General features: G+C 42.2%; 1 protein-coding gene across 1 annotated transcript; it reads right to left on the bottom strand.

Annotated features, from left to right (window-relative positions):
• Positions 1-26,730: 26,730 nt before the first annotated feature.
• Positions 26,731-152,640, bottom strand: LOC126470622 (spermatogenesis-defective protein 39 homolog). Its single transcript, XM_050098581.1, has 12 exons — positions 152,120-152,640; positions 144,048-144,159; positions 121,633-121,722; positions 108,540-108,628; positions 108,311-108,460; positions 102,778-102,914; positions 101,090-101,117; positions 78,981-79,119; positions 66,488-66,720; positions 56,574-56,750; positions 32,558-32,662; positions 26,731-27,835 (listed from the first exon to the last, which is right to left on the bottom strand). The coding sequence occupies exons 1-12, from the start codon at positions 152,204-152,206 to the stop codon at positions 27,815-27,817; spliced, it is 1,368 nt and encodes a 455-aa protein (XP_049954538.1). The 5' UTR covers positions 152,207-152,640; the 3' UTR covers positions 26,731-27,814.
• Positions 152,641-261,944: the final 109,304 nt, after the last annotated feature.

Raw genomic sequence — 261,944 nt, 5'->3', positions numbered from 1 at the left:
GAGGAAGGATTTTCGACTTTCCCATCCTTTGGAACATAGCACAAGTGTTCTGGCAGCCATGCAAGCTGCGCACATATCCTTGATCCACAATCTCGAATTTTGACGTCATAAGGATGCATAAATCTGACAGTCATGTGGGCTGCACTCATGCTCCACAGGTCGCCATTTGGATTATATCATAGCTCTGCATTCGTATTCCCAGGTCGTTGTCTTGGAATCTGGTGGCACAGGGATTCACGCGTATTCCCAGGTCTGCCATCTAGCATCGATATCTTGAATTTTACGCATTTCTCAATGGTGCATGTTCGATTTTTTGAAGATCCCGCCTTTTTACAATTAAGCCAATTGAATATCCCGCCTTTTTACAATTAGGACTTGTTATACATCCAAAGTCATAGTGATGTTAGAGGGGTGGGGAAAACCTTTAGGACAATCAGGCTATTTTGAATTTACGTCAGAGGGTAGGAAAAGGGGATGGAGGGAAATCTGGCAACATCACATGGTATTATAGGGTGAAGGAGGAGGGGGAGAGGGAGATGTGGCAGCAATGCAGACTGCGTTCGAACAACCACGGCTATTCTACTCACAACGAGTAAGAACTTCCGTAATATTATTAATAACCAACAGAAGGCGTATTCTTGTATTCTTTTTTATTTACCCAGTTTATCGTACCAACCTAAAGTTGGGAGCAGGAAGAGTACTGTCTGGAGTGGCAAGTAAATTACGTATCCCCTTCGTCTTTTGACGTGAAAACGTATATTCACTCATCCCTCCAACTTTCTTGTCTGAGGAAATACCGTCATAGTTGAATTGTTAGTAACTACGAGATACCGGCCGCGGTGCCCGAGCAATTCCAGGCGCTTCAGTCCGGAACCGCGCGACTGCTACACTCGCAGGTTCGAATCCTGCCTCGGGCATGGATGTGTGTGATGTACTTAGGTTATTTAGGTTTAAGTAGTTCTAAGTTCTAGGGAACTGATGACCTCACATGTGAAGTCCCATAGTGCTCGGAGCCATTTGAACCATTTGAACTATGAGATTCACAATACGTAAACGGTAGCTGAGGCCCGCAAGGGATAGATAATGTCTGTACGTATTTCTCACGTAGTATTTGTTTTGCCTATGACGTCATCTAGCAATATAGGTGCGTGCGCGTAACTGTTACGAATTAGCTTTGTGTCCAGTTATAAACTGGTGTAGCGTGTGAAACGCGTTTATCAGGAACATTGATTCAAGTGTCGTTGTGAGAGCTTCCGGAACATTAGTAGGATCCACAGTGAGACGATAAAAATGTTCGACGGAATGTAAGTGAAAATCGGTATAAAATTAAAAAACTGCAAAATAATGACAAATGTCCTCTCCTGTGACTCGCAAATATGCTGAAGTCAAGCAACGAGCGAATGCGAGAGCTACGGCAGCGTCGAAAAGTAAATGAAAAATGACACAAAGTGATTAAGTAGCTGGCCCATCGGGCATACAGCGGCCAGCGACAGTCCAAACTTATCATTTGCTTCCAGAATGAGATTTTCACTCTGCAGCGGAGTGTGCGCTTATATGAACTTTATGCAACGAAGTTGAGTGCAAGTAGTTATCTAGGGTCGGTTCTAGGTGGTATAACGATCATATCTCAAGATCACTGACTAGGACTTTCGGTGTCAGGTTACACATTTGGACGACTTATAATCAAGATCGCCCCATTCTCCTCCCCCTGGGGACGCACCAGCATCTGACCAAGGTCATCCAGACGAGCACCGTAACCCTCGTTTCTCCCTTCCCTCGCTCACCACCCTCCTCCCCCCCCCCCCCTCCCCTCCTCCCTGGATCTGTGAGATGCAAGCACCCAAAGCCCATTTTCATCGTTTATAATTGGGTCCCTGAGTCGGTGGCTTCACGTTAGACCTGTGCAGTATAGGGAAAGGATCAGACTGTGTCTATTTGTTAATGACAAAATACTGTAATTATGTTAAGTCACATCACTAGAGGTCCATTTGTTCATAACAATTTAACATTACGGGATTTCCGTCATTTGAGCGACCAGCAGAGACCACACAAGTGCAGATATATAAGTGGACTCAGTTTTCCACATTTGTTCATATTTTTCCACCTTATTCGTATTTTTCAACATTCTTTCATATTTTCCATAATTTTACGTATTTCTCCACAATTTTTTTTGTATTTTTCCGAAATTGTAAGAATTTTATTCAATTATGCGAGTTCTGTACCACTGTTCTCGACATCATATAAACATCCGGTTGCGTTGCGATGTCCCATCAATGTCGTGTCATGTCACATCGAAATCATCATGCTAGCAGCAAGTCACAATGCAGTATGTGTAAGAAAGTACCTAATTATTTATCATTGCTAAGCTACTGCTACATTACTATCTTATATATATATATATATATATATATATATATATATATATATATATATATATATATATATATACAAAAATATATATATATATATATATATATATATGTGTGTGTGTGTGTGTGTGTGTGTGTGTGTGTGTGTGTGTGTGTGTGTGTGTGGGGCACATACAGTATGAATTAGAAACAAACATGTTAGAAATAATGGCATCACAACATGTTAATGATGTCATACAAATTCTATAAGCACTACAGTTTTACTGATTTGCGGCCAAAGAAAGAAATACCACATGCGGCAGATGAACCCCTACTGAGTCACCACTTCATTACTAGATTGTGTGATGTCATAATCTATGTTTCAAAATGAAAGCATTGTTGGGAATAGTGGCGTCAAAACGAAATTCTGGTGCTTCCAACCAAAGATACTATGCGTATAACAAATAGCACAACGTCACGGAATAGAAGAGAGGTGACCAGTATCTCCAATGAAACGCGTGACACCTTTATAGTAAGCATGTGGAATATAGCTTTGACCATGAACACTGTGATGGCAATGGCCGAGAAATTTGCAATATTTTTTGGTGTAATACTCTCTGAGAGGGTTTCTGGTGGAAAAAACACTGATACAAAAGCATCCACTCAGTAAGGAGCATCCTCCCGATGGCAAAACAGGTCCCAACATATCGCTGGAAGTATGAAGACTGCATTGTGGATAAGCGCCATCCCCTCCCGTTTCTCTCTCTGGACCAATCAGAACGAAGCTTTCAGAACTAACTCTTCTGCGTGGGAAACACCAGTCTTGGTCAGTCAGAGCTCCCACGCAGAATACAAAGCCATGTTACACGATATAAGCAGCTGCATTATCATTAGAAGATGTGTAACATTGCTTGAAAATATGCATAAAAATTGACTACGAAAGCTACGAATCCTTCTGCGTCCATCACATTGGTCAGGTTAGTCTGTAGTGGGAAGGAGTGGCCCCTCGTACACAAGGATCATACTGGGGATATCGGGGCGACAAATACGATCCTGCAAGTATGCTGTTGGTGGATGAGATCTGCCAGTGCTCCCAGGCGGAATTAAAAGACGTGTAACACAGTGCGGCTGGTCCTGGCGAAGGTTCGAGTCCTCCCTCGGGCATGGGTGTGTGTGTTTGTCCTTAGGATAAATAAGTAGTGTGTAAGCTTAGGGACTGATGACCTTAGCAGTTAAGTCCAATAAGGTTTCACACACACACACACACACACACACACACACACACACACACACACACATGTAACACTGTAACACAAAACAAATCCTTGAAATATCAGTGTGCGACATCACTAGAGGACTTGTAAATAGATACGGAATATGTATACACGTCCCCGCCGTCCAAATGAGACTGAGCAATGACCCCAGTGCAGAAAAGAACTGTTTCTGCTTACCAAGTTTTCGACTCACACAGGTCACAACACCTCTATCACTGTGCAGTAAAATGCGGCCGTTGAGAATTATTGTATTCATGTGCCAGCTATTGATAACTGTCCGAAAAAATTTCGAACGGTGCGCACCTCTGTTGACACTGCAGCCGTAGCCACCGCAGCAGCCGATACCCGGGGGCTGACTCCGCTACTGAGAGCCTAGGACCAGCCCTGGAAATAATGCGCAGGCCGACGTGCTCCTCGCATAAACGAGACGTCTAGCTCTGGGGAAGAAACGCCACAGCCTCAGTGTGTGGACACTGGTTGCCAGTAACCTCCAGAAAACATCCTACGCAAAACCGATAAAAAGCGAGGAATCACTGGCCTGTGTTTGTCGCTAGTGGCAATGGGCAAGAAATTCCCTATCCGCCCATGATCGCGCCGAGAATAGAGATGCTGCTCAGCGATCGGTAAGGAGACAGGAGTTCTGCAGCCCCTCGCACACTGGCGGGAACGCAGGAACCCCGTGCTTGATAAGGCCGGAAGTGCGTCACCTGCTGAAGACATGTGACAGCCATAAAAGTTATAAAGAAATTTCCGATTATACATCTCTCTAAATACCGAGAATAATACCAGTAACGACATGCTGCTAAAGGTAGCAGAGCTTTCCTGTGTAGCATTGTACTAAGTAAATACGTTCTTAGGCAATTAAGCAGTAACTTCCGTCATGTTGACCAGTGTGATATGGTCATTACGTATACAGTTTGGTTACGTATGCAGTGGTAAATAACGATGACTGTTTCACAGGGCAGGTCCATACACTGCTTCTTACGAAGAAGAAGAAAAACGGTGATCGAAATTAAAAAATAGTCATGATCAACTCGTATGATTTATAAGGTTGCTAATCACACTTGGTAGCAGTGCGTTTTTTGTTCCTTGCGAAAGTGCTATAACACCTCCTTATTAATTTAGTGGAAAACTTAGCCCACAAACCAACAATGTATATGCTGGATTTGTCACGGGTGGATTCGATCAACACGCCAGTATTATGTGAACCCTAATTGCACAATGTTCTTTTCGCGAAAAGGCCATTGACAACTGACATTCATAGAGAGCCTAAATTTCGAGTAAGCTAAAAGAAAGAAATTAGGACTCGTACAGTTAGACGTTTTCCAATCCGTCTCCGTTTTTGTGAGTGGCACAAGGTACCACACGAAGTATGTGTGTATTCAAAATAAAAATAAATAAAAAAAATAAAATAAAAATTAGGAAGAAAAGTCATGATCATGCGTACCTGTTATAAGCAATAAACAACCTAGAGTTCAGCCAAGATAAACAACCTAGAGTTCAGCCTTGCATTTAAAAAAATGGTTCAAATGGCTCTGAGCACTATGCGACTTAACTTCTGAGGTCATCAGTCGCCTAGAACTTAGAACTAATTAAACCTAACTAACCTAAAGACATCACACACATCCATGCCCGAGGCAGAATTCGAACCTGCGACCTTAGCGGTCGCTCGGCTCCGGACTGTAGCGCCTAGAACCGCACGGCCACTCCGGCCGACCATGCATTAAAAACACGATGCATCTGTGAGCAAGAGTTTATCTGATATTTGTTTGGAAATATACATATGTGAACAGTTGTCTGGCAATAAAATAGGCTTCTATGCAAGAGCTGCAATACACTTTTCGCGATAATTATATCCTACCTGTATTAATCTTAACTGGTATGTGTCTCAGACTGCCTAAATCTCGTATGTTGCCATAACACACCACGAATATCCGAAACATGTTACGTATATGATGAATAATTATAGATTCTATGGTTAATCGTAGGCATTTAGTTACAGCACCATACTGACATTATGACTGTATAATGGGATCGTAACACATTTTCACATATGCAGCTATCTATTGTAGCGTTAGGGCATAAGGTTTCCAACCTATCTGAGAAGGTGATGATTCAGCCAGCCATAGCTGTGAGTGAATAATAAAGCACGTTTGCCGGCTGCTGTGGACGAGCGGTTCTAGGCGCTGCAGTCTGGAACCGCGCGACCGCTACGATCGCAGGTTCGAATCCTGCTTCGGGTAGGGATGTGTGTGAAGTACTTCGGTTAGTTAGGTTTGAGTAGTTTTAAGTTCGAGGGGACTGATGACCTCAGATGTTAAGTTCAATAGTGCTCAGAGCCATTTGAACCGTTTTTGAAAGCACGTTTCCCACTCTTGGTTCTATAGGATGTAAACAGATACCAGTAACATGCCTGACAAAATGATTTCACTCATCCAGCAACGTAACGTAGATTTCACCAACAGTAACCCACAAAAGAAATTTCACTATCGCTGCTTGCGTTATTTATTTGCACACAGTGCATTGTTTTATAACCACTTACACTAGTTAACAAATTTACTCTTTTTCTGCATCTGGTTTTTAAATGGGTGGATTTACCTAATTTTGGGGTGCTGAATACACTGGTAAAATCAGTTTTTCTCTATGACGTCACATTTTCTAGATACACAGCAGAATAAAAAATAGTAATAGCGAAAATTCACACAATTATGTCAAACAAAAATACACATGCAGAACGTTTGAAATCAATACTATTTTGTATGTACATATGGGCATGATAACAAAAAAAGGTCCAAATTAGTTCAGAAGATATTTTCACCTTTAATCGTTTTTTGTTTTTGAAAAATGAGACGACGGAGCCCATGTTTTGTTTGCCGTTTCATCACTGTCCCCAACAAGACCAGAGCAGTAGTCACCCATCATCGAAGGGTTCCAATGGCCTTGGTAACGTTGTTACATGGTAAAAATGTCTTGGTGAAAGCGTTCACCATGCTCATCGCTTACGACTCCCAAATTTTCCGGGAATAATTCCAAGTGAGAGTGTAAAAAGTGAATTTTAAGCGACATTCTACACCCAATGTTCTTAGAGTTGTCCAACAGATCATTCACAATCGTAACACAGTTTTTGTCTTTTCTGTTACCCAAAAAGCCCATCACAATTTCTTTAAAAGAAGACCAAGCAGCTAATTCGATATATGTGAGTTTGGTATCAAAGGTTGGATCTTTCAGCAATTTTCTTATTTGTGGTCCAACAAATAAACCCTCTTTGAACTTTGCCTCACTTAATTTGGGAAATTTTCCTTTTAAGTGATTGAAGGCCTCACCTTCTTTATTGAGAGCTTTTACAGAGTTCTTGATAAGGCCCAACTTGACATGAAGGGGAGGCAAAATGAGTTTATCAGGATCAACCAATGGGGTATTGTTCACATTTACGCTTCCAGGAACATATGACTTTCTTATAGGCCATTCCTTGACTATATGTGGTTAGTGGATTCATAGCTGTCCCTAAGGCACAAAAAGCAGCGGTATTTCGTGAATCCAGCCTGAAACCTGTAAGGAGTGCATAACTTTTAAATCACAGCAAAGCTGCCATTCATGATCCTTATACTTGATTGCCTCTAGCAGCAAAGTCATGGTTTCATAAGTTTCTTTCATGTCTACTGCGTAAGCCAAAGGTACCGATGGAAATGCATTGCTATTATGCAGTAGTACTGGTTTCACTGGAGTCAATAAATAGTCGCCACTCCTGTGGATTATGTTGTACACCTAGCTGCATCATCAGACCATTGACATCTCTACACATTGAATTCTGCATATCCAAATATTGAGCGAGGGAAGTACCTCTTGATCTGAAACAGGTAATTTTTGTCCCTGGAGCTAGAAGGTTTCTTTGTTGCAGTCTCGAACCCAAGAGTTCAGTTTCTGAAAGTCTTAGATCGCGAACCAAATGGTTCAATTCCTTTTGATTAAAGAGCTGAGGCGAAGTGTCATGATACTGAGGGCACTACTCTTCTATATGTTCATTACTTTCTGATTCACTTGACGTGGTGTCTGTTCCGTGGTTTTCAAGTTACAGACAGGAACAGGCAACCCCTCACCATGGGGCACAGGCAAATGCACTGAAGATACATTCGATACTTTATTTTATGTCTAATTTTACTTGAATGTCCCGAAATATTTGTAAGACAGAAGTAACAGTCTGAATAATGCTCATTACGCACACACCACACGATCGCAACAGCGAATGGCATGGCTCGGCGTTTTCTTTTAACCACTCCGTTAAGGTTGTAGTACAGGTTATGCAGGCAATATGAGGTGCAAAATTTTTATGTTGATCACCAACAGGACAATCAAAATACAATTTATATATCTTCTTAACCAAATCAGTGATAGGTTTTCTTTGAGCTTTCGGAGTGAATTTCCCACACACATCACGAAAGTTGTCGGGGTGGTTTAGACAACAACGAGATTTAGTAGTTGCCATTTTTCTTAATGTAAGTTTTAAGCACAAAAAGTTTGCACTATCTTTCACAGGAAACACCCACTGAGGATATCTTTCACACCACTGGATTACCACACCAACCATTTACTGACTATTTGTAAATTTTCTACCTCTCCTCTGCAAATCAAAAGCAAACTATTTAACATCAAAACAGAAGAACAGCAAAAAGCGAAATACTGAATACGAAAAATAAAAAACCCTTAAAAACTCAAAAATTATACGTGCTAGAACATTTTGAAAGGTATATTCGGATTCTATACACCAAAATAAATACCAGTTGATGTATCACATCCCAGATGCAAAATGGCTGTTGACTAGTGTTATCATTCCTGGTTTCCTTTGTCTAAGTAAAGTGTTGAGGTATGCTACTGCATCCTGCCGTTCCTGAATACTCCATTAAAACTACAGTCTTCCACAGCATGTGCGAATCCAGCTAAAACATAACACTTATGTATTCTAATTTTAGAGTCATAACCAGAAAAGACGTTATGAGCATGAAATCAACAATAAGCTCGTTTTACTTCCCGGTAGAGAATTTTCAGAACACCATTATAACTACATATACAAAAACTTTAATAGATAATAGTCTAAGTCTTCTTGATACACTGCCTCCTCCACGTATCAGGGAGGTATAATTTGTTGTATATGTTTGCCAGCAAGAAAGTCAGGTTCTAGAGATGTATAGGTGTTCTTTACATTCACTGTTTACTGTAACTAGTATTTACCATATCCTTAGTACAAGCAAAAGAATACCTCTGGGAAGGTATTGTATCCCATACTGATCTTGAAATGTGATTTACTTACAACGAACGGAGAGTCATCCGTATGTGCAACATAGACTATGACGAAGACATAGTCTACAGTAGATCTGTCGACATAACTGTAATCGATTTTCTGGTTAAATAATTAAAACTATAGACATACAGAGCATAGTTTTGTAACCAAGTATTGGCCCTGACTACCTGGAATGTATGTACTTGCACACACGTCTACGGTACCTACTTTAACCGAAGATGCTGATTTGGATCCCACATCAGTCTGTCTTAATGTTCGTAAACGTGTAGGACAAATACTGGAATGCATGTATGTACTTGCACACACGTCTACGGTACCTACTTTAACCGAAGATGCTGATTTGGATCCTACATCAGTCTGTCTTAATGTTCGTAAACGTGTAGGACAAATACTGGAATGCGTCTTAGCATGCCAATCACTTATGGCTAGCTGCCGTTCATCACACCGACTGGACGAGCGGTTCTGGGCGCTTCAGTCTGGAACCGCGAGACCGCTATGATCGCAGGTTCGAATCCTGCCTCGGGCATGGATGTGTGTGATGTCCTTAGGTTAGCTAGGTTTAAGTAGTTATAAGTTCTAGGGGACTGATGACCTCAGATGTTAAGTCCCATAGTGCTGAGAGCCATTTGAACCATTTGAACACCGACTGGAAATTTTGTCTAAGTTGTCTTGTATCTTACTACAGTCACTCAACTTCGACACCTTATCGTACACCACACCATCATGAGCAAACAGCTGCAGATTGTCCAACAGTATAGTTGCTGTGAGGTCGTTAGTGTACACATTGATGCAACAGCATGAACGAGAATCATGGGGACCAGTACTACTTAGAGTTTTTGTTACTCTCAGGTACTTATTTAGTTGAACAACTTGTTCGTTGTTAAGTTTTTTATTCGGCATATTACCTACCTACACTGTGTAATATGCTAAAACTTAAGGAGTATTCCTGTTGTCTCACTATGTCATGTATGGAAGACACGGTACGCTGCAGTTGTCTTAAATTATTTTTCTAATACATTTTCACTATGCTTGCTGCAAGCTACCTCTTAATCTGTATATCTGCAGTTAACTTGAATACCTCGTTGCCTAAACAGTGCGTACGCAATGTCTCTCCGCAGCGGCGAGCTCTGCGTGTCTCGCCTTGCGGGGGGCGTAAGGTTGGCATCACATTCACGTCGCTGCACAAGCTACGAGCCTGGATTCACTGCTAGTGTCTGCAGCTATGTTGGAAGATCGAGTTCAACATTATTACAATTAAAACAATGAAATTGATTAATCATATACACTGTACTCACCACTATCACAGCAGCTGCTGGAAATGTTTTCCTTTTTCTTGAAGGCATAGTTCAACACGTTTACTTTTATTTGCGAACACCTTTACCAATGTTTCATGCGTAATCGAATGCAGATAATCAATTATCAATGTCTTCAGTTCATCTATTGTCTCTGGGTTAGTTTGATGCACAAATGCCGGCCGAAGTGGCCGTGCGGTTAAAGGCGCTGCAGTCTGGAACCGCAAGACCGCTACGGTCGCAGGTTCGAATCCTGCCTCGGGCATGGATGTGTGTGATGTCCTTAGGTTAGTTAGGTTTAACTAGTTCTAAGTTCTAGGGGACTAATGACCTCAGCAGTTGAGTCCCATAGTGCTCAGAGCCATTTGAACAATTTTTTTTTTTTTTTTGCACAAATGTTTTAGCTGCACCCCGAAGTAAATGGTCGGGAGGAGGCAGATCCGGTGAGCGCAGGAGCCAGAGACCTTTCGTAATTACTCTTGTCTCCAACGATTTCATCTACAAGTCGTAGGGGATGGTGTGCCACATGAGCAGTAGTATCGTCTTCTTGGAAAAATTAATGGTTTCATTTTCATTCAGCAGGGCAATAAATGGATTAAGTATCGGGAAACAGATTGGAAGTGACATTAGTAACTGATCCGCCCTATAATTCGGGATCGCGTTATGGCATCCACATTCCAATTTTCTATGCATGAAGAGATGACCAGATTCGTGAATTTTGGGAATTAATGTAGCCAGACAGGCGAAACCAAGCTTCATCAGTTAAAGAGTTTCGATCTAAAACACCAGCTCCATGTCGGTTAACAAATCACTGAAACCATTCACAATTCGTTTTTCGTTTCGCATGGTCAATACAATGTAACTGTTGCACAACACTAATTTTATAAGGATACATCCCCAGTTCTTTGGTTACGGCAGTATGTGCTGTCGCACGAAACACTTTAGCCTCTTGCAATAATCTCCTCACTGATTTTATTGGACTCCGCAACATGATGGCCGAAATGTCGTCAAGTTTCCGTTCGGTAAAGATGTAAATGTCGCGTGACTAGGGCCTACCGTCGGGTAGACCGTTCGCCTGGTGCAAGTATTTCGATTTGACGCCACTTCTGCGACTTGCGCGTCGATGGGGATGAAATGATGATGATGCGGACAACGCAACACCTAGTCCCCGAGCGGAGAAAATCTCCGACCCAGACGGGAATCGAACCCGGACCCTTAAAATTGACAGTCTTTCGCGCTGACCACTCAGCTACCGGGGGTGGACTCCGTTCGGATAAAATTGTAGATCTACCAATTCGTGGTGCATCATGAATTGAACCTGTTGTCTGGAATTTGCGAATAAAATTACGTACGATGTCACGATGTGGACACTTCGAAGCAGGAAAACACAATATAAATTGCTACCTCACATGCACCGTGAAGTTTCCTCCTGTACGGAAAAACTCTTCCACTAAAAACACTCTTCCTGCAATAGCAAGCATTCTTACTACACTCAGCTTACACAAAAAAAAAGGTTCAAATGGCTCTGAGCACTATGGGACTTAACTTCTGAGATCATCAGTCACTTAGAACTACTTAAATATAACTAACCTAAGGACATCACACACATCCATGCCCGACGCAGGATTCGAACCTGCGACGTAGCGGTCGCGCGGTTCCAGACTGTAGCGCCTAGAACCGCTCGGCCAGTCAGGCCGGTTCAGCTTACACAAGAACTAGACAATACCACACCTAAAAGCTACAACGGACACGCAACACTACTATCCTCACCATACCACTGCAGAACCACGGGCACAGTATTTGTATTCAGTAGTGAAGCACATACACAATCTGATCAAAAGATCTCGACACCTATTAGTGGACATTAATAAAGGGTATGTCCTGCGTCCGCCCTTCACAGTCACGACGGCTTGAACTCTGCTGGGAACCCTTCCAATGACGTATCTTAATGTCTGTGGAGGAATGGCAGCCCATTATTAGTCAAAAGCCGAAGCCAGAGAATGTAGTGATGTTTGATGGTGGGGACTGGAGCGAATTCGACGTTATAATTCATCCCAATGGTGACCCATTGGTTTAGTTCACCACTCTCGGCAGGTTAGTCCATTTCAGGAAAGTCAGTGTCCACAGATTATTGCCTCACAGATGCTGCTTTGCGAGAGACTGCATAGTCGTGTTGATACAAATAATCATCGTCTCTGAACTGTTTCTCCACTGTACACAGTACACATTGCTCTAGAATGTGTTGATATCCTTTCGAATTTAGTGTTTCCTTTAGCGCAATAAGGGGACAATACCTTAACCGTGAAAACAACCGTAATATCAGCTCCTCCATACTTCACTATTGGCGCTATACCTGATCAAACGTAACGTTCTCCAGACATTCGCCAAACCCAAAACCTTCCATCGGACTGCCACAGGATATAGCCTGATTCGTCACTCTAAATCAGTCGTTTCCAGACATCCACTGTCGAGTAATGTCACACTTTACACTACCTCAAGTGTGGTCTATGAGGAGTTTCTTGAACATGTACCACATTTTTTAACTCTATTCGCTTAGTCATTGAGCTGGCCCGACTACTCATAACAATTTGGAACGCATGAACGCATCCTTACGCTGCTTTCATGAGATTTTTTTACAGCTACTCTCCACAATGCTCGACGGTCCCTGTTCGCCAGTACATGAGATCTTCTTGGTCTTGAATAGCTATGGTTGTTCCTTCGTGTTTCCGCTTTACACTCATGTCATCAACAGTCGACTGGGGGAGCTTAGAAGGATCGAAATGTCCCTGTATTCAGGTGCTATTCAATGACTAGTCCACATTCGAAATCAGTGAGCTCTCCTGATCGACCGGTTCTGGTATTAATACTTTCCCACTTACGACAGAATATTGCCTGCCTCCTTTTATTCTGGCGTGTCCACCTCTCGTGGCTTCTAGCTTTAAATTCCGCATCAGATAGGGTGTCCGGGTACTTTTGACCAGAGATGAATTCTTGACGGTTCGAAATGCAATTGGGCGATTGCTACTAGTGAGGGCAATTGTTATCGTCAATATTGAAACTGTCCTCATTTTGGAGTTACCATAGCATAGGGCGATTACAAATTACTGAAAGAATTAATGAGGATATGTTTTCACTGACAATGGATATAAATAAATGAGCTTACAATCACATCACAGGAGAAAGTTTCAAATTTCATCGTTGACATTTGATTTCGTAGCCAGTTAATGGAAAGCTTGTACTGTTTTTTGAGAATTTCTCGGCATTTTCGTAAGATTTCATAGATCCTTGGTGCATAAATGTGCATGGAAAGATGGTGGAGCTGTTATTCAGAGATTGTTTAAACTGCAATTTAGATGACGTCCTCCTCCTGGGACGTCATTCGGATGGCAGGCACGAACAATTCCGCGACAGAGGATGCACCTGACTTTGTCGGTCAAATGTAACTGAAGAAAATGTGTATGAAAGTTTCCAGAGGGGCCTGTAGAAATCAGAGCTATCTTTTCTTACCAACATCAATAGCGAAGAAGAGTCTACAGAAGAGGATCTTGTACAAAAAAAAAAAAAAAAAAAAAAAAGCTCTGACCACTATGGGACTTAACTTCTGAGGTCATCAGTCCCCTAGAACTTAGAACTACTTAAACCTAACTAACCTAAGGACATCACACACATCCATGCCTGAGGCAGGATTCGAACCTGCGACCGTAGCGGTAGCGCGATTCCAGACTGAAACGCCTAGAACCGCTCGGCCACTCCGGCCGGCTACAATTTACAACTAGTACACCAGCTGCAGGCTAGTTCCCATAAGGGACAAATGTTTAATGAGAACTGTATGGCTAACTGAATTTAAATTAGCTAAAATGAAATGACTGGAATGAACGGGGTGAAATCAGTCTGATGAAATGATATGAATAGTGACAAAATGATTGGAGCACTTGCCTTGTGACGCTGATCCGGAATGGTGCACCTATTTTTCCTTACAGCACAGGCTTAACGTCACTGAGGACATAATTTTGTTAGCTATGGACAATTCTGAATGCCTGGTGGTAGTTCCTCCCATGTTCCATCCCTACACACAGAAGTTCCTCCGCACTGCATATTGGGGAATGTGCAGAATGAAAGCAACAGTGCGGCGTCATGTATATTGGCCCGATGTTGACGCCGCCGCAAAACACACCAACCAGAACTACTAGACCTGTGTCTATAACAGTCACCCTCAGGACATTTTTCAACCCTTGACCATGTCCGGACCACCCTTGGTGAAGAGTGCATATTGATATCGCCAGACCATTCTATGGAGCAACGTGGTTGCTACTTGTCAATGCTCTCTGTAACTTTCCTTACGTGGTACGCATGACTACCACTACAACAGCGCTACTATTCATGCCCTGTCAATCATATTTCCAATACAGGAAGTGCCTTCCACCCTGTTTTTCGACAATGACTCTCAATTCACAGCATCTGCATTTCAGGATATTTGTAAACGCAATGACACTAAGCACCTGGCCACTACCCCTTTCCATGCAGTTTGGAAGCAAAACAGATGGTCAAGATCTTCAACACACAGACGTGAAGGATGACGATGACAGTCAACTCCAAGAAAACACTCATCAGCTTCCTCACCATCCCTGTAAAATGACATAGGTCAGCCAAAATTGTACACATGCCCACATCCCACACACTCTTCGACCTGCTGTACCCATCTCAGTGAGTAGACTGCTTGTGCACACAACCTTACTACCATAAAGTCTCTCATGTATCGGTTCATAATTTTGGCTAGAACCCCAAGTGTCATCCTCAGTAATAGGGGGCGGCAGATGTCTGATTTTGCAGCGAGCCAGGAGTATCCAGTCAGGTATTGAAACCACTTCTGTCTGCAATGAGTAACGTCACTCCCTCCCCCCTTCCCCTCAGCTGCCGACTGGACGAGATTTATGCCACAGCACTTGGTGCGTGCCTGCCCAAAAGCTGGCCTGCTAGCACTACCACCTCTGCCCTTGTGTTTGGCGTTGACACAGGGTTGACAGTTGCCAATGATGGGGCCAATGGAGGTGGACCCAGTCTCCTCCTCCCACACCTCTTGACCACTTTCAGTGTTTTCAGACTCAGGGCCCCATAAAAGCCGAATCTTTGTACCCATTTCCCACATGGCTGGCACCAACTCCTTTGCTGGCAGGACCAAGTTGCGCCCCAGAACCCGTTGATTAGTTATTGGTCCAATTGCCTATACCAGTATCCGACTCATCTGATCACATTGATGACCTTCTGTGGAAGCATTTGGGGGGTATTCTGGCATCTATCTCTCCCCTTCCTCGATAAAGTCAGCACAGACCAGGTCATGCCAGGCCCTATGTGCCAGTTGAAGGGGGAAGGATTTAGTAGCAGTGATTATCGATTCCCTGCCCGGCCTACGTATCGACGGTGAGAACAGGTCAGATATAAGTGGGTTACATATGTCAGCTGCAATTTGCTCCCATGTGAGGTAGAACCGCGACAAGTATGTCACATGGAGCCATCCACTATGGCGAGACTGCCTGTCAATACCGTGGCCTGACACTTGTCAGTCAATCTCTTGCTAGTTTTTCAAGCATTTCGTTATGCGCCATTGAAAAGCAGAGTTTTGACATTGCCTTACAACCTTTGTGATTAGGATTACTTCCAGGACTGTTATATATGCTTACGAAGACTTTGCTACATTCTACACGTTTTTTGGTTACCCATTGGTTCGTGAACTCTGCCATAATCAACCTCAAGAACCAACTGTGGTTACAGCCAGTGTGACTGATCAGAAACAGTGTTTTACCTTCACAGAAGAGGATAAAAAATTCAGAAGCTTTCAAATGCAGAGAGGAGCAAAGAAAGACATAGTAACCAATGACAAGACATTACATGAACTTTGGGGGCGGTGAGGTCCTCTGCCAATTAGCCAGCAGTCATATAGTGTCACTGGTTGAACAATGGATAATCTAGGAGAAAGTGGAGATGCCGCACTGAGGCGAAATTGCCTATAAATACCATGACCTGACAGTCTCGAGCTGCGCGACCGCTACAGTCGCAGGTTCACATCCTGCCTCAGGCATGGATGTGTGCGATGTCCTTAGGTTAGTTGGGTTTAAGTAGTTCTAAGTTCTAGGACACTGATGATCTCAGATGTTAAGTCCCGTAGTGCTCAGAGCCATTTGAACCATTTGAACACTTGTCAATCGACCTCTTGGGAAGATACCCAAAGTCAACAAATGGGATTCGATGAATAATAATCTACAATGATCACATCACCTGCTAAGCTGTTACAAAAGATGTGTCGACTAATGAAGCTCTGGAAATTGCAAATTTCCTTCTACGAGACATGATTTTGAAACATGAAGCACCCCTCTGATGACCTCTGAACGTGGATACGTTTTCCAGTCGAAACTAGTATCAGACATAACTTCAAGTTGTATCATCACCCACAGAATCATAACTGCCTACCATCCATGGACAAATGGCTTCAAAGGACGCTTGAATAGGACGTTGGCAGAACAGATATGCTTTCTATGTACGTTGATGCCAAACAGATAGTTTGGGAAACAGCAATGCCCCACGTGACATTCGCATACAACACCGAGAAGCAAGATACCAAAGGCTGCACATAATTATTTCTGGTGCATAGTCATGAGATTGAAACGACAACGGATGCACTGTTCTTATTTCAACTGTAAGATACTCACACGATGACTACATCATCACAAAGACCAAAGACAAGGCAGCTGGCTCGCCTGCAAAACCTGGACACCCAGGAGAAAGACCGCGAGCAGTATAATGTCAAACGCTGGCCAGTGAAATACAGCTGGGAGACTTGGTATGTATTTTTACACCTACACGGTAAGATGTACTATCAGAAAAGTTACTAGAGCACTAGTTTGAGTTTTATCATATCCTTTGTCACTTGTCGGATGTCATCTATGATGCCAAGTATCATGATCCTTCATCAAGAAAAAAAAGGTGCAACGACGTCGTCAACGTCCTCTGCATGAAGCCCTACTAGAGCCCACAGGAGCAGATTAGCGGTGGGAGGTTCAAGGAAACTGAAGACCCACTTGATGATCGCAAAGTATCTTTGATGCTCATCACATTGAAGAGGATGTAACAACATGACAAGAACGGGAGATTCTGCCAGTGTCACCATACAGACGACTACTGAAAAGATCTGGATCCAGGGTGCTGTAGTTGTCTAAAATGAGAAATAGTGGAATAGCAGGTTGCTGTTTCTACAAGGAAGGGAGCAATGCCGCGAGCTATGATGTATACAGACTGTTGTAACAGTTAGCATTGCTGGCTGGTGTGCTGTGGGTCGCCATTTCCAAACCAGCCATCAGCAGTTATTAGTTGTTTAGTGTGTATCATTTCTGGAAGATTCTTGAAATAGTGTTTGCACACTGAAGAGCCAAAGAAACTGTATACCTGCCTAGTATCGTGTACGGCCTCCGTGAGCACACATAAGTGCCACAACACATTGTAGCACGGCCTCGATTAATGTCTGAAGTAGTGCTGGAGGGAATTGGTACCATGAATCCTGCAGTGCTGGCCATAAATTCGTAAGAGTACGATGGAGTGGAGATCTCTTCTGAACAGCACATTGCAAGGCATCCAAGATACGCTTAATAATGTTCATGTCTGGGAAGTTTGGTGGCCAGCGGAAATGTTTAAACTCAGACAAGTGTTCCTGGAGCCATTCTGTAGCAATTCTGGACGTGTGGGGTGTTGCATTGTCCTGCTGGAATTGCCCAATGCACAATGGTCATGAATGGATGCAGGTGATCAGAAAGGATGCTTACATACATGTCACCTGTCAGAGTGGTATCTAGATGTTTTAGCAGTCCCATATCACTCCAACTGCACACGCCCCACATCATTACAAAGCTTCTACCAGCTTGAACTGTTCCCTTCTGATATGCAGAGTCCATGGATTCATGAGGTTGTCTCCATACCAGTACACGTCCATCCACTCGATACAATTTGAAACAAGACTCGTCTGACCAGGCAACATGTTTCCAGTCATCAACAGTCCAACGTGGTGTTGACTGGCCCAGGCAAGGCATAAAGCTTTGTGCCATGCGGTCATCAAGTGTACATGAGTGGGGCTTCGGCTCCGAAAGCCCACATAAATGAAGTTTTGGTGAATGGTTCACACACTGACACTTGTTGATGGACCAGCACTGAAATATGCAGCAATTTGTGGAAGGCTTGCACTTCTATCGCACTGAATGATTCTCTTCAGTCGTCGTGGGTCCTGTTTTTGCAGGATCTTTTTCCAGTTACAGGGATGCTGGAGATTTGACGTTTCACCAAATTCCTCATATTCACAGTACAATCGTGAAATGGTTGTGCAGGGAAATCCCCACTTCGTCGCTACCTCGGAGATGTTGTGCCCCATTGCTCGTGCGCTGACCACAACACCACGTTCAAACTCCCTTAAATCTTGATAACCTGCCATTGCAGCAGCAGTGACCAATCTAACAACTGTACCTGACAGTTGCTCTCTTATATACGTGTTGGCGACTGCAGTGTCATATTCTACCTGTTTACATATCTCTGTATTTGAATACGCATGTCTATAACAGTTTATTTGGTGCTTCAGTATATGACTTGGTATATTCTATGTGTATAAATTTGTGGATTGGGAATATTCACTGTTTATACACTCTAAGACAAAGAAAAGACACACCACGGAGGAATTATTTGAACAGGATGGAAATTGGTAGATGTGAAGAACATATACAGACAAATAAATGATTACAATTTCAGTAAAAATTGATGATTTATTCACGAAAAAGAGCTTCCCAAACAGACCAAGTTGGTCCAGCTCCGACCCTTATGGAAGCAGTTCTTCGGTTTGGCATTGCTTGATAGAGTTGTTGGATGTCCTCCTGAGGGATATCGTGCCAAATTCTGTACAATTAGCATGTTAGCTCGTCAAAATCCCGAGATGGTTGGAGGGCCCTGCCCTTAACGCTCCAAACATTCTCAGCTGAAGAGAATCCAGCGACCTTGCTGGCCAAGGTAGGGTTTGGCAAGCACAAAGACGAGCAGCAGAAATTCTCGCCATGTGCAACGGGCATTATCTTCCTGAAAATTAAGCCCAGGATAGCTTGCCATGAAGGGCAACAAAAAGGGGCGTAAAATATCGTCAATAAATCATTGTGCTGTAAAGATTCCATGGATAACAACCAAAGGGTTACTGGTATGAAAAGAAATGGCACTCCAGATCATCACTGTTGGTTGTCAGGCTGTACGGTGGGCAACAGTCAGGTTGGTATCCCACCGCTGTCCAGGGCATCTCCAGACATATCTTCACTAGGCATCAGAGCTCAATTCAAAGTGGGATTCATCACTGAAGATAATTCAACACTAGTGAACAAGATTCCAGGCCGATGATGTGTCTGGAGACTCCCCCAATAGTGACAGTCTGTGAGTATGCCTGTTACAATAATTGTTAATCTCACATAGAACATTATTATCAGTGTATTAACTGTGAGGAAAAATTTGGTTATTTCACTGAGATTAACGGAAATGGCTTTTCTTGGTGAAGGTGTTAACTCTGAGATGTGTAGGCTATCCCGTTTCTGCTCAAAACAGTAAAATCAAGACTTCTAAATTTTCTTTCCACCTGTCTTCATGAGGATTGTCAAAGACCCTCCATATTTGATTCACTCCGTCAGGCTCACTCCTACCATTGTATGGCCTGCAAAACGTGACAGTTTTTGAATGCGAGGGGGAATGCAATGGGTTCAGTGTTATTGAGAGTGGAATTCTATGAAAATAATGACAAAAGGGTGATGACGTACAACTGTAGGTTGGATTGTCATATTGATATCAAGTGGCATGCTATTAGGTTTTATGAAGTTCTGTATGGGTAATTGGGTTTTTACCAGTAGTGAAATGGGTCTTTCATTTGCTATTCATTCTCGTTAATGTTGGGTGCAAGGGAATACACTGAGTACTCAGTGTTGACATATGCAAATGTCAGAGGATTAATGTGTTGAAAAATGTTAACCGACAGGATGCAATTCAGGCTTGTGACAGTACACTGTCAAGTGGAATGTTTCCATGGGATGGTCTTGAACCACTGGTGTATCTGCATTATTACTTGTAGGTGCTGTGGGCAGACTTCTTTCACACTTTGCTCATTTATAGCATTTCACTGAAGATTTATGTAGTATATAAGAGGGCAATCAAATGAAAACGAGACAGATGGAAAAAGTTATTAGATTCTTTATTATTTCAAAAGTAACTGATATAACTGTCAATATATTTACTCCACTGTGAGACATGATGGTCAGTGCCTTAATGAAAAAGCCTGTGGTTGCCTTCGAAATGTTGATTGTACCCAGGCATGCACCTCTTTGTCCAAAGCAAATAGAGAGACATGAACATTTTTCTTCTCGGCTCCTAAAATATGGAAACAGCATGGGGAGAGATTGGGACAGTATGAAGGATGTGTCCGAGCTTACCAGCGAAACTTCTGCAGTGTAGTCTAAATGCCAAGGAATGTTGGCAGATGGCATCATTCTGTTGCAAGATAATGGCCACTCACGTGTTGCCACGACTTTTTGGACTACACTGCAGAAGTTTCACTGGGAAGCTCTTGCACAGACTTCTCATAGTCTCGCTCTCTCTCTCCATGTGACTTCCGTATTTTTGGAGCCCTGAAGAAAGACATTGATGGCCGTTGATTTGCTTCAGATGAAGAGATGCATGCCTGGGTACAATCATGATTCTGTAGCAACCACAAACATTGTTCCATGGAGGCATTCATGGTCTTGTCTCACAAAGGGAGAAATATATTAACAGTTATGATGATTACTTTTGAAAATAATTAACATAGCACTTTTTTCATTTGTCTCATTTTCATTTGACTGCCCCTTGTACATAGAAAGAAAATGCACCTGGCCATGGCTCCCAGATTACAGCATAGTGGTTTGAATACAATTCTGCACACATGACGGTATTCATCTGGATCCTGAAATCACCTGATCTGAATCCTCATTACTGAATCTGTGGTTCTGTTAACAGGAATCACATGCTTTAGACCCAGCAATCTCTGTGAGTTGTGTGGAGATAATGACAATTCATGGAGCAGAACAAGATGGCTATCCAGTATGTTTAATCTTTTGTTTAGTCCATATCTTGAATGGTCAGCACTGTCATCACGGCAGACGGAGGCTTATGGGCTAATGATGAGTGCAATTTTATTCATGAGTATTTCCTTTCCAGTGATATCACTAATATAGATATGTATTATTTGTGATTTTTTAAAATCTTCCTCGTATCACTTCTGAATTTTTGAACTGTTTCATCCTCACTTGTTAATAATGCATTATGTATATAGTATTATCTGTCAAGCTATTGAAGTGTACAACACTCATTTACATTACACATTATGATTCTTATTTCCAAACAGTTTGTAAAATGGGCTAACATATTAGTGTTTGTTATTTTCTGTAGTCATTTTGCACCCTCTGTTCATACCTCTGACTTCTTCTAGGTATGTCTTGTTCATCTTGTAATGAAGTGACTTTGTGAAGTGCAAAACGCACATGGCAAGGCCACAGCATCTGTCCAGACTTGTCCTCACCACAAAGTAAGAGAAATAAAATTAATCCTTCAATTCCAATCACAGATTTGAACTTCAAATAAAATTCCCTGTAAACTGATAACAACTCAGACCAGTTGATTAATTAATTATCAGTTCATCAAACTTAATTACTTAATTGAAACTACTAAATTAATTTCCCAAGTCCACAGACACTACCAAAGTGTTGTCCACCTAGAGGACCATCAGTTGGAGGGAGCAGGAAAAATTTAACATTCCCCATTTAATTACTAAAGAAAATGCCCAAGATGGCGAAAAATAGCTTGGTTTTCTAGCCATTATTCCGAATCGTCGTTAAAGACACACAGTGGAAGAGGCACACGCAGTTTATCTGTGTACTGAGGATTCGTGTTAGTTGAGATCACCCAACTTGAGGGCTGGGACTCTGCCACTCCAGACAGCCAGAACAACAGTAACAGCTCCACCTGTCACCCCTGTGAGGATGGGTACAAGGATCTTTTTGTGTACCATGGAGGTGCACCATAGCTCATCGTACGAGTCTTTAAATAAGCTGGGGAGCAGCTCTCTGGCAAGTTCTGCTTGGGCAGACAAAGCGAGTGCATTGCTGCTGCTGAGGACCACTACCACTGTGTGAAGACGAGCTCGTGGGGCACGTGCACCTGGCACACTTTTCGTGTTTGCTGTTATCACAGTGAAAGCAAATTATCATGTCTGTGTGTGTGCACAATGAGCACAGGAAGACACTGCAAAACATAAGAGGGTAATCACGATTAGACACATGTCAGTGCCTCAACCTGAGGAGTTGAATGTGAGTAAAATCTCGGAAGATGAACAAGGCAGACTCGATAGCCATTGGCTCATAGTCGACACCTCCGCCAGCTACGAAGAGGAAGGACAAACAACCTGTGACCACATAATCACAAGGAAGACCATCGGCAACTGAGATGTTCCGAAACCATCATCTTTATCCAGTACCAGAGGGAAGACTTGGAATTCCTCAGTACACTCAGAGAAGACATGAAGGGAGGAATCAGCGTCAAGTGCCAGGACAATGACGCTCACCTAGAGATTTGTACGTAACTCTGGGCTGACTATGAGGCTCTCAAAGCCTCTTCTTGGCCAATACATTGTTTTGGCACTGGAGAAGACGCAACAAAAGACAAAAATGGCAGCACTCGAGGTGCTCCCCAGGGGGGCTGCCATGGCTGTGTAATGAAGACACAGCCGCAGAGGGCTCCAGCGTGCTGGGAACGGAGATGTGGCCATTAGGTTACATAACAAAACCAACACAAAATAGCTGCCACTCTTCATCTTAACTGCAGACATAGCCGAGAATCAGAAAAGAAGAACGGAAGTTGAATGAGTCTATGAGCTCAACAAGCTCATGGCCTTCAACATGCAACTGGAGCCTCTCCCGGTGGGACTCAGCACTAAGCCACAGTGCTGTAAGTGTCAACAAAGGGGACATGTGGCAAAAGATTGCCTCAACCAGACAGTGTGTGTCAAGCGCACGGGCAAGCACACCAGCCAAGCTTACCCACAGAAGAAAGACAACGAACCAATGTGCACTCACTACTAGGGGAAGGGTGCATGTTGCAGGCTGGCACAGCTGTCGAGTCTGCTGGCTGCAAAAGCATCAGCGAGCTGCATCAGAGGAAGATGATGTCCTGGGTGAGCTCTGCCGAGTCCAGTCAAGCCAAAAGGAGATGTTGAAGGAGGCGAAAACGCAGCAAGGAAACAACTTTGCCCTCTCAGCAGAACAGAGGTGTAGCAGAAGCGGCCTCCATTACTGTGTGGAAGGCTGACCCACCAGTGAGAGACATGAACGAGGAAGCTGGTTGTGCTCAGCGGAATGGAGGCAGTCAGAATCGCACTGCTGCTGTGAAGACCAAGGCACAATTGCAGAAGGTGGCACAACAACCAACTGCAAGCAAGATGTATGGAGCACTGGCTTTGACAAAGCCTTGCAGGAAGCTGAAACCTAGTTCTGCATGGTGCTGCATCCCAGAATGGAAGCCACCTGCCTCCTGCTGCAGGAGACCTTTTGTTGCTGGGCAAAAAGGAAGGTGAGAGCTACACCGACCAGCGAGCATTCCAACGCAGCGGCTTCCATGCAAAGGACAGACTACCCAGTGTGCCAATTAAAACCATAGGCAATCTAAACATCCATACCGAAGACCTGACCCAAGATGGTAGCCTATTGTGGCACCTAGATGATGGAAATCACCCGTGAGACCATGCAAAATGAATGAGTGACGCAACCAAGGCGAACGACCCAACCTGAGAAGAACTACAAGGCATGGCGACCACCAAGTAAACCACACAAATGATGCAATATGCACGATATGTGGAGTCTGATTTAATAATAGAACCTGAAAGAGCTGATAAGGTTGTCAGTGCGGTGCCTTTCCAGCAAATTACTGGTCTAGGACAGGACAGTTGTTGTCTCATGAAGTGCAGAGGAGGGGAACATTACAATTAGCTGCTCTGAGTGTGCACATCAAAGAGAATGGCAGACTGTCACAAGGATGAGGCTCAGTTGCCGCCCCTTTGTTAACCACCAAGGGGATAGGCACACTTTGGTCATCACCTGCAGTTGCGCTGGTAGGAATGGCCTCTGGGGCAGTATGTTCAAGTTACACTAGATCTATAGCTTTCACAAAGAGAGCCACTACTGTCAGCTGACATATGAAGTTCACCTTTTAGTATTTAGTTTACTAACAGCCGCTCACACAATTGCAGATGACATGATGTTCGCTGAGTAAAAACAGCAACAGAAAAAAATGCACAGAAAATATGTCGCAAACTGCGACAATAATTCTCAAAAACATGCTGTAACATACAATCAATAAGGTAGTATGAAAGTATCCATAGAAAACTATATTTCAAAAAACAAATAGTAAAAATGTAATAGTGTGCCACTGTGTTTGTATAACCATAAAAAACCCACTGATGATGGTGATGTTTGTCGCCGAAACTAGTTTAGGACAATAAAGAAATAAATGAATAACAAGGTGTTTTGCATCAAGGCAGACTCAATTTCTGCACAGACCAAATGGAAGAGTTCCAAGATAAAAGGAAGAGAGAGTAATAAAATTAATCCTTTAATTCTTATCACAAATTCAAACTATAAATAAAACTCTGAGTAAGTGATATGTAGCTCAGCCCAGTCAATCAGTTAATTAACAATTAATCAAACTTAATTACTGAATTGATGCTACTGAATTAATTTTCCCAAGTCCACAGACACTATTGAGGTATTGTCAACATTGAGGACTATCAGTTGGAGGGGCAGGACAAATTTAACTTTCCTCATTTAATTAATACAGAAAACATCCAAGATAGTGAAATCTAGCTTGGTTTTCTGGCTGTTATTTTGAACTGTCATTGAAGCCATGCAATAGTGGCAGCACACACAGTTTTCCTGCTTTCTGAGAATTTTCGCCAGTTCAGATCACCCAACTTAAGGCCCGGAACTATGCCACTCCAGGCGGCCAGGACGGCAGTAATGGTTCCATCTCTCCCCCTGTTAGGTCGGCTACAAGGACCTTTTTGTGTTTCTTAAGGTGCCAACATGGTGAGTTTCAGTGTACGGCAGTTACCACCATTTCCTATTACCTTTGGAACAGCCCAGGTTATTCATCTGCAAACCACTCATGTGTTTAGAGTTATGGAACATCTACTGTAAGAAACAAAGTCTGAGGATTGGGACAGGAGACCTGCAGGTACGTAATCTGCTAGAGAACGATGTTAGTGGCTTCTCTGCTAATTTGCGACAGTTGCATCCAGCAACATCTTGCTAGTTAATGTACATGATAATTTTACTGACACTATCAATTTTTTTTACAAATGGCTACATTTACACAACTGCAAAACTTTCTGTTCTTCTATCATAAAAGCTTAGCTCTGTATTCTCATATAATGTGGTATCCAACGTAAGGTGCACTTTTATACTGAGAATATCAAATCAGACAAGCTCTGTATATGTGATAAAATTCTATTTAGCAAATTGAAAAATTGTTCACCACTATTGTTTGTCATTGTTGTTTGCTACCATTTCCTTCTGCAGGTGCTATTTTTCATTTAGCATTGTTTTTGTGATTATTTTAATGTAATTTTATACATTTAGAGATGTGTGTGAACTTTCTTTATAATGGGCCTCAAAAATTTTAAATCCTGGCTTCTAAGTTCGCTCTATTTGGTGGCCCTCGAAGCTCTGGCATTCTACTTGATATATTTCAGCTGTTACCTGATGCAGAGGTGTATTTTCAATCCTGCGTTATTGTGTGCTCAGTTTTTATCATCATAGGATTTAGATGATTAGTGCTCTGTGCATTTTATGTCTTTTTTGTAATCGAACTTTAATTTCATTATATGATCTATACACTCTCAGTGTGTCAACCACATTAGTTAAGTTCTTTAATACCTCAATTTCCCCCAAACATGTTTTCATTATGACAAATATTCTGTTTCCTGTGGACAGATGTGTCTAGGACGTACATGCAACGCCGCCCCCCCCCCCCCCCCCCCCCCACACACACACAGATACACACGACACACACAAAGAATAATTGATTACCATGAGTTTCTTTCTGAAAAACTTTAATGTGAAAGTTACTTATAACACATGAGTTGCACCACTTGTAATGATTTATAAAAAAATAACATAAAACTTTTAAAAATGTTTCAATATCTATTCAGGTGGCACATTATGAGATTCAGTATGTAATAGGAATACAAATATTTCTTCACACACATATGCTGTGCATAACAGTACAAAAAATAACATATAAATAACAAAGTCCTTACTCTGACTCTGTTTCAAAAATATGTATTTAACAATGATTGATAATACCAAACAACACTCAGCTCCTAATAATTATTCTCAAGTTATCAGGCTTGTTCTAGGCAAGTTCCTGGCATTCAGACATATCTGTGTGTGTGTGTGTGTGTGTGTGTGTGTGTGTGTGTGTGTGTGTGTGTGTGTGAGAGAGAGAGAGAGAGAGAGAGAGAGAGAGAGAGAGAGAGAGAGAGAGAGAGAGAGTGACTAGTTTCCAAGTTGTGCACCATTAACTGCTTTTATATATTCTATACTGTTGCATTAACTGCTTTGGTTGTAATGTTATTAACCACTACTTAAGTAAAAGAAAATTAAAGTTTCCAGAATGTAGTTTCCTTGCCTGTCTCTGTATAACATTCTTATTTTGTACAGATTTTTTTACAGTCGTATCGTATGTCAATGTTTAACAGCTTCTACAGCATCATAAACACTATCCAAGTATATTTTAATCCCTCTTCCTTAATGCCTGAATTATTTCTCTCAGTATTTTGACTCTTTTGCATGTTACTTCATCAGTGTCTAGTATCTCTTCAATTTTTATTTCAGGTCTTCTGTATAATTTTGTAGCTGGCAGCTTAGAAGCATTAGATATAAAATATGTTGTTTGATAATCCAACAATTTAAGATTTGCAATACACCACAAAAAAATTACTTTCAACTCATTTTCATCATAAAATAAATTGATTACTTACATGGCTAGTAACTGAATGAAATTATTAATTTACAGAACAAAGATTTATGAATACTGCTATTGTAATGTGATTCAACCCTGGATGCATTTACAGATGGCCAGTCCAGCTATGGCCTAAGGAATACTCTGACACTGAGGCAAGCTAGGAGCCAGTTATCAAGCTGTGTAACATGGACACAACTACCTGATCCTGATCTGAGGCAAGCTGAAATCTGCAGAAAGTTTACAACTATGCATGCCTTGCACAAAGGATCTGTTAACTGCACCATACACTGGGTAGTCAGCTCTGCATGTCAGCAGCTAGGAGATGAGGTGGTGAACGTCATTCCACAGCAGAGTTGTATGGGACGTCGATTCAGTACACAAATCACCAGGTAGATGATAAGTGGGCTCTAATTAGAAGTGAGTAATGTGCTTCTTACTCTCAACCAACTGGTGAACATACTGCACAAAATTGTCAAAGGAATAATTTTCATCATTCCTTCAGTTTTTCCATTTTATAGTCTGAAAAATAAGAAACTGACAATGTAAAAATAATACAAGATGGCAGTTAACAGGACTTAAATCACACACACACACACACACACACACACACACACACACAGGTGTACACATGCATGCTCGCTTGCTCGCACACATTACAGTAACATATGCTATATTAAGAGGAGTTTAAATTTTTGCAACCAAAAATTTGCTGTTCATTTGTGTTTCACAGATGTAAGCAAGGGTAATTTCCAATAAGAAACTACATATTTGCTGGTGGATCAATTCTTTTGACATTATAACAAAGGTTTTATCAAATTTTGTAATAGGTTATAGCAAAATATTGAACTAATATACAGGTACACCAAATCTTGAGGACCATTTAATGCGAATTTAAACTAGTTATCCAGCATATCAGACATAATGAAGAGATCTGTTTATAACACCTGATGCAAATCTGGGTTCAATACAAATAATCAACCACGAGGAATCAATAAAATAATTTTACCACTTATAGTTATATTTAAGTATATTGAAAAATGTGATTAATATAGTGGTTTTATGTTCATTATAAGAAACAATAAGACAGATGGAGAGATAAGGGAGGGTTCCAAGATCATTAAGGAAACAGTTACTATGCAATGTTTTGTTATCTATTTGTTGTTTCCCTGTGTAAATCACATTTTCTACGGCAAAGTGGGATATTAATGGTGTAGTTAACCAATGGTTCAATTCGTAGTGGACACACAGAAACAGATGAAATACCTGGAACAGACACATTGTGGAGCTTCAGCTCAGTTCACCCAGTTTCTCACTTCCTGTCAAAGTGAAACAAAGAGGATGCATGCAATGCAAGACTCATTTGTGAAACTTGGTTTTCTTAATAAAAGAGAATGTTAGCCACAAACTCAAGCATGCAATGTGATGAATATCAGTCTATATAACTAAAGTATAAGTCATTAGGGAGGTTAATTTGCCACAAAAATGAAGTGTTGGTCAAAAGACTACAAAAAATGAAACAAGTAGATTTCACAGAATTCAGCACATGGAATGAAGAAAGACTAGGGTTTAACATGTTGGAGTTGGTGCACAAGTTCAGACTGGGCAAGAATCTGAATGAGACTGGCCGTGTTATTTTCAAAGGGAGCGTCGTGGCACTCATCTTAATGATTTGGCGAAGCCACAGAAAACCTAAATTTGGATTGCTAGATGGAAATTTGAACCACATTCTCTCCATATATGGCCACTATGCCACCTCACTCAGTATCATAACATGAAAAGGGCGAGTAATGTTGATACTGAAAGCTTTTATCAGGTACCTAATGATATAAAATGCTTGAGAAATAAATAAAAGGAAACTCAAATAGGTAAATACCCTTTAAGCAAAAGGAAAATATTTATTTAGAAACCTCAAATTTAAGTACTAGCAAAGAACTGCGGACTTATCTCTATCATTAAACTAAATATTATTAGTCCTATATGCACACATCCATATATAGTCAGCCTGTAGGAATAAATTTAAATGTAAACTACATGGTCCAGACACATTATGTGACCACCACCTACATTCAACATCAATGTGCAATAACCACACTCAGACGGCAGGTGGCTGCACTAGCAATGGAGAGTATATAAAGTGTGGGGATGTGTATGCGGAAGACAGTGCAGTTGTTGTAGAGTGTGGAAATGGAGTGATTTATCTGATGTCCAAAAGGGCATGCTCATTGGCTTACAGGCAAAGGGTGGGAGCAATTCTGAAACAGCTTTGTAAGCAAACCGTGCATGACAAAATAGTGCTACCCAAAACCCATGTTAAGACGATTGTGGGGCACCATGGGCCATACATGACAGGGGTAAACAGTGGTTTTGGAGATGTTTACAGGCGAATAGACATGCAACTGTTAAGCAACTGACCGCCCAGATGAAGCAAGGTGCTACCAACAGTGTCTCCTCAATGCCTGTTCAGCAAATGTTGTGTGAGCCTGGTTTACACACCCATGCTGACTGCTGTTCAGTGGCAACAAAGGCTGGAATTAGTACACCAATGCTGCAATTGGATGTCCACTGCGTGTGGACAAGTGGCCCCTTCAGATTAATCACGTTTTATGCTCCATCGGACAGATGGCCATTGATGTGTACAGCGTGAATGTGATCTTTTTATTCTGGAAGGCACAATGGATCAACACAAGTATGTATCTATCCTTGGGGACAATGTCTACCCACACATGCAATTTGTTTCCCCTGTGATGATAGCATCTGCCAGCAGGACAATGCAACAAGTCATGTACATTGCAGTGTACATGCATGGTTTGAAGAGCACCTCGATGAGTTTACCATACTCCCCTCACCATCAAACTGCCTAGATTTGAAAGGAATCAAGAATCTGGGGATCAACTTGATCAGACCGTTCACGCCATGGATCTTCAACTGAGAAACGTAGCGCATCTGGCCACAGCACTAGAGTCGTCATCGCTCCACATCCCTGTCTGTACCTTCCAGAACCTTACTGACTCCCTTCCTGCACATCTTGCAGAAGTCCACGCTGCAAAAGGTGGTTGTAAAGGCTTTTCACATGTGGTCACATTAATGTGACTGGACAGTGTATACAGTTTAAACAACATAGAACGAGATGTTAGTCCTGGTGAGGGGCCTGAGGTTTTAAGGGGGGACAGGAGGTCAGTTTGCATCACAAGAATGGAATCTTGATTGCAGATGCTGTACGTGGAGGTGTCAGACAGTTGGCATTAACCCTTGCTTACATACTCCCAGTCAAGTGATAAATCTATATCACTTCTCACCCCGTCCAAACCATGCTACACCACCTTTTACCTTTTTCTCAAGATCCAGAAACCCAATAACCCTGACCGTCCCATAGTTGCTGGCTTCAAAACACCCACTGAACATACATCTGCCTTAGTTGAACAACACCTGCAACCTATAGCACAAAGACTTCCTTGCTATATTAAAGGCACCAACCATTTCCTTGATCATTTGACATCTATAGCCATCCCACTCTCACCACACATCTTGCTTGTCACCATTGATGCAACCTCTGTCTATACTAACATCCCCTACATACATGATTGAGTTGAGTTGACTTGGTGGAAGGGACTGAACGGCGAGGTAATTGGTCTCATCAGATTAGACAAGGATGGGAAAGGAATGCGGCTGTGCCCTTTCAAAGGAACCATCCCAGAATTTGCCTGAAGTAATTTAGGGAAATCACGGACAGCCTAAATCACAATGGCCGGATGTGGGATTGAACTGTTGTCCACATACATGGTCTGTCTGCTGCTGAACATTTCCTCAATTAGCACCCACCTGATTCCAAACCTATGATGCCCTTCCTGCTCATCTTAATCAACATATACTAAGCAACAACTACTTTAACTTTGAAGATCTGCAAACAAATCAGAGACACAGCCTTGGGAACCAAGATGGTTCCCCCCTATGCCAACCTTTTCAAGAGTTGCTTGGAGGTAGCTTTCCTGCGATCTGAAGCCTTCAGCCCACAGTTTGGTGATGACTGATGACATCTTTACCATGTAGAGTCACGGTGAGGCTGAACTGTTAAAATTCTTGCAATCTTTAAATACATTCTCCCAGTTCAATTTCACATGGTCTTATTCCAAACCCTATGCCACTTTCCTTGATGTTGACCTCATTCTCACTGAGGGTCAGCTATTCTTTACAGACTCAGGAGACCCTTTATGGTAATACACCACCATTCCCTTCTCTGATTTCATTAGACGTAACTACCCCACCAGCCTAGTTCAAAAGCAGATTTCCCGAGCCATCACATCAAATCCTGGTACTGCCAATCCCTCCAAAAAAATAGCTTACAAGTACACCTCTTGTCACTCAGTATTATACTGATCTTGAATGTGTTAATCAACTATTTTGATGAGGCTATGACTTCCTAAAATCATGCCCTGAAATGAGATCCACTGTGTCTAACATTTTGCCCACCACACCAAGAATAGCTTCTTGTCACCCTCCCAATCTCTGCAATATCATTTTCAGACCCTACGCTCCTTCTACACTCATTTCCCTAACCTATGGTTCCTACCCCTGCAATCATCCTCACTATAAGATTTGTCTTATGTACCTCCTACCACCACCTATACCGGTCCTGTAAGTGGCAAAACATATACGACCAAAGGGAGATTCACCTGTGAAATGACATGTCATGTACCAGCTGTTATGTAAACACTTTTTGGCTTTTTGCATTGTCATGACTACCACCAAGTCATTAGATAGGAAGAATGGCCATAGGGAGAGAGTGTATACTGGCTACACACAATATCCTACTGCAGAGCATGCTCTGCAACATGGCAGTAATGACCTTGGTGTCTGTTTCCCTGGATCCTTCATCCAGACACCAGTTTCTCAGAACACAGCACGTGAGTACTGGCATTACAACAGGTCCTTGATTCTTGCCACCTACTTGGTCTTAATTTACATTAATTTATTCGGTACCTGTATTTATTTCTTCACTCCCGCCTCCGAAAGCTTGCAGATTTCTATACCGGTACATTTACATGTGTGTTCTACTGCCACTGCTTGGTGAGTAGATTTTTTATCTATGCAATTACATTACATTTTCTACAGTTGATTATTTTTGTTGATATACTATTCTACATTATTATTTATGGAGGACACATGGAACATGTTACTAACTGAAATAAATTAGCTATGGCTCATATTTTGAAACAGAAACAATACACCACGATGGCTACTTACTGAAGACTGAAGGGCACCCTCAGCGTAAGAGTAGTCATCTGACTGAGGATCTAATATGGCTTTGTAACTAATTAGTGATTGCCTGTCTCGTTGTTCAGTAAAGATCTGGAAAAAGAACAAAAAAATATATAGTTTACTGTATGTTACACAACTGCTTTGTTTTTAAATGCATTACAACAAAATTGTGTTAAGTAACTGCTTTATTTTTAAATGTATAACTAAAAAATATCAACTGGTCTACTTATGTTACTCTGAACTCTGACCTAGTAACTGTTGATCAATTGTGAAATTTTAATTTCTCACTTTACTGTGGATGCTTGGATTTATTTGCACACAAAACAACTTGCCTACTACTATATCCTCCATTCTACACTATATTGGCACTAGAATCATTAGTTTCTTAAATAGAGTAAAATCACATTAAATGATATAGACTTAAGTGCAAGTAAAATACAGGAGATTTTTATTGTGTGGAGTTTGAGTTATTATGGATATTTCACATAGAATGAAGCCATAAAAATAAAATAATATGCCCCAATATGCCTACATCTTTGGATGATTATTGTAGACAGATTGCAAGACTGTGTTGACTATATGACCTGTTCCTGTGTGTGTAAATGTGAAATGGTGAATGAACAATATGATACAATATACCATTGAGCAACATGTATTACCGTGCATACGTATTAGCACAGATAGCGTCTTCTATCAAGGACAGCGTTTTTTCACTTGGTATCATAGCTTCCTTATTCACTAAATCTGTCCCTGCATGGATGTCTTGAGGGTGTGCTGAAAGGACAACTATATTGGATGCAGCCTCAAATGGTACAAATATCATGGGGGATCACTGCAGTTTCTGTGCTATACATTTTTTATGAATGAGGATGCCAGGTCATCATGTAGCTGTCAAATGGGTCAACTACTTTTAACACTTCAAGTCATCCATAATCTATAGAGGCACTGAACTGTAAGGTAACTTTTTCAGTATCTACTGATATACACAAGTAATTCGCAAATGTGTGGTATCTTCCCAAAAACTAAAAGAAAGTATAATGATCAAACAGAAGAATAACTCTCCAACATAATGGGAGATTTGATACCAACAAGTTTTAACAAGAAATGTGATACTTGTGTTAAGCACTAAAAAAGATCATGCCTGAAAATAACCCAAGTGCTGCCCTCTTTTCACAATGACGGAAAGAAGATTAGTGTTTAACATCCTGTTGATGATGTCAGTAGGGACAGCACAGAAACTCAGAGTGGGGAAGGATGTGAATCGAAACTAGCCATGCCTTTCCAAAGGTAATATGCCATGATTCACCTGAAGAGATCTAGGGAAATCATGAAAAACCTAAATCTGCATGGCTAGAAAGGGTGTCAAACTGTAATCATTCCAAATATGACTACAGTGTTCCACCACTGTGCCATGTCAGAAGGTTCACCATAATGGAATGCATCAATTATAAGACTGATGACCTTAGAAGTTAAGTCCCATAGTGCTCAGAGCATCAATTATAACATGTAGAATGGAAGTTATATCCTATAAACTACACAATGATGAAACTTCAATGGAAGGGAAAAGAGAGAAGACAATTGTAACTTGCATGATAGATTCAGTTGATTCAAATGTCTTTTATGGCATGACTGCAATGTACCAAAACCAGGTTGCTGGTACAAGAAAACATGGCTTACTATCTTCTTGCCAACACATATCACCCCAACATTGTTTGAATGTCTCCATGGAATAGACGTTAGTGGTACAATTGGAGAAAAAAAAAAAAAGGGATGGTTTTGGGGTGCCACAATCCCTGTACACTATATGGCTATTTAAATACAAATCATTAACTCATTCAAGGCTGCAATGTAAAAAATATGGAAATTTACAAAAATAAATATGTACTACTTGACAACTAGTAATGAAGTAACAAGTAACATACCCTATAATGTGCAAGTTACAACAAAAACCCAAAATTTGTTCTATTTGACACATTTATTCTGATAACATATCACAAACAAATGATGCTGTAGGCAATAATAAAAACTGTAATTGAAATCTAATATTAAATATAAGACAAACATAAAAATACATCTAGAATTAATTAAACTTTTGCCCATTTTCTTTAGTGAGGCAGAAGCTACAACTGAACTAAAGATTTAAAGATGTAATCAAGTTTTGGAAAACACTGTGATGGGAAATTATAATTATACCAAGATTCCTAGTACTTTTACAAAATCTTCTGAATTCATATCTTTTGTTATTCTTTTTCATATCTAGCCTCTGATCACATATCTTTCCATCCTGTAGGTGCACATGACTTGGGTAATGTTCAATAGTCAGCAACATGAAATAGGGATAATAGACTAGATTAGCAATTGGGAGGGCAACTGATTAAATTAACATCAATTTCTCCTCACCTGGGCCACTCAACGTTGGTGCTGATAAGGATTAGGATTATAATTATACACATTGAAGCTATTACTCCTGTCTAATACAACAGTCATTTCAGGGTGGCTGATGATGAGTGTTAGTTTCATCCCCTTCACTCGAGAGGATCAAAAGGTTGATTTAAAATAGTTTACTAATGAGTTTAAATAGTACACAACTGGATGGACTGGGAAAGTATATCTCAAGAAAAAAATATTTATTTTTGGAGTCTATTTTCTATATTTAAGACTCAGAATTTACAATTATTGCCTAAAGTATAGTATGCCACAGTAAGTCCACCATTGGAACCTCAAAGTAGCAGGCATTGCCACTGTCACCTTTTGATGCAGACAGATATCATAGAATGACAAACTGCAAGTGTTGCACTGCTCACAGTTAGCCTGCAGGAAGCTCGATGAGCATCTTGCCATGAAAAGACTTTTCGTACATTTTACTTGTGTTTCATTTTCAGCACTGTCGCCAGAGCATTGAAGTACCTTTCTTGTTGACTGCATTATTTTGTACTTGTGAAGAAACTCACAGTTATTTTGTGTGTGACTGGTAACCATGAGGTTCTCTATTTCCATTTCAGTGCTACAATTCTATACTTTGACTATCCTATACATTATCTTGTTTATCTGGGGAGGGGGGGGGGAGAGGGGTAAGGGGGGGTAGGAGGGGAGGTAGAGTATCTCAGCTTCATTAAATGAGTTTCTTCTGCATGAAACTTTTGGCTTAGTTGGAAGTTTAGTAAGAGTTATGAAGATAAATATTTTTGGGCATCAGTAATCATATGCATTTTAGGTACTGTGTCTTTATGTTTTTCATGTTGGTAAAGTGCTTCTATTTTGTCAGCTGTGTAATAATAAACTGCATGAGGTCCTACTATAAACCAAAAGAGGGAATGTGGGATTCTGAGGTGGTTGCATTTTATGTATTTTGTACTTGTGGAAGCGATTACACTGAAGTGATCATAAGGCCGTTGCAGCATCCCTGAATATGGAAGTTAATAGGAATATAAAAAAAGGGAGGAAGGTTTATCTGTTTAGCAAGAGTAATAGAAGGCAGATTTCAGACTACCTAACAGATCAAAACGAAAATTTCTGTTCCGACACTGACAATGTTGAGTGTTTATGGAAAAAGTTCAAGGCAATCGTAAAATGCGTTTTAGACAGGTACGTGCCGAGTAAAACTGTGAGGGACGGGAAAAATCCACCGTGGTACAACAACAAAGTTAGGAAACTACTGCGAAAGCAAAGAGAGCTCCACTCCAAGTTTAAACGCAGCCAAAACCTCTCAGACAAACAGAAGCTAAACGATGTCAAAGTTAGCGTAAGGAGGGCTATGCGTGAAGCGTTCATTGAATTCGAAAGTAAAATTCTATGTACCGACTTGACAGAAAATCCTAGGAAGTTCTGGTCTTACATTAAATCAGTAAGTGGCTCGAAACAGCATATCCAGACACTACGGGATGATGATGGCATTGAAACAGAGGATGACACGCGTAAAGCTGAAATACTAAACACCTTTTTCCAAAGGTGTTTCACAGAGGAAGACCGCACTGCAGTTCCTTCTCTAAATCCTCGCACAAACGAAAAAATGGCTGACATCGAAATAAGTGTCCAAGGAATAGAAAAGCAACTGGAATCACTCAATAGAGGAAAGTCCACTGGACCTGACGGGATACCAATTCGATTCTACACAGAGTACGCGAAAGAACTTGCCCCCCTTCTAACAGCCGTGTACCGCAAGTCTCTAGAGGAACGGAGGGTTCCAAATGATTGGAAAAGAGCACAGATAGTCCCAGTTTTCAAGAAGGGTCGTCGAGCAGATGCGCAAAACTATAGACCTATATCTCTTACGTCGATCTCTTGTAGAATTTTAGAACATGTTTTTTGCTCGCGTATCATGTCATTTCTAGAAACCCAGAATCTACTATGTAGGAATCAACATGGATTCCGGAAACAGCGATCGTGTGAGACCCAACTCGCCTTATTTGTTCATGAGACCCAGAAAATATTAGATACAGGCTCCCAGGTAGATGCTATTTTTCTTGACTTCCGGAAGGCGTTCGATACAGTTCCGCACTGTCGCCTGATAAACAAAGTAAGAGCCTACGGAATATCAGACCAGCTGTGTGGCTGGATTGAAGAGTTTTTAGCAAACAGAACACAGCATGTTGTTATCAATGGAGAGACGTCTACAGACGTTAAAGTAACCTCTGGCGTGCCACAGGGGAGTGTTATGGGACCATTGCTTTTCACAATATATATAAATGACCTAGTAGATAGTGTCGGAAGTTCCATGCGGCTTTTCGCGGATGATGCTGTAGTATACAGAGAAGTTGCTGCACTAGAAAATTGTAGCGAAATACAGGAAGATCTGCAGCGGATAGGCACTTGGTGCAGGGAGTGGCAACTGACCCTTAACATTCACAAATGTAATGTATTGCAAATACATAGAAAGAAGGATCCTTTATTGTATGATTATATGATAGCGGGACAAACACTGGTAGCAGTTACTTCTGTAAAATATCTGGGAGTGTGCGTACGGAACGATTTGAATTGGAATGATCATATAAAATTAATTGTTGGTAAGGCGGGTACCAGGTTGAGATTCATTGGGAGAGTGCTTAGAAAATGTAGTCCATCAACAAAGGAGGTGGCTTACAAAACACTCGTTCGACCTATACTTGAGTATTGCTCATCAGTGTGGGATCCGTACCAGGTCGGGTTGACGGAGGAGATAGAGAAGATCCAAAGAAGAGCGGCGCGTTTCGTCACCGGGTTATTTGGTAACCGTGATAGCGTTACGGAGATGTTTAATAAACTCAAGTGGCAGACTCTGCAAGAGAGGCGCTCTGCATCGCGGTGTAGCTTGCTCGCCAGGTTTCGAGAGGGTGCGTTTCTGGATGAGGTATCGAATATATTGCTTCCCCCTACTTATACCTCCCGAGGAGATCACGAATGTAAAATTAGAGAGATTAGAGCGCGCACGGAGGCTTTCAGACAGTCATTCTTCCCGCGAACCATACGCGACTGGAACAGGAAAGGGAGGTAATGACAGTGGCACGTAAAGTGCCCTCCGCCACACACCGTTGGGTGGCTTGCGGAGTATCAATGTAGATGTAGATGTAGATGAAGTGAGCATTTTTATATTTGACATTTTTAAAATGGAAATGAATGAAAATTAGAGTCCACCATCTCATGCAAAATGACTAATTTCACTTCTTGTTTTGCGTATCTTTCTGCTTTCATCATCCGTACAGCAGTGAGATACAACGTCTTTGCGGTAATACTGTGAATATTCAGCTTATTGTTGAGTGAAGAGTCCACAATCAGAAGTACAGGTAATCTGTTAAATGATTGTTTAAAAGATTAAGGAAACAGACAAGTTTTCGCATTTCCAGTTCTGTATTTGTTGCTTCCTTTAATCTCTGTGTTTCGGTATTCAGTTTTCACATGTCCATACACAGTTCATAAATATGTAATATCTATGATTGGTAACTGGTTAAAATCCAGTCTTATTAATTTTCTTTTACTCTTCTTATGTTGAAGTGTCATATGTTATCTTTACATTTTGTAAAGCTGCAGAATAACAAAGTGCAGTAGATGAAAATTCTTCTGATGAGATTTTTGTGAAATATACATTGCACTATTAACTGATAGGAGCTGAATCTTTCTATTTCTAACTCTGTATGTTGGTCAGCCATATTACAAAGTTCCTCCTATGATGTCACAAATTTTGTCTGTCTATTTTTTGGTTATTGGAAACACTCTTCAGATTTCTTATATTTTATGTGTTATGTGTTCTTTGGAAGTGGAAAGGTTATAATGTATCAAGATTCCCTTGCAGTCTAAAAATCTAAAACTTATCTGCTAGCTGCCTGAAAGTGTGACAACCATAATTACATGTGTCAGAGGATTCACAAAGTTTCTCTCTGGAGCCACCTCTCATAATTGTTGAGAATCTTCTTTTGCTGCTAAGCATAGAATGTGAAACCCATATTTCCACAGAATCTATACTGAGAACATTTTCAATGCTTTATGTTGATATACGAGCCTGAAATTACACTAATAACTTAAACAATATTCTTTATCTGGCAAATTGTTACCATAAAAGGATCTGAAAATTGAGAGGATGGAAATAAATAAGGCCTGAAGGGACCGACTGTGATACTGATCATGTCATTGTCGACCACACATGGTGTGCCACATGCCTTTCACAACTCTGTGGAAGAGGATTCATGTAAATGGGACTCAAGTGTGCCACCCACACACACTCTAGAGCACATCGTCTTTCTATGAGTGGTGCTAAAAGGCCACCAGAGCATGCCGTCCTCCCTTCAACTCTGTGCACGCAGATTTAAGTTTCCATGTGTCTTAAGATGCTGAACATGGAGCTCCGCCAGATTTCTGAAGGCTTCGGATGAGACAACTACAACAACTATGAACTATCAAGACACTACTGACATCCAGAAATAGGCAATTCCGTTATTGGATGAGCACTAGTATGGGACAGAGAAGGAAGAGATTCTAAGTTATGTATAATTCAAATTACCTTGTATAAAGTGTAAAAAATACACTCATGTTTTACTCATTTACTGAATGTCTGTAGAGTCTACACCACCTCTTTACAACTATCAACACAACAGACATTTCTGGGACTCAGGCCATGTCCACTGTGGATCCATGGAACAGGATTGTGTGTCACCTATAATCAAATTAATCAACTTTTTCCCAGCAGTTTCAAAATTATTGAAATTTACTGTTAGTTTTCTACTATTTTCATATTCTATTGAACTGTGTGGAATATTTTTTGTATAAAATGGCAACCACAGGAGAGACATCACACACTGCACTTATTTAGTTTCAGAGCCAACAAATACAAACATAATTGTTGAGCATTACCAGACTGCTGGATGCACAACAAGCCCAGCAGCAAAGTACGACTGAAGCACAGAATTCCTGTGTTCAAGTGCTGCCTCCTTCCTTCTGTTCTTTCAGAGCAAAACAAGAGGACTGGGTGGAAAACCAGTTGCAGTTGGAGCAACATTTTGCAGCCCATAAAATCTCATGTGGCCCACAACATCCTTTCTTTTTTCCAGGGCAAAAGTGAACATATTTATATTGTGTAAGAAGCTGTTTCCTCAAGCAGAGCCCAAACCCTACTCTATGAGGAAGTCATTAGCAAAACTGATGAATTTTTTGAGTCACAGACTCATGTAGCTGCTGCTTGTTCCAAATATTATCGTAGGCTTTATCATAGCAATCAATCTCATAAGGAATGGATCACTGAGCTCAAGGACATGATTAGGAATTGTAAATTTAAATGTGCATGTGAAGTTTCATTTCATGATCAAATGCTTTGTGATACAATTATTCAGAACTTTACTGACAGCATAATATGGGCTGAGAGTTTAAAGCATCACAAGCCTGGTCTCACTGATGTACTCAAAATGATTGACTCTCAGGAAGTGCAAGACTTTGTGGAACTAAACCCTAACATGCTTGTTGTTGCAACACTAATTGAGGATAGTACTAAGCAGGCACAAATGTCCTTCTCTTTATAGATTTGCAATCAAAGTACACTGCTTCAGTTAGTCTCTGGTGCTTCAGTCACTTTAATTAAATGGAACAGATATGAGCATCTGTGGCATTCTAAGCTACAGAAATCACGTCTGCACCTCAAAGTCTACAAAGGCGAAAGTACCTCTGTTTTCAGGACATGTACTTTGCAAGCAAAATATAAAAATGTGATTACATTAGTGGCTTTCACAGTAGTTCAGTCATGCTTTAGTATCAATATTTTTGGCCTAGATGCATTTGATTTGTTTGGTCCAGATACTGAAGATGATGTTCATGCTATCGATACTTAAGTGCCTCATGCCAGCATTCACCAATTGCATGAGAAATATGGACATTTGTTAAATGATACATTGGGATATGCAAAGGATTTTCAAGTGCACATGATGCTCCAGGACAATGCATAACCAAAGTTTTACTGCACACATTTGGCATCTGAAACTATTCTTGATGAAATTGTTCTCAGCTCAACAAATTGGAAGACAATGATGTTTTGAAACCCATTTCTGCAAGTGAATGGACATCTCTTTTAGTTATCACAAGAAAATCAAATGGGAAAATCAGACTTCGAGCAAGCTTTAAAGCTACAGCCAACACTCAAACAGTTATTGATTCTTTCCCATTTTGAGGAGCTTATGGATCACCTTGCAGGTGGACGAGCCTTTCCTAAAATTGATTTAGCTGATACATACCTTCTACTTCCCCTGGATGGGGAAATGAAAAAGATACCTGCTGATACCTGCTGGTCAGTATATTATTATTATTTCTATTTTTCTCAGACCTTAGGTCTGGTTAAAAATGGAAAGTGACGCGGACCTTCATCAAGCGTGACTTCCTTTTAACTGTACGGTATATGTTACATTGTATTTAGGAACCTTCGGGCTATTGAACACGTATCAATAATTACGGATTTCTGTAGTTGTATGTATACGTTTGGATGTAGCTGTATTGCGTTGATGTACTGGTGGATATTGTGTGGTATGACTCCTGTAGTTGATAGTATAATCGGTATAATGTCGACTTTATCCTGATGCCACATGTCCTTGACTTCCTCAGCCAGTTGGATGTATTTTTCAATTTTTTCTCCTGTTTTCTTCTGTATGTTTGTTGTATTGGGTATGAATATTTCGATTAGTTGTGTTAATTTCTTCTTTTTATTGGTGAGTATGATGTCAGGTTTGTTATGTGGTGTTGTTTTATCTGTTATAATGGTTCTGTTCCAGTATAATTTGTATTCATCATTCTCCAGTACATTTTGTGGTGCATACTTGTATGTGGGAACGTGTTGTTTTATTAGTTTATGTTTTATGGCAAGTTGTTGATGTATTATTTTTGCTACATTGTCATGTCTTCTGGGGTATTCTGTATTTGCTAGTATTGTACATCCACTTGTGATGTGATCTACTGTTTCTATTTGTTGTTTGCAAAGTCTGAATCTATCTGTTGTGGTATTGGGATCTTTAATAATATGCTTGCTGTAATATCTGGTGTTTATTGTTTGATCCTGTATTGCAATCATGAATCCTTCCGTCTCACTGTATATATTGCCTTTTCTTAGCCATGTGTTGGATGCGTCTTGATCGATGTGTGGCTGTGTTAGATGATACGGGTGCTTGCCATGTAGTGTTTTCTTTTTCCAATTTACTTTCTTCGTATCTGTTGATGTTATGTGATCTAAAGGGTTGTAGAAGTGGTTATGAAATTTCAGTGGTGTAGCCGATGTATTTATATGAGTGATTGCTTTGTGTATTTTGCTAGTTTCTGCTTGTTCTATAAAGAATTTTCTTAAATTGTCTACCTGTCCATAATGTAGGTTTTTTATGTCGATGAATCCCCTTCCTCCTTCCTTTCTGCTTAATGTGAATCTTTCTGTTGCTGAATGTATGTGATGTATTCTATATTTGTGGCATTGTGAACGTGTAAGTGTATTGAGTGCTTCTAGGTCTGTGTTACTCCATTTCACTACTCCAAATGAGTAGCTCAATATTGGTATAGCATAAGTATTTATAGCTTTTGTCTTGTTTCTTGCTGTCAATTCTGTTTTCAGTATTTTTGTTAGTCTTTGTCTATATTTTTCTTTTAGTTCTTCTTTAATATTTGTATTATCTATTCCTATTTTTTGTCTGTATCCTAGATATTTATAGGCATCTGTTTTTTCCATCGCTTCTATGGAGTCACTGTGGTTATTCAATATGTAATCTTCTTGTTTAGTGTGTTTTCCCTTGACTATGCTATTTCTCTTACATTTGTCTGTTCCAAAAGCCATCATCATCATCATCATCATCATCATCATCATCATCATTATTGCTATTACATGCAGCCAAGGTAACTTAGGTCTTCCACATTGGCTCTGGCCTTCAACACTGAGATGATAGGCTGAGCCGATGACCAAGGTAGGTGGTGCCAGTATGATGTGTCCATACCACTGAAGTCTCCATTCTTGCATATTTTCATTGATTGGAGCCACTCCAGCCAGTTGTCGGATCATTGTATTGTTGATGTGCTCAGCCAGAGAAATCCTAATGATCTTCTCAGTAACTGCATTTAAATGACATATAGTGAGTGCTCAGGTAGTATGTAATGCAACTGCCCTCACCATTGTGTGGAGTACCTTTGATTTCAGATGGTTAGATATCTTCCCCTAAAAATTTATGGGAACTACAAGCAGTTCTTGGAAAACTTACTTATTACATTAAATACACTCCAAATGCAGTGCAAACTGCTGCTCATTTGCATTGCCTCTGGCATAAAAACGTTCCTTTCCAATGGACTGGAGAATGTGAACAACCATTTCAAAGGTTGAAAAATGCATTGTTTAGTCATCCATGTCTTATTCATTCTGATCTGCAGAAACCAGTAATATTTACAGCTGATGCATAATAACATGGAATAGAGACAGTTTTATCTCACTAGATTGGTAACACTGAACTGCTTTCACATCTAAGATGCTAAAAAAAGACTGAAGTCAACTACAGTCAGCTGAAAAAGGAAGCTTTAGCTATAGGTGCCATGAAATTTAAATATCTGCATCGCAGAATTTTATGTTTTTTTGTGACTTACCATAACCTCTCGACTGTTCTTTTCCTCTCAACAAAAGATGTGACTGATCATACAGCAAAGACTCTGCAGTGTAGGTCATTAATTATTTCGAATTACCAATATGAAATTTTTTATCGCCCAATGGTACAAAATGCTAGCGCAAACATCGTGTCTTGCTTACATATGGGAAGTAATGTGGAATTTGATGCACCAAGAAGGTTCTTGTCTTCAAATTGATCAATCTAATTTGCAAGCACTGCAAGCTTTTCCCACTGTCAGTGGACTCTGTGGTGTCACCGCCAGACACCACACTTGCTAGGTGGTAACTTAAATCGGCCGCGGTCCATTTAGTACATGTCGGACCCGCATGTCGCCACTGTGTGATCGCAGACCTAGCGCCACCACAAGGCAGGTCTCGAGATACGGACGAGCACTCGCCCCAGTTGTACGGACGACATTGCTAGCGACAATACGGACGAAGCCTTCCTCTCATTTGCCGAGAGACAGTTAGAATAGCCTTCTGCTGAGTCCATGGCTACGACCTAGCAAGGCGCCAGTAGCCTTACCTAGTTTGAGAGTTATCGTATAAATGTCTCACGAAGAACGTTGTAAACAAACCAAGATTAAAAGTTAAGTATAAAGCAGCTACATACTTTTCTTGCTACCATTCAATACTATCCTGTTCCAGAATTCACCCCAGTCGGCGTGTGTGTACGCGTGCCTTTCTTTCGGCTCCCTTCCCAGTGTGACGTAGCAAGCTTGTTACGCCACAACAGATTGGCGACGAGTGAAGTGTTCTTTCTAATTGCTTACATTTACTTGTGTCATGGCTTCGCCAGATGTGCTGTCCGAATTTTATCGCTTGCAGAATCAGCAGACACAGGCGTTATTGGATGCCCTTGGACAGCTCGTCCAGGGTCAACGTGCCATTCAAACCGATGCGGCAGCCGCCGCTTCACCGCTACCGCAGCCACAACTCGCAGTTGCACCGCCTTTTAGGCACTACGATCCAGCGCAAGAATTGTGGCCAGAATGGTCCCGCCAGTTCGCATTTCATCTAGCCGCCTACAGAATTCAAGGTAATGAGCGGCAGCCGTTTTTGCTTTCTTGTGACGGTGTGTCCACCTACCGTGTGATAGTGAAATTGTTTCCCCAACGCGACGTCGCAACTCTGTCCTACGAGGAAATTTTGTCGGCTTTAGATGCCTATTTCAAAGAAACAGTTAATGTAGTTGCAAAAAGGTATACTTTCTTTCGTACAAAACGTACGGCCGGTCAAACTAATAGGGAGTGGGTAGCAACATTGCAAGGACTTACTAGGGACTGTGCCTTTGAATGTGACTGTGGCCTTTATTCAGATACAATGGTGCGTGATGCAATTGCACAGAACGTTTCTGATGTTCGCATACGGGAGCAAATTTTGAAACTAGTTAATCCCTCCCTTCAACAAGTGATAGACATATTGGATAGACAAGACACACTTGACTGTGCTCAGGAATCTTTTGAAACTTCGCCAGCAGAGTGTAACATAAACCGGCCCGCCGGACGCGCTGCGCGGCCCTGTAACCTGCCCTCTCGCACGTCGACGCAGCTGCCGCCGCGCTCTAAACCAAGTGTGCTGCGCCAGCACACAAATGCAGTGAAATCATGCCCGCGGTGTGCTACTCGACATTCGCGTGAACATTGCCCGTCACGCCAAGCTATTTGCTTTTTCTGTAATAAGAAAGGACATGTTCAAAGTGTTTGCCAGAAAAAGCTCAGATCAGACAATCACAATCATTCCAGGCCTTTGCTTCGCGCCGGAATCGAACCAAGGACACTCAGGCTCGTGGACCTTCGCCCATGGACATTCATGTAGTTAATTCCACTCCGCCCAGTGCCACTTTCTCTAACAGTGACTGTGTTCGTCCCACAAACAGTGTGCGTCGACGTCGCCGGAAATCACGTCAATTAGCAAGTGATTCTGTACAAGTGTCTGTTCAAATTGCCCAAAACAGTCGCTCTTGTCGTCAGCAGGACAATAAACTTTTTGTAGATTTGGACTTTACTGGCAAGGTCATACCATTCCAGCTCGATACCGGAGCTGCAGTTTCATTGCTCAATCACGACACGTACAAGCAACTGGGCGCACCTCCGTTGCGTGCCGCAAATGTTCAGTTAAAAACATATTCCGGACAGAAGATTCCTGTGATAGGACAGTGCACTCTTCTTGCAACATACAAGGGACAAACAAAACTTGTGTCATTTTACGTTCTTCGTTCTTCTACTGCAGTGAACTTGTTTGGTTTAGATTTATTTCAATTGTTTAACATGTCTATTGTAAATCAGGTCCTATCAGTGAATCAGACTGTGCCTTCAGACAGTGTTTCTCGCTTATGTGAAGAATTTGCAGACATTTTTGCACCGGGCTTAGGTTGCGCTAAAAACTATGAAGCACATTTGGAACTGAAAGTAAACGCGCAACCGAAATTTTTCAGAGCGCGCAATGTTCCCCACGCATTGTGTGATGAGGTCGCAAGAACATTAAACGATCTAGAATCACAGGGTGTAATTGAACGTGTGCAAGCTTCTCTCTGGGCCTCACCCTTAGTAATTTTGCCAAAACCTTCCGGAAAATTGAGACTTTGCGTGGACTTCAAGGCCACAGTGAATCCACAACTAGTGACTGCTACTTTTCCTTTGCCCCACCCGGAAGATCTTTTTGCTAAACTGTGCCAGGGAAAATATTTTTCAAAGTTGGACCTAGCCGATGCGTACTTGCAAATACCGGTGGACGACGAATCCCAGCGCGTATTGGTGGTTAACACGCATCTTGGATTGTACAGGTTCAAAAGACTGCCATTCGGGTGTGCATCCGCCCCTGCATTGTTTCAGCAATATTTACAAACTATTTGTGCGTCAGTCCCTACTGCAGCAAACTATCTGGACGATATCGTGATCTCCGGACAGACAGCAGAAGATCATCTTGCGAACCTACGAACGTTATTTCAGGTCTTGCGACAAAATGGTCTTCGCTTTCGGAAGGACAAATGTGTGTTTTTTGCTCGTGACTTACCATACCTGGGCCATGTCATCAATGCCCAAGGCATACATCCGAGTCCAGAGCACCTCCGTGCCATACAAGATTTGCCTTCCCCTCAAAATGTGAAGCAGCTGCAGAGTGTGTTGGGTAAAATTACCTACTATCATCGCTTTCTGCGCAATGCCTATTCCATTTCAGCTCCGCTTCATCGCTTACGCCATAAGGGTGTTCCGTTCGTCTGGACGACGGAATGGGAACGCGCCTTTCGCCAGTTGAAATCGGCGTTGCTTTCTCATACTTGTCTTACGCCTTTCGATCCCCAGAAACCCCTTTTGTTGATGGTAGATGCATCGGATTTCGGGATCGGTGCTGTGCTTGCGCACAAAGTTGGCTCGCATGATCGCCCTATTGCCTTTGCGTCCAAATTGCTCTCGTCTGCGCAAAGAAATTATTCTCAGATAGAGAAAGAAGCTTTGGCTCTCGTGTTTGGTGTTACTAAGTTCCATGATTTCTTGTATGGTCGTCACTTTACCATCATCACAGACCACAAACCTTTGACATCGCTTTTTCATCCGAACAAGCCTGTACCTCCGCGTACAGCGCAGAAATTCATTCGCTGGTCTATTTTCCTCTCGCAGTACCGCTACGATATCTTGTATCGGTCCATTGCTAAGCACGGAAACGCCGATGCGTTGTACCATTTGCCTGTTGCTGAGGATAAAGCATTCGATTCTTCCGAACTTGCTTGCATGTTCATTGATTCGGAAACAGATGAAGTGGTCGAATCGTTTCTGATTGATTTTCGTCGTGTCGCTACAGCCACAGCTGCTGACCCTGTCCTTGCTACCGTTTTGCGTTTTGTTGCTACGCAATGGCCTTCGTCAAAGTCTCGGATCGAGGATCCGTTGGTTCGCCGATTTTTTGCTCACAAGGAGAGACTTTTTGTTCGACGTGGTGTTTTGTTGTTGCGTTCTGATAATGATCAGTCCAGAGTCGTGGTCCCACGTTCATTACAGTCCTCTGTTTTACGGCTTCTTCACCAAGGACATTGGGGTATAGTGGGAACGAAACAACTTGCTCGTCAGCACTGTACTTGGTTCGGAATCGATGCTGCGATTACGAATATGTGTTCTTCTTGCATGGCGTGTGCCGCACAACAATCCGCACCGCCGCAGAAAGTCTTTGCATGGCCAAAAGCCACTTTCCCTTGGCAACGCTTGCACATCGATTTTGCTGGTCCATTCTGGGATGCCCGATGGTTGGTTCTGGTAGATGCCTTCAGTAATTTTCCTTTTGTTGTCAGGATGTCTTCCACGACGTCCTCTGCCACCATCCAAGCGTTGTCTGCTATCTTTTGCATTGAAGGTCTTCCGCAGACTCTTGTTTCCGACAATGGCCCACAATTCATGTCCGCAGAATTTCAGTCATTCTGCCAGGCCAATGGTATTCAACATCTGACATCCGCGCCGTTTTCGCCTCAGTCAAACGGTGCCGCTGAACGATTGGTCCGGACTTTCAAGTCACAGATGTTGAAGTTGAAAGAGTCCCATTCTCGGGAGGACGCGTTGTTACTCTTTTTGTCTTCGTATCGCTCTCAGCCCCGAGATGGTCGCTCGCAGGCTGAGTTGCTCCACGGTTGTCCTCATCGCACCTTGATGTCTTTGCTGCACCCGCCGCATCAGGTTCCTGTGCAGCGGCAGACTTCTGCTTTTGCTCCAGGCGACGTTGTATTTTATCGCACCTATCGAGGTTCACGGCGTTGGCTCGCAGGGTGCATTCTTCGCTGCCTCGGCCGCGCGATGTATTTGGTTTTGGGGGCCTCTGGTGAGGTGCGTCGGCATCTCAATCAGCTGCGCCTCTGTCGTCGCACGGGTTCTGCCGCTCCCCGTCTGCTTTCAGTGACGGTGCCGTCCGGTCAGCGCCCTGGGGACCCATCTACTGGCTCACCTCATCCCCAGGTGTTACCGACGATGCCTTCCATTTTGCCCCATGGCGACGCGCCGCCGCCGCCTGTTCTCCCGCCGGCGCCGCCCGCATTCGACGCTTCGCTGCAGCCGCCAAGCGCCTCCCTGGGTCACGCGCCGCCGATCGCTTCTCGTGACCAGCTGTCCTCCGCCATGGAACTCTTGCCCGCTCCGGACCACATGACGTCATCGCGCATCAGGTACCCTGACGCAATGGAGGTCGACCCATCGGCCCCTCCTGTCTCTTTACGGGCGCATACACCGCATGTTGACGTGCACCCTGGACTAGGTTTTCAGGCGTTTCCTAGCTCCCCTCGGACCGAATGGCCGGGTGCGGGTGGCACAGCCTCGCCTGTTGTTAGGCTCCCCACCTCATCGCATACGTCAACATGGGGTCCTCCCCACGGTGGGCGGAAGCCTTATCACACGATCGTTCGCCGATTTGCGGGGGAGGAATGTGGTGTCACCACCAGACACCACACTTGCTAGGTGGTAACTTAAATCGGCCGCGGTCCATTTAGTACATGTCGGACCCGCATGTCGCCACTGTGTGATCACAGACCTAGCGCCACCACAAGGCAGGTCTCGAGATACGGACGAGCACTCGCCCCAGTTGTACGGACGACATTGCTAGCGACAATACGGACGAAGCCTTCCTCTCACTTGCCGAGAGACAGTTAGAATAGCCTTCTGCTGAGTCCATGGCTACGACCTAGCAAGGCGCCAGTAGCCTTACCTAGTTTGAGAGTTATCGTATAAATGTCTCACGAAGAACGTTGTAAACAAACCAAGATTAAAAGTTAAGTATAAAGCAGCTACGTACTTTTCTTGCTACCATTCAATACTATCCTGTTCCAGAATTCACCCCAGTCGGCGTGTGTGTACGCGTGCCTTTCTTTCGGCTCCCTTCCCAGTGTGGCGTAGCAAGCTTGTTACGCCACAACAGACTCCACAAGGTATTCAACACGATCAGTATGTGATTTCTCAGGTACAACATTTGGATGGGTTGACCTGCAGGTCCGAAATCAATCTCAGATACAGTAGAGCAAAAATACCATTCTGTTCAGAATGGCATAACTGCATTTCATATTCCTAATGAACAAACATGAGTCATGTTTTCCACAACATTGCAGGAAAATGTTTTGACTCATTTACATAGGGAACATGGGAGAACCCTTAAAACTAAGCAGCTAGCATGCCAGCATTTTATATGGCTTGATTTTCGTAAGCAGATTGAATCAATGACTGCCCATTTCCAAGCTTGCATGGGCAACCAAGCAGCGCAGTGCCTCAACCTGAGGGTCCTTGGCACTGAATCCACATTGATTTTGCTGGTCCTTTCCAGAACACAAGCTAGCTAATTATGGTTGATGCATACAGTAGATATGCATTTGTCCTTCTAATGAATTTGACAACTAGCACTTGCACTACCAAAGCACTCGGTTCTCTCCTTTGTTTAGAAGGATTGCCACAAACTACCATTTTGGACAATGATTAACAATTCCCCTCATTGCAATTTCAACAGTTTTGCCAACAAAATGGACTCAGCACGTCCAAATTGCTCTGTTCTCTAATCAGACAAATGGTGAAACTGAACACTACATTTACACTTTAGAGGGGCAGATGTCCAAACCTTGTGTTTCGCAGTGGAGGGAAAATGCTTTTTTTTTGTTTCTCATCATCTATCTTACTCTGCCTTTTCACAACATGTTGGCAGAATTATTACATGTTCGTCATCAGCGCACTTTACTGCATTTCTTTCATCCTCAACACCCTGCTTTGGATGCCAACTTCGCTATAAAGTTCCAAAGTTCGACACAAAGGACAATGTTTTCTATCATGAATAAAACAAGCCTCATAACTAGGAACTTGGCATCGTCACTCAGATGACTGGCCAAGCTCATTGTACTAATCAGGTCAAAAAAAGGCACTCATCAATGGCTCAAATGGCTCTAAGCACTATGGGACTTAACATCTGAGGCAATCAGTCCCCATATTTAGAGCTACTTAAACCTAACTAACCTAAGGACATCACACACATCCATGCCCGAGGCAGGATTCGAACCTGTGACCGTAGCAGCCGCGTGGTTCCGGACTGAAGCGCCTAGAACAGCTCGACCACAGTGGCCGCACACCCATCAATGGAACCACAACTAACTTCGTATTTGTGATTCTCGTGATCCTCCTGTAGACTTTCATTTTTCAGAAATACTGCCTGCAACCTTGACTGCAGCCCCTAAGTAGCCTTTGACAGTTCCTAATGTTAGGGCTCATTGTTTGACAGATGACTCCATCATGGAGTTCAGCCCTTGCTCACCTACACAACTGGTGCTGCAGTAGTCACATCCATTTCCATTTTCCATTCACAGTGACGTCAGTCACGGACATCGAACCTGGATGAATCTCATAGTCTTCGGCAACCTCAGCAGCATCACTGCTGCACCCACCTGTGCCTCTGGATGGCTGCCCAACCTCCAGTTTCTCACAGATGTTCCCAGTGGTTTCACAATAGTGCGCAATTTTGGGGAGGGGGGAGGGTAGGAGGGGGGAGGAATGTGGAATGCAGCATTGAAAGTGTCTTTGTTGGCTGCACATGGCACGCCATGCGCCACTCACATCTCTGTGGAAGAAGATTCATTTAAACAAGTTGCCAGTGGGCCACTGTAAGTCACACTCTCTGGGAATCACTGTCCTCCTATGTGTGACACTAAGGACATCACCAAAGGATGCCGTCTTCACTTCAACTCACAGCATGCAAATGCAAATGTAACCCTCCATGCATATTTTTAAGATGCTGCACACTATGGACCGAAAAGGTCCCAGAAGATTTGCAGTGAGACCAATACAAAAACTAATTAGTAGCATGTTGCTATTGATATTCAGTGATGGACTCTCATATCCAGTGATCAACGTTATTCTATAAACAATTCAGTTATTGTAAGAGTACTAAAGTGGAACAGAGAAGCAAGAGACTAAGTTATGTATAGTTTAAATCACCTTGTGTATAGTGTAAATAAATATGCTCACATTTTAGTCATTTACAGACTGATTGTAGAGTTGATGTCACCTCTTGACAATTGGCAAAAGTTGGGTGGTTTGGGGTGGGGAGAGGAATTCTGTAAGAATGAAACTGTAAAGAAGACTGAATATAAAAGTCTCACATAGCTCACTTTTAAGTCATGCAAGTGAGATGAAATAATAAGGTTACAAGAACTCAGAGGCGAGGTATGGTGAACAAACAATTCATCAATTTAGAAAATTGAACACTACATCTCTACTCTGCAAACCACTGTGAAGTATATGGCAGATGGTATTTCCCGTTGTACCACAGAGTAATGATTTTTCTTGTTCCATTCACATAAGGAGTGCAGCAAGAATGATTGCTTAAATGCCTATGTGCACACTGTAACTAGTCTAATCTTGTCTTCACTATCCCTATGGGAGTGATATGTATGGGATTGTAGTATATTCTGAGATTCCTCAGTTAGCCCTTTGGTTGCTGCAGCTGCACGACCGGCTCGTCATGTCGAGCACACCCTTGAGGTTGCCTAATCCGTTTACCTGCGCTAATGGCCATCTCCACAGGTTGCTGTCTGTGCCTGACCTCTTCGCTCAGCAGACTTCACCCTGTGCTGAGTATTTCTGGAGCCATGGCAGTTGTGACTGTCTGGCAGTCTGAGTGCGATCACCAATGTTACAAACAAACACAGTGTATCTGGATATTTATTCCATAGCTTTGAATCGGGAGATGAATTGCTCGAGAGACATAACGTACACTGAAACTGCTTATGCTGCTAACATGTAACTCCTCACCAAAGGCTTTCTTTCATTTGCAATTAGTTCTTGTGCATCATCATAAGGTCTCTGTATACATCTAAGTTTCATTTGGCCCACTGAGACTTAATTATTAGATTTTTGTACACAACACACACACACACACACACACACACACACACACACACACACACACACACACACACAAACAAACAAACAAACACACACATACAAGGTCATTTCTGTACATAAAAATGAACTGCTGTGGGTTTGTGTCACTAAAACTCAAAAATGGCTTAACCGATTTGGATGATTCCTCTCTTTTTTTTTTTTTTTTTTTTTTTTTTTTTTTTTTTGCAATTGTTAAGGTAAGGTTTGAATTAAAGAAAAGTTTGGAAAAGTTGCCTAAAAATTGGAAAATTCTGGAGCTTTTTTCGATGGGATTTTCATGATTTTCATTATTCATGACTAAAAAGATCAATATGAATAATTCTTTTTTTTTGTTTTGTGGATTATGACCTTGGACTTGAAGCAACCAGTCTGTGTTTGTCAGTATGGACTGGATGATTCAAATGTTTGTACATAATATGTTTGTCAGCACAGTAATTCACCTGGAGAGGCTCTTCAAGCTCAGATAATTCTGGGTTTTTATTTATTTATTTTTATGCGCTGTTATATTTCCCATCCTTCTTTCTCACCCGGGATTTGGACCGATATTGGCAAAGTTAAAATTTATTTACTAAGATGGTATCTGTTCTGTCGGACATGTCCGAAAGAACAGATACCATCCTAAGAAATATATAGTTAAGGCTCACCAGCCACTTGACCATCTTCTTCTTCTGTGTGAACGCACAAACAGTGCCCGAACTCTTACAGGAATCGGCAACGTGCCGCGAGTAATGAGTATAATTGGCGGGGGCACTACGAATGTAGTGCGGGACAATACGTTGAGAATGTGGGTTTCGCGGAGGTGTGTCAGCGATAAATCCCTGCAGTCGCGCTATCCTCTGTGTCCTCGGTGGCTCAGATGGATAGAGCATCTGCCATGTAAGCAGGAGATCCCGGGTTTGAGTCCCAGTCGGGGCACACATTTTCATCTGTCCCTGTTGACGTATGTCAACGCCTGTAAGCAGCTAAGGGTGTTCGTTTCATTGAAGTTACATTTTTTTTATTTTTGTGCTTATTTTCCATTTCTTTGTTTTTTTAACTTTTTTATTTTTAAATATTTTTTTTCAGAAGTAAGGGCCTGATTTCATCTTTCAGATGTATCAACGTGGCTGAAAGTTTTTCTTTGTGTGGTATGTTTCGAAATGTGGTATAACACACAAGGGTACATTGCATGTTTTGCATTCATATTTTATTTCTTGGCACAAATTCTGTTTTGCACAGACTGCATATCTACACCATTGTCCTTGTTTCTTGGACTGGTCACTTGGAATGACATCTGAAAAGTGCCCTCCAGCAAAGCACAGAGCATTCCCGTCATCAGAGTGTCTTCATTTCCCATCTCTTCTCCAAGCTGTAGCAAATTTTTACACAAGTTCTCATACCAGACAAATGAAAATCTGCTAATGGTATTTTTCTCCCTGTTACCAATCTGTGAAGAGTGTGATCATTCAAAACACACAGGTCTACAACATGGGGGGGGGAAACCAGGATATGTCCATGTTCACAATATGGTTTCATTACTGTTGTCACTATGTCACCGGATTTCTCTAAATTATGGACTTCAATTTCTGGTGTTGTGCCTGTGTATACAATGAAATCCAAGATGTATCCAGTTTAACAGTCACTCAACACAATTGCCTTGATTCTGAATCTTCTTTGTTTCAAAGGAATGAATTGTTTAAAAGATAAGCGACCTTTGAACAATAATAGGCATTCATCGACACAGACCTTTTTTTCTGGATTAAACACATATTCTCCTAATATTAAACCAACTGTTATCTTCACAGTTGGGAGTTGTCACTAAAATGCAACATTCTCAAAAGTAACATAAAACTGTCATGGGACATAATTTCACAGAAAACTGGAGCACTCAGAAGTACATCTCAACTTTTTAACATGCTGCATGAGAAGCAAAATAACAGTGAAGCAATACAGTTCCTCAAAACCAGTATCTTTCCAAGTGGGCAGTCAAAAATGAACTCATTCTGACGTATTTGCCACGATAAAAGTGTAAAATCAGTTTGTTTCAAGTGCTATAAATTTCATCAGATTTTCTGACTGAAATAGCATGAAAAAGGATAGAAAGCTTGAATCAGGTGCTAGTTGGCAATTACGTCCTGAAGATGAGTCATCAAATGCATGTAGTGTTGGACTGAAATCGTGCTTTTGCCAATCAAATTTGTCATTAAGGTGTGGCCTTTTACGGATTGATTCGTCTTCACTTTCAGAATCTGAAGAAGAACTATCCTGATGAGCTCTACTAGGTGAAATACGTAGATGTGTGTTACTATGAGATCCTTCTGAATCATCATCATCATTATCATCATCATCATCTTCATCATTATCATCACTAAAGTCATTCAAGATGACACACTAACTATCACTGTCACTGTCACCCCTGGTGATCTCTTTGTTAGTGCCACCACGGTGACATGCCATTTATTGGGGAACTCAAAAGTGATAGCAGTCTAAAAATCCTGACGAATGAGCAGAAAGCTACACGACACCAAAAAAGCAGAATGCAGATGATCACATGAACCAACTAGCACGGATGTCGAACAGCAACTGTGAAATCCGACGGAAATACTGCTGAAAACTAAACAACAACACGGAAGCACAATGCAAATGATCATGGGAAACCAGCTAGCATGAATGTCAAACAGCAACTGTGAAATCTGACAGAAATACTGCTGAGTGGCTACAGACATCTACAGGACCACAGGTAGTAGAACTAACTGACGGTAAAAGCCATCACTGGGGGGCCAACCAGGCTGTGACAGTGAATGCAGCACTAATGGGAAATACCACTGCAGCGGCTAACAATCTCTACAGCCCCTGTGGAAAGGTGAAGCATGGCGGGATTTCATGTCTGCAGCACTCAAAGCGTTAATACAGTTTCCTGAAACTTTATACGTAGGCTTCATGAGATGAATGGTATCCATCGTCAAGTGTCTGGCAATTCATGATTGCTATTTTTTCCCTCCTCTCCAAACAAATCTGTGACCATTCGTGCTGCCATTTTTTTTTAATATGCCCAACATGTCTGGCTAGCCTTATTTGGTATACATACCACAAATTTCAGCAATACTCTAAGATGGGTCACATGACTGATTCATAAGCAGTCTCCTTTGCACGTGGATTGCATTTCTCCAGTGTCCTAGCAATAGACCTAAGCCAACCACCTGCTTTACCTATGACTAAGGCTATGTGATCATTTCATTTTATATCCCTGCACATTGTTACACTCAGGTTCTGTATGAGTTAACTGATTCCACATGTGACTCATTGATATCGCAGTTGTAGGATGCCACAATTTTATGTTTTGCAAGGAGTAAAGTTTTAAATTTCTAAACATGTAAAAGAAGTTGCCAATCTTTGTACCACTTTGAAATCTTACCAAGATTTGACTGAATATTTGTGCAGATGTTTTTTCACACAGCACATAATTACTGATAACTGTATCATCTGCAAAAAACCTGAGTTTACTTTTAACAATGTCTGTTAGGTAATTAATACACAACATGAACAGCAAGGGTCCCAACACACTTCAATTAAGTTACTTCTACATTTGTCACTGATTCTCCATCCGTGATAAGATGCTGCCTCCTCCCTTCCAAGAACTCCAAAATCCAGTCACAAATTTCATCTGATACCCAACACAATTATACTTTCATTAATAAGTGTTTGTAGAGGGAGAACCTGTATAACTGTATGTAGTTGTCCACATCATGGAAAACTGTAAATATATAAAACCAGAACTAAATCTAAAATAACTAAGGACAGCCTTTACTAAAGTTAAACCCATCTCTGTCTGTTACATCATAATTTGACAATACATACTATGTTCCTCACTTTGAGATTATCAGTGTATCACGTACATCTTTGGCATAAATATTCTTCAGTTTGGGATCATTAATGTACCACATGTACCCTTAGAATACAATTACAAAGACACATTATTGAACGAAGGAAAAAAATCTGTGCAATAAGGACTGCATTAGAAGTACGGTAGTTTCATAGAATTTCAGTGTCTACTCACATCAATAACAGTTCTGTGGCATTGTAGTTTACGAGCAATGTTTAGTCGTTTCCCAGTATTGTCTATGAAAGCCAAATATTTACACAGTACATCATTTGGTGCACCAAGTTCGTGAAGCTTCAACATAAGCGGCTCCACAGGAACAGCAGTCTTCAATTTCTTCCCACCAAGCCAACTCTAAAAATAAAAAAAAGTCCTTTACTCTTCCCATTATATTATAAACAGTACCTCAGCAAACTGTCACATGTACACTAAAGTTAGTTTCAAAAATATTTCTGTTTTTCAATCATCCCATCAACTGTACATACTACTTACATACGGCATAATAATATGACTTACTGAAATGGAAAAATAAATGCTATCTCATACTGGGCATTTCAAGGGGAACAATAATGTCTTTGGTGGAATGAAAAAAATGCATATAATCACAAGTAAAAATTTCAGTGAGTGCTATAATTAGTGCAATCTGAACGCTATGAATAAAAACTAGTGATAAGGATAAAAAAAAAAGCATATATAAGTTGATGAAATAAAGCATGTGACTGAAGCAACTATGCGACTATTTAGGACTAAGTGTTCTTACAGTGAGCCATGCAGCCAGTACAGTGAATTGCACTGTGGGGCCACAACACATCAAAATGCAATTTTTTGTTGATATGTTATTTTGTTGACTGTTTTCAGTAATGCTAAGATGTCTTTTCCTATGGTGAACAGGGGCACCAGCCACAACATTCATGACAGTTATCATGTGCGGGTCAAAGTAGGCGACACTAGCGCATTCTGTAGCAGCCACGGGGAAATGTCAACTATAAACCCAGATAATCAGGTGACACACGAGGAGCTACAGACCACGGGGTACCTCACCAGGCATCAGCAAAACCACGCTTCCATCCAGTCATGAGAGAATGGGGGCAGCATGTCTTTTCCTGAAGATAACTATTTAATCTAATCCAGGGACCACTGAGGACACTTCCCATCAGTGAGAGCAAGTCAAGTCATGTGCCAACTGCTTGGAGACCATCAGTTAAGCACTTGTCAGTGTGCCATCAAAGAAGACTGTGTCACACCAAGAAGTTAGGTTTTGTAGTAGGCAATAGTTCGAGTGGTAGTTTTTTCCTGTTTTAGTTCTGGCTCCCAGAACTGTATTTAATTGGAATTGCTAAATACATGTGGGCAATTTCTTGTTTCCCCCAGTAACCACTAGTTCTTTGCAAGCTAATGAAGCAGCTGTTTGTAACATCTACCAGTGTTCTCCTTAATTAGTAACAAAGTTGGATTTTTCACTGGTGATGAGAATTTTTGAACTGTTAGAACACATGTGCCATGTCCCAGGTACAACACGAACAAGCAGCACCAGTACTGCAAAATGCAGACATTATACATCTGGTGCTGCTCTTGCTCCACAGGATGCAGCAGGCAAATGAGGTCCTAATGGAACAAATTATCACCTTCAAAACACCCACTCCAGTAACAGCGGGGTTAGGTTCCCATCCTGTCACCCGTGTATGTTCAGGTACATCAGTATCACTTCCCTTTCAATCCTTTGACAGGAAAATTGAGTCTTGGGCCTAATTCATACACCAATTAGATTAGCACTTTACAGTGTACAATATACGTGGTGATGAGCAGCAGCAAGCCTTCCTATAGGTGAATGCAGGACCTGCAATCTACCACCTTTTACAATAGTTACCTCTCAAAGTGGAGCTGTACCATAAGCTTCCTAAAAGAAAAGCTTAGCTGACTATTTCTACACTTAGATAGACTTTGCAGCAGTGCAGCACAAAAATTTTAGCTGCCAAAGTTACATTCCAGAACCTATAGGGAACGAATAGCTAGGCTCCAGGGTCTCTCCCGGGAATTCAGATTTCAATGTTCCAATGACCAATGCAAGCTCTCTTATGAATCGACTGTACTCAAACATATGATTTTAGGTCATAAACCTGATGAAGGCCTCTAGGAGGATCATCAAAGCTTTCAAACAAATAATCTGGGCAGAAGCTTCTATACAAGACACAGCCCTCGTATTTACCTCCCATCCGGAGTTGGAAGCCTATTAACACCATTTTGTCAGACAAAGACCCTCCCAGGACACATCATTTCAGACTATTACCATCCTGCAAGCAGTGTCCTGTTAGCCACCTGTGACACCAGTGTCGTTTCCACATGCTGACGTGTACCACCTGCAGAGAGTCTGGACATGAGGCTGAAGACAGTCACTCTTCCACTCCAATGTCTGTGGACTGGGCATGAAGTGACTCCGAGGAGGATCTTACACAGCCCAGCTTTCAAGATGTGGCATTTGTATGGACTGTCCTCCCATGCCCATTAAACTGATGTCCATGCCGATCAAAAAGGAAACAAACCAGTCATCAATATTGGGTTGCTGGCTACTGCCATCTACTGGATCACATACCAAGCCATTGGGTCTCCTCCACTGCACACTCTCGAGACCACGTTATCTAGTTTTAGTAACGATCTCATTACTGTATGGGATGCTTCCAACCCAGATTCTTCCATGGCACCACAGTAACACTGGCCCCGATTTTGGTGGTGGCAGCCCCAGGGGCATCCAAGATGCTTGGTCTAGACTTCCTTAACGCCTTCAAGATTCATGACACTTATGAAGTAGTCCACGCACTGGGCCTATGCTCCTACACCACCGAACTCTTGGCGAAACTCATGTCAATGTTACAGAAGTCTTCAATGGGTGTTTCCGGATTTTGGGCACATATCTTGCTGTTATCCACTGCAGTCTCAAAATTTTTAAGATCCGCTGCGTCAAGTTTACACTACAGAATAAGCTTTGACTGGAATTGCAACACACCCAGGAAGTTGGCACCCTCACCCCAGTTATGTATAGTTGTTTAGCCAACGGGCCTTACACATCATGATGGTGGAGAAGTCACTGGGCACCATCTGCATCTGCGCAACTTCAAGGTCACCACCAACACCCAATTTGTGGTAGCCATGTATCCTGTTCTCAAGATAGAGGACATTGTTTCTTGTCTCACCAGAGGGAAAGTGTTAATCAAAATTGACCTTTGGGATGCATAACTCGAATTCGCGGATGATGACTCCTGAAAGATTGTTGTTATCAATACTCCAGTTGTATTGTACTAATATACCATGCTCCCATTTGACATTGTCAGTGCCCAAACAAGCTCCAGAGGTACTTGGAACAACACTTTAAAGATATTGAGTGATGGTGAAACTACCCTGGTGGTATTCTGGTCAGTAGAAAGGATAGACCGATCTTGCCCTTAATCTAGAGACACTCTTCTCCACATTCATGATGACAAATTTTCACTGTAATCTTGCCAATGCTATTTATTCATCCACCAGGCCGAGTATTTAGGGGACATACTAAGTGCGTTGGGTATCTGGTCTATGCCACAGCATGTGTCCATCATCCAACAATTACAGGTTCCCAGAGACGTGTCCCAGCTAAAGTCTGTATTGGGCCAGCTGAAATGCCACTGGCAGTGCATTCCATATGCCACAACTGTGGATGCTGCCCCACTTCATCAGTAAGAACGTGTACTGGAAGTAGTCCTCCCAGTGTAATATGGGGTTCCATGACCTGAAGCTGGCCCTCCTTCAGCCTACTTCCTTAATGGCACACGATGGCAGCAAAATGACTTAGTTCTGGTGGTCAATGCTTCAGACAGCAGGATCGGCGCACTTTTGTCCCACATGAGTAACAATGTGGAGCGACCCATTGCATTTGCATCAAAAACCCTCACGGCAGTGCAGAGGAATTACAGTCAGGTGGAATAGGAGGCTTTGGTGTTCGTCTTTGGAATCAAACACTTCCATGATTAGGTCTATAGCCATCGCTTCACGCTCCTGATGGATCATAAATCTCTAAAGACGCTTTTCAAGTCATCAGCAGAAATATCAATCCAAATGGCACAAAGGCTGCAATGGTGGGCCCTTTTTCTCTCAGGATATGCCTACGATATCCAGTATCGCCTTATTGCTGCCCATGCCAATGCAGACATCCTTTTGTGACTGCCTGGAGTTGACAAAGATCCAGAAGTACGTTTTTTCATTTGGAAGGTGAGGCCACAGACATCATACCCAACCTCCCCATTGTCACATGCCTCATGGCACAACACATGGCAAATGACCCTGTCCTCCAAGATTTTGCAATATACAACACAGGGGTGGCCCATGGGTAAGAAACGGCAGACACACCTGGACCTCCAAGCATAATGGAACAGATGGCACAAGTTTCCATCCTCACTTGGCGCTGAGTTGCTACAAGGTACCACGGGCTGAACTCTGCTGATTCCCAGCACCCTCTGACATTAGGCCTTTCACCTTCCCCATGAAGGCCACTGGAAAGTTGTAATGATGAAGAACTTTATCCGGCAACTTGTTAATTCATCTCACCCAGCAACATGTTTACTTTGGTGGTACAGGTGCGGATATTGCCCGGATGGTAAGGGAGTGTTGCATATGCCAGAGTAAGCAACAGCAACCACCCCCCACCCCCTCCCCAGGTCAGTATTTAACATGGTCCACCATGATGTCTCCTTGATCTTGTCTACATTTGGATTTTTTCAGGTCCTTTCTGCAGATCTATGTGGCTCCTGGTTGTGGAGGGATGCAGCGGATGCCCCTTTGTGTTTTGTGTGCAGTCCACAACCTTGGCGAAAACAATCACGTGCTAGTACACTTGTTTGCCCTTGAAGATCCCCACACATCTTGGTCTTTGATTTATGTTGGTGGAGTTCTAGAAATTCTGCACCTCTAATGGAATCATGTTAATCGACACAGCACTGCTCCACACTGCCTTGAATGGCATGTCCAAATACTTGGTACACACCTACAACTTCCAAATAGGAAAAAAACCTCAACAGCACTCCACTGAAGGAGGCCTTGACGTTATTTCTTTTTTAGTCCTGTGCATCTCCTCAGGACAGATCCTCACTGGCAGAGAAACCATATGGCCACTATTGTAGATCACAATTGTTCCTAGTCCCAGCTCCTGGGAGTTACTTGGAGCCTATACCACAGAGTTGTATTTAGTTGGAAATGCTGAAAAGTGTGATATTCCTGGCTGCGGTTGCAAGTATTTTATTTTACTAGAAGCTTGAATTGATGCAGCTTGATACACATGAAGTAGCATATGGTAAAAAAGTGGAGTGAGGTACAAGCAACAGATGATACAGTATGTACCAGTTCTGTGGGAGAGTCTGCCAATTGTACTAAACTTGCTTTTGATTGGTCGGTATGTTTGGATGCTAGGCACCAAAATGCCTAACTTCTCATAATAATTATTTATATAATTTTCATTGTATTTAATCCAGTTTTTAGTGGTTACTCTATGAGTCTATTGTGTTTGTTTATTAAATTTCACTAGTTTTGAGAAACATAAGAGCAACAATATTGCAAACGAAGTTGTTCGAACACCTTCAGGTCACTCTGGTGCACCTGGGAGACAAAGTACTTTGGCTGCACTAGTCGCTGTTTTGGGCGTTCTGGAGGGCCGGACACATATATCTGTTTTGGGAGTTCTGGAGGGTCGGACACTTATCTCAGTATTGTGCATTGCTTAGATGTGAACATGTAATAGTCACTCTGATTCAGGTGTTCTGAAGAGCCAGATATGTTGTACTCTATATCAGATGTAACTTTGTTGTGAACATGTTATATTCACACTGTCTAGTGCATACCGGAGAGCTGGACATGTGTATCATATTTTGGAAGTTGTCAGAATAGTTACCACAAAATTAAGAAAGCTATGTCAAGTGTTGTATAAGGCAGTGTATATGTGTGAATATCTGAATAATAACCAAATAGGATATATTAATGAGAACTGTCACCTACCATCATTGTCAGTACTACAGATCTTGCCCTCTATAGATACAGAGACTAACCTGGGCAAGTGGCATCCTGCAAAAAGCACAATCAAAGGCTAGAACTGACAGCATAGCAGCTTCCGCTGAAGGTCTCACGATCGACAGGCTGTCTTCTGCACTGGGGACACAACTTTACAACACAACAGGTTGGTGGAAAAAAATGGTCAGAGACACTTACTCAATCACTCCAGATCTCTCCAGTTTCCAGATCTGACTTCCAAAGGGACACAAAATTTATGTATAGCATCTCCTTGCTGGGGAATGTGTATTTAAAGAAGAGGCTACTATCCATTAACGAGAACTGTGAACTGGGTGAGACGTGAAAGTCATAGTGAGAACAGTGGACTGTAATGATTATCATAAAATGCCCGAATCAGCAGTGTATGAACAGTGAAAAAGATAAAAAGTGACACTGTGTGAACTGTGAAATTATATCCTGTTTGAACTTCTGTAAGTTTCTTTGAACCGTTTGGCAACAAAATTTATAAATGCCACTAATTAATCCACATCGCATCATGAAGCTGAAAGTGAAAATGTGAAAACGCAAAATAGAAGTGTAAAGTTGTAAGTGTGCACGCGGTCCAAAGGGACTATGTTTTATTTCACTGCTATGAGAAACAATGCCTCAGGGAGCAGTTAGCAGAGCAATGTACAGCAGGCGAGGTGGATGACATGGAAGCAACACCTGTCACCTCCACCTGCTGCAGTCCAATGTTAGCAAGTGGCAAACGGCAGAGATAGGTGTCTGTGGTTGACTTCAGCAGCCAAAGGCACCCAACACGACAAAAACAATGTGGCGAGCAACAGCATTGTGCCAGACAAGAAGGGGTGTTATTAGGTAAAAGTGGACGGCATTGTGCTGATCTTAGATGGAAAAGTGTTATGTAAAGCTGGACAGCATTGCAGCATTGTTTAGTTCCTATCATATATAAACATCAATAAGTGTAGTGAGTGTTTAAGAGGAGATTTAATGGTCCAGGTGCTGATGTTTATTGTTGAATAACAAGACTATAGAAAATAGCTATAAGCTGAAAATCATAAATGATATTTTGCAGCAAGAACAAGTTCATGATGTAATGTGTGTTTTGTGAAGGTTTATCGATAGAATTGAGATGAGAAAGTATATGTGTAGCATTAGTAAGTCAATGATTTGGTTAATTGGGGTGATATTTTAGGAACAGCAATTTCCTAGGTTTTTTCTTTTTTTTTTGTGGGGGAGCACCTTAGAGATTGGAAACTTCAATTTTATTCCAAATTTGGGGAAAAATTTTCTCATTTCCAAATTTGTTAGATGTCTCCGAGGACAGGCCAATTTTGGAAATCAAAGGAGGAGGGAGATGTGTGATATTCCTGGCTGTGGCTGCCACTATTTTATTTTGCTAGAATCTCGCCTTGATGCAGCTTGATACACGTGAAATAGTATATGCTACAAAAGTGGAGTGAGGTACAAGCAACAGATGGTACAATATGTACCAGCTGCATGGGAGAGTCCATCAATTGTACTGAACTTCCTCCTGATTGGTCAGCACGTTCAGGTGCTAGGCACCAAGATGCCTAACTTCTCTTACTACCTAAACTACTTTACTACTTACTACCTAAACTACTTTATATACTTTTCAATGTGTTTAACCCTGTTTTTAGTATAACAATCTCTCATGGTAACCCTACAAGTCTTTTGTTGTTGTTTATTAAATTTCACTAGTTTTGAGAACCAAAAGAGCAACGATATTGCAACTGAAGTGCTTTGAACACCTTCTGGACATGTATCTCTGTTTTGGGCATTCTGGAGGGTCAGACACGTGCATTACTTAGATGTGCATTATTTAGTATCGTGCATTACTTAGACGTGAATACGTAATAGACACACTGATTCGGGTGTTCTCTAGAGCCGGACATGTTGTACTCTATATCGGGTGAAACTTAATTGTGAATATGTCATATTCACTCCGTCTAGTGCGTACCAGAGAGCTGGACATGTGTATCATATTTCGAAAGTTGTCAGAAAAGTTACCATACAATTAAGAAAGCTATGTCAAGTGTTCTAAAAGACAGTGTAAATGTGTGAATATTTGAGTAATAACCAAACAGGATACATTAATGAGAAGTGTCGTTTCACTGTCAGTACTACAGATCTTGCCATCTGTAGGTATAGAGACTGATCTGGGCAAGGGGCATTCTGCAAAAAGCACAATCATAGGTTCAAATTGACAGTGTAACAGCCTCTGCTGAAGGAGGTCATATGACCAACAAGCTGTCTTCTGTGCTGGGGACACAACTTTATAAGATGACAGGTTGATGGAAAGAACGGTCAAAGACTCTTATTCAATCTCTCCAGCTTCCAGATTTGATTCCAAAGGGACACACAATGTATAAAAGGTGAAATTTCCTGTTATACATTTTGTAACCACTAGTTTTTTTGCAAGCTAACATCAATGGGGCACTCCTCAATTAGTAACAAAGTAGGATTTTTCACCTTGTTCCCTAATATTTTTCTTCTCTGAAAAGACAATAATTTTGAATGCTTTATGTTCCTATTGTGCTGATATCCAAACAGTTTCTTCATCTCCCACATTGGAACACAGCATTCTGAAATCCTGTCCTCATAGATACACACATTGCTTGGTTAAGCTATAGATAAATTTATTGTTGATTAACAACTGGATTTTTAAATTGACTAAATTAAAATATCAAAAGCCAACCACCAACTCTGTTGCACTTTTAGACACCCACCTCTCTCTGTCCCCCAATGACCAGTGCATTTTTTATTTGAAACTGGCTTGGCATTCTTTTATTAAAAAAGTGCCTAGTCTCTCACTGTAAGGAAAAGTAATTTTGCAGAGAGTCAGGGAAAAAAAAAAAAAAAAAAACACTGTAAAAGAACTTGGGAAGACAACAGATTCATCATTCATCATATTCCAAACAAATTAACACAGAAACATAGTGTCTAAATGCAACTCTGTAAAGACATGTTAGTATTTGTTGGGTCACAAATGAAAATTACAGATTATAGTAATGCTATCAAATATTAAAGTATTTTGATCAATGTGCAGTTACTATCCATCACGAGATTTCAGTAAACTAGCATCTGAGCTCTATGGTAAAGTCTTGTCCATGGAAAGCAGAAATCTGGGACGCAGTTTCAGTCTATCACTGAGATTCAGGCTCTGATTTTCTTCACAAATTAAAATCTTGTTATTACAGCACTGAAGAAACTATACTGCATAGGGGGTTTAGGTCAGTTGGTATAGTTGATCCATCTCACCTGCTGTTACCATGTGGATGATAAATTTTCAATTCTTTACAACAATACCATGTAATTGGAGCATCAGAAAATCTGTGAGTCTGTACTTGGAGAATACACTTACCTTTGGGGAGGTTGCAATGCCAAAATGCAGGACAATCTGCATAGAATCAATGATTGGTGCAGTGGCTTGCAGCTGTCAATGACTTTCAAAAATAATTCTTCATTTTCATGCACTAATCTCATAAGAGCGTTTCTGTTCCAGTGAAAAGATAGTCTTGTGAAAAACTGTCCTTTCCCATTAACTGAAATTTTGCCTCGAGAACTGCTTTCCAACAGGTAGAGATATTAATTATTAAATAACAACGTGCTGTGGTTCCATGCATTTTGCTTTTATGCAAAAAATCTACATGGTTACATGGTATTATTTCTCAAATGACAATTATTATTACCTTCATTTTTCATATCACAGTAGCACAATTATGATTTCATTAGTTATGTTATGTAGTTACCAACATCTATACACAGGTGAAAAATGATTATTAACAGTCACACACACATTATATGAGTCCTCCCACATTCTGAGTACATCACAAAAGCCGTCAAATGACAGTTTCACACTTGCACAGTCATTGGGCATATTTCTAATATTCAGTAGATAGCAGGCTATCTTCTACTTCATATGTACCTTAATGTGTTGCAGTTTTATAAGGATTTCTCAATACATCTGTAATTTTACTACAGGTACAACATATATTTAAAGAGCAACTCACAATTAGCTTCTCATTACAAAAAATATATCTTGCCTTTGTAAATAAGAGGGCTTCAATGTCATCCCATGCATGCAATGAAGCACGCACAGTTAATGCTGTCCACTGGAACTGCTTTTCGCTTATTCCATGTTGCTGGCATAAAGTTAACGGTGAAAATAAGTTTCCCTTTGGTTCATCCCAGTAATGTTTACAAACGTAAGCCAGTGAATCAAGAACTGAATTATTTATGATGTTATTCTCATTCGAAGAAACAGCTTGCTGCCATTCTGTAATAAACAGTATCATTTAGTTACAAAGCACTGCATATCAGAACAACTAATCAGATCAAATGCAGCACAGCTGGCAAGTTACCATGATATCATAAAAGTCCCAATGTTAAATACTAAAATTTATTTTAATCCTGATGATGTAACAAATGATAACACTTTTTTCAATAGAAATGGATACTATGAGAACACTATTTTAAATACACACATGAAAAAAAGTTTTGCATCACCCCAGTTCCCAGAACTCCTGAAGATAGACGTTGATTGTGGATATTGTATCACAGACACAATCCCTTTGACTGTTCAGAGATGTCACTAAACCCGCCCAAAGATGTAAACAACCATGCCTGAGGAGCGCCTATTAGATGGAGGGGGTCTGACAGCTGACCACTTCCAGTCATTCCACCAGGAAGGAGGTACACAGCTCATGTTGTTTGTAGTTCAACCATGCCTAGACAGTCAATATCGTGGTTTGATTGTTCCCGCACATTTACTTTGTGCCAGGAAGGACTCTCAACAAGAGAAGTGTCCAGGCATCTCGGAGTGAACCAAAGCGATGTTGTTCGGAGATGGAGGAGATACAGAGAGACATAAATTGTTGATGACATGCCGCAACCAGAACACCCTGCAGCATAGTACAGATGGGCCCAACAACACGCCGAAAGGACTGCTCAGAACTGGCACCACGTTCTCTTCACTGCTGAGTGTCGCATATGCCTTCAACCAGACAATCGTCGGAGATGTGTTTGGAGGCAACCCAGTCAGGCTGAATGCCTTAGACACACTGTCCAGCGAGTGCCGCACGGTGGATGTTCCCTGCTGTTTTGGGGTGGCATTATGTTGGGCTGACGTACGACGTTGGTGCTCATGGAAGGCGCAGTAATGGCTGTATGATACGCGAATGCCATCCTCCGACAGAATGATGCAACCATATTGACAGCATATTGGTGAGGCATTTGTCTTCGTGGACGGCAATTAGCGCACCCATCATCAATATCTTGTGAATGACTTCCTTCAGGATAATGACATTGCTCAACTAGAGTGGCCAGCATGTTCTCCAGTCATGAACCATATCGAACATGCCTGGGATAGATTGAAAAGGGCTGTTTATGGACGATGTGACCCACCAACCACTCTGAGGAATCTATGCCGAATCACCATTGAGGAGTGGGACAAGCTGAACCAATAGTGCCTTGATGAACTTGTGGATAGTATGCCACAACGAATAAGGCATGCATCAATGCAAGAGGATGTGGTACTGGGCATTAAAAGTACTGGTGTGTACAGCAATCTGGACACCACCTCTTAAGGTCTTGCTGAATGGTGGTACAACATGCAACGTGTGGTTTTCATGAGCAATAAAAAGGGCGGAAATGATGTTTATGTTGATCTCTATTCCAATTTTCTGTACATGTTCCAGAACTCTTGGAACCAAGGTAATGTAAAACTTTTTTTTGATGTGTGTACATGTAATACTAGACTGACTGGCACGAAAGTAGAGTCCTCAAGGTCATGGTCGCTGCCTGCCGCCAGCAGGGGCTGCGGGCTGTGATTTGTCTGCCTCTCGGCTTTGTTTCCATGTAGGTATCATTAGTGGTGCAGTCAGAGCAGCTGAAAGCTCAGTGTTACTGAGCTATATTGAGTGTTCATGTTTCATCTCAGTCTCTTACTGTCTTTAGAATGGTGCTTTGACGTGTGTTCGGTGGTGAACAACAATGCAGGAGCGATGGCCTACCGGTAGTAATCCTCTGGTCGGTGTGCGTAAAGGTTGGAAAGACATTCGTAAACAATTGAAAATTATCATATTGAATGTACTCAAGTTCTTTACTGATCTGGCCGACAATGAAGAAGCGAGTATTAACTTACATTTTGCCCAAATTCATAACGTTACCGCTAAAGCGTGTGGTGTCTCCAAATCAACCGTAGGCTGTATTAGCAAATCTGTGTCATTGGCAGAATCTCCAGACATGAATGAGTGTTTAGAGTCTCCAAGAAAGGGATATAAATGTGAACAAAAATCAACCGACTTTGAGGATTTTAACAAAGAGCTCATGTGTAGAACTGTACTTGGATATTATGACAGAGGAGAGTATTCAATGGCTAAAAACATACAGGCTGACCTCCATGAAAAAATTAATTACTCGGGCTCTTCATCATCTCCATCCCCTTGGTTTCCGATTCAAGAAGTGTAATGATGGACAGAAATTCTTAATGGAACGCAGAGACATTGCAGCATCAAGAGTGAAGCTTTTGCGTACAATGCATTTCCTGTGTGCTGAAGACACCAGGCCTGTAGTGAACTTGGATGAAACTTGGGTTTCACAGAACCACACCAATAAGTATATATGGCACGACTCCAAAGGAAATGGTGGTTTGAAAGTGCCTACTTGTAGAGGTGGCCGAGTAATCATCGCCCAAGCTGGTTCATTAACCACAGTCTTCATGCCAGAGGCCAAACTTGTTTACCATGGTGGGAAAAGTTCTTGCCAATCCGATTACCATTCAGAAATGAATGGAGAAGTTCTTAAGAATTGGTTTATTCGACTGTTGTCTGTGCTGAAGAATGGTCAATTATTGTGATGGATAGTGTCAGCTACCACTCCATTCAGATAGAAAAACTGCCACATTCAAATTGACGCTAGGCAGATATTATGGAGTGGTTAAAGGGAAAGAATGTTTCATTTTCAGTCAATGAAACTAAGGCTGAACTCCTGTTTAAAGAAGAAATCGTAGGTACCAAAAAGACTTACCAATTAGATCAACTGGCAAACGAAATGGGACACCAAGTGGTACGTCTACCACCGTATAACTGCCATTATAATCCTATTGAACTGATATGGGCCCAAGTAAAGCGAGAAGTAGCGAAAAGAAATACTACTTTCATACTTGCTGATGTCGAGAAGCTAACACACAAAACTCTTGTCAATGTTACTCACCAGGACTGGGAGGGGTGCATAAAACAAGCAGAAGCCTTGCAAGAAACTGATTTCTTGAACCAGGGTTTAAGAGACACCCTAGTGGGATCTGTGATGATAGACTTGGTTGAAACATGTGATAGTGAATGTGACGACACGGAGCCAGAAGATCCTCCAGTTTAGGTAAGTGTTGTCTATGTAAAAAGCTGAATTGATTTAAATGTTTGTCTATTCATTTCAGTTATAGAGGACATACTGCGAATGTTTTCACTTACAGTAGACGTCCGATAAATTTATCACAAATGGTGACCATTAGTTTACTCAATAGTATCTGTCAACTGGTTCAAATGGCTCTGAGCAGAATTGGTCTTAACATCTGAGGTCATCAGTCCCCTAGAACTTAGAACTACTTAAACGTAACTAACCTAAGGACATCACACACATCCATGCCCAAGGCAAGATTTGAACCTGCGACCGTAGCGGTGGCGCAGTTCCAGACTGAAGCGCCTAGAACTGCTCGGCCACACCGGCCGGCAACTGTCAATTAAATTAAGATTGTCAATTCTGCATTAATTAACAACAGTTTTTCCTAAAAATCTGTATCGAATGTCTTTACATTTGGATATACTCTTACTGCAATTGGTTTACTAGTCCATTCAAAATTTGACTTTTTTTCCACAGAATGATTTACTGGCTGTTTCATAGTAAGAGTAATGCAGTTCATAAAATGACAAAATGTTGTGGTGCTTCTGTATCAACTGTATATACAAACAGTGCAGTAATATCGGAACAGTCCCAGCACCTATTCTGATTCTCAAAGAAGAGCATAGAAATCTATGATATTTGACGACTTTTACGAAAAGCTAGAACATAGAATTGTATTACTTTAGTATGACAGAGGATAGTATCCGATGGCTAGAGAAATACAGGGTAATGTCCGTGATAAAATTGATTATTCTGGCCAGTCACTTCAATGCACTGTCTTCGCCGCCCACTTGGTTTTTAATTCAGAAACTGTAATGATGGACAAAATTTGTAACACAAGACAAAGACACTGTAGTAGTAAGAACGAGATTTTTGTGTACCAAGCACGTATTGCATGCTGAGAATAATAGGCTTACAGCAAATTTAGATAAAACTTGGGTTTCACAAAACCTTTCGAACAAATATTTTGCTCGACTTCAGTGAAAGTATTGGCATTTTGAGTGATGGATGCAATGACGAAGGATATGTATTAGCAGCGAGTAAAATATTTTTGGGAAGTATGGAATATTCTCAGTCATATTAAAGCAAGCCGTCCAGACAAAACTCTTGATGACGGCCTACAATGACTTGCGCACTGCTGCGCATGGAATATTGGAGAAGTAATTTGCCTCTGTACATGATATGATACAATAATGATGTCTGAACTGTTACCAAAAATAATTTTGTAGTTTCCTTAACAACTTTCTCACGGGGAAGTTTCTTCGCAGTCCTACAGAACAAAAATTCATCAGTGATTACATTTTTCGGCACAGTTTTACACTTTGAGGATTTGTTTTTTCCCAGTCCAATTACATTCGTGATTCTGTTACTACCACAGGTTTAAGTAAAAAATTATTTTCTTCCAAAATTTCTTGTAACATTAATTTTCATTTTTTTCCTAGCAGCTAGCGACAATTTTATTTTGGAAAGTACTCCTTCATATTCTAGACTAAAAACAGAAGACCTTGAAGCCCTATTTTTGTGCTGGCTACTATAATAATCAATTGGGAAGAAAACAAGAACAACCCACTTGTTCATGTGCTGTAAGAATTTTTTACCCATGCTTCTTCTGCAGATTCTGTAAGACTTGCTATTAACTTTTGAAGCATCAGAGTAACAATTGTGTTGCTGTTATGGTATTCAGTCAAAGAATGATCTGATGCATGCTACTTTACCCTTTGCAAGGTTCATATCTACTGCAGTTATGCCTTGTTCACCCTCTACAATTACTTCACCCCAAATTAACTATTCTTTGATCCTTCCCGTCAACCTATCCCTTCTTTTAATCAAGTTGTACCACTATGTTCCTTTCTCCCTGATTTGATTCTGTCCTCTCTATTAGTTATCTGACCTACTGCCCTCGGTGGCTCAGATGGATAGAGTGTCTGCCATGTAAGCAGGAGATCCCAGGTTTGAGTCCTGGTCAGGGCACGCATTTTCAACTGTCCCCATTGATGTATATCAACACCTGTCAGCAGCTAATGGTATTGATTTAATTGTAATTTCATGAAATAAATATGTACTTTTGAAAAATAATTTTCTTCATGCAGTTAAAAGATTAACTTATGGCATCTCACGATGGGCTGAATATCTTTCCTCTTATTATACACTTTATAAACACACAAACCTTCTCAGTAGCTGACTGTAACAAATAACAAGTAGCAGCTTTCACAGACAAGTTATCTACAAACATGTGTGTGTGTAATGACACAGTAGTTCTCATGTGAATACAAAAACTGAGACTATCATACAAATGTAAGATACAGTATAACCCCACTTTTATGTTCCTGACTTTAAATTCACCACAGACTTACAATTACATCAACTGAAGTGTTCAAACATAATAAGTGAAGTGTTGGGTCCACTTTTCAAGAAAGTACTGCAAGCTGATATCAGTAATGAAAAATTTAGTCTGCTGGTAGACGACTGTACTGACACAAGTATTTTAAAACATCTAGGAATTGCAACAATATATTATAGTGAATCACAAATAAAAAAAAAATTGTGTCACTTATTCCTGCTGAAAACGACCATGTAAAATGTCTGGCCAATGCAATCATAGTAACTTTAAAAGATCACAACATGTAAATTGAAAATTGGATTGGGGTAGGCACAGATAATGCATCAATTATGACAGGAGTGAATAATGGTCTAAACAAAATTTAAAAAAGATTGTGGACTGTCAGATGTTGTACTTGTGCATCACAAAAGTCATTCTTTACAACTGGTAATTAGTCACGCTTCAGAAAATGCTACATTCAAAACCACAGATATATGACGAGAGGAACCTACAACAGGTTTTGTCTATAAGAACCTTCAACATCGCAGAACGTCAGCAATCATTGGTTAATATATTAAAAAACTAAAAACCCGCCTCGACTGCGAAAAAAGCACCTAGTGTTAAATGTTAACCAAGTTTTTGGTGTAGATAGCTACACCTTCTTCAGAACAACAATAAAACCCACAAGTGCCTAAGAAGACCTTTGTCAATGATTAAAAGAACACCACAGCTATACATTTATAAACGAAAAAGAAAAGGAAAACACAAGCAGTACATATGTACAAAGTCAAAACCACTACTTAACTTAATAGTGTGAGGTGGAGCATACACCATTAAGTTAAGTAGTGGTTTTGACTTTGTACATATGTACTGTTTGTGTTTTCCTTTTCTTTTTTATTTATAAATGTATAGCTGTGGTGTTCTTTTAATCATTGACAAAGGTCTTCTTAGGCACTTGTGGGTTTTATTGTTGTTCTGAAGAAGGTGAAGTTATCTACTCTGAAACCTGGGTTAACACTTAACACTAGGTGCTTTTTTCGCAATCGAGGCGGGTTTTTAGTTTTTTAATACGTTTTGTCTATCTCCAAGAAAAATATCTGAAGCAATAAATTGTGGCAAAGTGCCATTGAAAACACTTAAAAAGTAAGTGAGACATTATGGCTTTCCAAACATCCAGCAATCTATCATATTTAACAACAATTGAATTAACTGAAATTGCATTTCTCTATGTGTAAAACTAGAGAAAATTGTTACACTGCAGAACTGCTCCATTGTATGTTCAAAGATCCACACAATTTGCTGCACGTAACTTATTTACAAAGTGTTTTATGTAAAGTCCAACCAGCCACGAAAACATTAGAGAGTGAAAACTCCTATTCCACAAAACTGCTGGACATTGTAAAAGAGCGACTTATGAGCCTGCTATTACCATGAAAGTCCTAACTACCTCTCTTCAGAAAAGTCATCTTAATCCATATACTACACTTGGCTATGCTTTTGAAACCTGTGCTAGCAAGTTGAAGTTATCTGAGGACAGCATCAAATTGGTAACAAAATGATGCATTGAATTTACAGTGAAACTTATAAAAGAATTACAAAATAGACTTCCACCCAGTATCGAAATATTAACCAAGATGAACAAATTGGTTGTAAGAAAAGTTTTGCGAGCTAAAACAAGTACTCACGATGTCATTGACTTAGCGAAAGAACTGATATCGACGTATTCGAAAAAAACTTCACAACAATGGAATAATATCAATTTCATTTGATGGCAAAACTTAGAGACTACAGTCCATTTTTTTATTGCTGTTTGAGCATATAAAGACACTGGAAATCTAAATCCATTCAAAGAACTGTGTATTCTTGCATTTACTTTATTGTCATTGCCACATTCAAATGCAGAGACAGAACGAATTTTTAGTGCCATGAATATGGTCAAAACAAAACTTTGCAATCGTCTTAGACTTTCTTCATTGAATTCTATTTTGATGGTCAGAAGTCCCTTAAAAAGATTGAAAAAAATGTTGTGACAATGAATTACCAACATATGTACTAAGACTTACTGGAACCAACAAATCATACCCACTTAGGAATAAAGATGATAGTGGCACACAGCCATCAACTTCAATCTTGGGGCAACTTCAACACCCTTTAACTGTCTTAATTGATAATTCCGACGATGATGATGAAAAAATTGTTTTCACGTTCTTTTCTTTGTTTAGTTTAAAAGGTATTCCTAATTCTTAAATATACAAACAAAAAGTTCTGAAATAATGAAAGTATATAGGAATATATTCCTGTTTCAATTCGTCAATCCCATGAAATTATTTTATTGACTTTTCACCTTTGGTCAGTCTAGGGACATTTGGTTCAGCCTTGTTGGCAACACTGTAGTTAACAGCTTCGCTCACTTTGTGTTGTTGGTTTAAACACAGCAGTCAGCACCTGTTACATATTTTTTCATGCTTAGCGAGATGTGTTTTGAGAATTTAGTCTTGTCATCAAGTGCAAATATTTACATTGTGATGTTTCCCAAAAGAACAATGCGAGTAATAGTTTGCATGTGTGTGGCTTTCTACATAACTGAGGAGGCATAGTACCAAATAACCTTAAGAGGACAATTACAGTGCAGGAGATGCAGAACATCAAATGCACAAACACTGCACAAAATACTTATGTAAATATTTGTATTTGACAACAATAACAAATTATCGAAATGTATTGTGCTAAGCATGAAAAATATGTAACTGGTGCAGTGTTTCATTCCTTCCATAGTGAATGACAGGGCTGGATTTCCAAAAACACTGATTATGGCTTATGAAATTAGTCAAAAATTTCTACTTCCCAGACAGTTTGCAGTTCCCATTACATCAGCAGTTTTTACCAGATAATACCACGCGATCGCTACGGTCGCAGGTTCGAATCCTGCCATGGGCATGGATGTGTGTGATGTCCTTACGTTAGTTAGGTTTAAGTAGTTCTAAGTTCTAGGGGACTGATGACCACAGCTGTTAAGTCTCATAGTGCTCAGAGCCATTTGAACAATTTGAACCAGATAATAAACTAGTCCGTGACAAGTTGTTTGATACCTATTATGTACATATATCATACATAAAATGTGGAAATGGGAGGGGGATCCTATAGGTAACTTTTACTGCTTGAAACATTATTTCCCACATTTTACATTTTCTCACATCTGACACCATTTTTTTCAAGTCCCATTTAAAGTATAAAAGCAGGGTTGCACTGCACTTACAAAACGTAATGGCAAGAAAAGGTTAGACAAAACATAAATTAAAGAAAAGAATCTTCTTATATTACTTTTCTTGCTTAAATATGTTTTGGCACATCTGCGATGCAGACAGCTGCAGCTGCAGTAATGAAAACCAAAGGATGAAATATGGCAACTGCAAAACATTTTCAGAGCAGAAGCAAAGAAATAACATGAAAGGACTATGGCATTACAGATTGTCCCCAAAGTAACACGCAGTTACTGTATGATTTGCTGAAATATCAACAAATATTATTCTGATGCATCTACAGGAACACTTACTTTGAATTAACTTGCTTGAAAAATTATACCTGTGCTTCTGTTACCACAGCTTTGACTAATGTTTGAGAGTGGTATGTGGTCGAACTACATTTACCATATATACTTCCCAGATGCCACAGAAATTTCACTAAATGTTTCTTTACACAAAAACATTCTCTCTCTCTCTCTCTCTCCCTCCCTCTCTCTCTCTCTCTCTCTCTCTCACACACACACACACACACACACACACACAAAAAGCATATGGCATGGGCCTGCAGCTTTAAAAATGTTTTGCTTAATGAGCTGTAAAAGAAAACAGTGACATACACTTCAATTCAAAATAATGCAGACTTTTTAAAGACAAACATCACCTTAATTTGTACTATCAATATCTCACATGCCTAATTCTCTCCACATTAGACCATCTGCCAATGTTCAGGTGACACTAAATACACTATGTTAATTACAAATTTACCATCTCAAATTCTAATGTTTACCACTTCATAAAGACACACTTGTTCAAGTATTTCTGCCTATTATGCTGCAGTCAAATGAATTTGTTGGAGAAACCCAAATTCCATCCCCATCAATGGATGACATTATCAATGGAGACTGTAGCATTATGAAGGTCTATTCAGACAATGGCTTACCACTAAATGAAGTTGAATCTTGTTCCCACATGCTCCCACACAGAGGTGAGACATTACGGTTTCAAAACTTAAGCGCAAGTGTCTGTAAATTCCTGCTTTTTCCAATGGTTTGCAAGCACCACTGCCCAATGTTAGATCTTCCTGTACCTTTTGGCTGGGTTCATACCCTAAAGTGACAGGGTATTCAGACTGTCACGTAAAGATTATAGTGATGTGCAGCCGTTTGTGAAGTCCAATGTTTTTCTCGCATTCACTGGCAACACTACTGACCACATAGCGAAGATCTTGAAGAAGTGGAATAATGCTATAGTTTGCAAACTGATCTAAAAGATATAGAGAAACCTAAGGTTATCTGAGAATGCTCATAAGATGGATCTGCTTTACAGCCAGGAGATGATCAGATTCAGTTTGATATGACTCAAGTCCTTGTTGCCACAAGCAAATACATACTGAGGTGACAGAGATCATTAAACACCACAGTAATTGTAATCTGAAGCAGGAGTGTGTTTAACAGAATTATATCTTGACTCCACTGCTGAAAATACACGTACCAGTCTATCACGGTGGGACGATAGCAATAGTGGATGACAGCAACCGACACTAGTCTATTACACTCGAGGTTTGAAAGTGTGACATTACACCTCTAGATGTGAACAGGTGGAAATTAAATTTTACTTCAGCAGGCCAGAGTGTGAACTGAACCTACAGTGAAGACTGCTCCTCCTGAAGAAGTCCTCTGGAGATGGGAATGGAAAACTGGGTTTCTCCAAGAAATTCATGTGACCACATCATTATAGCTCAGAGTACTTCAGTGACTGTGACTTTCCAGCACTGAAAGTTTGAATTTCATTCACAATTTAGTATATTTCATTTATAATTTTTAAAAGTATTTGGATGCTAAACCTACTCAGTTAAACAAGAAACAAATCTCAAGTTTCCACAGTCATTATAATTAGAAAATGAAATTATTTAATGCAAAAATACAGGGTGTTACAAAAAGGTACGGCTAAACTTTCAGGAAACATTCCTCACACACAAAGAAAGAAAACATGGTATGTTGACATGTGTCTGGAAATGCTTACTTTCCATGTTAGAGCTCATTTTATTACTTCTCTTCAAATCACATTAATCGTGGAATGGAAACACACAGCAACAGAATGTACCAGCGTGACTTCAAACACTTTGTTACAGGAAATGTTCAAAATGTCCTCCGTTAGCGAGGATACGTGCATCCACCCTCCGTCGCATGGAATCCCTGATGCGCTGATGCAGTCCTGGAGAATGGCGTATTGTATCACAGCCGTCCACAATACGAGCACGAAGAGTCTCTACATTTGGTACCGGGGTTGTGTAGACAAGAGCTTTCAAATGCCGCCATAAATGAAAGTCAAGAAGGTTGAGGTCAGGAGAGCATGGAGGCCATGGAATTGGTCCGCCACTACCAATCCATCGGTCACCGAATCTGTTGTTGAGAAGCGTACGAACACTTCGACTGAAATGTGCAGGAGCTCCATCGTGCATGAACCACATGTTGTGTCGTACTTGTAAAGGCATATGTTCTAGCAGCACAGGTAGAGTATCCCGTATGAAATCATGATAACGTGTTCCATTGAGCGTAGGTGGAAGAACATGGGGCCCAATCGAGACATCACCAACAATGCCTGCCAAACATTCACAGAAAATCTGTGTTGATGACGTGATTGCACAATTGTGTGTGGTTTCTCGTCAGCCCACACATGTTGATTGTGAAAATTTAGAATTTGATCACGATGGAATGAAGCCTCATCTGTAAAGAGAACATTTGCACTGAAATGAGGATTGACACATTGTTGGATGAACCATTCGCAGAAGTGTACCCGTGGAGGCCAATCAGTTGCTGATAGTGCCTGCACACGCTGTACATGGTACGGAAACAACTGGTTCTCCCATAGCACTCTCCATACAGTGACGTGGTCAATGTTACCTTGTACAGCAGCAACTTCTCTGACGCTGACATTAGGGTTATCGTCAACTGCACGAAGAATTGCCTCGTCTATTGCAAGTGTCCTCGTCATTCTAGGTCTTCCCCAGTTGCGAGTAATAGGCTGGAATGTTTCGTGCTCCCTAAGACGTTGATCAATTGCTTCGAACGTCTTCCTGTCGGGACACCTTCGTTCTGGAAATCTGTCTCGATACAAACGTACCGCGCCACGGCTATTGCCCCGTGCTAATCCATACATCAAATGGGCATCTGCCAACTCCGCATTTCCAAACATTGCACTGACTGCAAAACCACGTTCGTGATGAACACTAACCTGTTGATGCTACGTACTGATGTGCTTGATGCTAGTACTGTAGAGCAATGAGTCGCATATCAACACAAGCACTGAAGTCAACATTACCTTCCTTCAATTGGGCCAACTGGCAGTGAATCGAGGAAGTAAAGTACATACTGACGAAACTAAAATCAGCTCTAACATGGAAATTACGCGTTTCCGGAAACATGTCCACAGAACATCTTTTCTTTATTTGTGTGTGAGGAATGTTTCCTGAAAGTTTGGCCGTACCTTTTTGTAACACCCTGTATATGACAATGACAATGGAATGACACTAGTGTTACCTTACAATAAGAAACACAAACACGTGCACCTTACACTTACCAAGTAGCTGAACATAGTTCAAAACTGTCCTTCGGTCAATTCCGTCAGTGATAAAGTAATTTTTTGCACAGAATCGAAGCTTCTGAATTTTCCTTTCAACATTGGAAGTATATCTAACAGCGAGATGGAATTGTTTCATCTGCAATGAAAGAAAAATTTTATGCCAATAACACCATTAATTATACAGATCTTCAATATGAATAACAATTGCAAAACAACATTATAACCAAAAATAAATAAGTTGCTTCATCCACCCATTAAATGACAACATATGGTGATGAATGAGGCTGTTAGCCTCCTCTTTATAATATTCTGGAAAAAAAAAAAACATTCATAGGATAACATCTTAGTTAAAATTACACTTTTGCTCTCCCACATACTCTTGACAAAGCAGATGAGGAGGATGGGAGAAAGGGGGTGATGAGGCTATGGCAGCCACTAGAAATACACGCTAAACTCACCTAATTATTAATTCATATAAGATCTCCAGTGCCTTGTCTCTCCAGTTATCTACCATCTCCCACATGCTCACTGCCTGGACACAGACAAGATCTCGTCTTGTGTCTCAGTGCCACCCAGGACTGGAGAAAATGAATCATATTCTCCACCAAGGTTATGACTATTTTTTGTTGTGCCCTGAAATTCAGAATATTTTCCCCATTATCCTCTCCAACCTTCCCACAGTGGTCTTCTGACATCCACTGAACCTTATCTCCTTGTCACCTATATATACTTCACCCCTGCTCCCGTTCCCTTCCCTCGAAGCTCTTATCACTCCACTAGACCTAAATGCAAGACCTGTTCCATACATCTACCCTCTACCACCTACACCAGTCCTGACACAGGCATCTCCTACCCAACGAAGGCAGAGCTATCTGTGTGGCCAAGGAACAGCTGGACCACCCAGTTGATAAACATGCTGCCCAACATGACGTGCTTAACTTCAATGGCTGCTTCACAGTTTGCCTCAGCTCATTCCTTCCTACCAACACAAGCTTTTCTGAACAAGTGGGAGCTCTTCCTACAACATATCCTTCATTCCCGTAACCCCTCCTCCCCCCCCCCCCCCCCCCTCCACCCAGCCACAACTTTTGTTAGTCCCTGTCCACCTATCTATCCCCTTCCCTGCTCTCACTCCAGCACTACACATACCTTACTACTCGTTCCCCCTTCTCCTCTATTCCCCCCCCCCCCCCCCCCACCAGTACATCCTTCTGACGCTGCACCTAGCAGCCCTATCCTGTCCCCACCACATACCTACACGCTCCCTCAGGCAGGACAGCATCTTCCTCCACGCATACCCCTTTCTTCCCTGTGCCACCTACTTACCCCATCACCCACCACCAGAGGATTGCTTCTCCAGTCACACTCAGTCATGGCCCAGAAGCAGTGGCCATGTGTGTGAGAGTTGTGATTGTGTTTTCACTGTGCCTGTCTGCGACTCATTGCCATTATATAAATCTGAGGTGCACTAAACTGATGGTGCCCTACTATCACAATACAAAACATATTGCTCTAAAATGTTGTATGAAGTATCATAAAACAGTACAAAATCTTAATGAACAAGTAATGTAAAGAGCAATATCCTATTCAGAGGTATGTTAAAATTACATTGTCTCATCTCAGTGGTTGAAAGTAGGAGCACCATTACTGAATCATTGGCTTCACATATTAGAGCTTGTATACCATTTCAACCTACTTTTATTCCCATTGATACATGACTGTGTGTCTTAACAGTGAGGTGACACCATGTGAGGAGCCAATTTATTTTGTCACTGTGTGTACATGGCACCTGTTTTTCACAAAGCGCAAAATTTTCACAAAATTTTACACATTTTGCTCAAATTGCGAAATAATAGGCGAAACTTTGCAAAATCTCATCATTTGAATTTAACTGCGGAAATTCGATTGGAGTTATGGGAATACAATCCGGATATCAATTGTACACCATTTTGATATATATAGTATATCGAGTATTCCAAAGACATTCTACAATTATCTGGCAGTGTATTCAGTATTGCGTGTTGGAAATCGTTGTGCATCGCTGGTGCATTGAGTGTGGTATATTGTGTTTTGTTTTCGTGCTACAGATGATTAATATGGTAGTGACAGTTTTTGACCAAGAAAAGGAATTTTCGTCAGAAGGATTTTATGTTTTCGACAAAAGTAGGAAGATACTTGTGTGCAAATACTGCAATGTGCGTACTGAGTGGCAGAGGATGGACACGTGCCTGAAACACATTAATAACAGTTCCTCCCATAAGAAGAACAAGGAGAAGGCGCTAACAACTACTGGTATAAGAAGACAAGCTATGCTCACGAAAGTCACTGCAGCAGCAAAACGAGCAAAAAATGATAAAAGAAGAATTCATTTTATCGACTACTCGAGCCTTCACTGATGCAAATACTCTGATGGAAAAAGCTGATCATCCGAACCTGAGAGAATGTCTGTCGTTTCATCATAAAGAATTGAAACTCTTTCGACTTTCACGGCTCCTTTTAATCTTCCCTCTTCTTCTTTGATGATTCGAGGTATGTAACCTTCCCGTAGTCTTCCAGCTGAGAGTAAGTCTCCAGCACCTCGAAAATGTCATTAGAACTGCTATTAGAATACTATGTAATGAATTAAATTACGACATTACCCAATTATAAGACTTTTTTAAGAGGGTGCTCGAGGAAAAATTATTTTTAATATAGGCCTATTCTGACCTACAAAAATTATTGGCTATTGAGATTACCTAATCTTTGCTGCGATTAGCAGATGGCAAATTAATTATTACACAAACGTGGTATCCAGTAAATCCTTCTATGAGGCAGTGTAGGCTTCATACATCGTTGCCCGATTGTGTCCTAGTGAGGTGACATCAGGTTGTGCCACCCAGGGAGATGAACCATGGACTGTAGTCTGCCATGGTTCCCCAGTAGCTGATAAAAGTACTTAGTTGTGGTGATGGTGCAGTTCAGAAATTATTTGTCGGGGGAGTGAAAGTTATTGCAAATGCAAATGCTACCGAATGTGTGCCAAGCAATTATGAGTGTAATGCAGAAACTTGACATTCAGTACAGAAATGTAGTTTCTATAACTTCAGATTCAGCCCATTATATGGGCAAGTGTATAAATGCAGTTAGGGTTTTAGTTTCAGAAGGGTTAGTATACACACAATGCTTGGCTCATAAATTAAATTAGGTTGGCAATGTGTGGACTGTGGAACTTTGTGATCTGAACCATTGTGTTCTGCAGACAAAACACATATTCCTTAATACCCGAAAGAGAAAGCATGCATACATTCAGTTCTCAGCTCAGAAATATGTAGGTGTACCCACAAAAGCTAAACTTTTCCATATTCCTGTCATCACCAGGTGGAACTCGTGGTTTGAAAGTGTTGAGTACCTTGGAGAATATCTCTGTGATATAGTAGAATTTGTTGAAACTGTTGAAGATCAGAGTGTAGCTGTCAATTATTTTAAAGCTTTGACTTCTGCTGAAGCAAAAAAAATTCAATGCCTAGCTATTTTTCTTGTTGAGCACTGCTCAAAATGTTGCAATTTGCTGCTGACATTTCTTACAAAACTGAACCACTTGATAGAGTGTGATCCAGGAAAAATTGTCATTTCTTTTATAAGTAAATTGTTTGATCCAAGAAACATAATAAAAGGCAATTTAGACAGTGTTGAAATCTCTCAGCTGATAAAGAAAATTCCCATTCTACAAGAACTTTTAACATCAGAATTTCTTGTACCATACACATTGTTTAGGGATTTAGTAGCTAGTTCTTGTAGAGAAGGTAAAGATGTTGATGTGATTGGTATTCTTCTTTCCCTGAAAGTAGAGTATGGACTTTTTGTGGAAGCTGCAGTGAAGGCTCTGTGTATCCCAGTCAGTAATGTTGATAGTGAGAGATCATTTTCTAGATATTGCAATTTAATGTCTGACAGGAGAACAGCTCTGACTCCCAGTAATATGGAAGTCATTGTATCCTTGCCTTTCTCGGACTGACTTGTGTGTTATGTACATAGACTAGGACAGGATAAATGTTTTCCAAACTTTCATGATTTGGTATTTGTCTTTTAATAAGATTTATAATTTTTATGCTTTTTCAATTTATGTAAAATAAAAGATATTTCACTGAAAATTTGCTATAAATGTATTTCCTTTACCTTTTACCGCTTAAAAGTGAAAATAAAATTTAGCAAAATTATTGACAAAATGGAAAAAAAACTAGCAAAAAATATACCGAAATAACTTTTTAAAAATGACAAAATCAGGCAAAAATTTTCACCACAAACAGGTGGATCTACATATAAGTATTCTCATCTGCTTCACTTTAAGTCTAATTTTCCTAAATTATTCTTTACCTATTCTGAGTTATGTTGTACTTGATTTTCCTAAGTACTATCAGACAATTGCTTCAACATGACTAAGGCAGATATTCTCCCACTCTTCTTGTACTTTTGCACTTGGGTTCTAACTCTAATGAGTTATGAAACAATAATATGCATTTTCTTCCTTGCCCTAAATACCAACATGTCCTGATATGCATCAGAATGAAAATTCCTTCTTCTGTAATTATACGTGGAGAAGTGAGTTGGACAGTATGTGTGGTGTCACCGCCAGACACCACACTTGCTAGGTGGTAGCCTTTAAATCGGCTGCAGTCCGTTAGTATACGTCGGACCCGCGTGTCGCCACTATCAGTGATTGCAGACCGAGCGCCGCCACACGGCAGGTCTAGAGAGACTTCCTAGCACTCGCCCCAGTTGTACAACAGACTTTGCTAGTGATAGTTCACTGACGAAATACGCTCTCAATTGCCGAGACGATAGTTAGCTTAGCCTTCAGCTACGTCATTTGCTACGACCTAGCAAGGCGCCATTACCAGTTACTATTGATACTGTGAATCATGTACCGTCAAGAGCGACGTTCACCATTAATGGATTAAAGTTAAGTATTCCACCAGCTACGTCCGTTTTTTCTAAATTATAATTTCCTTGTCCTGTTCCAGACCTCACGCCAGCCTGCATGAGCTAAAACGCGTGCCTTTCGGCTTCCTCTAGTAACACGGTGTTGGCTCTCCTGCCAACCCACAACAGTATGGACCTATTTCTCTGGTGCACAGATTTTGGATAGCTCCCTGTCCATACAGGAAGTTGGACTAGGTGGGTAATTTCATGGTCTGATTAAATCTACTCTGCTGCAATGCTTTCAAAATTATATGTTACACTATAGAAAAATTATATAATAATTTATTTACCAGATTAAAGGGTCAGTGATCAGGAATGCTTTCATTCTAAAATATCTTGCCCATTCTTCATGTTTTGCAACACAGACAAATATCATTACTTTACTTCATTATAAACAACACCATTTCTTGCTTGTACTGATGAAAACTCTCTTCTGTTAATATAATGGTACAATTCTCAAATTACTGGCCCTGTCCCCACCACCAGCAGCAACAGCAGCAAAATATGCACACACTTCTAAGATGATAGATCAGAAGAAAACTGTCTTACAAGATAGATAGTTTCCAAGAATATGCAGACCTCATGCCAGTAAGAAGTTGGATTAGTTTAGGATTTTTTTATTTTTTTATTATGGTATGATTCAGTACGTAAAAAGTAAAACAAATCAATTTTATGGCTAGAGGATAAGAAGCCACTATGGGGCGTAGGAAGTCTGCAGATAAACTGCATGAAATTTATCACTTTTTAGCTTGCTGTTACTGTGTATGTGTATGCCCTGAAATTCAGTGATTATTAGTCAACTGATCAATTAAAACAGTCAATGCATACAATAAATCATTGAGCCTTCCAGTGTGTGTGAAATAATGTATGTAACAGTACAAGTTGCAGCCACAGCCAAGTATCAAATCTATGATCAAGTATCAAATCCAGGACATTCACAACTGTCTTTGCCAGCTGCAGTTTTTGATCTGCCAATGCAGCATGAGGGAGCCACTTCAGTGCTTACAGCCTACTGCAAGTCAATGGCCTGAGACACTGACCAACCAGCGAGGAAGACTGGAAATGGAGGGAGGGTGAAGGCGGGGAGAGGCGGCCAGATGCCCACCCTTAGATTGTGAGATAAAAACTAGATCAGCTGATGAGGCAACTCAGTGCAGCTGAAATTCGGCAGTCCAACAAGATGTGGATGACAGTCAAGTGGGAACCACAATGACAATGAGGTGGGTCCTCGCAACGGTGACCATGAGTCAGCCAAGTATGACCAGCACAGAGGCAGCAAAGGACAATGGAGTCCCTGCAGGTAGCTTGCATGAATTACTTCCACAAATTTGTTGTCTCCTTGATAATATGTAGTTTATTTGGTGTACTGAGGGTGCACTCTACAATATCCCAGATCCCAAAAACTTTATGGCATAAGACCAATTGTAGATCAGTCTCCAGCATGCCAATATCCAGAGTTGGTTTACCGGTAGTCTGTTTGGCCAGCCTGTCAGCCAGTTCATTTCCTGGGATTCCAGTATGTCTGGGGGTCCAAATGAAGGCCACTGAACATCCACACAGTCGTTGAGGACAGAAACTGACTCCTGGGTAGTCATTACCAAAGGATGGCGAGGGAAACACTGGTCAAGAGCTTGCAGGCTACTTAAGGACTCACTACAGATAAGGAAGGACTCACCTGTGAAGGAGTGGATACGCTCAGGAGAATGACAGATGGCTACCAACTCTGCAGTGAAAATACTGCAGCCATCCGGCAAAGAGCGCTGTTCAGCATGTCTGGCATGAGCATAAGGGAAGCCAATGTGATCATCGAGCCATTGGTGTAGATTATTTCTGAGCCCTGAAACTCGCAGAGAATAGAGAAAAATTGGCAGTGGAGGGCCTCTGGGGAGCTGCGACTTTCAGGGCATGGGATAGGTCCAGATGAAACTGTGGTCGAGGCATCGACCACAGAGGTGTACATGAGTGGACCCGGGGGAAAGGTAGCAGAGGGAAAACTTGAGTTCAGTGAGAAGGGACCAGACACAGACTGCAATCAGAATCCCCAATCTGGGCCGCAGCTGCAAGAGATGGATCACCATGTTAGGGGAAAGGAGACGGTAATTTGGATGGTGAGGCAAACTACGAATGTGGGTGGTATAATTCACAAGCAATTGTTGTCACCTGATCAGCAATTGGAGTAACCCCAGCTTCTACGAGGAGGCTGTTCACTGGGCTCGTTCGGAAAGCCCCCGCTGCAAGTCGAACTCTGCAGCGATGTACAGGGTCCAGCACCCCCAATGCTGAGGGTGATGCTGAACATACGCCACACTCCCATAGTCAAAACAGGACTGTATAAGGGCTCTGTACAGCTGCAACAATGTAGGGAGATCTGCACCCCAGTCAGTGTGACTCAGGAATCAAAGAATGTTAAGATGTCACCAGTACTTTTCCTTAAGCTAATGAAGATGAGAGAGCCAAGTTAAAAGGGTGTCAAAGACCAGTCCTAAAAGTGATAAGTCTCCACTACATTAAGCAGTTGGCCATTGAGGTAAAGTTCTGGATGCAGATGGACAGTACGATGATGGCAGAAGTGCATGATGCAAGTCTTGGGTGCTGAAAACTGAAAGCCGTGGGTGGGAGAACATGTCTCCACCTTTTATACAGCTCCCTGCATTCGACGTTCAGCCCCTCCAATAAAGAGGAGCAGAAAGAAATACAAAAATTATCAGCATATAAGAAAGAGGATAAGAGGACCCCACTGCTGCTTCGAGAGCATTAATGACCACTAAAAAGAGTGGGACACTCAGTACAGAGCCCTGCGGGACCCCGTTCTCTATGATATGGGGCAAACTCGAACTCTGAAAGTGTGGAGCAACAAAAAGTTCCATATCAAAATTGGGAGCGGGACGCAGAGGCCCCACTTGTGCAGAGTAGCAAGGATGTAGTGTCGCCAAGTGGTATCGTAGGCTTTTGTCAGGTCAAAAAAGACGGCAATAAAGCATTGACAGCAGGAAAAGGCCGTTCGGATGGCAGACTCCAGGTACACCAAATTGTCAGTGGTGGAGCAAGCTTGGCAAACACTGGCCAGAAGACCCTGAGACTCAAGGAGCCAACACAACCACCAGCTCATCATACGTTCGAGCAGCTTGCGCAGAACATTGGTGAGACTGGTAGGACAATAGCTATCAACATCTAGCAGGTTCTTATCAGGTTTTAGCAGTGGCACAATGATACTTTCTCGCCAATGTGATGGGAATTCTCCATCACTCTAGATGCGGTTAAAGAATGCAAGGAGGTTGCACTGGTAATCCGCTGACAGATGTTTAATCATTTGGTGATGGATGTGGTCTGGCCCAGGGGATGTGTCAGGACAATTGGCATGAGCACTGAGAAATTCTCACTTACTGAATGGAGCATTAAATGACTCAGGGTGGCATGGAGCAAAAGATAGTTGTCGTTCCACCCACTGTTTTAAGACATGAAAGGTGGGGCGGTAATTCTAGGATGCAGAGGTACGAGCATAATTGTCAGCAAGATGCTCTGCGATTACATCTGGGTCAGTATATACAGCTCCATTTGTGAAAATTCCAGATAAACATATAGGGCTCTGATATCTGTAAAGGTGTCTGAGCTTGGTCCACACCTGGGAAGGAGAGGTTTGTGTTCCAATGATGGAGATCTGTTGTTCCGTTGTTTGATGGACCTAGGCATGGAGCTGTTTGAAGGCAATGAGGTACTCCAGGGATGGGAGCTGCTTGTGATGTTGGAGAGCCTGCCTACAGTCTCTAATGGCCACAGCAATTTCTGGTGAACCACCAAGACACTGTCTTCCACTGGGGGCAACCTGAGGAACAAGAGATTTCTGATTCAGCTGTGGCAACGATGGTAGTAGTGGTGGTCTGGATGACCTCATCGATGTTGCCATGCAACGGAGATGCAACAGTGGTTGGTTGGTTGGTTTAAAAGAGGGATAAAGGGACAAAAATGCTAGGTCATTGGTCCCTTGTTCCGAATAAAACAATGTCACAAGAATGAGAACAAAGAAAGAGACTTACAACACAAAACAGAAAGAAAGGAAAAAACACAATAATGACGTAAGGGCAACAAACAATTAAATGGAAAAAAAGGGGACAAGAAAATGCCAGAAATCCATGAAACAGTTAGAAGAGATTAAAATAACAAAGCAGATTACCATGGCTGGCTGGCCATGAGAATAACAAGCAGAAGCCGGCCACTCTGCAGCACATTAAAACCTCCGCCCTGGAAGTGCTAAGGTGGAGGACACAGAGGAACAAAGGACAGGTGCTAAAACTTAGATCAAATGATAAAACCCACTCTCACAAATAAAACGTAAAACTAAATCAGCCGATGAGACGTTGTCACATAAAATTAGCAGCAACAAGTTCGGCAACCAAAGATTTTGTCGCAGGGCAGTCAAAGTGGGGCAGTGCACCAGAATATGAGCCACTGTCAACCGGGCGCCACACTGATACTGAGACGGGTCTTCACGGTGCAGGAGGTAGCCATGTGTCACCCAAGCATGGTCAATGTGGAGCCGACAGAGAACCACAGAGTCCCTGCGAGAGGCTCAAATAGAGGTCTTCCACACATTCGTAGTCTCCTTAGTAGCACAAAATTTGTTATGCATACTGACTTTATGCCATTCTGTCTCCCAAAGCCGAAGACCTTATGGCGTAATACTGAATGCAGGTCAGTTTCAGAAATGCCGATCTCCAGAAGCAGTTTCTGTGTAGCCCATTTGGCCAGCCTGTCGGAAAGTTTGTTGCCTGGGATTCCGATGTGACCTGGGGACCGGACAAACACCACTGAACGACTGGACCGTTCCAGGGCATAGATGGACTCCTGGATGGTTGCTACCAAAGGAAGACGAGGGTAGCACTGGTGGATAGCTTGCAGGCTGCTCAAAGAGTCAGTACACAGAAGAAACGACTCCCCAGGGCATGAACGGATGTGCTCAATAGCACAAGATATAACCACCAGCTCTGCAGTGAAAACACTGCAGCCATCAAGCAAGGAATGCAGTTCAATATGTCTTCCATGGACATACATGAAGCCAGTGTGAACATCAGCCACAGAGCCATCGATGTAAACAACTTCACGTCCTCGGTACATGTCAAGAATCAAGAGGAAGTGACAGCAGAGAGCCACGGGGTTAACTGAGTCCTTTGGGCCATGTGAAAGGCTCAGGCGAAGCCACGGTCTAGGTGTACATCATGGAGCTGTACGTGAATGGACCTCACTTGTAGGTGGTAAAGGCAAGGACTCCAGTTCAGATAGAAAGGATCTGACGCGAATGGCAATTGTAAGCCCTGAGCTCAGTCGCCGATGAGGGAGATGAAACTCCATGGGTGGGAAAGGAGATGGTAATTCAGATGCGCAGGAGAACTATGAACATGTGCGATGTAATGGCAAGCAGTTGTGCATAATTAACCTTCAATGGAGGGACACCAGCCTCCACCAGGATGCTGGTCACTGGACTCGTCCTAAAAGCTCCTGTAGCGAGTCAAACACCACAGTTGTGCACTGGGTCGAGTACACGCAACACTGCGGGCGCCATTGAACCATAAACCAGACTCCCATGGTCAAGGCGGGATCGAACAAGGGTTCTGTAGAGCCGCAGCAGCGTGGAGTCATCTGCACCCCAGTTAATGTTGCTCAGGCAGCAGAGGGCATTGAGGTGCTGCCTGTATTTCCGCTTAAGCTGACGAAGGTGAGGAAGCCAAGTCAATCGGGCGTAGAAAAAAACCAGTCCTAAGAATCGATATGTCTCCACGACAGTGAGTGGATCATCATTAAGGTAAAGTTCTAGTTCCAGATGAACAGTACGACTTTGCGGCTGAAAACTAGAAGCTGTGGGCTAGAGCCCATGACTGCGCCTTGGGGATGGCTCCCTGTAGGTGCCACTCAGCAGCACCAGTACTGGAGCAGCAGTATGAAATGCAGAAGTCATCTGCATACAGAGAAGGTGAGACAGGTGGCCCGACAGCTGCTCCTAGGCCGTTAATGGCCACTACAACTAGAGATACACTCAATACAGAGCCCTGTGGGACTCCGTTCTCCTGGATATGGGGGGAACTATGGGAGGCACCAATCTGAACATGGAAAGTATGGAGCGACAGACATGAAATTTTGGATAAAAATCAGGAGCAGGCCCCAGAGACACCACTCATACAATGTGGCAAGGATATGATGTTGCCAGGTCGTGTCGTAAGCTTTCAGTAAAAAAAAAAAAAAAGATAGCAACGAGGTGTTCGTGCCGGGAAAACGCTGTTTGGATGGCAGACTCAAGGGACACAAGATTATCAGTGGTAGAGCAACCATGGCGGAAACCGCCCTGGCATGGAGCCAGTAGGCTATATGAATCCAGGACCCAAACCAGCCGCCAACACACCATACACTAGCAGCTTACAAAGAATGTTGGTGAGGCTGATGGGCCAATAGCTATCCACATCAAGCAGATTTTTAGCAGGTTTGAGCACTGGTATGATGGAGTCCTCCCAACATTGCGATGGAAAGATGCCATCGCACCAGATCCGGTTGAAGATGACGAGTAGATGTCCCTTGCAGTCAGGCAAGAGATGTTTAATCATCTGACTGTGGATCCACTCTGGCCCATGAGCTGTATTGGGGCAATGTGCAAGGGCACTGAGGAGCTCCCGCTCTGTAAATTGGGCATTATAGGGTTCACTGTGGCATGCAGTGAACGAGAGGACTTTCCCTTCCATCCGCCGTTTGAAAGTGCACAAGCCCGGGGCGTAATTCTCTGATGCACAGGCTCGAGCATAGTGCTCAGCAAAGTACGCAGCAATCTTGTTTGTGTCGGTAGATAACACGCCATTGATGGTAATGCCAGAGTCACCTGTTGGGATCTGGTACTCAAAAACACGTCTGATCTTCAGAATGAGATTTTCACTCTGCAGCCGAGTGTGCACTGATATGAAACTTCCTGGCAGATTAAAACTGTGTGCCAGAATGAGACTCGAACTCGGGACCTTTGCCTTTCGCGGGCAAGTGCTCTACCATCTGAGGTACCCAAACACGACTCATGTCCTGTTCTCACAACTTTATTTCTGCCAGTACCTCGTCTCCTACTTTCCAAACTTCACAGAAGCTCTCCTGCCATCTGATCTTCATCCTAACTGGGGAAGGTGACATATGGTACCCAATGGTCGAGACGTACCTCTCTCAACACTCCTGTTTCCGTCTTTTTATGAGGTGGTGAACGCAGGCATGGAGCCATTTAAAGGCTATTAGATGCTCTAGGGAAGGGTGCCACTTATGCTGCTGTAGAGCTCGCCGATGCTCTTTAATTGCCTCAGCGACTTCCGGCGACCACCAAGGTAATGACTTTCGCTGGGGGTACCCGAAAGAACGAGGGATCGCGTTTTTCGCTGCAGATATGATTGTTGTAGTGACAGCAGAGGTAAAGGCTTCCCAGTCTGCCTTGTTGAATGCCCATCTGGGTAGGCGTCCATGAGCATGATGCCGGGAGAGTGACAGGAAGATGGGAAAGTCGTCATTAACACACAGGTCGTCATATGTTCTCCAGTGGACAGGTGGGAGAAGTCTTGGGCTGCAGAGGGATAAATTAATGGCCAAGTAAGTGCCGTGAGCCAAACTGAGATGTGTGGTGGCCCCAGTATTTAAGAGGCAGAGGTCGAACTGAGACAGTCAAGTTTCGACATCTCTGCCTCAGCATGGTGCCACCCCACAAGGAGTTATGAGCATTAAAATCTCCCAAAAGTAGGAAAGATTTAGGGAGTTGATCAATCAGCACAGCCAATGTGTTCAGGGGTACTGCACCATCTGGAGGAAGATATATGTTGCAGACAGTTATTTCCTGCGTCGTTATTATCCTGACAGCCACAGCTTCGAGAGGGATTTGAAGGGGCACAGGTTCACTGCATACTGAGTTCAGGACATATAGACACAAACTCCACCTGACACTCTATTATAGTCGCTAAGGTTCTTGTAATATCCCCTATAGCCATGGAGGGCAGGGGTCCGCATTACCGGGAACCAGGTTCCCTGGTAGGCAATGCAGAAAGCAGGTGTAAAGCTTAAGAGTTGCTGTAGCTCAGCCAGGTGATGGAAAAAAAAAAAAAAAAAAAAAAAAACTGCAGCAATTCCACTGGAGGATGATGTTTACATGAGGCTGGGAAGGCATGAAGCATGCAAGGAGGCAGGTTATGCCTCAGGGTCACCTGCTGCTACTGATTGAGTATTTGTATCTATTCCTATAGTGGATGATTCATCAGTGAGATCCAGGTCCTCAGGGGACGCTAAGATCTCCACCTTATCCTCAGATGCAGAACTGGTAGGGGGTGTTGGTGTTGGGGCCAACAGAGGGTCCCATTTCTTAGCACACTTCTTCTTTGTTTGCTTGCTCTCTCGCTTGTCTTTAGGGGATTGCTAGGGAGACTTCTCCGAAACAGTTTCAGGCACGGAGGAAAACCATGAGGCTCTTTGTCCAGCAGCTTTTGGCTCCCTTAGCCACTGGTGAGTGTCCACCATGGCATTAGTAGAGACCTTGGCAGAGAGGGTTCCAAGGAACCCCTTCCACATGAGAGGAGCCGGAGGAGGCTATTGCTTCTCTGGCATGGTGGAGGGAACCAATGTTCCCTGCATTTGAGGGGGCCTTGCTCCTGAAGTAGGTGCTTTGGGGGCAACGAATGAATATTTGCCCCTTATCACCAAGGGGGCAGATGTATTCTGGTGGCCCGGAGGGGCCACTGTTGCCCACCTTATCCTTCTTGCTCGTATGATTTTCGTTACAGGAGCATCGGCATACATAGTGTACAATTCTGTATTGTACCTTTTCCTCCATTGTACTCTGTCATACACAGGGCCAATTATCCTCCTCAAAACTTTCCTCTCAAATCCGTTGAGTAGTCTTGTATTGATTTCTGTCAAGGGCCACGTTTCGGTAACATAAGTGAGAACTGGTCTAACAAAGGTTTTATAAATAGTAAATTTTGTTGGGTGACTGAGTGAGGAGTCTTGACTGGAATAAATTACTTAAGGCAAAATATGCCTTACTTGCTGATATCAGCCTAATCTTAATTTCAGTTGAGATGTCATTAAAGCAAGTGACTGTGGAACCAAGGTACTTGAAGCTATCAACTCTTTCAAATGTGTATCCATTCACACTGAAAGTTGACAGCATAAGGCTGTAAAACTTTTTTCAGTACTGGTACTGTCTGTGCTATGATGTCTATATCATCTGCATATGCTAATATCTGCACTGACTTGTAGAAGTGGTGCCCCTGGTCTGTAGGCCTGCTTCTATAATCACCTTCTCAAGGGCTACATTAAATAATAAGCATGCTAATGCATCTCCTTCACATAGCCAATTTTTTATTTCCAGGGGGTCTGAGTAATTTCCTCGAATTCGAATGCATCTTCTTACATCAGACATCATCATTTTAACCATTCTCAGGAGCTTTTCATGCAACCCTGTCTCCTGTGAGGCATGAAACAACGGGTTTCTATTGATGCTGTCATGCGCAACCTTAAAGTCAATAAAGAGGTGATGTGTCCCAATTCTATATTCAACAGTTTTCTCCAAAATTTGGCATCCAAATCCGCTTTGGTATATTCCAATTTCTTTACCACCTGTGGGAGTAGCCAATCAAAAATAATATTGGATAACACCTTGTACTGCAGGTTCAAGAGGGTGATTCCATAGTGGTTTCTACACGCCATTCGGTCACCCTTTTTGTGTATGAAACATAATATTCCTTCATTCTATTCATCTGGTATCCTTTCCTGTTCCCATATGAGAGTGATAAGTTCAAACAGAGACTGCTCTAATGTTACTCCTCCACATTTTAGCAATTCTGCAGGAATGCTATCAGTGCCATGGGCCTTGTTATTCTTGAGTTTCCTTAAAGCTTTTTTAATGTCCTCTAACTACTAGGCCATCCAGTGGCTGTTCATCATCCAATCCTTGCTCGCGATCTTTAGAGAGATCCTGCTCTATCTCTCGATTCTGCAGGTCATTAAAGTATCTTCGATTCAGCAGGTCATTAAAGTATCTTCACCATCTTTCCAGAGTCTGTTTACTCTCACTTATTACGTTTCCTTCTTCATCTCTACGCAAGCTGGTTATTGGAGCAAATTGTCTTCTAGCATTGTTTAATTTATAAAGAACTTCCTTGTTTCATTCTTGTTCTTGGACAATTCCATACATTCTATTTCAGCCTTAGTCCATTCCCTTTCCTTTCGGCGACGTGTCACCTTTCCGATCCTCCTTTTCTCTAGATAATTCTCCAACAAGCTTCTTGTGCAGTTCGCCTGTAGTGTCTTTTGGTATGCAGTGTTATTTTCTTCAGTCACTTTCTCAAACTGTTGTAAACAGTGATGGAGGATATATTAGTGATGACTTAATGTCTCTGTTAAGTGTGTTTGTTGCATCTGGAAAAATGCTTCAACCTTAAGTACCAACCTAATAAATTCCCTATCATATCACGATGGTCAGATGGCAATGCTAAAACTCACGAACACGAAAACAGTTAAGGAACAAACCCACATAAGCTCTGTTAGAATAATAAACAATGAACTCACCAATATGTTTAGAAACCTCAAACACTTTTAAGTCAACTTCACCCAAAGACAAATAAAAATTAAGTCAAATGTAAGTAGGCCAAAAGACAGGATAACAGCAAAGATTAGAACGCCAAGACCCTGAAAAAGGGAACCTCACCTACAACAGAGTGATAGTTCAAACATATCAGTGAAAATACACTGTAAGAGATTATGTAATCAGACTGTGTAATCAGCAAGGCAAAAACCAAGTACTCTGCACAACAAATTTACAGATAAAACAGTAAAATTAAAACCACACGGAAAATCATAAAAATCTGGAACAAACTAGGACAAAAAATTAAAACAACCAGGCATAGCACAATTCACGAAAGATGGGACACACCAGAAGAATCCAGAAAGGGTAGCCTAAGAATTCAATAAATTTTTCCTCTCCATAGCTGAAAAATAGAGGACCACAAAACACTCAGCCTGCCTCAGAAGCCATACAACTACTTAGTCTTACTCAACATACAGCAATAATGACACTGCACATGTAATCCACAACACATAACAAAATCATAAAAATCATCAAATCCCTAAAAGTGCCAGCTCTTTGGTGGTTATTTAATCACCAACATATTGTGCTATTTAAGTAACCAGCCTGTGAAAACAGGAGTATCTCCTCATGGATTAAAACATGCTATGGCAATTCCAATACGCAAAGGCGGTGGTAGACAGGCAACATCTATTGGACTATATCTCTGCTGCAAGTCCTTTAAAAAATATTTGAGAGGGTAGTTTACAACAGGCTATATGTACACCTTACACACAACAGCTCACTGAAAACCTCCCAGTTTGGCTTTTATACAGTGCTATTGGCGTAGACAACAATATTCAGTCCAGCAAAAGAAATTTTAGATGAACTGGATTGTAGAAGATATCCTGAGGGAATTTTCTGTGACTTCAGTAAAGGTTTTGGATGTATATAACATAATGCACTAATACAAAAACTCCTATACTATGGCAAAGGCAAGCCTGTAGTTTGACTGGAACTTTACCTACTTATGAGGAAACAAAGAGTTGCTCTAACAGGCACTGGTGAAACAACAAAATCACAGTGGAAAACTACTAAGTACTGTGTTCACCATGGCTTGATCCTACGACCAGTGATCCTCTTAGTGTAAATTTCTACACTACCAGCATTAGTAAATAACAAGGCAAATACAGTAATGTTTGCTGATGATACAACTATCTGGATCAAGTGGGTGTAATCCCTGATGCAGAATACAACTGAAACAATAACACACAAAGTATACAAATTGTTTGCAACAAATAGTCTATCATTAAACCTTTCAAAAATAAATCAATTGCAGTTTCAGACAGGAAATAATTAGTTACAAGCTCTTGAAATAGATATTGATGGGCAGATCAATGATGAACCTCCACATACAAAATTTCTAGGCATACAAATTGATAATTAATTAATGAAAATATTGATCACCTGCTCAAGAAATTAAGGTCAGCATGCTCACCACTAAGACTTATGTTGCTCTTATGTTTTCATAGAAATAACAATATTGCATATTTCCACTCTCTGGTCTGTCATGGCATAATACTCTGGGGAAATGTTGCAAAAGTGGAAAAAGCTTTTCAAATACAAAAACAAGCTGTAAGGTTGATCTGTGGAGTAACAAATCGGATATCCTGCAGGCATCTATTCAAGACCCTTGGAATACTGACACTCACAAGGCAGTATGTTTACTCATACATGATATTTGCTATCAAGAACAAAAAACTATTCCAAACTACCTGTGACATTCGCAATCATATGAAACCTTCACAAAGACTCAATCCCTCAACACAGAATGATGAGGATTTATCCAGTGAGGAATACAGGTTTACAATAAACTCCCACTGAACATAAAAAAAAGATACCCTCACGTATTCAAAAGGAAACTGAAATAATTCCTTGTAAACCATAATTTTCAAAATTTAAAAGAATTTCTGGAGCTATATATTATGTAAGAGATGAATCATATTATAAATTATATAGTAATATTGTACCCTATGTATGTAGATGCAGTGATGGAAACACCGCAAATGAAAGCGTGTGCCCTCATAAGTGTATTGTTTGAAGTAATATATGTGCCAATAAGTAAGGCAGAATCTCAATTCAAACAACTGTAGTGTAGATAATGATAACTAATACCCATAAGGAAAATTTACCATATACACTTCCCTTGTTTTCCTACCCCTCTTTTTCACCATGTAATACTGTAATCTTTGATGTGCCCTGCATTACAGAATGTAATTTAACAGGACCAAATAAAAATCAAATCAAATCGAGGTCTTTCAAAGCCCCAACCACAGATGACAACATTGGGGAAGTGCACAATATGGAACTGGATGATTGGTGTGCAAAGTTGTATGGACACTAGCAAAAATACTGTGGTACATTTTACACAAAAAAGTAACTATACAAAGATTTTTGCAGGATGTGTGACAAATTTGTTGAATACTTACCAAAAGCAAATGTGAAAATTAATTTTGCAGTCATTTTTGGGATGTTTTAAAAATGATCCACTAAACTTTCTGTGTGGATTTGTAACTCTGGATGAGAAATTGATCCATCACTTCACAAGAAAAAAAGGCCCTTGACTAAAAAAGGCAAAATTGATATCATACCCTGAAATGATTCTAGCATAAAGGATTTGTTGTTTTGTTTTATGATTAGCTTGTGAAAGTAACAACAATAACAGGAAAATATCATATAAACCTCGTGGATCACGTTCACGTAGAAATAAGGGATAAGAGTCCTGAGCTGCTACTGGGGAAGATGTTCATCTTTCATGAAGACAATGCACCTGCACACACAAAGGAGTTTTGGTAAGGAAAAATTTATATTTGAAGTACGATTTGTCACCCAATGACTTCTATCTGATTTCATGTCTTAAAAAAAATCTGTGTGCGAAAAACATTTTAAATCTACTGAAATATTTACAGAAAGTGAAAATTGATCTTTGACAGATTTTCTGGAGTCTCACTTTAGGAATGGACTCTAATTACTTAAAAAAAAAGGATGGACTGTGTTGACATATATGGGGATTACATAAGAAAATAAGTGAATTTACAGTCTAAAGAGATCTTTCACTGCCATACTGAGTACTTTATTCTTTGTCCCAAGAATTACGGAGTAGAGTTGTGGATAAAATTCACAGTTCATCATTTTTTAATGGAAATCTTATTTTCAACTTGGTGCCTGTCTGTTTCTGTTGAACTGGTTAAGTTGGTTTCCTTGCTTATATCTAAAAAATATATTAAAAATTCTTGCCACTTGTGAATTAGCCCCACCATTGCTCATCCCAAGCCCTGATGAGGAAGGAGGGTTGGGCATGGGGTTAGCAACCTGAGCCTGAAAACATTTTTATCGCTACAGAAATAACAAGATGAATTCAGCGATCCAAACATGACAGTTATGAACCTGCATGTGAATCTAAATATCGGCATGGACCTGATAGTTACTTGAATATTCCAAGGAAGATGTGACTAGGTATCCAGCCACCAATGAAATGGAATTCAATGTTTATTGCAAAAAATATCACCTGGATTGGAACTTGGAATGTGCTATCCTTACACAGGCTGGTTTTCACAATTACTCCACAAATTTGATCTTTATAAACTAGAATAATTGGCCTTTGTGAAGTTCATTGAACGGGCAATGATCAAACAGTCAGTGATGGTAAAACAGTCCTTTATTCAGGGCATAAAAATCAATATGTGCATGGTGTTAGACTAATACTTAGCCATAAACTGGCTAAGGTTCTGACTGGATGGAAACCAGTTAATGATACAGTCATCACTGGATGCTTTCATTCTACTTACACCCAGACAATTGTTGAGCAAGTCTGTGCACCAATGAAAGATTCAAACTATTAAGAAAAGGATGCTTTTTTGTTTGTACAAATAGCTGATGGAAATCATCTTCACAAGGTACATGAACCTATCATGCTGCAGATGTTGGGTCAGACGACTTCTCAGTCTGACAGGACTTGAAACTGAAGTTCAAATTACAGCAACACCGACAACCTAAGCGAATGTTTGATGCAGCAAAGCTAAAAGACAAGGAAGCAGAAAACATATTTGTAATCAGCCTTAAAAATCAACTCCAGGAACTGAAAACGTCGAAATGCAATGGTTTAAATTCAAGGATTCTGTGAGTACATGTTCTGAGCAGACAGTTGGATGACAGAGAATAACACGAAAACAGCAATGGATCCAAGACCAAACGTGGCTTGTGTGAACAAGCTAAAGATCAAATAGTTAGACGAAAATATGGTAAATTAGACTGCTGAATCAAAAGCAGTCATAGAGCCAACAAAAACAAATGGTTTGAATGGAAAGGCAGAGAGGCACAAAATGACACCAGGATAGTACACTTTATTGGTTGATAACTTACTGGAGCCCATAGTTCTTCAAACAAACCTATAAAAAAAGGCAAACTCCTGAACACAAAAGACGAACAAGCTGCCTGATGGGTTGAGTACTTCAAAGAGACTTTAAACCAACCAAATGCACTTAATGCTTAAAACTTAAAAAATGAGCCAAAATTCGCAAGAGCTAATGAAAAATGAGGTGATAACACAGAAGTATAGTTGTACATGACAACCACAACACTCAAAAATAATAAAGCAGCTGGTTTGAATGAAATCTCAGCTGAAATTCTGAAATATGAAGATCCATATTAATTTCACCACCTAACTAAACTGTGCAATACAATGTTGACAAACAAGGTAAGTTCCAGATGACTGGAGGTGAGGCATCATTGTTAAACTACGAAAAAAAGGAAGTATAGCTGAATCTACAACCTGGAAAGATATCAACTTCTCTTGGTGCCAGACAAAGTCATTTGCCTTGTTCTCCTACAAAGGATGTGAAAAGCAACAGCATGCTGATATCCTCAGCATTGAGCACCCATAAGCTCCTCCAAAAAGCAGCAGATTCTTGGCTACAAGAAGAACAGGCTGGCTTTAGAAGTGGAAGGTCCTTCTCCTAACAAATATTTGTTCTGCAGAATATAATAGAACAATGCACAGAAACTTTGTTGATTAAAGAAACATTTGTGGGTATACACAAAGAATATTGTAGGCCTATATGGGATTCCTGACCATCTTTTGATGCTTTGAGAAACCTCTATCTAAATTTGAGTTGATAACAACAGAATATGGGAACATTCCTTTAGTATTCTGACACTTGTCAGACAAGGATGCATTTTGTCACCATTCCTTTTCATATTAGTCATACATTTCATTATGAGAAAATCTATGGAGAACTCCAACATGGGCATATGCCTGAATGAGCAGTCTAGGCTTACTTTACTAAACTGAACTTTGCTGATAACAGTGTTTTCTGGCAGAAACATCAAAACGTTTACAACTAATGACTTCCAAGCTGGATGGAATGGCCAGTTCTGTAGGGCTTAAAATAAACGGTGATAAAACAAAAACAATGTGCACAGAAAGTAGAAATGTATCTATTCAAATTATAGTGCAACAGAAGATACTACAAGAAGCTGGGCAATTTCAATGTCTTGGCAGTGTTATCTGTAACATCAGGGACGTAGATGCAGTCAACACCAGCAGAATTGGAAAAGCTTTCGCAGTCTTCCAATGAATGCACTCCGTATGGCAATTAAGACTCTATGAGTATGTCCACAAAGCTTCAGCTGCATTCCTCTAACATACTATATATGGCTATAAACACATAAGAGACCTGGAAAATGTCAGTAAAATCGGCACACAAGCCCAATGTTTTTCTGTAGATCGGCTACCATGACCACATTTCAAATGATGATGCAGGCTACTGTGAAGAAGTGGTATACACAGCCTTAGATGGAAGAATCCCCAAATCAGCACTGTTGTGGAACTGAATGGATGGATAAAGAAGTTAAGAAAGATCTCATAATACCTTTAAAAGAACTTCTGCAATGGACATGCAAGAAAAATCTAGTGCTTATAAGCTACTATACATAAGTCTAATAATCAAAATATTATCTAAATATTTTGTTTTGGTGTCATTAATTGGGCTCACTGACTTTTAAGCATACATCACAATGCACATTGTTATATTTTAATGAACTATGCACTGTGAAACAAATCTTTCAATCAATACATTACGAATCAAAGTTCTACTGTCTTGCTCTTCGTACATTGGAAAATTTATGTCCAAAATTAAATTGTGTAACCAAATAATGTTTCTAAATTATTTATCTAGTCATAATATATGAGAAAAATTTAAAATAGTATCACCTGAAAGTCAAGTATCTTTCTGTCTGACAGATATAATAGCTGAGAATCAAGATTCTAATAAGCTGTTCAGAATTTCCTGGCACAGACCTACATACAGTTAAATCTTCAAATAAGGTATTTTTCAGTTAAAACTCACAAACACACACGTCTATTTGCTGATCTCGGGTAGATTCCTCAACTTTAAAAAGAAGACAACACATCTTACACTACTTTAACCCAAAACTGTATTTTATTACAAGTAATCTTTAATGATTTAGTAGTACATAACTAATGAGAAAAAATTTGATAGATAATCATACACTTATCTGCACTTACTGCTGCTTCTCTGTTTTGCCCCAGCATTCTGAAAGAAAGAAAGAAAGAAAGAAGAATACATTACATTTTAAATGATGTACACAGAGATATTGGATGATAAATAGTGTGTGATTCTGACTGAAATATTTCCCAAAAATATTTTTACAATTTTTGCAGGTAGACAGCAAAATCCAAGGCTGACTCAGATATTTCTTTTCCTGAGGATCGAGACCGCCCTGAAAGGCATCAGTTTTGGGTCGACTGAAGTTGTCCATGATGCCATGACAAGGGCCCTTGGTGGTATCCCCATTGAAACCTTCCAGGGTGCATACAATGCATGACAGAGCTGCTGGAAAAAGTGTGTGGATGACCAAGGAAACTACTTCAAAGAATATTAAATGTTTGTGACAATACCTACAGTTAATTTGTTGGTTAAAAAATTGCAATGCTTTCTGGACACACCTCATACATTTGGTAATAACTGTAAATTCAGCATTTTTATGGTGGGAAGTTCACTTAACATCCTGTCGATGACAGCAATTATCTCAATATGATAGCAATTGTCTCAATATGACTTTGTGTGGTCCACATAGTGGCACTATCCAATGTTGCTGTAGAAACCGAGTAGCTGGCACAACATTACTGTTGACCACAGTGGTGTCTCTATCAGATAGTGCTAGACACCATGAGCAGCCTTAGATAGAACCACACCAGAATCCAGCATACAAGTCGGCCCAGGGTCGATCTGAGTAAGTTGTGAGGTGATCTGTGTAATGCATGCAAATGTGTTACTGCTTTGGTTAAGATAATACTACAATGGATTCTGTTTATCACAGCAGAAGTTTGAATATGATGTGGAGTGAACTTTGGTTTGGGCCCACATGATGCCAAGGTTGTTTCGACTTCGCTGCAGAAGTTTTGCCGGGAAGCCCTTACACAACCTCCATACAGTCCTGTACTAGAGCATGGGATTTCCATATTTTTGCAGCTCTGAAGAAAGACATTTGTAGCCATAGATTCACTCTGGATGAAGAGTTCACACCTGGGCACAATTATGGTTCTGCAGGAAACCACAAACTTTTTTCCATGGAGGCATTGACCATCTTGCTCACAGTGGGATAAATGTATTAAAGTTATGATCATTACTTTTGAAAAAATGAACAGTTTAGTTATTTTTTTCCCATCTGTCTCGTATTCACGCGACTGTCCCTTATATTTCATAATACCCAGAACTCAATATGTTCACTGGCCCTTCAGGGATCTAAAAATTCTTATTACATGCCAATACATTTTTGTTTTTTTCCTAGTGGTATGGCTCTGAGCACTATGAGACTTAATACCTTAGGTCATCAGTCCCCTAGAACTTAGAACTACTTAAACCTAACTAACCTAAGGACATCACACACATCCATGCCTGAGGCAGGATTCGAACCTGTGACCATAGCAGTCCCGCGGTTCCGGACTGCAGCACCTAGAACCGCACGGCCACCGTGGCCGGCTTTCCTAGTGGTGTTTGTGGCTAACAACAAGAGAGAATTTAGGATGACCTGTGCAATTCACATCCACAATATTAGAAGTAAATAATTGCCATGTAGAGTATGTATACTTATCTCAAGGTCAAAATGGAAATTTACACTCTATTGTAAAAGGCGTATAACAAGCAAATCTATTGAGCAGAATCAGTACTAAATTATACTTGTAACACTTACGTTAGTAAATCAGTAAGTTCCTGGACCTCCATACGAGTTGTAAGGTATTGCACATATTGGGAAACGGCTGCTGGACGAGTTGCAAGTATGCTGTAGAAGAGTGATTTCTTCAGGGTGTGAACAAGAAAAAGAACAACCTGTAATAACAATATTAAAATATTAGTATCATAATCCTGCTAATGGCATGGATTAAATTCCAAGAAATTTTAGGTGTGACTATTGACATTTAGTGATATTTTAACTAAAATTATTGCAGCACTAAACATTACAGTATAGGTTTAATCTGCCAATAAATTAGTTCACAGCAGTGTGGTTACTCCACCACTATGCCCTGAAGGCTAAGTACTGAGTGTGTAGCATATCATGTTATTTTATACAAAAGCATGCTGATCAGTGTAAGCCCTTCACACATTTTAAACATCATCCTTTCCCAAAGAAAGCATACAGTTTAGCACCAGAGAGAGATCTTCATTTTATTTTCACCTCAGCCACATCCCAAAAACGTAGAAAAGTTGCCACTGGCTGTTCAATGCACCTGGCACCAAATATGACATAAATCACCACTGCTAGGCACATTATACATGTCCTCATCTTGGCCTTCCTAGACTTCACATCTCCAGAGGTACTTCAAACTGCTTTGCCCCAGGTTATGTGGAAGTGGACATATACCACTTACAAAGAAAAGAATTTAATAGTTTAATGTAACCTATCCTACAAGGTAACAAAATTCTTCACTCATATCAGCCTCACACATCATCAGTTCTGACAGTGTCTTATCAAATTACTCTTGCATCACACTTGCAAATTATACAGAAAGCTAAGAGATATTTTTATGCAGTTGCCCTTAACTGTTACACAGAAGAGAAGTTTCAAACCCTTCTCATCTGGTATCAATGTTCCATAAATTCAGTAACTTCCAATTTTTTTTTTCCTTCCTGCACTTTATTTACGTTCCACAAATGGTAAAACTGCTCCCTCTGCTCTAGTGACATTCCATTTAAAATACTCTAAGTCAGCCAGGTCGTATTTAAGTGAGATCTGGCAAGAAAACTTCCTGTCAGAATGGTGATATCAAAGAATCAGATTTCTTTTTCTAGTGGCACGGTGAAATTATATCTACTTTGTCTCCTCAACCACAGATGACCTATAATTTTACATGACATACACTAGTCAAAGGAGTGCTGTACAGACAGTTGAAGGAATGAAAATATGACAAAAAGTGTATAAGTTATAAAAAAGGAACAGAAGAACAAATTCGGCAGACACTGCTTGGATAATTGAATGGCAGGAATTCACTGGTAACCAAAATGTTTCAATAATGAGGCAAGTGAGAGAGAGCATTATTAGTAATGGTTCATCAGTATAACATTTTTGGTCATTATCTAAGTGGTAGAGTGGCTGATCTCAAGGCTTGGCAGCAACCATCCATTCCTACAGCAACTTTCGAATTAGCTGATGTGTTATTGCAACTTACAAGTGACAAAACTTATGGAATAATTTATTCTCAGATTAACTGCTTTCCCTATTTTTCTGAGGATTCATCACTAGATAAATATTTCTACCAACATAGTGCCTAAACCGTAGGTCCATGTCACCAAGCTACAGACCGTATCGATGCCGGAAGCACATGTTGTACTTTCACAGTCCAGTGAACCACGAGTGGCTACTTTCTCTAAAGCCTAATTAAAAACTCTTACGTACACAAAAACACTTGACTGACAAAAGTGGAACTACTTTTTGTGACCAACCTAACTAGGTCATTTTGTAGCAAGTTCTGAAGCAACTACTCTCTAGGTTACTACACCCTGGTGGCTTTTTACTGCCAATTTCATCTTTTAGATGGATCCTTGTGTATACAAGCTGATTATTGAAAATGGGGCACCACAAAGTCAATATATGTCTCTGTGTTGATACTTATCTCTCTTACTATCTTTCTTACAAAGAGGTGGAATGGGGGACCAATACCTTCAGGAGGCAAAATTCCAGTTCTGCCAAAGTCACATGAACAAGTTTAATAAATATTCCTTGCTTGTGGAACTATTAGTTACTTCCTAAGGGAGGAAATAAGTATGGGTTGGAAAAGGACAGAAGGAGGGGCAGTTTTCTCAGATCTTAGGATTTGACAATGAAGGCTCATCATTTTAGCAATGACCTATAAGAATTTATTCTTTCGCGAATTACTTCAAGATCTTGCAGTGGTCCTTGAGTACACAACCTTCCATGAATACCTACAGTAAAATATGCATGACTCCATGCTACCTCCCATTCTGTGTTTTTTTTTTTGGGATGAGATGGTGTATAATCATGCATACTATGCTTTTACTCTGCTTGTAAATAATTTGGAAGGACAACAAAAGCAGAGAGTACAAGAGAAAACACAAATGAGGAAGTCCAAGTGTCAGAGGCCAAAAGGAATTACTAAGTCACTATACAAAGCATTCAGTATAATACGTGACTATCACATACAACTGGAAGAAAATTACCTAAACCTGAAAAACAATCGTAGGGCAATCACAGAAAAAAGAAGGTTTTGATTCTAAAAGTGTCTAATAAACAACACAAAAACAAGCAGATGAGACTAGAACATTATGACTAATGACCTACTATTGATACAAACTTGTCCAGATGATAGCAGCATCACATGGTGAGGAATAACTGCTAGTCAGAGACACCCAAGATGCACGTAGTATCAGTGAGCATGCTGATGATTGATCAAGAGCAGATCGTGATGGCTCAGAGGCTAGGCATGAGCATTTTGGAAACTGCATGACTTGTCGGGTGTTTGAGGAATGCTATGGTGAGTGTCTTCTACATAGGGCAAAACCAAGGTGAAACCATGTCCAGATGTCATGGGGTTGGGTGGTAACCCTTCATTACAGATATCAGATGTCGTAGTCTGGGTAAACTGGTAGGTGGCAAACTGTGGTGGAACTAACATGAGACTTTAATACTGGGTGGAGCACAATATTGTCTGAATGCACAATGCATCGAACACTTCTAACAATGGGCCGCCACAGCCGGCAACCCATGCAGGTGCCAATGTTAACACAATGACATCAGCAACTATGACTGAAATGGACACTTGACCATCGGCACTGGACGTTGGCACAGTAGCAGAGTGTTGCATGGTTTGATGAATCCTGACACTTTCTTCACAATGCCAATGGTAGGAGGCGCATCCGTCATCTTTCAGGGGAGCAGCTTCTTAACACCTTGATGGAGACAAGCTGGTGGCGGCTCCATTATGCTCTGGGAACATTCACAAGGGCAGCCAGGGGTCTGGTGGAGATCCTGTGAGGCACCGTGACTGCCAAGGAGTATCGTACACTGGCTGCAGACCACATACACACCTACGTGATGGTCATGTTTCCAGACGGCAGTGGTATTTTTCAGCAAGATAATATGCCATGTCGCAAAGCCCAAAGTGTGATGGAGTGGTTTGAGGAACACAGTGGTGAGTTTCGATTGATGTGCTAGCCCCCAATTTGCCAGATATGAACCAGGTCAAACACATCTGGGATGTGAATGAACATACTGTCAGAACTTATTGCCCCCCTCCATACAATTGATTGGAATTAAGTGACTTGTGTGTGCGTATATGGTATCGACTCCCTCCAGCAACTGACCAAGGCCTCATTGCTCCCATGCCACAACATGTTGCTGCTGTCATTTATGCCAAAGGTAGACATAAAGGCTATTAGGTAGGTGGTCATAATCTCCAGGCCGATCAATGTATATTAAACACCCACAAAATGTATGGATAAATTGATAAATCCTTTTACTACATACACAGATGTGACAACACTGCCACATTACACTGTTGGTATGGGTACTTCACAGGCTTGACAATAACTGGGAACAGAACCCTGTAAAATGATATGAAAACTCATCATGCGAGTCAATCTACAGTGAACTAGAAAATCTGAAATCATGCAGACATATGTACAGCATGTGGCTGGTGTGAGCAGCTGACAACTGAGCACTCACAACACCACTCAGTACAGCATGTTCTGTGGTGGTCGCACTCAGTGTTAGCACTGACACGCCCAGCTTACTGCCATCTACATGTGAACAATTCTGTCAGCGGGTCTGCCCATACTACATGTCATATGCGCCCTCCATGGCAGGTTTCTACACTATTCCACTGCGCTATGCATGCCAGCTCATCTGCCTCCATTGTGACATCCATTGGCGGAGATACTAAATCCTGCTTTCAACACTATTGCTGCTCTGAATACAATTTTTCCTTTCATTTTTTTTTTCTAACACCTGACAAATCCTGTATAAATTACACGTTGATATGGATGCTGCAAAAATTATAATACTGCATTGTTCTGATGACTTTCCATCTCAAACCATATGTTTGTTGAGACTCTCATTAATCTCATTCATCATCCCACAATACAGAAAAACAGTGTTTTAACTTCAAAAAAGTTTGTAATTCATCTGGCTACAGTCTTTACTCAATTTATTTATTTATTTATTTTTTTTTTGCACCTTCCACACAGTATGAGCATTTCCTTTCTATGTTGCTTCACTGAGACTTCTTTATGATCAAATAGGCCATGCTAGTGCAGCAGCATTCACTCTGTTTTAGGAGGATTGCCAAGAAAGTAACGCACACCGCATTTTTTTTTTTTTTGTCAGTCGAAAATGAATGCGAAACATTACGTATGTGTTATTCGAAGTCTCCTGAGTGAGCACGCCAAGTTTCCGACACTCCCGACAGATAGCGTAGCTACAGGAGAGTTTCAAAATGGCATCTGTAGGTGATGTACATTAAAAGCAATGTGCTGTTATCGAATTTCTCACTCTAGAGAAAGAAACTGCATGGAATATTCGCAAATGCTTGAGCACAGTCTATGGAGCATATGCTGTAGACAAAAGTAGAGTTAGCTGCTGGGCAAGGAGGGTGAGATCATCAGAAGGTGGTTCAGTGGAGCTCCACAATTTGCAACAGTTGGGGAGACCACCCACAGCTGTCATGCCTGATCTAGCCCCTTCGCACTTCCACTTGTTTGGGCCATTAAAGGATGCCATTCATGGAAGACATTTTGACGATGATAAGGAGATGATTCACAGAGTGAAGCACTGGCTCCTTCATCAGGACAAGGATTGGTGCCGGGGCATACACACCCTTGTCTCGTGCTGGAGAAAGGCCATAGAATGAGATGGAGATTATGTGGAAAAATAGGGTGTGTAAATAAAATACCATTCTTTCATGTGTATAATTCTCATTACGTTCAATAAAGAATTGTTGAAGGAAAAACAATGCAGTGCTTTACTTTCTGGGCAATCCCCGTATTAACAATAGTTGTTCCACTACTTCTTTTATGACAGTTTCCTTTCTTGGCATAACATGTCTTAAAAATTATAGGGCATCAGGTACTAATCAACATTCTGCTTCAAGTCCGTTAAGATATACATATTGTATATCATCTAACACATTCAGACTGCCACATTTAAATGTGTGTGTGTGTGTGTGTGTGTGTGTGTGTGTGTGTGTGTGTGGAGGGGGAGCATATGTACTTACAGCAAGCACCGCATTCCCATCACCCAGTGCAATGGCTTCATCTAGAAGTTCCTTCTTACTGTCTAATGAACGATAAAGCTCCAGAGAATAACGCTGTCCAAGCAGCATTTTTGTAATTGTATGACGTACAGGAAGGGGTGTCCAGTGATCCTAGCAAACAAAGGTACATTTTAATGGCTTTCTATAACATCTAATAAATTAGTGCAATTCCACATAAAACTCGTAATACCTCAACTTCTTTCCGCAACACTTGCAATTCTTCTTCAGGACTTCTGCTACCCTTAGCCACAAAGGAATGTTGTTTCCCAGCATCTAAAACTGATCAAATTACATATTTTAATGGAAAGAAAGACATTGGTTAATAGGACTGACAAGTATCTGAAAATATCATCTAACCCATATTGGAAATAGTGAACAATTACACCTCTTATCAATAGTCTGAGATATCTGCTGCCTTTGTTATTGTGGAAGAGAAAAATAGATGAACATAAAGACATATGGACCATCATGAATGCACTGAGATTATACATTAAGTGATGCAGAATGTAAATTAGTAACCAGCAGCAGCACCATGCTGGAAGCTATAAGAGAGTATCTAGATCAATAAGCCTTTGTTGAAGCATGCACTGATCTAGATTATTCTCCTTTTATGAACTGATTTCACTTATAAATGCCACCATCCTTTTACTGGACTGTGCAATTTCCAATAATGTTTTCATTTCACCAACTTCAACCCGTAATGATTTGTAATGGTTACTAACTAAATTTATTTTAACTACATAATTACTCAGTTACTTTGTTTCTTAATCTAATCACCAGAAAGACAATCAAAAAGTTATTTCTCAGGCTTATCACCTCAAAAACTTTCACTTTTCCATCTGCTCTTCTGAAAAGTAGATTCATCTGAGTAAAAAAATATATACTGCCCCATACAAAACTGTCACTGCTCACTAGTTTATATACAGGTTGAGTCAAAATTATGTTCTCAATTTCAGACAGTAATTACTTAGGTAGAACATATCTTACCATAAAAATGGTATCAGCAGAAAGGGAAAATCAAAAGATTGTTTTTCTACAGAAATTTGCAGACTTACATTATGCCCACCACATCATATGGGACACAGTGATCTGACAATCAAACCCATCACAACCCTACAATTTACAATATCTGCTGTGATGCATTTATGGACAATCCAACTGATGGATGCATGTGTATTTCTCAGGTGGCAGTAGCAACAGGAATCACTCTGGTATCCCACACAGTTCATGAAGAACAGGGCACTCAGGAACTATTACGGATGGAAATTTCTACCACACAGTCATCAATCCTTTCAACTTGATACTTTTTTTAACAGTAGAACTACAAATGTGGATATGATTCCAGGGGTCCTCATCAGCTAGAGAGCCATTTGTTGCAGCTTGTCTCACCCAATTTTTTCTGAGATGTCTCTGTAGCTACTTCATCTTTGAAGTTATCTCTTTTACACATCTACTTGCACTCAAAGTGGTCACTAACACTACAGCCCACATGATCTCACCATGCCCAAAGCCCCATCATTGACAACACCTGGGCGGAGCTTCACTCTGCTTGCGTAGCCCTTCTGTATATCCACTTCAGCAAATCTTTGCTACTACTAGGCAATGGAGTTTGCAGCACCACTTCCCAGTTCATGTCTTCAGGACTATCTTGTCACAATCTTTTGTTCTACCATCCATGCCCCAACCAGGAAGACAATGCTTCCTTTCTAGATAGTCATGAAATCAGTTTAAAGAAAACCTATATTTAGAAGCAAACAGTGAGTTGGCATCTGTCACTAACTGAATCTGTAATGGAGCACATTGGCACATTTTTATTAGCAAGCCCTCACAAATCCATCAACTAAGCTAGCCAAGAAGTATACCACAGAGACCAGTCTTGTTGGCAATGCAAAAGTCTGGTAATGGAGGCCTCCAATCCAACACTGAGGCAAGTTCTGAGGAACTCTGACAAAAAGCTGCACTAGCCTTTGTGGTCAGGTTAATAGAAGAATGTGTTTTACAGAAACTGTTAATGTTTGGTGATGAAGCAACTTTCCAGAGTTCAGGAAAGATGAATATATGTAATATATTGATTTGGGGATAAGAAAACATTCTCTCCCTTGCAGAACATAAACAGAAACACTAAAAGGTAATTTACTTTGCACCATTTTGCGCAAAAAAGGTATATGGTTCTCCATTTCTCTGTTAAAAACACCACGACAATGGTTACTTAACATGACATGCTGCAGCAATGGCTCTTCCTATAGGTAGACATCGACACTATTGACTTCATTTTTCAATAGAATGGCAGTGCACTTCGACATTTTCATCAGGATGTTCATAACCATCTCAATGGCCAATTGGCATATCTTGGTAACTCTTTTTATATACTCTGAAGTTCTGGCTGCAGACAGGCCATTTGTGCTCAATTGAACACCATACCATCCATCAGCATACTGCTCTCCTGGCCACTGTAAGTTAGCAGACATGAAGCCACTACTACTCCATTAAATAGTTCCTCAACGGGCATAACAAAGCTGAGAGGATCCTGTTGCAGTCTTCCCATTGGGAAAAGTTGTTGGCAGTACTGGGAATCAAACCTGAGTCCTCTGCATGGCAGACATCTGCACTGACCATTCGGCTATAGAGGTGGGCACTTGGAATCAAACCCAGATCCTTTGTGCAGCAGACATCTACACTGACCACTCGGCTATAGAGTTGGACATTCTTTTTATACAGTTTCATAAATGTTAATATGCTTGTATCAACATTCACAAGTCAGAAGTGAATCATATTTGCATAATGTGTGAAAGATCACCTAAAACTCTACTATATAAAGAGCAGTCATTGTTGAGAAAACAATTTTTGATATTTCTGAAGATATTCTCTCTGCATTTCCATCACAAATGTGCAAGCTGATGCCATTATAGGAAATATTGGGACTTTTTAGTGTCAATTTAATTTTTTTTCTCAAAATTTTCACTTTTAGTACTTCTGCACTAACACTTGTGGCCTATGTACCAGGCAGAAGCATCACATTGGCATAAAGTTGTTTGTTTCAGTGAGGTATTGAATGCCAGTTCCCCTATGCTACATCTGAATGACACATGGGGAGCATGGGAGGAGAATCATTTGTTGGCTGCAAAACATGGCTGGAGCAGTGCTCAACAGACAGATTCTCTCTCTGGTCATAGCTCTCAATGTAGCATGATGTCTTTCCCTCTCCTCTCTCTTCTAATGATTTTCAGACTGTGTTCTATAATCAAATGAGACCTGTCTTTGCTATCCTGATTGACTAGTGGCCTGTTCAACTCCAGGGTGCACCCAACTGTACTCTGCATACAAAAGTATATTCAGAATCTTGTCTATTATAACTACTGTCCCCTGCCCAGTCCTCTGGTAGACATTCCAAACACAACTGAGCACTTGTACAAATTTGTGTCTGAAGTAGGATTCCCCATGTTTTGGTCTGTAGGAGAGAACATAATTGTCGTGGCAATATGTGCCACTGCCCAGATGTCAAAATCTAGTGTCAAGCTATGCTGGTTTAATGTGGCAGGAAGCCAAGCTACACCACATCGGAGCCATATGCCCAAGCTGTGCTGTTTAGCTCAGCCAATTCTTTGCCAGCTATCCAGAGCTTGCATCCACGTCACCACACACAGCATGCCCACCAGTCCTGGGTCTTGATCCTTGCCTAGTGGTCACTGCGTGCTGCCTGCCTCGTACTGCCTCATGTCTGTCATCACTGAGCACATTCCAATGCCACTTGCTCATGAGAGCAGCAAACCTACGGCCTTCCACTGAATAGGCAGCTCACTTGTTTTCTTGCACAGTGTCATTGGCGGGTCTGTCTCATTACATCTGAGCCTGCTGTTGCACCACCACTGCCTGCCATATGAGTCCTGTGTTCATAGTGGGGTCTCTACACGGCACCTGTAATGTGCTACCATTCAACTGTTGATAAATGGGAGGATGCTGAGGATGTGACAGTCACCAGGGAATAGCACTCTACTTTTATTTTCAGGTGCTCCATTCTGTACATGGTGTACCTTCCTTGATTGTTTGTAATGCTTCTGTTTAGTCGCAAGTAAAATTTTGTTTCAATTTTGAATGGATAAAGTGCCCAATGTGTGCTTACAAATGGAGAGTAGTGTGGAAGCAAGCAGTAGCGAACCATTCTGAGATCTGAGAGACCCGATGGGGGCACTTACTCTAGTAGCAGGTGTTGATAGGGAAGTGTAGGCAAGCAGCTCTCTGCTGAGGTATGCAGAGGTGCAGGAGATGATGTTAGCCAATTTTTTGCTAAAACCTTTTACTTCAAAACATAAATAAACAGAGATGTGTACCTGAAGCGGGCAGATGGCAGGCAGCAGATGATGGCCCTCAGACTTGAGCACTCAGGTCAGATGCGCCTATGCAGGTGATCCACATAGTAGAGTACAGCTTTACTACCTCTGCACTGCATCAATTGGCTGCTGGTAAGTCAGGACAGCGGGCAGTAGTGCGTTCACCAGTAGCCTGGGCTAGGCAGGCTCACCCAGTGGGGCTGACAGGATGATGAACAGGGAATCGCAGGCTGGAGAATGGTGACAGACTTCTAGCTGCCAGGTTCCTGGACAGTCAGGCAACGGTCAGTGGTGGTGGTGGCTACATCATGAATACAGTGGTGACCAGCACTGGCTGAGTCGCATGACATGACCCAGCTGTACTGATGATGACAGGTTGGCTCTGCCAGTTTAAATACAGCTGTCTGGTGTTCACCAAATGGAAGACTACATTTCTATGTCACACAGAAGCATATCAAATGGGGACAGTAACTGAGGTCTGGCGGTTGCCACACATGAGTGGGTTAAACGGCAGAAGTTTCCTGAAAGCTGGTCAGTGTTACAGAACCAGCCATTGACCCATGGAATGTGAGCACCGAAGTAGGCATGAGGAAGAGTGTTGCTGGAGGCAGGACATTGACTGCAGCTGCTGATGGTGACTGCACCCTGGTTATGACTCTGGACTCTTGGCTGTGCTCTACGCAACTTAACTCTTAAAAATACTGAATCACAAGAGCAACTGCAGTCAAAGGAAGAGCAGCCATCTGATCAGAAAGTAGACGTTCAGGCAACAATGGACGATTATATAAGGCATGTTGACAGTCCTCCTCATGGATCACAGCCCAATGCAGCGAACAGTTTTCTGGCAGTTGCTTTCATTACTTCCTTTTTTGGGCAGTGCTCTGAGAATGTGGCCACAGTTATGCAACATGTTTGCAGTGTTGCCTAAATGTGGTTCTGGCGGTTCTGGCATGACAAGTTTCAATTAAATGTTATGCATGTGAAGTTTTCATCATACACTCAAATTTATGTTGAATCAGTTGAGTCAGTGAATAAATTTCATATTTCAACAAAAGCTGCACAAGCTTCTACGGCGACAAGCTGTCCACCCTTTGCCAGTCCTCAGGAATTGATTTTGAAGCTTTTGCTGACCAAATACACATAGTTTCATGTTGTAGCTACGCTCTGGGGTTAGAGAAAGCAAGGAGTGGTGTTCTACGAGAGGAGGCAGAGGCGAGGGCGTTACACATATTTATTAAGGGGCTCCGGAAAGGCTCAAAATCATGAAAAGTTTAATTTTTACTTTTTTGCATTTTCTGAATCCGCAGACTATTACCTTTTAATAGATATATAATTTATTCAATTCCGAAGACTACAATTATTTTTAAATTTTTTTTGAAATGTGTTCTACATGGGCGTGACCCACTGTGGCACTGTTAAACTGCTGTCAAATGGTGTTATTATTAACGTCCGTGTTCATCAGGTACATTTTAGTGATGTGAGATAAAGTATGTGTTGTGGCTAACCTGTGACGGTTCAATATATATCGCTGATGTGATTGTCGATTGTTTCATGTTTATTTACTCTGTCGTTATCTCGAAACTATTCGTAATTAATTCTGTTTCTTGAGTCTCTGTTTTGTTGAAGTATAATAATGAGTAAAAGTAAAGTTATTAGAAATCCTCTGAAGGCTTTTAAGAAAAGGAGAAATGTTGGAAAGCCAAAGGTATGTGTTATTACTGTAAACAATAAAGACGATAACCAAGTGAGTGAACCTAACCTCTCAAGTACACCTGCCCATAGCAGTCAAAGTGGGAAAGAAAATACTTCACAGAAGAAGCTTGGTTCAATGAGTGAAAACTATGAATGTTTTATGGGCGAATCGGATGTAAATGAAATATTTGATATGTCGGTTCTCAAAGGAATTTTTTCAAACTGTGTAAGATGTATTCATTGTAGTGAAGTTGGTCTGGAACTCTCCATAATAAAGCACGTAGGACTTGCTAGTGAAATACAACTGAAATGTGATAAGTGCTCATACATGACCACCTTTTGGAACAGTGTTGCAGTAACTGCAACTGAAGAAAATGGTAGCAAAATCTACGAACACAACATTAGATTTGTTTATTCCTTGCGTTCAGTTGGTAAGGGTCCTACTGCAGGTGCAATTTTCTGTGGCATCATGAATCTTCCAAATCCCCCAACCAAGTGTATGACCTATAATAAATTAATAGGGTCTAAAGTAGAAGATGTCTGTATAGAATCTATGAAGAACGCTGTGGAAGAGGCAGTAATGGAAAATAATGGTAACAGAGATTTGACTGCAGCGTTCGATGGTACCTGTCATAAACGGGGACACACATCTCTTCATGGTGTAGTATCTGCCACCAGTATGTATACAGGGAAAGTTTTAGATGTAGCAGTAATATCAAAGTATTGTAGATGTCCACAAAAATATAAAGGTACACATGAAAATAATTGCAAAGCTAACTATAGTGGCAGTAGTGGAGGAATGGAAGTGGCTGGTGTTGCCAGTATATTCCAGCGTTCTGAGGCGTGTGATAAAGTGCGATATGTTAATTACCTTGGTGACGGTGATTCTAAAAGTTTCAAACATGTTCAAGGACTGAAGCCCTATGGTCATGATGTTGTAGTGCAGAAATTTGAGTGTATTGGACACGTACAGAAGCGAATGGGAACAAGACTTCGGTGACTGAAAGCTTCGTACAAAAAACAAAAACTCAGTGATGGTAAAGGGTTGGATGGGAAGGGAAGGTTAACTGACAGTGTAATTGACAAAATACAGAACTATTATGGAATGGCTATTAGGCAAAATACACAAAGTGTCAACGAAATGAAGAAGGCTGTTTGGGCTCTTTTTTTTCATACTTCTTCAACCGATGAAAATCCCCAACATAGCTTGTGTCCCAAAGAAGAAGACAGTTGGTGTAAATATAACAAAGGATTGCTAACTGGTGAAGTGTACACTCATAAGCATAGTCTGCCTCATGCAATAATGGAGGTGATAAAACCTATTTTCAGAGACTTAGCAGCACCTGAACTGTTGAAAAAGTGTATTCACAGAAAAACTGAAAACCCCAATGAAAGTGTAAATAGTGTTATATGGTCGAGAATCCCCAAGACTGTATTTGTTGGAATAGAAACACTTCACTTTGGTGTGTATGATGCTGTTGCGACTTTCAATGATGGCAACATTGTAAGGTGCAAGGTATTTAGAAATATGGGAATGAAGATAGGTTCTAACATGGTACGAGCGATGCTTGCTTTAGACAAGGAACGCTTTCGGGCTGCAGACAGGGCTGCAAAGAGTCTAGAAATACAAGCAAGAGTAAACAGGAGGAGGAACAAGAGGAAGCTGGAGGAGGAGTTTGCAGAGGATGAAGATAATCCATCCTATGGACCAGGAATGCACTACAAAGTTAATCCAATCTTTGTCGCTTGATTCCCAAAACTTTTATTTTCTCATACTAATTACATGTTTTCTAAGGATCTTCCAAACATATTTGTTTCAAACTTTCCGTAAATGTTACACAGTACCTTCTGCATAATTTAACGCAGCCTTTTTCCAAAAAACTGTATATTTTTGAATATATAAATAAACAATTGCAAAAAAATGTTGTGAATTTTCATTACAATTGAAAAAAAAATCATCTTTAATAAATGAACTAAAATTTTGTAAAATCCCTGTGTTAAGTTGTAGCCCATATTCCAATAAATAATCTGTAAAAAGTTCAACTTCCTACCTCAAATACTTTGTGAGGAAAGATGTAATTTATAAGCGTTATTTTAACATTGAAAATATAGGGCGTTCCGGAGCCCCTTAAGCAGATAAACCCGCAAATTTGGGAGGGGGGGGAGGAAGGGGGAGATAAAGATGGTGTCAACCTCATAACCTCATCTTGACAGGTGGTGGTGTGTCTTGCACTAGTGCAAAAGGAAGCTAATCATTTCATTTCACTTTTTTCTCGTAGCTATGATTCTCTGCCATGTATTTACAACTGAGATAAATTGTAGGCCTTGTAAGCAGTCACATCATACTGCTGATGCTGTGCTCCATGTTGAACCTACTACAGAAAGATTGACCATGTAAGTGCTGACTCCAACCAATCACAAAACAGGCCAGACCAAAGCCAAGGTAGATTTTGAGATTTTATAGGTAATGGAAGTTCTGGTCAGGGAAATGGGATGGGGCCAATGTTGTCACTGCAGCAGACACCCATTAAAGTCAGTCGGTTTAGTGGGTTAACAGAGGTGGTAAACGTGACTGTAGAAAGCAACATTAGAGGCAGATCAATTTAGATTTCAGTGGGAATACATACTTACTGCTTTTACCTCCTCGCAATAAGCAGGCATTGAAGTTAACCCTGCTGTCCCATCAGTGTACTGGGAACAGATACCATCAATCCTCTGGGTGCCTGTTGTGTCAAAATAGAGATTGGTTGAAGTAAATATAAATATCATTCTGACAAGGATGTGCTCACAAAAACGGCAGGTTTTTTATGTCACTCTGTGGTACGATTTCCTGTACCACTTTCAGAGCGTCACTGATGCAGTCACAAACTGTCCCCTTTGGTTTGGAAGTGTACCAATTTGGTGGTGATACCACTACAAACACGCAAGTATGTTACAGAAAAAGGCCTATCCCATGAGACTACATGAAACTATGTATCTTAGTGTTGAAAGCCAGCACACCTGAAGCTACATGTGGTGAAATGGAGGAGTTAGAGGATGGCAATCAGAATCTGAGCATCTAATGAAACTAATTTCCTGGTTTGTCTGCTTAACCAGAATGGAATACTAGAACTGTTCCAGATTCACATAAACGTGAATGGCAAAATGTGCATACCAGTTTGTTCGGATAATTTTGAAATACAAGATGTTATAGTTCCATGTGGAACAGTAGTGGACAGTGTACAAGAAATAGTTTACACTGAACTGTCTCCAAGTTCCTGGAAACTTAGAAGTGATGCAGAAAGAGTCCTGCAAAGAGTCAAAAGTTGGTAAGCATGTACAATCATACTGCTCTTTAGAATCCACTTAAAAGAAAAATTCATGCATCAGAACCAGGCATAAACCTGTTTACCCAGTACTAAAGTAACTTGCATGGCTATTTAAGGAAAGACAATATATACTACCAACTGATTTAACACAGCACAAAATCTCTAAAGAGACACATCTACTGCATCATACTGATGAAACACTAAACCAATTAGGAAACTAAATATTCTACCAACCTAAGTATAAAGTGAGGCTATCATCGTATTCCAACTGTGCCTACGACGGCCTTTGTCATGCCTTCTGAACTACACAAGTTTCTTAGAATGCCCTCTGGTTTGGGAAATGCATCACCAATTTTCATTGGTTTGCAGATTTATTACCACATGGACTAAAAGCCACCATGTGTTTGTATATCTTGATGATGTCATTGACTTTTTGCAGGTGATAAAGGAAAATGCTGAATGGCTAAGAAGTTTATGATCACATTTACGAGGTGCCAACTTAAGCTTAAAGTTTGAAAAGTGTTCTTCTGCAGAGTCTTAGATGCAATACTTGGGCCATATACCAAGTTCTGATAGGATAAAACCAAATCCGTGTCTCACAGAGGCTGCTGACAATTTACCAGCACCAAAAAACGTGAAAAACTGCACTTATTTCTTTGTCTCACTAATTATTACCACAGATTTGTACAAGATTATGTCACTGTCATGAAACCTTTAACAAAATTACTTAGAAAAGGGGTACTTTTAAACTGGATAGCACAATGTGAAATGACGATGAAATAAATTAAAGATGTTCTGGCAAAATTCCCCCAAATAATTTATCCAGAGTTTGAAAAGCTATTTATTCTATCTTGTAATGCTGGTTGTGTTTTAAGTTAGGCACAAAATGGTGTAGAGACACCCATTGGTTGTGCATCCCATCAGCTCAACAAAGCAGAAATCACAAACTACTTCATGCACTACATTTACGGTACACATTTTAAAATTTAAATGACCCAAATAGTCAACTGACAGGGTGGGTTTAGAAGGTGACCAAATATAATTATGAGGTCTACCACAAGCCTGGCAAAATGCACCAAAATGTCAATGCGCTAAGCTGAAAAGTTTGTGTGTTACAAGCAGATGAGTTACTTATTTCTGAATTGCAGGCATTCCAGGAATCAAATGCAGAATGTCTACAATTTGCTGCTCTTCCAGAATTCATGTCAGATGATGTGAGCGTATACAGTAAAATCCCACGATAAATTGGTTAGTGATGCTGAAAATGCTCCAGCACCACATTATCACAGTGTCATGACAGCATTCAAGCTTGTCGTAGTGGAAAGTGGGCCACAAATGCATTAGCTACAACAAATTGTTGGTGGAAGAGTCGACCACGTGATACTGCAGGTAACATTTGTGCTTGTGTTCCTTGTGCATGAGAGAACAACAGACTAGACATAGAATCTGACTGGTAACTCTACCTGAGGCCTCCAGACCTTCTGAGATGTTTTTAGACATTCTTTGACTGTTTCTACAAATAACACAAGAAGATAAATACATTTTGTCAATTATCAATAGTTTTCATGTTATCTAGTTCCAGTTGTAATTGCTAATATGAAAGTAGAAACTGTTGAAAAAGCTTTCATTACCCATGTGGTGGTGGTGATGATTACGGTTTGTGGGGTGCTCAACAAAGCAATTATCAGCTCCCATATGAATTCCCAATCTTTTCACAGTCTGGTGTTGCTAATTTCCCGAATCATGATGAAGTGATGACGACAACACAAACACCCAGTCCCCGAGTGGAGAAAACCCCCAGCCCACCACCCGAGTGGTTCTACCTTTCAGAAGCACTGACACAATACTTACTAACCATGGGAGGGGCTTTATGTCTTCACTATTCGTACAAGTCTGTAAATTGTTACAGGCTAGAGTGTGTTCCCAAAACAATCAAAAAGATGCTTTCTTGGCACATTAATAATGACTGGGAGAAGTACTTACTGTTCATTGTGTTTGCCTGTAACATTTGCATTCATGAATCGACTGGACACCCTCATTTTGAAGTACAGTGTAGACAAAATATAAGATCCCCTTTCGAATTAGAAAAGCTGTCAGCAGGTATAGACTCAGGCACAGTTAGAGGGTAAGCCAGGAGACTTAAAGCTATTTGGAGAAAGATGCAACAGAATGATTCTGATATTGTTGCTTTTATCATCTGTGAATGCAGACCTACAATTAGAAGACAACATGGTGACTGTGCATTTCAACAGGCAAAAGCCCTATCATGATAATTTGGTACCGCCACCACTTGTAATTTCCACTGATCCACTGTGAGCCAAACGCAGTAACTCACAAGGCATTAAAAGAAGTAAGAAGCCCCCGCTCCTGGTGCCACATCAGTATGCATTACACTCTTAACACTTGTATGCACTGTGGTCAAGGGATAGAGGTGACTTCCCTCTAATTGTTCTTACTGAAATCTGTGTGCTCCAAACTGTGTATCTTAGTGAAACCATCTCCAAATACCAATGCTCACTTCATGAACCGTGTTTTCTATAACTCAGCCTTTCCTTTCCATCTGATTCTTGGACGATTTGTGAATATGACACAAAATACCCTAAGGCCGCTCGCTAATTCAGCCATCACAAATATTACCTCTGAATATGGAACTGGAGACATTAACATCCCTACTACCACCTATAACCCTTGAATTACATTCTCCATATCATCCTATGTGAAGTCCTCACTCAGCTCTAAGTGAGCCATGGGAGCTGGAAACAAATCCACGATGTTTTTGCTTTCCACAAAAATTGTGGCAAGATGAGCAGATGGTCACTCCCTTCAAACCATGTTCTACAAAGCCCCTCTAATAGTGTGCTTTTATTCCCTATATTAGCAAGCTCTCATCTACTTCACAACCAGTTCTATTTCTATTAGTCTCAAATAGTTTTCATGCCTTGGGCGGGATAAGTTAGGAAAAGTTTTCCATACAGCCAAGTTGCGATAGGACTGCAGTGTGGAATTGCGACAGCCAAGGTACCTTTCCATTAGTAAGCTAAGAGTACCCAGTGCATTGATGAAAGATGGATACAGTGTTTTGCATTTCAGAGCAGTAGGGTCCATCCTTGTGCTGGCAGGACGGCTGTGCCCAGTTCTTGCTGTTGCCTCCTCATTACTTCTCCCCTTCCTCCAGGAGTATGAATGCAGCACTGAGCTTGATGCCTGTCACTGCACTCTCCTACTCTCCCTACCAGCCTCTTATGGCCTGGCACCCATCGTGCTCCTCTGTGACATAGCTCTCCCACCTTCCCCAATGCCTACATGTGGACTACTATTCACAAGTTTTTAAATGGGAGCAAAGTGGCTGTGCAACTCCATGCGAAATCTGATTCTTACTGTAGTAAAGGTACGTCAAAAGGAGTTTTTCTGGTTTATCCTGAAAGCAAGTTAAATTTCTGGTGTCCACATTATATAAAGTAATTATAAGTATTGTTACCAGTTTCAGTGTGTAGTTCCAGTGATATATTAGTGTTGTTGATTTCACAGTTTTTCTTAATAAATAAGTAGGGCCAGTGCATTTTGTAAGGTAACTCTAAATACTGTTAATATGTGTTACCATATTTTAATTAGCAATGACCATGACTAGTCTTTGAAAAATGAACTGCTTTTACATAGTGAGCAGTGATTCATGATATTGTGAATATTATACTGATATAATCTACCATCATCATGACGGGACAGCAAATGCATATTTTCTGAGAAATCAAAAAACAAAAACATTTTTATGTAACCATAAAGTTAATTCTGTACAGTGTAAAGGTTCATGTTCACATGAGATAATGAACTGTATTGCCATCCCTGTCATACCTGAGCTTGTGTTCTGTGTAAATTTTTTTGTGTATCATATAAAACCAATGATAATAACACACATACACAGCAGAAAAGATAAAGCTTGACAGTTTTTTTTACTTACTGCAATTCAGAGACTGTTCTGATATTAATGACAGGAGTGGTGCTGCCTGAGATTTCTTGGGATCCACTGCAGATATCTTTGACAGCATTCCTTAGAAAATAAATGAACAAATAAATATAAAGCTTGTAAAAGGCTACAAGCAGAAATGAGAAATGCATTTTGAGTGGTAACATTCTCAACAACAAGTATGTAAATCAACAAAGCCCGTAAATAATTTTGAGCACGTGGACATCACGAAAGAGAAGATCTACAAAGAAACTCTCCAAATGATATTTATTTTTATCCTGGAATATCTGTAGCTCTATGTTAGAGGAAAACATCACAGTACAGAAAAATATGGCAGAATATATAATAACAATAATTAACAACAAGCCACATATGAAATTAATTTTTGGAAGCTACCCTTGAGAGCAGAGGAATTGATGCAATTGTGAAAAAACACTTAACATAAATAGGAAGCAGCATACATAATGTGAAACCACCTTTCAAAACACTATATTAGCATATGAATATAATAATGAGAAAACTGGTGCTAAAGGAATAAAATCTGGTTACAGAGGATGCTCTTAATGGCCACGTTCCACAGATATTCTGGTAGCCTACCATATTCATCATCATCATTTGATAAAGCCAGGTCAAAATTAAATAAATACATGTCAACTGTATTTTCCTGTCAAATGATGATTTATATATATAGTAAAGAATATGATATATGGAAGATACACTTCTGTAGCAGTCAAGTGGGGTTATATAAGAACATATGCTTCCACTGGCAGTGGCAATTTGATTGAAATTCTTTTGGGTATTATATCATCAAGAAACACTAAAAGTAACTACATTTAAGTGTGTGTGGGGGGTGAGGGGGAGGGAGGGAGGGACAGAGGCTCTGTAGATAATTCAAAGAAATTTATTGAGTATAGTGGTCCATACATGTGAATTATTAATACAGTAATATCTCAACCCCCCCCCCCCCCCCCAAGAACCACGGGTGGTGGGATGGGCTGCATGCCACAGTGATACAGATAGCCATATACAAGTGCAACCACAATGAAGGGGTATCTGCTGAGAAGGCAGACAAATGTGTGGTTTCTGAAGAGGGACAGCAGCCTTTTTAGTAGTTGCCAGGGCAACAGTCTGGATGATTGACTGAACTGGTCTCGTAACATCAACCAAAATGGCATTGCTGTGCTGGCACTGTGAACAGCTGAAAGCAATGGGAAACTACAGCCATAATTTTTCCCTAAGGCAGGCAGCTCTACTGTATGCATAAATGATTAGACATCCTGTTTAGTAAAATATTCCACAAATAAAACAGTCCCCCATTCAAACCTCTGGGTGGGAACTACTCAGTAGGACGTGAGCAGGGGTTATAAAATTGGCATTCTAAGAATCGGAGAGTGGAGTGTTATATCCCTTAATCATGAAGGTAGGTTATAAAATTTAAAAAGGGAAATGATTAGATTGAAATTAAATATAGTGTGCATTATTGAAGTCCAGTGGCAGGATGAACAGGGCTTTTGGTCAGGCGAATACAGGGTTATAAACACAAAATCAAATACGGATAATGCAGGAGTACATTTAATAATGAATCAGAAAATAGGAATGCAGATAAGTTACTATGAACAGCATAGTGAATGCATTATTGTAGCCAAGATACACATGAAGATAACACCTACCCCAGCAGTACACATTTATATGTCAACTAGCTCCGCAGATGATAATGAGATTGAAGCAATGTATGATGATATGAAAGAAATTATTCAGATAGTTAAGAGAGATGAAAATTTAATTGTGGTGGGGGACTGGAATTTGACAGTAGGAAAAAGACAAGACGGAAACGTAGTAGGTGAATATGGACTGGGGAAGCTGCCTGGTAGAATTTTGCACAGAGCATAATTTAATCATTGCTAACACTTGGTTTAAGAATTTTGACAGAAGGTTGTATATGAGAAAGAGATCAGGAGACACTAGGGGGCTTGAGATTGATTACACAGGGTGATTCATGAAGATATACAAATATTTTAATATGTTATTCTACAAGTAAAACTAAAGGAAAAAAATCATATAAACATATGTCCACAAATGTTTAGTTACTGAGTTACGGTTAATAAAAGATTTTGCCTGAAATTTAGCAACTTCGCTAATGTGAAGCCATCGCAAAACTGTACGAGGTTAAAGTAAAGCATGATTTCCATTTATTTTGTTGTTATTGGTCTGGTGAATCGAATAAAACATGTCCCAGACGTGAATCTGCAATAGATTTCCTGAACATCCAAAGAAGCAAAGATTATAATACAAGTAAACTTGTTTACTATCCATTAAGAATGTAGAAACTTTTATGTCATTGTTGGCAACCATTACTGAGTTGTTTCTGCCATTTCCTCACCTTGAAATGAATTAGTTTCTGTGTTGTTAGGTGAAAGGACATAATAAAAACAGTGTATTTAAATGAAACCACATAGTAACTGTTGTAGTTTGTAGATTATTTATGAAATAGATATGCCTTTCAAATGTACAACAGACGAATATGCCGATATGGTGTTTATTTATGGCAAATGTGATGGTAATGCTATAGCTGCAGTTAACGAATATCGTGTACATTATCCAACTCAGAGGATTCCGAATGCAGGAACCATTAGTGAAGTATTTTGAATGTTATGGGAGACAGGTTCTCTACCTAGCGTTCAAAATCAGTATGAGCACTTGATAAGTGAAGACGATGATGAGGATATTATAGATGCTGTTCAACATAGCCCGGGTACCATGTACATGACATACTTCTCAATGATTAGGCATTTCACAATCTAAAATATGGCGTACACTGAAGTACAATAGACAAAAAGTGCATCATTTACATCTGGGAGATCCCGTCCTTCACTTGGAGTTGTGCAACTGGTTAAATACTAATCCACAGTTACACAAACACATTTTATTTACTGATGAGGCACAGTTTACTTGAGATGGTATAAACAGTTTACATAATGAGCATGAACGGTCTGAAGTAAATCCACAACACAATTTCCAGCAGTGATTTAGCATAAATGTGTGATGTGGTATAGTCAACACACACTTTACTGGACCATTCACTTCCCCTGGACGCCTAACTAGTGAGACATACTTACAATTCCTTCAAGAAGAAATGCCTCGCTTGCTCAAAGATGTCCACTTGCTACGCGATTGCAAATGTATTTTCAACATGACGGCACATCTCCACATTCCACCAATGCCATTGCTGCTCATTTAAACGAACATTTTCCCCAGAAATGGATTGGTCATGGTGCTACATGTTTGTGGCCACCCAGATTGCCCAATTTAACACCATTTATGAGAACAAAGTCAATATACGTGAGGCATTACTTGCTCGCATTATGAATGCAATAGACAAAATGAAGAACAACCCTGTGAAACTTTTATTGTGAATGTATTGTGAAATTGTATGTACACTATACATCTTCCTTAACACTGAGCTTCGTTTTTTCTGGTTTAACATGAATTCACGTGTGCAATGGTATTAATAAAAGCAGATTATCTGACACATTCATACAATTTCAGTTAACATTATTACCATCATTTTTCCAAAATTAAAATTCTCTACAACCTCTGTTTAGAACTTTGTGCAATTGTGTGGAATTTAAAAAACAAACTGGGCCAAGTAGTTAATAAATCAAAAATTTTACGAAATTACTTCTTTGCTTCTCTGGATGTTCTGGAAAACTACTGCAGATACATGTTTGGGACATGTTTTGTTAGATTCATCAGATCAATAACAATAAAATAAATGGAAATCGTGCTTTACTTTAATCTCGTACAGTTTTGCGATGGCTTCATATTAGCGAAGTTGCTTAATTTCAGGCAAAATCTTTTATTAGCCGTAAGTCCATAACTAAATATTTGTGGACCTATGTCTATATGAACTTCTGTCTTTAGTTTTACTTGTAGAATAACATTAAAATATTTGCATATCTTCATGAATCACCCTGTGTAATGGTAAGACAGAGATTTTGGAACCAGATTTTACACTGTAAGACATTTCCAGGGGTAAATGTGGCCACTGGACACAATTTATTGGTTATGAACTGCCCTAAACTAAGAAAAATAGCAAAAAGGTAGGAAATTAAGGACATGGAACCTGGATACGTTGAAAGAACTAGGGGTTGTTGAGAGTTTCAGAGAGAACATTAGGCAATGATTGACTGGAACAGGGGAAAGGAATACAGCTTGGAGAGATGAAATAGTGAAGGCAGCAGAGGGTCAAATAGGTAAAACGGCAAAGCCTAGCAGAAATCCTTGGATAACATAGGATATATTGAATTTAACTAATGAAAGGAGAAAATATAAAAATGCAGCAAATGAAGCAGGTGAAAGGGATTACAAATTTCTAAAAAATGAGACTGGCGATAAGTGCAAAATGGCTAAACCACAATGGCTAGAGGACAAATGAAATGATTTAGAAGCATATTTCACAAGGGGAAAGATAGATACCACCTACAGGAAAATTAAAAAGGTCTTCAGAGAAAAGAGATGCAGCTATATGAATATCAAGAGCTCAGATGGAAAACCAGTCCTAAGCAAAGACGGGAAAGATGAAAGATGGATGTAGTATATGGAGGGAGGTGAACTTGAAGGCAATATTGCTGAAATGGAAGAGGATGCAGATGAACATGAGATGGGAGATATGTTGCTGCCTGGTGAATTTGACAAAGCACTGGAAGACGTTAGTTGAAACAAGGCCCCAGAGTACACAACATTCCATCAGAACTGCTGATAGCCTTGGGAGAGTTAGCCATGAGAAAACTCTTCCATCTGGTGTGCAAGATGTATGAGGCAGGCGTGAAATACCACAAAACTTCAAGAAGAATGTAATAATTACAGTTCAAAAGAAAGCATAGCAGGTACTGACAGGTGTGAATATTACCAAACTATCGTTTAATAAGTCATGGTTGCAAAATGCTAACACAAATTATTTGCAAAAGAATGGGAAAACTAATAGAAGCCAACTTGTGGGAAGATCAGTTTGGATTCTGCAGAAATGTAGGGCAACACTAACCCTAGGAAGGCAAACCTACTTTTATAGCAATTGTGTACTCAGAGAAAGTTTTTGACAATGTTGACTGGAATACTTTCTTTGCAATTCTGAAGGTAGCTGGGGTAAAGTACAGGAAGTGAAAGGCTATTTACAACTTGTACAGAAACCAGAAGGCAGTTAGAAGAGTCAGTGGCATGAGACAAAAGCAGTGGTTGAGACAGGTGTGAGACAGTGTTGTAACCTATCCTCAACATAAAGCTCAGGGAGAAGAAACAAAAACTTTGAGGTTTGGTGAAGATACTGCAATTTTGTAAGACACAGCAAAGAACATGGAAGAGCAGTTGAACAGAATGGACAATATCTTGAAAGGAATATATAAGATGAACATCAACAAAAGCAAAATAATGGAATGTAGTCGAATTAAATTAGATGGTGGTTTTTGGGATGTTTCAAGGGGGACTAAACAGCTAAGGTCATCAGTCCCCCATTCCAAAAACAGGCGAGACATAAATGCACGAAGCAGGTACAGCCCCAAGGGGAAGGAGACTCCCCCCCAGGCCCTAGAAGAACACAAATGCGGTAACGAACACTACAGACACGAAGAGTACAGATGAACACCAGACAAAAGGAAACAGAAGAAAAGAAGATGGCCGGAGACTGGTTGACTGACCACGACAACAAAAAAGGGAAAGAGTCAACCAACCGACTACACACTAAAATCTGCAACCAAATATGAAAGACTCGAGGACAAGAGACACACAAAGGGAAAGGAGCAGGACCTCCCTAAATGGAACCATAAAAAGGACTACCACGGATAAAGTTTAAAACGTCATCAGCCATGGAGGCATTGTCGCTTAAAACCAAAGGCAAAGTGCCCGGGAGATTAAAAGACTGCCGGAGAGTGCGCAGTCGGGGACACTCCAATAAAATGTGGGCGACCGTCAGCCGGGACCCACACCGACACAGGGGGGGATCCTCCTGACGCAAAAGATGGCCGTGCTTCAGGTATGTATGGCCGATGTGGAGCCGACACAGGATAACAGAGTCCCTGCGAGAAGCCCGCAGGGAGGACCGCCACACATCGGTCGTCTCCTTAACAGCCCGCAGTTTATTCGGGGATGTCATGCCCCGCCACTCAGCAGTCCACATCCCAAGCACCTTACGGCGCAACACCAGCTGCTGATCGCGAGCCGTGAGGCCGATTTCCAAAGCTGGGGCGTCGATCGCCCCTTTGGCCAGCCTGTCGACACGTTCGTTCCCTGGGATGCCAACGTGACCTGGCGTCCAAATAAAGACCACCGAACGACCAGAGCGGGTAATGGCGGAAACAGACTCCTGAATAGAGGACACCAGAAGAAAAGAGGTATAGCAGCGGTCGATGGCCTGGAGGCTGCTCAGGGAGTCACTGCAGATGACGATGGACGTACCTGAGCAGGAACGCATATGCTCAAGAGCGCGCAATATGGCCACCAGCTCTGCAGTAAAAATACTGCAGCGAGCCGGCAAGGAGCACTGTTCAACATGGGCAGCGTGAGCAAAAGCGTAGGCAGTGCGACCATCAACCAGGGAACCATCAGTGTAGACAGTCTCACAGCCCGAAAATGAGGCGAGGAGCGCAAGAAAACGGCGACGGAGGGCCACAGGCAGAACCGAGTCCTTGGGTCCCTGTGCCAATTCCAGACGGACGGACGGGTCAAACACCACGAAGGCGTAGGTGCACGGACCCGGAAGGGAGGCAGAAGAGGGAATGACCCCAGTTCGGACAGCAGGGACTGGACGCGGACAGCTATAGAAAGCCCAGACTTAGGTCCCCGTTCGGGCAGATGGAGGACCACGGCAGGGAAAAGCAGGCAATGATTGGGGTGGCCGGGCGAGCAATGCACGTGGACAGCATAGTCGGTGAGCAGTCGATGGCGGCGAATCCGCAGCGGGGGAACCCCGGCCTCCACCAGTAGACTATCCACGGGGCTCGTATGGAAAGCGCCAGTTGCAAGCCAAACCTCACAGTGTTGTATGGGGTCTAACAACTTCAACACTGAGGGTGATGCAGACCCATAGGCCAGGCTCCCATAATCAAGCCGAGACTGCACAAGGGCTCTGTACAATCGCAGCAGCGTGCAGCGATCTGCACCCCAAGACGTGTGGCTAAGGCAGCGGAGGGTGTTGAGGTGCCGCCAGCATTTTTGCTTCAGTTGAGTAAGATGAGGAACCCACGTGAGCCGGGCATCAAACACGAGGCCTAAGAAGCGGCAAGTCTCCACCACTTCAAGCAGGTGGCCGTCGAGGTAATGTTCAGGATGAGGGTGGACCGTCCGACGCCTGCAGAAGTGCATAACTCGAGTCTTGGCTGCAGAGAACTGAAAACCGTGAGTCAGAGCCCATGATGCTGCCTTGCGAACGGCTACATGCAGCCTGCGTTCGGCGACTCCTGTAGTCGTGGAGCTAAAGGAGATGCAGAAGTCGTCGGCATACAAAGGAGGAGACACCGACGACCCCACGGCTGCAGCCAGACCATTAATGGCCACGAGAAATAAGGAGACGCTCAACACCGAGCCCTGCGGGACCCCATTTTGCTGCATATAAGATGAACTAGAGGCGGCACCCACTTGCACCCGGAAAGAGCGATGCAATAAAAAGGTTTGAAGAAAAGCCTGGAGCTGACCACGAAGACCCCAGTCATGTAACGTAGCAAGGATGTGATGCCTCCATGTGGTGTCATACGCCTTCCGCAGATCAAAAAATACAGCAACGAGATGCTGACGTCGGGCAAAGGCCGTACGGACAGCAGATTCCAGCCGCACCAAATTGTCCGCTGCAGACCGGCCCCGACGGAAGCCACCCTGGAATGGAGCGAGGAGACCGCGCGACTCAAGGACCCAACACAAACGCCGCCCCACCATACGTTCGAGCAATTTGCACAAAACGTTGGTGAGGGTAATGGGACGATAGCTGTCCACCGCCAGTGGGTCCGCACCGGGCTTCAAGATGGGGACAATAACACCCTCTCGCCATGGCGACGGGAACACACCTTCGCTCCAAATGCGGTTAAATATCGTGAGAATGTGTCTCTGGCAGTCCCTGGAGAGATGCGTCAGGATCTGCGCGTGGATGCAGTCTGGTCCTGGTGCTGTATCAGGGCAATCGGCGAGGGCAGCGAGGAATGCCCTCTCGCTGAAAGGAGCATTGTATTTTTCAGAACGACGCGTGTGGAATGAGAAAGGTGTCCGCTCGGCTCGCTCCTTTAGAGAGCGAAAGGCGGGGGGATAAGATGCAGTCGCAGAGCTCGTAGCAAAGTGTGTGGCAAGCAGTTTAGCAATGGCGGCAGCGTCTGTGCAGACAGCGCCATCCAAGGAGAGCCCAGGTACACCCATAGGGGTCTGGTATCCATAAATCCGCCGGATCCGTGACCACACGAGCGAGGGGGAGACACGGGAGCCCAAGGATGAGACATACCTCTCCCAGCACTCCTGCTTACGCCGGGCAATAAGACGACGGGCCAAGGCACGGAGCCTCTTAAAGGCGATGAGGGTCTCCAGAGACGGGTGCCGCCTATGACGCTGGAGAGCCCGCCTACGGTCGCGAATAGCCTCAGCAATCTCCGGCGACCACCAGGGTACAGCCTTCCTCTGAGGGAGTCCAAAAGAGCGGGGGATGGCAGCCTCGGCCGCCGAAATGATGGATGTGGTTAAGACACGGACCACCTCGTCAATGTCACCCTGTGGGGGAGACTCAATGGTTGCAGATGAAGTAAAAGCCGGCCAGTCAGCCCTGTGGAGAGCCCAGCGGGGCAGGCGCCCAGAAGAATGAAACTGGGGCAGTGATGAATAGATGGGAAAATGGACACTACCACACAGGTCAGGATGCACTCTCCATTGGAGGGATGGGACAAGCCCGGGGCTGCAAAGAGAGAGATCGATGGCCGAGAAAGAGCCATGGGCCACACTGAAATGCGTGGGAGCACCGGTATTCAAGAGGCTAAGGTCGAGCTGAGCCAACACATGCTCCACGACCCGACCGCGGTCATCGGAGACAGTCCCACCCCATAGAGGGTTGTGGGCATTGAAATCGCCCAGAAGCAGCAAAGGTGGCGGGAGTTGAGCCAGCAGCGCAGCCAAGACATGTCGGGGGAGCTCCCCATCCGGAGGAATGTCAACAGAGCAAACAGTACTAGCCGGCAAGAGCTCAACCCTGGCAGCGACTGCCTCTAAAGGCGTCAGAAGGGGTACTGGCGAGCTACAGACAGAGTGGTGAACAAAAAGGCAAACCCCACCTGACGCTCGTTGACAGGCAGCGCGGTTCTTATAGTATCCCCGATAACCGCAAAGGACGGGGGTCCGCATTGCCGGAAACCAAGTTTCCTGCAGAGCAATGCAGAGAACAGGGGAAACACTCAGAAGCATCCGGAGCTAAGGCAGGTGGCGGAAATAACCGCCGCAGTTCCACTGGAGAATGGAAGCAGGAAGGGACTGGGAGGGCGTGAATGCGACTAAGAGGCAGACGGCGCCTCAGAGCCAACTGCCGCCACCGGGGGAGAGTCAGCTGAGTCCATAGGAAAGGCCCCCAAGGGTTCCGTGAGGGCGAGATCCGCGGCAGAGGCGAGGATCTCCACCTCATCCCCGGAGCCAGGACTATGTACAGCAGGCGGTACTGAAACCGCCGGAACGTCCTTCTTCTTGGACACATTCCGTTCCTTCTTCTCACGTCGGCCCTTAGGGTGAGAGGGCTGGGAGAGCTTCTCTGAAGGAGCGTCAGAGGCTGACGATGACGCAGAAGCCCTACGACCAGCAGGTGGCGGAACCTTCAGCCACTGGCTGACATCCGGCTGGGTAGGAGAAGAAACGGAGGAAGGGAGAGCCCCGAGGGACCCCTTCCGAGAGAGAGGAACCGGCAGAGGCAACGCCGGCGGAGAAGGAGGGGGAGGGATCGAGCCCCCCGGTTTTGGAGGAGATGTCACTCCCGAAGTAAGCGTGGGGGGAGCGACAGAAGAGGGTTTGCCCCCAACTGCTAAGGGGGCAACAGAGGAAGGCTTGCCCCCAGGCACGAGGGGGGCAGACAGAGATGCACGGCCCCGAGGGCCCACTGAAGGCGGCACAGATGAGGCGACAACCGTCGCTCGTGTGGGCGACGATAACATGGCTGCAGCATAAGATGTTCGAATGGAAGCAGGATACAACCTTTCATATTTCAGTTTTGCCTCTCGATAAGTAAGCCAGTCCAGGGTCTTAAATTCCATGATCTTCCGCTCCTTATGAAGAACGGGGCAATCCGGCGAGCATGGAGAGTGGTGCTCCCCACAGTTGACACATACAGGCGGAGGCGCACATGGAGAATCGGGATGAGAGGGGTGTCCGCTATCTCGATACGTAGCGCTGGATGGGCAACGGGAGGACATATGCCCAAACTTCCAGCACTGGAAGCACCGCATCGGGGGAGGGACGTATGGCTTGACGTCACAACGGTAAACCATCACTTTGACCTTCTCGGGCAAGACATCACCCTCGAAGGCCAAGATAAAGGCACCGGTGGCCACCCTGTTAGTCTTGGGTCCTCTATGTACACGACGGACAAAATGTACACCACGTTGTTCCAAGTCGGCTCTCAGCTCGTCATCGGATTGTAACAAGAGGTCACGATGGTAAATAATCCCCTGGACCATATTTAAGCTACTGTGGGGAGTGACGGTAACAGGGACGTCACCCAGCTTATCACACAAGAGCAACGCTCGGGACTGGGCTGGGGAGGACGTCTTGAGGAGGATGGACCCATTCCTCATTTTAGACAACCCCACCACTTCCCCAAACTTATCCTCCAGGTGTTCCACAAAAAACAGAGGCATCGTCGTAAGAAAGGAGTCACCATCAGTCCTGCTGCAGACAAGGTATTGCGGTACGTAAGGCTCCCGCTTGGCACTAGATCGGTGTCCCTCCCATGGTGCAGCCAACGAGGGGAACGACTGAGGGTCATATTGCGCAGCATCAAAGTCTACTCTACCTCGCTTAGAGACGCTGGTAGCCGTGCGACCACCAGCTTGGTGTGATTTATTGCGCTTCATTGCGCCACATCCGCCCAGATGCCACCTACTCCGAACGAGGGCTCTCCCCAAGGGCGCCACCGAGCCAAAGCAACGGGTACCTGGCCAATATCCCGTTGCCCAGAGTCCCCGTGCCCCAGACAAGATGGGCACATACGCCTTGGCATGCATGGGGAGGAAACAGCTCTGGCATCTGTAGTGCGATCCCTGCGTGGTCAGGGGGCTACCACCAAGAGGGTACATGACGACCCCACCACAACGGACTGGCTACCGTGCTGGATTTTAGGTGTTGAAAGGGTCCACAGTGGTCGTGGGTGCTAAGAATGGGATTGCGCACAAGGCGAGAAGGAGGCAACCCAGAAGACATTGGGTGTAAATCCCGCCACACGACAATAGGTAACATGCAAGATGGTGGTGCATGATGGACCAATAGAAAAACACCATGTAAGGCGTCCTTCCCCAAATGGCACGCACTAACAATGGAAATTTGGAAAAAAAAAAAGGAGTTCAAACCCAAGAGGGGACCATCACAGAAGGCCGAAACGTTTGAGACTCCTTTTAGTCGCCTCTTACGACAGGCAGGAATACCGCGGGCCTATTCTTACCCCCGAACCCGCAGGGGGGGAATTAAATTAGATGATGTTGAGGGAATTAGATTGGGAAATGAGACACTTAAAGTAGTAGATGAGCTTTATTACTTGGGCAGCAAAATAACTAAGTATGGCTGAAGCAGAAAACATAAAAAATGTAAACTGGTAATGGCAAGAAGAGCATTTCTGAAGAAGTGTAATCAGTGAATATAGATTTAAGTGTTAGGAAGTCTTTTCTGATAGTATTTGGATGGAGTGTAGCCATGTATAGAAGTGAAACACAGACAATAGACAGTTTAGACAAGAAGAGAACAGAAGCTTCTGATAGAAGAATGCCACAGATTAGATGGGTGGATCACATAACTAATGAGTAGCTACTGAACAGAATTGGGGAGAAAAGAAATTTGTAGCACAACCTGACTAGAAGAAGGTATCAGTTGATAGGACACATTCTGAGAAATCAAGGGATCACCAATTTAGTGTTGGAGGGAAGAGTGGAGGGTAAAAATTGTAGAGGGAGACCAAGAGATTCAGTGAGTCGATTCAGAAGGATGTAAGTTGCAGTAGTTACTGGGAGATCAAAAGGCATGCACAAGACAGAGTAGCATGGAGAGTAGTATCGAAACTGTCTTCACACTGAAGACCACAACAACAATACATCTCCAACAGAGTGAAAAACTTCAAGCGTGTTGAAATTATGACGTTCAAGTTACATTCAAATTTGTTATGTGGCCCTTTTAACAAGAAAAAGCTGACTTTAAACATAAACATCGGAAGGGGACAGCTGCAATATCAGGGTGCACACGCGGACAAGAAAAGAAAGTCCCAGATTTTCCTGGTTAAAAATACATTTTCTCCCGTGTGAAAATACACTTCTTCCATGTTAAGTGACAGTATACTTTTCCTCGGAACAGTAAAACTTATCAGTCCTTTGAACATTGAATAGTTACGGTTTTATACACTGGCGTAGAATTTCCCGGTCCTTTAGGAAACCAAACTCAGTTAAAAAAACATTGGGAATATCTTTGATGTACAACAACATGTACACTGCATATTTTCATATTACGAAAGTATAAATTTGAATTCCACCAAACACGACATTTTACTTTCGAAAGCATCGAAATCGAGATTGCAATGCACTTTTGTAAGCTGCTTACAGCTCACGTCACGTGATCTCGCCAGCCAATGACAGTGGATATTCAGAGCATAGGACACGTGATGTAGTCAGCCAATAGCAATATCACTGTTAAGTAGCGCGTATACACAAACTGGAAAAGTTAATGGTTTAAATTAATATAAATGGTGATGCTACAAGAAAAGAAAAGCTTTCGCATATAATACTGGTCTTAAAGATTAATAAGCTGCGAGAGAAGCTAAGCTTTCACATATAATATTGATCTTTTTTGTGCGTGTTACACTTTAAGATGTATCACACAAATGTGACAGTAAAATTTTTAATAACGACATAAATGTCTTATCATCTGCGCTCGAAATTTTTCTAAATGGTCATCCTCAAAGAGTTGATTTTTAAATGAGAGGCAAACACTCTGTGATTTAAGAAATTCATTGTACATTCACACACATAGTTCAGTTTGCTCAAAAGAAAATTTACTTTGAAAGTAATGCTTTTCAAACAACCATTCGCAGTATTTTCCTGCGACCTGTACATGTAAAACATTAAAAGATCTTACATTATAAAAGAAACAAGACATCAGGGGTACTCAAAGAGCATTGGAATTTCGTGAACCATAATAAAATGCATAATTTGGCTTACAGTGCACATTCGTATGTAAATTTTCTTGCAGAACCAGTACTGTATTATCTCAAGTTTGGTTCTTTATTATGGCATAATGACATACGTGCTAGAAGATGAAAAGATGCACTTTGAAATGCAGTAGTGTGGAATTAAACACTTTGTTTCAAATAAATTGACTGCCTCAGCAGAAAAGATTAATAAAAGCCAAATGTCTTTAGCACACCAACAAAAATAACTTCATTGTTCTGCAAGGCGATTAATGCTTGTCTGTCAGAAAGGTAGAAATAAAATCTGAAACTAATAACAATTTTAGCCTTCCGTAATTATGTGAATATATTTTAATACACTTGACAGCTCCCGGCCACAGGAATCCGTTTTGTTTTCATTTGACATGAGAGCAATAAATGAAGAGGAAACAGTAAAATCACTAAACGTAAACACGAGTCACATAGAGACTATCCACCTCCTCACTACAACACAGACTGCTCTGTGCATCAGCACCGGATCAACGATATTTCCGAACCGCGGCAATACTAGATAGTGGTTCCCCGACCCCCACCCCTTACTTCCTCGAGCGTTTGAGGTAGAATGCCAAAAACTTAAAAAAAAAATCGACTTTTCAAAAATATGTTCAGTCTGTAGTGCACATCTTTCTGAAGACTCTGATACATAAAACATGTGTTCGAGGAAATGTAAGACATGTTATTTGGTATTATGTGTGCCAAAGTGCAGTGCCACGCCTCTTCACACAGCATTCTTCTATTGCATGTAATTGTATTTTGCTCTGTGGAATTAAAACGTATAATATTTTGTAATGGATGACATCAAACTGTATTCAGGACAGTGGAAATTAAAATATCCTGTGGTTTCTCTCCTGCTCCCAGTCGGCCAGTTTGACATCCAGTCCGTCTTTATTTCTTCAATCCTGAAGCCCTAGCATTTTTTTCTCTCTAACCTTGCTACAACTTTACATGGTGTCTTTTCTGCGAAAGGATCTATTACCTCATCAAACATTTTGCCACATGAAAAAACGAAATGTCGCTGTCTAATATTGAAAAAGCTGTTAATACAAACAGTACCCAAGACTGATGTGGTTTCTCTATATGACTGTGTGTATTTTGTCACTGTCTGCTAGATAAAACAAAATAGGCCCGTCTAATATTGCAGCAATTGTAACACACACTAAATAAACAGAATGTTTTAGCATAAATGGTCACATGTTTTAACATGACAGAGTACAATTCACTAAGTACCAATATCAAATGCCTATTAGGCCTACTACAAGCAAAAAGCTTTATGATAGGAAATAGTTTCACATTTCATTCGTATGCTCCTGCTTATCAAGCATGAGATTGAAAAGTAGTAGCACAAAATTTTTATATAAATTTGGAATCGTCATATTCTTCCGTAATTTGTGTGATATCCCCGTTTCTTCTCCTTCCTAGTTCTAACGATCAATCTTGTCATCGGGTCATTCCATGCCAAGTGGTCTAGAGGCTCCCACATGACGCTCATGGATTTTGATGAAATTTTGTATGAACATTCACACAGGTTCTCAATGAACACTGGTAAAGTTTCAGTTTCAGAAATTCAGTACTTTCGGAGGTACAGTCACTTGTTTAACACTATAGCACAGCTTTCTGTAGTGCATCCTTGAATTTTCAGCAACTTTGAGATGAGATATCTCTGTAAGTATTTGCATGAAAGAAACAAAACTTGGCCATCTTATACAATTTTTAGAGCTCTTTAAAGTAAAATATTAAGAAAAGGATTTCGGAGCAATTTTCATATAGATAATTTGAAGCAAAGTTGGGCGAAAAAATAGCTGTTTAAAAAAAATGCAAACTTCAGTTTTTTATATCTCCAAAAGGTAATTGTGGGATGTACATGAAACTTTGCATACCATAACGCACCAACACAAGGTCTTAGAATATAAAATTTCATTCTCCTATTGCTTTCCATTATTTCACAAATCTAGGGTAAAGTTGACAATTTTTCAAAAAATGCTAAAAATGGGTATTTTTAGTCAAATTTTTCAAAAAAGTGTTTTCTCCAAACTCTTCTAAACTATGATCATTAGAAAGAGCATATTCTAAACTATCTAGAAAATTGGATTTGGTTTTGAAATGCAAGTATATAAGGCCCTAAAAAGTAGCATCATCAAAGAGGCACACTGGAAGTTTGAACATAATTTTCTGGCACTCAATTTATACCTGAAATCTTTTATTTTGCCTTATACATGTTTATTAATGTCTGGGATAAGTGAAATAAGAAGTCCTGATGAATAGGACTTAGCTTCAGTCCGAATAGCAAAAGAATAAAAATAGAAACAATGTTATTTCTTAATTGTCACCTCCCCCCCTCCCCCCCACTCTCTCTCTCTCTCTCTCTCTCTCTCTCTCTCTCTCACACACACACACACACACACACACACACACACACACACACACACACACACACACATTATTAGTTGCCTGTTTAATGAACAAAACCAGCTTACTGATGGAAAAGAAGTGTATAAATGAGTTGCTATGGTCCATGGTGGCTAAACCACTGCTAGTTTCATTTCACCTGATAAAACCAGCATTCCCATTACCATAGGGGCCACGCCCAATAGCTTAGCAACAACAGCCACGGGTGGGTTTCTTTACCACAGGATCCCAAGCCTGATAAGGGTTCCTTTACACAGATTCCCAAGCTCGATAGTAAAATTATTTAAGTGCCCTGTGTAAAATTAGCAGGTACTCTTGGGTTCCTTAGATTTTTTCCTCTAATCTATTTCAATTTTTGATATGCTACATTAATTTTCTGATGAATATCAAGAGGAATGGTGTATTGCTGGCCAGACGAATTTACTGATGGAGCTGGAATAACTGCAATAATGTGGTGTTCCGGAACCCAGCACTTGTCACTTCCTGGTGGCCAATAAAATGAATTTGCTGGACCATGTGGGTGCATTCCCTTTGCTCTGTGGAGGTCTCACAGATATTCCCAATCCACCACATGTTTTCATAGATGCATGCAACACATTGTCCTGGTTGGAGAGCAGACATTAATATGCCTCCTTCATTACTGTGACCCATTTTAGCTAGAAAAGATGAACAATCATTTGAAACTCTGCTGACCTGAATTGTTGTTTCATCAATAGGTAAAAAGTGATGATTTTCTCTAGTGCCTGCTACAGTTTGTCCAAGTTTAAACCTCTCTTCTTGTGACACAATATTTTCTTCAATTTCATCTTTACTGATGAAAACAAATTTAATTCCATTAATGTTTTCAGAGCAGAAGTGAAACAGATCTAGGGGAGTAAGAATTAAGTGGCCGTTGCTGCTAACCGCTTTGTTGTACCTCCAATCCCATCACAAGGTGATCTTTTTTTTCCAGGGCACACCCTACTACACTCATCATCTTCAAAAAAATTTTGCACTCTACTAGCAACTTCTGCTGGTAATTTCCTGCTTTGCCTATTTTTGGGAAGTGCCAGAATGCCCTTCTCTGCCTTACGCTTCTGAGCATTCTTCACCATTCTTTCGGACACACCGAACTGAGCTGCTGTTTGTCTGACTGTCCAACTTACAGGTGCCAAGGTTAAATTTGCACCTATTCTTTATGAATTGCATTCTGCATCTTGGCTTTCAGTTCAGTCAGCAAATGTGCATAGTTGGCACAGTTTCCGCATTCTTTAATTTCACTAGCATCTTAAATTTGTCGGTTTACTCCCATTGCATTTACAATTCTGTTTTTAATCACATTTTGAGCCTTTTGAATTTTCTTCTTCACATACTGGGGCTTATCTCTGTAGCTTACTGTTCTCTTCAGGGATGAAATACCGATAGACAATAAGCTATTATTTAATTCTTCTTTTGGTGTAAAGTCCTCATCAGAATGCGATGATGAGGGTGATAAAGCTTCGTCCAAGTGTTTATTTAAGGTAGTCCTGCAAGCCGGACAAATTTTCTGACCTGGCTTTATGTTATTAACAAGCTGCTTCTTCAACATATCAGAAGCCTTATTAGCTGTTTCAGTATCAAGAGTACGAATTACTGCCTTAACATTATGATTCACCTTCCCAAGGGGTTGAAGCTTTTTTTTTTTTTTTTTTTTTTTTTAACCTCTCATATTGTGTCAATAACAGGGCTCCATGGTGTAGGCAAACGTGAGAGGTATTGCCCAGCTTTGCTTCATAATGTCAGACCAATAACTCTTTTTCCTCATCACTAAAATCCGCAAACCACTTTAAAGCAGCTTTTTTGGCAAAGAAATTGACATGACACTTTGTTCCACTATCTCGTTGCCCAATTGAGTAGGATGGTATGCTGTTCCCTTCTGCATCCATCTTCAATCAGTAACTAAATAATGTATTTGGCCTCTAAGTGGAAATTATAATCTGCTTAAATTTCAGACAAATTGCTGCTGAATGAAATTATACACAATGTATAACACCAATGAAAAAATCTAATAAGAGATATATGCTATAAATGACACAATTAAAACAATTTTTTGTAAATTAGATTACAAACTTTGATGGTCTTACGAATCACTTAATAAGCCACACTCAGTCAAGAGAACCCACTCACTATGCTGCAAACACGCCACTGAAATACTGATTGTTCAAACAAGGCTCACAATAATGAAACAATCTGATTGTTAAAGTAATTGTTGCCATTATATTTTCTATAAACAGTGAATATTGTTAATTTTCTCTGTGAAACTAGTGGTTACATATTTACCAAGGTAGTAGGCTACATTTGAGTGTGATTAAATACAAAATGATTCAAGCAAACCGATTCTTTTTTGGAAAAATGTTTTATACAATTGAATCCAAAAATTAGGTCTTCATATTTTACACTTGTAAATATTTACAATTTTGAGAAGTACAAAAAATATTAAGCTATTATTCATTGAATTCTTTATGATCTCTCTCTCTCTCTCTCTCTTTTTCTTTTTTTTGCAAATGAGAAGAGTTTTATGCAGATGAACACTTACGATAAAAGCAGAAGGGCTACTTACCATAGTTTTCAAGTTTTTCTGATGGTCTCATTGCCTATTTACAAGATCTTTTTATTTCAATTATTCAAGGCACTAATAAACATTTATTAGGCATAATAAAAGGTTTCAGGTATAATTTGAGTGCCAGAAAAATGTGTTCAAACTTCCAATGCGCTTCTTTGATGATGCTACTTTTTAGGGCCTTATATGCTTGTATTGCAAAACCAAATCCACTTTTCTAGATAGTTTAGAATATGATCTTTCTAATGATCGTAGTTTAGAAGAGTTTGGAGAAAACACTTTTTTGAAAAATTTGACTAATAATACCCATTTTAGCACTCTTTGAAAAATCGTCAACTTCACCCTAGATTTGTGAAATAATGAAAAGCAATAGAAGAATGAAATTTTATATTATAAGACCTTGTGTCGGTGAGTTATGCTGTGCAAAGTTTCATGTACATCCCACAATTACTTTTGGAGATATAAAAAACTAAAGTTCGCAATTTGTTTTTTAAACAGCTATTTTTTCGCCCGACTTTGCTTCAAATTATATATATGAAAATTGCTCAGAAATCCTTTTCTTAATATTTTACTTTAAAGAGCTCTAAAAGTTGTATAAGATGGCCAAGTTTTGTTTCTTTCATGCTAATACTTACAGAGATATCTCATCTCAAAGTTGCTGAAAATTCAAGGACGCACTATTGGAAGCTGTGCTATGGTTTCAAACAAGTGACTATATCTCTGCAAGTATTGAATTTCTGAAACTGAAGCTTTACCAGTGTTCATTGAGAACATGTGTGAATGTTCATACAAAATTTCATCAAAATCCATGATGGTCATGTGGAAACATTTCTCGATATTAGACCACTTGGCACGGAATGGCCCCATCACTAATTCTGTAACTATTCCTGCCAGTGTCAAAACTTATTATCAGCTTAATTTCACTAGCCCTGCCACAATCAATTGCTCAGTTATCCTGTGTTTATTCTCCGGTTAGGCGTTAATATGTGTTCGTACAACACATTTTCCTCGCTACTCCTAGAATAGAACTTAGGCGGATGCGACCAGGGCCTGTACTACTGGCCCTTACTAGTGTTGCGGTCTGGCCAAAATTTTCTATCAAAATTTCATTTCCTTAGACACATCGAGAAGATAATATGTAATCTTTCTTACCTGTTATTCCTGTTAGTAATTTATTTCCGCTATCGTAGTCTGAATCTATTGATTTCGATGGTAATGATAACAACACTGATCATTCGCAAACCCAATCACATAACAAACAGCAATTAACATTCACCCGATCGGCTGTATTCCGCTCTGCTCGTACAGCCCTACCCCTTCTGTCTGCAGGAAAGTTTAATTCTAGATGCAATGGGGATTCCCCTGGCAGAGACATGGCGTACACTATGCACGAATTTAAAAATCAACTTCGTGTTTTATTGCTGCAATATTACTCTGCAGTAGCGAGATACAGTAATATCCTTTGTTAGAGTATTGCTTCTTAACAATCAAAATTACAAAAATTTAACTGAAAACTAAAACAAAAAATTCTCGGAATTATAAAAAATTCCAGTGTTTTCCCCAGTTTTCTCTCGGATGAAAAAAATCCCGGGTTTTTCCCGGATCTCCCGGTTGTCTCGGGTCGTATACACCCTGAATATAAAATATGAATGGAGAAGATGGAAATGAAAAATGGAGCTAAAATAGTCTTTATATCCTATATTACCGACAGATTTATCTTAAGATTGGTCCAGCTCTACGTTTTACCTATATCCTAAAATACATAAGCCTAAATTCGTCTGTAACTAACCTCTACTCTTGTCCTATGTAAATATCAGTTATGGCACTAAAACATGTCCAGTATAAAATTTAGTCTCTCGTAACAGACTAAAAACATTAACCACCTCATGCAATGTTAAACAGTCATACCTGTTCTAGACAATAAGAAAGCACACTTCTCACTTATGCTACCTCTCTGTAAAACACATATCCAAGTACAATGGCTCTTGGTTGTCATATTTTCCTTACTAGTTCAACCCCCTTCCTGTCGCGTACCCCTATCCCCATAAAAATAAAAAGACTGATAAATATAGTTAAGCATAAGCTATGTCACCACCAATGCTAATTTTTTTTCAAGGTGCATTTGTTCTAATCCCAGTTCAGACTCATCATCACTAGCTTTGTAATATGGGCTTATAGTAAACAAGACCTCTTTCATTTATTAAATGTCATGTAGTTTCTCCTAACAAACCAAATTTATATATATAGGGTGTTACAAAAAGGTACGGCCAAACTTTCAGGAAACATTCCTCACACACAAAGAAAGAAAATAAGTTAGGTGGGCATGTGTCCGGAAATGCTTACTTTCCATGTTAGAGCTCATTTTATTACTTCTCTTCAAATCATATTAATCATGGAATGGAAACACACGGCAACAGAATGTACCAGCGTGATTTCAAACACTTTGTTACAGGGAATGTTCAAAATGTCCTCCGTTAGTGAGGATACATGCATGCACCCTCTGTCGCATGGAATCCCTGATGTGCTGATGCAGCCCTGGAGAATGGCGTATTGTATCACAGCCATCCACAATACGAGCACGAAGAGTCTCTACATTTGGTACCGGGGTTGCGTAGACAAGAGCTTTCAAATGCCCCCATAAATGGAAGTCGAGAGGGTTGAGGTCAGGAGAGCGTGGAGGCCATGGAATTGGTCCGCCTCTACCAATCCATCAGTCACCGAATCTGTTGTTGAGAAGCATACGAACACTTCAACTGAAATGTGCAGGAGCTCCATCGTGCATGAACCACATGTTGTGTCGTACTTGTAAAGGCATACGTTCTAGTAGCACAGGTAGAGTACCCGTGTGAAATCATGATAATGTGCTCCATTGAGTGTAGGTGGAAGAAAATGGGGCCCAATCAAGACATCACCAACAATGCCTGCCCAAACGTTCACAGAAAATCTGTGTTGATGACGTGATTGCACAATTGCAACAGTACCTTCCTTCAATTGGGCCAAGTGGCGGTGCATCAAGGAAGTACAGTACATACTGATGAAACTAAAATGAGCTCTAACATGGAAATTAAGCGTTTCCGGACGCATGTCCACATAACATCTGTTCTTAATTTGTGTGTGAGGAATGTTTCCTGAAAGTGTGGCCGTACCTTTTCGTAACACCCTGTATACTATGTTATATTGCTTGAACTGTGTGTGGATTAACTTAACACCTATGTAAACATTATAACTATTGGAAAATAAAATACGCTTGTGGTGACAGTTGCCACTGTTTCCTAGTCAAGCAATGTTCTTCTGTATTAGCAGCAATGACTTGGTCATTGACTGAATTGGCATAACAGTAAAACATTGTTACTTTTAGCACATATAGGACAGCAACTGTGGCTGAGAGGGAAACCATTTGTCTAGGGCCATAAAAGATTAATAGTTTGCAATCCACTACTAACCAAGCTATTTAAATAAATTTTTTTTTCACTTGATGAGCATTGAGTTATCAATAAAGATTGTGATATCACATATTACTTGAAGCTTCTGTACAAGCACAGATTTGAAACTACATTGAGTTAGTTCTTAGCAAGTGTTTACATGACTATGTTTTACATAGCAATTCATCCATTACAGCAGTGACTGAAGTGTGATAAATGTCAGACAACTTTATACTAAAAGTTTGTGACTGACTACAGGGTTTCTTTATAAGTGAATAATTTCATGAAATGAATCAACTAACATACATATTTTTCTGCTGAGTACACCATGCTTCAGGGAAACATATGACCGCTATGTGGCGTTGCGACATATGAAACAATTATTTCCATGTTTTTCCTCAGAACTTACCAGTCTGTTTAATTACTGGATATATACAAAAGTGTTATTTACTTGTTTACTTCAGAAAATTGAATCAGAATCCCACAATCAATTTCTTAAACATTATCAATAACACAATTCCTCTTAATGAGTAGCAATTAGTGATTATACAAAAACTGCTATAAAAAATTATGAAATTACCTGAAATTGAGTCAGCATCAAAACAACTGCCATCTTGTCCAATTTCAGCTCGAACCTGCTGTGATAACCTTGCAGTTCCACTTCTGGATACACCACAAAGTTGGCTGCTAGACTGAAATAATATTAACAAGGAATACTTGACAATCAGTCCCAAAATTACTTTAATAAGCATACAGAGTTAATGCAATAATAAATATCTTTATGGAGTACGTAAAGATTGAACGGTACATAATAGAGGCAACTGAGGAGTTAGTGACTTTCAAATAAAGGAAAACACGTAACTGATGTTGAATTATTTCTCAATGACATTTCCTTTTCGCTTGTTGGGCTTTTTCTTAAGATCTCTTCACTGAACATGAATTTTCTTTCAGTATACAAAGAGAGTGTAGTTGCAAAAGGGGAAATTTGAAGAATGTAGTAGATGAAATAGGAGTTCCTATCATGAATTACAACCCTGACCAAGGCAACTGAGGATGCATTGTCCTGGCATCATTCACTTCCTAGAATGTCCCTACTTTTCATCAGTTCCTTGTGAAATTTACCCAACAAACTGAGATTAGTATGAGTCTGCAGAAATTTTCCCTATTCCAGATAGATAGCATATACAGGGTGACAATTATTGAACTATATGGGGAAAAAACATAATTAGTTACAAACTATGGTGTGCACTCTCTTTATTCAACACGTAAGTGTCACTACAGATATTCAGTTTTAGGTTATGACATGTTCGATATGCCTGCCATCATTGGCGATGATGTGGTGCACACAAATAGCGAAATTCTGAATGACCTGCTGAAGTGTCACAATGGCTATACCATCAATGACCTCCTGAATTGCTGTTTTCAGCTCAGCAATGGTTTTAGGGTTACTGCTGTACACCTTGTCTTTAATACAGACCCACAAAAAGGAGTCACATGTGTTCAGATCCGGGAAATAAGGCAGACAATTGAGGCCCATGCCAGTATCCTCTTGGTACCCCAGAGCCAGAATGCAGTACCCAAAGAGCTCCTCCAGGACATCAAACACTCTCCTGATTCAATGGTGTTGAGCTCCATCTTGCATGAACCACATCTTGTCGAATTCAGTGTCACACTGGATAATGAGGATGAAATCGTCTTCCAAAACCTTCACATACCATTCAGTAGTCACCGTTTCATCAAGGAATATCGCATTGATTATTCCATGACTGGACATTGCCCACCACACAGTCACTCGTCAAAGGTGAAGAGACTTCTCGATCACTAAATGTGGATTCTCAGTCCCATAAATGTGCAAATTTTGCTTACTGACGAACCCATCCAAATGAAAGTGGGCTTCATCGCTAAACCAGGCCATACTAATTCCTATCACTCAAAGTGCTGTTTGAACATTCTAATGCAAACTGTTCACAAGTTATAATGATTTTATTTCATATAGTTCAATAATTGTCACACTGTATCATTCTATGTAAATAAAAGATATGTGGCACAATTTTCTAAGGTCAAGGAGCATTTCTCATCCTCTTTAAAGAAAGTTTACTGGAGGAACTGCATTTGTTTGACTCAGCTCCACAAGTGATGACAGCCTCCTTGCTGCAAGATTCCTGTAATACAATGACTTTGTATGAAAATAAACTTCTATTTCTCAAAATGAAAATACAGTGAGGAATTTTATTTGACATCTGACAAAAATGAAGACAAATAAGAGACTCTGTGAACTACATCAGCGGAATTGTTGCAACATGGATGTCATTCAAAATGGCAAGCAAATGCTATGTTATACACTTTTGAAAATTATTCCTGATTCATTACAGGGATATCCTAAGGCGTGATGTTGAATGTTTACAAGTTTCGCTTGTTTACTACCAGATTTACACTGCGTTCATGGGCAAGGCCATTCCAGATGGAGCTGGATGCTCAACAAAAAGAATTTTTTGTGTCTTATACAAAAAAACTGTGTGGTAATCAACAGGGAAGATTTTGGGCAAATGTCCAAACAAGGGTGTTAACCTCATGTCCACCTAATTACTAGTCTGAAATATTACTGCACAGCTTCCTCTGCCGTTTCCTAATTACACACAAAGTTACAATACCAATGACACTCTGCTGTTCCATAGGATACTATTTCTTTTCAGTTGCTTGAAAAATTTGGAACAGATGCATATATGATAAAGCATTTGTCAGCAGGAGTGGGTACTGTGTGTGAGCTATAATTTATTCAATCTATTGTATAGTATCTAGGCAAGTGTTGGGAACACTCAGTTCATTGTCTTAACTTTCATGACCTGCTCTTTGGAAAGGCAGTCCAGTTGGGGAAGTGCGACTTGTGGATACGAATACAGTAGCTTGCCATCATAGGCTATTTACAACTTCAAACAAACAATAATAGAGAACAAATAATGTACCATGCTGTAAAACTTATTTTCCTCTCTTTGCAAAATGTTGATGAATTCTGATAAATACAGCTGCTTTCAATAACTTGACTCTTTGTAAATTTTATTATTATACACTTAGAAGATAAAAGTCATGAGATACCTCCTGACATCATATCAGACATCCTTTTGCCCAGCATAGTGCAAAAACTTAACATGACATATACTCGACATGTAATTGGAAGTCCCTTGCAGAAATATTATGCAAAGCTGCCTCTATAGCCATCCATAATTGCTGAAGTGTTGCCAGTGCAGGATTTTGTGCATGTACTGACCTCTCAATTATGTCCCATAACTGTTCGATGGGATTCATGTTAGATGATTTAGGTGGCCAAATCATTTGCTTCAACTGTCCAGTACATTCTTCAAACCAATTGCAAACAACTGTGGCCCGGAGATATGGCGCATTGTCACCCATAAAAATTCCATCATTGTTTGGGAACATGAACTCCACAAATCAGTCCAAATTGTCTCCAAGTAGCTCAACATTACCATTTCCAGTGAATGATCGGTTCAGTTGACCAGAGGAGTCAATCCATTTCATGACAACACAGCCCACACCATTATGGAGTCACCACCAACTTGCACTGAGCTTTATTGACAACTTGAGTCCACTGCTTTGTGGAGCCTGTGGCACACTTGAACCCTACCATCAGCTCTTACCAACTGAAATTGAGACTCATTTGACCTGATCATGGTTTTTCAGCCACCTAGGGTCCAACTGATATGGTCACGAGCCCAAGAGAGGCACTGTATGCAGTGTCGTGCTGTTAGGAAAGACACTTGCATCCGTTGTATGCCGCCATACCCCATTAACACCAAATTTCATCGTGCTGTCCTAATGGATATGTTTGTCTTAGGTTCCACACTAATTTCTGTGGTTATTTCATGCAATGTTGCTTGTCTGCTAGCACTGACAACTCTGTGCAAATGCTGCTGCTCTTGGTCATTAAGTGAAGGCTGTCAGTCACTGTGTTGTCCATGATGAGAGTTACTGCCTGAAATTTGGTATTCTTGGCACACTCTTGACAATGTGGATCTCAGAATATTGAATCCCTAATGATATCCAGAATGGAATGTCCCATGTACCTTCCTCCAACTACCATTCCACATTCAAAGTCTATTAATTTCTGTCGTGCGGCTATAATCATGTCAGATACCTTTTCACATGAATCATCTGAGTACACATGACAGCACCACCGATGAACTTCCTTGTGTACATGATACTACAGCCATCTGTACATGTGCAGATCACTATCCCATGACTTTCGTTATCTCAGTGTAGTTCCAAGGCATACATTTATCATTGGTTCTAATGAGAAGAAAGAGTAAGAAGGAATTTTAATGTCTCACTATTGTAAAACATGAAGTGGGAAGAATAACAAACATAGTGTAATTTTTGGGATAACTGTCAGCATGTCTGACAGGTGTGGTCTTATAAAATTAGCCAGTTGACATGGCTTTGTAACATTTGTACTGAATAGTTGAAAGCAAGAGGAAACTGCAGCCATTATATTTTCTGAGGACATGCAGCTCTACCGTATGAAAAATCATGGGGAGCTGTATTAAACTAGTTTTCAACCTGGAGACCACTACACAGCTTAAACAGTAAATGCTGGTATCTCTGCAGTAAATGAAATAGAAAAATATTGGTATATGTCAGCAAGTAATGAAGCTGTTAAGCTACCATGATTCACACCACCTTTGGTAACTATCTACAAATGTCTGCAAGCTTTAAAAGTTTATCAGTGTTGTACAAATCCAAAGTTCATGTCTTATCACTGATAAATATCAAATAGTTCTAATAAGCAGTGACGGAGGAATCCAGTAACATGGTTTAAAATTTGTTTTTTGTTCACAGATAAAGTGTTTTCCAATTCACAAACAAAGTATTCTCTATGGCATCACAGAATCATGCAGAACATGAAACAACAAAATTTAAGACGACTAAACCATTCATAATGTGCTTACTTCACAAGTGATTTAAATCCCAGCAGGATGGCAGAAATTTTTCATCTTCTTATTTCAATGAATATGAAAGCGACATGTTTAACAATCTGATGTAAAACCCTAAAATGTTTTGGTCTTAAATGAGCTTACTAATTGGATCAAAGTCATCCATTCAGTCACTCAGTGATCATTTTGGTACTTAAGCAGAGCTTAACAGATATATAAAAATTCTGAATTCTGTCTACTGAAATTGTTTCACTGCAGAAGATTATAACATGGTTTCTCTTTTCAATCAGCACATGAACACCAAATGACAGATGAGATAAGTGACCACAAAATCATTCAATACAGGAAAGAACAGTGGACCTGATGGTATACATGTACAGGCTGTTTGACCATTATAGGTACAAATGAAAGGATGACTAGAAAACAAAGAAACAAGCTAATAAACACAGATCTGAAAAACAGTGCTTTTCTTGATATATTACAACTGAGTACATGAACACATTATAGCACAGTCCCCTAAAATCCAAACCACAGAACTGCACTTGAGGACAAACACATTTCAACAAGTGTTCCACATGGACATTATTCATGTGAAGGCAGGCTTCAGTGTGTCCCTCCATCAATGCCAGTACGTGTTCAAAAATCCCAGGTGTGTTCCGAATGCAGTGACAAACATCCATGATGTGTTCCCAGAATTCACTGACATTATAAACAGGGCTGGAATATATGAAAGCTTTTAAATATCCCCATTTATAAAAAAATAAATCCAATGGATTAAGTTTGGAGACCTGGGAGACCATGGTATTGGTGGGCCATGCCTGATTTATTTGTTGCCAAAATACTATATACCAACACTTCAGTATCCTAAATGATGATACACACGAACGAGGGCAGTTTACCACTTTGTAATTTACACCTCACTTGCAGTGTTTCGAAATAAATGTAGCCCTAGGGATTAACATGTTGAAAAATCCCATGACTACACTTATGCATACACTGTGAATACATGAAAGCTTTTAAATATCCCCATTTCAAAAATAAATAAATAAATATACATATATATATCCAATGGATTAAGTTTGGAGACCTGGGAGACCATGGTATTGGTGGGCCATGTCTGATTTCTTTGTTGTCAAAATACTATATACCAACACTTCGGTATTCTAAATGATGATACACACGAACTAGGGCAGTTTACCACTTTGTAATTTACACCTCACTTGCAGTGTTTCGAAATAAATATAGCCCTAGGGATTAACATGTTGAAAAATCCCATGACTACACTTATGCATACACTGTGATGGGGAAACCACTGGGTTCCAGACTTCCATTTATTAGGACTATTTTCTTGTGTCATTGTCCCTCACTTGCACCTTTCATTTGTACCCATAACAGTCAAACACCCTAGCTATTCCATACATATTATGTGTAAGAACTTGCTTTCCTTCTCACTGCAATTTATTGTAGGTTGCTGTATGAATGATTTATTTCAAGCGACAGGAAAAAGGTGCAGGTCATTACCAGTTTCAAGAAGGGCCATTGGACAGACATGGACAGTTATGTGTCGATACCAGTAACATCAGTCTATTATACAAATATGAAACATATTTCATTCTCACATCTTAAGCCGCCAAGACCACAAAGTTCCTCTGTAGGAATCAACATGGATTCTGTGAACAGCAGTCTTGTGAAACTTGGCTCACTCTGTTCATTCACAATATTCAGTAAGCAGTAAGGTAGGCACCCCCGAATTCATGCCATCTAACTTGACTTCTGGTAGGTGTGTTATACAGTTCCACACTGTGGGATTACAGAAGTGTCCGATTCCATCTGTCTGCTTTGACCCATGATGTCATCAATATGGCAGCAATGGCTACTTCCAGAATATACAAAATGTCAATGGTACCACTACATACATGTCAACAAATGCGAACAAAAATAAAAATGACACAGTAACATCTCACTCCAAAAATAAAATGGAACTATTGGGACATATGCAGAAAATTGGGGTTTTAGGGCAGGTACAAATTAAATATACAACAATACAAATACACCACTCTGTCACAAAAAGAAATAACATAAAAAATTTAGATTGCAGCATTCTGCTACGCCAACAAAACCACAGGAATTGGACATTTTCCTTAATCTACAGAGCTCAAACACAGCTACCAATACCACAAACATCCACACCCCAAAAAGTGGACTCGGGCATTTCCCTTGGCCTATATAGCTCAACTGCAGTTATTGATACCAATCAAAAAAACTTCCACTCTGGCAGATCATACATAATGAGTCTCTCAGCACAGATCATTTAATACACAGGTTAATCTTACTTAGCATTTTGTTATATAGAAAACATCATCTTGCCATGCCATGACACCATGGCATTACTAGGATGAACAGATATGTGTATTAACTTCCAGTGATCAGTTTACATTTTAATATCGTGATTCTAAAATAATATTAGAAGACACACATCTATTAGAAGACACACATCTGAAAAAAAAAAAATTCTGATATTATGTTTACTAATAGAATACAACCAGATGGTACTTTATGGCATCTGTAAGATGCTTTCCATGGCAAAAATACAGTAATATGTCTAAAATACTACACGAAGATGATATGAAGAATATAGTAGAATGTACTATGTTATGCGCTATGGGCATTGGTACCAAAAACATTAATGAAAAAAATTATTTGTTACTTCTAACGTGGGTCTCAGATTGCTTATATGAATACGTATTTTGTTTTGCACATCTAAGGTGGGCATGTCAGAGGTTTCCCTATCACCTTTATGCAAAGTAGCTACTAAAACTAAGAGATCAGATTTAAATGTTACTGTTTACCCTCTGCAAAATTGCCATAATCATAGTGAGTGCAATGTTGTAACACATATCACAGCTCACTGAGATCATGGTTATCCAATTGCATAATTCTTATTATTTCAATTAGCTCAATGGCCAAGTGCAAGTCTTTCAGTTGGCTGCCACATTGGTTACATGTGTGTGTCCTGATGTACCACAATTATCAAAATGGGGAACAGGGGATATGCAGTTTAATGTGGAATCTGAAACACATTTTGTTCCTGGCAACATCTCACATCGTATACAGGTGAAGGCTAGATTAAAGGCAGACTCAAAAATTCTGTGGTTACACCAGGATTTCATCCTGTGACCTCTTGGCTTCCAGGTACGGTCCTTGCCACTAGTTCTCCAAGCCCTATTATTGCATAATGAGCAGCAATTATGCTCTTCATATGGTAAAATGGCACATGCAATTGGTTTCTGGAGGACTCTCATTACAAGTCACTAACACGTATTTAAACTCATTTATCTACTGAAATAATTTTGTACCTCAATGTTAGTAGCACATTTTGATATTGTATTTCAAGGTATCTCACGGACTAACCAACAAATACTATGTTCTCATTATTACAAATGTACAATACAGCACCGACAAACTGTCTGAAACAATAAATAACAGTCTGAAACATCAGCCTTATGTGTTAATTAGGTAAAGAACTGTACAAAGAAATTTTCATTTGGCTAGAATGCAGTGTCAGCATTTGGTTTATATGTAGTAACAGTAATATATATCTGCTTTGGTTACATGATAAATTCTAAATCAAAACCACAATAAATGTTTTCGCTTTAATAAAAATGTAAAGAGTTGGATTTCTTGTCAGAACGTACTGCTAACTTACATCTTCATCTTCGAAGTTAAAAGCTTTTGCCCTGGCACTGGTTTCACTATCATTCCAGTAATCTTCATCTTCGATGCGTGTTGCCATTTCTGACGTTAACTTGCTTGGGTTGTTCACTTCCTTGTGTGTGACAAGTATACTTGGTGCCGTCTGTTCAAAGTTCAAATCAATCAACAGTTTCCCACACAAACGATGGGTCTTGCCATTCTCTAACACAAGCTGCACTGCTTGTCATAGTAAGTTGTTGTACGTTATATCTGCATTACAAAACACGACTATAATCACCTGCTGTCTACATGGCGTTGTACCACAACAAAAAAATATGTTCTTCTAGTCTCTAAAAAACAAGAACGCGGATTCTATATATAGTACTACGATAAAATGCAGAGTAGTAGTGGAACAGCAATCACGAATAATATTGGTATGACGTTTCATGTATTATTTCAAAGCAAACCAGCCATACTGCAAAATCAAAATAAACAGCTCTACACATAAATCAACACGAAACCTCCCACTCGCCAGCGATGTACTTTGTTTACAACATCTACGCCAAGGAGGTAGAAAACAAATCAGATAATGGCCAACGTAACAAAAATAAAGACAATCATTGGTCGGAATACTAGACATTTAAGGCCGGCTCACACCCTATGATTTATCTGTGCAAATATCAAATCGTAGCTTGTGGATCGTCCTTTACTCTACTAGTCATACATTTTCTGCAAGACACTGTGAAATACAAGACATATGGTACTTACCAGTATTCCAGATATTAGGACTTTCTTCCCGTTATATTCTTGTGCGCAGCGCGGGAAGAATGACTGCTACGATTCCTCTGTCACGGCTATAATTAGTCTTCTCTTGAGAACTGTAGGGTCTCACTAAATTATCAAGGACGCACTACATATAAATTGCTGCCAACAGGTAGTTTACTGTATGTGAGGTGGGCATTTTTCAAAATATGTTTATTAGGCGACTCTTCACACAGTGCAAGAGCTGCAGGAGACCACCAGTGATACAGAGGACTACGAAGTATTAGGTGTAAGATCCAAAGAAGTGACTCTCACAGGTAAGACTTTCAAAATAAAATGAACTGCCGAAGGATTCGGAACAAAATGACATAATTTGAAGCACTTCTAATGAAATGAAATGATCATATAGTACTAACAGGCGAGATTCCACCCGTGGAGTTACAAGTCTTTTCAGTAGACACCACATTGGGCGACTTGTATATCGATGATGATGAGGACAGTACAATACCCAGTTCCTAAGTGGGGAAAATTCACGACCCAGCCGGGAATCGAAAGCGGGCCCGCTGCATGGCAGTCAGACGCGTTGACTACTCAGCTATGGGATGGTAGAGGATGGGGGAGGCGGGGGGCTACTGCACGACGCATGGCGGAAGGTAACCTGTACCACTGCTAGTCATTTCCTTTCCTGTTCCACTCGCAAATAGAACAAGGGGAAAACGACTATCTACACATACTAAAAAAAGTTTTGGAGCACTTCAGTTCCGAGATTTCCGGCACCTGTACAGAAAACTTGAATCGAGATCAACATAAACAAAATTTCCGCCCTTTTTATTGCTCACTAAAACTACACATTGCATGTTGTACCACCATACAGAGAGACCTTCAGAGCTGGTGGTCCACATTGCTGAACACACCGGTACCTCTAATACCCAGTAGCACGTCCTCTTGCAATGATGCATGCTTGTATTTGTCGTGGTATACAATTCACAAGTTCATCAAGGCACTGTTGGTCCAGATTGTCCTACTCCTCAACGGCGATTCGACGTAGATCCCTCAGAGTGGTTGGTGGGTCACGTCGTCCATAAACAGCGCTTTTCAATCTATCCCAGGCATGTTCAATAGGGTTCATGTCTGGAGAACATGCTGGCCACTCTAGTCGAGCGATGTCGTTATCCTGAAGGAAGTTATTCACAAGATATGCACGATGGGGGCGCGAATTGTCGTCCATGAAGACGAATGATTCGCCAACATGCTGCCGATATGGTTGTACTATCGGTCGGAGGATGGCATTCACTTATCGCAGAGCCGTTACGGCGCCTTCCATGACCATCAGCGGCGTACGTCGGCCCCGCATAATGCCACCCCAAAACAGCAGGGAACCTGCACCTTGCTGCACTCGCTGGACAGTATGTTTAAGGCGTTCAGCCTGACCGGGTTGCCTCCAGCCACATCTCCGACGATTGTCTGGTTGAAGGCATACGCGACACTCATCGGTGAAGAGAACGTGATGCCGACCCTGAGGAGCCCATTCGGCATGTTGTTGGGCCCATCTGTACCGCGCTCCATGGTGTCGTGGTTGCAAAGATGGACCTCGCCATGGACGTCGCGAGTGAAGTTGCGTATTATGTTTGAGTCGTAACACGATGTCCTGTGGCTGCACGAAAAATATTATTCAACATGGTGGCCTTACTGTCAGGGTTCCTCCGAGCCATAATCCGTAGGTAGCTGTCATCCACTGCAGTAGTAGCCATTGGGCGGCCTGAGCGAGGCATGTCGTCAACAGTTCTTGTCTCCCTGTATCTCCTCCATGTTCGGACAACATCGCTTTGGTTCACTCCGAGACGCCTGGACACTTCCCTTGTTGAGAGCTTTCCTGGCACAAGGTAACAATGCGGACGCGATCGAATCGCGGTATTGACCGTCTAGGCATGGTTTAACTACAGACAACACGATCCATGTACCTCCTTCCTGGTGGAATGACTGGAACTGATCGGCTGTCGGACCCCTCCGTCTAATAGGCGCTGCTCATGCGTGGTTGTTTACATCTTTGGGCGGGTTTAGTGACATATCAGAACAGTGAAAGGCACTGTGTCTGTGATACAAAATCCACAGTCAACGTCTATCTTCAGGAGTTCTGGGAACTGGGGTGATGCAAAACTTTTTTTGATGTGTGTACATGTTTTCGTTTGAGCCCGAATTTCTCGTGTTATCTTCGTGGTCCTTACACGTAGTGTTTGCTGGAGATAGTAGAATTGTTCTGCAGACATTCGTAAAAATCAGTGGAGCTCACATAATGTTGGCTGACGCATCATAAGATCTAGAGATGTCAGATGCATAAATAAATGCTACAGTCTCACAAACGACAATGATGTGCTTTATGGTTCTCAGCACTTCAAATGGATCACTCTAGGATAAAATCCAAAACTTGATGTTCTATATCTCACTCACAATCCCACAAAATAGGTTTTTCATTCAATATATCTACAACACATACTAATGTCCGATCTAATTTTACTCTAAAGGGTGAGTCAGTGACTATTGCCACCAAGAATAACTCCGAAAGTATGATACGAGTTGAAAAGTTTGTGGGGCAAAAGTCGTGGGACAACGGGGGCCATAATGTAACGTTGGTTTTTTTCTGATAGCAGCTATCGAGACGAATCCAATGATGTGAAACAGTAAGATCTTTGAAGGTCAACATAGATGACATAGGTGGCATGAACGTCCATTTACAGAAGGTGTTCAAAGTGATGACCATTGATATCAATGCAGTGCTGCAAACTTCTTAGCATGGATTGAATGGTATTTCTTATCACAACGGCGCTTATCGAAGCACATGCTCTGACAATTCTCTCTCCCATATTTTCAGGTGTAGTTGGAACGTATTTTTATTAACAATGTCTTTTACGATTCCCCACAAGAAAAAATCCAGAGGCGTCAAGTCTGGCGAGCGAGCCGGCCACAGCACATCTCCTCCGCGTCCAATCCAACGATTTGGGAACTGTCTCTCCGACTCATTTCTAGCCATCAGCGAGAAATGTGCCAGACACTAATCGTGTTGATACCACATTCTGTTCCTTGTTCCAAAAGGTATTTCTTCCAATAACAAACCTAATGTTTCTTGCAGGATTGTGGTGAACTTCCTACCATTAAGATTTCCTTCGATGAAATAGGGGCCTATAATTCTGTCCTCCAGAATCCCAAACGATACATTCACCGACCACGGTTTTTGGTGTGCAACTTGCCGCAGCCAACATGGATTTTCAGTTGCCGAGTAATACATGTTATGCAAATTAACATTTCCATTGTTCGTGAATGTAGCCTCGTCAATAAACGAAATCAAATTAATAAATGTGTCATACTTCTGAATCTGAAGTTGAGCCCATCGGCAGAATTCAATGCGACGCATACAATCGGTACCAGTTAATTCTTGGTGGAGACTGATATGGTAAGGATGATATTTATGGCGATTCAGAACACGAACAACACTACTCTGGCTCATGCTAGATTCCCTTACAATCTGACGCGAACTAACACAAGGATCTCTAACCACAGTGGCAAGAGTACCAATTTACGTTTCCTCGTTAGCAACTTTCCTTTGCCGGATATGTTTCCGATGCGTTAAATATCCAGTTGTTCTCAATTTATCATACACATACTTAAATGTACGACCTGTAGGGCGAGTACATTGAGGATATCTATCAGCGTATAAGTCTAGCTCTCACTGAATTTCGTTGGCATTCTCCGTAAATGAGAAGCATATCGACTTGTTCTTCGAAGGAATACGTCATTCACATTCGCTTGATTCGACGATACTAGTCTTACCGTTCCTATTAGTGTTGTATTGCGAAACCGTCGAATGGTGCTTACATGTCAATGGCACGTTAGATGGATACGCCGTATTCAGCGAATATTTACTATTTGCACGATATGCGAGAGAGAATTGAGCCGGCCGCGGTAGCCGAGCGGCTCTAGGCGCTTCAGTCTGGAACCGCGCTACTGCTATGGTCGCAGGTACGAATCCTGCCCCGGGCATGGATGTGTGTGATGTCCTTAGGTTAGTTAGGTTTAAGTAGTTCTAAGTTCTAGGGGACTGATGACCTCAGATGGTAAGTCCAATAGTGCTCAGAGCCATTTGAGCCAGAGGGAATTGTCAGAGCATGTGCTTCGATAAATGATGAAGTGATAAGGAATACCACTCAATCCATGATAAGAAGATTGCAGCACTGCATTGATACCAATGCCCATCACTTCGAACACCTTCTGTAAATGGACGTTCATGCCACCTTTTGGACATTCGTTGACCTTCAAAGACCTTACTGTCACACATCATTGGATTTGTCTCGATAGCAGCTATCACAAAATAAGTACCAAACTACAGCATCCCATAATAAAAAAAAAACAAAGTTGACCTTCATATCTCTGACGAGACCCCACCTAGCAACAAAGAACCAACGTCATATTATGGCCCTCGTTGTCCCAAGCAACTTTTTTCTCACAGACTTTTCAACTCGTATCATACTTTCGGAGTTATTCTTGGTGGCAATAGTTAGTGACTCACCCTGTACAGTAAGTGAATTCGCATATCTGTGGAGAGTGCTACCGTCTAGCGGGATTTCTACAAGTGAACGTGGATAGAAGTCTGCTGCATTGTGCTACCACCTGGTGGCCCTGATGTAAACTTGTCCTTGAGTGGTAACCGCTAGCAGTGCACATAGTGAACTGTGCACATTTTTTTTTTCAAAGCCGTATGTATTTGGCCCTTAAGGCAATTATGTTTACGTCACTCCAGTTGTGCAAGAGTAGAAGCTCCTTAAAACGTGCACAAATGAAGGTGTGCTCGCGACCCTGATGCCCAGTTTCACCAAGTCTAGATGAGCAATAGGTAGCATAGCGCCGTAGATTTAGTGCCATGTATTTCAGATTACCGAATCTACATTACTTTTAACAGCATTAAAAGAAAAATACCAGTAAATTCTCAAGGTGTCAAAAGTTAGGGTGTTTCATATCAGCCGCCGCTGCACATAGAGTCCGGTATCACCATGGACGATACCATGTCAGGGCTAGTCGCAAGGAGCGGCACATTCAGGGAAAGCAGGAGTGGCCAGACATAGGGCCACATCCTCCTTCAAGCGTAAGGTCCTATCCCAGTGAGCAAACCGAGCGAGGTGGCGCAGTGGTTAGCACACTGGACTCGCATTCGGAAGGACGACGGTTCAATCCCGCGTCCGGCCATCCTGATTTAGGTTTTCCGTGATTTCCCTATATCACTTCAGGCAAATGCCGGGATGGTTCCTCTGAAAGGGCACGGCCGATTTCCTTCCCCATCCTTCACTAACCCGAGCTTGTGCTCCGTCTCTAATGACCTCGTTGTCGATGGGACGTTAAACACTAATCTCCTCCTTCCAGTGAGCAAGGCCATGAGATCGAGACAAGCGCCGTCAACTCATCGCCAAGGATCAAAAGAAACCAGTACCTATCTAAGTAGCCCGCCCGGTTAGCCGAGCGGTCTATCGCACGGCTTTCCGTAGCGAGAAGGAGCGCCTGGTCCCCAGCACGAATCCGCCCGGCGGTCTTGTGTCGAGGTCCGGTGAGTCGGCCAGTCTGTGGATGATTTTTAGTCAGTTTTCCATCTGCCTCAGCGAATGCGGGCTGGTTCCCCCTATTCCGCCTCAGCTATACTATGTCGGCGATTGCTGCACAAACAAGTTCTCCACATACGCGTGCACAGCCCTTACTCAACTACGCAAACATAGGGGCTACACTCGTGTCTGGCGGGGGCGTTCCCTGGGGTGGGTGGGGGGGGGGGGGGGGGTGGAGGGGGTCCACCGGGGGCCGAACCCTGGGTTCGGTGTGGGGTGATGGAGGGTTGAAGTGGACTGCGGTAGTCGTCATGGGGTTGTGGACCACTGCGGCTAAGGAGCGTTGTGTGTACTATGGAAATATTTTGACAGCAACAAGAGGAATCTGAGTGAATTCATATGAAAATGTTGATTCAGCATTTGAATTAGTGAAGCCAGAGCAGTATTAAATGCAACTCCGAAAAAGGACTGCAGTGACTGTTAAAAAACTGTTTTATAGCGATTTCAACAATGTTTTGATTCAGATGGAGATAATTTTGAATAAATACAGTTTTTTTAAAAAAACATATTCCATGACTTTTGTTTTTTATACCCACAGTCCTAGCGAAACTGGGACACAGGCAAGGCAAGGCCATTGGGAGCCAATCTCTTCATTAGGCCAAAATGATTGACTAAATTCAGAGATATTTTATGGAAGCCGTAACACGTGTAATAAGTAGAGAAAACAGAAAAAGTGCCGTAGAGACAGTAGACTTTTTGGTTAGAGCATGCTTTATATAAGGGCTAAGAATTATAAACGATAGAGACAATAATCAAAAGTCGAGGTGACGAAACTGGATTACCTGCCGCAGTTGAATTACACTGATAAGCCAAAACATTATGACCACGGCCTACCACGACTCTGGATGCCACTTGGTGGCGTTGCAGGCACGTGACGTGGTAACAGAAACAGAAGTATGTAACGACTATTTCAAAAACGGCTAGGCTGGTCGAATGTTCACGTGCTACTGTCGTGATCATCTATGGAAGGAGGTAGAAGGACAGTGAAACTACCACTAGGCGGTAAATGGTTAGACGTCCACGACTTTTCGCAGAACGTGGGGTTTGGAGGCTTGTCTGCCCTGTAAAGTAGGATAGATGGTGATCCGCGGCATCTCAGCCAGTACAATGCTGGTACGTGCACAAGTTTTTCAGAGCATACTGTACATCATACATTATCGAACATGGACCTCTGCAGCAGACCTTCCGTACGAATTCACTGGTTGACCCAACGACATCGTAAGTACGATTGCAGTGGACACGGGACCATCGATCGTCGATCAATGGAAACGTGTTGGCTCTTCAGGTGAATCACGTTTTTGCTACACTAGGTCACTGGTCGTCTCACAGACGCCGTCATCGAGGAGACCGGCGGCTCGAAAAGTGCAGTGCGCCACGGACGCATGCTCGTGGGAACTGTATTATGCTATGGGAGACATTCTCCTTCACTTGCATGGAACCTGTGGTAGTAATCGATGACACGCTGACAGCTGCTAACCACCTGCATCCGCTCATGCTTGATGTCTTTATCGACGGCGATGTCATCTTTCAGCAGTGTAACTGTCCATGTCTCGAATCCAGAACGGTGCTAGAGTAATGTAAGGAGCATTATAGTGTACTCACATTGATGTCTCGGAGTCCAAATTCGCCTGATGTAGATCCTATGGGACTCATCTGGGTTGCTACCGGGCGCCATCAGAGCGTACGCAAATCAGCAGCTCATTGCTTACGCGAATTACATGATTACATGACTAGTGCGTAGACATCTAATGTCACACACCTCCACAAACCTACCAAAAACCTCTCGGATCCACGATACGCGGAATCAGTTATATATTTCTTTCCAAAGACGGACAAACAAACTATTAAGCATTTGTCATAATGTTTTGGCTCATCAGTGTAGCATTACTGGAAGAAAGTTCTCTATGGCCAATGAAAGGGGGAGGAATAGCCCACGAACAAGGAATGAGCGTACACCCGAAACACTGAAGTGAGCTAAGGAATGAAAAAAACTAATATGTTTAACTTGTTGTTTACAAAGGCATATAACAAGTAACTCTAGTAAATATAAGGTGGAAGGAAGGGTTCACACTACGCAGGCGAAACAGTTCACAAATTTCTGCTACAATGCTGATAAAACAGGTCACACAGGCTTGGAGTGCGTGCCATGGGCTAGGAAAGTGACGGAAATAGACAACAACACGTTAAATGGGAATTGCAGAGAATTCAACGAACTGCATTCACTGTGTGAATGGAGATACCCACAGAGTGATCTGCCAGGTAACTGTGGTGTACTGTGCACCAGGGTACAAGACATGACTTGTTTTAAGTACACATATCAAAAAAAGTTTTGCATCACCTCGGTTCCGAGAATTACGGAACCTGTACAGAAAACTGGAATAAGAGATCAACATAAACATCATTTCCGCTCTTTTTATTGCTCATGAAAACCACACATTACATGTTGTACCACTATTCAGCGAGAGCTTCAGAGGTGGTGGTCCAGATTGCTGTACACACCGGTACCTCTAATACCGAGTAGCACGTCCTCTTGTATTGATGCATGACGGTATTCGTCGTGGCATACTATCCAAAAGTTCATCAAGGCATTGTTGGTCCAGATTATCGTACTCCTCAACGGCTATTCGGGGTAGATCCCTCAGAGTGGTTGGTGAGTCACGTCGTCTATAAACAGCCCTTTTCAATCTATCTCAAACATGTTTGATAGGGTTCATGTCTGGAGAACATTATGGCCACTTTAGTCGAGTAATGTCATTATCCTGAAGGAAGTCATTCACAAGATGTGCACGATGGCGGCGCGAATTGTCGTCCATGTAGACGAATGCCTCGCCAATATGTTGCCGATATGGTTGCACTCTCGGTCAGAGGATGACATTCAGGTATCGTACAGCCGTTACAGAGCCTTCCATGACCACCAGCGACGTACGTCGGCCCCACATAATGCCACCCAAAAACAGCAGGCAACCTCCACCTTGCTGCACTCTCTGGACAGTGTGTCTAAGGCGTTCAACCTGACTGGGTTGCCTCCAAACTCATCTCCGACGATTGTCTGGTTGAAGGCATATGCGACACTCAGCGGTGAAGAGATCGTGAGGCTGACCCTGAGCAGTCCATTCGGCATGTTGTTGGGCCCATCTGTATCGCGCTGTATGGAGTCGTGGTAGCGAAGATGGACCTCGCCCTGGACATCGGGAGTGAAGTTGTGCATCATGCAACTTATTGCGCACAGGTTGAGTCGTAACACAACGTCCTGTGGATGCCGGAAAGCCGACTCTTTCGGCCATACATTTAAATGAGAGCGCAATGCTCGTTAACTCACAACAAGAACGGTATTTACTGTGTCTGTGCTGGTTGTGCGTCAATATATAGTTTTTTTCCGAGGTACTTCATAATGCTGTAACACAGAACATGTTCCAAAATCCAAGTACAAGTGAATGTCAGTTGGGACCTGTATATTTTTTCGGTCTTTATGTACGGATCTTCCTTCGAGTGAGTGGTTGTATTTGAATACTAAAAGTTGAGCTAATTCGTTAGCATCCTATGGAAGGAATCTAGCTAGTATGTAGAGTGGATTAGGTTACTTACATTTATTAAGAGAAGTAGGTTGCTTCACTACTACGAGTTTCCTGCCGTTCTTGATGTACGGTAAGTTTTTTATGAAATTTTTATACTCCGAGGACCCTGACAGATATGGACCGAAAACTGGAATCAATTCCATTTCTTTTAAGAAGACTTCAAAAACAACGAAAAAGAAACTGTGGTTAAAGCAACGTCAAAGTCGAGATCATATGAAGCAAAAATGGTGCTTGACAGTGATAAGGAAAGAAAATGATCGTGATATTGTACGAGAAACCACCTTACAATTCGCCTCAGTTGACTTGTAGAAACCATAGAAAACCTAAATGAGGATGTGGGGAATCGATCCACTGTCTCCCTAGTGTCTAGTGTTCTATCCATTGAACATGGAAGCTCCGCGGCAGCAAGGAAGCGAAGAAACGGATGCCCTAATCGTGACTGTGGCGTATGATGTAACATACACAGTGTCGTGAAGAAATGAAACACCACTGGAAAATTAGGAATACTTTATTGAGTTCCGTGAGGTTAGAAAAGGTGCAATTCGCATACGCCGACACGTAAAACGATCACATAGAAAAGGAAGGATGAGACGAGATGAATCAGAACTGTCGAAAAATACATTAAGGTTTTATAACACATTCACACGTACGTCGTATGATAGGATGTATTTTAGACGTAAGTATGGAATCCAAGTCAAAATGGCTCTGAGCACTATGAGACTTAACTTCTTAGGTCATCAGTCCCCTAGAACTTAGAACTACTTAAACCTAACTAACCTAAAGATATCACACACATCCATGCCTGAGGCAGGATTCGAATCTGCGACCGTAGCGGTCGCGCGGTTCCAGACTGTAGTGTCTAGAACCGCATGGCCACTCCGGCCGGCGAATCCAAGTCAAAAAAATAAACAAACATATAGTATATTATTTCAATGCTTGTACTGTCAAGAAGAAAACACAGAGAGGTGAAAAAGTAATAAAGCAGTTGGGAGGGGCTCAGTCCGGACGGCACTGCATAAAATGGTTGTAGACACCCTGTGTCCATACAGTTCGAGCTGTGTGAGAAGAAACGGTGAACGGATAAAGATGTTTTATGAGCGGCCACCAACACCCTATACAAAAAAGGAGTTAAAAAACGTGACTGTAATTTCAGATGCATTACCTCACTGTTTGTACGATACAATTCTTGTTCAAAACACTACAAACAGTCAGAGAAGTAACAGTTTGTTTAAGACAAAGGACGTTTCCGCCGAGGATAGATTTCATCCAGGAAGACGTCCGTTATATGAAGATTGATCAATACCTTCCAGTTTTCATTATATTCATAGATTTAAAGAAAATGAAACGAACAATTTAATTCGCAAAAGATATGAACTACATTGAAAGTTACATTTATGAAGGGAATCTTGAATCCAATTGAGAACGTACCCTTCGAAGGAAGTAGATAGAAAACAACATATGAAAAGTAATTAAAAAAGAGAAGGAAACGACATTATTAGATACGTGTGCAAATACGAAATGTGTATTTCAAATGTGCTATTTCAGTATTCGTTTTAAGTGAAAGGCTATTACGACCAAGATACGTAGGCACGATACAAGCATTGCCTCGAATCTTCTATCTGCCTCTTCAACTTCCCATCTTTGAAATGCGCGTAGGGAAAAGTATGGGTATGGCACGGAATTTCATCACCAGAAACATTGGGGTTTTGCCTGAATGAATAGTTGATGCAGCAACGTTTCGTAAATTCAGATAATTTGCTCTGAGTTTCCCGTTGCTTGAGCATTACTTTATAGGTAAGCAACTCGTATATTTCTCATGATGAAACACCAAATTTTATTTACCAAATTCGACCAGAAGGGCTGTAGATGTAAGCTGTATCGCTAATAAAGCCTTTACTTACAGTTGTCGATGGAAAACCTTTTCCTGGTTGATTCCTGTTGTCTTATCGCAGACGGCTCCAGACCTCCCCGAAACTTTTTTTTTTTCTTTATTGTGATTTTGATCACCTTACACATGGCGGGCTGTCAGCAGCAGAGTACGCCGCTCTTCAGCCTTGGGTTTTACAATATGTAATACATATAGGGCGCACAGAGAATACAATCAAAACGGCGGGCAAAAAATGTAGACACTAAAAAACAAAAAACATGGAGTCGTTCACGCTGGACGAGAAACATCACTGACACTAGTTGACTCGGTGCACATAACATGGATGATGGCGGCAGTACACGTGAACAGTGGCGGCGTGACGGCGAACAAACACTAAACACAAACGAAGGCACACACACAAGACACTGATGGCGATGACCTCCGGCGCGCGAATGTACACTGTGCGTGTGCGAGTCCGGGGACCTGCCAAGAGAGGAGGAGGAGGAAGGGGAATGGGAGAGCGAGAGGGGAGAGCAAAGATGCCACGGGCAGGGGATATAGGGGGAGGGATGAAGGGGAAGGGGAAGCCCAGGGGAAGAGGGGTGGAGGGAGGGGATGGGGGAAAAGGAAAGAGAAGGGAAGGAAAGAGAAGGGAGGGATGGTGCCTAAAGGAAAGGACACCAGAAGTGGGGGGTGGGGCAGGGTCAAAGTCGATAGGAGGGGTAGATGGAGGGGAGGAGGACATCATCAGGGAGGGGGAGCTGACGGAAGCCACCTTGGGAGAGGGTAAGGAGGGTGGAGAGATGGAGACCGGGTGGGACGTGGGAATACAGGCGCGGCAGTGGGCGGGGGTGGGAGAGGATGGGTGAGACAAGCAGATGAGGAGGATCGAGTTTGCGGGAGGTGTACAGGATCCGTATCCTTTCAAGGAAAAGGAGGAGGTGGGGGAAGGGGATGATATCATACAGGATCCGCATGGGGGAGGGGAGACGGATGCGATGGGCGAGGCGGAGAGCATAGCGTTCAAGGATTAGGAGGGATTTATAAAAGGTAGGGGGGGGCGGAGATCCAGGCCGGATGGGCATAACAAAGGATAGGGCGGATGAGGGATTTATAGGTGTGGAAGATGGCGGAGGGGTCCAGACCCCACGTACGGCCGGAAAGGAGCTTGAGGAGACAGAGTCGGGAGCGTGCCTTGGCTTGGATTGTCTGGAGATGGGGAGTCCAGGAGAGGCGACAGTCGAGGGTGACGCTAAGATGGTGAGATAGAAATCAAGGAGGCGGAAGGAAGGGGTGGTTTTGCCTACAATGATCGCCTGGGTTTTGGAGGGATTGACCTTGAGCAACCATTGGTTGCACCAAGCGGTGAACTGGTCAAGATGGGATTGGAGAAGGTGTTGGGAGCGCTGCAGGGTGGGGGCAAGGGCAAGGAAGGCGGTGTCATCGGCAAACTGGAGAAGGTGGACGGGGGGTGACGGCGGCGGCATGTCCGCCGTGTACAAAAGGTACAGAAGGGGGGAGAGGACGGAGCCTTGGGGCACACCGGCGGAGGGGAAAAAGGTGTAGGAATCTGTGTTATGGATGGTGACATAGGAAGGACGGCAGGAGAGAAAGGAGTCCATCAGACGAACGTAGTTAATGGGAAGGGCGAAGGTTTGGAGCTTGAAGACCGGAATGCCATACGCGGTCATAAGCTCGTTCGAGGTCCAGGGAGAGGAAGATTGCGGAGCGACGGGAATTAAGCTGGTCGGAAAAGAGATGAGTGAGGTGAAGGAGAAGGTCGTCGGAAGAGAAGGACTGCCGAAAGCCACACTGGGTAACGGGAAGGAGGCGGTGCTGGCGGAGATGCTGGTGGATGCGTCAGGTGAGGATAGATTCCAGGACCTTGCTGAAGACCGAGGTAAGGCTGATGGGACGGTAGGAGGAGATGGCGGACGGCGGTTTGCCAGGTTTAAGGAACATCAGGATATGGGAGGTTTTCCACAGGTCGGGGTAGTAACTGGTGGACACGACTACATTGTAGAGCCTGGCCAGGGTGGAGAGGAAAGAGACAGGAGCTTCACGAAGGTGACGGTAGGTGACACGATTGTGACCAGGAGCGGTGTTGCTTTTTGTGCGGAGTGTAGCAATGAGATCCTGTGTAGCGATAGGGGCATTGAGTTCCGTGTGTGCAATGTTGTCCAAGTACTGGAAACCAGGTGCGAGGGGAGGGACAGAGGTGTCAGTTCGTCCTGAAACTGCCTCTCATCAGTAATATTTATAGTCCTGTCCGAGTGTTCAACGAGTATGTGAGAACCAAAATTTCCCATCGTCATCCTACATTCTTGACAGGCCATTCACTGGAACAATACATCAGTGACAGCAGTTTCCGGCAAAAATTTAAGTATTAATCTTGTTTCATAATTCATTAAATGTTTCAAAAGAAAAAGTAAGGATTACATGCAGTTAGCTAATATGGTTACAGAATGTAACAACAGATGGCCTTGTCCATCATGATTTTATTGATAGAAGCACCGAGAAGATATTTTCATTAGGCTCCCCTCTGGACTACGACAGTATTAAATATTGTTTAGCCAGGCTCTGTTAAAATGAGAAAACTATACTGGTAAAAGTATCGGTCAGTTTCAAAGGAGCAAAAACTACGCTCCGCGAATTAGTGTGTGCTTATCACTTGGTTTCCAAGACGAAATTTATCTATTTATTTATAATTTACATTTGACCTGACATCGCCGGTCGCGGTGGTCTCGCGGTTCTAGGCGCGCAGTCCGGAACCGCGCGACTGCTACAGTCGCAGTTTCGAATCCTGCCTCGGGCATGGATGTGTGTGATGTCCTTAGGTTAGTTAGGTTTAAGTAGTTCTAAGTTCTAGGGGACTGATGAATACAGCTGTTAAGTCCCATAGTGCTCAGAGCCATTTTGACCTGACATCTGGTAGTGAAGTCAGGTCGTGTTTTCACAATGCTAAGTTGTTCATGTACTTGAAATTACAAATTTTGTTGCATAATTTTTATGAGAGTTGTGATTATATATGCTATTTCGTCAAAAACTGACACGTCGAGCTTGTGGCTGTGTACAAAATATAGGTTGACTCTTACACAGAAGATTACAGCAATCAGCCACTTTTTACAATGCTATTTCTTTATTTACACAGCGCCGTTACTGGTTTCGAACCGATAGGTTCATCTTCAGACAGCTAGTTAACGTTTTACATTACATTTCGTGTTTTGTTTCCCCATCTGACGAAACGTCCTTGGGGTGGCGATGCCCTACAACCAAAACAAGATGTGAGACAACGTCTTTTTAATTTTAATTGTGCCTCTCGACGATTTTAAGTGATGCAGAGGCACAATTACAATTAAAAAGACGTTGTATCACATCTTGTTTTGGTCGTAGGGCATCGCCACCCCAAGGAAGTTTCGTCAGGTGGGGAATCAAAACACGAAATGTAATGTAAAACGTGAACTAGCCGTCTGAAGATGAACCTATCGGTTCGAAACTGGTTTTTTTTCTTTATTGTCAATTTGAAAGGCAGGCCGGCAACGGCAAGACTACGCCGCTCTTCGGCCACAGAGAATACATTCAGTTACATTTGGAGACATCGAAAAACGAAACAACACGGTGGATAGACAACAGTAGACACAGAAAATTAAAATACATGAAGTCGTTCACAGGTGCAGCGTCCAAATAAAACCGTTCAGCACTCGGACAGTAACAAAGACGACAGAAACGGCAGACGTGAACGAAGGAGCACAAATGACGAAACACTGAATCACTAACACGACGGCACACACAAACACTGGCGACGATATCCAGCGCGCGAGTGTTCACTGTACGTGTACGAGTCCTGGGGCCTGCCAAAAGGGGAAAAGGTGGGGGAGGAGGGAGAGGGGAGGGTGGAGATGCCAGTGGCAGAGGAGATGGGAGGGGTAGGAAAGAAGGTAGGGGGTAGGGGAAGCCAGGGGGGAGGCGAGAGGGAGGAAGGGAGAAGGGAGAGAAGGGAGAGAGGGTGCCCTCGGGAAAAAACACAGGGGGGGGGGAAGGGGAGGATCATAGTTGGTAGGAGGGGTAGATGGAGGGGATGAGGGCATCATCAGGGAGTAGGAGTTGGTGGAAGCCACCTTGGGCGAGGGTATGGAGAGTGTAGAGATGGAGAGCAGGTGGGACGTGGGAATATAGGCGCGGCAGTGGACGGAGGTGGGAGAGGATGGCAGAGACAAGCGAGTGAGGGGGATCAAGTCGAAACCGGTAACGGCGCTGTTTAAATAAATAAACAGCATTGTAAAAAGTGGCTGATTGCAGTAATCTTCTGTGTAAGAGTCAACCTATACATGTAATTATATATATCTGAAATCATAACTAATTGGCAAACGGAAATGCTTAGCATTAACAAATTAGTTATTAAGATGGAAAAAATTAAGACATTCAGTGTATCACTACTATTCCTCCCTAGGCAAGGGCATGAACCGCAGGAATATGTCTCACCTGTCGCCCTCAGATGGCGTGGTGCTGCATCTACAATACTCTCGATTTTTCATTCACTCCACAGTGGAGCGTGCTCTATTCTTTAGTTCCGCAATATACACGTACTGCTACTGTAACGTACACCTTTCACATTTTCCTCCAATGACGATCACCAGTCACGATTAACTAATATCTTATTTAAACTTTACCCACCAAAGTTTTTTTAGCTTGTACAACGTCTATACGTACAAGGTTTGGACAAAATATGGAATCAAGAAAAATGCTACACTTTACCATGCCTAATAGAGTGTTGGAAAAACCGTTGGCATTCAAAACAGCTTCCAGTCGTCTCTTAGTGGTTAAATGCAGGTCCGGTATGATTTTTAAGGGATTTTATACGTTCTTCCTGCCAAGTAGTTTCAAGTTCAGCTAACAATTACGGAGGTGGATAGCGAACATGCTCTCTGCTCTTCTAAGCTGACCACAAAGGCTCAACAATACTGAGATCTGATGACTGTGACAGTTAGGGAAAACGTAACAATTCATCCTCGTCCTCACAAAACCATTCCTGGACGATGTGAATTTCGTGAACAGGGGCTCTGTCATCTTGGAACACTGCCTTTCAATTCGGGAACTAACAATGTACCATGGGTGGACCTGATCAGCCAAAATGGTCACATAATTCTTGGCAGCGATGCGATCTTGCAGAGCAACCGTGGGACCCACGAAATATCACGATATGACTGCTCAAATTATGACCAAAACCTCGCGATGTTTCACTCTTGAGACGTAAACTCTCCAGAAGTTGGACACACTTGCAAAAACATTCATCCGACTAAATGACATTCTTCCATCGCTCTATAGTCTAGGCCCTAGGGTTCTGTCACCACGTTTCCCTGTTATTGTCATTTGCATAACTGATGAGTAATTTTGGAATTTCAGCTCGCCATACAGATCGCCGCTCATGGAGCTCCTTCGTGTTGTTTTGGCGATGACATGATTCACGAGTGCAACATTCAGTTGTGCAGTGACTTTTACAGTTGTTACCTTCTTATTTTTCGTTACAATCTTCTTCAATGAACATCTGTCACGATCACTCAACACAAATTTTCGCACTCATTGTGACTCAGAAGATGGTGTTTTTCTGCTTTCCCTGCATGCGGTATAAATCTTCGATACGTGCCTCCTGAAATACCAAACACTTCAGCTCACTTGGTTGCGGGAACACTCACCATACGAGCACAAACAATTTAATAACTTTCGCATTCACTTAGCTCCGACATAATGCACTCAAATGTACACAAAATGTTGTGCTGACCATGACTGACAGTTGCAATGCGTTGCGGACACTGCACAGGGCCGATCGTGGCCAAATATTACAGCGCAAAATGCAGGCCTGGCTAATATCTTCACTTACGTTTAAGCATGCATTCCTCGCAGTGTTTCCACACATTTTATCCAACCTCTGTATGTTTGTGTTGTGCATTGGATAATGTAGTGGTCAGTATTATTTCACGCCTAGGTGGTGGAATTCACCTACGTAAGCATGTAGCAGTTCTAGCTTACCACAAAGCCAATGTAAGCACTTTACATATTGTCAATATTCTACATCAGTCCGTCTTCCTCTGTGTCGTTGTCTGATCTGCAACCTCTACTATTACTGTCTGCCTTGCTTGCATTGCCTGCAGAAACAGTCGCCGCCTGTGCTCGTTGCCGCATTTACTCTGGTCTCTGCAAGCAATCTTTATGTAACGCTCTAGCTTTCTTTCTGCACGGTCCCTAATATTGGGCCACAAGTCTGGTATCTTAGTGACTGTTTTATGACATCGTTATAAAGGTGGTTATCGTCGCCGTTTGCGGCGCAGTGTTCCTGTGGACAAGTCATTGAGAGCAATGGAGATTGACTTGGCTGGTCAATTCAATAAGCAGCAGCTTGTGGGTGATCCAAATGTTTTTCGTGGGCTACGAATGCAGTTCACTTGTGATGTTGAAGCTGTGTATGGAGGTAGTACATGGCTGACCGTGACTGTAGTATGGGGTAACCATGCCACTACGGTGGCCTTGAACCTTTCCCTGATGCAAACGTCTTGGCTTGGAAGACATGGAGTATAGCGGAGACTACAGGTTTACTAGCTAAGGTTTCCTATGGTACTTTGGTGCTAGACAAGCCGTTTACTTTGTCTACAAGAAGAAAGAAGTAGTTGAATTCAGACGAATACCTGTTTATTTGGGCCAAAGTAGGGAACAATAATTCTAAAATAAAGATCACTGGTGACTGTATGTTCTATTTTAGACAATAAAAATTCCTTATCTCCTTTCCTTATCTCTCCCGTGTTTTTTTTTAAATTCATTTAATTACGCTTTTAGCGTAGGGGTTATGCGCTAGGCGTACCGTGACCTTGAGTGGGACTTACAAGGGGAAAGGCCACGACGTTTGGAACGCGGATTTACTTTAAACTTCGTACACTCGTAGTACTCCATGATGACAACAAAACGTGTAAGCAGTAGCGCGTACTTCTCAAGCGTTATTGAGAAAATCGCAAGATAATTTTGGTCGTCAAATATATATGGCTGTTCGTGGCCTGACGCGACACTTTTTCACGCATCTCGATGTTTACCACGCCATATGTCCTGAATTATATGTCGTAAAGAGACATAAATTTGCCGGCGCATTTACTGCTATATTTGGATACTGTATGCGAAATATGTTGCAATTAGAGTAAATAGTAACGAAATAATACATTAATACGTCATGCCTACTGCGGCAGATTTACGGTATGTACTGAGAAAATGTAGTAAGCGACAACCTTTTTTCCTTTCATTATTTTGCGGGGGAGAGGCGGTGTCAGCGAGAAAAATTTTCGTAAAGGTTTGAAATTGTATGTAACGCTTGTTGCTAGTCGCTAAGGGCTCTCATTCTCAAATAGTGGATGCATAAATCTGGGTATTTTCCCGCGATGGCATCTCATTGTTAATGAAGTCATTTCTCCTCAAGAATGTGTCTTATTTCTTTTTTTCGGCTAGGAACCTTCGTGGGCGTACGGAGAACAAATTACTAAAATTTCATTGCAAACGGATGAATGGTTTGGGAACGCACAGAGGGCAGACATACATACATTCATTTATATATATAGAGATTGACAGTTACGTTAGACTATATGACCTGTTTAAGTATATTTAAATTTTATAATTAATAGTTTAACATTGCTGGGAATTAAATAAAATTGCGAGCAGTGGGAATCGAACCCGGGTCGCTGCATGATAAGCATTTACCTAATTAATTATGTTACACATGCAACAGTGAACTAACTCTTGAAACATTGTCCATTAGTGAAGTTAAAATCTTCTGGGTTATTAGGCCGAAACGTCGAACATTTTAGAAGAAACATGACGCTGCCTAATAACCCAGAAGATTCTAACTTCACTAATGGACAATGTTTCAAGAGTTAGGTCACTGTTGCATGTGTAACATAATTAATTAGGTAAAGGCTTGTCATGCAGCGACCTGGGTTCGATTCCCACTGCTCGCAATTTTATTTCATTCCCAGCAATGTTAAACTATTAACATGACGCGGCCTAATAACCCAGAAGATTTTAACTTCAGTGACAACGGCCACGAAAGCCTGCAGACTTACATATTTTCCATTACTCTTTTCGGGCGTTCGGAGAACAACTCACCAAAGTTTCATTGCAATCGAATGAATGGTTTGTGAGCGCATAATAGACAAGCATACATACATTCATGTTTATGTACACTCCTGGAAATGGAAAAAAGAACACATTGACACCGGTGTGTCAGACCCACCATACTTGCTCCGGACACTGCGAGAGGGCTGTACAAGCAACGATCACACGCACGGCACAGCGGACACACCAGGAACCGCGGTGTTGGCCGCCGAATGGCGCTAGCTGCGCAGCATTTGTGCACCGCCGCCGTCAGTGTCAGCCAGTTTGCCAAGGCATACGGAGCTCCATCGCAGTCTTTAACACTGGTAGCATGCCGCGACAGCGTGGACGTGAACCGTATGTGCAGTTGACGGACTTTGAGCGAGGGCGTATAGTGGGCATGCGGGATGTCGGGTGGACGTACCGCCGAATTGCTCAACACGTGGGGCGTGAGGTCTCCACAGTACATCGATGTTGTCGCTAGTGGTCGGCGAAAGGTGCACGTGCCCGTCGACCTGGGACCGGACCGCAGCGACACACGGATGCACGCCAAGACCGTAGGATCCTACACAGTGCCGTAGGGGACCGCACCGCCACTTCCCAGCAAATTAGGGACACTGTTGCTCCTGGGGTATCGGCGAGGACCATTCGCAACCGTCTCCATGAAGCTGGGCTACGGTCCCGCACACCGTTAGGCCTTCTTCCGCTCACGCCCCAACATCGTGCAGCCCGCCTCCAGTGGTGTCGCGACAGGCGTGAATGGAGGGACGAATGGAGACGTGTCGTCTTCAGCAATGAGAGTCGCTTCTGCCTTGGTGCCAATGATGGTCGTATGCGCGTTTGGCGCCGTGCATGTGAGCGCCACAATCAGGACTGCATACGACCGAGGCACACAGGGCCAACACCCGACATCATGGTGTGGGGAGCGATCTCCTACACTGGCCGTACACCACTGGTGATCGTCGAGGGGACACTGAATAGTGCACGGTACATCCAAACCGTCATCGAACCCATCGTTCTACCATTCCTAGACTGGCAAGGGAACTTGCTGTTCCAACAGGACAATGCACGTCCGCATGTATCCCGTGCCACCCAACGTGCTCTAGAAGGTGTAAGTCAACTACCCTGGCCAGCAAGATCTCCGGATCTGTTCCCCATTGAGCATGTTTGGGACTGGATGAAGCGTCGTCTCACGCGGTCTGCACGTCCAGCACGAACGCTGGTCCCACTGAGGGGCCAGGTGGAAATGGCATGGCAAGCCGTTCCACAGGACTACATCCAGCATCTCTACGATCGTCTCCATGGGAGAATAGCAGCCTGCATTGCTGCGAAAGGTGGATATACACTGTACTAGTGCCGACATTGTGCATGCTCTGTTGCCTGTGTCTATGTGCCTGTGGTTCTGTCAGTGTGATCATGTGATGTATCTGACCCCAGGAATGTGTCAATAAAGTTTCCCCTTCCTGGGACAATGAATTCACGGTGTTCTTATTTCAATTTCCAGGAGTGTATATATATAGATTTTAATGTACATGACGATTTCAGTTTCGTTTACGAACAACATTTAAAGCGAGTTTTACTTCCAAACCTTTCGTCTGCTTTCGTGTAACCATGACGCGCAATTTGTAGTGCCAGCACTGCAACTGGTAGGCGTGCCTTGTCCCCTCCCCCCTCCTCCCCCCCACCCCCCAACGGCTCCTCTCCCTTCGCCAGTCAATGCTTGCTTCCTCCTATCCCCGCACTCCCCTCACAACTCTGCCGTCTTACAGTTAACACACTGTAGTTTTACTAGGCCCCGACCGCGTTTCCTGAGACGAAAGATCGTAGCATGGGAGTTTGTGTTCTAAGGCACTTCTCTCTCTCTCTCTCTCTCTCTCTCTCTCTCTCTCTCTCTCTCTACTGATTTAATCAGCCTCGTGACCCAGGACTGTACGCGGTAAATACATGGAATATGGCCCATGGCTGCTGAAGAAATGAACCATGCCCCATCCCATCTGGGGCCGATGTTTAATCATTCACTTCTCCCTGATTTTGGGGAAGGATGCTTTCCCCGTGTATACCCTAATAGCCTTGTAGCACACGTCCCGCACCCTACACGAATTTACTCAGCAGTCTTTGAGTCCTCTCGAAGTCCTGAGGACAGCAGAAAGGTTAAAGATGTGAAAACGTCGAACTTTGTGTGCAAAGAAAGCACAACTATCGTTTACAGAAATCAAGGATCTGCTGTAAAACTAAAAAGCCGCTCGAAAAACAAATATTTTATGTGTCTGAGTAGAAGTACTTGCTGTCGAGGAGGAAATCGAGTAAATTTTGGTAACGAAGTCAGCAAGACTTATAATGACCTTACTGCCCCACGCTTCCACACAGTTGGGCAGGTAACACACAGGATGAATTTACCACAGTGCCTGCTGAACAGTGGCATTTTGCTCCTATCATTCAACCTGTCTGGCTATAGCACAGAAAGTCCGCGAGATGCGAGTACTGACAATCCACGAGAGTCGAAGATCTACTAACAGCAGATACGAATTTGCAGCTGCTGAGGGCGATCTACAACTGTAACATCAGTACTCCTGGCTGAGTCGGCAAAACTCAGTGTAACCAGGAGCGCGTTGAAGATGTCCAACGTAGCTCTGGACTAAACGTTAGGAAGAAACAAGTTTCATGGACAACCAACTAAGACATACTTTGTTGTATGATAACTTCGATTTGCGTACACGACTTATACAGACCTTACACTTCTAAATAAATATATCTAAAGTAAAAGGTAACCATTTCATATTGCCTGCTTTACTGTGTTTCATTATTCAGAACACTTCATCTCCGATTCCCAGCAAGCTATATGTCTGTCTCCAGGGAGTTTAGTTCTGGCTGAAACACGTAGTGCGAAATATTTCTGCTACTTATATGCAATTATGATAATAAAATGTGTACAAGCTAATTCACTTGGTAATCTGAAATAAGAATATACAGAATTGCGAAAAAAATGCTGTCCTTCTCATGCATGTTTAACAAACGGTAAAGTAAAACTGTTTCCAACCTTTTTAGTCGGAACCTGCATGCAGTCCTCAAGTTAATTTCGCCTCTGACGCACGGAAAGTGGAATCCAGGGGAAAGCCAGCCATTTGCAGATTGACTGATGTCTTCATCTACTCAGGTAGGTAGTCAGTGTGGTCTTTTCTTTCTTCAGGTTCTGCAAGTAGCACTCCCGCGATCGTACCTGCCGAAGCCCTTCCGGATCCCATGGACGGCAGCTCTGTAACGTTCCATGAGAGGTCCTTGCTACAGTGTCATAAACATGGTATACCCTGAGTCAACAAACAGCGTCCGGTTGGTACCGGTGATCTTTTGTATCTATGTCAATCTCATGCCTGTTTCATCTTCGTGCTCTCTTTTGCTCTAATGTCAGTTCCGTAAATTTGTCCCCTTCTGCTTCATATTCCTGCTTTCTTTTTCGTGCTGTGGCCAGTTCCTGCGAGACGGCTGCCCAGATTTCTCCCCTTCTTGCTGTCACACATCTTTCTGTTGTGCATATATCTAATTCCTTCAAGTGTCCGCCGCAGGCTGTTAAAAAGTAATAGAACAGGTATACAACGACATCGAGGTTATCTGAATTAAGAGAACATAAATTTCGTTCTTGTAAAACAAGTCTTTAACAATCACGAACAGAATAAACTCTTCTGGCTTGAACACAAAATTATTCAGGCAGAATACCTGGTAATGGAATAAACGAAGTTCTAAACTACACTCAAGTGACAAAAAAACTGGTATATGCATGCGTATTCAAATACAGAGATATGCAAACAGGCGGAATACAGCGCTGCGGAAGGCAACGCATATAACACAACAAGTGTCTGGTGCAGTTTTTAGATCGGTGACTGCTACTACAACGGCAGGTTATCAACATTTAAGTGAGTTGGAATGTGGTGTTACAGTCGGCGAACGAGTGATGGGACACAGCATCTCCGACATAGTGATGAAGTGGGAATTACTCCGTACGACCATTTCACGAGTGTACCGTGAAAATCAGGAAACCGGTAAAACATCAAATGTCCGATCGCTGCGGCCAGAAAAAGATGGTGGAATAACGGAACCAACGACGACTGAAGAGAACCGTTCAACGTGTCAGAAGTGCAAATTTCGGCAGATTTCAGTGCGGGGTCATCAACATGTGTCAACGTGCGAACCATTCAACGAAACGTCATCGATATGGACTTTCGAAGCCGAAGGCCCACTCGTCTACCCTTGATGAGTCTACGACACAAAGTTTTACACCTCGCCTGGGCCAGTCAACACGGACATTGGACTGTTGATGTCTGGAAACATGTTGCCTGGTCGGACGAGTCTCGTTTCAGATTGTATCGTGCGGATGGACGTGTACGGGTGTGGAGACAGCCTCATGAATCCATGGACCCTGCATGTCGGCAGGGGATTGTTCATGTTGGTGGAGGCTCTGTAATGGTGTGGGGCGTGTGCAGTTGTAGGGATATGGGATCCACGATAATCTTGATACGACTCTGATAGGTGACACGTACGTAAGCATCCTGTCTGATCACCTGCATCCATTCATGTCCATTGAGCACTCCGACGAACTTGGGCAATTCCAGCAGGACACCCCACCCCACAAGTCCATAATTTCGACAGAGTGGCTCCAGGAACATTCGTTTGAGTTTAAACACTTTGTCTGTCCTCCAAACTCCCCAGACATGAATGTTATTGAGCATGAAACTTCCTGGCAGATTAAAACTGTGTGGGATGCCTTGCAACGTGCTGTTCAAAAGAGATCTCCACCTCCTCATACTCTTACGGATTTATGGAAGCCCTGCAGGATTCATGGTGTATGTTCCCTCCAGCATTACTTCAGACATTAGTCGAGTCCATGCCACGTCTTTTTGCGGAACTTTTGCGTGCTAGCGGGCGCCCTACACGATATTAGGCAAGTATATCAGTTTCTTTGGCTCTTCATTATATAAGTTATTGGCACACATCACGTAGGAACAAAGTCAGATTAAAAGTTCTTGCCACACTTCATGCAGGAAGAATGTTCGAAAGGGACCAGTAAGAGTCAAAGTTCATAATGACAAGCTGAATTAAACTTTGAAATATTATAAGTCCACTGGTCGGTCATTATGTCAGGGCCATATCTTCTTTTGCATAGCCAGACTGCAGAGTCTGGGACATGAAGTCTATATCGCACGGTGGTGGCAGCGTAGCAACGGCTCTGGAGTGAACTCCTGGCTGAAGAAGTGCATAATCATTTCTCTCCTGGCCCGGGAAGCCCACTCAGAGTGAACAGCCTGTTCAGGCTTCTTGCACTGTCCTAAGTACATCCCTTGGCGTCAGGATACAGTCGGTGTAGCGTGACAGCCATTGAGTGGTGTGCCCTCTAGCAATACTGTGAGAGCCCTGTGGTTGGATGAGGCTGATTGGCGCCCGTGTCGTCCAGGACGGTAAGCTGAAAAGGTCCTACATCTGGGACGAAACAGGGGAGTGAACTGGAGGGCTCAGGAAGCGGACATCGCCGAGGCCACAATTGATTCACATGTTTACAGCAGAAGGTAACAGCCGAAAGTTTTATTTCCGTCATAGAGCCACCAGGAGTCGGGAAACGACGACTAGAAGCCACTTTTTGTGGCCCGCGGAAAAAAAAAACGTGAGCCCAAACAGGATCGAGGACCTATATCGTGTGGAAAGCCGACAAAAGGACAGGGTCGGAGTAGGATTAAGAATGGAAAGTTAATATCTGTGAGGGCAGCCGTGTAATTTTTCATTTGGGGTTGACCTGTTCAGAGGAGTGGATTGGTATTATGTAAGAAACAAAGTGACAGCTTGCTCCAAGAAATGATGGCGAGTTAGTCTGGAGAGTTTTGAGTTTTGAAAGGTTGGACGAAACTTTCAGCCAATGCAGTGGCGGCTGGGTGGAAGCATCCCTTGTGGATGGGTTGATGCCATTTGGTCCATAGAAGGTAATAAACCTTGCAGATGCTGAATGGGGGCCATTGTCAGTGACGATCGTCTCTAGGAGCCCCTCAGTTGCACAAATACTGCATAGAGTAAGGATAGTTTACCCAGCAGATGTGTTGTATATTCGGGAAACGTATGGAAAACCACTGCCTGCGTCAACGGCGATTATCCAAGAGTAGCGCAGGAGAGGTCCCGCGAAGTGCAGACATAACTGAGACCAAGGTACAGATGTACCTTGCCATGAGAAGAAGCGACACAGTGGAGTGGCTCGGTCACTCTGGCAGGTCTGACCAGAGAGCAGATGACGGCAGCATCTATTTCTCTCCAAGATACATGCCAGAGTGTCAGGTGCTTCATGAGAACAAAACCTCAGTGTCTGACGTGGAACAAGGACGAAGTACACAGCTGGAGGCCGGCCAGATGATGACCTTGGTGTGATCGTTGTCCCCTTGGATCAAGAGAACACCACTGGACAGCTTGAGACAGTGATGCTAGTAAGTCTGGACCTCGGGACTTTGAAAGCGCTGACAGTCCTGAGGGCAGGCAGAGAATCTCGCTTAGTATTGGGCATCTGGCATGCACCGAGCGTAGTGTCATACTGGAGGCTGGACATCACCTACTCTGTGGTGGTTTCCAGGTCGTCCAGCGGCAACGATCTTGGAGCTGATACAGGAGGACACGTAGCGGTCGGTAATATCGTCAGTGGCCGATGAGATCTCTGCCTGGTACCAACCTGTTAGGATACCACTGGAATCCGAGATTAGAAAAACATGGAAAAGGAGATGGAAGAAAGGGTAGAGTAAAGCACTTGTGGTGAAAAAGCATTACGCCTAAGCACTTGGGATGGAAAGGCACTGAGTGATAGCCCTGACGATGAAAACATGTCATGCAGATGCTAATAGGGTAAAGGACTGTTCTGCAGAAGCACTCTGGAGGGAAAAGTATCACGCTGAAGCACTTGGGAGGGAAATTGGTCCAGAGAACACACTCTGAGTGAATGAATGACGAATGGAAAAGGAAACTGGGAGATATTTACAAGAATGGGGGACCAAAAGGAGCAGAAAGTGTGTTTGTGTATTAGGAAGGGGCTGGACCAAGCTGGGGAGAGGAGGCACTATATCGAATGTGGTCAAGGAATAGGGAGAGAAGGAGTCACAAGTTAGCGTTAGATATCAGTGCTGCATCCTGAGGTGGTGTAGACCGACTGTGACAGATGTTGATGGAGCGATGCGGATGGCGATGGGAAGCTGCTGGTGTCATGATGCTGCTCATGAGTTCCGGTGTAGCGTGTGCCATAGCAAGCAGCGCTGCGCTTGTGATGGCCAGAGGCGGGTAAGGTGGCAAGGTACCTCCATAGTTGGGAAGATGCTCGCCCCAGTTGAGACGCTGTGCCAGGGATCATGGACTGCAGTAGAGGTGCGAAACCTAGCAGGGCAACTCTGAGAGCATGGGAACCCCCGCCAGGGGTTCCAGAAAGCAACTTTGCGTCTGCCAGAGGTAGCGCAGTAAGGAGAAAAAAAAATTGGTTTCCCCTGTGCATTAGACATTTTGGAGCAGATACCTGACGCACTATCAGAAATTCAGGGTCAATGTGTTGGGCTCAAATGCCTAAGACTAGTGTCAAAAGTGGGTGTGTGCCAAAGAGACTGAAGGGTATACAAAGAGAAGAGACACACAAGAAAACGTCGAATGTATGCTGAGGAAGTTCGTGAAAGTGAAGTTCCACAAAGACGACGTCATCAACAGCTGTGGGATGTAATGGGAAACGTAAAAGCGGAACAAAAGCCACAACACAACAGAAGAAACGAAAACACCAACAAAAGCTAAGTCAACTTGGGCTGGAAGCAAGAGTATGCAAACTGATTTGGAAAAACGATAAACGCCTCATCGCCAGTTGAAATATCAACCACAGGGGGTCAAAAAGTAAAGACTTAGGCATGAAACGACATCAGGATTACTAATTGAGTTAAGCGAATATAAATTTCCTTCTTGGAAAACGAATCTTGAAACATGCACGAACAAAATAAATTCTTTTGACTTGAACACAAAACAGTGCTTCAGGCAGAGTGCCTGGTAATGAGGAACTCCTCTGGTTCAAACGAAAGCAATACATCAGGCAGAAGGCCTGGTAATGGAGTAAATTCTTCTGTTTTAAGTACAAAAGAGCATTCCAGGCAGAAATTCTGGTAATGAAATAAACAAAGTTTTAAACTGCAGGGCGGTCCATTGATCGTGACCGGGACAAATGTCTCACGAAATAAGCGTCTAACAAAAAAACTACAATGAACGAAACTTATCTACCTTGAAGGGGGAAACCAGATGGCGCTATGGTTGGCCCGATAGATGGCGCTGGCATAGGTCAAACGGGTATCAACTGGTTTTTTAAAAAAATAAGAACTCCTATTTTTTATTACATATTCGCGTAGTACGTAAAGAAATATGAATGTTTTAGTTGGACCACATTTTTCACTTTGTGATAGATGGCGCTGTAATAGTCACAAACATATGGCTCACAATTTTAGACGAACAGTTGGTAGCAGGTAGGTTTTTTAAATTAAAATACAGAACGTAGGTACGTTTGAACATTTTATTTCGGTTATTCTAATGTGATACATGTACCTTTGTGAACTTATCATTTATGAGAACGCATGCTGTTCAAATATGGTTCAAATGGCTCTGAGCACTATGGGACTTAACATCTGAGGAAATCAGTCCCCTAGAACTTAGAACTACTTAAACCTAACTAACCTAAGGACATCACACACATCCATGCCCGAGGCAGTATTCGAACCTGCGACCGTAGCGGTCGAGCGGTTCCAGACTGTAGCGCCTAGAACGGCTCGGCCACCCCGGCTACGACCAATCCACCTGTCATGAAATATGCTATTCAATACCGCTTCAACCGCACGCGAGCTATGTGCCTGACGTCCATCATGATGGAAGTACATCGCCATTCTGTCATGCAGTGAAACATATTGTAGTAACATCGGTAGAACATTACATAGGAAATCAGCATGCATTGCACCATTTAGATTACCATCGATAAAATGGGGCCAATTAGCCTTCCTCCCATAATGCCTCACCATACATTAACCCGCCAAGGTCGCTGATGTTCCACTTGCCGCAGCCATCGTCGATTTTCCGTTGCCCAATAGTGCATATTATGCCGATTTACGTTACCGCTGTTGGTGAATGACGCTTCGTCGCTAAATAGAACGCGTGCAAAAAATCTGTCATCGTCCCATTATTTCTCTTGTGCCCAGTGGCAGAACTGTACACGACGTTCAAAGTCGTCGTCATGCAATTCCTGGTGCATAGAAATATGGTACGGGTGCAATCGATTTTGATGCAGCATTCTCAACACCGACATTTTTGAGATTCCCGATTCTCGCGCAATTTGTCTGCTACTTATGTGCGGATTAGCCACGACAGCAGCTAAAACACCTACTTGGGCATCATCATTTGTTGCAGGTCGTGGTTGACGTTTCACATGTGGCTGAACACTTCCTGTTTCCTTAACTAACGTAACTATCCAGCGAACGGTCCGGACAGTTGGATGATGTCATCCAGGATACCGAGCAGCATACATAGCGCACGCCCTTTGGGCATTTTGATCACAATAGCTATACATCAACACGATATCGACCTTTTCCGCAATTGGTAGACGGTCCATTTTAACACGGGTAATTTATCACGAAGCAAATACCGTCCGCACTTGCGGAATGTTACGTGATACCACGTACTTATACGTTTGTGACTATTACAGCGCCATCTATCACAAAGCGAAAAAAGTGGTCCAACTAAAACATTCATATTTCTTTACGTACTACACAAATATGTAATAAAAATGGGGGTTCCTATTTTTAAAAAACGCAGTTGATATCCGTTTGGCCTATGGCAGCGCCATCTAGATGGCCAATCATAGCGCCATCTGGTTTCCCCCTTCAAGCTAGACAAGTTTCGTCTTTGTAGTTTTTTTGTTTGACGCTTACTTCGTGAGATATTTGTCCCGGTCGCTATCAATGGACCACCCTGTGTAAGTTCTTGGCCCACCTCACGTAGGAGAAAAGTCCGACTAAAAGTTCTTGGCATACTTCATGCAGGAACAATGTCTGGAATGGAGCAGTAAGAGTCAGAGTTTACAAGGAGCAAAATGTTTAAGTCTGGTGAAGTCCAATTCATGACAAACTCTGAAATATTACCTGTCTGCTGGTCGGTCACTCGTCGGGGTCACGTCTTGTCCTGGATGACCACGTTGCAGGCTCCGGGACGAGAAGGCTGGCTAAAGCGCTGGTGAAAGCTTAGTGACAGTTCCAGAGTAAGCTCTTGCTTGAAGAAGTGCGTAAGCATTCGGAACCTGGCCCAGGAAACCCTCTTGGAGTGAACAGCCTGCTCAAGGCCCGTGCGTCGGCCTATGTACAGCCCTCGGTGCCAAAATACAGTCAGTCTTGTTTCCGGTCGCGTGAGCGACGTATGAAAGAAGTCCATGGGGCTAGCGATACCTGCCGGCTCTTCGGTAGCCATTTTGCGGCCGTGTGTAGCGTGGCATCCCCCGAGTGTTGGCTGTAAGAAAGTAGGCTGCCTGCGTAACTTCGGTGTGATGCGGGTTGCAGGCAGAGTAAGCTTGGGCCCACAATGCTGTACAAATCCTGTTCATTATTTCATTAACATGGTGTCAAAGCTTGTTTCACTCGGTGTTATAGTGATTATTTGATTCTGTAAGAAATTCATTTTAGTACGTATCTATCAGTACAGACTGTCTGTTACACTTTCATACCACATGATACGGAGTTCCTTCACACCCGTACTCATATACTCGTATATTGCGCGGTCCATGAATTATTCTTTTAAGATAGCTCGGGTATGGCTAGTGACCAGTCAAATAGTGAGTAATTCCTCTGGAAGATTCTATTCATTTTAAAGTAAGCTGCTCCTTCAGGACTGGGGTGAAATTGTATACGTCTTCCTGTTATTACTGCGTCCAGAACTGTGATGCACTGAACACTCGGATAATCATCGGTCGCTATTTTGTGCGACTGTAGAAGTCGAATGCTGGTTATATGTTTCTTTGCGTTCTCCACCTTAGCAATACCTGCTAATTGATCTCAGGCGTTCTTGAGGCTTTTCACAAAACAACTATTACAATATCTTCTGATATTTTTGACTTTCTTTATTCTTCATACAGGGTTTGGTATTGAGTTCAGATTTGCATAGGTTTATGTATGCGTTAAGGCACCTAGTCTTCTGTTATGACTACAATGATGGTATTTAATGGACTCCTCTTTACCAGGAGGATATGAAAAATTTCAATTATATTGCTCAATTTATGAGCAATTTGGGCATGCGACCTCTTGCATTGTGCAGGATGGCAGGAGCCATTTGCAACTATTATCTGGTTTGTAAAAGCTATGCCTTCGTACTGTTCCGTAGTTCAGTCTTGTTTATTAGCTTTTAAAGGTTGATGTTGTTGAAACTTTGTGGCTCTCCTTCGTTCATTTCATGTAGATAAATTTAAATGATTTGATCATATGCCCTTGTGGATCCAATGTAATTCTTCTGGTGTTAAGCTTCCAAACTTTTGGTAGCCAAATGGTAGCAGAAATTCGTACGTCTCTGCCATTCCGGTGTGGCAGGTGAAAATAACAAAAAGAAAGCCAAAGTTTTAAATTTCGCTTTTAAGAAATCGTTGACGCAGGAGAATATTACAAACATATCGTCCATCACACAGAGCCCTATATGGACTACATAGTAATTAGCATCCCTTGCGTAGAGAAACAACAGAAGAAATTGAAAACAAATAAGTCACCAGGTCGGGATGGACTCCCAATTCGGTTTTACAAAGAGTACTCAACCTCTTTCCCAGAATAAAGTTCAAAGCGACTGAAAAACAGCGCAGACGACTCATGTATATAAGAACGGTAAAAGGACAGATCCACAAAATTACAAACCAGCATCCTTAACATCGGTTTCCTGTAGAGCTATAGAACATATTTTGAGTTTGAATATAACAAAATTCCTACAGACCGAAAAGCTTATGTCCACGACTCGGCACGGATTTAGAAAACATCGCTCGTGTGAAACTCAGCTTGCAATTTTCTCACATGATATACTGCGAACTATGGATGAAGGGAGACTGCTGGATTTCATATTTTCTAGATTTCCAGAAGGCATTTGACACAGTATCTCATTGCAGACTGTTAACGAAGGTCGGAGCATAAGGAGTAGGTTGACAGATATGTGAGTTCCTCGAAGATTTCTTAAGTAATAGGACCCATTGTGTTGTCCTTGACGGTAGTGTTCGTCAGAGACAAGAGTATCGTCAAGAGTGTCCCAGGGAGGTGTGTTAGGACCGCTATTATCTTCTATATACAGTACATAAATGATCTAGCGGACAGGGTGGGCAGCAACCTGCTGTTTTTTGCTGATGAAGCTGTGGTGTACGGGAAAGTGTCGAAGATGAGTGACAGTAGGATGATACAAGATGAGGTAGACAAAATTTCTAGTTGGTGTGATGAGTGTCAGCTAAGTGTAAGTTAGTGGGAGTGAGTACCAAAAACAAACCTCTAATGTATCTGGTCGTAATGATGCAAAGCGATATGAAATGGAGCGAGTATGTGAGGATCGTAGTAGGGTGGGCGAATGGTCGACTTAGGTTTATTAGGAGAATTTTAGGAAAGTGTGGATTATCCGTAAAGGAGACCGCATATGGAAAGCTAGTGCGAACTATTCTTGAGTACTGCTCTAGTGTTAGGAATCCACACCAGGTCGGATTAAAGGAATACATCGAAGCAATTCAGAAGCCGGCTGTTAGACTCGTTACCGGTAGGTTCGAACAACACGCAAGCGTTAAGGAGATGGTTCGGGAACTCAAACGGAATCCCTGATGGGAAAGTGACGTTCTTTCGTGGAACACTATTGAGAAAATTTAGGGAACCGCTATCTGAAGCTGACTGAGAGCGATTGTACCTTCGCCAACATAAATTTCGCGTAAGGTTCACGAAGATACTACAAATTAGGGCTCTTACTGAGTCATACAGAAAGTCGTTTTTCCCCTCTCTATCTGCGAGCGAAACAGGAAAGGAAATGACTAGTAGTGTGCAGGGTATCCTCCGCCATGTAGATGTAAATGAGAACAACAGAAAATTAGTGGTTTCAAGGTGCAAAAGGTAGAAATTGGTCACGCATGTGCTGATGATAAATTTTTAGTGAAACAATTGTCAGGCAAGAAACATACACTGAAGGGCCAAACAAACTAGTACACCTGTCTAATATCGTGTAGGGTCACCGCGAGCTCTCAAAAGTGCCGCAACAAGACATGACATGGACTCGACTAGTGTCTGAAGTAGTGCTGGAGGGAACTGACACCATGAATCCTGCAGGGCGCTCCATAAATCCGTAAGAGTACGGGGAAGTGGACATCTCTTCTGAACAGCACGTTGCAACGCATCCCAGATATGCTCAATAATGATCATGTCTGGGGAGTTTGGTGGCCAGCGGAAGTGTTTAAGCTCAGAAGAGTGTCCCTGGAGCCACTCTGTAGTAATTTTGGACATGTGGGGTGTCGCATTGTCCTGCTGGAATGGCCCAAGTCCGTCGGAACGCCCAATGGACATGGATGGATGCAGGTGATCAGACAGGATGCTTACGTACGTATTACCTGTCAAAGTCGTATCTAGACGTATCAGCGGTCCCAAATCACTCCAACGGCACACGCCCCACACCATTACAGAGAGAGGCACAAAACGTGGACGCGGATTTTAAGCTGCAGAAAAGGACTATAAGAATTTTAATTGGAAGCAGCAATCAGGCTCGTTTTGAAGAGCTATTTAAAAATTGTGTATCCTTACTGCAACAAGTGAATACACCTACTAATCTGTTGTGCTAATCAGGGAATGTATTACTAATACCATAAATAATTTCATACCATATTTTTCAGGTTTATTTTTCGTATAAACTCTGAAGTGAATTCTTGCTCTGAACCCATAAATGCCTTCATCTACAGTCAATTGTTGGGAGGGAGCATATGATAACTGACATGATCGAACCGTACAGTCATAAAACGCTCTAATTTCGAAAAGTGGGTCATAATTCTGTTGCCCTTTAGGTTTGTAATTTCCATTATCGTTCAAGTGCAAGTTTGACAGAAGTAGTTTGAATCTGTCCCTGCTCATTATACTAGGAGCAAAGGACGAAGAAAGCATGTAATTTGTCGACCAATAATCATACAATGACGACTTTTTCACAAGACACACGTCTAAAATAATAGCAAGAAAAGAATAAACGTCACTTAGCTTCACAGGCTGCCACTTAGCAAACAAACTGTTTGTCTTTATAGAAAGTTATTCCTTTTCATTTTATTGATGATACTTGCTGCATATCTATTAGTTTCGGTTTTGATTGTTTTCATAATTTCGTCTGTCATGAAAACACTGAAACAATCGTAAGCACTTGAGTTTTCGTTTATTTGTGTAGTAACTCCACTACGTTCCCAAAAACAGGAAGGAACATCCGGCAAAACATCATCTTCTGTCCACACTGTACCTTCGTCTTCATTTCGAGAGCGCCGTACCTTTTTGATGGCGGAGGAGTTTCAAACTCGGCGGTAATTTTACAACGTTCCTCTTGTTCACCTATTTCATCAGCATCGATATTCTCTGAAAATTACGATACATTTATCTTAGCAGTGTTTTCTGTTGTACACACGCAAAGAAAAAATCAAATAAAACCTCAGTAAATACATATTTTTCCCTTCAGAACTTACCAACAGTAAATGTTTCATTATTATCTGAAACACTCAACAGGCAGCAACACATGATGCAGGAAGCTCGACGAACACAATAACATGCGACGGATATTCTATCAACTTAGAAGGCAGTGAAAAATCCGCAGTTGGCTGTCGCCCCAGTCACGCTCGGGTTCAGGCCGCTCGGCAACACCAATAAGCCCGAGTCACACTCAGCCGCCGTCACGAAATTGTTAAAAAAGACAGCTTAAACGTTCTTCAAAGGTAATGCCTATAACAAAACTAAAGATTTCTTGGAGGACTCAGAGTAGTGGATAGTAATGATGGGGATAACTACGGTACCTACTCGCATTTCAGTACATGATTACTGTTTACTGCTTTCACAGGGAAATCATGTGTCAAGTTGTAAAACGCATGATAGTAATATCCGTTGGCTTACTTTTCAGGTGGACAATGGCAAATAGTTTAATATAAAGAGTATGAAGTCTGTTGCTGATACAAGGGGTACAGCAACATCTCAGTAGTACTAAGTAATGGTACTTAGTACAAAATGTTGGCAAACTCCTAGTTAGGTAAAAACTGAATAATTTACCATGGAAATCAAAGAAAATGTTTATAGCTAAGCTAGTAATCTATGAATGAGAAGTTGTCTCTATGATCAAAGTCTATTCTGTAGTATTTACAGCATTACATCATATACTATCTAGTATCTAATTATACAAATGTATACAGTGAATTCCTGAAAGAGACTAAATAAGAAGCTTTATCTTACAGATAATAAATGGAAACATGAGGCATATCATACATAGCAGACCGTAATTATAAGATACATGAGTGATAAATAATATGCGGTAAGCTAAGGCCTACAATGCATAGCAAATAATAGCAATAAAGTACATGGAATAGTACACTAAGTGGCAACTTGTGGCAGTAATAAAACATGACTATAAAGTGTGAATGTTTTCGTTGTTAAGTTTCAACATAAGGCCTAAAAAGTAAACACTAACAATAAGATACATGAGTGATAAATAATAAGTGGCAAGCTGAGGCCTACAGTGCATAGTTGCTCTTCCATGTGTAAATATTTGTAGCATAAATTATCAGTTATTGGGTAGTGCGCATGTCTACTGGGATATGGATAGTATTATGGTAAGAAAATGTGGTGCACTGTGTAGCTGCAATATATAAATTGTAAGCGTCCATAGTCATGCATCATTATTCAAGAGAAAATGATACAGATGAAAATTTGTGACCATATTGTTAAAACAAAAGAATGGCAAAATATCATAGATATGCCAAAAGGTTTATTAAGTAGAAGCATATTATACTAGTGCATTAAAGTAAACTATACAAGGATGAGAATGACTAATGAAGATTGTTGTACCTGTAAAGTGCAGTTAGATGTTAGAGTGTAAATGTGAAAGTCATGTATTAGAAGCACAAAAAAGTATTATCATCTACAGATCATCAGACAAAACTAACAGTGTAAGAAGTGTATTATATCTTGTCACTTTCCTCAAAATCAGTCCTAATCAGTGTCCACTACGAGCTAAACAAAAGAACCCTGTAATGTTGTACATACATACACATTATAAAATAACGCCATAAAATAGTGTCATCATTATACACTACTGGCCATTAAAATTGCTACACCACGAAGATGACGTGCTACAGACACGAAATTTAACCGACAGGAAGAAGATGCTGTGAAACCGCAAATGATTAGCTTTTCAGAGCATTCACACAAGTTTGGCGCCGGTGGCGACATGAGGAAAGTTTCCAACCGATTTCTCATACACAAACAGCAGTTGACCGGCGTTGCCTGGTGAAACGTTGTTGTGATGCCTCGTGTAAGGAGGAGAAATGCGTACCATCACGTTTCCTACTTTGATAAAGATCGGATTGTAGCCTATCGCGATTGCGGTTTATCGTATGGCGACATTGTTGCTCGCGTTGGTCGAGATCCAATGACTGTTAGCAGAATATGGAATCGGTGGGTTCAGGAGGGTAATACGGAACGCCGTGCTGGATCCCAACGGCCTCGTATCACTAGCAGTCGAGATGACAGGCATCTTGTCCGCATGGCTGTAACGGATTGTGCAGCCACGTCTCGATCCCTGAGTCAACAGATGGGGGCGTTTGCAAGACAACAACCATCTGCACGAACAATTCGATGACGTTTGCAGCAGCATGGACTATCAGCTCGGAGACCATGGCTGCGGTTACCCTTGACGCTGCATCACACACAGGAGCGCCTGCGATGGTGTACTCAACGACGAACCAGGGTGCACGAATGGCAAAACGTCATTTTTTCGGATGAATCCAGGTTCTGTTTACAGCATCATGATGGTCGCATCCGTGTTTGGCGACATCGCGGTGAACGCACATTGGAAGCGTGTATTCGTCATCGCCATATTGGCGTATCACCCGGCGTGATGGTATGGGGTGCCACTGGTTACACGTCTCGGTCACCTCTTTTTCGCATTGACGCACTGTGAACAGCGAACGTTACATTTCAGATGTGCTACGATCCTTCATTCGGTCCCTGTGAAACCCTACATTTCAGCAGGATAATGCACGACCGCACGTTGCAGGTCCTGTACGGGCCTTTCTGGATAGAGAAACTGTTCGACTGGTGCCCTGGCCAGCACATTCTCCAGATCTCTCACCAATTGAAAATGTCTAGTCAATGGTGGCCGAGCAACTGGCTCGTCACAATACACCAGTCATTACTCTTGATGAACTGTGGTATCGTGTTGAAGCTGCATGGGCAGCTGTACCTGTACACGCCATCCAAGCTCTGTTTGACTCAATGCCCAGGCGTATCAAGGCCGTTATTGCAGCCCGAGATGGTTGTTCTGGGTACTGATTTCTCAGGATCTATGCACCCAAATTCCGTGAAAATGTAGTCACATGTCAGTTCTAGTATAATATATTTATCCAACGAATATCCGTTTATCATCTGCATTTCTTCTTGGTGTAGCATTTTTAGTGGCCAGTAGTGTATATCTCGTAGGCAAGTAATCATTCATTTCATTATATCTTTATAGTATCAGCATGAGCATAATATTAGTAGCATTTCATGAATATCCTCAAAGCAAAACATAATAAACACCATAAGCATCCTTAAATCTAATATCATCACTAATAATCTTTCAAGTCCTGGAGAAAACACAATAGTTCGTAAAAGGAATTATTTGTGCAGCATTTTGTTTGTTTCTGTCTTACTGACTTATTTTCACTGACGATGCGATCCTTGCGCGAATTTAGCGCTTAATAAAGGCATAACATCTATGTTGGTATAATTACATAGCACATAAAAGTCTGCAACAAGAATGATGAGAATGAGTGAACAGTAATAATAAAAATTACAATGTGAAAAAGGGTCTTAATCTTACGTAACATAGTGTAAGTGAGGGCATAGTAACACATCAAAAGGACATAGAAAATTATAATACATGTTAATGGCATTAGACGTTGTGCAAAAAAGTGTTAAGGTAAAAAAATTATGGAAATTAAATAAATGTTATGTCGATTTGTGACACATGTGCTAACTAGCGCCTCATAATAAGGAGAAAAGACAAAGTTTACTCAATGAATTTTTTTATGTTAGAAATGTGATGGTTGCCTCTGGACTTCCTTGTCCGCAACGTTGCAATATGAACAACAGTTGGGTGCGATAAGCTACGAATCCTGTAAGATGCTGAATAAAGAAGTTCAAACTTGCAACATCGACTTTTGCCTTTATTCGACAAATTATGTGTGAGTACCCAAAATCCGATACGGAGATAACATTGTTGATTTATTAGGAATGGAACTGATGACATCTTGAAATGTTGAAAAGTGTTTGTTCCATTCAGTATGTTTTTTGTGGCAATAAATGCAACAAAGTTTACCAGTTTCCTTCATTAAACGTTCTGACGGGTTGGAAGATGCATGATATCGGTATATGTAAATAGGAGAAATATTTCTAGCTCTCAACGTGCGTGTCCAAATCGCTGATCGAAATTGTGATCCATTATCAGAAATTACCTTATGGATGTGACCAGCATGTGGCAAAAAGTCTGTAGTAAATTCTGCTGTTAGGATTTTGACTGTTGCTTTGCATAAAGGTGACAAATTTCGATTAGGTTCAAGTGAAAAAAAAATCCTCTGTTCTACCTTGAAATGGATCCAAAAATATCAACAGCGGTCATGTGGTGTATTTTAATGGGAACAATAGGATACAGTGGAGTTTTATGCATTTCTCTATATTACTGAGACAGCCGTTCTGCCTGAGAGTAAGCAAACATTTTTGGGAGCGTTTTCGAATACCTTAGAGTGTTGCAGTAAGATATCATGTAATTGTTGTCTATTGGCTTCCGTAGTAGCTCGTCTTTGACTTAGCTTTTCAAAAGTTGTTTGTGCTACATTGTAGTCGAAATCATCTGGTAGGACATTATTACTGTGAAAATAGATGTCTGTAAATATTTTGTTTTGCCGAATGGTGTTTTTGGATGCAGAAATGAGCTCAATACAGTTAACGTCTTGTTCTTCTGACGAAAGCGTGTTTTTAAACTCCAGAGCGAGTTGTTGTTTACCATTCTTAAGTATAAGATATGAGTTCTTAAAATCAATAATCGCATCATATATATAACTAAATATCCATGCCTATTATTACACCAATGGCAAGGAGGGGAACAATCCAGAAGTTCCAATAGAATGTGATACCTACAGTTGAAAATGATAAATGTGCTTGTTGCTTCACATTGACTCCTTTGCCGGAAACAGTTCATCTTATGTTAGTTTCGCTTAGCGGAAGAATTGTCATGGTTGCATTTATTAACGGCTGTTTCATTAATCACCGAGACAGGTGAACCAGAATCAATAACTGCTGTAAACAAGTGTGTTCCTAATAGAATCTCGACTACAGGATGAGAAACGGTTTTTTGCGTTGGTGTTTCTCCTGTAACAACGTGTCTCTTATGTCGTCAAATGTTACTACGTTTTCACTAATTGCGTGAAGAGGTTGCGAATTGTGTCCTACGTTGCTGGAAGACACAAAGGATGTATTTTCTAGTCATGTTCTGTTTGGCTGTAAATTACAGTTGGGATCCTCTTGCGGCATCTCAACTATATCCTCTTGTTTCCTCCTCTCTGCTTCCTCTCTTCCCATCCTCTCTATAATCTCCGTACTCCATATGTCCTGAGATCTATTTTCAATCCACCTGTGCTGATGTCTCCAGCTCAGCAGTCTTTCGAGGCCGTCGGCGAGGTCACAGAAGCTAATGTAGCAAGAATGGTGCCATGTAGATTGGCCAGCTAAGCTGGTGGCAGGTGTTGCTAATAGTGGCTAAGGTCAGCAGACCATGCTGGCAGCAGTCTCGAAGGTAGAAGGCGTCTAACAAACGGTAGTCAGCACATCACAGATCCTGACTCGAAGCTGGCTCAATGCAACTGGAATATAAAAGGGCTCAGCAGCCTGAGTATTTATAGATGTCTATCAAAAGCATTGACGGTACGTATTGGCTAGGATGACCGAATGTGGCCTGGTTTTTTGTGCTCGTCGCTGATCTTCACTACACCTCAATTTCACAGTTGTGGCTTTGAATTCTCCAGCTTGGAGTTTTCTGCACTGTCAGCTGGCGGAAAGGCGTTCTTGTGTAAGATTTACACATTGTTATGGCACATTGCATTACTGTCAGAGTGACGTTATGGTCCCTTCACGGTGAGGTCATATTGCTGAAGTAGCGGTTCAGACATCTCACTCGAGCAATATGTGGCCATAGCCTCACTTGTGTGCCACGATATCTGCAGTACGATTCTTCTGCCTGTTTGTCATTCTGGTTGCCACACTGTTGTCGAGCTGATCTTGGGTAGGCTCAACGCTGGCTGTAGAAAACTAAAAATTTTTATAATCATCCACCATATCTTTCAGCGTCGCAGAAGTGCATTTCTCCATCAGACGGCCTCTTTTTAGGTTCCCTTATGTCGAAAAATTTTTATGGCATGAGGGCGTCAAAATTGTGCCAAACAGCCATCTGAGTGGACTGACTGACTTTTTGAGATGAGTATCATGGATTAATCGGCATTCCTGAGTTTTATAGTGCCAGGAACTCGCCTCTTACCCTTCCCCATTGGCTGTATCTCATTTGCTCATTTGTATGGCTTTCCCCAGATAACACAATGTCTTTAAATGCTGGTAGAGTTACCCTAAAAAAATGGTTCAAATGGCTCTGTGCTCTATGGGACTTAGCATCTGAGGTCATCAGTCCCCTAGAACTTAGAACTACTTAAATCTAACTAACCTAATGACATCACACACATCCATGCCCGAGGCAGGATTCGAACCTGCGACCGTATCCGTCGCGCGGTTCCGGACTGAAGCGCCTAGTACCGCTTGGCCACAGCGGTCGGCAGAGTTACCCTAAGATCATCCAGATATTCGTCAAAGTTCTGTTACTCTGACCATTTCGGTAGAAGTCAAAGACTTTGCGACTGTAGAATACTTAAAATAGACCAGAGACACTATAGCATTCTGATGTATTGGGCAAGATACTTGAGTGACTTTGTAGACCGCACTGGACACTGACAGAATGGTGGGTGTCTGTGGTTACATGCTCAGCTGGATACATAGAAGTAACCAATATACAACACAAATATTAACGAAACGATACCGACAAAGTGCGAGCCATTGTAGAAGGTGTCTTGAGTAACAGTTTAGGGTAGGAACCCCTATCTAGAAACTTTACCCAGGGCTTTGGCGTTATCTGAAGCAACCCATGCCACTAGGCCAGCTCTTCGGCATGAAACGTGAATAAGGCTGTTGCATATGATACACTGGTGTGCAAAGCTTAAGGATGAAATTAACTTTCGAATTATGTACTACAGCCAAGTAAATTAGGATGATGGAACTTGGGCCATAGATAGAAAGAACTGGTATGTTATAATACAGAAAGTAACAGAAAGAAATGCTCTATGATACGAACAGAAATGACACTTTTATTCAAAGTCAATAATTTCACTGAAGGCGCCACGGTTTATGATGGTCCCCTGGACATAAAAAAGGCGGGAGGTGATCCTTATTATTGTGTGTGATCACCACGGACAGCAGTGGCATGCTATTCAACGTGGTCCCATGCTGCTCACGAAGGTGGTGAGAAGTTCTTGTGACAGTACGTTCCATTCCCCTACCCGCGTCGTTAAAAACTACTGGATGGTCCTTGGTTCCTGTGGGCGTGCTGCAATATGTCTCCCCAAAAATCCCAGATACGCTGGTTTGGAATTTAATCGGGGGAATGGGCCGGCCAGTCCATTCACCGAATTGCATCCTGTTCCAAGAGTTCCTCTGTCTGCGCAGTTCGATGCGGTCGCTCATTGTCATCGATAAAAATGAAGTTAGAGACGAATGCACCGCTGAAGAGACGCAAGTGGGGAAAGAGTACAATGTCAGAATAACGTTGACTGGTGAGTGTATAGTATCTGAAGATTTGGAGGTCAGTACACCTCTGCAGCCTTATACTTCCAAACACCATAACACCTGGAGCACCGAAACTATCCAGTTCAACGATGTTCCTAAGTTCATTACGTACCCACCTAAGGCGAAAGGTGGGAACACTGAGTTGATGTCCTTGCTGATCCCACACGTACCTCAACATCAAGCAGACAGTTTATAGAGATACATGTCATGTGTAAACGAGCATTGTCCTATTGAAAAATGGCACCGCGATACCTGAAGACGCAGGATGTCCGAGACATTCCTTCGTGTCACCAGAGTTCCCTCAATTACTACCAGACGCTATCTGAAGTCACCTCGCATAGCTTCGCACGCCATGATGCCAGAAGCAGTATCATTGTGACTCTACAAAACAATGGAAAAATAGGACCTCTACCTAGATCGCTGCCGTATTTGCCGATGATGGTCATTCAGGGTAGTGCAGAACTACGATTTATCGCTGAACAAAATGTGACGCCATGCACCAACAGTCCATGCTTCCCCGTCTCGGCACCACTTCAGAGGCGACTGTTTGTGTTGTGTTGTTAAGGGCAGCATAGGCATGAGATGGTAGTCCCCTAGACTGAATATCTCTAGCCTCTGACCAACAGTGGGGAATAATATAGAATATTGCAGGGAGTCTATTACTTGTTCTCGGCTGGCAGGTGCAGATGTGAATGGGTTACCAAGTGCTTGGTTCTCAGTGCGGCGTTACTCTCCTGTGGTGATCAGATGCGTCGCATCATAATGCGCCACAAATCTGGATATTACATGATTCGTCCAACCGGCCAAACGGAGACCCACAATAAGGCCGTTTAAAACTTTTAGGTGCTAATAGTTGGTTCAAATGACTCTGAGCACTATGGGACTTGACATCTATGGTCAGCAGTCCCCTAGAACTTAGAACTACTTAAACCTAACTAACCTAAGGACATCACACAACACCCAGTCATCACGAGGCTTAGGTGCTAACAGAGCTCAATCACACTACACTCATGCTCATAAATTAAGGGTAATTGCAGAATGTGGTGCCACACAACGTGGCACTACACAAAACTGGCGCTAATAGCGTAGGCACATAGGGAACACACACGACACAGATCTGTAAGTCCACGGTATTGGTGATAAGTTGAGAAAACCGTCCCGAAACATATGCGCTACAAAACGCCACAAACTGCGCATGTAACCCGACATCATGATGGGATATGATCACCATGCACTCGTACACAGGCCGCACAACGGTTTGGCATACTGTGGATCAGGTGGTCGAGCAGCTGCTGGGGTATAGCCTCCTATTCTTGCACCAGTGCCTGTCGGAGCTCCTGAAGTGTCGTAGGGGTTTGAATACCTGCAGAGATACGTCGACCGAGAGCATCCCAGATGTGCTCGATGGGGTTTAGGTCTGGAGAACAGGCAGGCCAATCCATTCGTCTGGTATCTTCTGTTTGAAGGTACTCCTCCACGATGGCAGTTCGGCGGGGCCGTACGTTATCATCCATCAGGAGGAAGGTGGGACCCACTGCACTCCTGAAAAGGCGGTCATACTGGTGCAAAATGACCTCCCGATACACCTGACCTGTTACAGTTCCTCTGTCAAAGACGTGCAGGGGTGTACGTGCACCAATCATAATCCCACCCCACACCATCAAACCACGACCTCCATACAGGTCCTTTAAAGGACATTAAGGGGTTGGTATCTGGTTCCTAGTTCACGCCAGATGAAAACCCGGCGAGAATCACTGTTCAGACTATATACCTGGACTTGTCCGTGACCATAACCTTGGACCACTGTTCCAGTGACCATGTACTGTGTTCTTGACACCAGGCTTTACGGGCTCTCGCATCTCGTGGTCGTGCGGTAGCGTTCTCGCTTCCCACGCCCGGGTTCCCGGGTTCGATTCCCGGCGGGGTCAGGGATTTTCTCTGCCTCGTGATGGCTGGGTGTTGTGTGATGTCCTTAGGTTAGTTAGGTTTAAGTAGTTCTAAGTTCTAGGGGACTGATGACCTCAGATGTTACGTCTTATAGTGCTCAGAGCCATTTGAATCATTTTTAGTAAAGTGCCAGTAGAGTAACCTTCTGCCTTTACGCTTCTAAGAACATATGGTGACATAAACTGCCGCGAGCGCTCTAGTGAATGTACAAGTCATCACAGAATAAGAGCGAGCCTTGAGGGAGATGCTGGGTAACCTTAAGATGGAGGCTGGGAGATGATGGGGTGTGAAATACGACATGGATGAGAGTGCAAGAAGGAGCCACCAGAATGCACTATAGTCCTGAAATTTGTTGAAAAGTAGTGGCGCAGTCACATTTCTTGCGAAAGGATGATAAACCTCACGCGAAAGGTGACGATATACCAAAAAATTATTTAACTGTAACACCTCTTTTTATGTACAGTGGCAAATTACCAATTATAAGTCTTGGCTTAGTGGTAGAGGGATATTAGCATCGCAGATCGATTAAGCTGCGGCCATGACACAGGTATATTCTGTCTCGTCGATAGGGAAAACGTGAAATTAAAGGACGATTAATACCGTTATACATGCATATTATAAGTGTTAATTATACAAAAAATATTTAAATTTGATAATCGCCCAAGACTTCGGTTGCACAAGATAAACATGAGAATCGGCTTGCTTACTACTTTTCTGCAATATTTTTGACCGCAAGAACATTGTTGGCACTTAAATGAAAACTCTTCATGCAAACTATTGTACTAAAGGTGTGTATAGCGACAAAATGTCTATAGGCAAACACGTTTCTGTTCAAACACTTTCTTCAGCTCAGCTAATGCCTGCGCTTGATCGCCGTTATCTTTCAAAGTGAGTAATTTGCACGTTCAATACCGTAAATTTGTAAATAAAATGGTTGTTCTGTTGCTAGTTTCAAATTTCATCGACTTAGGGGGAGATTTCTCTGAAATCGTGGAATTATTCAGTGAAATAACTGTTGAACACAGTCACCTGAAACCGATTATGACCAAGTATATGTAAGTAAATAAAATGTAGAACTGGTTGATATAGTTTTTCGTCATTACATCAGAGAAGTTGTTTCAGAGTTCAAGTGAACGTGTCACGAATAAACTATTCAGTTAATGAAAATCTCTCTGGTGTTAAGTTACTAGGGTACGGTGTAGGTTCAAACAATGAAAAGCATGAACGACGGACTTCAACATAACTATTAAATAGCACGTGTAATGGGTTTGTATTTCCGTTCTCACGCGACCAACATGTGCATGAAGAGGATGGTATAAAAAACGGCGTAACAGGCTATCCAACCAAAACGAATGAATGTTCCACTACAAACCAAACAAAATAATAAATAAGGTATGTAATAAAGATCAGGACCCTTTATGATGGCACAAATGTGCTAAGATATTGCTGGGCAGCGAAATTGAGAAGCATTTTCAGAAAACAGTTTGAAACTCCCGGTATGCGTAGCATTGCGTAAGCTGATAAGGACGCAAATGGACCAGGACAGCAGAGCAGCGAGGAGATTTGTCAGAGAGCGGCACGTGTGTGCCGCAGATGCGCTCCACCTCCTGTACCTTCCTGTTAGCCTATTCCCAGCGAGATGGCCCGGCGGATGCCTTCATAGCAAAAAAGCATCTTCTGACCTCCTAACTCTCAGTTACACTCTCACATCTTCTCACTTCTCATATAGTTTTACCATTTTCCCGTGATTATTACGTTAGAGTTAACACGAAGCGACAACCTGTATCATTAACATGTGATTTATATTTTGTAGATCTCATACTGGAGTAAAGACTTAGTGAAGTAAATAGTTCTCGTGCACTTATCTTCTGGTAGCATCCTGTCCTGCGACTTAAATCTGACGGAGACATTGATTGAAAACCGTGCAGCAGTAAATAAATTTCTGCACAGAAGTAGCCTCATGAATGCCGCATCCGAGGCACAATGATTTTATTATTTGCGTGGATTCCTTAACGTCACCTATATAGCAGTTATCGTACAATGACAGCAACATACGTTTTTAAGTTGTTCACTAAATACAAATGACATGGTACCGAAGATTTATATTAAAGGACAAGAAATAACTTTCGTCAGAAACACTATTTTGATTGTATTAAAAATAAAAATATGTACTAGTAGGCAGTCCACTATGCAAAAAGGAGGAAGAATATAGTCAGTCGGAGTCCGTCGTTCAACAAAAGCAATCAAGCCTGCCAGAATGTTGTGGGGATATTCATTAATGGTCATCAAACTGATTTGAGAAAGCAACAATATTAATTGTTGATTAACAGAACAAGCAATCTGATCAATATTACACTAGAGCTGTTAGGGCGAAACAATAAGTAATTAAATTTTACCCTTCACTGACGATAATAAAGATTCGTGCGCTGTCCCTAAACCAAATCTACATTGTAGAACTGCTCTCATGTTGATACTGTAGCTCATTACAAGAAATGCTCCAGGCTATTGAAGAAAGGGCTCCAGACATAGACGAAAATGCGTTATCAGAAGAGAATAGTCACACCCAACTCAAAATATAGACAACAGATTAGAGTGAAGGAGGATACTACCAACTAGAGATAAAGAGGAGCACATAGCGTTATGAGTAGATGATACAATTCTAACATATGTGTGTAGTGTCGGAAAGCTCTTTAACAAGCTCTCATATTAGTTACTATAACATAGGTCTCTCAGGGTCGTCCTGCAGTCCTGAAATACCTGAGATCAGTCTTTATAAATAACTGCAGTATGTGAATGTGACCATCACTACAAGAGAAGACGTAACATCTATCATCAAATCTTTAAATTTAAGAAATCAAAGCGATTGTGTTAAAACATTAACAAAGTAAATTAAATGTGTTCTTCTGGGTACAGTATCATAAGTTATGTGTGCAATAGATCATTTATCAGAGGAACATTTTCTGATTAGCTGAAATAATATGAAGTGAAGGTATTGTGTAAGAATAAAGAAATACCATCTAACTTTCAGCAAATTTCACTTCTGCCAGAATTCTCAAGAATTTTAGGAAAGTTGATGTAAAGGCGGCTTCTTAACTATATGACTTCAAATAGCATGTAGTAGAAGTCACAGCTTGGATTTTTAAAGGGTTCTGATAATGAGAAGGCAGGCCATTGACACGTATACTGAGAGTGTACTTACTTCTCTAGACAATAAACTGCAAGCTACTGGTGTAATCTGTGACCTGTAAAACGTATTTGATTGTACAGTTCACAACATCCTTTTAAGAAAGTTAAAATACTATAGCGTCACAGAAAATACAGCGGGATGATTCATCTCATAACTATCTCACGCGAAACAAAGGCTGCCAGTAGGAAAGAATCTTTTATAATTTATCATTCTTCATCCGAACGGGACCTAATTACATGTGGTGTTCCACAGGATTCCATCGCAGGAGTCTTACTTTTTCTTGTGTGTATTAATAACCATTCAAATGTAACATTAGCAGAAAATATCGGTCTTGTGAAACACAATTATCTCTTTACTCTCAGTAAGTGATGAGTGGTATCGACATGAGGTATCAAATTGACTCCAAATCTTTAGATTTACAGAATGCTTCTGACTCCCTTGCTCACAAGCTACTTCTAATCAAACTGCGCGCCTATGGAGTATCGTCGACTGGATTCGTGATTTCCTGTCAGAGGGGTCGAAGTTCGAAATAACTGGAGTAAAGTCATCGAGTAAAGCATAGGCGATATCTGACGTTCCCCAAGGAAATGTTATAGGCCTTCTGCTGTTCATGATCAACATCAACGATTCAGAAGACAATCTGAGTAGTCCTCTTAGATTGTTTGCAGATTATGCTGTCACTTATCGTCTTGTAAAGTCATCAGAAGATCAAAACCAATTGCAAAAGATTAATACAAGATATCTGTATGGTGCAAAAGTGACCACTGACTCTAAATAATGAAACTGTGAAGTCATTCACATAAATCCTAAAAGGAATCCGCTAAATATTGGTTACATTATAAATCACACAAATTTAAAGGCTGTAAATTCAAATAAATACTTAAGGATTTCAGTTACGAATAAGTGCAGTTGCTGCAACGATCACACAGATAATGTCGTTGGGAAAGCAAGCCAGTGACTGCAGTTTATTGACAGATCACTTAGAAAATGCAACAGGCCTACTAAATAAACTGCTTACACTACCTCTGTGTTCCCTCCTCTGGAGTACTACTGCGCGGTGCAGTGTCTGCATCAGATAGGATGGAGGACATCGAAAAAGTTCAAAGAATGGCAGCTCGTTTTGTATTATCGAGGAATAGATAAGAGAGTGCCACGGATATGATACACGAATTGAGGTGGTAATCACAAAACAAAGGTGTTTTTGCTGCCGCAGGATCTGCTCATGACATTTCAATCAACAGCTTTCTCCTCAGAATATGAAAATATTTTGTTGGCGCCCTCCTAGATAGGAAGAAACGACCATCATAACAAAACAAGAGAAACCAGAGCTTGCAGGAAAATATTTAAGTGTTCATTTTTCCCGCTCGCTGTTTGAGACTGGAACGGCAGGGAAATAGCTTGAAGGTGGTTTGATGAACCCTCTGCAAGGCACTTAATTGTGAATTGCAGAGTAAGCATATAGCTATAGGTGTAGAAGCTACGTATGTTCTGCTTCCAGATGATAACAACATTACAGTAAATAGAAAGTCGAATACACTTTTAGAAAGAGCTGTTAGTGAAATTTTTATAGACATTAGTAAATGGTTTCTAGCCGATTCATTACCATTAAATTTTAAATAACAAACTACATGAAGCGGAAAACATGGAAGAGATTGAACCTCTGTATGTATGACATATGAAGATATGTGAATGTAAAATGACTTGTTCCACACCATTAATATTAATCGAACAAGTGAGCCTTAAAACATGAAACCAAGTAAATAACTAACATGTAGGTAACACCATCTGAGGGAATCAAATTTTTGAGAATGAAACTTGGAAGTAAATTCAGTTGTGTGGAGCATACAATGGCATTGCCGAAACGCCTGAACAGGTCTTGGTTTGCAATTGCATATGTTATCAGACATGCGTGAGGTAATAATGATAAAGCTGACGAACTTTCTTTACTATCGTTCCATAATTTCGTACGATGTTATATTTTGAGGAGGCTCATCAAGTCAAACTAAAGTTTTCTGGGTTCAATAGTGTGGAATATGAATTATTTGTGGTGTAATGTCCTGCAGAATTTGTTCACAGATCTTGAAATACTAAGAATTTATTCCTTAATTAAGCCTAGCATCACTAACGCATCTCTGTTTAGATCCAACATCCCAGTTCACGGAATCAATTCATCGAGAAGGAAAATCTTCAAAAGGTCTTAAAGGCACGCACTTTGATCCTGTAAGGTATCCATTATTCATAAACACATATTTTTCAATAACTTGCCATCACCCATAGAAAGATAAAAAAAAGTTCAGTGTAAGAGGAACCTAAAAGGTCATGTTATATTGGTCATTCTACTAGTAAAGTCAATTGATATATTTATTATTAACTATACCATGCAGCACGAACGTAATGTAATGCTTGATTTCAAAAGGGATTCAGTGGAGTGATGTAATTTGTGTGAATAAGGTTTGCAAACTGTTGTTATTTTTGACGATGCATCAGTGCTGTTTCATTCTCCAAATCCTTTCGGACAATACAGCAATCACTTCGATATTGAAAACGGAGAAATGGTAAATTCTAAATATCGTGATGTCTCTAAAAACAGTTGTTGGCCGCGGATTATATAACGTCATTAAATTAGTTTCTTTGAGGTTTATGATAACTACAAGCAGAAATTATTATAGTTACGTTTGAAAAAAAAAATGATGAAGCTGACGTTAATAGCTCTGTAATCGATATCACTATGACAAGAAGCTATACGTCATTTAGCAAAGAGTTTCACGTAATTCATCTGAGTGAAATCTGAATTACAATATTTTAAATGATCCTTGATATATTTGGTATTAGAAGCTTAGATGACTCATCCTGTTTGTATAACGTTTTGTGAAAAATGGAACGCCCAGGAAGAATGGCCCGAATGAATTCGAACTTGGACGAACACAGAACTATCAATAAGTTCTTAAGATTAAAATCATGTGGCGTATAAAATTATCATAAAAATATCTGCGAAATTATCGCGCGACACACTGAGTTATTGTGATCGTTTCTCAGCTTTGGTTAATGATAATAACTTGATACCAGTGCCTATGAGTTTAATTTGTACACCACAGCACTGAAGATGATCAATATGTGATTGAAAACCGATTTTGCTATCAATAAACCATCAATATTATGGCCAACGCTGACCTTCCTTCTAATTTCACGTGTATGGTCGTTGTGCACACAGCACTCCATGGACTCGCCAATCAACACAAAAGTCTTCTGTGTCAACGGCGTCCGACAAGGGAAACCCTTCATATGTAGTAATTTGACACATTCGAAACTTCTCAGTGTGAAAGAAGGGTGTAAACAAAGGGACATATATTTGCCTTACATGCCGACAATCAACAGTTTCAGAGGGAACGAGAGTCAAAGTATCGACGCCACTTGATCAGCCCGCTCGAGCGGCAGTAAACCAAATGTGTAGATAGCGCAAGGGCGAAGAGCACGAATTCCAGTTTACACAACAAACGAATTCGCAGCTGGAAATACGTGCAACCATCAGCTGTGTAATGGAATGACAACGATGGAAATTTGTGGCAGGCCGGGACTCGAAGTCCGGTTCCTGCTTATCACGGGCGATCGCTTTACCATTTGGCTATCTGGACACGACTCACGGCCAAACCCAAACTTCCATATGTCGTCAACCCTACGTCAACAACCTGTACGTGTACATCCATCAGCAGCGCAGTGGTTCAAAAATGGTTCAAATGGCTCTGAGCACTATGGGACTTAACAGCTGAGGTCATCAGTCCGCTAGAACTTAGAACTACTTAAACCTAACTAACCTAAGGACATCACACACATCCATGCCGGATGCAGGATTCGAACCTGCGACCGTAGCTGTCGCGCGGTTCCAGACGGAAGCGCCTAGAACCGCTCGGCCACACCGGCTGGGCAGCGTAATGGAATGACGACAAGTTTGGGTATGGACCCGAGTCGTGCTCGGATATCCAAATGGTAAGGTGACAGTAATGTCACAAATTGATGCAAAACACCGTGTTATTTGTTTATTTCTTTATTATTCCAAACTAGTTTCGGCGACAAATATCACCATCATCAGTGGGGTTTTTTCAGTCTTTTTTATTGTATGCTACAGCATGTTTTAAGCTATTATTAGCGCTGTTTATGACATATTTTCTGAGCTCTTTTTTTTCTGTTGCCATCTTTTTACTTAGCGAACATCATCGCATCTGCAACCATGTGAGCGGGTTCGTTGGATTGTGTGTGCCTGTTTTTTACACAGAAAAACAGCCACACACCATCCAACGAACCCGCTCACATGGTTGCAGATGACATGATGTTCGCTAAATAAAAAGATGGCAACAGAAAGGAAAGAGCTCAGAAAATATGTCACAAACAGCGCCAATAATAGCTTAAAAATGCTGTAGCATACAATAAATAAGATTTTAAAAAACCCACTGATGATGGTGATATTTGTCGCCGAAACTAGTTTGGGATAATAAAGAAATAAACAAATAACACGGTTCCAGAATGAGATTTTCACTCTGCAGCGGAGTGTGCGCTGATATGAAACTTCCTGGCAGATTAAAACTGTGTGCCCGACCGAGACTCGAACTCGGGACCTTTGCCTTTCGCGGGCAAGTGCTCTACCAATTGAGTTACCGAAGCACGACTCATGCCCGGTACTCACAGCTTTACTTCTGCCAGTACCTCGTCTCCTACCTTCCAAACTTTACAGAAGCTCTCCTGCGAACCTAGCACTCCTGAAAGAAAGGACATTGCGGAGACATGGCTTAGCCACAGCCTGGGGGATGTTTCCAGAATGAGATTTTCACTCTGCAGCGGAGTGTGCGCTGATATGAAACTTCCAGGCAGATTAAAACTGTGTGCCCGACCGAGACTCGAACTCGGGACCTTTGCCTTTCGCGGGCAAGTGCTCTACCAACTGAGCTACTGAAGCTCCTTTCTTTCAGGAGTGCTAGTTCTGCTAGGTTCGCAGGAGAGCTTCTGTAAAGCTTGGAAGGTAGGAGACGAGGTACTGGCAGAAGTACAGCTGTGAGTACCGGGCGTGAGTCGTGCTGCGGTAGCTCAGTTGGTAGAGCACTTGCCCGCGAAAGGCAAAAGTCCCGAGTTCGAGTCTCGGTCGGGTACACAGTTTTAATCTGCCAGGGAGTTTCATATCAGCGCACACTCCGCTGCAGAGTGAAAATCTCATTCTGGAAACATCCCCCAGGCTGTGGCTAAGCCATGTCTCCCCATATCCTTTCTTTCAGGAGTGTTAGTTCTGCTAGGTTCGCAGGAGAGCTTCTGTAAAGTTTGGAAGGTAGGAGACGAGGTACTGGCAGAAGTAAAGCTGTGAGTACCGGGCGTGAGTCGTGCTTCGGTAGCTCATTTGGTAGAGCACTTGCCCGCGAAAGGCAAAAGTCCCGAGTTCGAGTCTCGGTCGGGCACACAGTTTTAATCTGCAAGGAAGTTTCAAATAACACGGTGTTTTGCATCAAGGCGGACTCAATTTGTGATATTACTGTTTTTCTATGCAAACACGGACCAAATGGAAGAGTTCCAAGATAATATTATTGGTAAGGTGACTGCTTGCGATAAACGGGAAGTCAGAGTTCGAGTCCAAATCTGGTGCAAATTTTAATTCCCTTTATTCCATTATGCAGCTGATGGTTGTCCATATTCGCAACTGGAAATAAATTGGTTGTATTTCATAACGGCTCTAGTCGGATGTTAATGCATGCGTGAAGGAGCTTTGGATCGTTTATTTATCCGCCGACACCGGGCAAGCGACTTTCAGGTAAAATGTCTCCCTTGTACGGGAACAGATATAATGGATGTACGACTACAGGTTGGTTCAAATGGCTCTGAGCACTATGGAACTTAACATCTGTGGTCATCAGTCCCCTAGAACTTAGAACTACTTGAACCTAACTAACCTAAGGACATCACACACATCCATGCCCGAGGCAGGATTCGAACCTGCGACCGTAGCAGTCGCGCGGTTCCGGACTGAGCGCCTAGAACCGCTAGACCACCGCGGCCGGCAACTACAGGTTGTAGACACATGGTTGACGACATAGAGAAGTTTGGGTCTTACCGTCAGTAGTGCTCGGGTAGCCAAATGGTAAGGCGACCATTCGCGACAAGCGGGAAATCGGGGTTCAAGTCCCGTTTGGGTACAAGTTTCCACTGTCGTCATTCCATTATGCAGCTGATGGTTGTCCATATTCGCAACTGCGAATATATTCGTTGTACGAGGGTTGCCCAGAAAATAATGACGGTATTTTTTTCTTCTTTATTGAACATAATGAGAATTGCAAACACGAAAGAATGGTGTTTTATCTACACACCCTATTCTTCCCTGTAATCTCCATCCTGTTCTATTGCCTTCCGCCAGGGCGAAACAAGGGCGTGTATGCCCTGTCGGTACCAACCCTTGTCCTGGTGGCGGAGCCAGTGCTTCACTGTGTGAATCACCTCCTCATCGTCCTCAAAATGTCTTCCACGAATGGCATATTTTAATGGCCCAAACAAGTGGAAGTCCGAGGGGGATAGGTCAGGCGTGACAGGTATAACAGCTGTGGAAGGTCTCCCCGATCGCTGGAAATCGTGGAGCTCCATCGAACCGCCTTCTGATGACGTCACCCCCCGCGTCCAGCAGCTAACTGTACTTCTGTCGACACCAGATGTTCCTAAGACTTTGCACAAGCGTTTGTGAATATTCTTCACAGTTTCTTTCTTTGCAGTGAGAAATTCAATGACGGCACGTTGCTTGTAAAGTAATGGGTGATCAAAAAGTCAGTACAAATTTGGAAACTTAATAAACCACGAAATAATGTAGATAGAGAGGTAAAATTGACACACTTGCTTGGTATGAGATGGGGTTTTATTAGAACAAAAAAAAAAAACAAAGTTCACAAAATGTCCGACAGATGGTACTGGACAGTAAAACTGATACCGTGACGGGTGAGAGGTACGTCGATATGTTACAGAATCGCAACATCCCCAGCCTGGCTGACAAAACACTTGCTGGAACGTCCGATGTTTATGCAGGATGGCGCTCCACCCCATTTTTCTAGACGCGTGAAAGATCTCTTGCGCGCGTCGTTTGGTAATGACCGTGTGCTCAGCCGCCACTTTCGTCATGCTTGGCGTCCCAGGTCCCCAGACCTCAGTCCGTGCGATTATTGGCTTTGGGGTAACCTGAAGTCGCAAGTGTATCGCGATCGACCGACATCTCTAGGGATGCTGAAAGACAACATCCGACGCCAATGCCGCACCAAACTCCGGACATGCTTCACAGTGCTGTTCACAACATTATTCCTCGACTACAGCTTTTGTTGAGGAATGACGGTGGACATATTGAGCATTTCCTGTAAAGAACATCATCTTTGCTTTGTCTTGCTTTGTTATGCTAATTATTGCTATTCTGATCAGATGAAGCGCCATCTGACGGGCATTTTTGTACTTTTGTATTTTTTTGGTTCTAATAAAACCCCATGTCATTCCAAGCATGTGTGTCAATTTGTACCTCTCTATCTATATTATTCCGTGATTTATTCAGTTTTCAAATTTATACTGACTTTTTATCACCCGGTACATCACTTACAGACGCCATTTTCAACCTGTCCTGCAGCTACGTTATCTGTCGGAAGTGATGGAAAGTTTTCGCGCTCGCTCAGGAAACTTCAAATAATACATACGTAACGTTCCGCATTCGTAGCTGTGTTTTCGGCTGAGAACAAAACTGAGATCCATTACTCTCTGGGCACCCCTCGTATTTCACAACGGCTGTAGTCGGCGCAGTGCCTGTTGGGTCGGCCATGCATGCATGAATGTCCGAAGGAACTTTCCATCGTAATTCGGAATAACACAGGCACTGCAGTATCGAATTCAAATTTATGCGCCTCATGTTCTGATACTTCCTTCCCTTTATTGTCACGGGAGTATGTGACATTAATATTTTTATGACATCGTGAAGTAAAGTGGAAATATTGAACAAAGATGAAGCATTTAAGATATTAATAAAACAAATTTTACTATCACAAATTTTATAACATCTCATATAACTATTAGTAATTGTAAATTTAAAAAAAAAACCACTCCGTCTACAGGTCACAAGTGGCCTATCGGGACCATCCGGCCGACGCGCCATCCACAGTGGAGGACGCGGATAGAAGGAGCGTATGGTCAGCACACCGCTCTCCCGGCCGTTATGATGGTATTCTTGACCGAAGCCGCTACTATTCGGTCGAGTAGCTCCTCAATTGGCATCACAAGGCTGAGTGCACCCCGAAAAATGGCAACAGCACATGGCGGCCTAGATGGTGACCCATCCAAATACCGGCCACGCCCGACAACGCTTAACTTCGGTGATCTCCCTGGAACCGGTGTATCCACTGCGGCAAGGCCGTTGCTAGTAATTGTGAATGCAGTATATAAAAATTCTACTATTTGTAGTTTTATATTTCAAGAGAACCAATGCATTCCACAGAGTAACATCAATCATAAAAACACTCAAACCACGAGCAACATACGAAGACTCGTACAGTATGCCACAGTCACATTTTTTGATATGAATATCGTTTGGAAAAGCAACCTCTTTAATTTTACCAAATATCTCGCCATCTGACAATAAATTAGCGGGAAACGACGCATATCGCAGCATTGTCTCGAAAACCTGAGTCTCTAACTGATTATGAATCAAGGCGTGTACTTTAATTACATCATTTCTGACGTGCGATTTTCCTTTGTTGTGCTACGGGAATAGGATACTTCCGTAATCGGTGAATGTAAATCGGTGATTCAAATCAGCGAATGCAATTCTTCACCTGTTGGTAAAAGTGCACGTCGCGGGTTTTGACAGAACGGCATGCACTTTGGCGGAATTACTTGGAGTGAGTACGTCGGTATTTTGATTTCATTGACAAAATGCCCAACTTGTAAGGGGGGATTGCTTTGCCCATCCGACGAGTCAATAATGTACAGAAACGGTTGAACTTTTACGAATCGCCGAAAAACTTTGTGTAGAAACTGATGATAGCTTTCTTTTATGTGCTCTCCTGATCTTGTGACTGTTGTGCACACATTCTGATTCAGTTCCATTAATTGGTTTACATCTTGTTGGACTCGAGGACCAAGTATGCCATTGATGTCTTGGAGACAAACAAAAGCTTTTGACAGCTGTTTTCCGTAAAGCATCAATCCATACTGGCCAATGTACGAGTACGTCAGGTGATTCAGTTGGCCGATAACTATTTCCGTAACTTTCTTAAATCGAAGCGGTAACGTCGTCTTAGTAGATGGTGCAAATGGCTCTGAGCACTATGGGACAACTTCTGAGGTGATCAGTCCCCTAGAACTTAGAACTACTTAAACCTAACTAACCTAAGGACATCACACAAATCCATGCCCGAGGCAGGATTCGAACCTGCGACCGTAGTGGTAGCGCGGTTCCAGACTGTAGCGCCTAGAACCTCTCGGCCACTCTGGCCGGCTAGTCTGGAACCGCTCGACCGCTACGGTCGCAGGTTCGAATCCTGCCTCGGGCATGGATGTGTGTGATGTCCTTTTGCTAGTCTGGAACCGCTCGACCGCTACGGTCGCAGGTTCGAATCCTGCCTCGGGCATGGATGTGTGTGATGTCCTTAGGTTAGTTAGGTTTAAGTAGTTCTAAGTTGTAGGGGAGTGATAACCTCAGATGTTAAATCCCATAGTGCTCAGAGCCATTTGAACCATTTTTGAACCGCCACCCATGACAGAAACGACAGCATGGTCCCTAAACAGCGATGTGTACCTACGGTTTTCTGCCAAATACACAACTGTAACTGGAAAAGAGGCACCAGTATCCCTCAAATGGCCTAACATACTTCGTGACTGGCCACGGCCCTACCCCTCCTACTGTCATCTTCCAGTTGTGCCTAGGATGGAGAAGGTAGGCGAGAACGTCTATCTGGGGACGTCTGGTGTACGCCGATGTTGCTGATACTGATCGGCAGCAATTGATTCGGCACGGAAGTCTAGATGTCATAGAGATACTGCGCTGCGAGAAAGAACAGCAGATATCGGACAACAGTGTCGACACTATTACAAGGAAGGCTTGGGCAGTGCGTTACGTTACCAGTGAACCCTCGGCTACTCCACTACGAGAGTTTGCAGCAGAAGATCGAGAAGCAAAGCAGCGAAGACAGCTCAGGTTAACAGCTGCGGCGGAAGAACAAACATCGCGTGCAAAGCCATCGTAAGAATACCAGAAACACCAGAGAGAAACGCAGCCGTAGGCTCTGTCTCGCCACCTAAGGAATTAGAACCGGGATGACGTGGGGCGTCATGTTGCTGCACTTCTTACCGGCAACAACGGTGCTCCCTCGGAAAAGGGGACGAATCGCCCGCCAGGCAACGGAAGGGGCAGATGCAAGCACAGCACTCCCCACAGCGCAGCGCGGAGTGGCCGCGCGGTTAGAGGCGCCCTGTCACTGACTGTGTGGTCTCTCCCGCCGGAGGTTCGAGTCCTCCCTCGGGCATGGGTGTGTGTGATGTTCTTAGCATACGTTAGTTTAAGGTAGTTTAGTAGTGTGTAAGTCTAGGGACCGACGACCTTAGCAGTTTGGTCCCTTAGGAATTTACACACATTTGAACATTTGTTCAGTCATTGCTAACTAGATATTTCGTCTATCATGTGCAAAAACATCTGTTTAAAATCGTCACAAGTCGGGCACTTCTCTGTACTCACTTGCATTATTGTGGTTGCTCTTCTTGCACATGTGCACAAATAAAATTGATATTATAATCGGCTGGCCATGACCTTGGAAGTCTGTCCTGGAAATGTTCGACCCAGATTTTGGGATCCAAACTGTTTGATATGTCCGCAAACAGTTCATACTTCTGAACAGAAACAACATGTTTTTTTCATCTTCGTCGACGTCCTGATAATTTATTCCTACCATCATAACTGATTGTACATCAACACGTGATGGTGTGGGATTGCTGTGTATACGGCATACAACGGAGTCTGGGTGCTGTTCCATACAATTCCTCCTTTTCCTTCTGTCTATTATCTTCACTCATTAACGTCTCGTCAATCTGAATACCGTTCGCTGACCCATTATTACGTTGTTGCTCCTTAAACAATTCCACCAGCGCCTCATGATTGCGCGGGTGGATGTCCGCTTGCACTTCTGTAAATTGAAACATTTATTTATTCTTGCTCTTTTAGGTTTACTGGCACTCCACTATCAAAACCTACAAAGTTACGTAATGAGAATTCCTCTATCTGTTTCTTGACTTGAGATACGCCAGCCATGAGTCCATCTTTCCATTCTATAACGACACCAACTTCGTTTCGTAATTCACCGGTAGCGCCCTTCACTTCTTGAGTTTCCATGCCTAATTTATCTCCGAAATTACTGATATGTTCCTCGATGATCTTTCTCGTTTTCTCTTCGGATATCTTAACTTCTTCCCCGGTCTTTTTAAAAAAATGTTCAAATGTTTGTGAAATGTTATGGGACTTAATTGCGAAGGTCATCAGTCCCTAAGCTTACACACTACTTAACCTAAATTATCCTAAGGACGAACACACACACACATGCCCGAGGGAGGACTCGAACCTCCGCCGGGACCAGCCGCACAGCCCGGTCTTTTTGTTTAATTTGTCCATCTGTTCAACACACCCTTGTATATAACTTATTAATTGCTGCTCTAATCTCTTAAAATGTCACTATGTTCCTTGAAGTGGTCGTTTCGAAAAATTCTTTCTTTCTTTTATGCTGTTTGCTATGTCTCAAGTAGAGAGGTTTCTGAGAAACAACGCGTTCAAAATCAACAAGAGGAAGGTTTGTTACAACATAACAGTATATTAGCTAAACAGAAAACTTTTCACAAACTTAGTATAAAACTCTCACAGAAATCGATCAGGCGTTCGCCTACAAAACATCGAAGTTAATTAAGATGAAGGGGCGTAAAGACTACTCCAAGACAAGTTTCTCATTGGAAGGAAAGAGAGAGTATTCGGCAGCAGCTGGCCGAAGATAATTCTCCGAGGTGTCGTTGGACAGGTCTGAAGTCTCGCTGCGGTGTCTCCAATCGGGCTCTGATTGGAGCTAACTAGATATTTCGTCTATCATGTGCAAAAACATCTGTTTAAAATCGTCACAAGTCGGGCACTTGTCTGTAGTCGGCACATAAATTGGCCCAGAGTGTCGGTGGAGAAATACCGATTTTTTTTTTTTTTTGTGTATGATGTTGCCTGAAGTCTGATCACCTTTCGTCATTTGTACTTCTGTAGCGCATGGTAAAAGTCTGCACATTTTATTTATTGCTTCAGTCACCAGGATTTGGGCTTCCACTTGGGTCAGTGAGCCTGTTGCTGTTTGATTTTGTTTTATTTTCGGATGGGCGGATTTGTAGGATAGATAATCTCTCTACGTCTTAAATGACTTGGTTTATGGAGGGTCGAACAATATTAACTTGGGAACTATGTACTTGAGTCTTGTTGACGGTTCAGCTGTCCCTACTGAACCAATTTTTCGTATTATGCCTTAGTGGACGTCGTTGTGGTCTTGTCCTTGACTTCGTCTTTAAGGTATTTCTCGGCAATTTGGGGGGAAAATCTCAGTTCTCATAGCAAAAATGGCAGCACTCAGTCTTTGAACAAGATCCCGAACATGGTGTTTCCACAACAGCTGAACAGCTAGCTAGAAAGTGGATCTGTTCAGTCTGAGTCAAATGCTCATTGTGTGTAATTATAACGTCAGGTTTTGTACCCCAGATCACATTGCGGTCACGTTGGCGTTCATCATCTTGATTCGGTTACTGTTTTCCTTCGACCTCGTCGTTTGGCGGTGTTTTCTCTTGTGGCGCTATTGTCACGCAGTGGTTTGTCGTCTGCATTCCTTGCGTCCGCGTTTCCCACGGGTTTTCAAGTTCACTACGAGTGTACAGTTAAGCTGTCTTCGCTTGTAGTTCACTGTCCTAAAACACTCCTTATCATGATTCGAAGATGTATCTCCTTCTCCTGAGTAATCTGGCTCCATGGTGGCTTCGTCGTCGCTGTTGTGGCGTTGTTGTTCCTCTTCTGACTCTGGTGGAGTGCTGATGGAAGCTGGATTCTCAGTGTCTTGTCTTGCTTGTTGGATGATATGTAGTATTCCCTCGTAGATCTCTTTCTGTTTCTCTGGGTGGGTGGTGGAGCTGACGTCTTCGTACGGTTTAGACGCATGTTCGACAATCTTCTGTTTTCGTATGGCGCCTGTGGATGTCCTGTCCTTGGAGTCGACGTTTTCCTGGTCGTCTGTCCTTGCGTCTCATGTCCATAGCCAGGCTGGTCAACGTCGATGGTCCTCCTGCCTTTGCGATGTTCGTCCTGAGTGGAGTGATCGATGGGGTTGCCGACGGGGCGAACTCTGCTAGACGGCGATCGAACCTACTCCAGCGCGGCCGAGACATCTGCCTCAACCACTCGCCCACTGCGCCATCGTGCTCTCCACTGACTACTGGCGGTACCGGCTCGATTCACGACCGGGTTGGAGATTTTCTCCGCTCGGGTACTGGGTGTTGTGTTGTCCTTCATCATTATGCCGTCGCGGTAACTCAGCGTGTTCGGTCAGAGAGCTGCTCGCCCTCTGTAATAAAAAACCGAGTAAAGGAATCCACGATCCACTTGAACGGATGTCTTGCGACGTCCACTCAGACCAAACGCAACGAACAATACCGAACAAAATGAAAAAGAAAAAAAAATAATGAGTGGAGCTGTGCCGCTATAAATAGCTGATGTTCAGAGGTATACTTTTGGATCTACTTCTGCACACGTGACTCGGCGGAAATACCTTGTTTGATTTCCATGTTGTTCGTGTTTTACATATACAGATTGACTCGCTTCTTTCTTATCAGTGGTACTCATTTTCTCTGAACTATGTGCACAAGCACAGGTTAACCTAGGCATAACCAAACATTGACACAAAAATTCAAACACTTCCCCCTAATAACAAAATTTCTAACTTACACGCCTCAAAAAATAATTAGCAGCTTACCATTATTTGAAATCTTTGAGGTTTTTTTTACTATTAAGATGATCATATTTACTTTTCGAGTTAAAATTCGACCAATAAACAATTTGATTACGCCAATCAAAAGATTGCGGGATTTTGGAAATTAATCCTGGACAGGAGTCACGAACAACCTATCGAGGGGCCATTCGAGCTGTTTACTATACCCGTAAAATGCTATAAGTCCGATCCCTCGTAAACTACAGAGAAGGAAGGCTCCCCGTAAGATCATGCAATCGTTTATTTTCTTTATATTTTTTAAATATTTTTTTAAAGCAATGTCATGCAGGAGAAATATCATATTGAAGGCAAACTAGTATAGGTGTCCCAATCAAGTGTTAATTATATTGACATATCAATAAATGGGCTTATCTGTCTATAACAGAAACAAGCAGTTACCGTAACAATTTCGTTTATTACTATGAAATATATGAATTACCCACTGAGATATGTCTGTGAACATTTAATAAATGCACAAGCGATTGGAATTATGAAATCTAACCTCGACATGGGTAAATACAATAAAACCATAATCATAAGAATAAACTGCAGATACGTCTAATGACTGCAAGAATGGTTATGTATTTAAAGAAAGAACATGGAAAATAATGTGAGCACCAGCAGAATCACCAAAGAGCATGATGGAAGCAATTACCTGACTATCAACGTCGAAACTGGGCAGTTAAGCCCTGATGAAAGCTAACGAGCCTCGCATCCCCCTCGATTTGGTGAATGCATCTCTGGCTCATTATTACCCCTCCTATACCTTGTAAATGTGGGAGATGGCAGCAGTAACGGCTCGAAATTCTGAGTCTAGCTTAACCTCTGTACTTAGTTCTAGTATGGAGACATCCTTCCGTATGATGCTCCGGCAGAAAATCTTTACTCATCAATCTCCTAGCAACAACTGTGTTTATTCATCAATCTACTGGCAGCAATTGTGTTTTCACTCAACTCTCTGAAACTTGGCTGTTTGTGCTAGTGCAGGAATCTCGCTAGGCAGTACCAGCGAGGCGTCCAAGCGAGTTACAATTAATACACTACTGGCCATTAAAATTGTTACACCACGAAGACGACGTGCTACAGACGCGAAATTTAACCGACAGGAAGAAGATGCTGTGATATGTAAATGATTAGCTTTTCAGAGCATTCACACAAGGTTGGCGCCGGTGGCGACATCTACAACGTGCTGACATGAGGAAAGTTTCCAACTGATTTCTCATACACAAACAGCAGTTGACCGGCATTGCCTGGTGAACGTTATTGTGATGCTTCGTGTAAGGAGGAGAAATACGTACCATCACGTTTCCGACTTTGATAAAAGTTGGATTGTAGCCTATCGCGACTGCGGTTTTCGTATCGCGACATTGCTGTTCACGTTAGTCGAGATCCTATAACTGTAAGCAGAATATGGAATCGGTGGTTTCAGGAGGGTGTTACGGAACGCCGTGCTGGATCCCAACGGCCTCGTATCACTAGCAGTCGAGATGACAGGCATCTTATCCGCATGGCTATAACGGATCACACGTCTCGATCCCTGAGTCAACAGATGGGGACGTTTGCAAGATAACAACCATCTGCACGAACAGTTCGACAACGTTTGCAGCAGGATGGACTATCAGTCCGGAGACCGTGGATGCGGTTACCCTTGACGCTGCATCACAGACAGGAGCACCTGCGATGGTGTACTCAACGACGAACCTGGGTGCACGAATTGCAAAACGCCTTTTTTTTCGGATGAAATCAGGTTTTGTTTACAACATCATGATGGTCACATCCGTGTTTGGCGACATCGCGGTGAACGCACATTGGAAGCGTGTATTCGTCATCGCCATACTGGCGTATCACCCAGCGTGATGGTATGGGCTGCCATTGGTTACACGTTTCGGTCACCTCTTGTTCGCATTGACGTCACTTTGAACAGTGGACGTTACATTTCAGATGCGTTACGACCCGTGGCTCTACCCTTCATTCGATCCCTGCGAAACCCTACATTTCAGCAGGATAATGCACGACCGCATGTAGCAGCTCCTGTACGGGCCTTTCTGGATAGAGAAACTGTTCGACTGGTGCCTTGGCCAGCACATTCTTCAGATGTCTCACCAATTGAAAACGTCTGGTCAATGGTAGCCGACCAACTGGCTCGTCACAATACGCCAATCACTACTCTTGATGAACTGTGGTATCGTGTTGAAGCTGCATGGGCAGTTGTTCCTGTACACGCGATCCAAGCTCTGTTTGACTCAATGCCCAGGCGTATCAAGGCCGTTATTACGGCCAGAGGTGGTTGTTCTGAGTACTGACTTCTCAGGATATGTGCACCCAAATTGCGTAAAAATGTAATCAGATGTCAGTTCTAGTATAATATATTTGTCCAATGAATACACGTTTAACATCTGCATTTCTTCTTGGTGTAGCAATTTTAATGGCCAGTAGTGTAATAGTTTTGTAAATAAGGGGGACACACTCCTGCTCTCCCAGATTTTGCCATGGTTAAACAAAGATGGTCTGGTGTGGGGAGGAATACAGAAAATCTCCCCCGCTCCATGACAAGTTTCTGACCCTGGCCTATATATAAGCTTACATTTAGGCACATACTAGCAATGACGCATTTTACAGAAATAATTATTGTGAGCCAATCAGAGTGCCCATTGCAAGGATTTCAAATGAATATTCTTTCGTGACATGACCACGGAGAAACGTTGGATCTAATGCTTCTCCTGTTCTACCGGCTACACGTGGCGTCATGTGTTGTCGTTCCAAAAGGACTCCTTCAGGCGATAATGGAGTTTCATGGCAGATATCGTGGCCCCTGAGCTGCCATCTCGGATGGTATGAAGTGAATTATTCTGTGTCGTTTCGCATGTCATTAGTACGTTTGCCTTTAAAAGTCCTCTGTAGTATGCTATAATTCATGACATGCTGTACATATGAGGCGCGGCCGTTATTTAAGTAATGACAGATGTGATGTTGTGGCTTAAACTGTATTAACCCTAATTCGTGAGGATGGCCTGTGACGGAAACCGGTCGATGCTTGGGTTTTAAATAAAAAAGCAGTTGGTGGTCAAACAAGCATTTTATACATTACTTGAAGGCTGTTAATAGCCACATTCCAAAAATGTTGATTCTAAATAACGTGGTTTTGCCTTTATTGTGAGAAAAAAGGAATAACATATTCCACGCCCATCTTTCTCGGCTGATCGGTCACAACTGGCCGTCAGCTAACTGCTCAACATTGCGACAGCCTTAGCCAGGCTGCCTAGTGCATTACAGCTCTAACTGCTAATGTTGTATTTTAATGTTCCGTTTGTTATATTGTAAATAAAGTAAAGCTGTGCTCAATTAGAAGGCAGGTTTAAGCACTGCAGCGCTTTACCATGTGTAGTGGTGTGCCCTCGACTTCCTCCCACATCCGAACAGACTTACACAGCCAATAAGAGGGGCCTCTGCATTTCAGAATGTACTCCGAAACACGCAGCAAGTTAACTTGACGTTATTGACATTCTTATGGGTGAAAGAAGCGATAAGTAACACAGGAAATCGTAGGACTAACCACGGACCAAAACCCAAAACTTTAGTTTTCTATTCTGGAATTAAAGCCATTGAGCCACAAAGACATATTTCTACGCAAACCATTAATAAGTTATTTATCGAACAGAAACTTCGCTGAGGCAAGGGAACAAATACATACACTACTGGCCATTAAAATTGCTACACCACGCAGATGACGTGCTACAGACGCGAAATTTAACCGACAGGAAGAAGATGCTGTGACATGCAAATGATTAGCTTTTCAGAGCATTCACACAAGGTTGGCGCCGGTGGCAACACCTACAACGTGTTGACATGAAGAAAGTTTCCAAACAATTTCTCATACACAAACAGTTGTCTACCAACGTTGCCTGGTGAAACGTTGTTGTGATGCCTCATGAAAGGAGGAGAAATGCGTACCATCACGTTTCCGAATTTGATAAAGGTCGGATTGTAGTCTATCGCGATTGCGGTTTATCGTATCGCGTCTTTGGTGCTCGCATTGGTCGAGATCCAATGAGTGTTAGCAGAATATGGAATCGGTGGGTTCAGGAGGGTAATACGGAACGCCGTGCTTGATCCCAACGGCCTCGTATCACTAGCAGTTGAGATGAAATGCATCTTATCTGCATGGGTGTAACGGATCGTGCAGCCACGTCTCGATCACTGAGCCAACAGATGGGGACGTTTGCAAGACAACAACCATCTGCACGAACAGTTCGACGACTTTTGCAGCAGCATGGACTATCAGCTCGGAGACCATGGCTGCGGTTACCCTTGACGCTGCATCACAGACAGGAGCGCCTGCGATGGTGTACTCAACGACGAACCTGGCTGCACGAATGGCAAAAGGCCATTTTTTCGGATGAATCCAGGTTCTGTTTACAGCATCATGATGGTCGTATCCGTGTTTGGCGACATCGTAGTGAACGCACATTGGAAGCGTGTATTCGTCATCGCCATACTGGCGTACCACCCGACGTGATGGTATGGGCTGCCATTGGTTACACGTTTCGGTCACCTCTTGTTCGCATTGACGTCACTTTGAACAGTGGATGTTACATTTCAGATGCGTTACGACCCGTGGCTCTACCCTTCATTCGATCCCTGCGAAACCCTACATTTCAGCAGGATAATGCACGACCGCATGTAGCAGCGACTGGTGCCTTGGCCAGCACATTCTTCAGATGTCTCACCAATTGAAAACGTCTGGTCAATGGTAGCCGAGCAACTGGCTCGTCACAATACGCCAATCACTACTCTTGATGAACTGTGGTATCGTGTTGAAGCTGCATGGGCAGCTGTACCTGTACAGGACATCCAAGCTCTGTTTGACTCAATGCCCAGGCATATCAAGGCCGTTATTATGACCAGAGGTGGTTGTTCTGGGTACTGATTTCTCAGGATCTATGCACCCAAATTGCGTAAAAATGTAATCAGATGTCGGCTCAAGTATAATATATTTGTCCAATGAATACCCGTTTATCATCTGCATTTCTTCTTGGTGTAGCAATTTTAATGGCCAGTAGTGTAATTCTGTACAAGAAGCAAACAAAGAATATACGGTGGCATTACAAGTAATTCGTTATTTAAGTTACAAATAGTTTATTTCGGAATAAATTTGTTTGAATGGTACACATATTCGAATAATGACCCAGACAGAAATTTATTCAAGTGTTATCCACGTTTTCTCACCAATGTAACTCACGCTTCCTTTCTCTTTTTGTTTTTAATGTCAACTGAAACGAGGACTATTAGTTCATTTTCTTTATTTACTCACGAAATCCGATGGTGTAGCAGGACTGATACTGTAGCTGGGAAATTATAGTCTGTTGTCACGCTCTTCAACATAAGTCTTTTTAATTTATTCTGTTTAAAATATGTCTCAGTGTCACTGCAGTTTTAGGAGTTGACTGAAAGTGAGCATTATTTCATCAGCTATTCTTTCACACAAATACAAAATTCCTCACCTAAAACTATGACCTTCAGTAACACTCAATATTCTATTATCAATTTAATTTTCGTATACTATAGTAACACTTCGTGTATCTCAAGTATATAGCACACACATCCTCCATAGAACACATGGAAAATCGACAACTGGAAAGTAATTATAATTCCAAATGCATTCGTTTGCCTGCCGGTTCCATTAACGCTGCTACATTGTAATGAAGCTGTGTATAATCCATGTTTCCGTTCCCCTGTGGCAAGGCCACACGACTGTTGCCCAGCACTCGGTGAGTGAGCATCACATGATACCGAGTGAGTGAACTGCCAGCCGCGTGATTCCGCGTGCGCGTGCATAGGGAGTGATATAGACGAACTCGATTCACACGGATTCGCCAAGCGGATGCAATGCCCTGGGAGACACTGAACTACCATATTCTTTAAACGTGTATACAAGGTGAACACTAATAAAAACTAAAAACTACAGTGACGGATTCCTGACTGGATATGGAGGAAAAATGTCCTATGAACATATATGAAGATAGTAACTGTTCTCGAAAGAACATATACCATTGATGACCGTGCAGTTTCTCTAGAATAAATGATAATTATCCGTCTGAGCCACCGAGGACACAGATGAATAGCGAGTCCCGGTCGGGGCACACATTTCGACTGTCCCCATAGAGGTATATCAACATCACCTGTCGGCAGCTGAGAGTTTCAATTAATTATCTTATGAACATGTGTCCAGGAATGCATCACTGCCACGGTACATGGACCTTAGGAATGACAATTCTTCTGACCACGAGCCATATGTTCCTTTTGTGGTGCAGGCTGTGTGACTTACGCACTGTACTGAAAGCAGCAGAATGGTTTGTTACTGATGTCAAGAATTAGCCAAGTTGGTGTTTGTGAGCGACCAAGGAGACGGAAGCGGTCGAGAGGCAGCACAGCTGTACCAAAACAAGTACCCTCACGGCACCAACCGCATCATAAAGCATTTCAAGCCCTTTTTTGGCGTTTGTGTGATCATGGATCCTTTCAGACAGACGAATGTGCAGGGAGGCGGCGGACTGTGCTTACGCCGGATTTAGAGGACCAGGCTCTACAGGATATTGAGACGAACCGTATTACAAGCTCCAGGCAAGAGGCCCACCGACATGGTATAAGGCAAAGTACAATTATACACTACTGGCCATTAAAATTGCTACACCAAGAAGATATGCAGATCATAAACGGGTATTCATTGGGCAAATATATACGATATATACAGGTATAGTTGCCCATGCAGCTTCAACACGATACCACAGTTCATCAAGAGTAGTGACTGGCGTATTGTGACGAGCCAGTTGCTCGGTCACCATTGACCAGACGTTTTCAATTGGTGAGAGATCTGAAGAGTGTGCTGGCCAGAGCAGCAGCCGAACATTTTCTGTATCCAGAAAGGCCCGTACAGGACCTGCAACATGTGGTCGTGCATTATCCTGCTGAAATGTAGGGTTTCGCAGGGATCGAATGAAGGGTAGAGCCACGGGTTTGGCGATTTTAATGGCCAGTAGTGTATGTATTCTGCATGACAACTGCTGCTATCTGCATCACCTGCAATCCCATGGAGGCCACCCATTACATCTGTTGTGCCGCGCATGCGATGTAGCTCTGTACTGTTTATCGGGACGATTTGTTGTCGCTGCAAGCACGAGGTCCATTTCCTAACACATGTTCCTTTTTTCCTCCATTTCCTGTCTGGCATACGTCCCTAAAGTTTGTCGGTTTGATTAATGTTCATCCTATGTAAGGGGTGTCAAAAAACACCAAAATAAGTAAAAACTACCTAGTAAATATGGACTCTGAAATGCATACTTTAAGAGGTACAAGCATTTTTTCATCTTCAAGTCAATGAACAAATCCGTTTTACTGCAAGGTCTTTGCTGTCCATGTCCAGTAAACGTGGGGGTTAAAATGCGTATTTCAAGAACTATGGCACTTTTTCATCTTCACTAGTGTGAAACACTTATCTTCCACTGAACAACTGCTCATATCTCTTCAGGTGCGCGTTTTACAGCTCTTGTTTACTAGATCTTTTGTCTTGCTCTGGTGTAAGGAACATGTCTCTAAAGTCAGTCGGTGGCTTTTGGGACACCCTGTATATCCACCTACACTGTGCAATACAAAGAAAGGATCACTTTTTGAAATCCCGTGATTGTCTTCCATCGCGACGCAGAAATTTAAAATTTGGCTCGAAGGTGCGTGCAATCCTCCTCTGTAACGGTGTAAAACCATGACACGCTGTGACGTCACCCTCGGTTTCGATGACGCTTCAAACAGCAAGCTGTCGACACATGCGTAACAAAGTTCAGACGCAGAAGTTGATGTGTCGTGTAAGGTGGGTTGGCGATGTCCTGTTGTCACCAAATTTGGCCACAATTCTGCCCAACGCCACCGTGGACCTGTTCACGCAAGGGAAAGGTCGTCACCCCCACTCCTGTCACCCACATTCCACCACTTCTTTTAACTCCTTGATGGAAGTCCGAAACGCGACGCCCAATATTGAAATCATACAGTTTTCATGTGGGTGGCCGAAGAAACATTTCAGACACACCTCCACTCAGAATCTATGCGAAAAGGCCTGAGGGGATGGCATATAGCGCGTTTATGAAACCACGAATTTCCTTGGAGCGTTGATTCCTACATAATTTGCGGTCGAAAACGATAATTCGCAGTGTAAAGAACAGCATGACAACGTTCTTGACAACATTCGACGCTGCTGACACCTGCCGGCGTTTCAGCCATTCTCTAAGGAGACTGAGGGGTATCCCCACGTAACTTGTTTGTTTTTAACTTATTTGTTTTCAGCTCTTTCAGCTACTTTTCTATGGGAGGGAAGCCTATTAGCATGCCCTCCATACGGTTTCTTAAACGCTAAATTTAAAACTGCAGCTTATCTTTCGTTATCTTCTATTGCCACACCAGTTCGGTCAATGAGTGACTGGATACAAGCTTTCGACCCGCTTAGTGATTTTACGTAGGACCAGAATTTTCTCGAGTTCTCGGCTAGATCCTTTGTTAACGGATAACAGTGATATTAGTTGTAAGCTTCGTGCATCTTTTTACAGACGTACGAATCTTTACTCTTTTGCCTGTCGTCATTTTGAACTGAGAGTACAACAGTATTTGCTTCCTCATCGTTTTCAGAATTTTTTTTATTAAACCACGGTGGGTCTTTTCCGTCCTTAATCCGCTTACTGGATAGATACTTCTCCAGGTCGCGATTTACGACCTGTTGAACCTTTGCACATAATTTGTCTTCTTCCATTATACTGGAACTAAATGATCTCTATTCGTTGTCTGAATGGGATGCTAGCAACTGTTTATCTACTCTTTCTACCAAAAATACTCTCCTAGCCTTCATGATTGATTTATTAACTATGGTAACCATCGTCGCTATGAGGACATCGTGATCACTAATTCCTGTCTCTGTAATGACACCGTCGGTAAGGTCAGACCAGTATGTAGCTACAAGGTCCAAAATATTTCCATTGCGTGTGGACTGTCGAACTAGCTGTTCAAGACAGTTTTCGGAAAACATGTTGGATCTCCCTGTATTTTGTATAATTTTCTCGCTTGATAGGAAATGATGTTTTGAATTTTGTATTTATACTTCCTTGGTAAAGACATTTCCTCCAGATCTTGTTCAAAAACGTTCAGATGTGTGTGAATTCCTAGGGGACCAAACTGCTGAGGTCATCGGTGCCTAGACTTACACACAACTTAAACTAACTTATGCTAACAACAACACACACTCACACCCATGCCCGAGGGAGGACTCGAATCTCCGGCGGGACGGGCCGCACGATTAGTGACATGGCTCCCTCAACCGCGCGGCCACTCCGCACGGCCCAGATCTCGTTCCAGGGTCAGTAGTGTAGTTGTTTATGAATTACTTACCAAGTTTTTTCTCATGTGAATAACTGATTGGTAAATGTACTCAAATAGTGTGGTTAAAATTTCCATTGTTTTCAACACATTTTTACAGTGGAACTTCTGACGAAGCAAACTTGGATCTCTATACTTCCTCTCTTGTTTTGCCATGTGTCTCCTTAAATTTATTTTTTCATTTTTGACTAATTACCATTAACATACACGAGTATATAATCTGCATTTTCATAAAAGAGAAAGGTTGGTCCTAGTCTTAAGAAATATAGCACCAGATCTAACTTTGTGCTTAGTTTTGTGTATGTAATCAATTTCCTAATTTATTTTCACTATTTCTATTTAATATCTTTTGTTATAGGTGAAATCAGTAACTGTTTCGTGACATGGATTCTATTGTTGACTTATAAACAAATATAAATTCTGTAATAATTATAAATGTTTGGAAAAAGAACTACTAGGATTCTTTAACTATCTATTTTCCTTTATTCGAAAACATGTTAGCAAAATCAGCCCTTAATTAATTCCAAAATAATTACCAGGTTCGTCAAAAGTATTGTTTGTATAACTAAAACTGTTAATTTCATTATTTAAACAAATAATTCGGCCTAATCTTTGTGATAGAGGGAACTATTAAAAAGGAGGAATTTTTCGATGTATTCAGTTAATTGAATGAGTTGTGTTTTAATTGTAATTTCTGTAAAATTAAACATCGAACAATGTATAGGTTCAGTACCTAGTATTGTGAGGATATATAAAGGCCCGATTTTTGGTCCCGAGTCAGTCAGTCCACGGCCGATTTTCAGACGGGAAGTCTGTATCAGTTAGAGTAACAATAATGCATTAACTTAACAGTGAAATTAGTGTAACACAAATAGGCTGTGTGTTAAAACAATGACAGTGTCTGTTCAGTTTATTTGAGAAATAGTGTCGCACGTATCTCATTATTCTGCAAGAACTGTGAACTGTGTGGTTAGGTATTTACTGCTCACAGATGTCAACAGCCAACTATTACAGCAGTATGCTGATGTTTGCCTGCAAGCTATTAATGAGGCTTATCATTTACCAATAGTGAACTGGCCATTTAACTTTGTAATATGGGGTGGGGGGGGGGGGGGGTGAACAGTGAAAGTAAACTGTGAAACGCAGCTGTGCGACTGTCAGCTACATAATTTACAGTAGTTAGTATTGAACTTCCACATTCCATTTTTCAGCCAGTATAATAACGCAGTACATCGACACCGAGGACTATCAACGAAGTAGTCAAACAGGCGAATGTCACAAACTGATTACTATTTTTGGTTACTGTTTTATGGCCTGTTCTGTGGTTTGAAAGCTCTGTTCATACTGTCACGTCTAAATCACAGTCAAGTCCAAATCAGAAGGCAAGGTCATCAGTGAAGCTCAGCACGTAGTACTGAAAGCGCACTTATTTCTCTTCCAACAAACAGTCATAATAGAACTGATCACATCGACGAAGAGTGCAGCTGTTTGTACGAAGATCGAATATTACTGAATTGTATCCATACAAACACCGAATTTTCCAGAACATACAAACATTATAAAAAAAAGATATAACAAGAACCTTCCAGAAATGATGAATACTAAATAAAATATCACTGGTGGTTGTCAGGTTTGAACTGGCAGATCCCACCATCCACGCCAGTCAGCGACGCTAACTACTGCATCACACTGCACACGCCAGAGCTCGTGGCAATATTTTGAGCTTGTGTTTCCCAGAAAAGAATTCTACGAGTAAAAATTGAGTTCAAATGGCTCTGAGCACCATGCGACTTAATTTCTGAGGTCATCAGTCGCCTAGAATTTAGAACTAATTAAACCTAACTAGCCTAAGGACATCACACACATCCATGCCCGAGGCAGGATTCGAACCTGCGACCGGAGCGGACGCTCGGTCCAGACTGTAGCGCCTAGAACCGCACGGCCACTCCGGCAGGCCAAAATTGAGTGTACGTACGAACAATAAGTAAATGAAAACCATTGGTTGCAGTACTCCGTTGAGAGGACAGTAGGGGCATAACATGAATATGACATTTTATTTGTAAGTATTTTGTGTATTCACACCATTTGAACTGAGAATCAATATTCGTTTCTAGAAATTTTAAGTGTGTTTCGTTAGCTATAAACGTACCATCTACACTCAGTTTGACGGTGTCTTTTCCCTCTTCAACTGAAATTCATGGCTTTTTTGTGAATAACTGGCCTTCATTAGACAATGACCAACTGTAAACTCTCTTGAAGATTTCATTTGCATTCCATGCAGGGAATCCACTGTTTCCTCAAACATTATATGATTTCTGTCATCAACAAAGAGAACTTTTCTCCGTCATTAACACTATTATGAAAGTAATTTGCATATATCAGGAACAGTATTGATCTTTATATGCTACCCTGAGGAACTTGTATATCAATATATTTTGGTTCTAATAAGTATAACACTAAAAGTGTGGCCGTTTTTAGATTTTGGGTATCTCTACATTTTATACACAGTCTGCTAGGTGTGATAGGAACAGTTCAGTAGCTGTGCCTTTTATTACTAATGATCTGGCGTATTTAGTAGAATATTAAAGTCAACAGTAACAAAAGCCTTAGAAAAATTTAAGAGATTTAAGAATATGCTTATGACACATACATCCTTCCTAAGAGCATCAAGTCCCATTTTTCCGAATTTTACTATTTCTGATTCTGTAATTCTTCTACTTCTACGTAAGAAGTACGACGGACATGCGTAAGTTGTCACGTGACTTTTGTTACTGTGGAAAGACAAAGGCAAAGTTTCTTCATAGGAACGACATTGCTGTGTCAGACCGAAAAAAATTCAGCTTTCCCTCGTAGAAGTGCCATGGGCGGCGTAAAATTGTGCTGCTGGGCAGTATACGTGTTGCGGTGCTTATCCTACTCCGGCTATCATCGGATCAATAGGCGAGTGACAGGTAGGTGACGCACACCTCCTCGTGTCCTCTGAGATCCTGGCTCAGACGCGGCTGTAAACGTGTCCTACATACAGCTCATACGCATTCCATTTTTTACCCTGTATGGTATGATGACTTTTTTCCGATAGAGATAAAGTGTTTCAGGCAATAAACGTAAGTATTTGTCACTCGGAAAAGAGAATATGTATGTGCGCGTGGCTGCCCTCCGTAGTTTCAGAACGATAGGTATTTGAAACTGGAAGAAATGTACTGGTGCAGGGTAAAAGACTGTTTTTTTACAAGATACTTTTTTATTTGCAGTTTTCTTAATTACATGTGCTGGACTTTAATGAGTCTTCATCGAACCTGTATCTGCGCGGGATTAGCTGAGCGGTCTGAGGCGCTGCAGTCATGGACTGTGCGGCTGATCCCGGCGGAGGTTCGAGTCCTCCCTCGGGCATGGGTGTGTGTGTTTGTCCTTAGGATAATTTAGGTTAAGTAACGTGTAAGCTTAGGGACTGATGACCTTAGCAGTTAAGTCCCATAAGATTTCACACACATTTTTGAACCTGTATCTAAGTGAGCACGATTGGCGCTAGATGATTATTTGACAGGTCGCATTCGTAATAGGATACTGGTTCCGACGACCACTCAGAAAACTAGAAACTGGTAAACTCTCATAAGTCCACCGAAAGCAACCAAAACAATTATATATAACAAATATTTTTGAAAAGTGTAGACATGCTGCAGACATAATCCCCCTCCCCAGATTTCTGGAACGAAATTATATAATTATATCAAACACTACGCAAACCCCTGCCAGTGAAACTAAAAAAACTGTATATATTTATAGTTCTAATGTCTTCATTTCTACTAATTTGAAAATTAAGATTCCATTGCTCTTTTGCGTTTTAGTCCAATTCAACTTCCAGAAATCATTCGGTACAGTTCTGCACTGTAGCATAGTGAACAAAATACGAGCACACCGAGTATCGGACCACATTTGTGACTGGATTCAGTATGTCATTGCAAATAAACTCAGCACGTGATTCTTAACGGAATATAACCGACAGATGTAAAGGTCATTTCAGGAATACCCCAAAGGAGTGACATAGTATCGTTATTGTTGACAATATGTGAGAAAGAACTAGTGCGCAATGCTGGAGCCTCTGTGAGGTTGTTCGTAGGTCATGCCGTTGTCTACATAAGACGGCTGCAACTCCAGAGGCCTGCAGCGAATTGCAGGAAGTGCTGTACTGCAACACCGATCGGTGGAAGGACTGTCAGGTGAACGCGAACGTAAATAAAGGTAACGTGTTGTGCATAAACAGGGGAATGGGTCCATTACTGTTCCATTATGTTATTTGTGACAAATAACTGGAAACAGTAACTAGCGTAAAATATGTAGTAGTAACTTTATCCAGTTACCTAAAATCTTAAAAGTAATTACAGGGAAAGCAGCTGCCAGGCTAAGTTCCACTGGGAAAGTTTTAAGGATATGTAATCCATCGATGAAAGAAGTGTCTTAAAGCTTCACCAGTTCTTGAGAATTTTTCAATAGCCAGTGGCCTTCACAGGTTAGTTAACAGAAGAAATACCGCAGATGCTACGAAGAGCGGCTCGTTTCGTCATGGGATAGTTTAATCGGCTCGAGAGCGTTACGAAGGTACTTGCCCAACTCCAGTGTCAGACAATACAAGGGACACTTTGAGCGTTTTGGATCTCTTTGGTCTTCTCCCTGAGGCATGTTCGCTCATAACGAAAATTACACTACTGGCCATTAAAATTGCTACACCAAGAAGAAATGCAGATGATAAACGGGTATTCATTAGACAAATAAATTATACTAGAACTGACATTTTCACGCAATTTGGGTGCATAGATCCTGAGAAATCAGTACCACCTCTGGCCGCAATAACGGCCTTGATACGCCTGGGAATTGAATCAAACAGAGCTTGGATGGCCTGTACAGGTACAGCTGCCCATGCAGCTTCAACACGATACCACAGTTCATCAAGAGTAGTGACTGGCGTATTGTGACGAGCCAGTTGCTCGGCCACCATTGACCAGACGTTTTCAATTGGTGAGAGATCTGGAGAATGTGCTGGCCAGGGCAGCAGTTGAACATTTTCTGTATCCAGAAAGGCCCGTACAGGACCTGCAACATGCGGTCGTGCATTATCCTGCTGAAATGTAGAGTTTCGCAGGGATCGAATGAAGGGTAAAGCACATCTGAAATGTAACGTCCACTGTTCGAAGTGCCGGCAATGCTAACAATAGATGACCGAGACGTGTAACCAGTGGCACCACATACCATCACGCCGGGTGATACGCCAGTATGGCGATGACGAATACACGCTTCCAATGTGCGTTCACGGCGATGTCGCCAAATACGGATGCGACCATCATGATGCTGTAAACAGAACCTGGATTCACCTGAAAAAATGATGTTTTGCCACTCGTGCACCCAGGTTCGTCGTTGAGTACACTATCGCAGGCGCTCCTGTGTGTGATGCAGCGTCTAGGGTAACCGCAGCCATGGTCTCCGAGCTGATAGTCCATGGTTCTGCAAACGTCGTCGAACTGTTCGTGCAGATGGTTGTTGTCTTGCAAACATCCCCATCTGTTGACTCAGGGATCGAGACGTGGCTGCATGATCCGTTACACCCATGCGGACAAGATGCCTGTCATCTCGACTGCTAGTGATACGAGGTCGTTGGGATCCAGCACGGCGTTCCGTATTACCCTCCTGAACCCACTGATTCCATATTCTGCTAACAGTCATTGGATCTCGACCAAGGCGAGCAGCAATGTAGCGATACGATAAACCACATTCGCGATAGGCTACAATCCGACCTTTATCAAAGTCGGAAACGTGATGGTACGCATTTCTCCTCCTTACACGAGGCATCACAACAACGTTTCACAAGGCAACGCCGGTCAACTGCTGTTTGTGTATGAGAAATCGGTTGGAAACTTTCCTCATGTCAGCACGTTGTAGGTGTCGCCACTGGCGCCAACCTTGTGTGAATGCTCTGAAAAGCTAATCATTTGCATATCACAGCATCTTCTTGTTCAAATGTGTGTGAAATCTTATGGGACTTAACTGGTAAAGTCATCAGTCCCTAAACTTACACACTACTTAACCTAAATTATCCTCAGGACAAACACACACACCCATGCCCGAGGGAGGATTAGAACCTCCGCCGGGAACAGCCGCACAGTCCGTCACTGCAGCGCCTGAGACCACTCGGCTAATCCCGTGCGGCAGGATAACAGCATCTTCTTCCTGTGGATTAAATTTCGCGTCTGTAGCACGTCATTTTCGTGGTGTAGCAATTTTAATGGCCAATAGTGTATAACCTCTTTCATTTCTAGGGAAAAATATGTGACTCATTAATTAAATTTTTTGGAAAATGAATGTTGCAGACATAATCTCTCCTAGATTTCTGCAACGAAATTACAACAAACAGTACACAGATCCTTGGGAGTTAAATTCTAAATAATGTTATACACTTATACCATTAACATCATTATTTATGCTAGGTGTCCCAAGTGAGTAACATTATCTGTAGAATATTGCTTCAAAACAATACGATTGCGATAATAACGTTCGTAGGTCACAACATGCTTAAATGAGATCTAGCACAACCCAAACATGCCACTAGGTCATGCTGTCATGAGGTTAATTTCTAAATATGATTTTCTCTGTTTATCACTCTCATTTGAATAGGAAAACATAAATAATCAAAAATATAGTGAACCGTGAAAGCCCCATGGAAACAAACCTTCTTGTTATTATTTCATGAATGTTGAAAGCCTGCCTTCATTTTTTAACGTGGGGGTTTATATAAATCGATGAAATCAGAAATCTCTGATGCCCACATTTTTTTGCAAAATGCGATAATGGCGGATTATGTATGTTTGAAGGTAGCTACATTGATTGTGATAGAAATACCATACGTCTACTTAATGTTTTCCGTGTTGTGAGAGGGTAAATTTTACTGTTTTGTTTATAAACGCCTCAGGTACAGTGAGAGAACACTTAATGAGTGGAAATATCTTTCTTTTTGATTTTTCGTTGGTTTCCTTGGTAGTTTACTTTGTTTTCTGAGGTAGTTATACCTATACCTGACTGCTAAACAGTAGACAGTCAGTAATATACATAAACCTTATATGACTGTAGTGCAGTGGCGGATACTTATGATAACGGGGGGGGGGGGAGGCCTCGGGGTAACCCCCGCCCCCCCTTGCGGGGCTGCCCGCAATGCCACCTGCGCCGCCTCCGCCAGTCAGCTCGCACGCTATTCGTTCGTTTCTTTCGTCAGTCGACTTGACTGAATCGAGTTATCGAGTAGTTGTACTTTCCTATGTAGCACGCGCGCTCGCGTCATCGTATTTCATACGTTTCTGTCTGCCACGTAGATAGCTAACACATACCTACGGCCGAGCGAGGTGGCGCAGTGGCTAGCACACTGGACTTGCATTCGGGAGGACGACGGTTCAATCCTGCGTCCGGCCATCCTGATTTAGGTTTTCCGTGATTTCCCTAAATCGTTCCAGGTAAATGCCGGGATGGTTCCTTTGAAAGAGCACGGCAACTTCCTCCCCGTCCTTCCCTAATCCGATGAGACGGATGACCTCGTTGTCTGGTCTCCTCCCCCAAACAACCCAACCCAACCCCATACCTACGAGAAAAGTCGCGGCCATTCTGCTGATCTCTATACGTTATTCTGCCTGGCATTTGTTCGAGAAAAGTCGCGAATATTCTACTGTTTTCTTGTACATAGAACCTTCGGCTGGTGTTAATAACGTCTGACATGATTGTTTTTCGAGCGAAGCAAATATCGTGTATATCTTGTAAAATGGTGTAAAAGTGAACTTCATTGCATTAATAATTTAACTGGAAAGACCGTATTATAGAAAACCACGTAACAAGTGTCTGAGATTATTCCCCACTTTTAAGGTGAAAAATTAACTGTATGTAATTAGGAACAAAGAGTAGAAATCGTCACTGAACTGTGTCGAGTGCCGGGTACGATAGGAAAAGCTTTAATGATTTTTAAAATTAATTCTTGTGCTTGTGAAATTTTGTCAGAATATACTGCTCAGTTAAATGACAGCAGACTTATTTATCGTCGTGGTCCATGACGCCTCTTCATTATTCATAGAGGGCTAGTACATTTTATTTCAGTTTCGGTGAGCTGAACTGTGGAGCTGTGGACTGGAGACTGTGAACAGTACGTTCTCCAACTCTTTCTGGCTGTTCGCACAAACACTTTTCAGGCCCTTGCAAAAGGCTATGGTTCTAAAAAATCGCACAAGACTATCAATCGATTAAACTTATAAAACTAAAGAACAAACCGAGTAAATTTTTACCCGACGCTCCACATATATTCCCTAAGTTGGTTACGGCAAATGTCTGGATTTCCTTTTCCATCCTTGCACCAGTTCGAGCTCACGCTCCATCTTTAAAGACCTCGTCGTCAACGGGATATTACGTACTTATCTCCCTTCCTCATATGGAATGGGTTGATACAGCACCTCTCATACAAAACTGAATAAAACCTGAGAAAAGAAAAGTGAACTGAGACATAAGAATTTTCAGTACACAAAACTTTGAGTATAACTATTTTGTACCGTGTGACTGATATCAGACGCGCAATCAAAAGTCACTGAAATATATTTTGTTCTGTTCACAAATTTCTCGACTTTTCATTTTATGCCACTTTTTAGGTAAGTAATGCAGCATGTTCACCGTAGCTGCCTGGAACTTGGTGATACTGATGACTTTCTGTGAGATTTGGGGGTCAAATTTAGCTGACAGATCTATAGAGTTTAATAAGTTTGCATTCTTTGCTTCTTGTTGTTGTGGTCTTCAGTCCGAAGACTGGTTTAATGCAGCCCTCCACCATAATTTATCCTGTGCAAGTAGTGTCATCTCTACACAAGTACTTTAACCTACATCCATTTGAATCTGCTTGCTATATTGGAGCCATTGAATTTATACTTGACGTTAACAAATTTCTATTTTCAGAAACGCTTTTCTTACTTTCTTTTATATCATCTCTACTCTGGCCATCACCAATTATTTTGCAGCAAAAATAGCGTAACTCATCTACTACTTTTAGTTTTCGTTCCCTAATATAACTCTCTTTATTTAACTCGACTGCAATTCATTAGGTCTTTTAAAAAGTTTATTCATGTGCATCGTCTAAATTCTTTTCAAGAAGTTATCTATTCCGCACAATTTCTCTGCAAAGTCCTTTACCGTCTCTAGCAGAATTAAGCGCTCCTTGCTAAATCTTCAAAGTTTTAATTTCCTCTCCTTGAACTCCTCGTCCAAATTTCACTTTGGTTCTCTTCACAGCTTGCTCCATGTACAGATTGAATAAGATCAGGGTCAGGCTAAGCGCCTGTCTCATTCCCGTCTCAGCAACTGTTTTCCTTCCATGCCCTTCGACTCTTATAACTGCCGTCTGGTTTCTACGTAGATTGCATACAGGGTGCCACCGGTGATAGACATCAGGCGCATTTTCTCTGGTGTTTCGGCAGAAATTTGCAATTTAGTTTTTGTGTTGTGTAGTTGGAGCAATCCCAAACAAATACTGCTCATTACGTCAGTAGTGCGACTCCCAGACTCTCGGGAAAGCGTCTGTTTCCCGTCAAAAAGAAAATGATTTTTAAAACAGAAATTTACGTATCGTTCGATAGAACGGTCCCATTTTAGTCTAGTGTGATATTGGTTTTATGGATAAAAGGAATATCGAACTAGACCAATATGGGACTACTCTATCGAATTCCGCTTGTTTGTAATGGGAAACAGACAAACACTTTCCGTCGACGCATGGCGTCGCAGGAAAGACGTGGTGAGTAATACTTCTTTGGGCGGACTCTAGCTACACACTGCAAAAACGTAATTGCAAAGATATGCCGAAACATCATAGAAAATGCAACTGACGACTCGTACAGGAGGACACTCAATATATGGTTCAAATGGCTCTGAGCACTATGGGACTTAACATCTTAGGTCATCAGTCCCCTAGAACTTAGAACTACTTAAACCTAACTAACCTAAGGACATCACACACATCCATGCCCGAGGCAGGATTCGAACCTGCGACCGTAGCGGCAGCGCGGTTCCAGACTGAAGCGCCTAGAACCGCTCGGCCACACCGGCCGGCTACACTCAATATAGCCATTCACTCTCTGTGTTTTATCCTTGCTACCTTCAGAATATCTAAGAGTGTGTTCCAATCGACTTTGTGAAACGTCTTCTTTAAATGTTCTAATCCTCTAAATTTATAATAAATCTTCTAAGATAAGCCGTAGGCTCAGTACTGCCTCGTGTTTCCACATTTCTCCAAAACAAGAAACTGATCTTCCCCGGTCGTACATTGTCATCCATAAAATTAAGTCAGTGACGAGTTCATCCCTAAAACGACGCATGTGGTGAAGACGTACAGTACCACGGGTGAGTGTATCCTGTTCAAAAATTTGGAGGTCAGCACGTTCGTGCAACATTATATTCCTGACACCATAACACCTGTACCATCAAAACAATCATGTTCGATAATGTTCCTTGGTGCGTTACGTGTTCTCTCTTCTCGACAAATGAGGGTACATCGAACTAAGAGTGCACACAGCTTCCTCTCCGGATACACATTTCTAGCGCACACAAATTTGACTGGAGAACTGTGGGAGAAAAATGAACAGATACTGCATAGCGATATGTGACAGTGGTATTACAACGATTAGTAGTTCTCCTGGCACCCTAGATTTGTCCCTAGCTTCTGACATTATCTAGTGAAATATGAAATTATTTGAGTTTATATCGTTCTTATCGGTTATTTCTGTTTCGCTCTCTTTTATTAGACAGTGCAATGAAGTTCTCTCATCTTTTCATCATAATTGTTATTAACTTCTTTACCATCAAGTTCCGACTTATTATTTTTACTATCCAGCTTTCCACTATGAAAAAGCTCTTCGGAAAGTCCATGGAAATTATGTGTCATGTTAATTCATACTGTAAAGTTAATTTAATATGTTTGGCTTTTTCCTTCTCTTATTGTATTAATGCTCTTTTTTAGTTACATTGGAATATCCCACTGTATTCGATTCTACAGGATGGCCCAAGAGAAATAGTACATTTTAAATTAGCTACCCTACCAACATCTAGATGTGGTTGCGCCATCTGCCGCATCTATTCGGACCCCGTAGTTTGCCATTCAGTTCACTACGGGACGTTAGCCAGTATGGTGCGTATTAAGGCAGAGGTGTTCTGTCGTGAAAACAGAGCGCTGCAGCTGTGCAAACGCGCAAAGCTCTCTGGAAGATACCGTTATTTACGACTTCCAGACAGGAAAATATCCAGGTGGGTAAAACAATAGCCTGAGACGGGTTATCTAACCAACGTCAAGCATAAGGTACCTGAAATGACACTTATAACGTCGGAAAACACCCAACGAGTTCTTGCAGCTCTGTAACGAAGCCCACAGCGATCTGTTGTAGCTATTCCAGAATAATACAGATCATCGTACATCACTGCAGAGGACTGTCAAAGAAGATTTTAAGTTTCATATTTATAAGCTACAAGTGACTCAACAACTACGACCGGGAGATAGGGTGAGCAGTCGCGTCGAATAGCGCAGATGGAGCAACACTTTAAACGAGAAGATATTCGGTCAGTAGCCTGGCCTAGCCGTTTCCCCGACTTAAATCATATTAAGTACGTTTGAGATACGTTGGGATGACATATTTCGGCACGTCCACATGCATCAACGGCCATCCTGCAATTGTCAAAGGCGCTGGTGGAGCAATGAAATGCACTACCACAAAAACTCGTTACCAACCTTCTGACCAGCACTGGAACACTTTTCCGAGCACGCACTGCCGACTGTGGTTATCACACACCCTATTAAGAACCATGTCCCACCTTTTGTAAAGTCCTAGGGACCGTCATGAATCGTGGTGACTTCAGTGTAATCCACATCATACTCTGCAGGTCACCTAACGGTGCGTGGCAGAGGGTACTTACGGTACCACTTACTGATCAGCCCCTTCTACGTTCCACCTGCGAATGGCGGAAGGGAAGAATAATTGGCGGCAAGCCTCTGTATTAGCTGTAAATTCTCGAATTTTCTTGTCGTGATCATTTCGCGAGACGGACGTGGGAGGAGGTAATATGTTGTCCGACTCCTCCCGGAAAGTTCCCTCTCAAAATTTCAATAGTAGAGTTTGAATTCCGCAGAAATATTGGAACACGTGAGGCAATACTGACCCTACGACTTATCTTTGAAAATAGATTAAGGAAAGGCAAACCTACGTTTCTAGCATGTATAGACTTAGAGACAGCTTTTGACAATGTTGACTGGAATGCTCTCTTTCAAATTCTGAAGGTGGCAGGCGTAAAATACATGGAGCGAAGGGCTATTTACAATTTGTACAGAAACCAGATGGCAGTTATAAGAGTCGAGGGACACGAAAGGGAAGCAGTGGGTGGGAAGGGAGTGAGACAGGGTTGTAGCCTCTTCCCGATGTTATTCAATCTATATATTGAGCAAGCAGTAAAGGAAACAAAAGAAAGCCGGCCGGAGTGGCGGAGCGGTTCTAGGCGCTACAGTCTGGAATCGCAGGACCGCTACGGTCGCAGGTTCGAATCCTGCCTCGGGCATGGATGTGTGTGATGTCCTTAGGTTAGTTAGGTTTAAGTAGTTCTAAGTTCTAGGGGACTGATGACCTCAGAAGTTAAGTTCAATAGTGCTCAGAGCATTTGAACCATTTGAAACAAAAGAAAAATTCGGAGTAGGTATTAAAATCCATGGAGAAGAAATAAAAACTTTGATGTTCGCCGATGACATTGTAATTCTGTCAGAGACAGCAAAGGACTTGGAAGAGCAGTTGAACGGAATGGACAGTGTCTTGAAAGGAGGATATAAGGTGAGCATTAACAAAAGAAAAAAACGAGGATATTGGATTGTAGTCGAATTAAGTCGGGTGATGCTGAGGGAATTAGATTAGGAAATGAGACACTTAAAGTAGTAAAGGAGTTTTGCTATTTGGGGAGCAAAATAACTGATGATGGTCGAAGTAGGGAGGATATAAAATGTAGACTGGCAATGGCAAGGAAAGCGTTTCTGAAGAAGAGAAATTTGTTAACATCGAGTATAAATTTAAGTGTTAGGAAGTCGCTTCTAAAAGTATTTGTATGGGGTGTAGCCATATATCGAAGTGAAACATGAACGATAAATAGTTCGGACAAGAAGAGAATAGAAGCTTTCGAAATGTGGTGCTACTGAAGAATGCTGAAGATTAGAGGGGTAGAACACATAACTAATGAGGAGGTATTGAATAGAATTGGGGGGAAGAGGAGTTTGTGGCACAACTTGACTAGAAGAAGGGATCGGTTGGTAGGACATGTTATGAGGCATCAAGGGATCACCAATTTAGTACTGGAGGGCAGCGTGGAGGGTAAAAATCGTAGAGGGAGACCAAGAGATGAATACAGTAAGCAGATTCAGAAGGATTTAGGTTGGAGTAGGTACTGGGAGATGAAGGAGCTTGCACAGGATAGAGTAGCAAGGTGAGCTGCATCAAACCAGTCTCAGGACTGAAGACCACAACAACAACAACAACAGACCTCTCCTTCATGCGCAACGTCTCTCTTGTAGGGTCTGCCACTGGACTTTGTTGAGCATCTATATAACGCTCTCGCGCTGTCTAAATGATTCCGTGACGAAACGCGCCCTTCTTCGTTGGCTCTTTTCTACGTCTTGTATCAGTCTTTCCTAGTTAAGGTAACAAATTGCTGAACAGTACTCGAGAACCGGTAGAACTAGCGCCTTGTGAGCCAATTCCTTCGTGGAAGAGTCTTCCTTAGAAACTGTGTGGTAACTGCTTTTCCTACTATATTCGTTTCTTTATATCCGATATTTGTAGATTACAAAACAATTCACATCATATTTTTTACTGAAATAAGTGATTACTTACAGTTATTCGAGTTTGTGGCTGGCATCTGGTAACATGCTGGAGGTCGTACTGTAACATGTCTTACGAAACATACGCACATTTTAAAGTTTCGAACTTTTTTCTTCACAAGTTTCATGTCCACTGCGCTAATTTCTGTGGAGCACTATTATTCTTCTCTCATTAATTATATATATATTTCACCGAAAACTATGATTTAAAGTCTTAACTACTTTGTGTTCACTTTATGTCTGTTCCTATTTGGTTTCTTTATGTACATGTTGTCATGTTCATTTCTGTTTTCCTTATATCTGTCTGCACGTGTGTGTGTGTGTGTGTGTGTGCGTGTGCTTTTGTGTGCTGTTTGTTTTATGTGGCCATTCCAAAATGGTTCAAATGGCTCTGAGCACTATGGGACTTAACTGCTGCGGTCATCAGTCCCCTAGAACTTAGAACTACTTAAACCTAACTAACCTATGGACATCACACATCCATGTCCGAGACAGGATTCGAACCTGCGACCGTAGCGGTCGCTCGGTTGCGGACTGTAGCGCCTAGAACCGCACGGCCACACCGGCCGGCAGCCATGCCACTTAAGGTCGCTCTGGATAGGTACTCCTAAATATATTACGGTAGATACTGTTTCCAGCAATTTGTCATCAATAATATAGTGTACAGCAGTGAATTTATTTTTCTATGTATGCGCCATATATTATAGTTATTTACGCTCGGGGTCAACTGCCAGTGCTTGCCCCATACATCAGTCCTCTGTAGGTCCTTCCGCAAACAGATACTGTCTTTTGGTATTGCTACTTTCTTAAAGACAGCCTACGCAGCTTTCAATGCTTTTAACTAAATCATTTGCATACACTGTAAACAGTAGTAGCCCTATCACAATTCCTAGGATACTCCGCAATTACCATTACATCTGTCAATATTTTTCCGTTAAGAGGGACATGTTGAGTTTTGTCTGCAAGGGAGTCTTGAATGCAGTGGAAAATCTGGTCTGATACTCAGTAAACTCGTATTTGTCTTTGAATAAGAGTGTCATTTCTGCTACTCTAATTACATATTTTTTTCAAGTACGTTCTGAACTGTGCTGTACTCTATTGTAGTGGTTGTTTCCATATATTATCCAAGTTTTATCAAACTATGTTACTTGGCAGTGATAGACATGTCATGCGAAAGGTAAATTTTGTATACCATTGTTTTTCTTACGGAATTACGTCAAGGTTAGCTGAATGAACGTAATCTTCGAAGACTTCCAACTCGCCACCTGATGGTCGCCGCTACCATGTCACTTCTTACTGCCGACGGCAAGAGAGAAGTTGCTAGCCGCGCGGGATTAGCCGAGCGGTCTGAGGCGCTGCAGTCAGGGACTGTGCGGCTGGTCCCGGCGGAGGTTTGAGACCTCCATCGGGCATGGGTGTGTGTACTTGTCCTTCTATTGCTGGTTTCTATATGTTCGGAGCTTGACAGTGGGCAGTAGCATTTGTGTGGTTGACAGGCTTCCGTCAAGCCCTGAAGACGAAGCCACAAAGTCGCTCTTGTGGACAGGGTAGCAGTGAGAAGAAGTAGGTCGCGCGCCGGCTACTGTTCCTCGCACGCTATCTGTTGTCATCCATTGCTACTAACCTGCCGTATCGACCCAGCAGACGCGACCCTTATGCCACCCCCTGCAGCTCTCTGCTATCCTGGGGATGAATGCGTTTTTCGAGAACCTGGCTTCTCATGCGAGGTCAAGTTTTTTTGATACTGGGTGATTGAGCCCATAACTGATAATGAAATCATTTTCGTTGTACCCACATCAGACGGAAATGTTGAAACCATAGTAATCAGTCATTTATGAATAAAATCAAAAATACGAATCCGGGAAATACCCACCTCCCTCCCTTCGCTTTTCCTCAGCTTCCCCCCTTTTTTATTTTCCCGTCATCTGACCAGTTTCCCACCACCTGCTCTCGGCTGTGGTATGTCATATTTTAGTGCAGTGTTCCAGTGACTGCTCAGTGTTGTTTCGTCTTTTCTCGTGTTGCGAACAGAAACCATTCTGTCGCTGGATGTGACTTTTATGTCTTTTGCGAACAGAAACCAGACTGACGCCGTGTCTTTTAATTGTCTGTCTATTATTTTACCTGTGTGCTTCATATGTATTTTCTTAGCATCATCATCCCTTTGTTCTCTGTTTTAAAAAAAATGGTTCAAATGGCTCTGAGCACTATGGGACTCAACTGCTGAGGTCATTAGTCCCCTAGAACTTAGAACTAGTTAAACCTAACTAACCTAAGGACATCACAAACATCCATGCCCGAGGCAGGATTCGAACCTGCGACCGTAGCGGTCTTGCGGTTCCAGACTGCAGCGCCTTTAACCGCACGGCCACTTCAGCCGGCTCTCTGTTTTAAGTTCCACGATTTTTTCACCATGTTACCCTTTGTTTCCGATTTTGTCGCCTGTTTTTTTATTATATATTATCTTCTCCTTTTTAAAACAAAGTTTGTAGGCTGAAGAGCGGCATACTAAGCTGCTGCCAGCCCGTCCCCTTCGGGGGGAATCGAAATTCAATAAAGAAAAAAAAAAACTGGAAATACAATATGCACAATGTTTGCAAACGAATAAATTTAGCGGCAAAGCTGTTCCACTGCCAACAGCCAGTCCACAAAGGTGCTAAATACATACCGCAAAGAGCTCGCATAAGAATCAAGCGCGGGAACGGAAGATTTCCGAAGTGGTCGTTAATGCCAGACGCTGGTATCAACGCTTGCTGTCCCTGGATCTACGTCAAATCAGTGCTACATTAACAAGTACTCTCACTTTTTCTCAGCATTTTGGTTTTCTATCAAAGTAGAAAGAATTGCGCAAACAGCGCATCTTCGATACCACCCGTCAACGTTTCCGAAGAAACGTTTCAGCACATCAGCGGCCACTGAAACTTAGGTTAACATTTTTATTATTAAAAATTATATTTATAATGTAGCAAGCGGTATACATGCTATTATGCACATTGCAAAGGAATTTCAGCTTCGCTTTATCAAAATTTAAGCTTTCATTAAGTCTCCACTACAAACTGAGGAGCTGCTTGATTGAAGAGTAACGGCTAAGGTCTTGTAAACTGACATACGGCCGGGAGAGCGGTGTGCTGACCACGTGCCCCTCCGTATCAGCATCCAGTGACGCCTGTGGGCTGAGGATGGCACGACGACCGGTCGGTGCCATTGGACCTTAATGGCCTGTTCGGTTGGAGTTTTGTTTAGTTTTTATTATTTCTCCGCCATGCTGGCAAAATTCGGCGGAGGAAAGCCGCGTGGGCACTCTATAAACAAAAAGCAGAGTCTCAAACTATTTAAGAAGAGGTGTGTACCCAAACACCCAAACAAAATTACGAAATCCGGCCTCTGTGGCCGAGCGGTTCTAGGCGCTTCAGTCCGGAACCGCGCTGCTGCTACGGTCGCAGGTTCGAATCCTGCCTCGGGTATGGATGAGTGTGATGTCCTTTGGTTAGTTAGGTTTAAGTAGTTCTAAGTCTAGGGGACTGATGACGTCAAATGTTAAGTCCCATAGTGCTTAGAGCCATTTGAACCATTTGAAAATTACGCGAAAAGCAGACTGCACTACAAAAGACAACAACAACTAAATTACGAAATGGACACCTCATATTTCCGAAACGAAAGAAAATGTGAAAAATGCAGTTGGCCAAGGATGCAACCTCTGTCAGAGTATCACACAATGGGTAGGGATGTACAATCCATAAAGGTAAACAAACATCACTTTACCGGTTTTTTTTATTGGTTCATGACTGTTTTGCCTACGGAAATGAAAACTAAAGGTACAGTGCCTTGTATTCCGGCCCGAAGTGTTGGAAAGCCCGCCAGAACGCGTGTTCCTACACGCTGTCGCGCGCGGGATTAGCCGAGCGGTCAGGCGCTGCAGTCATGGACTGTGCGGCTGGTCCCGTCGGAGGTTCGAGTCCTCCCTCGGGCATGGATGTGTGTGTTTGTCCTTAGAATAATTTCGGTTAAGTAGTGTGTAAGCTTAGGGACCGATGACCTTTGCAGATAAGTCTCATAAGATTTAACACAGAGAGAGAGAGTTGCTGTCGCCGCCTCTGAGCAAGGCGCGGACCACGCCCCACGCGCCAGACTCTCGGCGCCCGCGGGCGCTATAAAGGCCGCAGACACTCGGATCTCGGTAGGGCCACTAATAATGTGACAGTTTTCATACGGCCGCCACTATAACTACCAATGTAGTTGTGTCATTTCCTGCCGACAATATTGAACTCCCACAGTTGGAGGGTGGTAAGGGACTTCTAGTCCCACCACCACACCTTCTACGTACAATACAATGAAGTCATTGTAATACAGGAAGATTCTACAACCTCAGAAAGACAGTTAGACCGTTCTAAACCGGTGACGCTGTTCCGCAAGCCCCCACAAAAAGTGCGGATCTCAATCGTGTTCAGCCGCGCGGAATAGCCACGTGGTCCTGGGCACCTTGCCACGGTTCGCGCGGCTGCTCCCGTCGGAGGTTCGAGCCCTCCCTCGGGCAAGGGTGTGTCTTTCGTCCTTAGTATAAGTTAGTTTAAGTTAGATTAAGTAGTGTGTAAGCCCAGGGACCAATGACCTAAGCAGTTTGGTCCCGTAGGAACTTACCAAAAAAAAAAAAAAAAAATTCAGTTTTGCTCCGACTGCGCTTTCATGTCGTTCCTTGTATGCAACGTTGCTTGGTTCCAGATAATGCTACGTCCAGGTTCTCCATTCGGTTTTCACTCCAGACTTGTCATTCTGCCGTGTTGTCTTCTTGTTCTTCCATCGCTATTGTTGTCTCCCGTGGTTTTCGGCGACACACCGTCGACGCCCTCGGCCAATCGGCCAGCGTCTCCTGGTCGCGTCCAGTTCAGGTTACAGTACAGTGACGGCAGACTTGTTTTCACTCTTCTAAACCTCATACCTTCTGAAATACGAAGGGTTCGAAGGATGGCGACGGCGCTACAGTTCCAACCGTAATGCACAGAGCTAGGATTTCCTACATCAGGCTTCAGGACAGTGCAGACATCCCACATTACAGCAGAAACTGTGGCACCGTTTCCATTATTGGCAGTAAGTACTCCAGGAGGTGTAAATAAGGTTTAGAGCGGTGAAACCAAGTCTGCTATCACTAGTTGTGCATCTGGTTTTCCTTTCGTTAGAAATGTGCTGTTTTGTATATAAAAATAGACGTACCTTTGTGTTGAAAGTGATGTTTGTTTACATTTAGGGATTGTGTATTCCTGTCCATTGTGTGAGCCCATGGCATTTTTCTCAATTTGATTGATTTTGGAAATATGTGTGGTGGCAAAATTAGGTAGGACATCCTGTATGTATAGTGAGTCACGTAAGACATAACACAGCTTTTATTTCGTCAACGGATCCAGGTATCGAAACGAGGTTATCGACAAACGACAGTAAGCAAAGAGACACGAACTTTGGTATGTGAGCATTCGAAAGCGCTTGAAAAGATGAGTACAGTGGTGTAACGCTTTTTTTTTTTGTTTATTTCAATTTATTTGCTTTCAGGTCGTGCCCATTGAGCCCCTGAGTAACGGAAAGCGGTCGATAGCTTACTGGAGACGAGTTTGTTCGTTACGACGATACGAACGTAAGGACAACACACCCCTCAGTCCAAAAAATGTGTGAATTCCTAAGGGACCAAACTGCTGAGGTCATCGGTCCCTAGACTTAAACACTACTTAAACTAACTTAATCTAACTTACGCTAAGAACAATACACACACCCATGCCCAAGGGAGGACTCCAACTACCGGCGGGAGCCCCTCTGTCTCCGAACTGAGATATTCTCCGACTCGGCCGAAAATCGAACCCGCGCCTCCTCTGTTAGCAGTAATGCTTGTTATTTTTGAGGTCGAAACTCTTTGCAAAAGAATCCGAGGAATATTCTAAAACTGCGAAGCACGTCAGCTGGAATCGGCTCATATCCGGCTTCGTCGTTGTTTCGAGTCTTGGAAGTACGAGGGCTGTCCAGAAAGTAAGTTACGATCGGTCGCGAAATGGAAACGACTATGAAAATCCGATAAAGCTTTGCAAAGATGTGTTGGGCAGTGTCTCTAGTATGACTCTAGGTAGAATTATGTCGCTCTTTTCATTCCTGAGCTCTTAGTGAGCGCGTAAAGATCTTATAGAAAATAGTGTCTCCCGCCAAGTACGAGGGCCTGGTGAGAATTTTCCCCTGAAGCTATGCAACCAACATTACATAACTGTCGTGCGGTTTCTTCTTCAAGACAATTCTCAGCCTCATTCTGCAGGGGCAATGAAGATGTTCCTGCATCGTTTCAATTGGAAATGTTTGGTTACCCACAATACAGCCCGTAATTGTCTCCCACTGAGTTTCAACTCTGCTCAAACGAACCGCTGGCTACGAAGACAACATTTTGGCACAAACAACGAGTTTTAGGCCAGCGTAGAGAATTGGCGGAAAGCACTGGCGGTTGCCTTCTATGATGAGGGTATTGGAAAGTTGGTACATCGCTACGACGAATGTCTGAATCAAAACGGCGACTACGTAGAGAAGTAGCTGAAAGGTGTAGCTAACTGAAAGATTTCTGATTTTCACTGTGATTTTCATTTCGCGATCAATCGTAACTTACTTTCTGGACAGCCCTCGTATTTAGTTGTCTGCACTGTAGAACTAGCAGGAACTGTGTCATCTGTCGGCAGGTCTATCCTGCTTCATCATTCGTTGCATGCAGACATGTACAGCAATGAGAAGGAGTTGCACATGCTACTTTTATTCGGAGAATTTGAAAGAAATCCTGTCGAAACGGTCCGGAGGTATAGAAATGTCTGTCCTGATCGTCGGTGTCTGTAAAGTCAGGCACTTGCACGAATTATCAGGTCACTAGAGTTAGGGAGCAACTTCAGCGTCAAACAAGGACGAAGACAGCAACTGTCAGAGCCAGTGAAGAAGCTGTTCTGGCTTCTACGCTTATCAATCCGCTAGGTGGCAAGAGACGTATTGCCAGGTAATACGGGATTAGCCAGCCGAGTGTCATCCGTGTCTTAAATCATCGATAAACTCCTCCTTTATCATCTGTCACTAAATCAGGAACTCTGAAGACGTGAATTGGAACGTCGTACAGAATTTTGTTGGTTTGTTCTGTAGCATCTTGCACACGAGCCTACGTTTTTCCAACGTGGTGCTCTTTATCGACGAAGCAATGTTTACGAACAATGGTGATATGAATTTTGATAACATACAGTATTGGATAGTGGCTATATGTGGTACAAAACCAACAACCGTGGAGCGTAAACGTGTGTTGCGTCGTCGTAGGAAATTCCATTGTGGAACCTTACTTCATCCCGGGGGTGTTAAATGAAAATAACTATGCACACTTTCTCACGAACTTCCCCTCCGTTCTTTTAGAAGACGTATCACTAGATAAGTGACAGAGTATGTGGGTCCAACACGACGGGCTGCCCAGCTCGCTCTTTGCGTGTTGCAATTCAAATACTGAATGAGAAGTTTTCTAACCGTTGGATAGGATGGAATGCTGCACTGCAGTGGACGGCAAGGTCCTCTGATTTGACTCCTCTTGGTACCTTTCTGTAGGAAGCACTGAAAGATGCAGTCTATCATCAAGCCCCTACTACGCCAGACGATATGCACTGTCAAACCGCCACAGCACACAACAGCATATTATCCGATATACTTTCGTCTCGTTGCCTGTCTCATGAACGGCGACTGTAAATGTGGCTTGTAGTCGATGGTAAACAATTTGAGCATATCTTTAAGTAAAGCGTAAAAATATATTTCGTTGAAAATAATAGGTTTTGTGAGTGACATGTCGTCAGTCATCCTGAATAAAATATTTAGTTTATTTAAAGTATATTACGTGTAATTACAATTTTGAGTATTATCTATACAGACATTTGTGCGAAAGCAAATGTTTTACCTTTAAGGAGTATTCAGACTTCTCCAGGCAAGAAAGGACATGTATTATTTTTGTTTTTTCCAACCTAAGAAAGTTAATATAGCGGTTACTTTTACCGTGAATAGAGCTATTTATGAAGTGTGAAAGGCCGACGTTTCTCTTTCGGCCTTGATAAGTAAACAGCAACGGGGAGGACTCAAATGGACAATTGTTTTCACAATAACGCGTACAGACATTTTAATCAGTTTTGCTAGCCCCAATCCGGTGCGCCAGAAGCTAGCATATGTTCTAGTTCAGGATGAAAATTGTTGTGACTTGGCAAGACAGCCAAGCCACTAGGAGGTAGCCGATAGGCACGCGTTTAAGCTCACGCAGGCTGGCGTGAGGTCTGGAACAGTTAAAGGAATAGAGACTAGCAAAAAAGGTACGTAGCTTCTGGAATACTTAACTTTAATCCATAATTGGTGAACATCGGTCTGACGGTACATGCATCACAAGATAAATAGCAAATGATAAAGGCGCCCCGCCAGGCCGCAGCAAATGACGCAGCTGAAGGCCATGCCAACTATCGTCTCGGCAAATGAAAACGTAATTTGTCACTGAACCATCGCCAGCAAAGTCGGCTGTACAACTGGGGCGCGTGCTAGAAAGTCTCTCTAGACCTGCCGTGTGGCGGCGCTCGGTCTGCAATCACTGATAGTCGCGACACGCGGGTCCGACGTATACTACCGGACCGCGGCCGATTTAAAGGCTACCACCTAGCAAGTGTGGTGTCTGGCGGTGACACCACAAAAATATCGTAACTGACCCTGTATTTATGTCGTACAGGAAATGGGTAATCTTAATAGCGTAAGCCAGCGTTGCTGCACGTGACGATAGAGCCTGGCGTGAGATCTGCTGGCGGTGTTTACTCCACAATAGCACACTCTGACCGCGTTGCTTTGAAATTTTAGTACGTTTCTCGGATTCTTTTGTGAAAGGTATCAACGTCAATATTAACAAGCACATTATCACTGTAATTCTTCTTCCAAGAACAATTGTGAAAAGTACACGATTCCATTAACAATAACACAACTCCTTCAATATCTCCATCGATACACAACTTCGGGCCGGACAGTGTGGCCGAGCGGTTCTATGCGCTTCAGTCTAGAACCGCGCGACTGCTACGGTCGTAGGTTCGAATCCTGCCTCGGGCATGGATGTGTGTGATGTCCTTTGGTTAGTTAGGTTTAAGTGGTTCTAAGTTCTTGGAGACTGATGCTCTCAGATGTTAAGTCCCATCGTGCTCAGAGCCATTTGAACCATTTTTTGATACACTACTTAACACTCTTTATCACATACCAAAATACATGTCCCTTAGCGTACTATAATTTGCCAAAAACCTCGTTTCTTTATACAGAACCGTTCACTAAATGAAACGGGTGTAACGTCTTACGTGACTCACCCTGGATATGCACTGAAGAGCCAAAGAAATTGGCACACCTGCCTAATATCGTGTAGGGCCCCCACGAGCAAGTAGAATCGGTGCAACACGAAGAGGCATGGACTCGACTAATGTCTGAAACCGTGCTGGATGGAATTAACAACATGAATCCTGCACGGCTGTCCATAAATCCGTAAGAATACGATGGGGTGGAGATCTTTTCTGAACAACACGTTGCAAAGCATCCCAGATATGCTCAATAATGTTCATATCTGGGGAGTTTGGTGGCCAGAGGAAGCGTTTAAACTCAGAAGAGTCTTCCTCGAACCACTCTGTAACAATTCTGGACGTGTGGGTTGTCACATTGTCCTGCTGGAACTGCCCAAGTCCGTCGGAATGCCCAATGGACATGAATGGATGAAGGTGATCAAACAGAATGCTTACATACGTATCACTTGTCAAAGTCGTATCTAGACATATCAGGGGTCCCATATAACTCCTAATGCACACGCCCCACATGATTACAGAGTCTCCACGAGCTTGAACAGTCCCCTGTTGACATGGAGGGTCCATGGATTCATGAGGTTGTCTCTATACCTACACACGTCCATTCGCTCTATAAAATTTGAAACAAGACTCGTCCAACCAGGCAACATGTTTCCAGTCATCAACAGTCTAATGTCGGTGTTGACGGGCCCAGGCGAAGCGTAAAGCTTTGTGTCGCGCAGTCATCAAGAGCACACGAGTAGGCCTTCGGCTCCGTAAGCCCATATCGATGATGTATCGTTGGATGGTTCTCACGCTGACACTCGTTGATGGCACAGCATTGAAATCTGCAGCAATTTGCGGAAGAGTTGCACTTCTGTCTCGTTGAACGAATCTCTTCAGTCGTCGTTGGTCCTGTTCTTACAGGATCTTTTTCCGGCCGCAGCGACGTTGAATGTCTGATGTATTACCTGATTCCTGATATTCACGGTACACTTGTGAAATGGTCGTGCGGGAAAATCCCCACTTCGTCGCTACCTCGAAGATGCTGTGTCCTATCACACGTGCACCGACTGTAACACCGCGTTCGAACTCTTGATAACCAGCCTATATCAGTTTCTTTGACGCTTCAGTGTATATTATATATGATATCTCTCCTAAGAGTCGTCAGGTGCATTGTCTCTGGTGTTTCGGCAGATACTTGCAATTTCGTTTTTGCATTGTGTAGCTGACATCAGCCCAAACAACTACTGCTCCTCACGTGTTTACGCGATGCCCAGTGTCAACAGAAAGCGTCAGTTTGTTTTCCATTTCAAAGAAATATTTTTAAATCGGAATTTTAGGTGCCCATTTGACACAGTGCCCCAAATTTGTCTATTCCGACATTCCTGTCGTCGGTAGTATTAACAGGGGCAGTAAAACTCGAAGAATAATAGCAATACAGCAGCGACTAAGTAGCGCTGCGAGATTGGCGGTAGCAGTCTGCGCGGATTGGGGGAGTGCTGTCACTGCTGGACTACTGGTTACTGTTCGTGTTTTACTGTCTCTGTTAATACATGTCGATAAAACAAACATCCCACTAGACTAATCTGCGACCGATCTATCGATTGGACAGGTAAAATTTCACTTTAAAAATTACTTTATTTGTTTCTACGATTTCCATCGATCCTGGGCGTCGCAAGAAGAACGTGATGAACACTATTTGTTTGGACTGATTCCAGCTACACTTCGTAAAAACTAAATTACAAGCAATTATCTGCTTAAACACCTGAGAAAAAGCGCCTGGTGACTCGTAGTGGAGACACCATGTGTACAGGGTGGTCCATTGATAGTGACCGGAACAAATATCTCACGAAATAAGCATCAAACGAAAAAACTACAAGGAACGAAACTCGTCTAACTTGAAGAGGGAGACCAGATGGCGCCAGGGTTGGCCGCTAGATGGCGCTCCCATAGGTCAAACGGATATCAACTGCGTTTTTTTTAAATAGGAACCCCCATTTTTTATTACATATTCGCGTAGTATGTAAAGAAATATGAATGTTTTAGTTGGACCACTTTTTTCGGTTTGTGATAGATGGAGCTGTAATAGTCACAAACGTATAAGTACGTGGTATCACGTAACATTCCGCCAGTGCGGACAGTATTTACTTCGTGATACATTACTCGCGTTAAAATGGACCGTTTACCAATTGCGGAAAAGGTCGATATTGTGATGATGTATGGCTATTGTGATCAAAATGCCCAACGGGCGTGTGCTATGTATTCTGCTCGGTATCCTGGACGACATCATCCAAGTGTCCGAACCGTGCGCCGGATAGTTAAGTTATTTAAGGAAACAGGAAGTGTTCAGCTTTAAGTGACAAGTCTGCGAATATATTACAGTCCCCTACGTATGCCTGCAGCAGGAATCGCTAAGACAAATTAGAATAATTACAGCGTGCACAGTCATATGTTCCTGCGCTCCATACGCGATTGTAACAGGAAGAAGCCGTATTAAGTAGTACAATGGGAAGTATCTTCTGTCACGTAGTTCATAGTGGTTTTCAGACTATAGATGTAGATGCAGAATGAGTCTACCATCTCACTAGGGAAATGATTATCATGTGTTTCAAGTGAAATATGAAAAAAGAAGTAATTATGGTCCACCTAACAAACAAAATATTATTTCAGTTGTTATTTTCATGGGCCAGTCACAAGAACCGAAAGTAACATCAGCTTCAAGGTCATTTATCGATGGTGACAGAAAAACACGAAAGTAGTGACTTACTATGGCCCATGTGCTGTGCCACATTATTTTTATTCTCATGTTGCACAGCATTCTGATATGACTTCTACGACAACATGACGCAGCAGAGTCACAATCTGTTGACGCTAGGAAGAATATTATCGTTCAAGTTATGCTGTCACTGTAAATAAATTTCTTTAAAATGAATATTGTACCAGATACGTCTGAAGCTTCTGTATGTACTGGACACTGAAAATTGTAATTTAGACAACGTTTTGTTCACAACGAGAACAAAGTATATTTTACATTGAGACTGTCTGTCACGCGAAACAGCATTGTGTGTCTGCAGTCGAGGACGCCACCAAGCACCAAGCCTGCTGCTTCAAAGCTCCGACCTGTCGTCGCCTAGATGACGCTCATAATATGCAACCAATTTCTACATCCGCCACGAATCCGTTCGAGAGTGAGCTCCAGCCGCCGCTATTGCCGTCAGCTGAAATATGGTATTAGCTTTTTGCTTTCGCCAATGAGATAGCAGATGCAAGATTATTTTGGCGGTTGCGGATAAATGGAGACGTGAGACCACCCATAGTCACATTTGCTGCAGTTCCAGTAGCGGTTCATCAGTTCTCCCGTGCAACAGTTCCAGTCTACAATTCCAGTCGACTCTGATCAATAGTTGGCACTGTAACAGCAAGCCATTATTTACGAGTTGTCGTCGGACATTTAACGTGGAGGGTCTAGTGATGTTCCGACTGAAAGACTGAGCTTCGTAACTGTAATAGACAGCAGTCCAGACAGAACTCTATGGACTAGATGTTTAACTGTGAATGTAGTGGGTTAGTTAGAGGACAGAACCCGAACACCAGTGCCACGCACCTATCAGCAACCCAAGTTGAGTACTGCAAGTTGCCGCAGTGGTTAGCATACTGCTCTCGCATTCGGAAGGACGGCGTTTCAAATCCGAGTCCGGTCATCCTGATTTAGATTTTCCGTGATACCCCTAAATCGCTTCAAGTGAACGCCTTGATGGTAACTTTGAAAAGGCACTACCAGTTTCCTTCCTCATCGTTGAAACTATCCGAGCTTGTCCTAATGACCTCGACGTCGACGAACTTTAGACCCTAATCTTCTTTCCTTTCTTTCTTCAAGTATAGCAAATACAGGGTGTGCCTCACAAGTGTCGTCAGGCGCTTTTTCTCCGGTATTTCGGAAGACATTTGCAACTTAGTTTTTGCAATATGTAGGTGCAGTTAGCCCAAACAAATACTTCTCATTACGTCCTTTGGACGGAAACCGTCAGTTTGTTTACTGTTAAAAACGAAATGAATTTTAATGCATAATGTCACTTGCCCATTCGATTGGAGCGGTCCCATATTCGTTTAGTGTGATATTCGTTTTATCGTTATGTACTAATGGGGACAGTAAAACACGAAGAATAGCCAATACCGGTTCTTAATCAGCGATTTGCGTGCCACACTGCTCCGCGCACTCTGTACGCTACTGCCATGCAGCAGCGCTAGTCAGTCGCTGGAGTACCGGTTATTCTTCATGTTTTACTGTTCCTGTTATTACATATCGATAAAACTAATATCGCCCTAGACTAATTTAGAATCGCTATATTGAAAGGGAACGTAAAATTCCAGTTTAAAATTTTTGTTTATAACGGAAAACAAACACATGCTTTCCGTCGACACTGATTGTCGCATGAAAGATGTGATGACCAGTATTTGTTTGGGCTGACTCCAGCTACAAATTGCAAGAACGAAATTGCGAATGTCGGCCGAAACATAAGAGAAAATACGCCCGACGACCCTTAGAAGGGACACACTTCATATATTACTCTAACAAATGTTTATTAAATACGAGGCCTGTTCAGAAAGTAAGCTCCGATTGATTGCCAAATTGAAACCACAGTGAACATCAGAAATGTTTTACTTGTAACAATTAGCTACACCTTTCAGCTACTTCTCTACATAGTCGCCGTTCTGACTTAGACTTTTGTCATAGCGTTGTACCAACTTTTCAATAGCCTCATCATAGAAGGCAGCCGCCAGTGCTTTCCGCCAATTCTCCACGCTGGCCTACACCTCGTTGTCTGTGTCAAAATGTTGTCTTCAAAGACAGCGGTTCATGTGACCAGAGATGAAACTCAGGGGGAGACAATTGAGGACTGTATTGTGGGTAATCTAACATTTCCATTTGGAAACGATGCAGGAGCATCTTCATTGCCCCTGCAGAATGCGGCTGAGAATTGTCGTGAAGACGAAACAGCACGACAGTTATGTAATGTTAGCTGCATAGTTTCAGGCGAAATTTCTCACCAGGCCCTCGTACTTGGCGGCAGACACTATTTTCTAGACATCTTTACGCACTCACTGCGAGCTCAGAAATGAGAAGAGCGACGTGATGCTAACTGGGGTTATACTAGAGACACTACCCAACACATCTGTGCAAAGCTTTATCGGATTTTCATAGTCGTTTCCATTTCGCGACCGATCGGAGCTTACTTCCTGAACGCCCCTCGTATTTTATATTCTGTAGCCTATATTAATTTATTTAGAGCTTACGCCCTGTGATCACATATGTCCATATGTTGCAAAGCGTGCAGACCAGCAACACTGTACAGCAACGAAAATTCTTTGGTAGGAGGCTCGCTTCCTGCTAGCTCGGTTGTTAGACGCTAGTCTTGCGTCAGTGAGTACAATACACCTCATCAGGGCAGTTTCTACCATTAGGGAAGACTAAGCGGCCTCCTAAGGCAGCAAGTGTGGAAAAATTAGTTTCAAATCAAACAGCGAAAAAATTGGACAAATGAGGAGGAAAAGAGAAAAAATTATAACACCGAATTGTTTTCAAAAGCATACGGAACAGTTACTTAATAAGTTTTTACGTACTCTAACGAAAGTAAACGAATTGCTCTACCTTCCTCAAAACTAAGACAGCCGCTACTGGGTAGGAAACAACTGAAAGAGCCACTGCCTCTAAACAATCACAAACTCCACCACTCACCGATATTCGAACCTGGACCCATCACGGACGAATGATAAGAAGCAAGTCGTTAAGAACACTGAGGCTAATAAAAGCTGTATAACACTTAATAGAAAATGCAAACAAGACGTCATTTGTTTATTTAACTGCACGAAAAGGAATGCCAAAAAAGATTAGATTTAGACCTCATTCCTAAAATACTTCAATTAAAACAGAAACGAAATACAATCACAGTTATTCAGATGATCTAGTTTGATGCTCTGCAAATCGAAGGAAAAATTCATTGTTACCAGACAATAGTTCCACGCCTTTATTTATTAATTTCCTTGTAATTAAATAAAATAAGTAACTGATGCCACATTTGGATCCACTGGTATGTTCAGTCGACTTGTAGTTTAAAGTGTTCAGCACATTCTTCTTATTTCAGTTATTTTGGGAAACTGCAAAAACCGAGGATAAAAAATAAGAAATTGACATTTGTTGTCCTCAGTCCGTTTTAAAGCAATTGAGGACAAAGCATGAAAACGTAAGACTGTACCCAGACAGTGAGGACCGTTGGACATATTAATTTAATGATTAAAAGTATCATAGGAGATTTGCACTATCATGCCATTGGATGCTGGTGGAGGGAGGGGGGATAGGGGAGATTGATAGCAGGAAAAAAGAGGGAGCATCATTTTTTAATCCTTGCCTGGGGTGGAAAAACACCTAGCAGCGGCCCTGCATTTCAGGAGCAATATTTACTTCAGCTAGAGATATTTATAATATCATATACCATAAATACTTATTCTCTCTGACTGTTCTGGAATCCCATTACATGGCCCAATATTGCCACAACACACTGTTATTATACAGAAACCATTTTAGCTGAAACAAGACAGTATAAAATTGTTGTAAAGATGTCTCTGATAAAATTGAGGTACGTTTAATGGCTGAGTAGCTTTCTGCTTCACTTCGTAAACACTTTTAGAAGCTCTGTTTTCGAAAACGCTTGCCGGTAGTATCGAAAATGGTTCAAATAGCTCTAAGCACTATGGGACTTAACATCTGAGGTCATCAGTCCCGAAGACTTAGAACTACTTAAACCTAACTAACCTAAGGCCATCACACACATCCATGCCCGAGGCAAGATTCAAACCTGCGACCGTAGCAGCAGTGCGGCTCCAGACTGATGCACCTAGAATCGCTCGGCCACAGCGGCCGGCCCGGTAGTATCTGTTAACATCGAAGAGGAACTAATGATAAATGGCGCATCACTAATTGTTGCACTGGATATTGTTGAACTCTCATAGTTTATTTAATTTTTGTCCCTTCTGAGGTTGAGAGGAGAATGTAGTTTCGTGATTTGCTGTGGGTGCGTTTCATACATACCGGTTCTGTCAATGTATTCAGTCTCATACTGAGCTCTGAGAGCAGGTTAATTACTGCTATTAGAAATTTCCAGCTCAGCCAGAGAAAATGGCGTGCAAGATGTGTTCTTTGACAATATTGCACAGAAATTTGGCGATATTTTTTAATTAATTTGTTGGTTGCTAATACACTATGCGATCAAAAGTATCCGGACACCCCCATAAACATATGTTTTTCGTATTAGGTGCATTGTGCTGCCACCTACTGCCAGGTACTCAATATCAGCGACCTCAGTAGTTATTAGACATCGTGAGAGAGCAGAATGGGGCGCTCCACGTTAGTCACGGACTACGAACGTGGTCAGGTGACTGGGTGTCACTTGTGTTATACCTCTGTACGTGGGATTTCCACACTCCTATACATCCCTAGGTCCACTTTTTCCGATGTGATAGTGAAGTGGTAACGTGAAGGGACACGTACAGCACAAAAGAGTAAAGGCCGACCACTCTGTTAACTGACAGAGACCGCCGACAGTTGATCAGGGTCGTAATGTGTAATAGGCAGACATCTCTCCAGACCATCACACAGGAATTCCAAACTGCATCAGGATCCACTGCAAGTACTATGATAGGTGGGCGCTGAGAAAACTTGGATTTCGTGGTCGAGCGGCTGCTCATAACTCACACATCACGCCGGAAATGCCAAACGACGCCTCGCTTGGTGTAAGTAGCGTAAACATTGGACGATTGAACATTGGGAAAACGTTGTGTGGAGTGACAAATCACGGTACACAATGTGGCGGGGTGAACGTCATCTGCCACGGTGTGTAGTGCCAACAGTAAAATTCGGAGGCCGTGGTGCTATGATGTGGTCGTGTTTTTCATGGAGGGGACTTGCATCCCTTGTTGTTTTGCGGCTCACTATCACAGCACAGGCCTACATTGATGTTTTAAGCACCTTCTTGCTTCCAACTGTTGAAGAGCAATTCGGGGATGGCGATTGCATCTTTCAATACGATCGAGTACCTGTTCATAATGCACGGCCTGTGGCGGAGTGGTTACACGACAGTAACATCCCTGTAATGGATGGCCTGCGCAGAGTCCTGACCTGAATCCTATAGAACACCTTTGGGATGTTTTGGAACGCCTGCTTCGTGCCAGGCCTCACCGACCGACATCGAAACCTCTCCTCAGTGCAGCACTTCGTGAAGAATGGGCTGCAATTCCACGCCTGCTTCGTGCCAGGCCTCACCGACCGACATCGAAACCTCTCCTCAGTGCAGCACTTCGTGAAGAATGGGCTGCAATTCCACGCCTGCTTCGTGCCAGGCCTCACCGACCGACATCGAAACCTCTCCTCAGTGCAGCACTTCGTGAAGAATGGGCTGCAATTCCACGCCTGCTTCGTGCCAGGCCTCACCGACCGACATCGAAACCTCTCCTCAGTGCAGCACTTCGTGAAGAATGGGCTGCAATTCCACGCCTGCTTCGTGCCAGGCCTCACCGACCGACATCGAAACCTCTCCTCAGTGCAGCACTTCGTGAAGAATGGGCTGCAATTCCACAAGAAACCTTCCAGCACCTCACTGAACGTGTGCCTGCGAGGGTGGAAGTTGTCATCGAGGCTAAGGGTGGCCCAACACTATATTGAATTCTAGCATTACCGCTGCAGGGCGCCACGAAGTTGTAAGTCATTTTCAGCCAGGTGTCCGGACACACATAGAGTATTATTCCCATACAGACAAAGATATAGGCTTCTGTACATAGTCTGCAGGTTATTGAATTCCATATAAGGAACCAAATCACAGAGTAACATCAATTAATAAAACCAAATTTCTAGTTTGTAAACATTTCTAAGAAGTTGAACGACACATATAATGAAGGAAAATCCCTCGCGCTAAAGAACCTATTGTGTTATTATTCGACACATAAAACTCTATTCTCAGCTATAGCGGCAATTATCTTCCTGATGTGACCAAATAGAGCAGCTTTCCAATTTGGTCTAGTTCACAATATTACTTCATAGTGCCAGTATAGAAAATGGAAAACGTCTCTGGAAGTTGTAATAAATACAAAAACTAACAGAAATTTTGTGTTCGTCGACGTTAAGTAAACTACAGAAATTGTGGCAAGGGATTCGAGTACCCATCTCGAAGACAAAGCAATAAGGCAGAGTACTCACTATAATTATTTCATAGGCCATGAAATGAAGTGGGGATCCATGGAAAGAATATAACGTTCTTTTCTCGGAACACTACTGAGAAAATTTAGAGAACCGTCATCACAAGCTAACTGCAGAACGATTCTACTGCTACCAACGTATTTTTCGCTTAAGGACCAAGATGATGAGAGAAATTAGGGCTGGTACGGAGGCGTATAGCTAGTCGTTTTTCTCTCACTCCATTTGCGAGTGGAACTGGAAAGAAAATTTCATAAAGCGGTTATTAACGTATCTGTCAACAGTTGCAGTACTTACAAAATGTTGAAAGTGAAAGAAAAGGAAAGTAAATGACTAGTATGGGTAAAAGATACCCTCCTCTCACGCACCGGATGGTAACTTGCGGAGTGTGTATGTAGATGTAGGTATGCATAAATGGGCCAATAGTGGAAAATTTCTGAACTTACATTAACTCTTTCGGTCATGGCGTCCTTATATAAGGACATACTAAATAAATACTTAGTATATTAAAATTCGTTAAATTTTACCATTTGTGATTGTTGTCCTTATATCGTCACAAGCAGAGAGTTTGTTTGAGAACAGTGTCGGCACCTCCTGTTACTCTGTGGTACCACGTAACGAAAGTGAATGTGCGCTGTCACTTGGGCGCTTCCCAGTAAGTTTTGCACCTCCCATCAGCCGGTTAATACACCACTGGCCATTAAAATTGCGACACCACGAAGATGACGTGCTACAGACGCGAAATTTAACCGACAGGAACAAGATGCTGTGATATACAAATGATTAGCTTTTTAGAGCATTCACACAAGGTTGGCGCCGGTGGCGACACCTACAACGTGCTGCCATGAAAGTATCCAACCGATTTCTCATACACAAACAGCAGTTGACCGACGTTGCCTGGTGATACGTTGTTGTGATGCCTCGTGTAAGGAGAAGAAAAGCGTACCATTACGTTTCCGACTTTGTTAAAGGTCGGATTGTAGCCTATCGCGATTGCGGTTTATCGTATCGCGACATTACTGCTCGCGTTGATCGAGATCCAATGACTGCTAGCAGAATATGGAATCGGTGGGTTCAGGAGGGTAATACGGAACGCCGTGCTGGATTCCAACGGCCTCGTATCACTAGCAGTCGAGATGACAGGCATCTTATCCACATGCCTGTAACAGGTCGTGCAGCCACGTCTCGATCCCTGAGTCAATATATGGGATCATTGCAAGACAACAACTATCTGCACGAACAGATCGACGACGTTTGCAGCAGCATGGACTATCAGTTCGGAGACCATGGTTGCGGTTACCCTAGACGCTGCATCACAGACAGGAGAGCCTGTGATAGTGTACTCAACGACGAACCTGGATGCACGAATGGCAAAACGTCATTTTTTCAGATGAATCCAGATTCTGTTTACAGCATCATGATGGTCGGATCCGTGTTTGGCGACCTCGTGGTGAACGCACATTGGAAGCGCGTATTTTTCATCGCCATACTGGCGTATCACCCGGCGTGATGGTATGGGGTGCCATTAGTTACACGTCTCGGTCACCTCTTGTTCGCATTGCCGGCACTTTGAACAGTGGACGTTACATTTCAGATGTGTTACGACCCGTGGCTCTACCCTTCATGCGATCCCTGCGAAACCTTACATTTCAGCAGGATAATGCACGACCGCATGTTACAGGTCCTGCACGGGCCTTTCTGGATACAGAAACTGTTCGACTGGTGCCCTGGCCAGCACATTCTCCAGATCTCTCACCAACTGAGAACGTCTGGTCAGTGGTGGCCGAGCAACTGGCTCGTCACAATACGCCAGTCACTACTCTTGATGAACTATGGTATCGTGTTGAAGGTGCATGGGCGGCTGTACCTGTACACGCCATCTAAGCTCTGTTTGACTCAATACCCAGGCGTATCAAGGCGGTTATTACCGCCAGAAGTGGTTGTTCTGGTTATTGATTTCTCAGGATCTACGCACCCAAATTGCGGGAAAATGTAATCACATGTCAGTTCTCGTATAATATATTTATCCAATGAACACCCGTTTTCATCAGCATTTCTTCTTGGTGTAGCAATTTTAATGGCCAGTAGTGTATCTTCTGAGTTTAGGTAAAACAATTTATTTGTGCGTAGAAAGGTGCATTCTTGAAGGTGATAACTATACGTGTCTTTCAGAACGAAAGGTGAATGACATATTTATAACTTTGTATATGTCTCCAAATGAGGACATTGTGGAAGGTTTCAGGACATTGTGATTGAAGGGGTGTAATACGAAAGAAATTTAGGACAGTATTTCGCTGTCTTTTTAGTCATCTTACGGTGATTTCACAGTGCCCTGAGTTCAGGATAGACGAAGGCCACTTACAGAAGAAGTTATAGAGCTCCTTAATTCGTCTGAAATTGACGATGCATCCGATGATCCTGGCGATAATTTTGAACAAGAGAACAATGATGGAGGTAATGTTAGACGTTTTATATCATACAGTATATTGTAAGCTGAGTAGCCTAGACGCAAAGGCCGCTAACTGCATGATAAGTGGCTCTGAGATAATCACGAAACACTCGTCCCATCGAAACGGCTATGCATTTGCAGCGAGAATGTTATTGTTGCGTACGAATTTGTTACAGTGCAGCCAGCCTAAAGGTGACTAAGAAAAATATCCATTCTAATCGTGACAGACTGAAAGGTATGTTTGAATGTCCAGATTGGTAAGTCTGATGTCTGTTCACGTGCTTTGCGTCCGGACATGGCAGGGCGACAGCCAGGCCTATTGGGCATTTAGCGGTATTTGCACCCGAAGATAGCAGTTAGCTGCTTTTGAAACCGAACACGATTTTCGACAGCCATTTTCGACGCTTTATAGCCGGTTTTGCATCCTGAAACATATTCCACCACTTACGAGCTGAAAAATCTATACGGCCGTGTGCCCACCTAAAAATCGACATTAAGTGAATTTAGCGGCTTTCTCATCTGGGTTACTCAGACGTATGTTTTTTATGAGTTTTTCTTTTCGTAATAGCATTTTTTATTGTAGGTTCTCGAGAAATATGTTGAAATCGACCGGCCAGAAGTTATGAAAGTTTACAATCAACATATGGATTTTCTGATCACAATTTATCGCACATTCATCAGATCGCGAAAATGGACGCTTCCCGTGTTTGCTCATGCAGTTGATATTGCATGTGTAAATGCATCGATTGAGTACAAGAAAAACGCATCAAAATTAGTTGTTCCCAAAAATAAGACCTTTAATTTGCTTCACTTTAGGGCATGTGTGGCCAAAGTACTGACAAAAATAGGTAAGCCAGCTGCCAGGAACAGGCGGCGTCCCACTTGTAAGAGTCCAATACCATCTCCAAGAACTTCAAAACGAGCCAGTGCTGAAGTTCGTCCAGAAGCTGATGTTAGTTTGGGCAACGTTGGGAATCTTCCAGTGGTCAGCGACAAAAGATTGCAAGAAACCGGGTTGCAAAGGCAAAACCACATTTTATTGTGTAAAATGTAACATTCACTAATGTCTGGATAGAAAAAAATTATTTCTTTGATTATCATTCTTCACAAGTGTAAAATCATAGTTTATGTATATAACCATTAATCAAGTTTTGTGTAATTTATGCATTTTGGTGAAATAAAATCAAATAAAACACTTTGACTTTTCGACTTTTACTGCACCCACTTGAGCACAATGTCCTCATTTGGGGACGCGTTGTATCCCCCCTTGGGGTGGACCTCGGAATATTTTATACATCCAAAAAATCATAATTGAATTTAGAACTGGATAGCAAAGCCATGATTTTTTTTTCTGGAAAAAAATAATTCGTGACCGAAAGGTTTAAGGGTATGGAGCACTACCTTTGCAAATGCTTTACTTGTAGGGCAGAACGGGACTCCACGTTTAGGAAGAACTCTCTGGTGAATATTTTTCATCTATACCAAGAGTGGACAGACTTGCTAGCTCCGCAGGTTCCAAACCTTCTCTGTGACTACGTAAGGACCACTAAACAAGGCGGGAGGGAGGGAGAGAGAGAGAGAGAGAGGGAGAGAGAGAGAAACAAAAACAGACGAACCACTAACAAGTAAGCGATGTCGTTCCCTGCAGACTAGCGTGCAGCTCGTTGCGGCGCTTGCATTGCTTTGTAACTTGAAATATAACGCGCTGTTAAACTGACACGGGTCAAGAGAAACAATTTCTAAGAGAGGCCGCCAGGGAGTTTTCGGGGGGGAATGAAAGATGAGATCGATGGCGGGCCCCGGTCTGTGATCCGGGGACTCCAGTGTGACGAACGATGAAACTTAGTCACGAAGTGGGCCTACTTAGAAGTATCGCAAAAAAAAAAAAAAAAAAAAAAAATCAAGCACTAGAATTCAGCCACCGTTTTATTTGCGTTAGATGTGGATCTACACACTGTCAAAAGCTCCTCGAAAACTGGTAGTAGTAGTGTCGTGTGACGAGGGCTTCCCGTCGGGTAGACCGCTTGCCTGGTGCAAGTCTTTCGGTTTGACGCCAGTTTGGCGACTTGCGCGTCGATGGGTTGAAATGATGATAAGGACAACACAACATCCAGTCCCTGAGCGGAGAAAATCTCCCACCCAGCCGGGAACCGAACACGGGCCCTTAGGATTAACAATCTGTCGCACTGACCATTTTTTTTTTTTTAATTTCATTTTGTTCGATGTTGTTGGTTGCGTTTGGTCTGGGCGGACGTCACAAGACATCCGTTCAAGTTCATCGTTGATTCTTTGTGTGGTGTCACCGCCAGACACCACACTTGCTAGGTGGTAGCCTTTAAATCGGCCGCGGTCCGCTAGTATACGTCGGACCCGCGTGTCGCCACTGTCAGTGATTGCAGACCGAGCGCCACCACACGGCAGGTCTAGAGAGACTTACTAGCACTAGCCCCAGTTGTACAGCTGACTTTGCTAGCGATGCTACACTGACCAATACGCTCTCATTTGCCGAGACGATAGTTAGCATAGCCTTCAGCTACGTCATTTGCTACGACCTAGCAAGGCGCCATAGCGTTTGATATTTATATTGTGAAGCATGCACAATCAAGAGCGATATTCTACAATTGTGGATTAAAGTTAAGTATTACATCAACTACGTACTTTATTTGCTACTATTAATTCCCTTAACTGTTCCAGACCTCGCGCCAGCCTGCGTGAGCTTAAGCGCGTGCCTTTCGGCTTCCTCTCATAGTGACTTGGCTGTCTTGCCAAGTCACAACACTTTGACTCAGTTTTTTTATTACAGAGAGCACGCAGCCCTCTGACCGAACACGCTGAGCTACCGTGCCGGCTAACCACTCAGCTACCGGGGCGGACGAAAACTGGTAGTGAGATATCAATTTTCTCTGTTTCGGGTGCAAACGCAACGGTGCTGCCACCTTGCGTGGCGCCTGCATACTGCTCTGCCAGCGGAGAGTTCGTACCCTTGCCGATGAGAGCAGCACTGTAAAGCATTCTTCTTAAGGGAAAGCAACTTTCTTATTTTTGTACTCAGGATGATTTATAATCATAGATGGTGTACGTTACTTTCCCCTGCTAACAATACATAACTATCGAATGGGATGAGGACATGCAGACAGAATACTGTACCTCGTGCAGATTAAAAATGCACTGTCCTTGTTCCACTTTTCTCGGCTGGACAATTGATTTTAATTGCCCAAGAACGAAACGCACTGTCCGTTATATGTAATTAACTAGTCCTTTATTTAATAAATTAATTATAAATGGAGAGAGATGGGGGTAAGCGACACAGCCTGGCGCCACTTTACCAGGAACACAGAACAAACGGGGTGGTCTGCTTCACAACAACAGCAGGCAGCAGTGTCGCTACCTCCTACGCATCGCTGCTACCCTAGTACCACCGTCGCCGATTGAGACGTTGGTCTTCACCCTTGAAGACATCAATCAGACGACGCTGACGGCATGCATGCAGCCTCTCAGGATACGAATCTTACATTTGAACTAACGGTCCTACTCGGACATCAGATTATTTGTAGGGTTTGAAGCTTAGTCAGGCAGTGCTGTGATGATGAGTAGTGAAGAACGGACGTTTGTCTTGCTAAATAAGAAAGAAAAAATGTTAGTATTGTATTAGATAACAGAGAGTATCAAAAGCTGGCTCAAGTGAGCAACAGATCTAAGTAAAATATTATCATGTCTCAAGGGTATTTTCGGAGTATATGCTTCTGTAAAAAAATAAAAACACTCGTTCATGTTTTGTGTAGTTATTGATTCCCAATGTGAAATGTGGACAGATTAAACGTTTTATCTGAAAAAAAATTAGATTATGCAGAGAACCGAGTCTTGTATGTGTTTTCTTAGATCTAGTGACAAACAGATGAGAACTTTTCGATGCAAAAATCGTAACGGAGGGACTCGGGGATCATAGGACTGTTGTAGCTTGAATAGCGACGGTGTGGAAGGGCATGTTAAGAAACAAAGGAAACTATTTCTGCTTGGCAAGTGTGACGAGAAATAGCTAGCAACCAACATCAAGCATTCACCTCTAAGGCAGAAAATGGAGGGGATTAACAGGAATACTTTATGAGTATTGTATAGTTATAACACGCTATAGACATTTAGTTGCTGACAAAAGCTGAGAGGGATGGGGATTACTTAACGTGGTTTAATAGCCAGGTTAG

The sequence above is a fragment of the Schistocerca serialis genome, chromosome 3 (genome assembly GCF_023864345.2).
Source record: "Schistocerca serialis cubense isolate TAMUIC-IGC-003099 chromosome 3, iqSchSeri2.2, whole genome shotgun sequence".
NCBI lineage: Eukaryota > Metazoa > Arthropoda > Insecta > Orthoptera > Acrididae > Schistocerca > Schistocerca serialis.
This window is presented reverse-complemented; position numbering and strand designations above follow the sequence as displayed.

Coding starts and splice junctions, on each gene's coding strand:
- LOC126470622 (XM_050098581.1), bottom strand. CDS start 152,206: ATGGCAACACGCATCGAAGATGAAGATTACTGGAATGATAGTGAAACC. Junction 108,461..108,539: donor TGTTGCGGAAAGAAGTTGAG/GTATTACGAGTT, acceptor TTTGTTTGCTAG/GATCACTGGACACCCCTTCC. Junction 27,836..32,557: donor AGGGTGCCCTTCAGTCTTCA/GTAAGTAGCCAT, acceptor CTTATTTTTCAG/ACTATAAAATGGAAAAACTG.